The sequence below is a fragment of the Motacilla alba genome, chromosome 1 (assembly GCF_015832195.1).
Source record: "Motacilla alba alba isolate MOTALB_02 chromosome 1, Motacilla_alba_V1.0_pri, whole genome shotgun sequence".
Taxonomy (NCBI): Eukaryota; Metazoa; Chordata; class Aves; order Passeriformes; family Motacillidae; genus Motacilla; species Motacilla alba.
The window spans coordinates 28,001,010-28,213,273 of NC_052016.1; the positions used below are offsets into that span (position 1 = coordinate 28,001,010).

General features: G+C 41.1%; 2 protein-coding genes across 31 annotated transcripts; one reads left to right on the top strand and one right to left on the bottom strand.

The window, feature by feature from the left end:
- Nucleotides 1-16,386: 16,386 nt before the first annotated feature.
- On the top strand, nucleotides 16,387-153,667 carry BBX (BBX high mobility group box domain containing). 23 transcript variants are annotated; one of them, XM_038159224.1, is made up of 19 exons: nucleotides 18,065-18,786; nucleotides 19,679-19,806; nucleotides 20,272-20,344; nucleotides 50,538-50,671; nucleotides 91,395-91,565; nucleotides 93,086-93,328; nucleotides 99,694-99,892; nucleotides 105,251-105,318; nucleotides 110,979-111,059; nucleotides 113,250-113,333; nucleotides 118,650-118,730; nucleotides 122,009-122,089; nucleotides 124,261-125,176; nucleotides 126,067-126,205; nucleotides 129,320-129,468; nucleotides 136,479-136,565; nucleotides 143,735-143,932; nucleotides 144,617-144,809; nucleotides 147,457-153,667. In XM_038159224.1, the coding sequence occupies exons 5-19, from the start codon at nucleotides 91,404-91,406 to the stop codon at nucleotides 147,542-147,544; spliced, it is 2,769 nt and encodes a 922-aa protein (XP_038015152.1). In that variant the 5' UTR covers nucleotides 18,065-18,786; nucleotides 19,679-19,806; nucleotides 20,272-20,344; nucleotides 50,538-50,671; nucleotides 91,395-91,403; the 3' UTR covers nucleotides 147,545-153,667. The 23 variants fall into 23 exon arrangements, with proteins under 23 accessions (XP_038015181.1, XP_038015247.1, XP_038015289.1 ...); XM_038159253.1 differs by lacking the exons at nucleotides 18,065-18,786; nucleotides 19,679-19,806 and adding an exon at nucleotides 16,387-16,523; XM_038159188.1 differs by lacking the exons at nucleotides 18,065-18,786; nucleotides 19,679-19,806 and adding an exon at nucleotides 16,896-17,026.
- A 27,280-nt stretch (nucleotides 153,668-180,947) lies between these two features.
- On the bottom strand, nucleotides 180,948-204,699 carry CD47 (CD47 molecule). 8 transcript variants are annotated; one of them, XR_005259553.1, is made up of 13 exons: nucleotides 202,667-204,699; nucleotides 199,175-199,525; nucleotides 198,731-198,796; nucleotides 197,796-197,834; nucleotides 195,527-195,616; nucleotides 193,757-193,858; nucleotides 193,297-193,389; nucleotides 192,699-192,794; nucleotides 191,160-191,252; nucleotides 189,402-189,433; nucleotides 187,073-187,202; nucleotides 186,402-186,429; nucleotides 180,948-184,565 (listed from the first exon to the last, which is right to left on the bottom strand). XR_005259553.1 is itself a non-coding variant. In XM_038159452.1 (13 exons), exons 1-12 carry the CDS (start codon nucleotides 202,710-202,712, stop codon nucleotides 186,404-186,406), a joined length of 1,059 nt encoding a protein of 352 aa, XP_038015380.1. In that variant the 5' UTR covers nucleotides 202,713-204,698; the 3' UTR covers nucleotides 180,948-184,565; nucleotides 186,402-186,403. The 8 variants fall into 8 exon arrangements, 6 of the variants coding, with proteins under 6 accessions (XP_038015380.1, XP_038015375.1, XP_038015407.1 ...); XM_038159452.1 differs by having other exon boundaries at nucleotides 187,073-187,097; nucleotides 202,667-204,698; XR_005259554.1 differs by lacking the exon at nucleotides 186,402-186,429.
- Between the last annotated feature and the right edge of the window lie 7,565 nt (nucleotides 204,700-212,264).

Here is a 212,264-nt window from a genome sequence, read left to right on the forward strand (position 1 = left end):
TTAGAATGATGGCAAGGGAAATAGCCCTTAAATAAGGAAGAAACCTCAAAAGTTATATCTAGGGGAGAAGTATCTTTTTTTAGGTCAGTGCTTCTGAGGTGTCTCATTTGTAGCATCACTCTCTTGAAAGGTTTTTGTATCTGTGAACTGAAATTCTTTACCATGGACTCTAAATGGCAACCAAAAATTATACAGTGAAGGGCTCAGTCAGTATTGGGATATGTTTCTCTGCTCCTCTTATTATTGATTAGAATCTGTATCAATGTGGTGGGTCTGGTTTCATCCAGCTACTGCAGCAGCATTAGACTGTCTGTGCACCAATAATTACAGGACATTTTTTTTCTCCATCTGCAGACATTTCATGGAAAATGTCTGCTAAAATTTTCAGGTCTTCATGCTTTGCAGAGGTTTACGGTGCTTCATTTTGAAAATCCATAGCTCAGTGTCAGTGTCAGCACAGTTGAAGCACCTGTTTCAAGGTCTCTACACTACTTTAAATCAAATTTAACGATGTCAAGATATTTTAGTGACATACAATACCTGTGCGGGCCCTGCTTTTGTTTTTTAAGAGCAGGCATGAAAACATGCCTACATTTTTGAGGTCACTCCCAAACTGGTCTATTCTATTCTGGTTTTTGGTTTTTCTAGGTACAGTTTTCCAAATTGGTCTCACTTGGATTGGCACATTTGAATTGCACTCACCTCCAGTCTGCCCAGGTTTCAAACTGAGTACTACAACATGTGAACATGCAGCAGGTCACCAAATTGTAAGCTTAGCTTAATGGCTAGAAGATTTTAAAATAGCAATATATCTATTCTAGAGAAATTGTGGCTTTATGCAACAATGACCTTTGTAACACCTAATTGTAAATTTGACCATAAGTTTCTAAAATACTGACTGGTGTAGGACTAACAAATGAATTAAAGCTTCTATGTTTAGCTCCTATCAAGCTTCATGGGAAAATATAACATCACACATGAGTGAGACAGTGGTCCTGACAACACAGTTAGAGAAAAGCTGGGGAAAGTCTTCTTCTTTGTGAAAAAGGTTTTGGGTTTTTGGCTGTTTTTTTGGTTTTTTTTTTTAATCTGTGTGAGAACAGGTGAAAATTTCATTGCAAGTTATGTCTGTATTTAGAAATACAAAAACAACCAAAGAACATCATCTTCATGCACTCTTACTTTGGGTGTAGCATGCGTTCTTCCATATTAAACATGAGTGAGAGGAACCTCTTGTGTGTGTATGTCTGTATACATCTAATCACACAAATACTTTAAAACATTACAAAAATTAAACATTTGAGGAAGAAATGTGTCCCCACTGAAGCCAATGGCCTAACACCAACAACCTCTCAACATTGCCATCCTTACCTGTAATTATGTCTTGAGGCTGAAACCTCTAACTTCAGGGAACTAACTAGAAAAGCTTAATTTACTAGCAGCGGAACGAGTCTCTCCCCTCCTAGTTTATTATCAATGGTTCCTCCCATGAAGAGCAAGAGAAATTGTAAAAGGCAGGAATAGAAACAAAATTTTACATTGGTATATGGGAAATCTGGCTGGCAAAACCATCCAGGGCTTCTGAGATGAAAATCTGAAGATAAAATTTGGACTGAGATTATTGGAAATATAAAATTTGAATGATTCAGCAGTGAGAAATGTTGACAATTATAACTATTTCACATATTAACTTTCATTATTTCTTTAGGTATAAGTAAACAGTAAAGTTACAATACAGAAATATATGCTTTTACAAGTTTATTCTTCAAAATATATTATTTCCTATGAATTTCCTTTTCCATAGTATGTTAAACATTGTATTTCCATAGGAGCCACAAAAATTAAAAAAGAGAAAATAAACATATATACAGATGTACATACTTCTAAAATAAACATACATTTAATTAAATTGTTATTTTGCAATGAAATCAGTTTTCTGCTTCAGAAGCTTTCCTGAAAAATGTATTTGTGTGGATGAATCATTTTAAGATTCAACAGTCAGTGGAAGTTGACAGAGTCTTTTCATATGAAATATGACACAACCTTATGAGCATCAAAATTATATGGCAGGAACTGTTCTGTTGAGTACTACATTCACTTTCCCAGGATCAGATCAATACATTTTCTGTCAAAGAAAAAGAATCTGCTAAAACAACAGGATTTTTTGCAAGAAAATGTTATTTTTTTATACAGCTAGCAGTATAATTCTACAGCAATACAGATAGACTTTTTAACATGGTTTCTGATTGAAGTAAACTGAGGAGGTACTAAACAGATTTCCTGCACATATTCACAGCATCAGATCCTTCTTGCAAAAGCTTTTGGACATGCTTAACTTGAGGTTACACCTCACAGAGATGTATTTATTTCAATATTAGGTCTCTGCCTGCAAAGTGTGCACATACATTAAATCTTTTCAAAATCAACCACACAGGGACTTTGGTTCTGATCATACAGGCAACTGCATAAGCTCATCCCTGTAACAGGCTAAATCCCATTTACAACACATGAAAGGGTTGTCTTCACAAACAGTTCTCAAGGTTCAGCCAAACTCTGGAAACATTCTGCCTATCCATAGCTTTTCAGGGGTGCTATAATTAAACACTGCCTTATTCAATCCCAGTGGATCTAGCCACAGTTGCAGAATTGTTTTTAAAGACTTATTATGTGTCAGCTGCAGCTCTTTTTGCATAACTCATGTGGAGGCTTCTGAGCAGCTTTCAAAGAATGTCAAGACCTCTTTCTGTTTGATATGATACAAAAAAGATAAAAGAAAGGATTGATATTTCTTTGTTTTTTGAAATTAGAATTATAATTTGAAAGACCAGTCATTATTTGTTCTCTTTTGTTTGATAGACCTTCACTCCCATTCTCTGGCAGTCAATATCCCACTGTATCAGTAAAAGTAACTGGTGTCCTGTGTTGGATTAAGCATAATTGCATTGTATTGATGGTTGCAATGATTGTAACAGGGTGTTGAAATAAAATAGTTGTTGAATTGGGTCTTGGGTTGAAGAATGTGTTTGTACTGTATAAACTAGATTATTTGAGGCAGTCATCCCTGTATGCTGAATTTAAATCCAGTAGATAGGAAATTTAAATATGGTAGGCAGGAAATTAGCATTTTCTAGGTTCTCTGTTCTTCTAAATCTTCATACAGGAAAGCTAAATGGAACTGTGACACCACTCACTTCAGGCATATACATGACTCTGACAAAAGACACTCTCATCAGATTCTGTATGTAGACAGTAAGGGGAGCTGAGCAACCACCAAAAGAAATCGAGAGTGGGTGCAGGTCCAAGGGGAGCCTGTAGATCTCTTCACCACTTACAGTAAGAGCTGAAGGATATCTAACGTAAAGTGAATCACCACCTAATTTTATTTGTTGTAGGCCTTATAATCTATTGCTTACATATTCAAAGGACCCTATCACTTAACAAAGAGAGCTACAATGCAACTTAATCCCCCCTTTCACAAACCCTTTAGTTATGAATCTGTACACAGGCCCAGTTAGTCATTCATAGACTCTCCTTAAAAAACTGTGCTCAAAGTTCTACATTTTTAATGTGAATTACAGCACATAACTTGATAACAATGCCTTTGTTTGTCCTTCACCTCTTTTAACAGATACTCAGGGAAAGCCATGGAGTGAGGACTGAGGGAACCTTGTGAAGCAACACCAGAAGATGGCAACCAGCTGCAGCACCAGGCATCTCAAGAGGGAGTTGCACATGAAGCCAAGGTCTGGTCTTCCAAAGCTCATGTCCACTCCAGTGGTGCTTACTTGGACATTGAGGCTCTGGGAGGGTGCCGTGCCTGCTTTCTGATGAGCTGTCATCAACTTACCACTTTCTATGTAATAAACGCAGTATGAGTATCTGCTGCTGTCCATGTCTGCAGACCAGCTTGCTCCTTGCCTCAGAGTAACTTTCTCTGACAGGAAGGACCAGTTGTGGGGACTGAAGGCTGATTTTTTGAACTTCTGCCAATGCCTGAATTTTCTTCAGTTTCTTAGCTACCATGCAGACTTCCTGGAAGTTGGGGAAAGGTACATTCCCTTTTCTTCTCAGAGGTCATAGGGGCCCATACCTTCAGTAATGCCACAGTCATCTACAAAACCATTCTGGTGTCTGGGGGATGCAGGCCATAGTGTGAGAGTCTCCATCGTCCACTGTCTCACACTCTTTCTCCTTGCAAGAAAGAGAGAAGCAAAGAAACCAATCCCTGGGCTTTGCCTCCTCTGGGGACATCAGGAAAGCCATGGTTCACCTCGAACATCTTTGGACAAGTTGACCCATCGTCTGCAGTACTGTTTCATATCATCCCACACACAAATGAGGGCTGGGTCTGGTCAAGACAACTATTCACACCTTGAGGATTTAAGTGGTTCTGTGCTTGTTCCTGGAGTGCCAGCAACAGTGAATGCTTGTGTTCTATCAATTCAAGTTCTCTTCAACGATTTCTTTTTGCAGCACTGTGAGGCTTCAAATTTTCATTGTCTCCAGGCAAGACAGAATGTAAAACGGCCTCAACACGTGCAACAAAGAAGCACTTCAGAGTCCTCTCATAACTCAACAGACACAAAGTAAATATATTCAATAAATATTTTATTTTGACACATAGTACATATTTGCACTTTAAGAAAATACTATGGTTAAAGGGATGCTTACAAAGATATTGAGATATTGACCAAAAGGAAAAAAAAAAAGGGAAAAGCATAAAATTATAATCTTGCTGAACAGAAATATTTTTGTATTTAGAAGAATTTTTATGCTATTCATTGAGTACCATTTATGTGTCTTGTATTGCTGAGAATGTACACCCAGCCCTGGGATAAATATTTTCAGAGTCATCCAAGTGATTTGGAGATGAAGACCTACTGACTGTCAGTAGTTATTAGGTGCTTTTGATGGTGTTACCTGTTTTGTGCAGTCCACAGGGCTCCCTATAAAAACCCTTTAGGTCACTGGGAGACCTTCTGTTTACTTCAAGGGCTCTGTGTTGGGTCTGCAAAGTGCTGTAAGCTCTCTATAAGGAGATGGGAACCTTTCCGGAACAACAGATTGCTTTGGACTACAAGAGGTCATTTACTGAGGACAATATTAAGTATTTTTAAGTAGGTGACACTGCTAGAATGCAAATAGGTGAAGGAGTGGTAGTAGGGTAGTGCTGCTTTCCAGTGAATTAAGAAGAAAAACCTACAAAACCAACACACCACTTTGCTTCACACCACTTCAAACTGCTGCAGTCTTCACTCACACCTTATCCATGGAAACCTCAAGTAATCTTTGGCACACCTTCAGCATCCCAACAAGATTAGCAAGGAAAAAATATAACTCACCTTGCTCTCTTCTGTCCACTCAGATTTAAAAGAATGAGGGATGCCTTTTGTTATGAAATCCAGCTTTGTGGGGATTCCAAGCTGGAGAGCACGAGTGCCTGAAAATATCAGAAAACTGTGGCTTAGCAGGAGAAATAGGGAGTGAGTGAAGGAGCCATTCTGTTGATTATGGAAGGAGTTGCTAAAGTTCCCCTGACTTCAGCAGGGCATCAGCCAGGCCCAGTGGGCATAAAAATCCACTCGGCATCTCTTCTGTCTTCCATGCACAATACTGACAGGGGTCCTACAGACAAAATTTAATTGACTGTGGCACTCAGACACCACCAAAAATTGTTTCTTTGTGGTAGAGTTTACCTGTGTGTAAAAAGTCAGCACAAACAGGACTATGAGGAACTAGGATGGTACATAAACCTTGTTTAGTTCTTCTACATAATTGAATTCTACCATTGGAGAATAAGCTAGAAAGTCTGCTTCTTGATGGTTAGTTTTCTGTTACAACACATGATGGATGACTGTTTTTAAAATATTTGCAAAGGCATGTATGTATTATACTAAAGAAAGGTATGGCATTGGGGAATGAAACCTTTGATAGCATTGGGGAATGAAACCTTAGATTTAGCCAGAGATAAGAAATAATCCTTTAATACTTCCATAAAATCTCTGATTGAAACAAAGACACAGCAGCACCCTATGCCTTCATCAGTCCCCAGCACTAAAACTGTTTCCTAACAGCTTTTTACAGAGCCTAATACAGAGGACAAAGATCAACAGGGTGCTATTATCAAGAACCATGTGCTGTGAAAGGCTAAATGGTGAAACAGTCTGTGCTAGCATCCTTGTTTGTATTATCTCCGAATCCATGGATTGTAAGAAAATGAGGGCTTCTAAAAGAACACCTAAAGAAATTGACCTTTGTCTTATTATAATGCTAAAATACTATATCATACATAAAGGAGTCCAAAAGTGGTCTAGGACAGTTACTATACTGAAACTTTTGAATACTGTAGGATATTATTCCCCTCTTTTTTTTCCACACATACACATATGCCTGATCAGCATAAAATTGATTAGCAAGCAATACACAAAATTTCTCAAAGCACACAGAAGTTTTGAAAAAGAAAGAAATCAGTTCCATTGTCAACATATGTATTTGGTTACTGCCACAAGGAAAGCAGGCTACCCCTATAGATGTCTTTGCAGAGATAACAATCTGACAAAATCACACTCTGGACTTTCTTCAGTGTCATTGTAAAAGCTCTGAAAAAAAGCTGGAGAACAAGAGGTCAAAGCAATATTTTAAATGAGAGGTTGTATTCCAACAAAAACAACAAGATTTTACCAGCTAGGCCTTTTCTTGGGAAGGTGATGAACAGTAACAGGGAAGGTAGCAACCATGCAATTTTCTAGCCAAAATCTAATATTACCCTTACAGAAAGCACATCACTATTCATGGTAACAGGAAAATGCCTAAAAAGTTTTTGGGCCATTTCATTAAACCATCTCAGTTGATTATATAAAAACTATTTTTGAAGAAGGATTCTCTATCTGTTACTGGCCTTAAATCATAAAGGAGTATAAATATGAACAAACTCATTTTTTCCTTAACTGAAAGCATGGCAGAGGCTGTGTTCAGCATAAAGAGAGATTCTGAAATAAGAAAAGAAATAAAATAACTAAGTGGGATCAACAATGGACAATTTCCACCCAAGCGTGAGCATGGTAAGAAAACAATGCAGAGAAAAGATAGGGAAGTGAAGGTGGTGAAAATAATGAAACAGAGTGTGCCCCATATTCCTACTTGAATGTGTCTTGGAGTTCAAGGGGCATTCCAGCCTTTCCTACCATGATGGAACAACTCAGTAGAAAACACAACATATCAACAGTTGGCAAGACTTTTTCCCTTGGGGGGCAATGCTTATGATCAGAAATCAAACCAAGTTAATACAGAGGCAACACTTGCAAAAGAAGAACTACAAAAAAAAAAAAAAAAAAAAAAAAAAACAACAACAACAACAAAAAAACCTAGCATAGAACTATTTACTTCAATAACAGAGTTTTGACATGTGGTGGCCCTTGCACTCTCATTTTCCTAAAAGTTACTTTCTTATAGGACTACAGACAGACTTGGCCTAACCTGAATGTTCAAGAAGAGGTCTTATTCTCCAGCCATTCTGCCAGCAAGGGCCATGCAAGGCCACAGCCTCCCAGGTATGTGCTGTATCCAGGTGCTGAACCATTTAGAGGCACTGACATTCAAAGCAGCTCAGGGAGACACCCATGGGATGAGGCTCTCCCACCTGGCACTGATTTGAGGCCATTGCTGCCAGTTCACTTGGATTGGCGATACTCCATTTGAGAATTCATTATTGTAAAACATCTCAAATTATTAAACTAGCAGATAGCTGAAGTTATTCTTGTCCTAGCTCCCAGTAAGCTTTTTCCAATCATAACTGATGTCCAATAGTTTCAGTCCACATTTCTGTTTGTGTACACCATATCTTAATGGTGTCTTTGTTTTCCCTGCCGCATTTCAGAAACATAGTAAAACATTCTGGAAAATAGGTTTGCCAATAAAATGTTTGAATCCTTAGGGACATATTTGGTTTTAATCCATGCACTTTCCTATTTTGAAAGGCACAAAATTACAAAAAACTGTTTTATTTTGGTTATGTTCAGCCCTGTGTGCACGGGATGAACCCCACAAACATGCTGGAAGAATGTATGTTTTGTGTAACTGAATTTACCCCTGGCAATAATCTGTATTCAGGCCTGCATGCTAACCCCATTTCCATGTATTTAGCTCTTTCTGCTTGTTAACTTGTGTGTACAATGGAGTTCAGTCCAGTATTCACTCTGTAAGTATATCAACAGGCAGGTGGAACTGTGAGGACCTCTTCTGTGCTGGTGGGCATTTACTTTTATCATTGTACCTGCTGAGAAAGTGCTTGCCAACACATATTACAGCTCCACAATCCAGCTTCACGTAATCAGGTTCTGCGTGCATGAGGTTAGAGGCCTCCACAATGAAGCATTTCCATTCCCTGAAAAACAGCTGCATATGGAATCAAGCAAGCAGATATTTTTACCCATACAATTTTCCTCTTGCCAGACAGCTGCTCGGGTTTTATTTGCGTTTGGTTTGTTTGCACATTTGTTTGTTTGTTTGTTTGTTTTTATGAGAATGTCCATAGGGAAATGCCATTTACACTTAATGTTTTTATTTACTTATTTTGATAGCAAATTCAAACAATTCAATGAAGATAAATGTTCTGCTTGCCACATGTTGCATAAGAAATATGAAAAATGTCTAATGAAATGTATTCATTTGAAATTGTAAGGTGCAGGAGTTCCTGTCAAGTATGATGTAAAATACAAGGAGGATTTTTCCTAAAGGAACTAACACTTCCCATAGCAGTTAACACTCTGTGTGGTAAGGTAAGGAAAGGAAACAGAAGAGGGTGCATGGTCACAGCTTCTGCTCCACTCATCTACACATGCCTGTTACACCCGCATGTGTGGATACAAAGATGCTGAGATCTAAATTATAACAATGCCAGCAGAGGGGCAGAGTTCAAGGACTGCCCTGCATTGATTGACATGAATGTGATCCTTTCCAAGAACTTTGTCAGGATATAGTACAGCAGCCTTCTTAGAATAGGTTCACACAGCATTGCTACTTTTGAGTTTCTGGGGGCAGCCAGGGAGAGGCTTCACCTTTTTGGACAATTCAGCATCTTATTTCAGGCTTATTTATGAAATAGTGAAAGCAAAGAGAGCACTGTATACATGCACTCAGAAGAACAATGAGAAAAATATAAACAAAAATTATCATAAACTTAAAGCTATATAAGCAAATGTTACACAAACAAAATCCCTCAATTCTTTCCATTAACAAAAATTTGGTATGTAACACTGGCTGAATGAGAAATCTCAAACCAGGTCTTCTTTCTAGTGGTTGTCATCTGTACTGCAAAATAAGAGATCCTTATTTACAAAGGTAAATGATCAAGTATTTACAAACTCATGAGAGCAGGAGAAGATTCTGTGGCAGTGAATGAGCTCTATCACTGCTTTTCACACTGTCGGGATTTTGCTCACCAACTGTAAAGTTTTGAAGCAAGAAATGTGTCGCAACACAAAGCTCCAGCTTCACAACAAGAAGCTGTGAAGCTTCACTTCATGAAGAAGTGACAGACCTTTGAGGCCAAAGTCACTTGTTTCTGGGCAGGTCTTTTTGGAAGAACCAAGATCATGCACAGGCTTAAGCTCATATGCATGAACAGTTCCCTCAAAGTCAACAGAAGATATATAAACCTTCCTTTACCTGGGACCTAGGTTTTAATGTAAGCAGCTCTAGTACTTTTAAAAATAAGGTTTTAACATTTGCAGAAAAAGTGGAATGGAAGCAACAGTCATCTGGAAACTTAAGAATGAAGGGGAAAAAATTATTAATCTGAGCCCTGCTGAGCATGCATGACTTGAGTTCTTCTCAGCAGGACTTCAATAGAGTCACAGATTTAAGGTTTCTTTTTGAACACCCCCTGTTCATCAGAGACCATAAATATTACCATAGATCTCTGCATGGCTTGCACCAGGCAAATTTTTCAAATTTTCAGTTTGAAAAAATGTAGACATGGCTACAAAAACCACTAACTTTTCAAACTGCTGGAAGTTAAAAAAAAAAAAAGACAACAGATCACTTGTGTTAACCTGGACTGATTATTTTTAAATTTTTTTTTTGTTGAAAATTGACATTGAAGGCCAGGAAAATGCTATGTTTCAGGTTGGAGCACTTTTAAGGATTTTTTAAAATTTGAAACATGAAAATGCCTGATTTCAAAAGCATTTCAAAATTTAAAATTTTGCATGCAGATATAGGTACTTCTACCTCCCCTCCCCTTCACAGACATAAATATAACCCCCAAAACCAGCAATTTACAGAACTCATCATTTGAAAAGAAATGGCCTGGTACTATCAAACTGGTTTTTTGCTGATGGAGTTAAAATATGGATCAGCTCCACCACTTACCTTTACAAAATTATAAGGAGAGACAACATTACAACCAGTGAAGGATTTAACTTCTTAGTGATACAGAGATTTCAGCACAAACAAGCACTTAAGCTAGAGCTGCAGACAATCAGAACAGGGGAAATGCACACCCACCACAGGTGTTTGAGGGCTAAACCAAGTAGGTGGCAGACAGACAGTGTGGAATTTGCCTGCTTTCTAAAGTATCTTCCTTGCTGCAGCACTTGGCACTGGGGAAAGCCACAAGAACCTGCTGACTTCAGGGAAAAGCCCCATTAAGAAGGCACACAGGAAGGCACACCATATATTTCCAAAAGAGCTAGTTCTTACAGGCTGATCTGCCAATGATTCTCATGTTGGAACAGGGAGGAGCAGGAGAAAGTGCCCTTCTAAAGTTTCACCTCCTTCTCCATTTGAACCTAGTGAGAGAGAAACAATGCAATGTTCTGATTTAATTTCCTCTCACGAGGCCTCTCACCTGGATGCACTGAAGCAGTGCACTGCCTTGATCCTGTAAGAATATTTATAGTAGGTTACTCCAAGATATGAATTTTTATTCCTTCCTTTTTTTTCTCTAGAAGGCCTCAAGATCCATCCAGTTTTGCTCCCCACCCTACATCTTTCTTTAAAGCTGAAAATTTTAATTCCAGAAGCAATGCTTCTAAAAGGAAACACTAGCTGTGGTTCCTTGTCTTTATGTTGCACTGAATTGGGTGCTTTTTTCTCTTTGACAGGAGCTGAGCCAGGACTTCTTTATGGTGTCCACTGTCTTCACTGTGTCACATAGCCACCACCTGAAGGAATAAAATTCTGATCTCTGCCTCTTTCCTCTCTCTTGCAGAGATGAACAAGATCCCTAATGCTACATCTGCAGTGCTCTGTATTTCCCTATATATAACAAGAGTTAAATACCTAGTCTTTGAGTAGTACAATGACTAATGCATGCTCTTGTTATTCAGGGTCAAATGGTCACTTGCTTTGTTTACTTTACAAATGGTAGCAACACTGTGTGGCCAAAAAAGCATGCTGTGGTCTCAGAATGAACATAACTCCAGGCGTAGCAGTGGGGCAGTGAGACATGCATCTGGGAAGCTCACCAAGCTGCAAGGATTCATGCTCGGACCTCAAGTGCTGCTCTTTCACTTGAGTCACTGCAGGCACTTGCCACTTGTCAAGCACAGACTCACCAACATCCTCTTCAGCTAAGCAGTGCTGCTACCAGGCTGAGAACTTTTTGCTCCTTGACTGTCCTCATTCTTCTAGACAGAAGTAAATACATATTTGTGAGGTAGCATTGAAGTCTCTGGTGATACTCTGGAAGTTGAAGAAAGACACTAGAACAGAGCTGTAGTTTCTTTAAAGCACCATGAACATTTACAGAAAAGGAATAATAAGAAAAAATATGTTTGAATAATACCAGAAGCAGAAATAGGAAAAAGAGACCCCTGGGTGGAAGAGGAAGAAACCTACTTGATGGCACTAAAATGTAATAAGAGGCAAACAATCTAAAATTGAAATATGAGTTCCAATTACATTTTATGCTCAAAGCAGTTAAATATTATTGGAGTTTACATGAGAATTAAAGCAGAATTGTAAAAATTGGAAGTGTGGTGTTGTGGGAAAGCTGCTATGCTTTGGCCCTGCTTTTAACAGGGACTTTGTCAGTAAGTGAAGGAATCCCAAGTTACTGGGTATGAATGACAGACCCACTGCTTTCATGTGTCATTGGCTATGGAAACTGATTTGCTTGCACTAGACTAACTCAAAAGGCTACACAACATCAGGCAAGAGGTCTGACCAATTTACATATTTTGTGTACTGCAGTATACTTGTATAAAGACAAGGAAAATCTACAGAGTTTAGAGACAAGCAGACAATTGTTTCACTATTCTCGACATTGTAAACTTCATGTACACTAATATGGTTAGTTAATATATATTAGTTTAACATATACCTAAATGTCTTCCAGGGTCAGATGGAGTTTTTTACAGAGATGATAGACACAAATGGATGTGGATATTATGACTAACCTATTATTCATTCCTTCTGAAAGAGGAAAAAATGGTAAATAGCTCCTCAAGGTGTAGTTATATTTTTCTGAAAAAGGGAGGCACTATGAAAGAAATCTCAGAGCAGCAGAGAAAGAAATGGATGGAACAATGCACTGGAATTTAGAAGCTCAGATTTGATTTTTGACTGTGCTGCTTCCAAACTGTGAGACTCCTGGCAGGTCATTTCACCTGTCTGTTCCCCTTCCTACTCTTGTGTATAAAGTGTCAAATGAAAGTGGTAGCAGCTTAGGCCAGAGGTTGCATGTAGGATCTAATGCTCTTAATGTCTGGTTCTGTTAAAGGGTTGCAGTTACTAATGCTCCTCTAGGAAAAAGAGGCATTAAAAAAACCTCCAAACAAACCACTTGATAGGAGACAGTAGGAATTAAATAACTAGATGGGCTAGTATAGAAAAACAACACTCAGAAGCAGAATCTCAAAATTATGAAGAAAATACCCTGATTATTTTAGTGTTGTGAAAGAACAGGAGGAAGGAATAGGAACAAAGAAATATAGTCAGAATATAACTGTCCTCCTACAGAGAAACCAACAGAACAAATTGGCCTTTTCTTTGACTTCTACAAACTTCTGTTGAGTTCTCAAGAAACTGAAAGTGGAGCTGAGGTGGGAACAGTAACTTCCTAGAAGTGTGCTTCTTGAAGAATGGCTGTCCTGCACCAATCCTGTGGCTCTGTTCCTACTCTGCAGTGAATATTCTGCAGCTTTAGTTTAGCTAAAATGCCTCCTCTCTTCACTGCTTGCACATAAATTGCTATTAATGTTACCGTGTTATACAAGTGCATTGGGGAGGAAAATAGGCCCTCTAATGCATTGTCCTGCTCCAGTGTTTTTTAACCTGGAGGATGCCACGCTATTCCATGGAGTGTGGGTGGGCATAGGCCACAGGAAAAAAGCAACAGAGGTGGGACATGCTCCATAAGGCTGCATCTGCCTCACCCTTTCTTCCCCATGCTTCTCCCTAGGCTGTGTGCAAAGCTTGACGAAGATAAAGCATATGCTCCCAGAGTTGCCTTATGGCCTTCCTTCCCTGCTCACATGACAACCGTCACTTGTAGTCAGCCATGGTAGCAGCTCCAAGGGATCCAGGCCCTGCAGGCTCAGGCTGCAGCTGGCTAGTCCGAGCTTCCTTTTTATTATCTGAATAAATTTACAATGGCCATGGAACACACGTCTACCTCATCCCAGAAGAGCTACAAGTGGACAGGTCAGTTCCACAGGCAGCAGGAGAAGTTCCTGGGCAGGAGAAGAAAAGAAGAGTATTAATTAAGGATCCAACTCAATCCCCTCCCCAGCACTACTGAACTCCATGGCAGGCCGCAAAGGAGGCGAGTTTAAAAAAAAATATATAGTATGAGTTACTATTATTTATATCAATGCTACTATTTTTTCCTGTTATTCTTAAATAAGAACAAAGTGAATGGAAATATTTTTTCTCTCTTGACAGACCACAGACACATGTCTTTTATGTTGTGCCATGGATTAATTAGGAGGGGACATGCAGTTGGGAGGGAGATACTCTGCCGCCAGTTGAGCACAAAGCAGGCAAACCCAGATGAACTCACACAAATTCCATGGATGTTCAACTTGGAAGCCACAAATCCTGCTGTGCATGCAACAGAGCAAATGCTTTATCTGAGCTGAACTGCACCGATTTCAGTGCAGGCTGGCTGTGCACAGCAGCCCGTGTGAGCCTGACACAAGGTAGGGTCAGGGCATCACTCTCAAAAACTAATACCAGTTATACACAAGTGACAGAAAGGTCCCATCTGATGACACAAGGTTTTGCAGAAAAATCTAGAAATGCAACTTGTGTTGAGTTCTAAAATACTAATGAGCAAGCAACTTAAAAATATTCAGCACTTGCTGTCTTGCTGTCCCTTGAAAAATTCTTCAAAGACACTTTCTAACAACTCAAAACTCTTGATAACAGGGGCTGATGAAAGCCAGAAATATCTCCAAGTGGTCATAAAGAGATTAATTTGCTTGAAATCATATACAGAAACATGGAAACACAGAAATATTTACTATCCTCTTGTTCTTCTACAGACCTAATAGGTGGCCTGCCTTGCAACTAACTCACAAGCCATTTGTAACTGTATGAAGCAGACACAAAACACAATTGTTCTTCTTAGGAGCACTGTATATCCATTTTGTACAGCTGTAAAAAACTACATTACATACAATGTGTCCTTATCTTGGCCTCTTTTCTGAAAGGGCCAGCAAAGGTATCAAGTGTAATAGAGAGATCTGTTAACAACAAAATAAAACAACCTTTAAAATGAGGTTCATATATACTGTCAAGTGCCTGCATCACTTATATTGCTCAGTAATTACCTGCTTGGACAGGATTTTTGCAATGAAGAGGTATGAGAGGCTCCATGGTGTGGTGTTATTAATATGGGTAAAAGAATCCAGCACACAAGGCACTAACATCACTAATATTGACATGTAAGAAAATATACCATGGAAGTTTTAATTGTCTGGATTAGGCCTCTTACTCTTACGAGCAACTGTTTTTGCATACTGAAAAGATGCTGCTTACCCACTACTGCAAAGCACCTCACAATCTGGAAATGACAGGAGGAAGCTCTGCCTAAAAATTAGGCCAACCTTTTTATATGTGACTAATAAAATGTGTGTGCCTTCACTTGCCAGTGTCCCAGCCTCTGACACCTGATGTGCACCTGACTTCCAGTGGATAGATGGTCAGGTCTGCCTTCTTAGCAATGAAAATTAAATATTGAAGTAGAATGCATTAATTACAAGAATATGTTTATGCTGTTATTTTTATATTATCCAGGCACTGACAAACCCACCCCTGCTTACAATAAACAAGAGGGTGGGGCATTTACAATACTTTTGTCACATCTTAAGAAAAAATGTGCAGGCTAATTTTAAAATGCTTTATCAGAAACATAGATACAATCTAGTTTTCTAATATGAGCTTGTACTTTACTGCACTGCATTATTCAGATGTAAGAAATACTATTTCACAGTTATTTAACATAATTCTGCCATACTGAGAAAAGGGGTTGAGGAATGACAGAAGAGTAGACAAGCCATGGAAAGATGCTGAAATTAACCATATTACATTGAAAAAAAGCTCAGGACTGAGAACGTACGGAATAAACTCTCCAACATCCTTGGATGTGTAAAGTCATAATGAAACACAAACATTGCTCTCCTATTGGAAAAAAATTACAACATTTCCATTGCTATTATAACTATTTCTTAATTTATTATTAAATAAACTTAACTATTATTTTCTTATTAGAAATTGTTTTTTAATATGACAATTGGTGTCTGGAAGTCAGCATCCTGCCTAGAGACAGACCTGCACAAAAAATCTGTTCTTCCTAACTCTAAGAATAAATGCCATGAATCTTCTGCGTAAAAACCATGAGGGTCTCACGTTCCATATATTCAAGCCCTCGCGAACATTAATACACAGTGTACTGTGTACACTGGGTCAGTGTGCGCAGTATGCTTCCGCACTGTGTTTGATTTCTGTAGCGGTAGGGAGCTTCCCCCAAAAAGTTAGACTACACTTCCAACACCCATCAGCACAATCGCCATGCAGCCACACAAAAGCTGCTGGCCTCACACTGTCGCTTTGTGCATATCAGCCCGTCAGCCACAAAAATTCTCAAATGAATTTTACATCTATGTGTTTGGTACGGTCCGCAAGGTGCAGGACAGAGGACTGGGCAGGACACGGAGCGTGGCGCGGATCCCAGCGCTATACTCGGCTAGTTCTACCAACAGAGCGGTCTCTTTGGGAAGCCGATGTGAAGCCGGCCGTGCTATCGATGCTGGCCCGGTGAGGGCCTCTCCGCCACGCCTGGGCGATTCCTACGGCAGGGGGCACGGCCCGGAGCTCCGCCGTATCCCCGCGCGGCGCTGCTGCCTTGGATCCCCCTCGCCGGGTCAGGGGACAGCGCCGGCCCGGCCCGCCTGCCCGCGGGGGTGGCTGCCTGTGTTTACTGCCCCAGCAGGGGCTGCGCAGATGCGCTGCTGCCTCCCGCAACTTCTGGCTCGCCGTGCCGTGGCCTCTGAATGAAACTCGCCCAACTCGGCTGAGTAAGTTATGGGGAGGCTGCTCGGGGTGCGCCGGGCCGGGCCGAGCCCGCATCCCGCTACCCCGCGGCGCTGCCCAGGGCAGACGTAGTTTACTCTCGCAGCGCTGCCCGAGCGGCCAATGGACAGTGGCTGCCGGCGCTGTGGCCGGCACGGCTCCGCGCTGCCCCGGGCACCCCCCGCTCCCTGCCCCGCTCCGGCACCGCCGCCGGGGGCTCCGCGAACCCTGCGAGGGATAGCGCGGCGATCTTTGTGTGAGTGTGTGCGGGGAGTGTGTGCGCCGGCGGCTCCCTCGCGGGCCGCGGGTGTAACAGCAGCGCTGAGTGGCCGGCGAGCCCGTCGCTCAGCGCGCCGGCCAATGGCGGGGCGCCTTATATCGCGGGGAGTGTTGTGGCGCTGCCCGGGTTGCATGGCTCTGTGTGGAGCCGCGTTCCGCGGGCGCCGAGGCGGAGGGGGTGCGCTGCAAGCCGCGTCCGGCCCAGCGGCGCGGTGCGCACCCCGCCGAGGTGAGTGCCCCTGCCCTCAGACCCGCACCGGTCGGGCGGACATGGGCAGCGGCGGGGGGGAGAGATAGGGAGAGGGGTGCCCTCGCCCCACGCTTTACGCTCCGCGCCCCAGCGGCGGAGCAGACCCCCGCGCCCCTCCTGCGGCGCTGGCGGACGGGAGGGTGGCGCGGAGCTTCCGCTGCTCAGCGCGGTGGCTGCCGTGGCTCCCAGTCACTTTTCCTCCCTCTTACTAGCCCTGCCTTCGTTTTTAAAGTTTGGGCAGTGGAGGACGAGTGGGTTGGTGCCGCCAGCCCTCCGCCCAGCCGGCAGGGTAGGGTTGACCGGGGGTATGTGACGGGGAGGGGGCCAAGTGGATCGCGGTACAGCGCAGGGCATTTAAAACACCAACGAGCCGAGCCGGAGAGGCGGCGGGGGTAGGCCAGCCAGTGCCAGGCTGCGTTTGAAACCAGGCACCTCTCGCCGCCACAGAGAGAGGCAAGAGCAGCGGCGGAGAGAGGAAGGGGAAGGAGGGCGAGGAGGAGGAGGGATGGCCACCGGCCGCCGCTCGGTGCGTTTCTCCGGGGGGACTTGACAGGGAAATCGCGGCAGACAGAAACGAAACTTCATCCGGAGGGGCGGCGAGGCGCGGGGGAGAGTGCGCGAATCGGTATCGGCTGCCGCCGGCCTGGGGGACTCCGCGCCGCCGGGAGAAGGGGCGGGGGGGGGGGGGGGGGGGGGGGGGGATATAAAACCGGAGAGGGGGAAGCAGCCGATCTAGCGGCCGCACGGGGAGCGGGAGGAAAAACCCCGGCGCCGACCCCGACAACAACAGCGGCGGCCGGGCTCGGCCGGAGAGTTGGGCTGTGCGTTTTCCGGTAGTCATCGCCGATGCACTCGGGGCGGCGGCGGCCCCGGTGGGCAGCGGGGGGGTCGGGCGGCCCTGCCGGAGTTTCGCGTGGATGTGGGATTATGTTGTGTCAATAAGTTTAAGGTGGATAGGGAGGAAGGGAGGGAGGGAGGGAGGAAGGCGGGCGGGGGCCGGGGGGAGGTGGCGGCAGGCCTCGGCCGCGCGAAGTCCTATTTCTGAAGGTAAGTTGTGACATTGGGTGGTCGCGATGACAGAAAACTTGGCGAGGGGCGCCTTGGAGAGGGGGCGGCTGCCTCGAGGGGGTCTCTCCCGGCCGCCAGGAGCCGGATGGGTGCTCGGCTGTTATTTGCTGCTGCGAGATCGGGTCGCTGGTAAATTACAGAAAGCAGTCCTCCTCCTCCTCCCCCCGCTCCCCGCCAGGCGCTTCGCTCTTCCTCCTCTCGGGTTTATTTGCAATGTATGAAACTTGCATGGATGTGAGGATAGCCGATCCAGTGTGGATTTGCAAGGAGGAGGAGGAGGAGGAGGAGGACGGGGAAGGAAGGGTTGGAGGCAGGGGAGAAGGAGGCAGTCGCGTTAATCCCGGGCGCCGCACGGCAGCAGGTTTGCGTTAGGAATATCGGTAGCAGCCCGCTGCCGCCGCTGAATGAGGAAGGTAAAACGAAGCGATGCGAGAGCCGCCGAGACGACATGCACGGCGGCGGGGCGAGAAGCACCGGCAGGCGGCTGCCCGCCCCCTCCCTCCCTGCCTGCTGCCTCCTCCCTCCCTCCCCGCCGGGGCGGGGAAGGACCGTGCCCGGGTCTCCCCCGCTCGCCGCCAGCCGAGCCGGGGGGCCGCGGGGCTTTAACCGTGTGCGGGGCGGATTCGCCACTTTTTCTGGGGGAGGCCCGCGGTTAAAAGTTTTCTGCGGAGGTGAGTGTGTGCGGGGAGGCCAGGGCGCCGCCAGGCCGGCGGTGGTCACTCGGGCCTGGGGCGCCGAAACCATTGCCCGTCCTGCTGGTGACACGTCCAAGTCCCGCAGCCCGGCGGGGCGGCGGAGGGGCCCGGCTCGGCCGCCGGAGCAGGGACGGGGTACCGGTCTCCATGTGGGCTCTCCCGGCGGCGGCACCTCCTCCCCGGTGGCAGCGGCAGCGGCAGCAGCGGGATCATCGCCCGGGCCCGCGGGGAGGAGGAGGGGAGCAGCAGGGAGGTGTTTGCTGCCAGCCTGCCTCGCCGGAGCCCGCCGGGGAAGGCAGCTGGGAGGGCCGGGGAGCCCCCCGCGCCGCCGCCCCTTCCCTGCGCGCCCGCCCGCCCCCAAAGGTGTTGTGCAGACTTTTCCCCCGGGAGGGTGAGATTTATGCGCTGCATTATTGCTCCTCTCCTCCCCCCTCAAAGCAAGATGGACTCTCTCGTGTCTCTCTCTCACTCACTCTCTCCCTCTCTCTCGTTCTCTCCCCCTCTCCTTGTGTCTTGTCAGCCTTCAAAATCGACATTTTGTAACTAGGATGCAAACTTGATGGTGACCGGGGGCGGGGGGCGAGGAGGGGAGACGGGAAAACCCGGGGTCACGGCGGTCTTTCTCCATATTTAATACCTTTTCTTTCCACCCCACCCCGGAGCCCGGATTCCGGTGGCCCTACACTTTGCACGGGCGAGGGTGGGCGGAGGGCGGGCGGCGGCTGCGAGCGCCGCTCCCCCCGCGGCGGCCGGGGGTCGCTCTCCGCGGGCTGCGGTGGCGGAGGGGCGGCTGGGCGGCCGCAGCACTCCGGGCGGCTCGGCTGGGCTCTGCCGGGGGCAGCGGGCATTACCTGAAACTGTGCTCCAGCCTTGCAGCCTTCGTCCGTCGCTGTCTCTTACCCCGTGTGGATCTCGTACCTGCGGTCTGGCGGCTTATTCTTGTTAATTTTTGCGTTGTTTGGTTTATCCACGAGCAGGGATTGATCGCTCACTTGTGTAAGTTCCCGGGGGTTATTGTTATGTATGCCTCCTTGCAGATGGTGGTCAACTTTCTGTCTTTTATTTGATAATACATGCGAGTATTACTGTGTGTGCGCGTAGATAATTACGTGATGCATCTCTGTGTGTATGTATGTGTGTCTGTGCGTGCTCATAAACATGCATCCGTGTGAGAGAGACAGAGAGACAGAGGAAGAACAACCCACCCTGCTGATGCACACTCAGATGATTTGCTCCATTTGCCCACTCCTAATGCCCTCTAAAGACACAGTGCATCTTTTGTTTGCTCCTTACGGTTTCCTGCAACTGTCATCTTGTTTTAATGACAGCTTAGCTGGGATGGGGATGAGGAGGAAGCAAGTTTCAAGTTTTGGGATCTCTCCTCTTGCTGGCAATGTGGTGAGTTGCAATATTGTGAAATCATGGTGTGCTGATGATGTGCCTTTATTTGATAATTTATAGGTCACTATCACATGACAAAGGCTTTGAGACAGCTTCATCTTCGTCTGACTGTAATTTCCATTTGCCTTCCTGGGTAAGTATGTGAACGGTACACATGAAAAAAGAACTTGGTGGTTGTTGTTGATAAGATAGAGGTCCTAGTGCTGCCACTTTTTATGAGGAAAATGCTTGTTCTGGTTTTAGCGCCTCAGAAAACATGCCTTCTCCAGGCGCTAATAGCTACTTACTGCTAGAATACAAAGTTGGTATGTAGGGGTTCCTCCAAGTAATCTGGAAATTAAAAGGCTGTGCATATTCAGAGCTCTCTTTGCTTATTTTTTTAGTGGTGTTTTTTTCCCTTAAACTTTGTAAAGACAACCAACTGATTGACTCCGGGCGAAAGTTTTAGACCAAAGTAACATTAGAATATGCAAAGTGCAACACACAGGTCGAAAATGTAATGAGCATGTGTAGTCCTTTTAAAATTCAGTGGTAGAAAAGTATGAGAATGTAAACTGAATAGGTAATTAGAAAACTCTGAAGGTCAAGAATCAGTGACAAGTTTAGCAGAACTGTAATGCTGATGCAACCAGAGTTCGTTCAGTTTTAACACTTAAACTGAGATCTAATTAGAGTTCCATCCATGCTCATTCTGTGTTACTGTTTTTCCTTTTGGCATTGATGAATGCAGATACCAATCAAATTGAAATATGTATCTTAGTGACTAATTTACTAGTATTCCTAAGTTTTCAGGTACTCAGCAATGTTTTTGTTAATCTGCATGCTGGGAAAAGTTATGATAACTTTTGAAGGGTTTGACACCTTTTAAGCTGAAGTGGAAGTGGTAGTTTAAAGAAGAGGTTCTAAATTTTTGGGGTCACATTTAAAAATGACATAAAATGAGTGGCATTTGGAGCACTTCTCATACAATTGCCCATGGTGTCTCTGACCTGAGTTTGGCCCAAAATGGGAAGTGGGAGGTAGCATATCTTCTTGGTGCTCTTCTGCACATAATTAAAAACAAGACAAGACATGTATTTAGGGTAAGCTTAGTACTCATAAATGCAAATGATGAATAACATACTCCTGACCTTTTGCAGGCAGTGTATAGCAGACATAGGATAAGTGATGGTCCCAAACATGCTGACTTGAAGGGGGCTGTTGGGAACAAACAGCTGTTCTGGTATGATGTTATAACCACAAAGCTAGTGTTGAGGCTGGGGTAACCGCTGTGGGCAGTTGGTTTGAAGGGAGAATTCTGCTGTTCTCCAGTTCCTGCAGATTTACACTCAAATTTCAGGTTTTCAGATTCTTTATGTAGTGTGGTTAGTATGTGCAGGTCTCAGAGTATAAACACCAAATTCAATCACTGAATTTTTTTGTGATGGACTAGTTGTATAGGAGAATATTACTTTTGGTTTTATAGCATTACTGACAAGGATTGTGTTCTGTGAAGAGCAGTTGTTGCAACAATTTTTTCCAAGTAAAAATGCATGTGGAAATTCAAAACTGGCAGATAGGCTTCAAAATGTTGATCAGGGCTGAATACAAATGTTCTGATTTCTGAACTTAATTTTCTGTGTTTTCAGTTAAGAATCACATGAGAGTTCTGTAAGTGCTAAGGATATTTTCTTTATTTCGAGTAATAGTAAAGGGTATTGAACAAGAATAGCTCTGAGACCTTGACTCAGGTCTTGAGTCATTATCTGGTTTTAGTTTTGTTATAAAGTCTTTTGGATGCATGGAATGTTGATCTGGCAGTGAAGTGGTGATCATAATCTTCCCACACTTGGAGAGAAGTGGACCTTGGTTTTGTGCATCGTGTGTCTCACCTGATGTTGGACTGGCTTGAACAAAGAAAAGGGTAGGGTATCATTTTTACAAAAAAAGCAGAATAGGAGCTTTAGAGGAAGAGAAGAAATAGATTTCCTTGTAGCTTAAAAAAAAGGCAATGAAAGTAATATGCCTAGTTAAGGTGAGAACAGTGTTGTTAGGTTTGTCCATGACTAGAAATCTCCATTACTTTAGGCAGCTTTTATTTTGGTAAAAGGGAAGATTTCTTTTGTTATGCAGTTCTCACTAAAGTAACTGTTCATGGCTGGATTTTAGTCATTCAGTCTTGGCATACAGGAATTCTGATTAGCTTGGCGAGTGCCAATGCAGGGCTGGTGTGTCTCAAGATAGAAGGTGATGAGCTGCTTTGCAAGGGGCCTTGTGGTTGTTTAAAAATTGGGCCAAGCTCCCAAAAGTTTGTTGCACACTACTGTCCCTCTTGGCACAGCAAGCTGATAAGCCATGTCAAGCAGGCATGTAATTTAGCAGAAACATAGCTGGTTTCTGTGTGGAGGTAAACTCAGAGTATTTAAGAAGCTTGCCCTTGACCCTTTGGAATTTTTTGGGGTCTGCTTGCTGTAAGCTCATTGCCTGCAAAACTTCTGTTTGCTTCTGCAGGAGGTTTATTTAGGAAAGGAGTGTAGGAGTGATGGTGAGAGGAATTTGTCCATGTTTATTTTTCCCTTCAATGAAGAAAACCTTTCTCTTTCATAGCTGTTGTGTGAATAATTAAAGATATTAAATGTCATTTTTTCACATAAAATATCAGAGGTAATCATGCCATTATTTTATAACTAATGCTTTTCGTGTTCATCCGGAATGCTCTTAATACACTTTGTTCATAAATTAGTGGTTCTGTAATTGGCAGTCCTGTAAGCATGTGAGTATCTTGAAGCAGATGACAAGTCTTGTTAAATTCACTTGTATGATTGCTCTCATTCAGAGCTTAAAGTTCTTTCAGGTTGCTGCCACTCATGGTCTGGGGGCTGAGGATGCGCAGTGTCTCTGGAGCTCATGAACATGGCATTAGGCAGGGCAGTCTTCTGGCACCGAGCTGGGGAAAGAGTGGTGTGAAGAGAGGAGAACTTGACTGAGTGAGCTGGAACGAGGTGCTCTTCCACCAAATGTGGTGGGGGAAAAGGTGCAGGTAAGGTTGATGAGACCTGTGGTGTGCAAGGCTCTGCTGTGATGTGAAGTTTGTAAATACACCTGCAGTGAAATTTGGATGCCTGGGAGGCGAGACCCTGCTTCTCTTCCAACAGTACATGGCTTGTGTAGTGTTCAGATCCTCCTCTTTTTCTGAAGATGGTTCCTTGGTGGAGGAAGGTACTATGAATTGAAATTGGAGCTGAAGTGAAACTCTCATTTTAAATTTTGAGTGTGCTACAGGCTGTCTCTGTGAGCTCTGGCAAGTGATGTAGTCAAAACCAGAAGCTGCTTTCCAAATTTTGGAACCAAGTTGGACTTCCTGTGCCCTGTCGTGATGATGGCCTGCTGTGGCCACCAGTGTAATCAGCAGCACAGCTTAGGCCTGCTGATGTCTTCCAGGGTCTTTACTTTTAGAAGCATAGCCATATGTCCCTTGGTCACTTCTAAGTGGAGAGTGACAGTACTTCCCTGTATCATTAAATCATATGGCACCTGTATATCGGGACCGTTTTCATGAGTGATTTAAGTTTTTCAAAGCAGTGTAGATACTGTTGTAGCTTCCTGTAAACTTAATAATTTATGTTTTCATTATTATTTAGGTAAAGCCGGATTGAATTTATTATCATATGTATTTCAAAATATTCTTTAGAATAAATAGGTTAAAATCATCCTTCTAACTTCTATAGTGTTATTTCTTTTCCTTCTGCTATGTTTCTCCCTTTCCTGGGGTATTATTGCCAGAAGCCTTTTCATTCAGTTTCATACCAAAAGATTATTAGGAGTTACTTCCTTTTTATTATTTTGGTTTTGGTTTTTTGGTTTTTTTTAAGATCAATAATGATACAGTGTTTGTCTGAGAGTAATGGGGTGAGCGTGGTCCTGGTGGACATGGGAATTTCACAAAAGACTCCTACAGCTGTCACCCTTCTTGATAGTTTTGGAAAGGGTAATATCTGAACCAGCCTAAGGATTATTTTGAATTTAAAAATGGCTTGATGCGCTGCTGTTTTGCATTGCTTGAAAAAGAAAAAAACACATACTATTTTCTCAATAATAGTGATATTATTAATAATTGGCGGTTGTAGGCCTTGCCTTATTTATGTACTTCTGTCTTGTTTGGTGAAGTACACAAGCCATACTGTAATCACACACCTCAAGATGGGGAACAATAATTTTTTCCCCAGTTTTAGACATCTGAGATGAAAAGCTGCAAAGGAGCGTAGGCTTTTCTGCAGTCAGATAGCAGGTTAGCAGTAGCAGGGAATGGAATAAAATCTGCATCTGACTCCTTTGTTTTGTGTCCTTTCCCTTGCTCTGAAACTTTCCTGGTAAGTGCTTGTCTTGAGATGTGAGTAGACTCACTGAATTCTGTGCCACTTGGACATCTTCTGCCAATACTCCACTTTCATTCATAATGCTGTTTAAAAAAAAAATCCCACCTTCAGAATGTTGTGAAGTTACTGACTTACAATTTGGTTATATTTATTGACAAGGCAGTGTAAAGTAGGAGGAGAGCTTACTTAAGAGTTTTTGCCAGTAAGCATGGTATTTAAACTGCTGTTTATTGCAGTATTTATTACCCCTATTTATTTAATACTAACTTTACCAAAGTTAATGCAAGGAAGAAAATGATTCTTCATAGTGATGTTTTTAAAATGTGATTCATGTGAAATAGTTCTTCACAATTAAATTATTTTTTCATATTCATAATCTAATGCAAAATGACAACTCATTTTCTTATAAAACATGGAATTGACAAAAGCAACTACTTTGGTACTCTGGCAGTATTGTGATAGGGTAACTTGCTTACTGTACTTTTATTTCTAGAGGCGGTAAACATATGTAGGATTTTCAGATATGCTGTTTACCGGTGTTTTGTTACTCAAAATAAAAATTTTATGTAAAAATATGAGGTATATTTGAGCAGTAAAGCACACTTTACTTAATGCCTGGGTGTAGACCTATTTGTAATATTCTCACAATGGCAGCACTGTTTTATTATTTCTAATATTTATAAATTTAATTACCTAAAAAATGAATCAACAAAGAGGAAAAACATGGTTTTGACACTTTCCAGTGTTCATGATTTTTCCTTCATAGCACATAAATGCATAATGTAATAGCAAGTCCTTTTAAGCGTGGACAATTCAGCATGTGAAAATAAACTAGCTTCAGGCATATTTGAGTACAAAGAAACTTAGTACAACAACATTTCAGTTCTTAGCGAGGGGAAGGCAAGTTAACAGGATTTTGAGGCTACACTAAGAAAATCAGTTGCTTAGGAAGCATGGAATTTTTATTGTCAGAAATCTTTCACGTGGGTGTCTCTAAATAAGACATTTTATAAAATGTAGCAAATGCTGAAAGTAAGAGGCAGCATTTTATTGACCCTTAATGTCATGGAGCCTCATTCAGCAAAGATAAAAATAATTCAGTGGACTTGCACAACGTGGGATCTATGGAACTTAATGCAGGTGGAAGCTCTCTTGACAAGGAGCTTATCAAGTCCTGTCTACACCTTCCCTTTCTGAGGAAAAGTGGGAAGGTGCCTTCCCTCTGGCTGTTTGTTGTTTTGTTTGAGGGTTTACCATGTTTTCTTTCTGAAAGGCATTATATGTGTAGCAAATTGTCTGCTTTGAGACATTGTGGAATGTCCCTAGCTGCTTCCTGGCAGTGGGATCGCTCTCCTCTTACACAGGTGTAGCAACAGGAAGATTTCTGTCACCCTCACTCCTGGGAGGGGCTTTGTCCTGTGCTTCTGAAACCCCAAGGTCCCCGGGGCAGGGTTAGGCACACGCATTAAAGGCCTGCTTCTCGGTTCTGTTCATGAGAACTGAGCTGGCCTGTTGCAGGATTCAAGTGAGGAAGTCTTAAGCCTGGTCCTGTGCACTGGTGAGCTGGGTAAAGGATTGGTGACTGTACCGTGCTGCTGAGTGTTAGGCAGTATTTCAGTGTTTGATGGCTTTCAACCAATACCTTTCACTTTGTTCCCCTATATGTTTGTTTTTTTTTCCTGCTGGCTACATAAGGACTTTTAAACTTAAACCTTGTTAGAAGTTGTCTGTATTTTTGTTTTGAATATTTTGGTTTTCATTTGTACTCCTGCCTTGCACAGTCAAGAGGTACCCAGCAATGGGAGTGCATATCACACAGTAGCATATCACACAGTAATAGCTAGGATTATGTCTCTTGCATAAGAGCAGTGCATCTTCCCTCTGCAGCCTGTGTGTTCTTCTATGAAACAAATAATTCTAAGTTTTTGTTTGTGTATGTGAGAGAATGTGTTGTTGTGAGGTTGGCAAAGCAATGTTTAAGAGAGACTTCTAAAGAAATTTGAAGATGAAGCTGGATAAAGAAAACATTAGATGAGAAGGGAAGGACTGAGGGAGGACTTGATTTCTTACCTCATTTCATTTTTGTGGGTGGCCGTGTTTGGGTTTGCTTTCCCTAAGTGGTGGTCTTTGAGCCACATCCTGCCTACAGTGAACTACAGTCAGCAACATCATACTGACTTATGGGGGAAGTACAGGAACATCAGTTTCTCTTAACCTCATGGCTGAAGAGCCTGATCCTGCAGTTATAGTTGTTCAGGTGAATTCCTGAACAAAAAGCCAGAACCAGACCTGCATCAGCAATGTGCACCCCTCTACAGGTTTGCTGGCTGAAGTTCTGGTGGCCTGTAATTCCTCAGGAAAGCTGCAGATTTCACATTATTCTTAGTTATTGATGTGCAGATAGTCCTGCCAGGGACTGACACCTGTTGTACTCACAAACTTATAGGCCATCCCTGACCTGATGGTGAGCTGGGAGTAGAGAGAGACATTGCTGAAACATGCCAAGTTCCTGTAAATGAGAAGAGAATGAAAGAGCATGAAGTGTGAGGATGCCATTTGGTAGATGATAAGTCTTCTGGCATGTAAGCCATTTTGTTCAAGTATGTTTGTTTCACAAGTTGGCTGTCTGTCTAGGGAAAGAAAGCATTCTCATGTACTTCAAATCAATGGGCAGAGATGATAGATTTGGAAAGAAGTACCATTTTCACCTCCATTTCCTTGGTAAAGCTGTCTTCAGCTGTTCTTTCTCTTTCCAAAAGGTTTCTTTATATCCAAATGTCATGTGGAGTAGTGTTAACTTCTTGCCTAGCTCAGTTCTAATCAGTCAGTGTTCCATGCTGCAAACTTTTGAGTTCCAGGGTTTAGCTCTTGTTTGAATATTTGTAATTCTTTTTCTTATTTAAGTTTCTTTATTTGTATTCCCTCTAATTTGTTTAAGATGCTCTTTCATACATTGTGTTAAACATCAATCATCAAGTGCTCATAATGTATTTTGAAACAAGTATGCAAAATTGCAGCATGATCCTGCACTGATTACAGAACTATAGCATATGAATTAATAAGAAAATAAAAACCAGCATAATTAATTTCCAGCTGCTTTTGCAGAAACAGAGGTGTTTATAAGGGGAAATTTGGTGTGTGCAAATCAAAGAATGACAAAGCTGGTAGCAAATATATTAATGCAGACAATTATTCACAATTTACTTCCTCTTTTGTATTGATTAAAAATGTGTTTTAGTGCTGACAGAGTAAGCAGAAACTCCAGTGCCATTCTTCTAAAATGGTTGGACTAAATAAAAAGCACAAGTGTCAGAAGTAGAGCAAGGGAAGGAAGTTTTCAACTTTATTTCTTAGTGTGGAAGACCTTAAATAAGGGGATTAAATGACAGATAAGTAAGTGTAATGGTGGAATTTGTGCATTTCTCATTACTATGAGATTTCCATTAATATGAGAAAATTGCCCGTTCGTGTGTGTGTGTGTATGTTAAACAATTTTTGAGTGTTAAGTATTTCCCTTGCATCTCTTGTATGTGCTTGTGCTCGTCTGTCTCGCCTCAGCACTGTCTACCAAAGCAGCAGAGGGTAAATGAAGTCTGTCGTTGAAAGTGACCCAGGTCAAATACCACACTGTGAGCGCCTTTGCCATAGTTTGGTCCTTCAGAGTCCTTTGGAGGAAGCTGTTGAAGGGATCTGGATACTCAGTTGCTGGTTTTGAAACCACTTTGTTTGCTGCTACTCAGGGCTGTTGCTCAGGTGGGAACTCCTAACAAAGCTTTTGGGTCTGTGTGCCTGCGCCGTCTTCCTGGTTTTTAATCAGCAGAGGAAGATGCTGCCCTCCTGAGAGAGATGTCTAGAGGAAATGGATTATTTATTTACATAGTGAAGTGGACTCTGAGGATGTCCCTGTCGAGCTTTCTGTTTCGCTGTACCATGTGCTTATGGGGCCAAAGTGAGTGAGAGGATGCTGGAGTGCACAGAGGGAAGAACCTGAGAAAGCTGACCAGATACTGTGTCTTGTCTAAGTAGTGTTCTGCTGGTTTCTCTGCCACACCTGATCTGGTTTCTCTATGCAGCCTTGTTTTTTGGATGGACCCACAGGGCTGCATTTGATGTTTGCTGTTACTCTTTGCAGAAAGAAGGAAATCAAAATGGGAGGTGATGTTGTCATCACAGACATCCCCATGCAATGGGTTACACAAGAGAAGGGCACAGTTCAGATCTGCAGTGGGGACAGTATGTGTTCTCTTATTCAAGGATCCTAAAGGGGAAAAAAAATCTTTGAGTGGGGAATGGTGTTTTGTGGAGCTCTAACAGGCTTTGCAGAGATTGAGTAGAGCTGAAGGAGAGAGCGGGGGCAGGCACACTGAAAGCAGAGGGAGGGTTTTATGTTTCCTATTCCTGACCATTCTGAGCGCCTCTGTACGTACACTCCCGTGTCTGCTGCCTTGACATTCCAGTTATACCTAATGAACTGATTTAAATCAGGATTTTGCTCAATAAACACTTGGGTTAAATTGGTGCTTGTAATCTCATTTTGCTTTGGTATTTTTGTTTTTTTCAGGAGCAGTCTCCATTGATAGACAGCCATTAAAATATATTGCCAAATTTAGCCTTTACACTAAATTAGGCACTACTTTTTTTTTTTTCTTTTTTTGTTATTTCACAGCATGCACTGTATGCCTCTACACAGTTTCTAAGTGATTTCATGGCCTATGTGCGTTTATCTAGATTGCAGCTGTTAAGAAAGTTTTTATTTAGGACATGACAAATTCTGCTTTTTTTTTGATTGTGGCCTTTAAAAATGTCCTACTTAATAAAATTACACTAATGCACAAACACACAAATAAATGCAAATAGATTTTGCACTTAAAATAAAACTAAAGTATTATCCCTAGTAAGGTAGCTAATTCTGCTTAAGCGAATGCAAACTTTTAGAACTAACAGAACTCAAACTTCTTTGTTTTCTCAGAAGAGAAGGAAAACAAATAATCTTACTCTTTCAATTCACAGTTAGTTTCCTGGCTTTACAGGAAATGCCATTAAGTGACTTATGGAGGAAAGACTCTGCAGATGCAATGGGAAGGTATTAGTTTCAGGTAACTTAGTTCTAAACCTAATACTTGTTCTTGGTACTTCAAGGAAGACTTACCTGTTGAGTGTTTGAGCTTTGTTTACGTTTTGACATCAAGCATTTGCAATTTATTTTAATATAAATTGAGTTACATAATATTATGGTGGAATTTAACATTGGTTTGTAATTTAAAGGTAAATTGCAATTAGATTTTTTTTTTGCTGAAATACTTCTAGCAACAATAACATCTGAAATGCTGATAGGATTTCTTTGTTCAGAAAGAGTTAATTTGTTACAGTATCTGTTTCTGTTAAGCAGAATATATTTTTTTTAGATGACTTTACCATCTATTATCTGGGTCCTGTTTGTAATAGCAGATGCCTTGGGCAGTATCTTCTGCCATTAAGGAATGCAGAGTAGCTCACTAGGTAATGCTGTGGCCATATTTTTTTTGTTGTTGTTGTGGATGGTTGACCCCTCTGTAGCTTCTAAAAGATGGAGATCAACAGATCTCTGTTTACACAGATATTTACTTAACATTAAAAAAATTAATTATTTTAAAATTGCTGCTACAAGCTTTCCATTTGACTATGTAGTATGCGGTTATGACTTTAATGGTTGAGGGGGTGAGTGCTTTACAACATCCAGGAAGGAATCTAGCACTGCTGGTCAGAGAAAGCAAAACATAAAACCGAGTTGTTACTGGATGCTGCGTGTATTGCTAATGTATTAGAGGGAAAAGAAATAAGGAAAAAGAAATTGGTATATATGCCATAGCAGCTCTGTGGCTGTCATGAATTCTACCCCCACCCTACCAAAATATTAATAGCATCCATGCAGTCAAAAAGCTTGATAATGTGTATTGACTCTGCAGCTCCATGCATTTTTTCTGCAGCAGGGGAACTGTGTAGCAACTTTTGTGACCATTAAGGAATGCAGAATTAGACCTCAGGTAAGAGAAGAGTTGTGCTCAGAAATGCAGAGTGTGCCTGAGGCCTGGTAGTACAGTTACACAAACTGTGTACAAATGCAGTTTTGCCCCTGCCTCCCAAAATGGAGGAATTACACACTTCAAGAAGTGGTTTTATGGCCTTCACTTCCTGGTGCAAACATAGGTTTCACGATCCTGTCTTTGTCCTGGTTTTCTATTTTCTTTTGTATCAATGTATAGGGTATTCAAAGTCTCAGCAGTTATTGTGGTCTAGTAGAACTAAATATGATAAGATTAGAAAGCTGAATAGAAATCAGAGGAAAATTGAAGCAAAGGTCAAAATGCTATTGCAGGTTGCAAATGTTTAAAATGGTCAATTTTTATAAAGAAATAAAAAGAAAACCTTCCTTAAAAAATTGAAACAGGAAAATTACTGACTATTTCTTACTCTTAAGAGAGCAAGCCAAAGTAAGATGAATCACTCATCCTGAAAGGGTCATCATTTTAGTTTTCACATACATTTGATTCAAGATCAGTAAGAAAATAGCATAGTCATATATTTAGGTAACTTTTTTGATAGGAGCTGTTTATTGCTGAAGCATCCATGTTTTAAACTACTCTAAAACAATTAGCTTTTTTTTTAACATAAGTATTCCAGCAGAATGCTTTTTTTACTTCTTAACCACGGTGCTGTTCTTGTGGCACTCCACCTGGAGAACTGTATCCAGCTCTGAGATCCCCAGTATAATAAAGTCATGGACCTGTTGGACCAAGTCCAAAGGAGAGGTATGCATTTGATCAGAGGACTGCAGCACCTTTCCTATGAGAACAGGCAGGAAGAGTTGGGATTTTTCAACTTAAGGAAGACATGGCTCCAGGAAGACCTTGTAGCTGCTTTCCAGTACCTCATGTGGCCTAAGAGAGATGGAGAGGGACTTCTCAAGGGAGCAGGTAGTGACAGGACAAGGGGGAATGGCTTCAAACTGAAAGAGTAGATTTAGATTACGTATTAGGAAGAAATTCTTTATTGTGGTGGGATGACTGCACTGGCTGCCACATCCCTGGAAGTGTTTAGGCCAGGCTGGATGGGGCTTGAGCAACCTGGTCTAGTTGAAGGTGTCCCTGCCCATGGCTGGGGAGTTTGAATTAGATGACCTTTAAGGTCCCTTCCAACCCAGACTCTTCTGTGATTCTACAATGTGGCTGATTTTATAATTACTGTTTTTTTATAGGGTTGAATTATTCTTGTCCTAACTTGCTTCCTCCCCTCCCCTTACAGACGTGTGAAATGTTGAGGCTTTCCTTCCTTTCAGAAAATAAATTTTGGAGCCAAGATTTTATCAGGAGAATTTGCATCTTTGACAGTGTTCTGTCTGAAATGTCTCAGAGAAACCTGTTAATCTGCATGTGTTTAGCAGTACATTGAAGGTTACATTGAAATGGGCTAATGGTCAGGCTACAAAATCTGGGTGTAAAATTCACTTTGGTCTGAAATTGGAGTTGATATGATATTGTGCAGTTCCACTGAGGCTGCTGAACAGAACTTGGTTGTGTTAGTCTTGGGGATTGTCGCAAAATCAATTAAGAGAAGTGTGTGTTTAAAACATTGCTGAAACTACATCAGTAGCACTTGATCAGTAGAATGAGACACCCTCACTCCTTTTTATTTTTTATTGGGAGGCAGGGGAAGAGGTGGCAGTGGGTAAATAGTAATGGTGGCAGTATCCCATCACTGCAATTAAAACTCACTTTTTTCTTTTTCTTTGGAGAGTTACTCAGATGGATGAACTTAGTGAAATAATCAACCGGCAGTCCATATTTAGATGATGGGCCAGTCTTTTTTTTTGGAACAATTTTAAACTGAGGAACCAGAAGCATTTCTGCTAGTGCTGAACCAAAGTAGAGTCTCTGCCAAGCAGTCTGCTTTTGTGGTGGCTGTAGCCGAGCACATAGGGAGTGGAAAAGCAGGTGCACTGTCTTATCTTGAGCACTTCAAGTTTGTGTAAGGTAAACTGCAGAGGAATGCGCTTTGCAAAGTATCATACATGTTGTGCATTGTCCGCAAAACAGATTCTGTTGCTTCCCCAAGTACTTCCCCCACACACCAAAAGTGATGGGGGCAGCTTACCATATGTTTGATTTCACCCATCTTCCATCCAAAAAAGAGGTGTGCTGCTGCCCAGGAGCTGCACCCCATTAGGTGCAATCACTGTCATGCTGAGTTCAGTGAGAAGTTTGTTACAGACTTCAGTGGAAATAAAGATTTTCTTAATGAGATCAGTAAATTTTGATTTTTGAGGTTTCTTAAAGGATCATCTGTACTCTACCAGTATCCGGTAAATCTGGTGATTGGCATGAATTTTCCAGTTTTACAAATGTGGTTGAAAGTATACAGTAGCCTTAGAAAAAAGGTAGAGTATGCCACTATAGCCTTTTCAGCTATGGAGACCAAATAAAGCAGTTTCACCATTTGCAAATGTGGGGTGGTGATAGCTTCTTCTTGTGTAAAGTGTTGTGCAGTTTCTGAACGAAAAACTAGTTAGCAAGTAGCAGGGCAGAAAGTTCAGAAGAGTCCACATGTTTTGGTGGGTGGTTTTTTGGGGTTGTTTGTTTGTTTGTTTTTTGTGGTGTTTTTTTTTTTTTTTTTTTTTTTTTTTTTTTTTTTTTGTTAGCCCTGTCAGGGTAAAATGGCAGTTGCATTCATTGTAGTTGTGTGATAATACTTGGGGAAAATTTTACACTCAGGCTTCGTTTTGTTGATTATGAAGATCTAGAAAAACATCTTTCTCTGCTTCTTTCTCTGGAGAGATGGACTTCAGGTCCACCCTACCAGAGAATCAAAGCAATTCACTTTCTAAACAGGTATACAACAAATCTTTTAGGAGTGTGTACTATAGAACACCAGTACTGTTGTCATTTATATATTACGTATTTTGTTAAACATGTTTCTAGGGTGTGATAACATTTTATTCTTCTATTGTGTGCTTTTGTAGGCATCAACTAACTACATTTTGCGAACATTTCAGAACCAGTGCTATCACCCCCATTTTGCAGTCTGCAGGGTAGACTCAGGGATAGGTAAGACCAAGATAACTGGTGGTAGAATGAAGTACGGAATTCCTAAACTTCCTGCAAGTTCTTACATGACTATTAAACTTACTACACCAACTGCCTCTTTATTACTATTATATCTGCCCTGTGCACATTGCTTTCTTCTATCGGTTGGTAAAAAATGGTGATGAAGTGTTACCTGTTGATTTCTAGCTTCCTGGTTGAGTACTTGAGAAAGACTGTTCACATCCAAATTCAATTCAGGATTCTTCTTCCACATCTAAGAGCTTGTGCTGCCTGATAGGAAAATACCCTTGCAGGTCAGAGCTTTTGGGTCTGGACTTCTGTTCTTCCAAGCCAAGGTCTCTTCTTAATGTAGTACTGTGTGAATATTGCCCTCTGTTCTTCCTAATGCTCTGAAAATGACTTTTGCAAGGATGCATAGGCATGTTTTGTTTGCTGTACAAGATGTGTAAAGGTGATAGAAACGTATTTGTGCTGGTTCTGAGAATGAGTGAAAATATCCTATTGCTCAGAATGACTTTGTAAATTCAGGCTTTGTCTCTACCTACATATTTCAGTGTGTTCAGTTCCGCTGTTCAGCCAGAGCTTCTTGCTATAAGGATTGGCACAAGTGGCCTGGAAGGAAATCAGCATTGTGACAGGGTGGGGTTTTGCAGGGTACTTTGTAATTCAGGTGCCAAGTTTGAACTTACAGTTTAGTATTGGGTAAGTAACAAGCACATGTAATGATTGTCTTTCAAAACAGATAAGACTGAGAATCCATGGATCTTGTGCTTTCATTTCTTAGGCAATACAGTTCAGGTCTGTGGACTTGTGTGCAGCTAGGGTTTAAAATAACTTCTGTTTTCTCAGTTGGTACACAGTCTTGAGCATACCAGAGTCTGATTTACAGAAAACTCTTAATATCTTGTTCACCTTCTGATTTCAAATTTAACTCTTTATATGCTATACTGTGAATCTGTAGATCCCAAGGAAGTTATCCCCCATCCTTGCTCTACAGTTCCAGCTAGCGCTATCAGGTTTTTTAACTGCTCACCTTTATTTTTTTTAAACATGAACAAATTTGCATCTTTTGGACTGAGTCTTTTCATCTGTTGGGCTTATCCTTAGGACAGGGGCCTTGCAGCATTATTCTAGTAATTCTGTCTGCAAGGAAAAAAACCCAAAACAACTGAAAATTTATAAAAAAAAAACCAACAAAACAAAATATGGGAAAACAGCCTATAGATTTTAAGGAGCTTGTCCTGAAGAATGCTGGTGCTGATTGTTGTCCAAATAATTGATTTTTATTTCACAAATACAAAAGTTTTTTGTCCATTCATTTTTAAGAATTGTGCTTCAGTTGTGGAGAGCACAAAGATCTTTATATATTTGATTATTTTAGGGCCCAGTTCTGCAATGCCTCTGTCATAGCAGTCTCCTTGAGCTATTGCTGTTGCAGGATTGAAGCTCTACATGCAGCTAATCTTACAGGGGCCTGATCCTGCTCTGAGACCTTTTGGCACAGATCCTTGGGCACGTGCACAGTTCTGGGTAAGCTCTTGTGGCTTGGCGTCAGTTAAACAATGGTGTAGATGAATCCAATTGTGTATTCTGTTTTATGTAGCAGTGAGGTTCCTCTTGGAAATTTGATAAAGCAGACTGTGTATAGAAGTTTGTAAAGTCTGTAGCCTGGGTGATTTTTAGAGGTGTTTCTCAAGAAATAAGATAATTAGATTCAGAACTTTCCTCTCTTTTCCTTGAAATGTAAAGCTAAACAGTTGACAGCGAAAGTAAATCAATAAGAATATAGATAAAATAAAAAACAGGAGCAAGTGGCCCAGTAGTGTTTGGTTTGTTTTGTGGGTTTTTGTTTGTTTTTAAATACTTCTTTCCCCAGTAAGTACATGAATAAAGTAATTACTTTATGTAACTTCTTGGAAAGTTCGCTCAACAAAAGTTTGCAAAAGCCAAATAATGTTTTTGTAGAAAAATAAATATTCTGAGAAAATGTAAAACAAATCTTATCCTGACAGCTAGGCAATAGTGCTTCAGATGGAAACCAGTCTCAAGCCATGTCATGACTCTTCCTTGACCTGTACCAGATGTTTCTGTCTCCTTGGAGAACTCACAACTTTGAGCAAAGTTAATGCAGGTCAGTTTTTGCTGCTGGTGTTCAGAATACTGTGCAATACTTTCAGGAAGATCTGAAAAATCATCAGGTACTTTTCAGTCTGCTGCTACTTGGGAGTCCTGTATTGTCAGGTCCAACTGATTTACGCTTGTCTACTCAGGGTATGAGAAGTGTGTTTATGCTTCCACTGCTTTCAAAGCATCCTGAAGAAAAAGGTACTAGCTCAGCTCTCTGTTACTGCAGTTAGACTGCCATGGGCATGCAGACATGTAGAAAGTTAGCTCAGGGATCTGGATTAGTAACACTGCAGAATATAGGACTCGTAGAGAAATAAAATGAAAATAAAAGGATATGTCAGGATATGATTCACTTGCATCAAAATGAAATTTCTTACAAGGTACTAGTATTTACTTCTTATGCGCTACGGTGTTATTGAGACCTGCAGTGGGTGTTGGATCCTATCCATTCTGTTGCTAGAGCATGCTATTTCTTTTTCTCTGTAGCCAGGGATTGAAGGTGGCTCTTGGATACAGGTCTGCAGTTACTGTGAGATTGACATAACATCAGGGTGCTCCAGAGCAGGGAAAAATCTGAAGCGAATAAGCTCTGGGTAAGGAGTTGTCTGTATTCCTAACATTTACAGTGAGGTTGAGAATCGTGATGCCTGTCCTGTCCTTGCAAGGTGCTGGCTGTGTTGGGGTCAGGTAGAATATGCTCTGTGGTTCTGATTCCCTCGTCATCAGGGACTGATGACTCTTCTAGAGCTCCTTACCAGTTTGTCTGTCTGAATTTCCTGTAGTGGAGATTGGGATGCGTAAGGGCAGATGTGAGAGGAGCGTTTCGGTGCTTTCCAGACAGTCAGAATACTGACATACCTCAGTCTGGGAGAGATTCTCAGTGTTGGAGCAGAGGTGTGGTCAGAGATTGTTGTGAAGACCTATGAGCTTTGCCTTGTAAGTTAATTGTGTTGCTACTAGGACCTTAAAAATATATAAGAAGAGATAAGGGATTGTGTGTGAGGGAATATGATGTCTGTCAGAGACAACCTCACTTCTGAAGTTACCAGGGAAGCTAGTGAGATTCTGAAACTTTTTATTTAAGAACATACAATTTATGTTCTTCAGGTATGCTGTGCCAATTGATTCATAGCCTGACATTTTGTTATTGTTTCAGTCTTGAGCAAAAATTCATTCTGTTTATGGATTAAAAAGATATTCTTGCTGCATTTCCTTTGGCTGTGGATCTGTAATTACTGTTCTTGAGTCCATTTATGAGCTACTAAAGGCCTTTAGTAGAGATGATTTGCTTTTGACATCAGGAAGAACTGTTCCTGTTTCACGTCTATTGACAGTTTTTTCCTCTAGCAGAAGGAAGTTCGAAGGAGTTAAGTTTGCTACAGTTAGCAAGTACACAGCATGATAGATCTCCCAAGTTCACTTAAGTAGTTGTGAGATAGTGCGGGAGAAGAAGTGCTCCCTAACTGGTCTTACATTTTTGTACGTCTGTAACAAATCACTCAACTCCAAGAACAGACAGGAGCTGGTTTGTTGAGGTTGTTGATTAGGTTCATGGAGTCAGATCACCTGCAATCCTCTGTGCTCTTTCAGTTTCGATATTTGGAACAGCAGAGGTTTGGCTTAAATAAAAGGAGAACCTCATCCCTTCCCAGTGATTGCAGCTGCTGTTGTTATTTGCATCTCCACAAAGTAGGTGTGAGAAATTGCCTGTGAGAAGGGCAGCAGACAACATGTAAGACGTGTTGTCTTTCTATTCCAACTGTCTTATTCTTCTTTGGAGAACTTGACTCATTAAGTTGGCCATGTATGATAGAGGTGGCTGGATGAGGAGAGGAATAATATAACAGGAAGTCAAAGTGCAATTAAGAAGTAAATACATGGAATAGGGTCTTTCGGGAGAACTAGACATGTTATCATCATATAAAAAGTTAAGCATATACATAATTCTTTATAAGACTGAGGTTATTTTTTGGTTTCAAAATTGCACCTGAAAGCAAGGATTTTCAGTCTAAATTTGTATTATTTCTGTGTGGAATCTATTTTGAATATGTGAAATTTGCTAGTGGTGACAAGTATTTGATCATAATGTATGTTAAACTTGGACACATCAGCTTCCAAAACTTAGGACTCTTGACAGATATTTAAATATTTAAAACACCCTCTATGAGATTACTAAATCCAGCAGTTGAACTACATAAACAATGCTAGGGTTAATGAATCAGAAATATTCGAAAAGGCATATCCTCTCCATAAATATTTCTCTCTTATTTCAACATTCACCACAGTGAATCACAACAAAAATAACTCCCAAATCTTTATTTGTTTTAACTCACTAGTTTACTGATGATCGAAGCTTTCAGGGAAACCCATGAAGTCCCACAAGGTGGCAGGAGCTAACTGTTCTATACTAGACCATTATGTGATCTAAAGGAAAAGAAAGGTAATAAACTCATTTTGCTAGTAGCATGCATTCAAATCATAAGCCAGTTAGGTCAACATTTCAAAACCCCACCTTTGTGTTTCTTAGACTTGTGAATAATTTTGGCAAATGGGCAAGATTCTGTCCTCAAGAATCTTACTTCCAGACAGAAAATTCAAGCATTCTTACTTTGTCAACAAAACAGGACCTTTATTTTCAGTAATTGATGATAATTTGCTTATAAGGTGCATTGTCACTGTAAATGGAGGACAGGGGTGAATCCATTTAGGAACTTGGTGATAATTGACATTCACAGTTTTAATGCATTGGCAGTGCGCATCTCCAACTTGCACATTCACATTGACACTGTGGGAATGCTGACCATGAGGTGGGACACAGGGCTGAGGAACTGCAGAAGCAAAGTAATTCTCTGCTGCTTCAGTGAGGCTGCAGAGGTATTTTACTTTGGAAGTTGAAGAGTCAAAACATTGCTAAAAGTGTTAGAGTTGGGGGATTGTTGGCAATAATAGCTTATCATAACTAGTGAGACAGTATTGGCTAGTATATAGAACATAAGGCTGAAATTTTGGTTTTTTTTTCCCCAGTGCCCCAATCTTTATTTAGGCTGCTGGAATTCTTACTCCACTTTTCTTGCTTTTATTTTCATGTACGTGTTGATGGGCTAGCACTTTCCTGAAACGTTCTGTGATCAGGATGTAAAGCACAGCAAAAGAGCAAGGGCATTAATCAAGTATGTCTCCTCAAAAGCATGATTTGAGACCTGTGGTTATATCCCCATGCTTGCTTAATCTTGCACTTTTGAGTTCCAAGTCTTGTTTTTAAAAAACCTCTTTGACCTGCCTTAGAAATCCGTGGACTGGAGGGTTTTAGTTGGCAGAAGTAGCACTGAAAGAAATAGTAATAAGATGAAGTGGTTATCTCTGATTCAGTGGACCACAAAGTGTTGGTTTGAGACTTGTGAATCTCTTGATTTGTGTTTAGAGATTTTACTTTAAATCAGCTGATATCCATTTTTGTTTTTTTGAATGAGAGGACAAATATGTATATTAGCCAGGTATCTTTGGGAATATGAACAGTGCTGCTTATGTGGACAGACAGTGCAATTCAGTAGGACTAAGGTATAACAGATTCAACACAAACAATGCAAATCAACAGATTCAACAGAAACAGTGCAATTCAGTAGGACTAGGTAGGTGAAACAGCTACCTAAAATTAGGTAGCTTCCTTAATCAGTAGACAGATACTAGGAGTAAAAAGAATTTAACTCTTGTAAGAAATGTAAAATTCCATGCCACTCGATGTCAATTGCTCGTCATTATGATGTAGAGAAAGTTTCTAAGCCTGTGTTAGGGGGATATCTGTAGTAGCCATGTAAGGTGAAGTGAAAATCCTTCCATGCCTGATAGGAAATAGTATTGATAAAAGGAACTTGCTGCACAATTGATTTTAAATGTTCTTGACTTACAGACCTATTGCACTAGTGTGTTGTCCTGTAAAATACCTATACCTCACTAGTGACAGGGATGATGGGACAAGATAGAGATGAGCATTCTCACCAGCTGCCACAAAGAAGTATCATAAGCCATTGTCCTGCCAAAATATGTGAGCTTCAGGAACATTTATTTTTATACCCCTATTTGCAGGAATGCTTGAAATTTAGAAAAACCTTTGTGTTTAGAGCTAACCTGAGTAATTTTAGTGGCTGCAGTCAGATGATACTTACAGTTTCAAGTGAAAAATCTGTGATTTTTCAATGATTACACCTTTCATTTGCCTCTAATTTCAAAGAAAGCCTAGTTTTTACATAAAAATCTTGAAATAATAATTAGAAAGTAAACAATTACCAAGGATTCAGCGTTTGATGAATGTACTAGTGAAAGTTGTTCAGTGCAGTTAAAAAGGTGCATGATTTACAGAGTAATGTACCAGGATCATGACTCTCAGCTGTGGATTATTAAGTAATTGTTGCTTATTGAAACAAGCCTGGCTATATCTGTCATTTCTTCTGTTTGAAATTTTCAGTTAAACAAGTGAGGGAAATGCCTCACTTCCATTGCAGCTCAGTAACAGTGGGTCACTTATACTGATGTGAAACACTTGGAAAAACCTTACATACCTGTATGTAAATATGATGAAAAAAATCAGTTTCAGACTTTAAGACGGAAGATCATGTGTTACTGTGATGTCTGTGTTCAACAGTGTTAAGTGTAGTCCCCATATGCGCAAATGTGGATGTTAATGTGGCTTGCAGAGAGTCTGCTACTGCTGCCTCTTCAGACTACTGTGTCAGGGTAAAGTTTGATTCTTACATTTCTTTATGCACAAAAAGTCAGCGATCATGATAATACCAGGGTTAGAAAGAGTAGTGCAAGCAGCTCATTTTAGTTTGACCACACAGTCAGTACAGAAAAAGGTTCTGGAGTGTATGGTGGCATACGTCTTTTTGGGCAGAGGAGTAGCTTTCCAGAGAACAGTGGATGCTGGGGGATGGTGTTTCTCAGCAGTGGCAAATAAATGGTCATAAGAGATACCTGCTTTGTGGTATACTTAAAATTGTTATACTGAACTGGGAGGCTTAGTAAAGATTATTGAATAATTTGGTAATTGATGGCAATTGCTGTATAACTCCAAATTAATCGCAGTATTACTAGAGGAAACAGGTGGGAAGTGAAGAGGACTGCACAGGGCATGTGCCCTTCCAACATATCTATCTTCTTCCAGGGAACCCAGGGTCTTCCCTCCCTATCTGCCAAACCCTGTCTTAAATGCCCCAACTGTGTGTTTGCTGACTTTGGTTAATTCAGGGACAATTGGAGTTGCCCCATCCACTAGATTCCCTGCTGAAGTGCTGAGTGCCCTCTCTTCTCTGTGACCAGCTTGGGAATGCAGGGTATCACTGGCCTCTGGTAAATGCCCAACTCAAGGAAGAGTCCAACCAGCCAAATGGGCAAATATATACTGCCTGCTTAGTAACTAAGCCCAGAGTTCTGTGCATCCCTCCCAAGTCTGATTTGAGGGATTTTGAGGTCTAGAGAGTTGGCTGTGCAGCATGCGGGGTCTTATAAAGAAAAAGTGGAGAGATTTTTCATTATGAACTTTTTGGAAACACCTTGCTAAAATGTAGCATTTAAAAGTACATGTTGATAAAACCCGGCATCATCTCAAATCTTAAGAGTATGTCTCTACGTGGTTTTGTGGTCACCCAAGGGTTGTTTCAATAAGGCAGAATAGGTATCAGTAGGGGTTTGGCAATGGTTTGGCAGTGGTAGCATGGAGCTCTGTGTGCGCTAGTTTAACTTGCGTTGAGTAAGGAGAGGTTAGATCATGCAGATTGGGGCTGGGCTGCTGCACTTAGAGTTCCTGGTGCTTGATTTGTTGGTTTAAATCAGGTTGCTGTGTCTAGGAGCTACCAAAACTACTGAGTCTCTGGGGCCAGTCACTGACAATTGGTGCTGATGAGACAAGAATGTGTCCTGGACATTCCTTCAGGAGGCAAGATCTGGTTAGGCTGCAGTAACAGCTACCCCTGTGCTAGGAGGTTGCAAATGCTGTTTATGCTTTTCTTTTAGAGCACTGGATGTTGAAAACACTACTTTCTCTTGGAAAATGATTATTCAATTAATTGGGTATTTATTTTGGTAATAAGTTTTGTTGTTGCTGAAAGTGAATACTATTTGGGAATAAGATCTGCTTATTAGAGGGCTTGTTCTTGGGTTTTATAGGAGTGGGGGAGGCAGGGGAGGATGAGCTTACTGCTTTTGGTGCTTGGGGTGGAATTTTTGCCCTGTTTTTCTGCCCTTCCTTAAAGAAGCTGTCATTGAAAACTGGAGTCCTTGGGAATGTATGGGAAATACAGAAGTAAGCACTAAGGTCTCAGCACTGAGACCAAGGTACCTGTGTTTTCTCTAAAGTACCTAGTGTTTATCAGCCCATTTAGTATCAAGGCTGTGTTTAACATTCTCCCCAACCCTCCCTCCACTCCCTGGTAGAAAAAGTAACATTAAAAAAAATAGAACAACTAGTGTGCTGAAGATTTGCATAGGTATCTGTTGACAGGGAGTTAATCTTTGTGGTTTATATACCGCATTGGTTTACAAGTGATGCTGTTAAATTCACAGGCCACATGTTCACCAAGGAGAAGATCAAATTGTAATACTGGAATCATTTTATTGTAAATGTTGGAGAAGATGTTGAACTACACTAAATCACGTGTTACTACAGTCTCTTGCTTCTAGAGGAGCACACTTACCTTTGCTCAGGTATTTTCAGCACCAAAGCTAACAGTTGCTTTTGTTCTCCTGCCTTTTCCTGGGCTGTACCAGGCAGGGTCCCAAAGAGCAGCAGTGTTGGTCAGCTAGTTGAGAGATGCAGGGATGCTGCTGATGACTTCTCTAGAGTTTAACAACAGCATCTTGGAGTTTTTTTGGTCTCCTATGGGCCATTGTACTGCTCTGTTGCAGTTCAAAGTGCAGTGGTGGAAAAGTATCAGTGGGTCAGCTCTGCAGAAACTGCACTTCACAGCATGATGTTTTTTGTATAATAGCTCTTACTGTGAACCTGTGTTTAACTTAGAGTGCTGCACAAGTGCAGAAATAGGACAGTTTGTATGACTGGCAAGCCAGTGTTGTACTCTGACAAGTATAGCGGCTCTTCTGACATAGAACAAGGACATATGTTGGGTTGGGGTCTGTAAAGCTCCTTTGGTAAAGAATAGCCTATCTTACACCTTTTCTTCCTGTCAGTTAAACACAAGCAAAAAAAAAAGCCCAAAATGCTTGTATATGTTAATGCTGTTACTGTGTTGTATTTATATGGGCAGCTATATAACATGTAGATTGGAATCTGTGTTCCTTGCATCCATGCTGGAGTGGCAGGAAGCGACCCACCCTCTTCTATGGTGTTCCACACATGTATTTTAGACTTCAGTGCAAGCATCCTGTATGATTTTTGTTGAAGAGATATGCTGTATTTCTGTGTGCAGTATCACTTGGCATACTTCATTAACTTCTGGTGAGTGAAGCTAGAATGTAGAAAAATTAATTGATTTGGGGAAATTTTTTAGGGGGGAAGTTGTATTTTTGAAGTAAAATATGAATTTTGACTTTTGGTAATCTGTTTTGTAGTCTCTTAAAGTGAAGAGTTGAGTTGTAAATACTTCTTTTAACCCTGAGTCCCACACAAACACTGTGGAGAATACCACAGACCAGAGGATAAAATAACACCTTTTTTTTAATTGAACGAGAAGAATTTCTTATTTAGTTTTAGATGGTATGCGGAAAAAAAGTAGAGAAGCTTTTAGAAGAGACCATGTAATAGTTGCTGATTCACATCTGGCTTTGGTGTCAGATCATTAGACAAGAGCAGACATTGTCACAAAGGATGTTACAGCAGATATTTTGCTCTGGTATAAGAAACAGTAAGCAGCAGAAATTCACAGGGATAGTTGAAAATTTTTCTTTTTTTGCTGGATTTTCATCTTGGCTACTCCATTTATATGGTGCGTTCATGCTGGCATAATCCCCCCTTCCTCATGTTTCCAGGGAGGAGTCCTCTGTCCTTGCTCACAGCTGTGGTGGCCATGGTCCTGCAGCTCTGCTTCCCGGGGATGGCTGTGCCAGGCCAGCTGTTTCCAAAACCATGATGTGTGCCAATGTACCACTGCAGGCACCCTGGGATAGGGTGGGCCCTCTCTGCCAGAGGGCAGGGGTGGCAGGGGAGGCTGTGGAGATGGGAGAGCAGCCATAGGTTAAAGCAGCATAAGGACAGCTAAAGGTCAGGCAGGGTTTGCTCTTAAGTAAAACTGAATGAAAATTATTTCCCTGCTGCTTTTGCTGCCCTGCTCACTTTTCCAGCAAGCATGTTTATGGAGGAAAATAAAACCTGAATATGCCAGAAATGGGATGGCAACCCACCTGCAGGGACCTGACCTCTCCTCCATGCTTGCTCCCTCTCACTCAGTGCTGCCACAGAGACTGATTTCATCTCCCGTCGTGGCTGGCGCAGCTGCCAGCTGTCCACAGATGCAGACAAAATATATTTATTTAAGTCACTTCCCTGTTTTCTGAATCTTGCCCACTTTGTTCTCCAACTTTCTCCAGTGCCTACAGAGGTCTGTTGGGTTTTTGGGCCTTAAATGTAAAAGGAAAGCTAAAGGTCACAGATTACATCCCCAAACAAAGCTAAACTTCAGAATTCTGGCAGAAGTGACACCAGTGGGATCAAGCTCCAACAATCTGAGCTGTAGTTCAGGTGCTCAAGTTTCACATGGCACTTGATCACTGTCTTAATATACAAATGGGTGCCCAACTTGGGCTTTCTAGTGTGCAAGCTAATACTGAAACCTGAAGAAAATTGCAAATGTATCCTGAAAGCAGAACTCAAGCTTTTGTAATGGTTTTTCAGCGTTTCATTAAAATAAGTTAAATTTGATTAAGTTAAAGATTTATTTTTATATATATTAGGATTTGAATTCAGTGAAGTACTTAGTGAATGATATGTGAAACTGGAGAGAGTGTGAGGTTTTTTTCCCCCTGCAGAAAAGATGACAAGATTTGGCCCAAATGCTGCAGGATTCTGTAAAAACTATACATACTCTATAGGAGTATGAGTACATACTCATTCTCTGTAAAAATTATACATACTTTAAAGGAAATTTCAAATAAATAGTTGAATGTAGTGGCTGTTTCTAATTGGGCTTGATGTTTTACCACAATTAGTTTTCCATTTAGGAGGGAGAATAGGAACTATAAAACTTGCTGTAAATTAGCAGAGTGAAATAGTTTTCTTTTCAACTGTTCTTTGAGTCTTTGCACCTCTTTTAAGCATATTTTTGAAAATATTGCAGCAGTACATCTAGGAAGAAAACTGGGTTGTTTTGGAAATCAGAAGTGTATGTCCTAATAAATTGTTTCTGATAGAACTAGAAAATAGAGAAGATTATACTAATGGAAGTTTATTTTTGAAACTTGGGATTGCATTTTAACCTCATGGAGAACAGCTGTCATTATTCTTAAAGTAAAAACTAGACAAAATCCTCCTAATTTTAAGAAATTTTGATACTGGTAATGTGTTGATGTTTTTTTGCTGCAAGTAATATGTGAATTTACATTGTGAGAAGTAAACTTCTGCATCTGTAAATTTGCCGGTAACTTGTTCTTGTAATTCTAAAAAGGGGCAACAGTAATAGCATTTTATTCTGCCACATTGTATGTAGTATCTGAGTACCTTCCACCTATAGCAGAGAAGACCTGGGATTTAACTTCTCAGGATAACAGTGTGGGGGAGGGATAAGTAAGAGACAGCATGCTGCTTGTTGGCAGGATTTTTGGCTTGGATATTTTGTGCGTTATTTAGATATGATGTTTGTACCTGAAGTTTTTCTGATGTTTGAGATATGTGGGTGTGTGCAGTAGGTAACAGGGCAGTGGCTTTCTAGGATGGAAATGTGCTGTTAATGTACTGCATAGCTCAGAAAGCACTGCCATGTACATGTGCAAATATGAAAATACTGGATACAACTTCTTAGAAGTTCTGAGATCCAGGAGTCCTAAAAATGGTGATTCTTCTATTTCTGAATACACAGATTGTCAGTTTTTTTCTGGAATGTTTTATCAGTTAATGTGTCTGTTTAGTGTTGTATTAATTGTGTGGTATTGCAGTGTTATATAAACATTGGATTGGGTGATTGCATCTGTTTTGAGGTGAGTAGTGACTTTGTTTAGACTTAGTAATTAAAATTGTACTTCTTCATGGAATTGGAATAAAATGTGGAGCTTCAGTGGAGATGCTACTTAGTATTGCTGCCATACTCTGTGTATATGTGAGCACAGTTCAGGTCTGAATTTTACTGGAGGCGGGCTTACAATAGTAGACTGAGATTGCAGATTTGATTGGAGAATTGTTGGGATGTCTTCACTGATAGTCACTTCCAGGTTAAGTTTTGGGGTGCAGTAAGCATAAGCTCAAGATACATGTTTGTTTCGTTAATTTCGTTGTTCGCTGCTATATAGCAGGGGAAAGCCTTCACCCAGGCAAGATTAATCAGTGCTACTTTTTCTATCTTCTTTGACCAGATCGTCTCCATCCTGGTCACTTACTCAGTGATTTTAATGCTCATAAAGTACCCAAGCAACAAGCCAAGAGAACTGGTCATGTCAGTTCAGGACAAGATAGATAAACTTGATGGAGTGAGTAAATGTGTGATCAAACTACCTCTGGCTTGGCTTGTTTTAAATAAATATGGAGACAGTTTAGTGCCTAATCCCCACCTGCCATTAATGTAGGGAATGAGAGGTGAGAAATCATCGCATAGAAATTTATTTTGACAGCTGTAGTTTAAGCAATACAAAACATCAAGTTAGTTTTAAAGCAGTAACTGCTTGACTGAAGGTGCTTGGACTTCTAAGTGTGTTCATTCCCACACTTCTAGGGCTTGCTGCTTCTTTCCTTATGCCTTCTTGTGAGGTAGATTTTTATCTAGTAGCTAAAAGATGATCCCTGTTGACCATTTTCAAGCTTTAAAAAAATGTGGATCTCCCTGCAAGAAAAAAGCTGACACAATTTAGTGGGTTTTCACCTTTTCCAAAATTACTTTAAAGGCATTAAAACATTGTCCTGTAGATGATATGGATGCCTGAAAGAGTGAATGTAAGCCTACCAACAGACTCATCTTTTTAGTTTCTTTTGTAGACTTGTAGGAAGTAATGAGTGCAGTGTTAAAACCTCATGTACTGCTGTATCTGTACTGCAGTGGGAGACCTCTGGACAGGGTAATAACACTAGTCAGCAAAGATAATGACAGAAGTCTTAACTGTGGGTAGTGTTAAGCACAGACTGTTTTGCTTTGAAAAGAATGGTGGCATAACATGACTTTAACAGTCCTGGCTGTGAAATCATACTGAAATGGTAAACTTTGATTTTAAAATGTACTTTTCTTGACCTCAGTCAAGGAGACTTAGACAAATGAGCAGAGAGTGATTACTCGAAGTTCAAGCAGATGCTACTCTTGTTTTTCAAGGAAGTTTCTTGCATAGAAAGGCAGGGTTAAAGAAATGGAGCTTTTTGTACTGAAAACAATGCAATACTTAGCCTGTTTTACCAGCTTTTTCTTTGCATGACCTGTCATCTTAAGGATGAAATGCCTTCAATAATTAAAGACTGAAGTGGGCTGGTAGAGGAGGGTCTTTCAGAATAGTTACAGGTCATTTGCAAAATAAATAGTAGCAGGTTAATTAAAAAGATGTGAGAAAGTTTTATTTTGTTTCCAAGACAGACTGAATATGTACCTTAGTTTTTAAAGATGTGCCTTAAGTGATTTGTTAGTTAACCTCATAACAATGGTCATTTATATTTATTTGCTACTAGAAGTACTTCTTTTAGGGGAAAAAAAAAGATGCTTCTGTTGCTTTTGGGGTTGCTGAAATAAATTGTCCTTGTCTGTCATGTCAGGAGTGCCAGAGACTGCTCTTCTGTATCTAGTGAATACTCTCAGGTGTACCTGAAGTGAAAAAGTAGAGGGGAGGAAGGAGACTGTATTGTACACTGTAGCAACAAATACTCTCCAGTGTTGGTGAGGACTAAGAAGTGTCCTTTCAAAATTGAGTATCAAATTGAGAAGCAGAGGGAAAGCAGTGCTCAATGCTGTAGAATCTCTTCTATACAGCAGGTAGGAAAACAGCTTCTCTGAAATACACAGAATAACCCTGAGATTTGTGGTGGGCTTGTGAGCTCATTTATCTCAAGTGTTGTGGACTCCCAGAACTGTGAATAATGAGGTACAGTTGTTGGTTTTGATTTGAAGAGAAGCCCAGGTATTTATGTAACAATAATTGTATCAGAAAATACAGACACTTTGGGAGTATCTTTGCTGTTTCTTTTAAGTCATTTACTATTAGGAGCTCTTACCTGTATTTTCACCTTGTCTGCTGTTGGTCCACATACCACCGCAGCACATTATTCCATGCAGGTTTTGTGGTTACTTGGTTTAAATCCTCATTAAATCTGAGTTTGGCTGAGTGTGTAAATCACATTTGCAGTTTTGATACAGTTCTGGCTTTAAGATGTATGTTTCCTTAGTAAGGAAGCAGCTGTATATCTCTCCAGTGATAATAGTTTCCCCCAAAAAGAATCATTAAGTACTCATGGGAGTAAAACTAGTGTCTCAGTTTATGATTGAAAAGGGTTTAAGCTGCCAAACTACAGGGACACTAATGCAGAAATGGCATTGTTATTAGGGTGGATAGGATGTGGTATGTTGCTGCTCATACTCTGGGTAGCCTAGCCTGCATGCTGAGATTGAGGCTGCCTTTAGTCTCCTTGTGGCTATTGTGATGTTGTTGCAGCACCTGAAGATCCCGCTGCAATGAGGCTTTGCATCCGCTTGGTTGGAGCTGACTGCTCCATTGGAGGAACTGTAGATGGGGATGTATGTCTGCATCAGTGACCTTCAGCTTACAGCCTGAAGATTCAGTGTAACTGCAGTCACCACAGCCAGGCTGTGAACTGGGAAACCTTGGGACAAAGGCATGGGTCTTGTCTGTCCACTCCTGGAAACGAAGGCCACAGGCTTTGGAGACAGGCCAGGAGAGAGGTGTGATTGTGTTTCTAGCTCAGTCTGGATTTGTCTACAAACTGAGTATAGGACATACTTTGAAACAGTGTCAAAAAAGTGAATAAGCCTCAGTGAATTTAAAAGGAGTCATTAAATACTTTCTTGGAAGTTGTTGAGTTTCATAATCTGGAACGGAATCTTCCAAATGGGAGTCAGACATGCTACAGGTTCCTATACTGAGCAGACAAGAGAAAAATTATCAAAGAAGTGTTAAAAATAAAATTGGTTGGCCACCTTGCCTCTGTTTTCTGTTCTCCTGTCAGTATAATGTAGTATATAATATAATATATAGTATAATGTAGTATAGTATAATCCCATCAGATGTGATTTTTGAAAGTGTAAGAACTTCACTTAAACTGATTTACTGTTTCATTTTGGCCCAAAACACCCTGCATCTTGCCATATAGAGCTAATGGGGAAAAACACTGAGACCTGAAAGAGGGCAAAACAAATGTACAAACCATGCAGTGTCCCTACTTACCTCCACAGCCTCATTTAGAAAAGCCATAAATGCATGGGGATTGTCTCCTTTTGGCTGAGAGGTATAGATCAGATCCTAGCTCTGTGAGCGTTACAAACATCCACTGCCATGCTGTTTCCTGTTATGAATTTTAATTATTACTTTGAAACATTTGGCTGATGGCTCTCACGGTAGTCAGTCCACCCTCCCTTGCCGTTTTTTGGCTTTTGTTTTCCAAGCTCACGTTTAGTCAGAGTGCTGTATATCACTGTTTTCTGTGGAGGCTTTGTAACGCTGTCTTAATGACCCACACCAGCCTTACTGCTGAGGAATGTGGGGGACAGGCAAGCAGCAGAAGCAGCCCGGCCCTGGCGCAGGCCAGGACGACAGCACCAGCCTTCCCAGGGTTGCCAGCTCCTGCAGGGAGCGAGTTTCCGTGGCCTGCCTTCTCGTGGAAACGGGAGCCCCGTGGAGGTAGAGAAAGCTCTTAAAGGGTGGGAGATGCTGTTGTCGAGGTTAAGCCCTGCTTGGAGTCAGTTTGAGTTTTAGAATGAAAAGCCTCTCAGTTCTTGAAGCTGTTTTCCTAAAGAATCCCTCCCTTTTTCTTTTAAACTTCATCAGAAGAAGTTATTTACGCGTTAGACGCGGCAGTTCAGTCTTTTAGAAGATGCCATAATCTGTTGCTTTTAGCACGCCGGAGGAGTTCCCGCAGTTGCAGAACAGGAGCGTTGAGTCCGTCCCGCAGGACGTGCCCTTTCAAACCGGCTCACGCGTGATAGCGGGCTCGGCGCCCACGGCAGCCCTCACCCCGGGCCCGGGCGAACAGGGAAGCATCCGGGGCGAGCAGGGAGGAATCTGGGGCTGCTGCTGGGCCGGGGGCTGTGGGGGCAGCAGGGCGGGCGGCGTGTGGGGGCCGCTTGTGCAGGGCCGGTACCTGTGCGGCGAGTGCGCTGCGCGGGGCTGCCGCGGGCCTGTGCCCCTGGGCGAGGGGGTGCTGGCATCCGTGTCAGCCCCGGCGCTGGTATTTCAGTAATGCGGTGCTGGTTGGTCATACTGCCAAAGCCGAGCTATAAGTAGCGAGTCTTTGCTCCACTTTTCCTCGCTCCGTGCCTCCGCTCCGCCCCGTCCGTGCTCCCCGCGCTGCTGAGATCAGCTTCCTGCTTTTCGTTTCCCTCGGAGCGCTGTTACTCCTCCCCCGAAAGAGTTATTTTCATCGGTCTGGAGTTAATGTTTGTGCGGGCTCTGTTTGTGACAGGCGAACGCCGGGCTGGAGAAGCGGTCTCACGGTGGTCGTGGTATGTTGCAGAGCGCCAGGGCTGTAGGCAGGATGGCAGAGCGCGGCGCCGAAAACACTTGTGTGCCAGCTCTGTGACCGGGAAGGCAGAGGAGGTGAGTGGTGCTCGTACCTCGCGTGGGTCCAGGCAGCTGTTGGAGGAGGAACTAAGAGTCGCAACCTAGCCCGACTCAATAACAAGAGACGACCAATTATGTTGTGGTCGTCTCGGATTAGATGGTTTTGCCCCTACTAATGCTGTAATGGAGTATACTCAGGAAATTATGTATTTTACCATAGCAAAGATCTGTAGTCAATAAAATTTTAGAGTTTGTAAGTGTCTGGTTTTTCTCATTGAAAAGTATAAATAGGTATGACACAGCCATAAAAGACAGATGATAAAGGTGAAGTTTACTCTAAACAACTTTAAAAACCCACTTACGTTATTTCAGAACTTCTGGATGGATTGAGTAATGCAAGAGAAGAGACTTTACAGTGGTTTAGTAATTGTGGATCTAGAATAGTGATGTATTTGAGGGAGTGATGTTATAACGTGGAAATAAAATTATAGACACAAAAAGCAAAAAAGAAAAAATACTTTTTACAGTTGCCAAGCATGCTTCAGAAAAGAAACCAGGTTGGTTTAGAGAAAAGTGTAATAATCTCAGTTGCAGCAGATGGACAATTTCTATGGAAAGGTATCTTCTTACATTGTTGCATTGGATTTTTTAAATTATTTTTCTTTACAGAATGAAGAATGTAAATATCACAGGTTCATTAATCAGTTTTCAGTTTTTCAAACAGATGAGCATCATTCTCTGTATTCCCCCGAACATAAGTTCTGAAGTTGCTAATCTGTAACTGGTGGTAGGGTAGGGGTTACACAAATACTTTGTGTTGTCGTATTCTGCTTCTGCTGTGTTTTTATTACTGCCTATTAACAGTCAGGTTAATGGGACGACTTTGTTTGCTCTGGCCATGATGCTCTGAGTGATTTTGCAGAGGACTCTTCATGGGAAGCCACTCGAACACGCAGCTGTGGTGGGCCAGCCTGGTACTGGATGCTGCCAACCACAGCTACAGGGCACTGTCCGAAGGTCTGAGCTGCTCCCCAGGTGACAGGGGACAGTAGTAACAAATCAAAGATCTTGATCAGGATCATCTGAGGCCTAACCAGAATTGCTTGTGCTCAGGATCCAGGCAAGGGTGTGTGATTTGAGTAGCTGTTTTCTGTTCTGACAAGTTTAATTTATTGATCTATAAGATGAAAGACGTGTAACCCTTTATTAGATCTTACAGTGAAGTTCTCCAGTAGCTTTGCTGAAAGCCATTCTGGAGAAGCATGTGTTTTAAAGTTTGATGCATTGTGGTGAAAATGAGAGAGGTACAGTAAATTAGAAATTGGGGGTTGATTTCTGGTATTATTTTTGATGATGACTGGCTTGCCATTTTTCCTTGGTGGAAGTTAGCTTCTTACCAGCAGCCTTATACTTTAAGGGGTCTTTCAAGAAGGCTGGAGAGAGACTTCTTACAAGGGAATGTAGTGGTAGAACAAGGGAGCATGGCCTTAAGCTAAAGAAGGGTAGGTTTAGATTAGATATTAGGAAGAAATTTTTCACTGTGAGGGTGGTGAGGCACTGGCACAGGTTGCTCTGAGACGTTGACCCATCCCTGGAGGTGTTCAAGAGCAGGTGAAATGGAGCTCTTAGGAACATGGTCTAGTTGAAGGTGTCCCTGCCTGTGGCAGAGTGGTTGGAGCCAGATGATCTTCAAGGTCCCTTCCAGCCCCAGTGGTTCTGTGATTGTATACTTCTGTGATTCTTCAAGTTTCAGGGAAAGTAGAAGTCATAAGTGTGTTGTATTGCTGGCTCACACTTACTGCTTGTAGTTGAACAGCTTTGTATGTAAAGGTGTAAGGCCAAAATCAAAGCAACAAAGCACTTTTATAGTCCAGTCTGTGGCCTCCACTTGAGTATTGGTGGAGGAGCATTGTATAGGAGGTAATAATAAAATTTCCAGTCCTATGTGGCCTTGCATCTTTTATATTTGTTTTCGTATGCTGGGTGTACTGCACTGCATGGTTTTACCTCTATGCAATCTCTAAATTCATTGCTGCTAAATCTACTACTTGGTTTAGACTTGTGCTCAAGAAATTAACTCTGTGTTATGTCATTACTCTGAGGGATAAAATAATCGCTAAAGACATTTTATGTGGTGTGCACATTTTATCAGCGCATTAAAAAGACAACACAAGCCCGTTTGTTTCAGTGTGTTGAATCTAAAGATAATTCTACATGCGAATGTCTTAACAAGAAATGTGTGGCAAATGTGCTTATGCTGTAGATTTCCATTTCCATTGTGGGCCCAAGTATCAACCCTTATTTGCCAAAGTTACTGCCTTTTTGCTTGCATTCTGCGAGTAAAGAAACTCTGTAGCACTGAGTACCTCTGCATAATGTGAAGCATCAAGTGCAACAGCTATTGGACCTTTTTGCTGTTTTATTCAGTTTGTAGCTATTTTCAGCATCTCAGTTATAATTGATAGGGGGCTGCTGTAAAAAATCCTACCTGTATCAATAAAAAGGGCTCCTACCAGTGGCTCTACATTTGGTTCTTATAACTGATTTTCCTATTTCAGATAGCTAGAGTCAAAGCATTTTCTGCTTCTCTTGTCATACTTTGGCAACCTAATTTTCTCTTGGCTTGTAGAAATTGGTTAATGTATTTTGGAATCCATCAAAGGGGGATAAGAAGTTGTATCTTAAAGCTGGATACTTCCTCATTGGAGAGATCACAAGGGTACTAATAAGTGCTCTGTATTTGTAGGCATGAAGAATTAAGGGAATGGCTCCCAGAGTATTTTTTTTCACCTTCAAAATCTGCAGTGTTGACCACCATCTTCATCGTAGATAGAAGACACAGACATTATTTGAATTACAGCTCCCTGACAAAGAAGTAGAATAAGACATTATTTACAGAAGTAATAGTGAATCAACATATTTAAATGGCAGCACTATTACTGGAAGAAACAGTCCTTGCATCTTGGGGCCACGCTAGTGTTTTTGTTGTATAATGAACTGGACTGGAAGAATGATCATAGCTAAAATTAATGGTTTTTATTAACTTAACTCTTTCTACCTAAAGATAGAACTGACTATTACTTGGTGGATCAGCTAATGTATTGTGAATCAGACTTAAGAACTGAAGTTCTGTTGCCCCTAAAAAGGGGTCCAGGAGTGTGTAGTAGCAAAACAGGAGGACAGGGGACATAACTCATTTTGGTTTTAGAGCTGGCCTATGCTTGCTGCTTGTCAAGCTAGAGCCTTTAGGGCAGGCTAAGTAAAAGTGTAAGAGGAGGAGGATATATCTCCAAAAATAGAACACTGCTGTCTATTTCTTCTACTAGGGACTTCCATGTGTCTTTTAAATATGATTTTGCTGTCTGGATAGTTTCCAGAGCAGATAGCATCAGTTATTTAGTGATGCTGAAGATAACATGTCTTAATTGTGATGTTGTTTTTATCTTTCTCCTGTGATCGTTTCTCAAGTTGATGCTGTAAAGTGTTAATTTCATCAGTTACTCTTGAGATTTTCAGTAATGGTGAACTACCCGAAAAAGAGCAGATTCTCAAGTGGTCTGTAAAAAGAGTACATTTCTCTGGCCGATATGCTAATATTTTTTTGATTGTTTTTTAAGTGGTGGTGTGGTATCAGTTGCTCAGGCATTATTTTTGTGGCATACAGGAAGTTTTTGTTAGTAGTTTTCAAGCTTTTGTCATGTGTTGGGTGCTGGCAAAACCCACAACAGGTATTCAGCATGCATTCACTGGGGCTGTGTTTTGGCTAGGGAAGTTGAATGTTTTGTATCCCAATACAGAGTTCCTGTTCTGAGATTTGCTAATGCATTTTGCCATGCATTTTGTTTGGGTCCTTGGTACTTTCTGTGAGACTTCATGCAAGTACAGAAATCCATGATAGTGGATTTTGACAAGGGATAAAAGGATCAATGTTTACTTTGCTTGGAAATTGCTCAAATGGTAGAGTTTAGAGTTGAAAATGTTGTCTGTGCTCCTTCCCTTTCCCTCTGAAAACCATAGAAAAATGTGGCATATTAGGTCTTCAGATTTTTAAGTAATATTTTAGGGTACCTTAAGCTGCAAAATTATACTATTAATTGAAAACTTTATTCAAACCAAAAGTAGTAATTGTGGGAAAGTAACGAGTGGAATGATAGTTTTAGGATGAGAAAGAAAACTTACTTTAATATCCCTCTCAAGCTTGCACAGCTTTTGTAAAGCCAAAAGGATTGAAACAATGACCTAGAAATGCAAACACAACAAAAAAATAGTAAAATTGGCTACTTGGTTTGACTGTATTTTTCTTTCAGAGGGAGAAGTTTTCTTGTTCCCTGCTAGCTGCAGGAATATGTGAGGGTGTTTTAAATTTAAAATTGTGCTAATGTAGCTGTAACTGTTCCATACTTAACTAAATAACTTTCTTTTTGTAACTAATGCTGCCCCTCAAAGCTTGTTGATGTATGGAGTAACTTGGAAGTAGCAGTCAGGTGTGTAGACACCTGGAAGTTTTTTGGGTAAAGATGCAGGCAAATTCCACATGGGCCTATTTATGTATTGACAGAATCTCAGTAAACAGAATTTTGGTGCAATTCACTCAAGAAGCAGGTTCTTGCTAGTCAGGAGCAGTAAAGTGTAACTAGATTTCAGGTATTTCCTTCTCCCTTCAAGGCTCCAGTAAGGCAGGCAGCTAGCCAGGCCCCATTTGCAAAAAACCAATAGTATCTTCTAACAACATGACTGAGGCCTTCTCATCTGTAGTGGGGTTCATGGTTTATTCAAAATGATCACAGGAATAAGACTCAGGTAGAGGTTTTCTGAATTAGATGCTGGGCTTTCAACTTAATGTCTGACTTGAGTCCTTGCTCTGTGAATTTGGAATCTGCACCTGGAGATGTTTGCTGCAGGTACTGACATCTGCTTTCTGTTGGACCTCTAGTGAGACAAGGAATCCAAACTGATGTGTTGAAGTGGTGGTTAGGCAGAGGAAAAATAGGTACTTTCCAGGTGAGCTTTCATAAGAAGTGAATATACTCTAAATATCATCGTCAGTTTACACTGTTGCTTGTGATTACGTTTCTGACAGTATGAGTTGAGAAATGCACATAAAAGCAAATAAGTCCTTTGCTCTTGGCAGTTCTAAGAGATATTTCAGTTTTTCCTGCAGGTCCTTAGAGAAGGACATCTTCAGTTGACTGATAACTCTTTAGCACATTTCTGCTGAGTAATTAAGGTGCAAATAGAGGCTGTAGAGATGCTTCGGCTTCAGTCAGTAATGTGTTTGTTTTGAGATGGTCAGCCTCCTTGATTTATACCTAGAAAAAATTAATTCTTTAATATTGTGCTATCTCTTGAAGATGATTAAGGAGCATAATATGCTCCCTTTGTCAAACCTGTTGGGGAGCAAGGGGGCAGGCAGCTACCCAGCTATGCAAAGTTCCCAGGTAGTCTGTGTGTGGTAAGACCTCTAGAAAAGGCATATTATGGCTGTCTTTTGGTGTGGTAGAAGCCTGGTCAATATCATAAACCATTTATCAAAAGCAAGTATGCCAAAGTATGTATTTGCAGCACTAACAAAGTGCATGTTTTGTACAAAGTACCATGCTTTGGCTGATCTGCATATTAAGAAGTAGTAAAAGGCTCAGAAGGAGCTTCTCATTTTACTGTTAAGACACAGCGCGAGTGGCTTAGAGAGTGGCTGTGGTATTTTGCAATTTCTTGCGTTTCCAAGTCTGCCACTATTTTTGTTTTCTGCAAGTCACCTTTGCAAAACAGGCCTACTGTGTGGTGTTCACTTTTATCTTGCATGTACCTGCAAAAAAGTACGTACACATACCCACACTTGTAAACACTTAGGTATGGGTATGTATGATATGTATGCAATAGAAAAAGTATGTGCATCTTTGCTGTAGTAACAGGACAAAATGAGCTTTGGTGGCTATTCCTGATCCCCATTCACTCTTGCAATTTACTGGAAACATGAGACAAGGCAATGAGACTTGCCCTAACACAGTAGACATGAGTAGACCTCTGGTACTGTCTGCTACTGATTTCATCAGTGACATTTTTTGGCATGCTGTGTTAGACCAGTAGCGAACCCATGCTTTCACTGTTGTTACCGAAGAGTATCTTATTTTTAAAGTACATAGATAAAGAAATAAACTTTAAGTGAATTAAATTTATGTCTAAGTAAAAATGCAAATAAAGTCAATGTTATATAATGTCTTAAAAATGGCCTTATCTGTCATATGATTCTGACTAGTTAAGGCTAAAAAATATTGATGTTATTTTTGTTGATAGTACAAATTAGGCCTGTTTAACTAGAGAAATAAATCTGGGTAGTGCCTGTACAAACCTCTGAGTGCTGCAGAACTGTTTTCCCACTTTCAGATACCTCTGTGACTGGACTGCTGAGCAGTGAGTAGCAAGAAATAGCTCTTGGTGATTTACTGACCTAAAAGGATAAGATGTCCCCCATCTTGGAAAAGTAAATATGATTTAGAGTCTGTCTTTCTGCAGGTCCTCCACATAGGGCCAATCTGACCAACACTTAATTTGTTAGATGTGTAAAGCAAGGTAGAGGTATTGCTTGCTGGGATCAGAGCTTTAAACATCACTTAGCTGCTGCTCATGCCCTCACCATTTTGAAGAAATCTTCTCTCTTTAATTCTGACATTAGGGCTTGCAAGGATATTTTTTTTTTCTTTCACGTCTTTGTATAGTGTGGTACCACTGTTTTCCACCTTCAACTGCAGATTGAAATAGGTTGGGGCTCCTTAACCATATCAGAATGATAATTTGCACATTATAGCATTTTTCACTTGTTGTACCTGAATGATGCATAGGATTGATGGAAAAAGCTAGGTGATGCCTTTGTGACTGAGGTAGGTTATTGAGGCAGGTGGAAGCTCTGAATCACAAGAAGGTTAAGTATTAATTTAAGGAAGCCTTTTGGCTTCCTTGAAACGTTTGGAGAACACATGGTTCCTTATTTTGGGGGTAGGGAGGGGAAGCTGCTGCTGCTGGGATTAACTTATAGGATGTTGAACCTCATGGCAGGGTGTAAGGGGGAGTATTATAAAATAGTGTGAAAGTTGTGTGTGATGATTAGCACTTGATGCTCACTGTATTAGATTCACCTCTGATAAACAGTGTGAACATGTGCACTGTAAAGGAACAGTAGCAATGTGTTCTTCCAGAGTCTGGCATTAGTGTGGCAGCAAAAAAGATTTCCAGGAACGAAAAAAAGCGTAAGACAATCCTGCCTAAGGTGTGTTTAGGTGTCTGCAATTCAGTCATTCAACAGGTAACACAGAGTAAAAAAATGGATCTGAATTTGTTTTGAAACCAGTATGTTGTTATGTTTTTCACTTTCTTACGTAGTTGAAATGGCCATTCATTTGAAGAATGAATATTTGATGTTTTCATAAAAAATTCTACTCTTAAATTTCTGTAGCATACCTGGCTGGAGGGGTTGTACAGAGAACTGATAGAATTTTGAACATTACAAATATTTATGAAACTTAGTAAGATTTTTATAGATGTTAATACTGTTTATCAAAGTGTTATTTTAACTCATACTTGAGATACCTGTTTAATCTATTATGGTTCTTTCTTTTGCATGTTACTAGGTAGCTGGTTGTCCTATGGCTGAGAGACCTTACCTGGGTACCCATGTGCTTTGTCCAAGCCTACACAATGGGTTCATGGCAGAGGAGGGATGTGGGCCAAGGAAGATCCTTTGCTTGCCATGCTGCTGCTGCTGCTGCTTAGCAGTTTAATCCATGTCACCTGAACTGGTGCTTCCCAGGGGTAGCAATTTTACTCAGAAAAGGTTTGCCCACACCTGAAGAGGAACAAGCAGATGCTCAAGGATTAGAAATAATACAGCCATGTCTCCTCCCATGTGTAAGGAGAGACTTGGTTTTGGCCTTGACATGGGCTGGAGGTGAGAAACTAGTATCTAGTGCACACTAAGGAACATGAACAGGGAACATCATGAGCAAGGCTGCAAGGACCGTGCCATGGGTCAGCTACTGGACCTGTAGCAGACTCTTGTCCGTGCTTGTGTGCTTTAAGCAGTTAAAAACCTTGTCTTGCCCTGGCAGCTGGACTACATAAACTAGTGAGGCTGCAGGAATTGTTTGTGGCCACTAGATGACTCCTTCAGCCTGCTGATGGATGAACTCAGAGCTGAAAAGAAGTCTGAAGAGTTGGTGCAGGAAGGAGGGGCTGTTCTGGATCCCATCTGAGAGAAGTGCATCAACGGGTGCATTAACGGGTTATGTATCTCCCAACTGATGGAAGTGTTAATGTGGTTTTTAGTTTGAGGTGAAGTAGTTCAGGGTAATAAAACTCCACAATCACCAATTTGGGATGTTTATTAATAAGTTTGCATTTTCGAAACAAGGGTCCTAACCTCCAGAAGGTCAGCCTGGTTTCACTGAGGTAGTAAACACGTGAAGAAGCTAATTTTTAAGTTGTATTACTGTTGACTAGATTGCAAGTGACACCCGGATTTGTGAGGAGCTCTGGCTCTTACTTTGCAAGCTTTCATTAAGAGAAAACTCACTGAACACCCTACCCAAACCAGCAGCAACGTAATTTATCTTTGCCACTTCTTTGCATTTTGTAGATGGGCCAGACAAATCCTGTTAGGCTGGGAAAACTGTAAACAGACTCTACTGAGGTTAAGGCCTGGACAGAATTCCCACAAACTCACTACAAATTTTGTTGCGTATGTAGAGGGTCCACTCACCCTATGATGCTCAGGATTAAATAATCTTCCTGTCATTTAGAAAGAGTGCAGACAGTGCTTTAGTTGCATAAACATCTATCTGCCAGTGTCTGTAGTAAGTGTGTAGTCCCTTTCTCAAGGTAATTAGGTGGTGAGGTGGTTCTGATGTTGCTCCATGTGTTTCCTCTCATCTGTTTTTATTTCTGAGGTGTAATAGTGAATCACTAGTTGCCATTAAATGTGACCAGTTCCTGGTGCAAAGTATGTGCTGAATAAAATAGTAGTGCCCATGGCTGATTTTTTTAAAATTCAAAACTGTTTTTTTAAGCCAAGAATCTCATAGCAATAAGACTTGATCCTCATCTAGGGCTTGATCTGTGAAGGTATTACATTATTCTCTGAAGCTGTGAAGTCTGAGTGCTTCAGTGTTTGTGGTAAGCTAATTTTGTTTTTAAACTTAATGCACAGTAAGAGTGTCATGTTTGGAAGTTTTCTTCAGCTAAAGTTTTTTCTCTCTTAAATACAGAAGACCTCTTGGTAAGTCGAAAACTTCTTCTGAATTATCTTCCAAAAATGCAGATCTGGATTGAGTCTTTGCAAACCAGGTCTAGAATTTTCTTTACCCAAACCATGTTTCTTCTGAGGGTTATTTTACCTGGTGGTATATTGGGGTTTAGTTCTTTGGATGTGTCACAAAGACATGATATAAAAGCAAGCTGTTTTATATAAGAGATTTTCAGTTACTTTCTATTTATGCATGTAGGATATGTATGTAATACAGTTCTTTCTATGAATACATGCAAACATCCCTTGTCTCTTGCTTTCCAAATATACATACCTTGACACATACGCACAGGCATTCTTTCCTTCCTCCCTACCCTGTTTTCTGCCCCAAGACCCTGTTTTTGAGATTGTGTTTAAAAGCTTTTGTAAATTTTGTTCTGGTCTAAAGGAAAACTGCATGACCTGTAATTTACACTAATCATTTGTAAATAAACTAATAAACTATGACAGAATTGAAGAGGAGAAATATTGAAAAAAAGAAACTGAGTTTTGGCATTTACTTAAATAATTTATATCTGTCTTGTTGCTGTGTCATTATTTTGTTATGCTAAGTGTTATGTTTAACTTGCTTTCTGAGATTTCCAAGTTTTTATCTGTTTACTTAAAAGCTGTAGCTCTAAGGAGATGCCTTGCATGGTTTAATTGAAAGGCCAAGAAGGAAGATTTAGGGGCAAGGCCAGTAGCAAAGCTAATCTACTCAAGCTTACTTGGTTTGGGTGTGTTTAGTGCATTGATCTCTTACATGCTGCAAGAGAAATAAAACTGTGCTGCACCATGTTAAGATCAGGCTAATAAAATGTAAAGAAAACATTAAAGGAAAAAATACCTAATCCTGTAGTTCCCACTAGATTCTTACTCTGAAAAGTGTTTTATTGTTGGATTTATGCTTTTTCTGCTGCTGTCAGTGATGGTTGTATATATGAATAGAAGGCAGCATGTGTAGCATGGATCAAAGTGAGGTGAATGAGCTGAATTGGAAATTTACCATGTTTGAGCTAAGCTGGCAGTGGAAATGACATGAGCCACTTAATTTTATTTAGAGCTGTGTAAAGGGAAAGGCATTCATGTGTGTGCATCTTATCTCCCCCAGCCTCTGCCTTGTCCCTCTTCTCATTCTCCAGGCCGCAAGTGATGTGCTGGGATGTACAGGTTATCAGTTCTGAGCACATCTGGCATTTTAGGAATTTGCTGGGCTGCTGCAGCAGTTGGGAGCACAAGGGATGGTGGCATATTTTATGTTCAGCTTCCTCTCTGAAGTGGCTGAGCTGAGTCAAGCAGCAGGGAAAAGGATGACCAAGGCACTGATGTTTCCCTGAAGACTGCTGGTGTGCTTGCCTGCCTGCCCTGTTCACTGACTTGTGATCTCATGATGGAATAGCCAGTCCCTTGATATTTCTTTGTCCCAGCCCTTAGCATAGTCATGTTCAGAATGGTTAATAGGCAAGCTTTGTAGTGTTATGTCTTGTTGTAGAAAGACCCCAGGAAGGGAGTACTGACAATGGTCAGGCTGAGACAGATAATGAGCATTGAACTCTGTTTACTTAGGGAAGGGGGAAAAAAAAGAAAACCTAAACTCAAAAACTCTCTGTGTCTGAGAAACTTCTGAAAGAAGAGAATTTTGTTTGAAGCAAAGTTGTATGGCAGTTCTAATTAAGCAACTTATTGCATTTAGGGTTAAGAAGGAAAGTTTCAGATATTTCTTACCCCTTCCTATTTTCACCTCCAATACAAGCATTTGATTATGAAGCAAGATTTAACTGGGAACTTGAAATGCTGTAGAGGACTGTTTGCAGAAAGTTTGTCTTTTTCATTCATGCATTGAATTAACGTAAACCGAATGTATCTTAAAACAGGAGCTCCTAAACTTATAATTTGTCCTGCAAAACCTCGGGATATCTTCATACCCTAGCATTGTATTTTGCAAAGGTTTATACCTGTATTACCATCATGTGAAGCACAGGGAACATTGCACTAGTGCTCTCATGAAGTTTCTGTCACCTGGAGTCTCTCCCAGCATCAGTTTTAGAAATCAGATTTTGTTTCCTAGTGCCAGTATTGACACAGTTGTGATTTGGGTTAATTTAGTGTTCACTCTGAAGAGGGTATATTCTTTGATTTGCATCCAGAAAATTGTTTTGTTGTGGGTGGGATTTCTATTGTACATGGGCATCAGGGTTCCCTCTAGGATTAGATTTCCTCATCCTCCCAAAGCTGCTTGGAGGAGAATGCTTTTTGTACTGCTGAGAATTGGATTTGGTGTCAAAGCCTGTTGAAGTGCAATGTGTACCAACTGCATAGGGCACCCAACGGTGCACAAGTATTCTCCCCAGCCATGGCGACCAAACTCCTGCCATCTTCTTTACCCTTCCTAGCTCTCACAATGGGAAACCTATGGAAAAAGACTGCTGAAATGCCTAAATTGCAGCTGTTAGTACTAATACCTCATTTTAGGATCATACTAGTGCTAATTTCACTGGTTTATTTGGACTTCTGAGAGGTCAGTCATAATCTCAGTCTGTCTCCTTTCCAGCCTTGTATTTCCAGGTAATGTGCAACTAAACAATCTGTTTATGGCTTGTGCCAATGTATCACGCTGGATAAGATGACACGTAATTTTTTGCATGTGAATTAAGGAGGGGATAAATAATCTGTGTTTATTTAATTAAGGCTTGGTTCCCTAACTGAGTTGTGGGAGAAACTCTACATGGGGTGATACTAGAGACATATAAGTAACACCTCACACTAGCCAAGCCCTTTAGCACAGCTGGAGGTTGTAGATCAAGTCTCCAAAGAGATGGACTATCTGTGGCAGAGCTTTTACAGCCTGACATGGGCAGATCCCGTGTGAAAGTGGGATGCGGATGGTAACTAGTTGAAACTTACTCTGGGTTTCGGAAGTGTTACTGTTTCACCCTCTCAGTTGTAAAGAAGCAGCAAACTAGACTTCTAATACTGTGCTAGATATTTATTTATCTTCCATACAGGTGATTGATGGTCTGTTTCTGTTTATCTTGTGGTATGTTTCTGCATCAAGCACTTAATTTAATTTGGTAGAGATCTACAGCACTTCACTTTGGGATAGACTACAGAGCAACATCTATAGATGTGATTGCAGAAACCTGCTAGGTGCTATTAATTATAACTTTTTTTAATAAACCCTAATCTAAACCTAAAAAAAGCCTAGCACCACAAAACCAACGCCTCCCCCACAAAAAAAATCCCCCCAAACAGCCCACAATTGAATATGCATAATTTTGTGTATACAACAGTTTTCCAGTCATCCTTGATGTTCTGCTGTTGACTAGCTGCACTGCTAGAATGGGTAAAAAATAGTGAATAGTGTTCTTTACATTGTATTGTTGTTGTATTTTCTTTTTTCACAATGGAATATTACTGCAAAGGCTTTAAAATATGGTAACAATTCATTTTCATTATGTAAGAATGAACTTTATTACATTTACGCTAAGTTGGAATCTCAAAGTATGCTCTTATTTTGTCTAATTGACATGTACATACAGAGATCAGGCATAGTAAGGAAATCCAGGTGGAAACTTGGAAGAGTTGTCTTGATGACACTTTTTCCTATGCAGATGTAGGCACAAAAACTGAAACTGGGGTTTGGAGTAAATAAGTAGTCCCACATTCAATTATTTAATTTCCTGATAAAATTTTATTTAAAACTGTCATTTTTATTTTAAAAAGTTTAAATAATAACAAGGTATTAGTGGCTTTTCTTCCCACCTCCACAAAAGCTGTTTTAGTTGAGCATTCTGATAAGGTCTGTAACTCCATGATTACATAGCATTGAGGAATGAAGGAAAATATCATGCTGTTCAGCAAATACAGTCTACAAATGCAAGTTAATGGCTAACTACATTGGAGTCTGGAAATGATTGTATATTAATTACAGTTAATTATGAGATGATACAAGCTCATTGATGTGCAATGTGCTTGAAACACGTGTTGCAGGAAAAGGATTTGGGTATTACCACCTCATGTTAGTACAGAAATACCATTCTTCACTACAAAAATCACTAAAGAACCTTCACGGCCCTGCCTGGTCTTAACGTGCAGGCTTGTATTCTTCCATGAGCACCTCTAAAGAAAAGTTAATCAATTTCCATTTGGGCTGCAGTGATAACAGCTTGCCTGGCTGTGTGGTTTGCTATCTGTGATTGGCCCCATAGAGCAAAGGTAGTTTCTCTTGATGGAGTTTTGGAACCATTTTGAAACTTGTCCCTGTTAGAGCTGCCTTTAGGCAACTCCTAGCATGCTATGTTTTGGCTTCTGCATATCTTCTGTCTGTACACCAAGATGTGATATTTAAGAGTGTGCTGTGCTCCCCTCTGGCTCTACTCCTCTGGAGCAGCGTCTATGAAATCAGGATTTTTACAGCCAGTTTTCCCTTACTTTCTGCCTTTAATCAGAGGCTGTGTCAGGGGAAAAGAAGTTTGCTTTCCAGATTTTTTTTTCAAGACAGAATTAATCTGTCCTTCATCCCATGGTCTTTATCATTTTTATAATATTGCTACTAATAATACTTACTATTTTTGGCTTGCGCCTTTTGCTGAAAGTCAGATTCTAAAAAAAAAAGTCAGCTTCTATGACAAGGGACTTCTATGTGCAATCCACATCATAAAAATTTCACAAAGTTTGCAGGAGTGCTGCAGCAAGTGGGAGGTCAAAGGCCACAGCTCTTAAGTCTTGATCTTAAGAATATTTACATGTAGGCATAGCTTCTCCACCAGAGCTCCCTTCTGTTGACCTCGGGGCTGACTTGTGTGTATTTGAAATGGAGCCCAAATATTAATGCTCACAAGTTGGTGACAACAGGAAGTGGGGAGGCAGGGTGAATGCACTGCTAGGAAGGGTGGCATTCACTTTCCTTTCCCCAGCTATCAACTGCCCATCCCAGTGATCTGACTACTGTCCAGATTACTGCTCCAGAAGAATGGGCATCTTCTGGGCTCCCCTGGCGTATTTGCCAGCCCATGAAGACATCACAGGTACTCCAGTCCTTCTTACATGCTCACAGGTACTGAAGGACAGATTTTAGGAAACAGCATCCATTCCTAAGTAGTTTGGCTCTATTTTAGAGTAAAAGTAACTTCTCTGAAACTTAATAAAAAAGCAGTAATTACTGAAATCATTGTCAGAGTCATGACCAGCTGCTGCATCAATCTCCCAAGGCAGTCATGATTATCCTGTTTTCTTTAATATGCTTGGGATGCTCATGGTGTTGGAACTCACACTGAGGAATAGATGCAGGGCTGACGGATGATAATGGTTGAGTTGGTCTGTGTGTGGTATTGATAGAGGGGGAAACAATGCTGTGCTTTAGCTGTTTCAGGTGGCTTTGGTTTTCTGTCAGCATTCCCGTTAATAACGTTGTTTAAAAAACAGCTCTGTGGTATCTGTAAATGCCTTTTATGAGGTGGGGAGAAAGTACTTACATATGCTTACAGACGCTTTCAGTTACCACATATTAATATAAATACTTGCACCTCTGAGTGATGGCACAAAGCAAGTAGGCACCTAAGACATCAGCACTTCCTAAAAAAATGGGGCTGTTTTTCACCCTTTGTAAGTTTGATTTGTTTTCAAGTGGTTTGTAATTGGCCGCTCGCTGTTACAGTGCAACTAGTTTTGAGTACCTAAGCAATGAATTTTTTACATCATAAACAGCTACTTCTGCAGTGAATTTAAAGCTGATTTGTGCTGTATTGTACAGAAACAAATATATGACTTGGCCCTGGGGAATAATAACCCCTACCTGACACTTAATTCTCTGTATATAATGCATTACTGTGACTCTTCACAGGGTAGTTAATAGCTTTTGGGAAAGCCATGAGGTCCTATGTAGGCATATGTGCTACCTGTCTTCTTGCCAGCAAACTGCTACCTGTTCCATAGAAAGGTGAAGTTCCCATCAGAGCATGCTTCCTTGTTGTTGCACCCAAATTTATATGAGGGCTGCCTTGCTTTTATCTCTTCTGCATAATTTCCGTGAATCTGAAGAGGAAGGATAGGAATGTAAATGCACTGAAGCCACACTCCAATCAAAATTATCAAATATCCAAAAGCGTCACAAATCTACATATTTATAGCAAGTTTATGTAATCTATTTGTAAAACTTGGTACCATAGTATAGTTTTAATGATGTATTCCTGAGATAAAACAACAAAACCAACTAGGATTATTTTTATCTGATACCAGCTCTTGTAAGTTTAGTTTCAAATACATCTTTGTAGACTTGCAATCATACCTAGTATATCTTTAATTTCTTGAATTTAAATGCAGTGCTTCCCATTTTGAAACAAAATTGGACTGGTGAAGGGGTTGTGAAGAATGCAGCCTTACTTTGAGAGTCCCTATGTTCCTTCCAATTAGTTTGAAACGGAAATCTTGCTCAGGTGGTGTTTTTCAGTAAGAGCATTGACTCTGCCAGAGCTGATACACTGAAAATGTATATGGATACAAATGCACCATATTCATTTGGAGAAGGATTGTTTTGTTTTCTTGTAATTTACGTGGGTTGTAACCTTTCTGTACTGGTTAATCCTGCAGCTCTCTGTCTGGATGGCTTTAATGGAAAGCCTGATATGCATAAAATTTTCTAAAATGCACACAACAATGTGGGTAAATGTAGACCTTCTGAAAAACAAGTCTTATCTGCACTAGTAAAATATTTTTTCTGCCTTTTATTTGTACACATTTCTGTGCTTTTCAAGATTCTCAAACAGCCTAGGGTGTAGGTTTTTCACTTTTTTTTCTTTTTCTACTTTAGGACTTCTGTTGGGAGTCAATCCAATAAAAGTTGAAGATAACTTCTTAGAAAAACAGTTCTGAGATTTTATTTTTGTACACCAGTAAAGAAGAGACTGCAAAGCTGTTGACTGATACTGGAACAGCATGTTTGGGGGTAAAATAATTTCTTAATGCTAAATGCAAGGTGTCTAGATATAGATATTTTATAGACATAGATTTTTTTTTAATATCTGCTGCCCATTATTTAGATTACCTTTTATAATTTGGTTAATCACAAGGTGTGAAAATAGATGTAGCCATTCTAGTTGATTTTAGAAGATGACAGGGCACTTTAGAAAAAAACTATTTTAATGTTGAGTATTTTGCTGTGCTATGATTTATGGAGTGGAGGTTTTCTGATTTGGTGTTCTGGATGTTGTTTGCTTTTTGCTTCAATATTTTGTTGAGAGATTTTAACATTTTTTTATGTTTCTTTTCTTCTTTCCCTCATGCATCATCATTCAGTTTCTAATAGTGTTCTGTAGGATTAAGAAGAATTAATAGTCATCATTTTTCTCTTCACTGTGCTGTTTCCCAGTCTCTTGTAAAAGAGCTTTAATTTTTTAATGCTGAAATCTGTCAGATAATTTTAAACCAAAACAATGGAGAAGATTTATAATTTTATTTCTTTCTCTCTGTTATGAGAGTGTATTCATTTTCAGTTTATTTTTGGCATTAAAAGAAAATCGGAGCAAGATAAGGATCCCATTGAGCTGAACATGGCAGACCTTGAAAGATATATTGTACTGCCAAGCAATAACCACCTGGAATCACAGCTACTTTAGGCTATTAAATGCTGTGGTTAAAGTTCCAGACATAGGAATGCTGCAGTGGTTTTGGACACCTGTTTGTCCATTCCACCAAAATGCTTCTGCAAAACTAGAAATGTGGCTTGAAGGTGGCTAGTGTGTGGAGTAACTACAGAAGCATATTGGTGGGAGGTGGAAGAGAATGTTCAGGAATTCCTGACAAAGACAAAGTTTAAAAGAAAAAAAAGGCAGGTTTGGCTGCAGGCTGATTATAGGGTTTCTGTGACAAATCTGCTGAATGCAAAAGCTGGAAGAATTATAGGAATGTGCATTGTTTGTCCTGCACAATTCAGCTTGGGGGAGCAGAGTTAATGGGGTTCTTCCTACGGTTTTACTGTGATTGATAAAGTTAATTTTAGGCCTGATTCTGACTTAGTCTGGCAGCTCTGCTATCCTGTTGGGCTCCATGTGGGAGAAAGGGAAATGGGTCACATGCACAGAAACTGGTCTTGCAGACAAAACCTGGTGGGCAGCTTTGGTGACGCAGAGCTGGGGCTGCGATCTGTTTATCTGCTTGTTATTTTGCTGGCTCGGGCCCGGGAATAGCACTGGGAGCTAACAAGACTCTTTCTGTCGTTAAGCACAGCGCTGACAGGGAGCCTGTCTGAGTCAGGAAATGTCAGGTTTGCATCACTACTTCTAGGAGTGCCTGTTGAGGGAAAGGATATTTTCTCCTAATGCGATTTTGTGTACATACACTTTATTTATTAGTAAATAGCAGGTTTTCAGTGCAGAATTTTTATTTTGGAACATTCCACTGAATGTATGTAGTTAAATAAATCCAGGTAAGATTTTGAAACAGTTCAGAATAACAAAAGGGTATATGTGTGTCCATGCTGGAGTTAAAATGCTTCTCATTACTACTGTTTGCATAATTTGAGACATCAGTGTATTTAGATAGATAGATATATTTAACATGTAGGTTGCTGTTGCAAATAAGAAGAAAAATCTAACAAGAAAATGCATCTTGTGAAGTATAAAGTAGGAATATGAAAGATTTCACAGAAAGCTTACATTTCCTTCTTTTGTAGTTTGTTCAGGTTATATGTTTGTGTATATATATATAGAAGATAACATCTATATGAAGGTTTTTACTAAATATATTTTTCATCTTGCATATTAAATAGGAGGTGTGAGACTTTCCCCCCCAGGTGCTAAGCTTATGAAAGTAAAATCTGAGCCCTTTCCAATGTTTTTCTCTTTGTATCTTCGTGGCTCTGTCAAACTTTGCCCTGAGTGTTCTGGGCTGGGAGGGAACCACAAGGATCCTTAAGTTCAACACCTAAGCGAATGGCTCGATTCTGTGGCTCTGTTATGCCCAGTGTACAGGCAGACTTGTGCAGTGTCAACCGCAAGAGTCCTGCATCTCTGGGAGCAGCTCCGTAGACTGGCCTGGGGAAATTGGCAGTGCAAAGAGGCTGGGCCCAGGAGTTCAGAATAGTCTGAAAGAGCCCAGCAATACACGTATGGAAATATGAGTGGATTTTCAACTTTCATTTCACAGCTTTGTTTGTAAACATGTCTGATCTTTATCAGCCTGCAAGGGAAAGTAACTTCTAGTTATATGGATAATACTACGAATTATTATGCCTTATGCCAAGCTTTGTCTTAAAGAGAAATTCTGTTTCATAAGAGAGTTAACCTATGAAACTCAAGGTTTTTCTTTTGAAGTTCATTATCAATTAGGTATCTGAGCAGCTTTTTTACTACTGATCATGTTCTCCACAAATGTAGAAGCTGTGGAGAAAAAATTTATTTTGAAATTCAGGATAAGCCCACTTTCTTCTCAGTCCTTTCTCACTCTCTTTCTTGGTATAGTGTAAAGCAGGTAGCAACAATCTGTCCTAATTCTGGTAGATCCATGAGAAAGTCAGTGGGTATTCAGATCTGTTGCTATGCGTCTGTTACTTCTCCTTTTTTGCCTTTTTTTTCTTTTTTATCCCTCACCCTCTTAGATTTAAAGTATCTTAAGAGTTACCAGGCAAGGTTTGGGATCCATTGAGGGGAAGGGAGGTGACGGTGAAGAGCATTTCACTTTCCTTGGTTATATACTCTCTGTTTGCTTTTCAGACAGTCCGTGTGGATAAGCCCCTAAAAGTTTGGGGGAAACTGCGTTTTCTGGTTTGTGTAATTCTGAGCTATACCCAGTATCATAAAATATACTGTGCTGAGTCAGAATAGTTCTCAGATCTCTGGCTTCTTTGAGAACATTTTCCAGTTGGAGGTTGGCTTCTGTGACAGACACTCTTTTTAAGCTGTGAGATGCTTAGTTCAAGGATTTTGTTGCTTGAATATTTGAAGACCATATGTGAAACGTAGAAAGTTTTCTTATTGTGCAAGTCTCTGCTGACAAAAGCTTTTTCCTGGGTATTATGCTTGATGCACCAGTGGCTCTTAGTGAGCCAGTACATGAACCTGAGCCTCTTCTGTGACTATTGTGAGCTACAGGGATACACCTGCAGGTCTGCTTGCAGTTCCCACATGTTTGATGGCATTTCTCAAACTTGTTCTACTTTGAAGCACTAGCAGGCTTGGTCATTGCTTTCAGGCTAAGCAAACATGTGAGGAGCATCCTGATGAGCCTTGGGAGTGGCCATGCAATTCACAGTTACTTGTGTCTCCGTGGCACTTCTGTTTTCCATGGGGATGGTGCCTGCTTGGGTCCTGGGAGGCTTCTGAGCCCTTTGCTCCAGCCTTGAGCAGGCATCTAAGGCTTGCAGCATTTCCAGACTATAATGTCTTCCAAAGGAATAATCTCTTTGCCTAAAGATTGATGGATACTCTAATTAACATTGGATTTAGCAGCAGTTGCCATCATCCAGATTTCCTGATGGGGGAAGAAGGGGAGTAAATTCCATTCCTGTCAAGCCACAGGTAATGGTTTTAGAGCTCGGGGGGCACAAGGAGTTAATTGATAACTTAGATCTAGTTCCTAGATCCTCTAGGTAGTGTGAATCAATGTAGTCAGCTGAAGAAGGTGGCCTTGCTGGCATTGTGGCCTGTGACTTAAAATAGGTAACAAGATTCAAGATTGTGCTGGTTAGTTATGGCATCTAATACTGTCTCTCTGTTCAGGAATATGCCTGCTTCCCCATTTTCCTCCAGCTCAAGCTTGTAACTTGTATCTTAATACTGTCTTAAATTAAACCTCAGCTAGTCCAGAATTGTGCCATTCTCATTTAAGCATAAATTGATGTGTGCAGGGCACACACAGAACTCCAGATAATCCTTGTTTGCTTTCAATTACTGGCAACAACTTTGTTGAGTTAGAATGAGATGCCACCATCTGATGATGTGTCTGAGCCTTTCAACAGTGTGTTCAGTCATGAACAAATGGGCTGTGGAATGTGTCACTGATCTGCAACCCTGTATCTCAGACTTCAGCTGTAGTAGGAGCACTGTCTGTTCCTATGGCAGTGGGCAGCCTACTGCAGTCACTTAGCAGGTGCTGCTGTGTCCCCCTTTGTGTAATCATGAGAGATGCTTTAAGAGCTAGGTGTTAGGTTAGGTACATGCCAGGCATGTGGTGGGACACAGCATGCTGAGTTATCACATGTGGAGAATTCTTGATGGTCAGTGCTCTCTGGAATGTGGACACCTGGTGGGTATTATGGTGTGAACACCAGTCTGGTGCTCCCATGGGATGGATCTTGCAGCAGATTATGGGATAAGAATGTTTTGTTGATTGGGTGTCTGCAGCTTCTGCTGAGAGCGCTGTTGTCCCAGTGGTGAGGTGAAGTGAGTAGAGTCCATAAATCCCCCTTCTTGGAACTTTATCCATTCAAATCTCCTATAATTTGACGTTTGTAAGGGAGAAATGTGCTTGACCTGGCTTTTGCTGTAGGCCAAAGTGCGCATGTGTAGTCAGTTACACAGCTCAGCTGCTCAAATTACAGTAACTTAGTCCTGTTTCTAAGCTCATAAATCCATTTAACCTAAATCAAAGTAGTGAACCCTCTAAATTATTTGTCTTAGAAGGCTTCAACTTGGTGGATTCTTTGATCGGAAGTCAGCCTGGTTTTTGTGACGCACTGACACTCACATGCCATGGATGTAAATTCCAGGATTTGGTACAGCTGTATTTCCCTGGCATCCTCTGAGCTTTGTGGTGTTGAGGAACAAGCCTAAGCTATCTGAGAGTAAACAAGTCTGCCTGAAATAAGAACTGAAAACATCTGAGTTAATTTTAGTTAACTGTTCCTGTGTAAATAAGGGCTTGTTGTTGTATATGTAAGGTAACTTCTGTAACCTAAAAAGTAGAAAATTCTCTTTGCTGATGTGAATTTTTGTAATGGCCTTTGAAAAGTTATGTGGCACAGGTAGTCCAAAGAAAGCAAAATGTCAAATACCAAACACTCACTGAGTGAGGTAATTGCTTTCTAATCTGCTACAGAGCTTGCATATAGTGCATCTTGACACTGAGCTCTAGCGGGCTCCAGCATAAATGGTCTTCTGAGGTGCATTTTGTTAAGATCTAATGTCATAAAGCAATTCATAATTCAGAAGAGTCTCTCTCTCCAAGGGTAAAATTCCCCTCTAGCTCTTGTAAATATGTGTATGCAGTAAAATGAACAAATTTGATAGAGGTACAAAATGCAAAAGTTGTACGTGTTAAACTGCATCCCAGCTGTTCCAATTTAGTAATTTCACTGTATGTATAATACAACCAAGTAGAAAGTCTGATTTCTGGCAAATTACTTATTTTATACTTCCTCCAGTGAGACCATTTTAAAACACTGTATTTCAGTATGCTTTTATTGTGCAAAGCAATAAGAAGTGCATTAGAACTTTTTCAGGTAGCACTTAAAAAAACAGCGAAGTCAGTCTTTCTTCACTGGACTATTCAAAGTGATAATAATGCATACAGGATGCTCAATTAGACTCTACAAAATGTGAAATTACAAACCTGAATGTATTAATTTTATTTATCCTGACTTACCTATTTTATTTATCTTTGGCTTTGCTGGGGACTCTTTGTGGTAAAGAGCTGTTCCAGAATGAAGTCATTGAGTGCTTCAGTAGAGGTTTTCAAGCATTATGTAAGCTGTCAGTTTACTTTTCCTTTTTATGGATCTTTCTCCTTTTAGAAGGATTTATTTCCATAAGCTGGTATAGGTATTGTAGGTCATTATCTGCATTGTGAAGGGTGCTTTTCCATGAAGCACGGAAGGCACAATCTCAAATTGTCTGAGGTTGAATAAGAAAACCCTTTGAATACAAAAGTGTCAGTAGTTCAGTAATGGTCTGTATTCCTACCTCTCGTGCATGCTGATTTAAATTAGCTTTGAGTCTAAGCTTGGTGTATCATCTGGTATCATAATAGAGATTTTTGGGCTTCCTTAGGAAAACAAGACAGGGAGGCAGAAAAGAAAGTAAACCTGGGTTTTTGTTTGGTTTGATTGCTTCCCTTTTCCAGAGAGGTGGTTTTATGGGTCTGGGTTGTTGTGTGTGATGATTAACACATACAGCTTGTTTATAATCTTGTCTATGCTGTCCAGTATATCTGCTGCCACATCTTCCCTCTCCACAGACACACTTGTATCAATCTCAGAGCAAACATCTAAATAATAACTGGAAGGAGTTAGTCTTCAGGGCCTTTTTTTTGTTTTGGGGTGGTTTTTTGTTTTGTTCTTTTTTTTGCTTATGTATTATGCATCTTCTTCTCTCCTGATATTTTTAGGCTGCTTTGGAGTCAGTTCACCACTGTTGCAGGTGTGAGCCTTGCAGATGGGAAGGTGTGCAGAGGCCCTAGCTTTAGCCCTTGAAGAGGAAGCTGGCAATGCACTAGAGTGGGCATTGTGGGGCAAACGGAGCCACGTATGGCCCCAAGCTTGACATTGCTCTGCAGGCAGCTGAGGCTGTTTCAAGTGAAATCTCTGCTGACTTTCGTGACGTAGGAAGAGCACTCAGTTATGTAGTGAGGAAAGGAATCTGCAGCATAAAAAACCCCAGTGCCTCAAGGTTGATGCTGTAGCTGGAAGCACTTGTCAGCCCTGCTGCACAGATGTCCCTCTTGGACATTGGAGGTTTGCCCACACTTGGCTTCCTGCAGTCCCTTATGCAGGGAAGGGAAGGGCCTAAGATGCTGTTCAGCTCTCCTGGTGTCTCTAACACTGTGTTTTGCCCCGTGGTAGCCGCAGGCAGGGGTGTGGGTGACAAAGCCACTCACCTGCCATGGGGTAGTTTGATCGAAAGTATGCTGAGGTGGCAGCTGCTGTATTGACCTGGGTGTTTTAAAAGAAAGCTGCGTTCATAAGGACACAGCAGGAGTAGGGAGACTTGGCAGTTAGTGTTTGGGTGCATTGTGGGCTGCTCATTGTTCTTTATTCATCAGCACGGGCTGGTCAGTGTTGTGTCCATCTGGCTTCTGCTCCTCTCTGTTCCAGGTGATGGGTGGATGTTCTGAGCAAGGCAAAGTTTGAGGGAGGGTTGATGGGCAAATAGTTTTCCTTCTGCAACAAGTGAGTTCACTGCAGGAAAGTGAAAAGGTGTAAGGTGGCCATTACTGTTCTGCTCTGTAGTTTAAATCTCTCTGCTGTTGTTCCTAATGCAAACAGAAAAGGAAGTTTGATCAGCTTTCAAGAAAAACTAAAAGCAGATTTGCCCCATTTGAGTAAACCAAATTTACAGCAAGTAGGAACTATCCTGTGATCTTTGACTTCATTGTATCGTTTACAATTACTTGGACATGATCAATTCTTAATTGAAAACTGACTGTACCGCAAATTGTTATTAAAAAGATAAACCTCAATGACGTTGCTGTACCCCTCAACAGAAAAAAATGTAAAATTCTCCTCTATTCAAAGAGATTCATTCATTAAATGTAGAGGAAGGGATTTCATCAGCAATTATTCTCTTTACATGAATAGTTTGGTATTGATAGTTTAATTTCAGTAAACTATATTTTGACTTGTCTGTGGGCCCAGCTGCCACTTCTCCTGTAAAAGAGCAGCTCCATGTAAAACCTTGGGTTTATGACCTGACAGGTATACATAGTTAGATGTAGATATATCTTGTCTAAACCTATATCTGCATTTCCATCTAGGAATATCTGCATAAGCATAATAGTACAGTTTGTAAAGCTCATTAAAAGTTTGGAGGCATTTACAAGTACTACATTCTATATGTGTTAAACAATCAGCAAAGATTCCCAGTAGTGATCAAAAGAACTGAGAAAAACAATGTTTCCATCTTTGTTTCTCTGTGGCCATAAAGATAGGAAGATAAAACCCATAAAGCCTACCTGTAGTCTTAACTATCCAATCTTGTTTGAGGTGTGGCTTACTTGTGAAGTGGCTTTTTTATGTTGGCTGGAGGTTTATTGTTTTGGTTTCTCTCTGCTGGAGAACTACAGGAGCAGTTTTCACCACCCAGCTGGAGCCAGACTGTTGGAGTTTTTTTCATGAAGCCACTTCTTCTTTGACTCTTGGTTAAGAAATGTGAGTTTTAAATCAGCAATAATAAAAATAAAATAAGAATCCAAAGTTTAAATAATCCATTTACTAAGAGAACTTCTCCTTTCAGTTTCTATGGGCCTCTGGTACTTTCTTGGTGGTTCTCCAGAAAGTCTTGCCAAAATGAGATCTAATGAAACAGTACAGTCCAATATCCTCTACTTGTGGCAACATTGTTTTTGACTACAGCTCTTCAGTTTACAGTTTTTCTCGGTATTTTTGAGGTGTACAAGGTATTATTAAAAAAGAGTAACTGACAACAACAAACACCCAAATTAAAAAGCAGATGTTTTCCACACTCTTCATATTCACTCACACATCTTCATATTCACTCACATATCTTCATATGCACTCAAAGAGCTGAATCACAGGCTATGTGACTTGGCAGCAGAGGGAACCTGTGTTTTATGTTAGTGCTCTCTATCCAGACCTCAGTGTTTCTTAGGAATGCCTACGTCAAATGTTTTCCTACAGTTCTTTTTCTTTTGCTTTTTTTTTTTCCTTAAGTCATCCCTCTGGCTGGTTGTGTGTTGTAATGGAAGTTGCTGTTGCTGCCATGGGTGGTCCTGAGGCATACTTCTTTTCAAGAAAATATTCAGCCTGTAAATGTTTTATATTGAATACTTCGCCTTTTTGTTTTGGGAATCTGCCTTTGCTGTCTTATGTCTCTGGATTTCTCCTTCAGGGATAGGCGTGTGCACTGGAAGTGTGAATTAAAGATAATTGACTGTGGAAATGGTGTACTTTTCCCTGTGAGCTGACTTTGCCCTTGTACTGAGAATGTTTACAATGATGAGAACTCATTTGCACTTCCTAAGCTTTAGCCAAATGTTTGACTTGTTATAATTTAACTGTGATATAAAGCAAATTGAGGTATTTAATGCCAACATCAGGAAGAGCTACCAAGAGCCAGTTTTCACAAATCCAATTTTAGGGATGAGTCATTTAATCTGATGCAATGAAAACAGAAAAGATGTTGAAGCACAGATGTGTGAGTTCATCTTCCACTTTTCATGTTCCAGAGGAAAAATTTTCCCATCTGGAGGAAATTTTTAAGCTGCCTGCAGTGTTAACTTGTAACTTCGTGAACGTCCCAAACAGCCAGAATTCAGGACAGTGTTAATATTGATAATGGAAAAATAGGTCCTTAGAACCCACTGAACTTAAGGAGTCTCTCTTCTGAGTTTATATGGTAGTGTGAAGAAGGTAGGGTTGATCAAATAACCTGGCACATCCACAGTTAGGTCTGCTTCTTTCCTTCGCCACATCATTGCAGTTTACGTCAGCAGAGGAACTCGGGTCATAGATAATGACCATAGGTGGTAGGATGTACTCATTCTAAGAGCACAAGGAATAGTAAACTGCATAACAAGTATTTACTTGTGTACAGAAGTCTGCTATCATTGATACCCAGAGTATTCTGGAGAAACCAGTCTGTTTCCCCAGACTTTTGAAAATGTTGGATACGCATGGAGATAATTTTTTGAGTGATGAGAGCCTAAATGGGTTGTGGTTTGTTGGCTCATATTTTAAAAACTTTTTATTAATGGAATTTGTTTTTTTTTAAATTTGTTTATTAAATGACAGAAAGGGTCCAGCAATGTGAGTAGTATAACATTGTGAATGGGCATCAGGAGATGAAGACAAAGGACCACTCAGTGTTTCTCTGTTGCTGCTTAATGATGGATATGTGTTCGAGTTCACATATGCATGAAATCCACCCATTCTGAAGGGGCTTCATTAAGGACCCAGCCTTTAATAAGCAAGGATCCACAGCCATGTTTGAGAGCTTTTTGTGTTCCAAAGTGCCCCTCCAGTTAAAATCTCTTTAAAAAGAAAATAAATATCTCTCCCTGCTTCCTGCGGAGGTTTCAGTACACACCTAGACTACTCATAGAAGGAACTGTCTCAGATAATTTCAACTGTTCGATTCTTGAGTGGGCTGATGAGTCTCTTGTAGTGAGATTCTTTGTGTCACCTTTCAAGGCTTGTGAAAGACCTATGCGCCTGAGAGATAGCTGCCAAATTAATGTATCCTATGGCAATTCTGGAATATTGCAAAGGCCTTCCACCTGTTTTCTCCCAAACTGCAAACTGTGGCAAACAGAGCAAGTTATTTTAAAAATTAGATTGGAAAGTCCTGTCCAAGCATATTGACATCATTTGGAATCTTCACTGATTCTGGTAAGTTTTTGTGAGCAAGTTATGTGTGTCAGGGACCTAGACTTTCAGGGAAAACTTGTTTGTGTTTAAACCCTTGAGCCTAGAACAATAGACTTGTGAATAACCTGTCCACTGCAAACCTCCCAGGATGGCAAACATCTGGATTTTAGATTTTGTTCATTAGATGCCACACATTATTTGATGAAGAAGCTCACTTGCTTCTTCTTGTTCTCTTGCTTGCTGAGGTTTTTTTACAGCTTGCCTTAGAATCACAGTAACTTCTTGTTCTTCCCCCTGTTGAAAACCAAGCTTTTTAAAAATTTAGAATATAAAGGAAAGCTTGGACTAAATTGGACACATATTTTCAAACACAATTAAAATACCTTGCTGTGTTTAGATTTAATGGATTTTTTTAAGTGAGGCAGAGGTGTTTGCAAGCTTCAGTTTCTAGTATTGAGTAGCTTCTTGAAAGAAACAGGAAGGGTTGAGGCAAACTAGCTGTGCTGCTTGTTCTCCAGATACCAGTATTTCCAGCTCTTCTGCATACAAGTTTCATGGTTGTAATCTCAGGTCACCACAGGTCAAATGAAACAGAGTTATCATTCTTGTGGAACATGCAGGCAGAAAAAAATCAGACTCTGAGGTGTTTCATTGTGCTCTAGGGCACTAAGAAACATTTGGGAAACAGGAGGCTGACTGACCTCAGCTTGGTCACTGTGAGGACTGGTCCTCCTGGAAGTAATTTCTAGGCACATGAAGAGTAAGAATAGGACAGGAAACAGCTAAACATTAATTTACCATGGCAAATTCTTCGTGAGTGTGAAGAAGTGGTGGAGAGATAAAGATGTTGGCAAAGGGGGAGCCAAGGACCTTGTTTACTTTGATTGTACCAAGTTTTTTGACTTGGTACAATGACTTTTTACCAAGTCACTGGCATCCCTGAAGGCAAACTGAATTCCCCCTAGATGGATTGTTGGATAGACTGCAGTGTGTGAAAAACTGGCTACACCAGCATTGAACTGGCAGAGAGTTATTGGCGATGTTTCTTGGGGGCTGATACTGGTGCCAGTGTTTAATATTTTCATTGTTAGTACAAATGACAAGTTGGGAGTGCCCTGTCAGCAAATCAAAGGTGACACCGAATTGGTGGAAGTAGTGGATTACAGGAGCTGCCATTCAGAGGAACTTTCTCAAGCTGACGTGGGCTAGCAGGAACCCAAGAAGTTTAACAAAATGAAAGGCAGAAAACAGCTTTGCAGAGAAGACCTGGTGATCCTAAGAGGCTAGGTGACTAGAATTCAGCAGCAAGACCTTGTAGCCACATAAGCAAACTGTAGGCTGGGCTGTGTGAACAGGAGTGTAGACAGCAGGCTGAGAGAAGGGTTTTCCTGCTCTGAGCTCCTGAGACTGAATACCCATACAGAGTGACTGTAGGGAGCACTGTTGAGGACCACTCAGGGGATTGGGTCAGAGCATGTGACATACCTGGAAAGGCTATGAGAGCTCCTTGTGTTTCACCTGAGAAGGCTAAGGGGATGCTCCAGTTGACTCCAACCCTCTGTAGGATCATTGTGAAGAAGGGGACTTAGACTCCTTTTAGAGGAGTGAAAGGACAGGCATGAGGTAATTGTCAGAAGTTTCAGGTGGAGAAATTTGGGTTGATCATAAAGAAAAATACCCTCCATTTTGAGAGTGGTGAAAGAGGTGGTGGATTCTCTATCCCTGAGTGGGGTCCCAAGCAGTGTGGTTCGGCTTTGAAGCTAGGTCTGCCTTGAGCAAGACTAGAGACCCCCAGCTGCTGAATTTAGTATTTAATATTGCCCTTTTCTTGAAATAATGGTTTGTTAGTGCATGAAAATTAATAACTGTATTATGGTATTTTAAGAGGAACAGTGCAAAAGTATGTTTTTCCCCAAATCTTTCACATGCAGCTCATGTCACATTTCTAGCTTTAGATCTTTAGAAGTGGACGTTGCTGAATCCTGCGATTGTCTTTCTATGAATTAAAAATAAGCCAAGTCTCTTTCTCCTTAAAAGAGACTGTTATGTTCAGCAGAACTCGAGGTGGTGATGCATTTTTGCATATGAGCATGCATATGGCTTGAGAATGGGAGCATTGTCTGCAGCCCTGCTTACTTTTGATGGTTTAGTTCAAAGCTTATTTGAGGGAAAAACTCTGAAATGTCTTCTAGCATCAAGCTACCTCCCTGGCAAAGAACACATTTTCTTGGTAGCTTGTTTTCTTCAGAAATTTGAAATCATTCATACTCAATATCCACAGAGCTTCAGGAGAATGTGGCCATAATGCTACAGTGAATTCCCATCAGTGAATTACAGGTCTACTCAGTTACACACTTACACACTGTTTGCCATTATATAGGGCTTTCTAGCTCATGCTGGTATATATGTAGCTCTCAATTAAAGCAATTTTAAAAATTATGGTATGAAAGTAAAATTACTTTTTAAAAAATGTATAAGCTGTATGGGTTTGATCTTTATACCTTTTCCATCAAGTGAAGTACTGAAAATCTCCATGCAGAATTTTAGCTCACATTTCACCAGGAAAAGGAGCAATAGACTTACTGGTGGTGCGTAGCATCCTGGAGGAACTGCTTTGCTAACTTGGCTAGTATCATTTTAACACATAGGCTCTTAGACAGGACACACCTGAGGGAATACACAAAGTACTCCCATCCTAAAAAGAACCTGGAGCAGTTAAGGCCAAAATTTCCATGCCTTTTTAATGGATTAACTGAATTAGCCAAGTACAACGATTTAGGCAATGGGATAATGGAACTATAGAACTTTAAATTATTTTGATTATTTTGATAGGTGTTTAAAGGGGAGTTTAATGTGCTAAATAACTGGGACTGCTTTGTTGAAGTTATACATAGTATAGATTGCATTCTACCTTCTGAGGGCTTTTAAAGTAACTTAGTTTATTCCTTTCATCTGTGTGTTATGTAATTATTTTTTTTACTCTTTTAGCCATTGCATATGTATGCCCTGTTCTTGTATTCAGGGGCAGCTTTGTGATTTCCTGCATCTCCAGATCTTTGTGTTGCCTCTTAACCTGTTGCCCAGGGGTAGTTGCCCTATCCTGTAAATTTTCCAGGGCCTGTACATGGGTTATTACACTGAGGCTGTCAGATGAGCCCTGGATCAGGGAGATTCAGCGGTGTGTGTAAGGGGTTGTGTGCACAAGGAGTGGGAGCTAGGACTGGGATCTCGAGTGAGGTGCTCCCAGGGCTGTCCATTGGAGCATTGGCTCGCACGAGCAGTTGGGGTTGCCCAGCGAGCTCCTTACTGTCAGTGCCGTGCTGGGATGACACTGCTGGCTCAACGAGGCTGCTGAGCAGGGGCTGTGGGGTGCAGGGGCAGCAGTGTGGCCCTGCCCGGTGGATGAGCTGCCTGTCACTCCTCTGCATCCTCTGAGCTCCATGGCTCTGGGGACACCTGCCTGGAGCTGCATCCAAAGTGTGCCTTGCTGGGCAGGTCTAATGTCTCTGTGATTACCCATGGAACAAAAGGGTTGCTGATTGTGAAAGTTTTCTTTTCAGTTTCTTCGTTTTCTGGAAGGGAGAGACAGCAGAAGGGAGCAGGGACTGGGATCAGAGTTAAAAGCTCTCTTCCCCAGTTTGACCATGGATTTGTTTCTGACCTTTTGTTTAAGATTTTTGATCTCTGTTAGACTCTTTTCAAACTGCAGAAGTCAGGAAGATCGCAACGTTCATACCTTTTATTAAAGTGCTTTGAATTCAAGACAGAATTAATAAGATTGAACCATTTTTACTTTTTTTTCCCCATAGAATTTGTTTCTGCCACAGCTAACAAGTCTTTCAGTAGAATAATAACAAAGATGATGTTTGGTTGTGGTATGTTTTTAACTTTGGCTCTGTCTCAGACTCCGAGTTCTAATACATTTTCTATAGGCATAGATAGACACAGAATTATTTGTGTGTTACTGTGGCTCTGCGAACTATATTACAGAAATAGAACCATCTTACTTTTAGGCTCTCAGAGGTTCATTGTGAAGAAGCCCAGATACTTTCCTTGATTGGATGGCTACCTGGCAGAGTCTTCCACAATTTTCCAGGAATTTTCCAGGCGGAATGGAAGCACATATAGGTGTCTTTCCGTACATATTAAGTTCAGGATTTTATATGCTCTGCGTGTTTCACACAGGTTGTCTGCATGGTACGCACAGCAGGTTTGATGCAGTCTTGGGCACACTACTGCATGTGCACGTTTAGCCATTTTTTGAGATACCTGGTGAGCCCAGTTCCTTATACTTGGAGATGAAGAGGTTATTTGAGATGGGGCACAGAAGACATGAAGTAATTGTTCCCATTGTGAGACTACTATGTTAAGTGGTCAGATTTTGCTGAGTATTTTAAGTTTTGGGCCTGTGTAATATCACAGGTTGGGTTGAGTGTAAAGCAGAAACTTTTTGATATGGCACTGTGGATTTTATCCAGTGTGAGGAATGCTTAGAACATGCATTTCCTCTAGGATTTTCTTGTGTTTACTTGACACCCTAGTTATTTACAGACTTTTAACAAGTCAGAATTTTCTCATGGTAAGAAGTCATTGAGTTGTACTGAAAAAACTCTATATAATCAGCTGACATTTGTGCCTTGTTTCCGTGGATAAGATGGATAAGCTTGGGGTTTTTTTCCCCTTTCTCTTTCTGAAATCAGCTGTTTTCTTGCCCAAATTCAGTTCATCAGATGCTCAAACTAAGGCTTAATTCAAGCATCTATTTACCATTGCACGGTCAAGAGGCACTTAATAAAATAACAGGAAGCGATAAAAATAACAAACTTAAAAAATTTCAAAGATAAGGAAAAGGGAAGGTTTTTTTTTTTTAAATTCCAATGTGAAATAGAAAATAACCACTAGATGGCACTTGAAAATTGCATATTAATATAATACATCTGCTTTCAAAATCATTACAAGTGTTCATAGGCCCAAACATTTTCATGTGGATCAGCGTAGTTGTCAGAGATAGTGATACTTCCGAAACTAGAATTAAAGTTCCTTTAGCATCTCTTTCTGTGATCAGACTAAACCACTGCATTAAGGAATCTAGTCTAAATTAAAAGCTCATTCTTGAGTCTTAAAATTCTGCCTTTAGCAAGATGATAAATACAAATATAACTGACAAATGTGTTTAAATTAGTTTGGTTTCCACTTACTTTTAGTGGAAGCACAGAATTGCTTAGGTAGGAAAAAGCCTTGAAGATCATTGAAGTCCACCATTAAGCCATGTCCCTAAATGTCACATCTACATGTCTTTTAAAAGACCTCCTGGGGTGGTGACTCAACCAGCCTGTTGAGCAGCCTGTTCCAATGCTTGACAACCCTTTGGGTGGGGAAGTTTTTCCTTATATCCAATCTAAACTTGAGGCCATTTCCTCTTGTTATTTTTGAGAAGAGATTTGTAGCCATTTGTTTTAGCAAAATTCTGCTCTTCTTGGCATTCTGTTTACCTACTTGGGTTATGCCTAATGTGAGATAAAATGTATTTTGTGAAAGTGTTGCTGGTTTAAGTATGGTCAATAGCTTGGAAATTAACTCAGAGTTTGGTATGGAGGGGTTCACAGAGGAAGCAGATTCGCAAGGGTTGACTTCTCATTTTTGGCTTTGCACACTTGCCCCTCTTGGTAAGGGAAGAGGATGAAATGTGATTGTGACAATTTGATTCTGAAGAAAATATTTTAGTACCCCAGTATCATCAAGTCAGTCTTGTGGTATTTCTATAAGTGAACATGGCACAAACCCCTTTTATTTGAAATTTTTGTGTAGCCTCTTCATGGTTGTTTCTGAGATGCATAAGAGTTACATTACCATGATTTACGGGCTTTATATTGGGGATACACAAAGCTGAGTATATACTTTCTGTAACCATTAATTTGATTCTTTTTCCATAGGAGTAGTGGATAGTAGCTGTACAAGGAAGTGTTTAGACAACTGCCTTAGCCTATTGCACTTGAATTGAAGAGAGCAGAATTAGACAAAGTATAATAAAAAGTATGGGGTTGTGCAGGGATATTTTATGGCCTATTAAATATGTATTAAGGCAGTAATTCTTTCATTTGCTCATACAGCTGTATATGGTTCGCCTGACACTGGTGGTAATTGAGTGAATTTTATTATGAAGCCTCTGTTACGCACATGGTAAAATTTAGAATGGGTTACAGTAGTGACAGACACAGCTGCACTGTCTTGGTTTTGCTGAAGATACTGGGACACAATCAACAAGAGGTGAAAAGGAGAGTTGAACAATTTTACCATTCAGCTCTGCTCCCCCTGCAATGTCTGCTGCAGGAACGTCTCCTCTTTGTGCTGCTCTGCGCTGCACAAAAGCACTTGGCTGTGTTTCTGCCATGACTGCACCCTACAGCAATTTGTATGTCTGCTAATCACAGATTAAAACAGAGCTTTGGGAGTGGCAAGTCTAGAACGTGTACTTTTTTACTTTTTTTTTTTCTTTCATTCATAGGGTCTCATTCTTTGAAGGCTGTGAGCAGATCTCCAGGCTGTCGTTCTTGTTCACATAAAATTCCAATTTGACTCTAGATTTCTTACCTGATAGGCCCTTTGGTGAGGAAGCTGTTGCTGAACTGCAGATGCCCTCCTGGGCATGATCTGATGAGAATGTCCATGCACTGAAATTTATTAAGCTTTTTGTGTGGCCATCTTACCTGTAAGCTTACTGGCTCTAAAAACTATATGCTGAGATTAAGCATTTAGTGACTTGCAAAAGCTAGACAGCTAGAACTCCTGGTGATCCAGTTGATAAATCGCAAAGACTTTAATTTTGCAACATTGGAATAATGGGGAATGCAGGATTGCAGCTGTCTTTCTAGAAAAGTTGCTCCCCATGCAGGCCCAGGTACTTGCTTAGACAGGAGCACAAAGCAAATTTTTCATGGTGTGCTCTCTTGCTGAAAGTCGGTGGTTTTTTGGATTGTGCTGTTGCTATGGTCTGTGATGCTTTGCAGACAAGCACTCATCTCCTGTCTGAGAGGTGGTTGCTCTTTCCAGTCTATTCTGTGAAAAGTGCTCTGCTGATGAATTGCTCTGGTATCAGTAGACGGCTCTGAAACGGTTGATGTTATTACCTCCCCTCTGTGGGAGGAAGTATTGCAAAGTAGGTTGGGCTCTGCTGCCTGTGTGTTTTGAATTTCAGGCATTTATTCTGCTCACCTTCCCAGGTTCCTTGGTGCTCTCTCCTGCTGCGGCAGCAAATATAGATCAAAAATAAATATTCTTTGGAGCAAAAGGATTGCCAGAATTTCCAGGCTCTGTGGATTACATCTCCTTCATCTAGGAGCAGAGCCATGTTTAGTAGGGCAGGTGTCCCAGTGTGTCCCTCCCCTTGCTGAGTGACTTCACCTACATGTGCAGGAGGCCTTGTCTTGCTCCCCGGTTTGTGGTTCCTTTGCCTTAGCACTGCACAGAGCGTGCAAGGAGAGAACCCCCTGCCTGCTCTCTGGGACCTCCAGGGAAAGGAATTACTAGGCTAATAATAATCCAGGTGCCTTGTTCCAGCAGATGCAGTGGGTTGTAGGCAGACCTGCTGGTGATCCTTTGGCACGCAGGGTGGTTAGCACCTGGTGTCCAAAAAGGTGGATGTTACCCTAACAAATGCTTGTCTTCTGCACTTTATGATCCAGACATTTTGGCTAGCAGAGTGTGTCACTGAAGCCTTGCTTGGTGAAGTAAGCACAGCTGTCGTCTGTGATTTACTGGGTTTCTGGTTTTTGTGTTCCTGCCCCTGCAGTTGCTGAAGTCTAAAATGAGTCCTACAATAGCAAATGTCCTACTGTAACTTAAATTGAAGACAACAAAAAGTCCTGTTATGGTTAAGACCCGAGTCTTCAGACAGCTACCTTTACCTAAGTGACTCTACTCTCCTGTTAATATGCTTCTGTTTGAGTAAAGATGTTAGTGATTTGCAGCCCCAGACCTTTTTCTGCAAGGCATACTCTTCCATCAGTTTTCCCTTCATCCCTTCATCCACACCAGTGAGCCACTTCATAGAGGCAAAAGGTGCTACAGTGAGTGCAGTCATTTAACATGGAGTGTTTTTCATACTAGACAAAGCTTGCTTGATTTCTTTGCATTAAAAAATGCCAAAGAAAATATTTCTTATTTGGCATGTCTGAAGGAAAAGAGAAAGAGAAGAGTTGAAGTTTAAACTCTGTTGAGTTGTGTTATATGCTGCCTTTCTTCCTCTTTGGCAGGTATGAAATGGATACTTAAAACCCCCCCCCCCAGAATTTAAAAAAAAATGCTGTTGACATTTTTCTATGATCTTGGCATTTAATTTTATGTTTTAGAGAACAAAGAAAGCAAGCAACTGATATCTGAGTTTGAGAATAAGGAACAGTTTAAAATAATTTCTGAAGATGGAAGAGTATGTCATTAAAAATTAACTAACACTTGTAGCTGTGTAGCTAAGTGTTTCATGTGGTGACAGTCTCTCCCAAACCTCCGCTGGCAAACAGGACCCCACTGAGTCTCAGCATGTCCCCCATTAAACCATAACATCTCTGAAAATTAGAAAGCTCATTAATGGCTTTCTGCTGTGAAGCAATAAAGAGTATATTCACTGAATGGTCAGCAATTAGTGCCAACTAGTTTTTGTTTTACGTTATAGAAATATTCTGGCTCATTTATTCCAGAGCTAAAAGAAACTTATTAAAAAAAAAACAAAAAAAAAAAAAACCAAACAACTTTGTATTTCTGTAGGTGTATTTTCCTGCCACAATCTCTTTTTGCTTTCATGTGAAAATTCTAATACCTCTTCAGCCCACTAGACTGCTGAGAACATGAACTCATTTCCCAGTCTCCTGCTTCTTTATTGAAACAGTTCAAGTCACTGACTCAGTACTCCCCAAAGCAACAAACTATTAGTGTCATAGTTCACTCCTCTCTTTTCTTATTAGCATTTGTTTTTATCATGCAGTAGAGAACTTAGATAGTGTAAAACAGAGCTGAAAATGTAGAAAATCCACTTGAAACTCTGCCTTTGCTCCTTTGTACCAGTAATCTTCATTGAGTCAACCAAGAGCCCAGCTGGCCTCCAGGAAACATGAGGGTTTTTTTAAGGTAACTGGAAATCTGAAATTCGTTTCCAATGTCCTCATGGAAATGAAAGTTGCTGAAGCTCAGATGTTGTTCTATAGAGAATCTTCCAACAGGGAACATACCATAGTCACAATACACAGGGTTCTGCTTTTGCAGGTCTTGCATTTCTTTCTAACCTGTATTACAATGTGTGCCTTAGAGTACTTGGCTGCTTTTGAAGACCTGTATAACGATTTTGATGTTTGTGGGTGTAGTTTATCAAGTGTAGCTTATTTAGGACATGTAGCATTCGCAGTGGCAGATCAACACTGGGATGAGATAGTCCCAAAATTAGTATTGCTGAATTAGTACTTGGTCACCTGTCTATATAAGGTTTTATATATAACAGAGGAAGATAGCAGAAAAGCAAAACTTAGTATTACCAAATGTAATCAAATGTTTGTTGTTAATGAACACTTTAAAAAAATGAAGACTTGTAAACAGTTATGTATTTGAAATAGAAACATAGGCAGTAAAAGCTAAATGTTTTCTCCCCTGCTTTCCCTCCATCCACCTCTTTTCTTAAAAAATATTTTTTCCTCTGAAGCTCTATTAGCTATACATATTTTTAAGACATCCAAGAAGAGTGTGATTCTTTGATTAGTGTTTCTAGGACCAGAAGGACAGCCAGCACACACACACACACACAATAAAATTCTTGGATTTTTCTTGTACTGATGTAATATTTCTGTAATGTTTGATCTGTATATGCACTAAAAGTAAATGTAGAATGTCACCCTGAAGGTATCTTGCTGTCAGTGGATCATGAATGTCAGCCTTGACAGGTATCCTCTGGTGACATTACAAAGCATATGTGGCTTATTTTAGGGAAAGCTGTCCATACCTTTGTCTTGTTGAAATATTCCTACTTTCTCCCTAGTGGCTGTAATTTCATTTTTGTCATCCTTAAGCTGAGAAGTAACTTGTAAAATCTTGTTGCCTGGTTTTAATAATTTTTACTCTTGCAAATTTCTAAAAGCCATTACATCTGCCTTTAAAGATACATTGTATTTTTACTGATATCTGTAGAAGAAATCACTCCTCTTTGGTGTGTTCTTGTTCATAAATTCCAGTTATTGCAAACTTTGCGCTTCAGGTGTTGTGTATCTTCTCTACTTTTAAGCCCAAATCTTTCAAAGATTTGGCTTATTCTGTGACTGCACATGGCTTGTTCTGTAACTATCTGTGGATCTTCTCAATTGCCAAGCTTAAATGTATGCTTCAGTTCTTGTAGGGTCCAAGTCTAGCTCTTTCTTTTAAAAGCATGCTGGTAGGGATGCTTGCCAGCACTGAGGATCCCTGAAAAAGAAACAGGTGGTGTTTTTGCTTACTTCTGTTTGCCAGCTTCCAGTCTGTCATGTAAAACGACCGTGCTATTGATGATGTGTCAAGAGGAAAAAAAAAATCAGATAAATAAATAGAATTTTAAGAGTCAGGTAACTGGATTCCATTGATGTTTTGCTATTCAAGAAGTAAATAATGCCGGTAAAACTTTCCCTGTTGTTTAATCATAATCATACATGCATTCTGCTGCATCTTGCCAAAAGGAAAATGTCCATGTTAGCTGTAATTTGCATTTGCCTGGATTTTTTTATGGGTTTCTCTCATAATTATGTGAGTATGTTGATATATCAACAATTAGGAGGCAAATGCCCATGAAGTGCAGGCATAGTAAAGTAAAAGATGAAGCAATCCAGAGGAAAACCAGTTTAGCACACTATATTGGCATCCATTTTTAACAGGAAAAGTTACATGTGGTCTAATAAAAAATTAGAACATTTTTCATTATGCCAATCCTATATCTGACAGAGGGGCATCAGCAAAAAGTGCACCAAAAAAAAGTCTCTGAGAAGTCTCTGAAATCTCTCCCTCCTGGAAATGTAGGTCAGCACTTACTGGGATAAATAAATATGGAGAAAGAGAATCTGGAAATACAAAAATATGTAAAAATAGGATATGACCCCACCCTTAAGGTGAAGGAAATAATTTTATGTGTTCATTATGAATTCCTTCCTATTTTAGAGGAAAGAAGAGCAGGCATAGAGGGTAGAGTATATAGCTTGACTCACTTAAGAAGTGAGGAACTTCCAGGCCATGATGTAAACATAAAGTCTGAAGTCTGTCTGTTGTCTCAGTCCTTCCATCAGTGGGGTCAAAATCAGGAGGGGTTTTATTGTTGACCATTTGCAGAGATTCTTTCTGAAGCAGAAAGAGTGACTGTGGTTTTTTGTGGTAAATAGTGCTTGTATGACAGCCAGGATTTGACTTGCCTCTGTGTTGTAAAATGATTCACAATTTATTAAAACAACATAATGGACATCCCTTGGATTCCTGAAGCTGAGTATACATTTTTATTTCAGCACTAATGAGCTTCGATTAATTAATTTTAGTGGTAAGTGTTTAATACCTAGCCTTCATGCAAGGAAAACAAAAATTATTTGTGAGCTCAGCTGTGCTGAGGATGTGTAAGGTACTGAGAGCCCCTTAGGGATTTGCAGGGTGACTGGGGCCTGGCTCTGTGCTGCCTTGCTAAACTCAGCACAGAGCATAGGCAGGGTCTCAGGGGTGATGGAGAACACATGTAAAATACACCTAAGTCCTGTGAAGTCCTCCCTTGCTCATCCTTTTAAGGGCTGCAGGCAGAGAGGTGCTAGCTCTAAAGGCAGTACTGTTGTTGAAATAGCCTTGCTACTTCAGCTGAGCTTTGTAAAGAAGGATCATGGAGCACTTCTCAAATGTTCATTTAGTTTCACACTAACAAGGTAGAAGGCTCCTAGTAGTACTCATCATACTTGGGACTGATTGTAGACAGAAGCCATGTGATTAGCTCATGTACACGAGTACATGAGTGGTGAGGGCTGGAGTAGCTCTCCCTGTTGTACTGTAGTGTATTTATCCTGTTCAGAAATAGGCCACATGCTTTATTGACTGCAGTAATAGGCAGATCTATATCGCTTAGCAATCTCTGAACAAATCTCTGCTGCCCATGGGAGCTGAAGTTCCTGCTTGAACATTAACTCAGCTTTGTTGATTTGTGTGTGAAAATACCCCAAACAAAAGCTAATGGTGGTTCAGCACTTTAGGAAGAGAGACAGATGGAGAGCACAGAGCAGTGTGGTACATGGCAGAGGTCACAGTGGGATAAAAACAATTTCAAACATACATTTCATGATACTGGATTGTGGCTTAATTTTCCACACTTCATTGGGGGTTTTTTTTAAGACAAAGTGATTCATGTATTTGGATCTATTTTGCAAGTCATGGATGAAAATTTAGGTGAAATGGTGCACAGTTATGAGCTGTATAAAATTCCCTGTAACTTACAGGAGTTGGTTACAGAAAATGAACAGATATGAATCGAAGTTTAAACATTTTTCCAGGCAGATGTGGATAGCAAGGTATGTCACTTAATGGGAGAAAGTTACTACAAAGTTACAGGTTTTCCGTAATTAGTAGGGGGGCAGGTACTGCTAACAAACTTCAATATACATCCAGGAAAATGCTATTTTAAAATGTAGATTAAAATTTGTGAACCTCCTTCCTTCAGGCTTCAGTCGTTCCTCCAGTAAGTAGTGTCTGAAGGTCCTTCAGCTTTCTGCACTCTTGAAGTCTGCAGGGGAAGCAGCTGCTTATGTACATTTCTGGTGCTAGCAGGGGCACACTGCCAAAATGCCAATGAGTTAACCAACAAAAAACACCTGTAAGAGATCATCCAAAACCAGAAGTAGTGCTCACTAAATGTAGGAGTGTGGCTGGAGCTGTGCAAAATTGTTCTTGTGGGGCATTTGCCCCAGAAGTGGCACGGTTGCTCAGGCAGCTGGTCTAAGTGGAAGTGTGGTAGCTTTCTCGTGTGCCCCTGCAGGCTGAAATATTAGTGTTGCACCAGGCATCTTACAGAGACCAGCATCCTAAAATGCACTGTGGCCTTGCAGTTACAAGGTTTGATTCTTTCTGTGCTCTTTTCCTGAGAGCCAGCCGCACAGCTTCTTCTGGCTTTGCCTATGGGACCAGGGCTTAGTGCAGCTGCTTTGTCCTGCTGGTGAGAAACTCCTGTGAGACTACATCAAATTTATTGGTTTTATAAAGATGTAGCTGGCTAACCATTCTTAAGTTCAGTTTGTTTTGATGTTTGTGTTGTTTTCTTGGAAAGCTAGCCATGGTCCTGTCAGGATTGCCACTGATATTACACTATGCTAACAGAAGGCTACGAGGGACCAGACTCTGTGCTAGCAGCACTTGCTGTCTGCTTCAGTAATTTGATGTGATGTGCTGGTTTTATTTGTTTATATATATTAATTTGTCCCTTAGTTGTGTAGCACATCTCTTAAGTCAACCCTTAAACTGATACTTTGGATGTGTTAAGCATGTATTTTTGCTAAGAGGTAGTTCTGAGGTATTTTTTAGATATGGACACACACACAACTAAATGTGATTTGTCTTCTGCATGCACTTGGCTCAGCACATGGTTTTTGTTTCCTGTGCAGTACTTTGGAAATGTCAGCATAACCATCTCTGGTTGCTTGCTTCAAATCTGTGTATTAAAATTCACTTCTCTTAGGGACTCAGATTTCCCTATCGCACCTTTTAATGGCACTGGACAAATCCTAGCTCATAGTATCATGGGGCTCCGTATCAACACTGGTGTGTGTAAGTGCATGATTAATGCGTGAGTGGTTGCTGATATGTTCCACTGTGAGAAAGAGGGATGTCCTGATGTTGACATTTGCAGTGGCAAAACATGAAAAGCTGCAATGGATATATGTGTGAGAGAGCTGTGGAGTCTCTCACTTACTTGGCTAGTGAAGGACTTCTCTGCCATCCTTCAGACAGGGGCACATTTGAGAGCTGGATTAGCTGGCATCCTTACTTCATGCTCTTAAATTGTGTATCGGTAGTTACTCTAGGCATTACGTGGAAATGTTAAGATTGCATAAAGTACATCCATGCTTATGTTGATAATTGGAATAAATCCCTAATATCTTGCCAGAAAATTCTGAGAGTCTTGCATTGGTGCCTCATATGTTTGCCACTGGTTTGATAGTCATTTATGCCTAAGGGTTTGTTGTGAATTTATCAATATTTTTGCATGACAGGTCACAGTAATGAAAGGCAGTAGTAGGAATAAGGATCACTCAACAGAAGGTGAAGGAACTGGGAAGCGACCAAAAAGGAAGTGTCTTCAGTGGCATCCTCTGCTTGCCAAGAAACTCCTTGACTTCTCTGAAGAAGAAGAAGAGGAAGAAGAAGAGGAAGATATTGATAAGGTAGATTTAATTGGATGCTTGGATGCAAGATGGCTAATTGTGGATCAGATTCTCCCTAGCTGTGTTTTTTATTTTGTGTTGTCTTGTTCTCGTCTGTGAAGAAACACAGCCAGTAAAAAGTTACGTGATGCGGTGCCCCATAAGGCTGTAAAGGCAGGTAGTAACACAAGAAAATTAGTTGTTAATCATTAAAATAGTGGACAAATTCTTGTAGACTGGAATAGTTTTATCTGTTTCGTTTTACTAATGTGTTGCACATCTTAATCTTGATTGCTCAAAGTGGGTTTTTTATGTTATTTTTTTTAATTGCTTATTTTAGACATGGTGTTGGCTCGTGCTTGGTATCTGCTTGTAGTGGCTCTGAAAGCTAAACTAAACTAAAAGTTTTCATTCTTCTTTGTTAAAGATTAAAACTACAAAGATTTAGAGGGAAAAAGAAGGAAAAATCTGTCTACAATTTTTACTGTCTTTGCATGTGAAATTCAACTTATCCTCCAGACTACTGAGTGCACAGCAGAAGTTATCTGTCTCTGGTTTGACACTTGGTATTTTGGTATTGTTCAATGATGCTGACCTTACCCTTTTTTAATGCCATGTGCCACCTCACACTTTTCCAGTTAGACTCATTCTCTGTAACAAGAAGTGGGAACTGTTTATGAAGATGTGATGATTCCATCATGTGGATGGCATTCATATCTGTATCTCCTTGGTGCCTTACTAAGGCAGGAATGGAAAGGTCGCTGTTGAGGAGACTGTCTTGAGCCATACACTGAGAGAGTGACCTTGACAAGGAGATAAGCAAGAGCCTGATTGTCTGATGGTGCTTACTGTTGATCTTACAGGTCCTTTCACATTGTATAAAATAGCAGCATTGCAGTTAGGTAGGAGGTGGTTTCCTGTCGCATGCAGTAAGTTCTGTGGCTCGTCCCTTGTAGGAATGCTAAGCCGGCCTTTAAATGGATAAAGCACATTTTGGCAGTGTACTCCGTTGAGATTTGCCTTCTGCCTCTGCTGGGCAGCTTTGTGGTGGCTGCACTGCTGTGCTGCTCACAGGCTGAGCAGTGACCAGCAGGAGATGGGGAAACAACAGACAAACTAACAAACTGTTACCTGTTCCTCCTTGTGTGCTCTGTAGTTGCGAACACAAATAATCAAGGTCCAAGGTAGCTCTGCTTCCCTCATCCCCTTAGATGATTTATAGGTTGTCAGAAGCAGAGTAGGAAGGATCTTGTCCCACCAGCCACTTTAGGACTGTTAGTAGAGAATGGTCCTCAGCTTAGAAATTTTTCCACTTGAAGTTGGCATTAAGTCTCGCAGAGAGCATGAATAAACCTGAGAGACCATCAGGTGAGAAGGTTTGATGTAGAACTCTGCACTGTCTGGATGGAACGAATGGCCTTTGGAGACAGCTGTGTGCATCCATGTGCCTCTCCCTCACTCCCATGCAGCACACACAGTCTCAGTCTTTGTGCGAAACGCAGATAACTGAGCTTACACCCCTTCCCTTTCGGTTCTGCCAGGTGCCGCTCCTTGGCCCTGATGGTTTAGAGCAGGATGCTGATGAGACTGAAGATGATGAGTCCTCAGAGCAACGAGCTCGCCGACCGATGAATGCGTTTCTCTTGTTCTGCAAACGCCACCGCTCTCTTGTGCGGAAAGAACACCCTCGCCTCGATAATCGTGGCGCAACCAAGATCTTGGCAGATTGGTGGTCTGTTCTAGATCCAAAAGAAAAACAGAAATACACTGACATGGCCAAGGAGGTATGTTCTGTCTGAATGGTGGATGTGAAGGGAGTTCATTACGTATTGTCTTCTTTTTCTATGTGTATTAAAAGTTTTTTGTGGGATCTTTCTCTTCCTTCTGTTCCTCAGCTTCACTATGGGATTATGGTGCCCAGAGCAGCTGCTCTTCTTGCTTTAATTCACTTGATCCTTTGGACCAGAATGGAAAGCAATTGGTCTGTGTACACAAACTAACCTGGTTCCAGTAGTCATTACTATAATTATATGCACTTTGTGATTGTATGGCCTGATAATTTCTGCATTAACACAAGGATAGTGGCCATTGTAAACACTAACATACAGTTCTGTGTCAGCTGACTAGTGATACTTAGCTGTACATTCTCTATCAGTGATGCCAGCTACTGGTGGACCAAACCAATGGCACAGTCAAGTAATGTAGTCCCTTTTTACCTTTGATGCTACTGAATTAAAAAATTATTAGTGTTTCTTGAAGTACATTCCCCATTAACCACTTTCTGATGAAGCACGATTTGGTGAGCCCAGTACCAAGTCAGAGAGCAGTGCCTAATCAGAGTCCTTTAACCAGGAGCAAGGAAAGGAGATTTATCCCTGTATTTCACAAAGTATCTTTATGCCAACTTAAAATTCAAATGAGCCTTTTTAAGAGATAGCTTTCTTGATAAGCTGTTGCCAAGAAGGCTGTGGTTAGTGATAGCAGAGTGAGAAAAACACAGCCAGTTACTTAGGCTGATAATCTGGCCCCAAAACAGATACAGATTGTAGGTAACCTTTGAATTCAATCTTAATAAAAATAAAGGAACAGCAGTGAGAAGGAAAAACATCTCTCTCCTTTGTTGAGTATGCTACTGTGGGAACTGTAGATAGCTGTGAAATCATTGATATTACCCATGCCTGCCCTGGGATCTGAAGTTGTGTGCTACTGTTAACAGGCTGTAAGATCTGATTGTTCAGTAACTGATGTGAACATGGAAAAGTCCACAAGAAAAACAAAGGGTTTATCATGGCAGGTCCTTTTTAAGCAGGGTCTGTAGGACCTCTGTAGTTTCTCATCTGTGGCACAGTATAGAAACATTTGAGTCTCAGCTTTGTCCAACCATTCCAGTTTCATTCTGCACTGCCGCTTACAAATTAGCAATATTTCTCTAAACGTCTGGAGAAAGGGCAATTAGAAGATTCAGTACAGATGCAGAGAAAGGAAAGATGAGAATAAAGAAATAATTTTTGGAAGAAACTAACCCAATGCAACTGTTTTTCATAGCCTTTTGTCTTGCTGAAGGAAACTTGTTCATTAAGAAGGAGAATAATTGCAGAACTTCTGTATGAAGTGACAGATCTAAAACCATTAATCATATTGTTACAGAAATCATTGTTCTTGTAGTGATTTTTTTTTTGGCATGAAGAACAAATTGAATATTCAATGTCAAAGCAGAACAATAAATCTAAGTAGTTTGTATCATTATAAGTACTACTAAGACTGAGAACTAGAAGAGAGATAGCATATAGTTTTTATTCTTTAAACAGTGTATGTTACAGCAGTAATGAGCAGCTATAATGTGCTGTTGAATCCATTTGGGCCTTCTTCACCAACAAGCCTATTTTGTTTGCATAGATTGGTACTTTTATTGTAACACATGCTTTTCACAGAACCACAGAATGGTTGGGGTTGGAAGGGGCACCTCTGGAGATCGTCTTGTCCAACCCACTGCTCAAGCAGGTTGAACATAGAGCAGTTTGAACAGGTTCACCTGTAGGTAGGCTTACTGCTGAGACTGTAGAAAGAGGTAGTGAGAACCACCTGTTGGTACTTTGCTTTTTCCTAAAGAGAATTTATTTAAAAATCAAGGTGAGTGTCTTTGAAAGAAAATAAAAATACCATTGAACCAATGGTCTTCTGTTTGAGTACCTATATAAGCTCACTGAGATTTAAGATAGTGAGTAATCTTCTGTTGCTTAAATACAGCTTTTTAGTGTCCTTTGACTTGCACTGAGCAGCCTGTAGCCACTGTCCTGTCAGGACACACATCTCCCAGGGAACCCTCTATCATATCTGCTATCCCTACAAGGTCTTGTATACCCTGAGCATCCAAACCACTCCTGCAGAGATACATGTGGGCCTTACAGAAGTGGTCCCTCCTGCAGTGGCTACAGTCCCTGCTCTTCTACAGTCTCTGGAATGTTTTTTTTTTCTACTTGTTGCTATAGCTCCCAAAATCATTTATGTTGGCTTCTTGCATGGCACATCATCTTTGTGTTTCTTGCCTGCTTACTACTAGCAGTGATATTACCTCAGCAGTATGCACATAAAGGCACTTGTATATACGTATGTGTAGCTGTATGCAAGATATTTTGAGAGATAGTGAGGCACCCAAACTTTTGCTGGCTGGAATTATGAGAAGTTTGCTAGTAGATGGACCCTGACTCCCTGAGAGGCTCATCAGGTCTCTAGTTCGTTCAGGCGCTGTGGAAAATCCTATTATATACCTGTCTGCACCTTGGGGTACCTTAATTATCTGGAAAAACTGGACCCACACTCCGTCTATTTTTCATCTTGTGGTTTCTGGTCTCTTGTAGCAACAACTGCCCTGGAGACCTGGTGCTGCACCTGCAGAGTTTGATGCCTGCTTTTGCTGGTGTTACTTTAAGAGTAGGCTTTCTATTTCTATCCTGCAGACTTCCTAGATCAGCTTAAATTTGAGAGTTTCACTGTCTAGGATATAAGCCCAGTAGTTGACACATACTCAAAAAGGAACCAGAAGTGCTGCTGTATATTTTAGCATTTTCCTTCACTGAGAGAAATTGATCTGGCCACTCATAAATATGCACCAGCATTTTTATTCACTTAAGTAATATGGGTAGTGTTCTTCTGTTAACTCTTACAGGACTTCCTGGGAGTGTTCAGCTGCCTTAGAAAGTATCTGGTGAGATTGTTCAAGCTCTATTCTCTTGCTAGAAGACACTTCATTTTTAAATATGTCTTTGCACCAGCAAGATCCAGGCAGTCGAGATTGTTTCCTGTAGGGAGCAGCCTAATAAAAGTGATTAGACATTGGAGTGGACTGCCCCATGAGGTGATGGAGTCACCAACGCTGAAGGTGTTTAAAGAAAGACTGGACATGGCTCTGAGTGCCATGGTGTAGCTGGCAGGGTGTGTTGGTCTGTAGGCTGAACTCAGTGATCTCAGAGGTCTTTTCCAGCCTCACTGATTGTGTGACCCTTCTGCCATTCATTGGCTGAGCTGAACACTTCTCCCTGCTGGTCCTTGGCCAGTGGTGTCTCAGGTCTGGTCAGCCAGACTGGGAGCTTGCTGGCCTTGTGGTGCCACTGCTTTGGCAGCTCCTCAGGGTAGGAGGGGACAAAGGTCCTGGCTTGCTGGCTGGAGTATGGCAAGTCTACTGGCTGACGTATGGATTATAACATGTGTAATGCAAACCCTGCATCCTTCAGGAGTGAAAAATGGAGTTCTGTATTTTCTGGGTTTTTTTTTTAATGTTAGGTCTCTGGGATTCATGTGACATTTAACAGCATACATTTAACATTAAACATGTACTAACAGCTAGCCTGAGGAGTAGCTGAAATCCACTTGTGAGCTCCTGTTCCTACTACAAATAGAGGAAGCAAATCTTTTTTTATTTGGTGATGAAAGCAACTTGGGGAGTTTTAACCTCAGTTCTGGAGGGGCACCGGTCCTGCTGCATAACACAGCACACAACACACCCATAACCCTACTCATAACCATACCCATAACCATAACATTCTCCAGACTTTCCCAAAACAGAAATAAGGCATCAGAACAATCCCACAAACACATATTGTTCTATTTCTTGCTTGAAACTTCAGAACATGACCCTGCTGGGCAGTCCCTGCCATTTGTTGTGGAAAGCAAGGGCGGTGTCTTTCATTCCAGGTTAGGTACTTATGTTTGGGTTGGATTTTTTGTAGTTTTCTTTGGTTTGGTTTGCTTGTGTTTTGGGGTATTTTTAATCAATTTTAGACATCTGCTTAGACTGGCTGTGTTAAGTTGCATGGTTGGTGAAAGGAAGGAAAGCAGTAGATTACACTATTGTCTTTGACCTTTTCTTGTTACTTTGTAGCTCATTTAATTTATCTTCTCATGACCTGGTAAGCAAAATCTGTTTGTTTTAGGCTTTGGTCTAGTAGTCACAAAAGTCAATACCGAAAGGGTTTTCTACGGTTTGGATCAGGCCTCTGATTGCATTTATATAAAGTACGTCTTGGCCATTGTTTGACTTCTAAAATTTTCTCTTTTTTTATCTTATGTGTTGAAACCGAACAGTTCCAATGAGTTGTCTTCCCTCAGGATGCTCCTTTGCCTTCAGAAACTGCAGTTAATGTTCACTTCTTGGCTTTGCAGAGAAAAAAAAAGACATTAATAGACCAGCTCACTTGAATTACTCTTGTTGAAAACTGATTAAAAGCTTATTGCAGCCTCGTCTCACAAATGGCATGCGTCCTAGTTCTCATTTGATGGGCAGCCTGTCAGCTTGTCAAATTACTCAATAGAATAATTCAATTACTCAAAGCAGCATTGCTGATATGAAGAGCTTATGTAGCTCATTGCTAGAGACTCTATGCTTTTCACTCTGCAGGCTGGAAACATGATTTGTGAGTGGGCTGTGGCTTTAACAATGGAAGGCAAAGCTGCTTTGTCGTGTATTTCCTTTCCTCCTCTTCCCTTACCCTCCCCTTCCTATCCCTTCCCTCCACCAGGCTATTTTTGTGGTGTACTGAGCTCTCAAGCAAACTGAGGGAAAGGGAAAAGGAGTGAGGCAAGCAGTGTTGCAGTCCTTACTTTGCAGATTTAGTACATACACCCTATTTGGAAAATACAGCATGTATGTGGGTCAGTGATCCCTGCAGATTTTTATTATTTATAGCCATTCCTATAAATACAGGACTTCCAACAGCAGGGTTCACGCAGTGCTGTGTTTCTTGTAAACCGAAACCTTTTTATCTCTGCTACAGTCTGGAGGTAGCAAGTTCCAGCTCAAAGATGAAGATGGAAATGAAAGAAAGCAGTATATGTGCAATGGTGACCCTGCCACAAGGCAGACTGTTCAGCTGGGAAAACACTGTAGTGGCTCTAGTCGAGGACAAGGCTTTCAGTGCTATTTCTGTATTTGATGCCCAAGGGATTTTTTTTCCTCTCTCTGTTTCTGTGTGTGAAACACAGGTGCTTTTCTGTGCCATGACTGGGACTGATGGCAGCTGTGTGGGTGGGAATGTGTAATCACAGAACAAACTTCCTGCATCTGCCCTGCCATGTGCTTCCAAGCACAAAACCACTCTTCTGGTCTTGTGCTGCCCCTGGGAGCTACCTAGTCGTGAAGGGGTGTTGGGTTCTTCTCCCTGTGGTGAGCACTGGTAGTGGCTGGGTAGGCTCCCACAGCAGCAAGTGCTGTACACCCCTATCAGTTGTTAGGCAAACATCTGCAGCTGGAATGTGTGGCATGTTCCTCTGATTTACCAGTTCTCAACCTTGAATAGCAACACATGTAAAATACTGATATGCGTTCTTTCTGTTACTGCTAACATTCAAAAATCTTGGTTTAATGTGGGCAGTAAAATTCTTGGAAAATGTTGGTGCTTTGTTTTGTGGATAAAATAGATCCTGGTCCTTTCCCCGACCCTGAAACTGTGGGATCCAAACCCTTTCCCCCACTGCCCATGTGTGGTTTGACTTCCTTTGTTTTGCTGCCTCATACCAAAAACACAGCAAACAACTGAGATGTGTGCTGGGTGCTCAAGGCCAAAGAATGTTTTAGATGGTCAGTTTGTTTTCTGCAGCCATACAGCATGGTACATTTTGGAAGGAACACTGGGATGGTGTTATCACAAGATACTGAATATGACATTATACTGGTTGCAATTTGGTTTTGGTGCCTGATGTGGGAAAGCATATACTCATATTCTAAAATACAGAACTATTCGAGAAGAATTACTACAAGTTAAGGAATCATACTGCATTTATTGCTAAATGTGTGTTTTTATTTATTTCAAACTAGAAAGTAAACCTGCAAAGAATTCAAGTATCTGTTTCTCAGAGCATGAGCATACAAGCACCTGGGAGCAGTTTGCAGGATGAGAACTTCAGCCTGCTCTGGGTAATAGACCCTCAGGAGAGGAAAGAGAAAACCTACTTTTTAGATACAACTCTCCTTATCTTAATACTTCTTCTTAGCAAATTGTGTTGGTCGTTGGATTCTAAGCATGTGATTAAACTGTTAAAAAATCAAGATATTTAAGGATTAGTTACTGTATTAAATCCTCTTACATGCAGTGTGCTCTGGTTGCCCTGTGTAGAGTATAATGCCATTACTGGTAATTTCTGTTTTCTTTTCTAGTACAAGGATGCATTTATGAAAGCAAACCCAGGGTACAAGTGGTGCCCCACAACCAACAAACCAGTGAAAACCCAGGCATCCAGTGTTACGAACAGGAAAAAACTATGGGCCATTGCATCAGATTCTGCAAAAGACTTACCGAGCCCAAGGAAAGTAACCAAAAGTGAAGAAATGCCACAACTTAACTTTGGGATGGCAGGTGAGTTATCCATCCATGGTACTCAGCTGTAGCTCTGGGGATGTGGTATTGAAACTGAATTGGGATACCTGATTTCTTTACTACACCATGGTACTGTAGTGTCCCAGATTAAGTTGCCAAAACTGTAGTTAAACCTCTGTGTAACAGTTCTCTAAAATTTTCCATAGTGCATGATTTAATTTCAAGATATGAGGCATCCTAACCCTTACCCCCTGTAGGGCCCAGATTTGATTGATTTTTCGATTCCAGCTTATCTACTGTCAGAGACTTCCATTCTCTGGTTAAAAAGGAAAGTGCTGATTGTGTGTGTTCTGTTTCTCTGTCATAGAATGCTGTACTCTTTAAAGTAATTTACTCTATGTAAAAATAATTTATGTGTGTCTCAAGTTGGATATGATAATCATGTAGAATAATGTACCAGTGGGGCTAACACTTTTGTATTTTCATCAAGATAAGCATAATTTAATTTCACCTAAATGTGCTCTTTTGCCCATTATATCTTGGAGGACCAAATTCTAAACTTCTAAACATTTTGGGGAAAAAAAAAAGTGAAGAAATATAGGTGAAGTGCCTGAGCTGGTGAAAAGCAGATAATCTCTCACTGATAGCCATAAATAGCAGAACTGTTGTAATCATGACCTTGAAATACAGGGACATTAATGTTAAATACTGGCAGCTTAAGAACCTAGCAGTCAAGGTTAAAAAAAAAATAAAATCCCTGCCATTGTTTTTTCCTTTTGTTTCCCTTGGGGTTTTTTGTGTTTTGGGGTTTTTTTGTTTGGTTGGTTGGTTTGGTTTTTTTGCCTGTTTAAAGTTTCAGATGCATCAATAGTTATAAAATTAGAAACTTTGTCATATCCTACCTGGTTTATGACAGATGTATAGCAGATAGGACTTCTCTGCTTAGAGAGATTGTGAGCTGGAGAGTAGAAAATGGCTTTATAGAACAAGTTTAAAAGAATGAAAAGGAATAAAGAGGCATGTATATCACCGTGTAGTGTATGAAAATGCCTGTAATGAAATTTCTTCTGGCTCTTAAGGAACTGTGAAATGTGATCAAAATAAGTGTTTCATGCTGCATAGTTCTGGTATATGGGAGAGCAGTTCCAAAAATCACAAGCCCCTTCAGACCATTCTGCTTTTGCTTTTAGAGGAGTAATTTCTATGCTCCTTAAATATTTATTGACTTAACACAGAGAACAAGTAACAAGCCTTACTCTACCTCTCATCCATCCCCCTGGTCCTGCTGGGCTATCCTAATGTTGAGTTTTTGAGCACAGAGGTCTTAAATCAACACCTGTCAGAGTAGGGGACAGAGAAATTAAGAATTAGGAACTAATCCATTGTTCTGTCTAGAGAGCCATTTATATCTGAAGGAAGTCCTTTAGTGCTACCTGTGGTAGTTTGTTTGGTTTTTTTCCTGCAGGCTGAGTCAATGAGCCTAGTAATTCATAAGGATCTTGCTCCAGCCCTCATGCCAGTGAAGGCTGGCAATATCTTGGGTATAAGAATACCTTATAAAATAAAGACAGCTTCTGAGATGTTAGCAGCATCCACATCATGACAAGTGTGCCATGCCAAATGGATTACTGCTTTGTCAACTATATACCAGTTCATGCTAAATATGTTTATTGTGCTCCTCTCTGCTTGACTTCACATGATAGTTCAATTCAACTCTCACTCTTCTACCCAGTACAATCTCTTTAAAATCTAGGCTGTATATTAGCTGATGAACTGGAATGTAGCTGAATCACTTCAAAAACACTTTCGCCTTTGAAATGCCACTGATTCATTTGTATCTTCAAGGCAGGTAACTTCCTCAAGACAGGGTTTATACAAGTCTGGAATCCTGCCAGGAAATCTGGCATGTTTTGTTTGTTGGTCATTGCTAATAATATCTTGATTGCTTTTTGTGTATCACATTTTACTTTAGAAAATCTGATATGTAGACACTAAGATCTTACTTTGTTTTTGTAAGTCCCACACAAGCTGTTTCTGTCCTTTTTTTTTTGGCTTTACAAGAATAACCATACCACATTTAAGTTTGTTATGCTGACTTACCATTATATCAAGAAGCTGAGGTATGGCACTTCTGACCTTCAGATACACTAGTGGTGTCCTTGATCATCCAACCTGGAAGTTGTAATTGAGCATGTTTTTCTCATGATATGGCTTACCTGTGTAGGATGTAGGGCAAAGAACACTGCTGGTTGCAAAAGTTTGCAGAACTTGCATATTTTTGCTTCAGAAGAAAATCATGAATGCCAAAATGCTTTTTAGTGAGGTAAAGGCTGGAAGAAAGACACTTTTAGAGTAGGCTATATCCCTATAGAAACACAGTTTGTTTTTCAGAAAGAAGCTCAATTATGCACCCAGGTAAAAATTAGTTGAAGCTGGTTCCTGCTGGCCTTCTTCCTCCTTAGTACTTCCTCAGTTTGTTGTTTCCTCTGACAGAGAAATGGCTGTGATGAACAAGTCAGCCTGCTGGGTCTGTAACCAGCCCAGTACTAACAAAGTATGTCGTTCCCAGAGAGATGGTTTTAAGTTTCATCAATATTAAAAGCTGTTGAGAAAGTCACAAATCACCTGCCATTCTGCAAGTCAAATGTGTGTGCTATTTTCCCAGTACTGTTGATTTAAGAATAAATTCTGTAAAATACCCCTTAAAATTCTTCTTCATACCAGTAAGCTCCTAGTGCCAGAAGAGAAACATTATTGTGCTGAGAAGGCACTATAAGCATATGGCAGTGTTTGGATATGTACATTTTGTCTTCCCTTAGGTAAAGTTATTTTGTAATTGGAAGCCTTAGTAGAAAGATTTTTGTTTTTATCATGAGCAGACATCTAATCACCAACCCTCTGCTACAGCTCCAGCATAAGTGTTCAAGTTGTTTAAGCATCACATTAAACTTTAATTCATCTGTCATTTTTTCCTTCCTCCTAATTTTTATATTTAAATAAACAGTTTAAGTATTTTCTTACTTAGGGAGAAAAACACTAAACCACACTTCCATCTTTGTTCTCTTATGAGAAGCTACTTAATTGAAAGGCAGAAAGCCAAAACTACCAAGAAGGTATTTAGAAGACAGGCAAGAATTTTCCAGTCATAAACTGGGTGTTCTTGAGATGGCCGAAGCTGGGGAGGGGTAAAAGTACCAACAGGTAATGAAAATAAAGCACAAAAGAGCATCTGGGAGTCATCAGGGTAATGCAGGTATGAGGAAGTGCTATACTGCAGTTTGTCAGGCAGAGAGTTTTCAGGACCCCCCTCATCTGATGGGGTTGCACTGCTGGTCATCCATGTACAAGAAAGACAAACTGCACCTGGGATAACTGCAGAGGAGAGCTATAGGAATTGCTGAAATGATGGGAGATGGATGTGCTTGATGACATTGGGAGATGTTGAATTGTTTAGACCAAGAAAACAAGTGGAAGAAGAGTAGGAAAAGTCCTGTAAATGCAGAAAAGGGAGATACCATTTAGGGAAACAGTTACTAATCTTAGAGATGGGAGTACCAGAAAAACATGTACTACCTGGCCTTGAGTATATTTAAGCTAAAACCTTGAAGAAAGCCCTTAATGCTTACAAGGTTTGAATCCTGCAAACATCTTCCAAAGGGATTAAAGAAACTAGAAAACAACCAGCCATGGCCTTACTGTTTAATATGGGGCTCAGTACATTTATGGAGGGCCTGGAGATCTTTTCCAGTCTCTCCTTCCTCCAAATCAGCTGCTGCTCAGGCATTATCTTTCAAGATATGTGTTAACTTTTCACTTCCTAATTGCTCTGATGTCCTCTGGTTTGAAGGACTCAATGGTTTCTGATCAGCTGCTTAGGGGGCAAAAAGTGCTGTTGCTGACAGGATCACTTCACTTGCGAATTGTGTTTAGATACTTACTGGCCCTTCACATTTTCTGTGTCTCTTTCTGTTACTAGATCCTACACTTCTGATAGTGCCTTGTCTCTTCATAGAAGTGTGATTTTTTTTTCCTTTTTAATTTAAAAAGGCAAACTGCTTCAAAAAAACTAAAACCTCCAAAACATGTGCGTTCTGTGTGTTTGTTGTGGTGAAGGAAAAAGTTAATTCCAGTTGAATATTGGGTTTGAAGCTTGGTGCTATTTAGGATGCCTGTTCAATACTATTTAATAATATGCCACTCTTCTATCCATGAGGTAGTGAATGAGCCTGGTTTATTTACATTGTTTTCTTCTGTTTCTATTTAATACCCTTCTAAAAGATTATTGGAAAAACTTACCTTGGGAATGTCAGTGAGAGGTGTTGTGTGCATGAAAACTTTGGGCAGCGTCTGTGGTATTGAATTAAACAGCATTGATGAGTATTCCCTTGAATTGGACTGTGATCACCTGTAGACCTAAACTGTTCAGAGGTTTACAGGTACAGGTTTGGCCCATGTCAACTGAAAAGATAAAAAAATTCCACTCACATCGTGGCTGTTGTATGAGACATTTGGCCACTGTGTGTGTCCCTGTCTCTACATGACACTGTTAAATCAGGCACCTGCATTGCTCCCAAGGCATTCTCCCAAAATCAGATGATTAGTCTTCATAGTGATGAAGAGCAACCACTGTTCTGAGTGGAAAAGCTACTCCATCAGTAATGCAGTGTCAGAGTTTATTGCTTTCACTTCTTGTCATTTTCTGAGCTCCTGAGGGGCAGGAAGGCTAGAAGGAAAAAGCTGTCAGTATCAAATACTTGAAGAAAGAACATTTATATCTCCATTTTACATTCTTCAATTATGTATCGTACTGGCAGGGCAGCAAGTAGGGAGGCAGCTTGCCTGGCCAGTCCTTGTGCTGTTCTGGCTTCATGCTTCAGAGTTGTCAGGCTGGCACTTTTCATCACTAAATACAGCTCTAAATTATAGACAGATGAATATAGAAATTTTGCTTCAGAGCTTGATCATGTTGTTGTTTTGTTCCATCCTTTTATTTGTTCAGTCACCAAGGAAGGAACCGCTCCCTTGGTAAGAGCATCCACCAACTTATAAACCTGTGCATTATTAGAGCATCTTTGTGTATATTTATGTGTGAGATCATTACAATTGCTGTTTTAAAGATATTCATCTCTGTAGTACATAAAACCTTTGGCAGTAGAATTGTAAATCCATGCAATGGGGTGTTAAGCACACAAATCCAATTAAATCCTTCAAACAGCTTTGAAAGCCTTCCCAGAGGGTACAGGAATGGTTATTTGTGATTCTCTTGAACTGCCTTTTATGGCAGCTCGCTGAGAGTGTCTGTGACAAATAGTCTTCTGGGTCTTTAGTGGTGCAAGTGGTAGGTTTTTTAAACAAGCAAATTAATCAACTTAAGACTTCATTTTACTCTCTTAACAGATCCTACACAAATGGGAGGCCTGAGTATGCTGCTTTTAGCAGGAGAACATGCACTTACTGCGCAAGAGGTAAGGAACTCTCTTCTCTCCCTTACCATGAGCTCTCAGTTTAAAGAGCTTGTAAGAGGAATATTTGACCAGTGAGGAATGAAACTCAGGTAACTTCAGTTGGGAATGAAATGTGTGTCTTGTATCCCAGCTGTGAATGTAGGTTGAGCACTCTGCTGATACTTGCCCTATGAAGAGACATTGACAGAGGTAAAAGGGTTGAAGTACAGTGACCGTGTTAACAAACAGGTGGTTTGCAAGCTTTTCTGGGCAAGGATTCTATATGCTTGTGCAATGCCTGACACAACTATTGCAGTCTGCTCCTATTTACTAAATCCTTATGTCTGAAAAGAAGTTTGTAGTTCAGTTGCCATCACAAATGTGTTTTTACAAAGTAGTCTAGTAAGTGTTTCTGTGTATCTCCAATAGTGCGGAGATCTCTGGTCTTTCTTTAGACTGATTATTAATATAATCTGGTTTTTAGGCCAACTTTGAAAATTGTTCAAAAGGTGGCTTCTTTGTTGGATATAGTAAGTAGTACTGCCATAAATCTCTAGCTCTAGGAAAGAGCTCTCTTTTGTTGTTCTTGTTGGTTTTATTGGGAAGAAAAGTAATTATTAACTTAATCTATATGTGTAGTGCATTTGAGATGTATTGCTTCTGTACTGCCAGTTCTCCTCAATGCTTTGCACACCAGTTTGAGCCATGGAAGTTTGTGCTGTGTGGGTACTGGCCTTCTGTGCTGCAGCATGAAAAATAAGAAACATGCAAGCCAAGTTGACAGAGAAGTGAAAAGAAATACATCATTTTGTGCTAAAATTATACTGTCCTGCTCAAATTTGTAGTCTCTCAGCTTGGAGCGTACAAGCTGCTATTACTATGCCGTTGGGTTTAAATGTGAGGGAAGGTATATTGTAGTCACAGATACTGCATTCCTTTAAAAAAGGTCTTTGCTATGACCTTGAGAGCTGAGGTGTCTTGATTCTACAAGAATGGCAGTGTAGGAATAAAATCCACGTTTAGATTTAGAGTCAAATCAAAAAGCATGTTGTATGATCGTTTTAGTGCATAAAAGTTCTTTTAATCAGAACTTTCTTATTTTGAGCAAAAGACACGCTTCCTGTGTGCCTCAGTAAATCCTGGTTTTCCTGATAGAAGTGTGCAATACAACTTGTGATGAAATACTCACTTTTTGTATTAACTACACTCTTCTGGGCCTGTAGTCTTCTTTTGAAACCTGGCCCTCCACATCAAGGAAGCAAGCTGTGTAATCTGCTTTCCCCAAAAAGGCAGAGCAAAATAATTGTTATTAATAGAGCCCAGACAAAACTAGTTGGGGGAGTTGTTACAATCATGATGGGCCATAATTTAGCCCATACTTACTAATGAGTTACTGTATTTTAGTTGTCCTGCCCTATCTGACAAATGGTTAAAGGACAGAGCACTTTCCTAGGAACCTGCACATCTCTGATTCTTTTTGAAGGTCCCCTTTGTAAAATAGCTCCTCCATGTCAATTGGGGTGATTGGTATTCTTAAAGAGACCCAAATGAACAAAGTTCAGTCCCTCCTCATTGAGTGTTCGCAGGAGTTAAGTCTCCAGCTGTGTGTCCAGGTGCTGAGAGACTTTCTCAATTTCTTTTGTGTGGCAGCCCTGGTGTGCCTTCCATTTGTCCTTTATTTTCTTTCAGTGGTGAATAGATACAGAGCAAATATTTTTAGGCATATGTTTCTCAAATGCAGTAATGATCCTAAATCTAATATTTAGACTTTGATAACTGAACAGCTCTTCTGTCTTCCCACCCTCAAGTGTGTAGACAGAGGAGATGTAAGATGGTTGTCTTTGCATGCCTTTAGGAGAATCTGTGGTTGGATTTTCATGCTTATGATCTCACACTTAAACCAGCATCTGGGAGGTTAGCAGAACATGCTAGGAGGTGGTATGACGGACTCAGAAAGCAGCTCAAGAATTCATTGTAGAGCTGGGAAGCTGCTTTGCTCTTGAGTGGAGAGTAGGAGTCAGTTGTGTTGTATTGGAGTTGCTATTCACATGGGAGAGAATATGGTGTACTAAGGTGACTACAGAGGTATGGTTAGTGAAAGAGGTTCAGAAGTTGCTTTATTATGGAGAATGTATGTATTGTTTTTATATGCTCGTGAGTATATAAATACACATTGTACATCTAAAGCCTTGGCATTTCTATTTTTAGAAAAAGGGCAGACACTGTCATATTTTAAAGAATGCTCTAAATTATAACATGTAGTCTAAATTATCATGAAAGTGTGTGTGTACACTTAAGATACATGTACACATACATGGTTCTTAAACTGCTGTCAGTATGCATAATCATATGTATGATTATGCAGCCTTGGGTGGCCTTGTAAGCATAGGTCTTACATACTCCTACAATTTTAAAGTTGTTAACAGAGGGAAGGGCAGCACTGGCACAGTTTTGCTTAGCATTTGAGAGAGCATGAAGGACATTGTACTTAGAGGTCTGCTAATCCAATGAAAAGTATTCAACACCTGCTGATGTTCTGGCAAGTGTATGCTAAATGAATGGATAGGGGTTTTTCAAGTGAAGTGTTCAGTCTTCAAGTTGTCAGAAGCCCAGATGTCAAGTAACCAAGTGACCAGCCAGCAGGAGGATGAGAAGAGGCACAACAGTGATTTTTACAAAATTGTTTTGAGGCTTCAGTTGCAATCTTTGTATGTTGCCAGTATGTTCCCAGTTTTGCAAATTTTTTTAATAGACTAGAGAGTTTCTCTTCTGGTAACAGAATTCAGTGTTGGTGGGTGATTGATTTCTAGGTAGCAGCCGGAGTTACTAAGCAGATAGGCAAGAGAAGCTACAGACCTTACAGGCAAAGGACATGGATATGCAGTGAGTTTCCCTCTGCATTTTGCATATTTACCGAACACCTGAGCAGAGATGCCGGACGGATCATCTCCAGCTGCTGTGGTTGTGCCAGGCAAAGCCCGGTCCTCGCCGCAGGTTATTGGCAGCAAGGCTGAAGCTGGGTGAGCAGCGCTCCTTGCTTGCCTGTTCGCCTCCCTGCACCTCTCCGTATTCGTCCGTCAAGCCCTTTCCTTGCCTTACAGCAGCACCTAGTGGACTCTCTGTAGGTTACTGCCCAGATATCCCGAAATCCGGAGCGGCCTCCAGAGCCTGCCCGTCTACCGGCGCTTAACGGCTCGCAGCGGTCAGGGTGCGGCCGGCCCAGGGATTTCCTCTGCCCTTGTTCGGTGTGATCGTTTCAGAGCAGGTTGTGGTAACCTGCAGGGAAAGGAAGGCCTGTGGTTTCCTTCTTTTTGAGAGCAAAAGGCATATCTTACATGTGATGCAGGGTCTGTGCAAAGTGTGAACAGAAGTGAAAAACCTCTCAGTGCAGCTCAAGAGAAGGCTTGGAGGAAGAGATGGGATGTTGAGGACATTTTATTGGAGCAGGAAATGAGATGTACAAAATGGCACTATCTGTGCATCTGTTCCTTCTGGTAATTATTTTAATGCTTTGGTCAGGTTCAACCTAGCAAATGGTAGAAGTCCTGGAGATAGTAAGTTTCCCACAGGTCAGGAATGTCTGGGGAGTGGCAGAGTAGAAGAAACCAGCTCTAATTAGTGCTCTGCTAAGTAAAAGCAACAGCATTACCTTTTTAAAGAGTAGCAGGAATTTATAGGAAAAACATTGTGGTTCCAAGCACAAAACAGTCTCCACTGAGTTACTGAGCACCAGCAATCTGTCCTCTACACACAAACCTGTAGAAACCTGGGCTTCGCACCTCCCACAGTAAGTAGTTCTGGTACCACCAGATGTACAAGCTGTGCCCAGCCCCCAGCACATGGCCTCTGAGACAGGGAGAAGGCTCATCCTGAGTGTCTGACAGCACCTGTGTTTTGGGGGCTGAGCCCAGATAACCCCTCTTGGAAGGGCAGTGCCACTCCAGCACAGTGCTCCTGGGGTCCATGGCTCAATGGCTTCAAACTCAGAGCTAAGCGGTATAAGGCAGCTGGTTGAACTGCAGAAAATATGGGAAACAAGTCCAGTATTTGGTTATTCTTTTAAGAATCCCACCAGTGCAGTGGCCTAAAATAACCAAATGTGAATGCTCAGACGTGCAAGCAGCAACCTTACAGATTTGCACCTCAGCAGAGTCTCCGACCTTCAGAGATGGGTCTCTCAAAAGCAGCCAGATACTTTTCTCGTAGTAGTCCAGACCACTGTTGAGGCACAGACATCTTAAACAGACTGTACAGAAACATGATAAAAGTCAGTAATAAACATTATATCAGTGAAAACAGTAGCACAACCTACTAAAAGGGCAGAAGACAGGCATTAAAAATACATTCTTTGTGGTCCTTTGGGTTGCTGTACTCCCATAGTACGCCGATAAAACATCCTGCTCAGTGTTTAACTGGAGTCACTGTTGCTGATCGGGTTTATAACAGGGAAGAAACAAGTTTGTTTGTATAGGTAAGGAAATTGTCGCGTTGGTGAATTTCCCCTTGTCCTCTGGATTGCTGCACTTGGATTTTGTGTTTCCAGGGAAGCGTGCGTAGCAGATTCCTGAAGGCAAATGCTGCTGTTGCTATTGCAGTGCTTCAGAATCTCGGACAAACAGCAGCAGGGCAAGGTGCACGTGCTGTGGGGCTTTGTGCTTACTAACAGCAGGTGCAGTCAGTAGCTAAATCTCACATTCTTTCACCAATAAAAGCTGTTGATTTGCTTGTTTAGGTAATTAATAAGAAAAAGCCCCACATTTATTTTTTAATTTGTTACGTAAACTGAAATTTTGAGGGGAAAAAAGTGGTTAAGGAAAAAATATCCATCCTGTTACATTTTATAAAATCTTACAAAGCCTCCTTCCTTTATTTCTTACAAGCCATTTTACATACCTTATTTTAATCTAACAGTACTTCATTCTCCTAGGAGTTACACATGTAAATCTTTTACACTCAAATGTGACACTTAATGAATGTATGATATTTGATACCATTCCTTTACGGAGTAATGCTTAATTAACACATTTCTAGCTAATAAGAATACCATGGCTAAGACCTGTGTTAATTCGAATAAGGCTTTTGGTTTTGAACAGTCATTTGTTTGTATTTTGTTTTCAGTTATAATGACTTTCTTGCACTGCTTCTCAAAAGCACCACTAAAATGTATGTTTAGGTACATGATTTGAGAAATTTTAGGCTTGTGCTACCTTTATCTACTTATTTTCATGCTGTTATGATTGGAGATTATTTTTCTAATTTTTATTTCCGTCATTAACTGTGTCTTCAGAATAGTTTTTTTACCTTCTGTGTAATCTTACTCAGAATTATAGCACAAATTACAGATATATCAGTGTTGATAGCATCACCAATACAAGACAGTTACGTGTGTAGTCCAGTATAATTCACTGAGTATTCTATTGTATAAAACTATTCTGACAAGTTCAGAATCGTAAAAGGAGAATAAAAGCCTGGTATTTTTGTAGTCTTTTTTTCTAGACGGTTTTCAAATACATTAAAATGGGCACTAAACAATGTTTTCATCTGTAAATATGATTTAATCTTTCCAGGACTGTGAAACATTAGCTTGTCTTTCTTCTCTTAAATGGTTTATCTTGCTCACTGTTGTTTTTAGCTTGATGGAAGCACCTTTGAGGTCCTACCCTGCCCTCTCCTTTTTTCAGGTTTCCTCCAGTACTTGCCAGTCTGATACATCTGATTCTACAGAATCCTGTCAAAAGTCATCATTGTTTCAGTTTGCAGAGGTGAGTTTCTTTAAAAAGGTTTTTTTTCCTAAGATATCCTTTTAAGAAGCATCTGATGTCCAGCTGAAAGAAAAATCTAATGTCTTTAAGTAAAATTGATGCTTTTATTTGTTCCCTCATTTTTGGGTTTATGCTGTTGAATCATTTATCAGGTTGGTAAGACTTGAAGTGCAAGAGAGTGTGTTTAGAATCCTGGTGGAAACCCAGGTGCAATAATGGAGCTGAGGTTTAAGCTGTAATTTGGAGATATGTCATTCCTGCACTTAGTTTTAAACTAGAGCCTTATTAACTAAGGTTTTAACATGTATTTGGGAGTTTCTAATCTAGTGTGGCTGCTTTAGTCATTGGCTCCATCAAAAATCATTCTAGTTCTTGAATCTCCAAAATTTTCTTCTAGAACCACCAAACAGCTCTATAAAGTGTGCTTTAATTTTGCAGTGTACAATTTTTGTCAACCTTTTTTTTTTGTCAACTACTCCAGTTATTGCTAGAAGTGCAACTGTGGTATGTGTGTGTTGTCGTTCTTTTTCTTTGAAGAGTTTCATCCAAGTTTTAATGGGTTTCATAGATACAAGTAACATGACAAAAATGAGATTGCAAGGAACTCTAGCCCTCTGCAAACATCATTTGTTTCTTGAAATAGTCATAATACCTGATGCAGAAATACTTAGTTGTACAGATACTAATTTTACAAGACACTGGGTAGTTTTTAAGTAAGTGTATATGGAAAGAAATTTTGTCGTAGTGAGGGCTTTCTATTACCTGCATTCACAGCAGCTGTGAATCTGACATATGTGTCTTTATTACCCATTGCCTTGTGCACTTTCATAATCCTCCCTAAAAGATCATCACTTTGGGAGTAGATACATTGCAATCCTAGCATACAAGAAATTGGACTTCTTTTTCAGTTGGTATTTTAACATCAGTGCACAAGCCCTTGAATTCCAGCTTAAGATCTGATTCTTTCAAATGTATTAGAAGTAAATTGGAGCACTGATCCTTTATTTCTGATTAAAGATAATGGCCAGAGTGAAATAGATAACCTGAAATTAGGCTCTTAAACAGCCTGCTGGCTTTTCTTGTTAGGAAGAGGAAATGCCTGGTGTGCCAGCAATGAAAAGCAATACTTAGATGCTTCTTAGAATTGGTTAGTTCCAGTATCACTTATGACACTTCTGTGGTAATGATTCAACATCCATCTTCCTATATTTCTGAGATGCTTCTGTGTGCTTATACTGTCACTAGAGCAATGTCTTGTATTGAATTTCACTGCTGAATCTTTTAAAGAGTAAGCCAAATACCAGCTCACCTAATTGTTTCAGTTCATTTTACAGTGCTGAAGGAGAGCAGTGCTAGACTCGTGTGGTAGTAGGCAGAAATTGTGTGCTGCCAGATATGCCCTTGTTACGGGTTTCTGACCTCAGGCTTTTCCTTACCCACTGAAGAAAATTTTTAGTGGGTGCCAGGAAACAAGCTCACCTGCTCTGCTAAAACATGTGGTTTAGAACTAGCCTACTGATGATCACTAATTAGAAATGCAAATCAGCTAGTCTTATTTTTCAAGGATGTTAAACATCCTGTAGAGAGGATGCACCTAACCAGTGCATGGTAGGTATGTGTGTCAGTGGCAAAATAATTGATACTTGTAGTGAAGTCTAACATTAATCAGAGGTATAATTTGCAACAAAATTAATTGACATAAGTTAAACAGTATGAAATGCAGTTACCTTAGTGTGTGGGATAGATCTAGTATCTCAAAATACCTGTGCACATTGTGTTTCTGTCCGCACTTACCTTCTGTACTAAGTAGCAATTTGTGGTCTGTCATCACCACCATTCATCTCAGGTCTTCCACTGAACTGTGAAATACAATACAGTGTTAAATATTTGTTGCTAACCCTTCTTTGATATATCAGCAGGCAAAGAAAAGCCCTTCAAAAAAAGTTTGTTTTGTAGATCCTAGGAAGGATTTTCCTTCTGAAAAGTAATTCAAGATTACCATTTCACAGATCACCTGGTAATGTGTTTCCTGGAAAGCAGATACTGTTTGTTCTTAGGGTGTGTTGGGACTCGTTTGCATACTCGGGAGTATCAGGAATCTTTTTATGACAGCTTATAAATTTAGCATGTTGAAGTGTAATACTTAAACTGAACAGTTAGGTAATACGAGCATAATTGTTTTCCTGACAGATCTCTTCCAACACGTCGTTGCAGCCTGGAGTCCTGGGGGCAGTAAAACAAACGGAGGAATCTGCATTGTTTCAGTTTGCTGAGGTACAATGGCTGAATGTGGTGGGGGAGGATGGGAGGAAGCAAGGAACCGGCAAGGGTTGCCAGTGAATGATGGAGCACCCTGTCTTATCAGAGATTCCCATCAGGAGATGTATATCTTTCTGGTAGTATTGTGTTAAGAAAACCATGGGGTAAATAACCAGTGACTGGATGAGATGTTGGCCAGTTCTACCAGCTGAGAGATACTGGGCTTGTGAACATTACCCAGCCTTCTGTACCCAAAGGATCACTGCAGACTTCCTATCCAAATGGCCTTTTAGTTTACATCTAGGAAAACAGCAATTCAAAGACATTCTGAAATGACACTGCACTGCCTGTGGAAGAGGCTGCAGCAAGGCAGAATGGTGATTGCCCTAGAGGCAGGAATCATTTGGAGAATCCTTGCAGGTCAAAGGAAGTTTATCACAACAGCCACAAGGATATTTAACAGCATCAGTTAGGTGGTGACTTATCAAGCCTATCAGTTCCCATAAGTATGTGGCCTTTCTGTCTTCCTCCACATATTGAAGATTTGGAGTTTGTGAAATGCTGCTTTTAGGAATTTCTTCTCCCATGTGTTGAGTGTGCCTCTGTGAATTGACTTTATACACATTTACTCTTCTTGCCCATTTGGGGGAGTCTGATTCTGCTTGCAGAATCATTTAAGCCGTAGGTGCATTTTGTGTATGCCTGAAAAGGCTGGGATTGGAGCTGGTGCTATTGCAGTGGAGCATAAAGAGATTAAAAGATACCCTCATTGTTATTCTGTGTGTCACACACTTCCTTCTGTGAAATGTTGAGCTAATTGTCTGCTATGTTTTTTTAGCTTGGCTGGAAATGGGCCTTGGTGTTTTTCTTAGGAGGGCCAAGGAAGACAAATCAATTTACTGATTCAGTAAATACCTGGCTGCAAACAATCCTATAAAAGATACAATACAGTTAATATCTCTAATCATGAAGGTGTTTTCAAATATACCACAGCTTTGAAACTTAGAAGTCAATTTGCAAAGCTCTTTTGAGAAAATTAGTGGAATTGAGCAGGATGAAACTATGTGCTGTAGACTTTTAAACCAAATTTAAAGATACAAACTGGAGAACACTTCTTGTTAATTTTATTGGAAAATACTGGAATAATACTGCAAGTGAATCTGCTAACTTAGTTGCAAAAATCTCAGTCATTCTGGGTATCTGCAGAGTTGAACAGAGTATGTATTGCATTTAGTACGATATTCTTAAATTGTCACATAAAACCTGGCTTAGCCATACTCTCAGAATTTCACAGAACCTAAGACCATTTCCTCTCCTAATTGAACAAACAAAATGACAAACCTGAAAATTGTCATACGGATGTGATAGTGCATTGAGTTGCATTCCACTATGCTGAGTGAGCTCCTTTGGCACATTGGAGTACACATATGAATCATCAAATGTTAGGTAGAAGAGAGTAATTAGGATTTACTTTTAGAGTCAGGGTTAATCTCTTTTTCTTGTAAAAATGTTTAAATGTGTGTGCGGTCTGGAGGGATTGGTTTTGTTCTGTTGCTGGAAATAGGAGACAGAAATCTGTAAAGACAAAAGAAAAAAAACTTTAAAACCCCACCTTGTTAGCCATAGTTATTCTTCCTGTGAAACCTTAATGACAGTGATGAACATCATTTTTAATCTATAGCAGTGGGAAAATGGTGTTTTTTCTAAGCTTGTAGCCTGATGATTTAATTTAGGTTGCTCCTGCTGAAAGTATTGAGCATTTTACAAAACCTCTTTAAGCTTTCTCCCCTGCTATTAAAGCTGCTTGTGCTCTTTCAGCTATGAGGGCTTTCATTTGCACAGGCTGTCTTTGTGAATTTTGGCAATAGTCCTGTTCCTCACTGTGCCACTTCTTACTGCATCTTGTCTATATGAACGCATTACTGCATTTAGAGAACTAAATTATGGCAAGCAGTTTGCAGTGGGCTGCTGTCAGCAATGTACAGTGCTACAAAAGAAAAAGGAGAAGGAAAGAAAGTAGTTATTTAACCAGTAGCCAAGTAGACCTGTGAAGAAATGTGAAGTGTGCTCTGGTCTGATGTGCCTGGAGACTTCTGGCAGCCATCCCAGCTCACTTTTGGTTCTGGCTGAGTGTTCCTCATATGTTGCCTTTCTCTTCACTGCCCTTGCAGCAGGGTGAGTAAGAGTGCCTCTTTGTGAAGACAGCGATCCCATTGAGTAGGTTTGTCATTTAAAACAGATACCTTTACCCCAGGAGTACAAGTGCCCTGTCACTCAGAAACAGCTCATTATGTGTAGAGTAGTAGCAAGGGATTCTTTTTGTCTTTACAGCCTCAGTTAGTCTTTCATAGCCCAAGTGCTGTAGTTGTCAATTAAAGCTGTTCAGGATATGCCTAATGAGGCCTGCCCAGTGACTTGCCACAACAGATGATGAAAATCCTGGAAGCAAGACTTCATTTGGTTCTGTAGGTGCACAGGCAAGTGCCTTGGAGGTCTTCAAAGATGATGTGACATCCTCATAAGAGCTTTTTGAAGTTTGGATTGTTCTCAAGTTATGCTTTTGGCTTTCTCATTCTTCTGGCCTTGCAAGTAGTTGGCCCTGCTTTTGTCCTTCTCCTTTGAACCTGTATGGAAAGACTGATTTCTGAGCAGTGGGCTGTGTTCCTTAGGGCAGTGGCTGTTTGCAGGCTGTCTCTGTCCCCTTCCTTGCCATGAGTGGGAAGCAAAGCAGATGGGACCCCTTGCTCTCTTGGGCTTACTGGATCTGTGTTTGGCAAATGTGAACAGATAGTGGTGATTGCTTCCTTGAAAGATGAGTACCTCTTGGATTTACTTTCCTAAACTCTCATTCATCATTAAAGAAAAGGCTTCTGGGGTATGGAAGCAAAAGAATTGCTAGTTCAATCATCTTAAAAATAATGAATCCACAACCACCAAACTCTTTGCTTTCAGCAGCCTTTCTAAATTTTTTCTCAAAGTGATTTAATTTTAAAAAAAACAAACAAACAAAAATCGAGTCACATGCACTATGCAACAAGGTGGATTTTTTTTTTTGCTAGTCCAGCATGTTACTTTCATTTAATGAAAAAAGCATAACTCAGGATGATTTTGTCCATGCTGCATTCTCACATACTCACTTTGAGAAGGTTTCCTCTCTGTTTATTTCTGTGCAGAACAGGAAGTTTAAATCCAAAACCTTTGGTCAAAATACCCTGAAATTTGGAGAGTAAAAACTAGTGAGTGTTTTCTCTTCCAGCTTCCATATGTAAAGCTGTAATCTTCCCAGGTGAAGAAAAATGTATTTGCTGTTTGCCCACATACTAAAATTATTAAATGATTGTGTTGGAATTAAATGCATGTTCTAGGAGGAAGATGAAAAAGTAGTTCCAGCTTCTTTTGCAAACTAAAATGTAATATAATAGCTGAAGTCCCACCTGTATTATAATAAAATACAGTAACTTGATTCTAATGATCCTCCAGTTAAACCTCTACACAAGTAAAGGGCTGTTTCTGGTTGTAGTACTAGAGGTTCTGATTATCCTTAAGACAGGGAATGGGGTCTGTAATCTCACTGAGAGCTGATTGATCAGCCATTCTTTTCCTTCTGATATCTGGCCAGTAACTTCATCAGAATGAGTTACATGCTTCTGTCACTTGCTGTTTGTTTTCTTAGCTCTTTAAAGGTTGAGTTTGTTGGGGTTTTTTTTTTTTTCTGATATGAAATGTCTGCTTCCTCTCTTTCTTTTAGTACTATAAAGATCTCACATTTTGTTAGGAATACCTATTGTCTTGTCAAAATTTCTTTACTCTTTCCTCACTTTCTACATCAGGAGGCAATATATGCCTGCATATTCTCAAGTTATATTCAGTGTGTGTGGGTGTTGTTCTATACTTTTTCTGCCATTCATGTTATGAGGAAAAAAAAATCATTGAGATGAGCATTTGTTAAAATAGATAAAAAGTTGAAGTGCAGTGTACAAAATCACTTAGTCAAGTCCTGAATCCTGAGCAGGTTCACTGAACTGTCTCAAAGCAAAACTCGGATGTTGAAATATTTCAGTTTAATTTTAAAAATTACTGTTAGTGCGCATTTGAGTATTATTCGCTGTACTTTAATAGCTTTAAGTGAAATGGATGCCCAGATTTTGGTGGAGGAGGATGTGGTGGGGAGTGTAGTAATAAATTCTTTGACAGTTAATTGAAAGATAAATTCTTCAAATAGCCTAGTTCAAAAGAAATGATTAATTACAAGGAGAAAGGCAAACATGATAATTTTTGCATCTGGAGGATCATAGAACCATAGGATGGTTTAATTTGGAAGGGACCATAAAACTCACCTTGTTCTAACCCCCCTGCTGCATGCAGGGGCACCTTCCACTCAGTGAGGTTTCTCAAAGCCCCATCCAGCCTGGCCCTGAACGCCAGCCTCTCTGGGCCACCAGTTCCAGTGCCTCACTGCCCTCAGGGTTAAGAATTTTTCATAACATCTGCTGTTAACATGCCCTCTTTCGCCTTAAAACCACTGACCTGGTCCTGTCACTACCTGCATAACCATGGTCCTAAGTGTGATTTTTGTGGTGAGTGAGATACCATAAAAACACCGATGATTTTGTCCCAAGGCTTTTAAAGGCTTCTAAGTCAAATACTCCCATGCAATGCCATGCCAAAAAAGGTCACATATCAGAAAAGTCTTGCATTTCTGAATTCATAATGCTGCACTGGAAAGCAGGTCTGAAAAAAATTGGCTGTAAAAGTAATTCCCTAAAGTGGTAATGGTAGTTACTTACTTACCAGAGGTGCTGGCCCACCAACAGCTCTTTGGAAGGCTAGATTTAATCTCCAGACATAGGTTTTCGGGTTTTTTTCATAACTGAAGAAAGTGAAACAAGAACTCTCTGTGAGGACAGATGGTCCTCTTTTATGTCTAAATAATGGGAAATACTGCCCACACCTTCTAGGAGAATTTTATTTTACCTTAAAAACTAATAGGACATATTTTTAAGCAACAGGTATGATTTGTTCACTTGGTCACATAAAACGGATGTAAAACACACAGCATGACAGAATATTAGCTGTGGACACTACAAACATAGAGTATCCATGAGCACAATCTAAGGAAGGAATGTGGTATATGCTTGTATTCTCCTGTTGTCTGCATATTTGTTAAGTGTTTCTTGGGTGGAGTTGCCTGTCTGAAGTAGGGCCTTTTGCCAGAAAGAACTAAAATTAAATGATTTAACTCATCTCTTATTTTCCATTCTTTCCCTCCCCCCTTTCTGTCTCTCCTGTGTGCCACTGAAATATTTTCTCCTCTGTTCATTTGTAACCTAGATCTCATCAAATACTTCCCAGTTGCCAAGCCCTGAGCCAGTAAAGCACTGTGGGAAGTCGGCACTCTTCCAGTTGGCAGAGGTAAAGTTACACTCACTAGTGTCAGAAGGGGAGAATGTGTACAATTTTTCCGCAAAAAAATGTATGAATTGTTTAAGGTTTGCTCTACTATCAAATTTGGTGTTTCCAGAAACATAGATTAGTAAATAATGACATACCAAGAGAAGTAGGCAGTGGCTGTGGTCCCAGGGACCTAGTCTTTTTAGACACTTGTGAATGTGCTTATTTTCTTAAGAGACAGCACAGAAAGTTACACTTCTTTTTAGGAAAGTTAGCTTTATAACAATAATAAAAACAATGCTCAGGAGAGCAGCAAAGACAGGAGATAACAGTATTCTTAATGAGGAGCTGGATACCAGGATTAAAAAAAAAATAAAGCTTTAGTGATGATGATTGGAAGGTGTATTGCTTAATCGGGGACTGAGAATAGGAAAAGAAGAATAGACTTTGAGGTCATCAGGAATCTGTATGAAGAGTTGGAAATCGATGCAGTGTATTAAATTCTGAAATTGGCAGCTATCTGCAGTAATCAAGAATGCTGGGTCAGGTTCCTCAAAGTCCTAGAAATTCTCTGTAGTCTTAAGTATAACCTTGTTGAGGTCTTCTTTTTGATATGGATGATTCACTCAAAAATCTCTGAGATTTGATGTGCAGATGCTATTCTTTGTGATGATTGAAAGATGAAGATACATGCTATATTCCAGACAAATAAGGGAGTATGCTAGCACATTATTGTACACTTTTTTGTTGGTTTTTGTTGTGGTGTTTTAGTTTTTTATTTCAAATTCACCCTATTTCAGTAAGGAAAATGGTTCTCTGGATCCTGTCTAGTTGCAGCCAGCCCTATATTCTTGCTGGTGAGATCAGTCCCTCTCATGAAAAAGGCAGAGGTTGGAAGCATTGAAGTGAAAGTATTTCATGTCTTGTTCTATGGATAGTCTTGCAAGACTGTGGCTTTATTGGAACTCATATGAGTGGAAGAAAATCTGCCTTACTATACAGGCAGTCTCTGGCAGTAGTAGAGTTTGTGGCTATGTGCTCTATGCCAGCAGTGCCTGTGCAAGGGTGATTACACCCAACTGGGATCAGGGATCCATAAGGGTATTTGGCTGTTACAGCTCTGGGCTGCAATATTTACTTAGGAACACCAGAATTTTCTAACATGGCCTTTAACAGGACCACAGTAGGCTGAGTAGTGCTGTTCTGGAGTAAGGATTATTGCCATGTGCAGCTTGATTTTTTAGTAGTCAGCATTAGAAGTTGTGATGTGACTATGAAGCTTGTGAAGCCCTAATTTAGTAGAAGGACAGATGCTTGTCCATAGGAGTGCACAGTTTGTACTGCAGGTGGCAAAAAAAGTGAAGCTAAGTCTGGCAGCATGACGTTGTATGTTGGACAGGTTTCCGTGATCTCTCAGTGATTGCTCAGATGGTGTCCTGCAAGCTTAATTTAATGCACAAAATGGATGTTAAAGGCTCTGATTCAAACAGGGAAAAACACAGCAGATGTGCTAGGCACATCCTCCATGTCTCTAGCTCTTGTCGGATATCAGTGCTATTGATTTTTTTTTTCTTCTTTTTTTCTCAGTTTTGGAGGTCTCTAATGTTGGATCATAGTTGAATAAATGATAGGTGAGAGATTCAGCTTACATTTTCAGATAGCAGTTCAGTCCTTGGTTTGCAGCATCCCAAATAAACTATGTTCATTATCACCTCGAGGGTGTCTTAGGTTTGCAAGTAGATTAGGCAGCTGTGCTATGCTGCTGTAACTCCAAATTACAGATGCTGTGCGCTGGAGGGGTCTACTGTTGCCATGCTGCTGGCATGGCAAGTGTCTGGTGCGTGGGAGGCTGTCTTCTTCAGCATACCACACTGCTCTGCTCCTCCTTCATCTCTTTGCTACGGAGATAAAATTATTCAATCTTCTTTTTGTTTCCCCCTCTTCCCTATCCCTTCCTTTTTGATATTTCACAATATTTCACAGATGGTGATAACAATAAAATGCAGAAGGGGATTTAATTATTTTCTAAAACTTCTGAGGATTTCTAAGTTTCTAAAAATGATTGGAGCTACTCAGCATTCTGAAGCCGTGGGAGGCTGTTGCTGTTCAGCTCTGCTGAGTCCCTTGCTGTCTTTAACCTTCAGTGCAGAGGCACAAGAGTGAAGGGAGGCAGTGCAGGAGTGGAGCATCACCTCACCAAGGCAAGGAGGCCACTGAACAACACTAACAGAACCTGACTGTCAGCAGCATGTGGAGGCCTGAGCTCTGATGGTCAGAGCTTGGGAAGGCTGTGAAGAGCTTCACCTTCCAGGAGATGTAGAGACAGTGTTGGTTTTTGTTTATTTCCTTTATGGCAGTGACAGGCCAAATTCTGCAATCGACTTTGTAGGCCCATGTTGGTTGAGAGCAATGAAAACTCTGGCAGGGACAGGGAGAGACAAAAGGGTGTAAATGCTTTGGTTCCCCTGTCCCTTATAACCTCACTTTCTTATGCAGCCTAAAGAAGGAGGTATAAGAAACCCACAAGCCTGGTCTGAGATGATGGGATAGGTCCTTAAAAATACAACATTTTCTTCACACTAGTGGCCAGTCCTGATACTGATACTTTAAAGTTGTTTAGAAAAAGATCATTTCCTTGCACCTAGCTCAAAACTGATACAAAACACTCAAAAGTACTGAAGAGGATCATGGCCTGATACAGGAAAAAGATTTTGGAGGATAATCAGCTACATGCTTGCATGACAGCCTCCTTTTAGAGGAATACTAAAGATTGCCAAAGGCTTGAGGGCTTCTACTTAACTTTAGATTCAGAGTATCTCTTTTATATAAGTCCTATAGAACACCAAAAGGTAATATCATAACCTGAAAGAAATAGCCTCCTTTACCTGTGATAATGAAATAATTAAACATTTTGGAATCCAGTGTCCTGCTAAGCCTTTAAAAACACCACCAGCCGGGTTGCATGCTGGTGTAGATTGTTTAACTGCTGGAGTCAGTTCCTGTGTGAGAGAGCATGTGTTTCAGTTCACCCTGTTCCTCAAAGGGAGTCCTGACAAGAAAAGCCCCAAATATGCAAGTATTGTTTAGTGTACAGTGGCGTTATCCACCAGAGCAGTGTTGGAGTGGGCATTTATTCATACCAGCATACACAGATCTACACTTCTTTTTTAGTATATAATCTTATGAATGAATTTTGGGAAGGGGGGAAACAATCCATTGATAAGCTGTGTCATAAACATAAAAGAATTGGTAGTGATCAAAGAATGTTCTATTTGTGTTGATTTTTTTTCTCTCCATAGATTTCTTCAAGTACATCCCATTCAGGGCCTTCTGATGTAACGAAACCATGTGGAGCATCAGCATTATTTCAGCTGGCAGAGGTAATACTAAAGCACCGGTGACTAATTGCCCCAGGTGCAGTGGGGTGGAGAAGTTAAAGCTATTGATTGCCGAAGTCTGCAAGGCAGAACAGTGATACTGTATAATTGCACCACTACCTATAGAACCATAAATTATCATGGTTCAGATGCCACAAGTCAAGATTTCCCCAGATTAGCCATCAGCTTAGAGGTTTCTAAGAGTCTGGTGCAGCTGAGAAGTACCACCAGTTCCTGGTGGCAAAGGGACTTGGTTGCAACTGAACTTGATTCAGTTTCTTAATTTAGGCTTTGAGGTCTTAGGGCTTAGCTGAGGGACACAAAATAGTTGAGAGAGAGGACTGAATGATCGTGTTATAAAATTCAGGCATTGCCATTACAAATTCATGTTAATGGTCATGAGCTGTGTTCATTTATTTTTGTTTTTCATGCCCATTTTATTTTTCAGGTGAACTAACAGGTCAATAATTTACATAGAAGATCTGCTGTGGTACTCTCAGCAGATCTTCCTTCTGGGAGCAATTAAAACCAATGGCACTTTATTGAAATTTTGCCTTTTTTGTTTCTAAACACTTTTTTTAAGCTTTTGCAGTCTTGAAGATTGTTAAAATACAAGCTTATTTGCTGACAAATCAGATGTCAATTTTTTTGTAGCCACATCTGTAGCTCTGTACTGCTGGCTACTGCAGAAGAAGCAAATGTATAAAAGGAAAAAAATCCATTGGCTGTGGGATGTATGTTGAATTGACAAAATATTATTAGTTCAGTGAGCTCCATCTTAAAGATTGAGCTTTAGCTTTTGAAAATCACAGACTATGCTTAACATTGCAGTGTAGTAAAAAAGTCACAGAAGTACCTTTGTACCAAGAACCCACATTAGCACAGTTGTGGAGTTCTCCTTTGCCTAGTCTAACCTGCTTCCCAATAGATATTGTGTGTTGCCCAAGCTCTGGTGCTTTACAGTGCTCAGCCCAGCTTGTCCTGAACCAGGTCAGTGATTTCTATCTTGTGCAGCAAGAATTTTAGAAATCTGCTACAAAAAACATCCCAATCGTTGGTGTTATGTTCTTACATAAATTGGTATGAGAGGCTTTTTTAGTTTGCAAGGAAAGAAAGCCTTGCCAATTTGAGAAATCTAAAATGGACTTAAAGAGAACCCATGTGTCTCGGGGAGGTACATCCATACTGACCACATGGCCTGTGGGCTGAGCTGCGGAAACCTTCTGATGTCTGGTTCAAAGCAAGCCTCTTCCATCTGGTTTTGCTCCAGGTGACTGGTTGGCATTTGTTCTAAAAACAAAACTGCACCAGGAATTCAGCTTGGGGGCTTTGAGAGAGGACAGTAAGAACAAAGCATGTCTTCCCAAGGGCTGTTGGTTGGTGCTGTGAAGGACAACCTTCTGTAGATGTGTCTGCATAGCTTACAGGTGATCCAAAACAGAGAGAATCTCCTAAGTCAGTGCTGCAGAAACATGGCAGTTTGAGGACTTTCTGACAGCTCTTTTCCTGAATATCAATATTCCTCAGATAGTATAAGGATTTTTGTTTCCATTAGTGTTATCTCCAGGAGGAGATAACCATGGCAACCACTGCTGCCTTGCAATTCTTTGCAAAATAAGTCTGTGACATGAGAAGAAAGATTTGGAAGGCTTTTGTATTACCTTCCAAATTATTTCTTACATTCAAGTAAAAGAAAATAACCTTAGTTAGGGAGATTGAGTAAACATTTTTTCCCTCCCTCCTTCAAGGCTGTTTGGAAAACAGAGAAAGGAATTGTATTAGGGACATTTGAAAGTTGAATAGGGAATGGATGTGAGATTCCAAGTAGATTGTCTGTGGCAGTAGTCAGAGATAACTCTGTTCTGTTGCATTTCAGATATTCTGAAAATCTGTCTAATAGTGGGTTTCCAGACGATATAAAGAGCCTTAAAGGAAACACCACTGAGATCAGTTGGAGTCTTTTTCTGTTAGAGCAATGAACCTACCAGCCTTATTCTAGCACTTAGCCCTCATCCCATTGCATCAGTTTCAGCATGTCTTCAGCCTGTTTGCACAGTTTGCTTTCCTAAACTAAAATGCCAGAGAGATTCCCTGTTAAATGCACCTGTTAGTATAAGTAAGTCATGTTAACAGTTGATGTTTTTTTCATGGGACTATTTTTAAACTTATTTTAGATGTGCCTTGCTTCAGAAGGAGTAAAAGTTAAAGAACCTGGGAAAACAAAAGTGGAAGCACTGGAAGATGAGGAAGGGGAAGTTTCAGAGGACATGGAAGTAGAACTGGAGAAAACAACAGCAAAAGACTCCAGTAATAGAAAAGTAGAACAATCAGAGATAGAAAAAATGCAAAACCCAAATGAAACAAAAGCTGAGGAATCAGAAACTGCAAAATGCAGAGATTTTACTAGTCTTGCAATGGAAAACAGTACTTTTGAGAGAAAGGATAACACAAAGGATCACATGTGCCGTTCTCCAGAGCTTTTCATGAGTGACGTGACTATCCTTGGGCTAAAGCCAGAAAAGATAAAGAAGAAAAAGAAAAAAAGTAAGTTGGACCGGCACACAAATGAAAAATCCACCCCCAAAAAATCTTGTAAAAAGAGGCAGTCCTCCGAGTCGGACATTGAAAGTGTAATGTACACAATTGAAGCCGTGGCCAAGGGGGACTGGGGTGCTGAAAGACTTGCAGATACTCCCCGCAAAAAAAACCGCCCTGTCTCAAATGTGAAGGGAAGCATTTTGGATACAAAATCACCAAAGAAAAAAGTGAAATCGAAAGAAAAGAAAACATCAAAGGAGAAACCAATGGAGACCACCAAAGAATCCAAGCCTCCCGATTTCCTTAGTATTGAAGCCGGCAAGGAAGTACCGTGTGAGGCTTCTGATGACATTAAAGTGGAACCACTGACCCCAACAGAGGAGGTGGTACCCCAAAGCTTACCAGAACAGCTCAAAACTGAGGACAGTGACTGTGTTAAAAAGATAGAAACCTGTGGCTCCAGGAAATCGGAGAGATCTTGCAAAGGTGCTCTTTATAAAACTCTGGTGTCAGAGGGCATGCTCACATCTCTGCGCGCTAATGTGGACAGAGGTGGGTGGCTTTGAGTGTTTTGTTTACAGCATGAACTGCAAAAGACTGCCTGGAGTGGAAGGAAAAGCAAAAATCCATGTTTAAGCTGGAGTTTGAGCAGTGTGCAGTGGGAATATTGTGTCTGGCCACCTGAGATGTTAGGGACAGGTGGAGTGGCTGGGCTCCCTGTTCCAGGGCAGGTCTTTTCAAGTCTTGCAATGTGTGTTTCTGCTTACCTCACAAACTCCTAACTGCTCTATTTTCATCTTTCATGATCTGCGTTTTAACTTCTTGACTGAAGGCTTTGTTGTTTAATTTGTCGGCCTGCTGGTAGATGTGTGCAGGACTTGTGATATATGTAACCCCAAACAATTACCTTGTTTGTATATACTCAATTCTTGTGGTTGTGAGCATAGTTCTCAATCCTGCAAGAAGCAAATGTGTTCTGGTTTTTGCTTTGGTTGTTAGTTTTGCTGTAGGCAGTAAGTGAGAACCCTTTATCTTGTGGAAGGGTGAATTTGAGATAATATCTAGAAGCTTTCAGTGAAATGTCTGGAAGTGTATTTTTCCTACTGGTAGATTTATATGTTTAATTAGAACAGTCAGAAAAGAAAAAATATGTTTGTAATTTAGGGAAGCTTATTACTGTATATCTCTTCATCTCTTTCTTCTTTATACCTTAAGAGATCACAACTTTTGAGATAGTCCAGGAAAAGACAGGAGAGAGGATGCAGAATAGTTGTCAATATCATCATTGCCCAGTTTAAAATGAAAAATGTTTTGTAACTGCCTTAAAGAAGGTCAGGCTTCCTAAGTTACCGTACTGCCTGGGTACACAAGTTTCTTCTGAGTTTACTTCGTTTTAGAACATTTTTCTAAAGATGAGAAACAATTTTCTGCCTTCATCACAGGAAAAAGAAGCTCAGGAAAAGGTAACTCCTCAGATCATGAAGGATGCTGGAATGAAGAAATATGGGCCTTTTCCCCAAGTGGGACAAGTGGGAACAAAAAACTGAAAAAGACTAAGCCAAAGGAAGAGTTTGTTTTTGGGTAAGTTGTGGCTTACCACTGTTTGATGTTTTAGTTAGGTCAGCCTAATAATTTAAGAGTGAGTCCTCCTCACTGCAGCTGAGTGACCTGCATCTAACACACAAATAATCACAAATCCAAAAATTAAAAACCCTGCGGAACTGAGTCATGCTCTAAATACCTGTTATTTATATAGCAAAGTACTTCCTTTGAGATCTTTCCAGGTTTACACCACTGTATGTGAATTTGAATGCTGTTATTTGCTCAGTTCTAAACAAACCACATAGTATTTACCTGCTCAAAAAGTAGTGAAGAGGGTTACTTGTATTTTCAGAGTACTTTGCAAGAACTATATTAAGTTCTTTGTAGGTGTTCAATCATCACAAACCAGATTAGACTAGAAAGAATAGATCTCTTTGCCCACTTGGAGAGATTGCTTATAGAGGAATAGTAAACAATGTTCTTATATTGAGAAATAGTTATGATAAATATGTCATTTTTCTGTTGTAGAGAAAAGATAGTTAAACTGTTTATGTCCACCATGATGAAATGAAATATATCTTAAAAGCAATTAATGAGTATAGATGCATCAAAATTCAGCAAGGCTGCATAGAATTACTTTTCTAGTATACAAGTAATGATTTTTGTCAGAGTATTACAGATTTATTTAGTTAAATCTGGGTTGCTATTCATGCTTGCAAATTCCTTCGGATGGGAAAATGTATTTAAACGGGGGAGTTTTTCCATATTTCATGCTTAAAATTGTTATATGTTTGGTTTTGCAGGTTTGCAGTACCCTTTTCACAACCTAGTTTATGTGACATCTAATTGCAGCTCGCTTTCAGCAAAGATATTAAATCAGTGGGAATCCCCAAGTCTTGTTTATTAGAATAGTTAAGAAAAAATGGAACTCTGTATTTTTAGAGCTTTTGTATAAGTTTTGGAAATATTTTAAGTTGAAAGATTGAAAACTTTTCCCACATGGAAAAGTAATGGTGGGAAAACTTATCACATCTTGTGGCATAAAAAAAGTAGTTGTAAATTATTTATTCAAAGAGTACCTAGGAAAATTGTCTAAATCATTCATTCAATGCTGCCCTCATTAGTTAGCTGGATGAGAAAATACGTATTTTCCAATCTCTCATCTTTATTCAGTTGCATTATTAATGAATATTATTTAGTGAACTCTCTAAAGGCAGACTTAAGAATTTGTGAAGCATAAGTGCTGGAGAAGGTATCCCGTATCCCTTTTCATTGCATTACCTGATCTTCTGGCTACTTGAAGAGCTGGTTTTACCTCTGCCTGCTCCACTTAACTCCCTCTGCTCCCTTCAGCATCACATTTCAGCCTCATTTTGTACATGCATTCGTGAAAGGGGCCTCACCCCTTCAGAATTACATCATTTTCATAATTTTCCTTGTGTCCTACCTTCCCCATCAGCAGCTTACCATTTCCCTGATGGTCTGGGTCAGGTGTGCTTTCCCCACTCCTTTGCCAAGCAGGGCTCTACCTGCCTGTATCTCCTGGCAGGACTAGGCTGTGCAGCATGAGCACCTCAGCTCACCTACACCTGTCTAACCAAGCTTCTGAGAGGCTCTTTAAATGCATGACAGTTTGGATTATTTTTTATTTCTTTAAATAATTAATCACTGACATAGAGATAGCAGCACTCCCCATTGCCTGCCTGTATGTCACACAAGTTATAAATTACTAGCCAGGATGGCAGCTCATCCACTGTCAAATGAAGTTTGGCCTTCCCAATTAGAGCTGCTGCCCCTCACATGCTCTTGGGACAGGAGCTGAGGCAGGTGGGAACAGACAGTGGGAGAGGAGCTGAGAGCAGAAAATCAGATGGTTTTGTGGTTGTCAGGGAACATCTGTGTGGAAGAGAAAAAGGTAACAGTACCAAGCACTACTGATGTAAGAGACCTTTGTGATTTAAAACCAAAATAAAACATGTGTACACAAACAAACAAATCCCACCATGCACCTGGTCTGCAAAGAGCCAAGGCTGTATTTTAAGATGGAAAATTGCTTCCTGAGAGAAGTAATAATTACAGAGAAAAAATGAGGTATCTTCCTGTGTACCAAAGCTTTCAGAATGCAATTTGTTGGAAGTGCTGCTTCAGAAAGCATAGAGAAGTACCATGTTTCTTGGGATGCTTCCAAGTGTATAAAGGGCCATCCTTCCAACAGTCATGCCAGCTTCTGTCAAGCTGAGGTTTTTCATAGCAAGGAGAATTAAAAACAAGTGGAAGATGTCATTGTTCCTCTATCATTGACAGTGCTATTTATAACCTGCCTAACTGTGTGCTTGCCTTTTACTAAAACACAATTTCTACTTCTGCCTGGCTGCAAAGATTTGCAGGAACAGAGTGCTTATGCGAGCCAGTGTAGTCATTACAGCTGGTAATACTCTGCCATCCTCTCTTGGGTGCTTTATTTTCTTCTGGCTGTTAGGAACAATCATACCTTATCTGTGGATTTCTTGAGTTGTAGTTAATCTGCTGACAGTCATTCAGGTTAGGCTGCAGTATGAGATGTGTTGGCTTTCATGAAGGCATAAGCTAGTAGCATTTTTCATCTCACAGCAAATGAAATACGAGGGGAGAAAATCTAATCACCCAGAACAAATACAAAACTAATTCCCACCCCAATGCTTCATGTTCCAGAGTATCCACAGAAGATTGATTAGTTTGACATTCTTCTTCTGGTTTCACCAGAATTAAATGCTGTTTTCATTCTGGTGTAAGAACTTTTATGTGAAGTCATTTTATTGGTTTTACTGTCTTTGTTCATTCCCCTCACAGAACAGACAAATCTCTTGTATGAATCTGTGCAGCAAACAGAGCTAAATGTCACCAGTATGACATTGATTTTTTTTTCTGATTTTAACATATGCTACTAAGGTAATCAATTTGCACTGTTACAAATGCAGAAGCAGAAATGTACATTCTCATTCCAGAGTTGGATTACTATATACTGATTTGGTGTTTACAGTGTGTGAACTTACCTGATTTCCCCCTCTCTCTGTGTAGAAAGGTGTGTGTGTATACACAGACATGCTCTTAAACAATATCATTTTTCTCCAGAAAGAGTTACATTTAATTTGAATGGTTTTGTTTCCCATTTAGCTTAGCAAAATTGGAAGAAGAATTTGCAAAGAAATTCAACAGCCTTCCTCAATACAGTCCTATTACCTTTGACAGGAAAAATTCAGCTGTTTCGAGGAAAAAGCGAAAGATTGGAAGCGGCTCATGTGAAATACCAAAATCCAACAAAGGTAAGTTGTCAAGTGCAGGAACTTCTTAAACAACGGCAGTGCTGTAACAAGCTCAGGAATTTATACATTCTTACTTTACTGTTACCTGTGGAAAGTCTGAAGTCAAAGCGTTACCTAGCACTGAAGTTAGTTGCTTCTCATCTAGTTTAGTTTTCAGGCTGATTGTTTTCACTCTTGATTCCTGGTTTTCATGATAAGTAGAACTGGGTAGAGTTTCTACATGAAATGTGTTTCTCATAGCAAGAAAGGCTTTCAAAAACATAAGTATTTGTGAGGTAAGTGAATTTGACATGTTTTCCCAGGAGAAAATGGGGAAAAAAGGGCATATGATCAAAGGTTACATTTTCTAAGTTTAGTTTTAATTTCACTGTAATTTTAGTGTCTGTAACCTAAAACATAAGATACCAGAGGTGTCTGAATGAAACATCTGGAACTTTTCTTCTATCAAGATTTCTTCTATAGTTCTGTCATATGTTTTGAGCAAAAATGCCCTGATGTGATTAAAAAAAAAATTGGAGCACATGAAAACCAATTCCAATACCCAGCTCCATTGCTGAGGCTCATGGAGGGAGAAACTCATGACGCCCTTGGTTTTTTTTTTTATATAGGAAACCTGTGACACGGAGGTGGTAGAGAAGTGACGAAGTGGTAGGGAAAAACTACTTTTATACTGTGGCAGAAATACTGATGCAAATATACAGTATAGAAGCACCACAAAATGAAGGAATTATATAGCAGTAATTCCACGAGACAAAAGGATGCTCAAAAGGATCCTCATCAGGCACAGTTTGTAATGTGAAGTTGGTTTTCTTTTCTGCAACTATGGTAGTTCCACTGAGTGACAGATTTTAAGATCTAATACGGCTGTTTTAGCCAAGTGACCCTGGATTAGATCTATGCCTTTTGAATGCTTCACAAATAATCACATTACGGTGTGCAGGGTTGAACAGCTGTTCTTTTCTAGTACATGCCAGTTTTGGTATTGATTTTTATAATTAGATGTGGAACAGCCACTTTGCAAAATTAGGCTTGTGCTAACACCAAGCCAGTTCTGACTTCAGCTGCCTTTAATTTTGTTTTATGGTATGTATTTGCCAGAACTTCTTAAATGAGCATGAATGAATTGCTTTACAGCATGATAACACACTGGTAATTAAGCAACATCTGTTGGGAAGAAAACCTCCTCAACTACAGTGATCTAGCAATTGAAGTTGTAGTAGCAGCTCACTGGATTTCTCACTACAGTATGTACCTGTTCAGGTGTCTGTATATTTAAAAATTCTGCAGGCCCTGTGTTGTTTGGGAATGGTGGACTAGAATTCTGCCTCAAGCCAGGTAGCCCAGAACTGCATTCTGCTTTTGGATAGGCTCTTACAGGAGAGTTTAGTTTTTATATTTGTTAGCATCACTTAAAAAGCTTTGGAATATATTCGGCCTTGTCTCAAGGGAAGGTCAAAAATGTAACTGCAGGCTGGTTACAAGCCTGATATGAGTAGCTTTGGCACAGCCCTGCAGAGACAGTCATGGAGCATTTGCCTCTGGCTGACAATAAGGGCTCTTTAAATTAAGCCAGCTGACTTTGCACTGAGCAGATGGCAAACAGTCACATGAACTTTTCCACCATCTGAGCTGTGGGGTTGCAACAAGCAGCCCAGGGGCAGGAATATCGGATAGTAACACTGCTCCTTCTATAGTGAACATCTAGCCACAGCCCTAAACTAAACCAGACAGACCTAGTGATACCTGCTCCTAATTCCAGTGAATGTTGAATTCACACACTTAAGCTGGGTAAGCTGACAGTTTTGTGGCAGTCGTTCCAACTCCCTGAAGAGCAAGGTTTAGTCAGCTCTCAAAAGGTAGTTGAAAAACTTTCCAGCAAACCATTTTTCTTCTGGAAAAGAGGGACTGCTAAAAAGTAAATATTTGATGGCAGTAGGTCAATTTAAAATGTGTTTTATTTTCTTAGGATGTGTAAAACTAGGATGTGAGTTGTGGATTTGAAATTATCTGACCTAAAAGTGAATACAGGCGAGCTTACTAGCTTGGTAAGGTTTATTCCAGTTGAGTCAAACATTTATTAAGCTGAATCCTTAATTTAATTTGTGATGTACTGATAGTCTATTGAGCCTCATTGTGCTGTTGTCTGGTGAAGTGTGATGAATATAAAGACTCGTAGAGAACCCTGGCTTCCAAAAGTGTAGCACAAGCAGATCTGTGTGCTAGGCTACTGCAAGTACTGCAGGAAATGAAACTGGCGTATCATACAAAATAATAGAGCTTGGTTTAGTGTGGTTGTAGGTCTTTTAAATTGTCCTGCTTTTTTACGCCATTAGAATTAAACAAAAGTAGCATTTTTCTGCAATAAGCGTGAACCATGAAAGGTCAGTATAATCTTATGGGTGTGACTGTGTGGGAATGTGGGAGACCTTAACTTCTCACTGCTCTGCATTACTGTTTTGTCTTGAGCTGTTTCTGCTGTGTGGCTTTTCCTTGGGTGTGTCTCTGCCAGGTAATTAGAAGAGCTGATCAGCACAAATAGTGTCTACAAGTGTTTTCAGCCTCTGGTTGTTTACAAATAACAGATAAAAATCAGTAGGGATATGTTTAAGTAAACACTCCTTGAAATGATGTGCTGCTTTTTTTGAAGGAGTGTGTGCAGGATCATAAACTATCATTTTCACTCAGCACATAACTACTTAATTTTTGAAGTCTGCAGTGTCTACTGAACATTGAAAATTTAGAAAATATGTTGGAGTGCCGCACTCTAAACCTTCCTCAGGATGTTGGGTGAATAAAAACGGAAAAATGTTTTTGTTTTTTGGGTTTGGGGTGTTTCTCTGCACCCCACCCCCAACTGTAACTGTATGCTTTAATAAGTTTTATTTTGTGCTGGATTGATTCTCTATCAAATATCATTAGCCTATACCTATGACAAGCTTGATCCGCTACCTAACCACACAGCCAGATTTGTCAGGATGTTTTCCTGCTCTGGAAAATCAGTAGGGCAGTGCCCACTGACTACATCTGTTTTGTTTGTCATGTCCAGTCCACACTTCAGCCAGTTCTTTCACATAAAAGCACCTGAGGAACCCTGTAACATGAAAGCTGTTTCACATCCACATGTATGAAGGAAAATTTCAACCTTTTCTTAAATGAGAGGCACTTTTTTCCCCCAGAATTTCCAAATTATCTAAATTCTGCTCCCACTGAAATGATTTGGAGTCTTTCTTCAATGGGAATAGGACTGAACAGGCTATAAAGCTTTATCAAAATCCACATTAAGCGTTCTGAACTGGGAGTGTGCACATACAATAATAATGTCACAAAATGGCTGAAGAATACAGCTATACTGACATTTACTAGAGCTGTGACTGTTTCCTTTTTTTTTTTTTCTTCTTTCCAGTGGCATATGTGCCAAATCATCCCACCATGCAGGAGTCAGCTGTCTGCATTGAGTCACTCATCTGCTTGTATGCAAAAGTGAGCAACAGGCAGAGTCATTATTTTTGCTTTGTACTTTGAAGAAATGCTCACTTATACACCAAGCACTGCACTAAAGCTTTCATTTTGGGAAGGCAAAGAGGGAAATGCACAGTGTGCTTTTATTTGGGGAAGAGATTGTCTAATTTTTTTTTTTTTTTTACTTTTTTGTCTGTGGCCTCTAGGACTAGTAATAAAACATCAGCTTAAAACGGATGCTGCTTTGTGGCATTCCTCTTGGTCTTAGCTCTGGGGTTTTTTTGGCTCGGTTCAAAGCATTCAGATGCTTGGAGATTTCATGCTGTAGTGTTCCAAGGATCATGACCTAAAAATACAGTGCCTTCCTCGGAGAGATGCAGAAATGCACAAACTGTTTGTCCTGATTTTGTTAGGATCTTATTGAAATGTCCTCTATTTGATCAGATCCTTTAAAACAGGGAACTTTTTGAGAGCAAAGGGGGCCTATGCCCAGAAATTGCAGTTATGGTTCATTTTCTTGCCTGCTGCTTCCCCAGGCAGCTGCCTCTGGCCATAGCAAGTATTCCCAGGAAGAATCCCTACTGCCCTCAGTGAGCTCTATGGACAAGCCAGGGATTAAATCCTGTGGCAATTTCTGAAGTGCTAGGGAGAGGAATAACCATATAGAATATTTCCAACAGAGCAAGATTAGTAGATGGCTGTATAACAATGTCAGGTAAACTAAAATGAAAAGATTTTTTTCAGTTTTGTATAGGAAATCGCATCTAGGATCTGTTGCCTAACAGCAAGAGTTTTAGGTCAGTTTTTTCAGTCATGGATTTTCTCTGAATTGAATGTTCACAATTGGCATTTGTTCAAAGTCTTGGAATACTTGTCTCTTGTCCCCATGAAACGGGTGTAGCCCAGCCAGGCATCCTGTCAACTCCAGCATGGTGACTGTGCTTACACTGTTAAGACAAAGAGTGTGGATGAAGTTTCTTGTGGAGTCAGAAGTTACATTGTTAAGTCCAAGTATGAACTGTTGACTAATTAGCTATTAGCCCATCTTCTCTTTCAATGCATTTATGGCCAAAGGGTATTCTAAGTATCACTGGGCACTGTCTCTCAGGAGTGACAGCTAAAAGGGAAGGAAATAGAAGGTTTCCTTACTGAAGGGCAGATTTTCTTTTGGCTCTACAGAAGTCCTTGGATTTTCCGTATGGCAAAGTGGCATTTTGGCTGATGACAAAGGTGCCTTTGATGTGGGGGGAAAAAAAGAGATGAAAGACACTGTGTGCAATGCTTGTCATCTTCTGAGTTTTTCATCTCAGTTATTCTGCTTAGAGTTGCTGACACTGGCTCGCTCTCTGTCATAGTGATTGAAGTGGTTTGTAATGGTGCAAGTTGAGCTGTAGAAATTTAGAGACATGGGTGGTATGTAACATGTTCCTTCTTCCAAGCACCTGAAAAAAATCACTAATCAACTAAAGAATAATAATAACAAAAATGTCACAAGAATCATGTAGTTACGTACCTCTGTCTTCTTGTGGAACTGGTGGGAAGACTTGTTTCTGTTGATGTGGATGAAGTATCTGAGCTTGCTATCTCTAAGCTAAGAAAAGCTTAGTTCTTTCATTTAGGCTTTTGCTCAAGCTCTCCAAGCTTTTTCATTCTTTGTTTCACATTTTTGTTGCACTGACACTAGACTAGTCCTCTGTGATACTCAGGAAACTGTTGTAAAATATGCAGAACAACACTGCAGGAAGTTTGAGTGAATATGGCCTCTTCTATTGTACTTTCAGGTGTTTCCTATACAGGTTCTAGTAAAGCTATTAAGATTCAAGCTGATGTTGCCTGAGATGATCTCTTGCTTGGACTTTATTTGGTTTGTTGACTTGTAGATTTTTGGAGTTTATTAATTTTTCTCCAAAGTTTTGATTTCTTCCATATTAAAAAATAAGTAGCAGTGAGCCACAAGGCCAACAATGGAAAGATGCTAAAGTTTCTATGCCTGCCTCTGTCTGGATTTTAGCTTTCTCTCAGTTATTTTCAGTATTGATCAGACACCCTAGTGTCTGTGAATGGCTTTCACTTCATAAGACTAAAATACTTCTTCCATGTGCTACACACTTTACTCTTTCTTTCCCTGCATAGGGAGTCTGAGAAAGCAAATTGCAGATGTGTAAGTAGATTTACCCTGACTGCACATTCCTAAATGGTTGCAGTTGTGTCCCAGTAGTCAATATGTGTGTCTGGTTCCCTTTAAGGATGAGGAGGAGTGGAAAAGGCCAGTATTTGTGGTGGGTAGAATCCTGTTACAGATGAGCTAGAGATGGGAAGGACACCTGCTTGTTAGGGTATAAATCATCTTGTCACGTGCATAGCATCTCATTTCTGTTTGGGCTGGTCTGTTCTGAACTAGCCTGAAGACTTGCTTGTCTTTGGAAATAAGATTTTGAAGTTGAGTTTTTGTAAACTCCCTAAAATTTGCTTTGCATTGTGGAGATTATGCGTCTCTTATGCCTATGTTGCTGTTATATCACTGACTGCTCCCCTAACGAGGCAAAGGCTAACTTCTTGATAACATCTGATGGTGGCATATTTTGTGATTCAGTGTCACACAAGATGTCTTCTGATGGCTCCTAGTAAAGACTCCACGGGCAAAGTAGGAATGATACTGTGAGCTGGACTTAACCTCACCTTCCTCCTCTGGAGGCTTTAACTTTTGCACTTAGTATGTCTCATTTCTGGTCACCAGAAAGGCAGTGGTAGCTCTTGCATCCTGTGGTGGGTTGGTCCTGACTGGTAAGTACGTTCCCACCCTGTTGCTCCCTCCTACAGTGGGATGTGGAAGATAATAGGAAGGGCAAAAACAAGGAAAAATACTTCCTGGGTGTGGTAGTTTTGCAAAACTATTACACTGGGTCAAGAAGAAGACGTTTCATAAGTTGGAGGGAGGAAACAAGTAATGCCAAAGCCAGTGCTCACTACTAGCGAACTGATGTCCAGCCAGTACCTGAGCAATGGACAACTTTAAAAAACACTTTCCCCAGCACAGTTTTTTGCTGAGTATGGTGTAAAATGCCTCTTGGCCCATGTGGCCCAACTATATCCCCTCCCAGCCTCTTGAACACCCTCAGCCTACTTGCTGGGCTGCCAGAATGAGAGAGATCTTGATGCTGTATAAACACTGCTCAGCAGTAACTAAACCATGGGTGTGTTTCCAGCACTGTTAAGTTTACTCTCTGCCAGCCAAGCCCAGTATACGTGCAAAAGAGACTATATCTTTAAGTAAGCAAGAAAACCCCCTGTTTTATTGTATGGCTAGGCTTTCCTAAGGGTTTAATTCCCCAAAATGCATTGTATGCACTTAAACTTTGGGAGGTGGTGGATTGAACTACAGCTTGCTGAAAGCCTCCAAAGTCCCTTCAGGCAGAAGGTCAGGTTTTGTGCTTCCCTGTCAAATGGCAACTTGTATTATAGAAAGGGGAGGTTGTACAGTACATAGTGTGACTTCTGTACTCTTTTTCAAGCTTCTAATTAAAAGTATGTATTATTAATGTTGTCTGTAGGTACATTCCAGTCTCAGAAAAAGAACTTGTTCCACAAAATTGTCAGCAAATTTAAACACAGAAAGAAGCTTAATGTTCCGGACACAGGTACTGGTGCATTGCTTAATTAAGGTTTTCAGCTTCCTTCTTTCTCAATTCAGTCTTGGGGAAATGCTCCTAGACAGAGACACCTCAGCTATCTAGTCTTTGATTGCTTTGGTTCCTTATTTTCCCTGTCTGCTGTGATTCCATTGCCTTCTGGCTCCAGTTGATATTACCTTATTCCAGTATGATGCTGTTTTGTTTTTACTTGGCATCTCCCTTTAATTACAGTTTCCCTGCTCCAGATGCCATGTAGCAGAGCTGACAAAGCAAGAGCAGTTCTGCAGTTGGCCCTGAAAACTTTTATCTTCTACAGCTCACAGCTTTGTGGTCCTGAGGGTGCTCTTATCTGCATTCTTCTGTATCAATGACCATGTTATTTTGCCAGAGCATTTTTGCATGTCGCTATCTCCTATTCCTGTGCTTTCTTGCTATCTGGAACTTTGCAGACTGCAGCTGGTCAAGGTGTAAGAGCCTAGTCAGGATGTAAGCACTCGTTTCTGCACCAGATCTCAGAAGTACCAGCATCCAGCCTTGCCTCTGTAGAAATCTTAAACCAGCTTTCTGTTTGCTTCATACTGAAAATACCTTCTGCTGGTTTTTAAGTTGTGTTCTGGACCTTGTCTGCTCGCTATCCACTGTTAGCTCTCTAAAGTCTTTTTCTTGTTACAGTATCATAATCCTGCATGCTAGGAACTCACAACTCTGTGGGGCATTTTCAAGTGTACAGTATGTACAGGATTATAACTTAGCCTGCTTCCCTGGGCTCTTTTTCTTTTATCATCATGTTGCCCACACTATTCAAGTCATGCCCAGGCTGTTCCTCTGTTCCACAGTGGTGTTCTCTCCTGCATTGTTCCTGTAACGTAGGAAAACCTCTCTGGTTCTGCTTACTTAACTCCATTAATTTTGTCTTGTTTCTTCTCCAGCCATGTTCATCTCTAAGATAATGCAACTGTTGTTCCTATCTCCAGTTTCCCCAGCTACTTTTATGGTTACTATCTTTTCCTAAGACTTGGCCATGTAATTTCCTCTCCTTTCCTGGTGCTGTGTTTTCTGTCATCTTTGTTGCACATATGCTGTTTTCCCACATAGGCTCTGCCTGCTCTTCTGCATTCCGTGGTGCAAATAATTTGAAATTACTTGCTCTGTCTTGTTGTATTTGTACAACGAATAGGTTGTGGCAGTTGCTTATGAGAAGTAACTATCTTGCTTCTATGTTGGTGTAAAAAAGGCATCATACATTAGCATAATTTTTATTTGGTGTCATTTAGATTTTGTTCCTGAATTATTAATAGACAAATTACAGAGAAATAGACAAATTATTAAGAAAAATGGGTGTTTAAATTCTCCTGGGGGAAAAGAAATAGAAAGCATTTAATAGATGATTAAGAGTAAAAATTATAAATACCTCAAAATTTAGATAAAAATTCAGATAAAAATGTGGGTAAACAAAATGTCAAACCCTGCATTTGTTTAAAAGAAGCCAGCCTGTTTTGATACAAAGAGAAGTGTGCAGTATGATCAAAGATTCAACCCTGGCAAATGTTGAGTACCCTGGCCTAGTTACAGCACAGCACAGAGGCATGTCCTTGGAAGTTAAGCATGTGAATAATGTCACAGTGTCTACGTATTAAAGATGTGTCTGTGCATTTGCTGGAGCAGAGCCAGCTTGCTAAGTTCCTCCCAAGACTAAAGCAAAGACACGAACTTAGGAGCCTTACACAGCCCACAAGTAATCATCAGAGGAAAGGCAGTGGATGTCTGTATATTGATGGGAAACTGCATTTTCCCCTGAATTACAGAGGAGAGAAAATTTGGAGTCTTGCCTACTCTGAAGTGTACCAGTAATGACTGAAACCAAAATGTTGATCCGCAAAGGGCAGTATGGGCATGGCCTCAGCAAGTGCTGGACAGCCTCTCCCTCATATGCTGCCTACAGATCTTTGTCCTCAGTCCAGGAGTTCCTAGGCAACAGGCCCTAAACTGTGTAGCGGAGCTGTCTCATATTCTGCAGCATTCAAGATGGCAATCCCAGAATCTTCATTTCAATTCAGATAATAATTTGAGCATTTTGTCAATCAAACAATAAATGAAAATTTCTATTCCTTTTTGTGGTTAGTCTATACTTGTGATGAGTCACAAGTCTATCTAATGTGCAGCTTTGGTTTTTATGAAGTTAATTTTGCAGAAAGAAGGAGCTTGAATGTTTGTATAGCTGCAGAGGAGACACTTGGAAGGATTGCTGTCAGCAGAGGTCATGCTGGCTTCATATTTTTTCATCTTGAAAAGTGTGTGTGCCTGTGTGCATCTGTTAGGAGTGAAGGAAAGTAAGTGCAGTAGAGGCAGATTTAATGTGGTTATGTTGTGTTCTCCATGTGTCTCTGGTATGACAATCTGAGTGAATTTTGACTACACTATACACAGCAGCACCAGTGCACGTCACCATGTTAAGAATTTGCAGCTGTTCATAGAGCAAGGGTACAGCCCAGTTAAACCCCAGTGAAATGCTACAGAGAGCACACAGTAATGCAATTGAATATGCCAAGAGATACACCTCTTCCTTAGGAAGGCTGACAGAAGCACAGCTGGACCCATGCCTGCTTGGAAAAGTTAACACACATCTGGGAGTTTTATTTTTTTGCCACACCAGAAAGGCTTTCTGATGGGGAGCAGTAATTACATAACAAGTCGCAGTGATTGCATCTTTGCAGGTACACTTAGTGAGCTGTGCTGAGGCTCTTGCATCGTCTGTGTAGCAGCCAGCTGTAACATTGGCCTTGGCACGGGAAGGGGAGAAGAGAGAATGAACACATGCACTAGTCCCAGTACCAGCTCACACGTGAAGCAGCCCTGCTGCTGCGCCTGCTCCTACAGCAGCTCTTCCACACACATCAGAACCCTGTTTCATGGCACTTGCAGCCCAGAGGGAACCAGTAGCTCTGTGTGTTTGGCAACCATTCTGGTTGGAGGAGGGCTGGATCAGGACAGGCTCCTGCAGCAGAGCTTCCTGCCCAGGCTGCTGTCTCCTACACCTGGTTTGACCATCTGCTGCTTTGTATCTCTGCTTGTTAGTCCCCAGTCCTTGCTGCATCTCTGTATGCTGCCTGGCCCCAAAGCAGTATTGTAGTAGTGTCCTATGGTCAGAAGAGCTGGAATTTCTGCCAGGTCAATCTGTTTGGCGTCACTTACTTGGTGAAGTGGTTCTGTAGACACTGATGACTTGAAGCAATGCTCTGTCTGGCTAGATTTTCACTCTATATCTTCATAAAGACAATTAAATCGTTACATCCCACCTTTCTTCCTTGATACCAGCATGCTTAGACCCACAGAGCATTTGTTCTCCACTAAGTGTGGTTAAACTTCTGCCGCTCTCTCTCATCACAGGCATCACTAAAAAAATTCTTTAAAGTCTGTCTTTTGTTGGGGTTTGGTCTGAAAAGCTCGTCTGAAAAGCTGTGGTGTGGTGAGTCTGTTCAATTGACTTTTTCTTGTTCACAAAGATAGGGGGAAAATAAGACTACGTGTCCTCTGCATGCCTGCAGAATAGGATAAACTGTCCATGCAGACATTTAACAAACCTAGCTGAGGAAACCATCTGGCATAGACCTCTGGATATGTCTCTCTCAGAGTCATTTCTGCCACCGTGGTGTAGGCATGCCAGAAGGCCCACACCATCCTGTCATATTCTCAACTCTGCTTGCAGAGATAGCCTAGTAGTTCTGCCCATGCCACTGTCATGGAGAGCTGAGCATGCAACTACCTGTTGGCAGGACTGCACAGTAACTGCAGAAGCTCATTTCATGTCTAGACAATGATCCCCTGAAAATTACCAGAGTTCCTCCCGGGACAGCTCTTGAATGCAGGACAGTGTGGAAGCAGAATGGATATCAAATGAATTAAAGAAAACTACAGGGAATTAAACCTGCAGAACAAAACCAGGTCCTGATTTGGAGCATCTGTATGGATATACCTTTGTCACTTGAAGCAGTGGGATGCTGTTCCTCTTGAAGAAGGTGCAGGAGCACATAGTTTAGATGTAGAGTTGTTGAAACATGGACTCCTCTTCTAGAGGTCAGCGCAAAGGGTCTTGTGAGTCAAGCCTTTGTGTGATTTCCAAGTCAAGTTTTATGTCTACTTGAATAATACTCTAAAGAAGTCAGTGAAATTATTCTAAACCCAGTATCCACTAAGACTGCTAGAGAAGAGAAAAAGATGCTCCTCCCTTCAACATTCACCCTGCACCCACACAAAATATTCACTGTTCACCTTCAATCATTCCGTGTCAAGACTGTATGGCAGCAATGTTATATTGAAGTGCTAAAGAGCTTCTTTTAGAGCTAGAGGAAAATAGGAAAGTAGATGACTTTCAAGTCTTATTTCAAGGATTAAAATAAAACTTGGGAGAGGGAATATGAAATAATATAAAAACATAGAGAGGGAATATACTTACTGCATCTGAGCTTTTACAGCCACCTTCTGCTGTTTCTTAGTCAAATATGTCAACATCATATACTCCTTATGTCTTCCACTATTGCCTATTTCACCTTCCAAGGTTTTTTTTCCTCTTTATTTTTTAACACATAGAATATAAGAAAGAAAAATATAGAAGGGAACCCTCAGCTGTAGTGATCAATCAAGTTAATTTCTAGTGACGTGACATAAAACACATCTAATTAAATGCATACCAAATCAAGCCTCTTTTAATCATATGTTGTTCATTGTTTGAAATCATGTCTTAATTTTTTTATTAAATGTAAAAAAAAAAAAAAAGTGGGCTGTAGTACTAAGATTAAAAGCATATAAACTCAATTAAGCTAGAAGTAGACAGCAGTGTCAAAGTGCTAATTAGAGCAAATCAGAATTAGCAGATAGTGTTGGACTACAACCAGACCATTACATTAAAATATAATCAACGCTTATGAATTCCCAAATAAGAAATCTGGAGAGAAAGCTGCCTGTTTAATTATACATTCCAATTAAGATCCTGGTCTCGATGCACAAAGCTTATCTGAACATCTCAGTGTTGGCTTAGCTGAGTTACTTGAAAGTCACATTTGCAGTCGTTGGTGCTTCTACTTAATTGGACTGTTACAGGGTGGATGTTTTCCTATGCTTTCTCTTGAGCACTCTTTACAAAAAAAATCAGTTTTACGGCAAAGCTGTGCTCTGGAGAGGCTGGCAGCTAGAGCTAAGGACTTCAAAATGCTAATTAAAGCTGTGTGCTTTTTTTCCAAATAAAGAACATGCACAAGTTCAAAAATGTTTTACAGGAGAACATAGGTGGATTAAAATCATAAACAAATTAAAATTTGGAATGTTTCAAATGTTTGTGCCTGTATGTACTAGATCTGATTGTATTTGTAGACATAAATAAAACATAATACATAAAATAACATAATAAAAATACATAAAATACATTAAAAAACATAATAAAACATTTAAAAGTCCCTCCCATTCAAACACAAGAGTAAAGGGCAACTGCTAACATGATGAAATGTGTTACAGCTATTCATCTAGTCCACATTCTCACACAATGAACAGTTTAAAACTCCAGCAAAATATCAAGGTGTTATTAGCTATATCTTTGAATAGAAAGTTCATTAAATCTACAAAACTAACAATAAACAGAAATAGACTCTAACGTGAAAGGCAAAGGCCATGCATACTGTTAGGCTGTTGTGCACAGTTTGTGGGGCTGGATGCTCCTGCGACACCACCAGTGTCACAGTGATGGGGATCGGAATTGTTCAGTTCTTAGCCCTTCTTAAAGAGCAGTTGTTTGCACTCTGGATTCAGTTCTGTGTGTGTAATTTTTGCTGGTCAAACCACCCAAAAAGTGACAAATGTGTCTTAAAAAAAGCATTTAAAACAGGGAGAAAGATTAAAGGAAACTGGAGGGAAGAGTAAGGTAACTGCAGACACAGTAACAGCTGTGGAAAATATATCAAGGACTGTTGCAAAGAGATGGGTTATAACCTGACAGGGAGTAAAGAAAATAATTAGTTGAAAATACAGCAGAAGTGATGAGGTGCATGCAAGGAAAAAATAGGAAAAAATATGTAATCATTCAAGATAGCAGTGTACTAGGAAAAAATACCTCAAGAACTTTGTGCAGGTAACATGAGTGTTCCCAATTTCAAAACAGGTTAGACAGGCACCTGTGAAAAATGACTTGAGCATTCCATTTGCTGCCTGTAGCCTCTTTCTAACCCTAGCTGACAGTGATCACAGATGGGGCAGGCTTCATAACACTTTTATCACAGGAAGGAAAAAGATGTCACACATTGCCTTTATGTACTAGTGATACCCCATGGGATCAGCAGAATGGCTTATTGAATCAATGCAAAGTGCCAACAGTTGACTACTAGGCGCTGAGCTCAGACTTTGGAAGCTTAAAAATATTTTGTGATTGCTGTCTGACCAATTTCTTTGTGAACAAGATTAAAATAAACTCTTTAGTTGAGTGAAAATTTGGGATCATGTTCCAGTTCGGGGTAAAAAGCTACTTCAGAACATCAATACTGGAGCTGCTGAGAAAGATCTAAACTGTTCCTCTCTCATTCTCTGAATTTATATGGGTAGTATTTCTGTCATAGTATTCTATCCCCTGCTTACTTCCTTTTTTTAGCATGCTTGTTTTCAGCTGTGATCCAGTTATGCTTTTTTGTTTGCAACCTTTGGGGTGTTTTTTAAGGTTTGTTATTTTGTAAAAGGCAGTATTTCCCTTTCTTAGAGTTTATGTAGAGTGACTAAAGAGGTAAGACTAGGGTTTAGTCAGGAATTGCTGAATTCTGCTTGTCAGTCCATCTGTGTGCTGAGATAAGCTAATGTGAGGACCCTTGTTGTTCCTTAAATACATTTTGTCTCTTATCCACTTGCTGACATCTTCTGTTGCAGAATATTTTATACAGAGCAATACCCTGTTCCTGCTCAAGTGCTGCTGCCAGTCTCACAGTTCTCTTGGCAAATATTAGAAACTTGAACCTTCAGTATATCTTTAAGGTGAATTCTGTTACTTCACTGCAAACATTGGTGGCATTCAGATCATGTCTTGGCATGGGTTATGCTCTTGAGTACCTGTAAGGAGCAGTTTTATGCAGATAGATGCAAAATGAACATAGCTAGTGGCTGAATTATTCTGCATCTAAGGTTTCATTTTTATTTTCTTCCAGCCATACTATTAGAAGACAGAAATTCCAGTGAGAGTGCCTGGAAAAATAAAATTTCTATATCTGCCCTAAACACTCCAGAGTCAGCAATGATGCATGAGCCTTTAGTTGGCAGCCAGAAAAGGAAAGCAAGGAAAACTAAGATTACACATCTTGTCCGAACAGCAGATGGGCGAGTGTCACCAGCAGCAGGGACACTGGGTAAGGAAATTGGAGTTAAAATTTCATTAAAACTGAATGGTTGGAGAAGGTTTGTGGGTACAAGCAACCTATCAAGGTAGTGGTTTTTAATTAGTTTGTTTTCTTACCTGCTTAGAATGGTCATTATTTAAAATACAGGTATCAACCAACTGGAAAATCACTGAGTCCATGATGGCCAACTTGTTTTGTTTGAATGACCAAATTTGTCATTTCTCCCTGGGTATTTCACTCTTAAGAACTGTGCACTGATGCAGAGAGAAATGGAGAATGGTTACCTTTCACAATTCGTTTCTAGTCCAGCAAAGAAATTGCACTGCACCTGGTTATGGGTTGTAAAACTGAATTTCATAGTATGACAGTTAATGCCAGAGTCCTTGTTGAAGTTCTCCAGTAAGACAATCTTTCAGGACTGCTGTATCTAAAACTTACACAAAAGCTCTCTTGCCTGACTGAAAAGATCAAATTCAGTTGAATGCAAAATCAGTAAACTGCTTCATAAACCTTAGTACTGTGCTTCTGACCTGGTAGCTTGAGTCAGAAGAGGTTACAGCATGAATCAGATGACACTGGCAGAATCAAAGTCCTAAAGGTACAGGTTCTGTTAACACCAGACTAGTCAGCATAACAGTAGGCTGCAGTGAATTTATGGACTACATCTGCATGCTTAACTTTCTTTCTTTGCAGAGGAGAAGCCAAAGGAGCTGCCACAAAGTACTCTTCAAAAATCATCAAGTGCAGAAACAGATTGCAACAGTGAATGCTCCAGAAAGACTGAGACAGAAGAAAATCATAGTATTACGTCAGATATGCCAGCGGTGTCTGCATTTTTTAGCTTAGCTGCTCTGGCAGAAGTTGCAGCCATGGAAAACGTACACAGGTATGGTTTTCTTTTCTTCTTGTTGTCTTAAGTAAATAGCATGTGGCTGACAGCTTGTTCAGAAAGCATGACTGTTTAATTTGGCTTGCGTTTCCCCTTCCACAGCTTTCTATGAATGTCTGCTTTACCCCACTTGCTAAGTAGTGTTAAGTCTTCACCTAAATGACAGTGTAATCTGTTTAGCAGTTAGTAAAATGAGCCTTCCCCGAAAGCTTCTGTACCAATTTTTTTATGTAAACAGGTTCATATGCTCCTTGAGATCCTAATGATTGAGAATTGTCAGATAATAGCAGATTTAAATAGCTACTGCATGCTGATTTGCATTTTCCAGCGGCCTAAAACCTAAATGGTGGAGAGTTTTGAGATTAATTTTTTTATGCTGAACATGGCAGAGGGAAACTAACTAGTTATTCTTACTCTTGTGCTTTGCTGTGTAGAAGGCAAAGCATCTGCAGAATAGCATGGGGCGAACAACTGTGGCTGATGGAAAGCCATGGTAGCTTAGGTTGGTCCTCTTAGTTATTGGTTAGGTCATCCATACAGATAAGGTGGAGAATTACTTATGAATCAGTACAGAATGGTCAGACCTGTGATGGGAGTAAACCAATTACAGCAGGTCCTCCTTGGCTCTTGATTATCCAGTGTTGTTCTTCATGGAACTTACCAGATATGAAACTCCATCCTCTCCTGCAATGAAAACTTGTTGAGGGAGCATTGGACCAGTTTGAAACCATCACAGCCTCTGCAGATGCCATTTGACAGATTGCTGGTTGCCTAAGCAACTCTTCAAGGCAGCAGTTCATTAAACCATTCACAACCTCAGTTAACTGTTCCTTTCATGGGAACCATTGATGAACCCAGTCCTTTGTGTTCAGGCTGCACATCAAATGCTCCAATGCTTTTTAGAAGCTCAGGAACCCTAAAAGAATTCTATCTGCTTGTTCCTCTCTGCAGAAGCTGTTGTCTTGCTTAAGCAGTGTCAGGTGAGAAGTGATTTCACACTGCAGTGAGGCTATCTGTCATCATAAGCCACAAAACGGGACTTGTGGAAGTGCTGTGCTAAGCTCTGCTCTCACTCACACCATTGTGGTTTCATTGACTGCCATTAACACTGACCAGAAATGCACAAAAGCAACAGGATTTGCTCTGCTGTGGTTTTTCTTCCTTGGGCCTCTTTAAAGTTCTTGTCCTCCTCTTGTCCTTGTTGAAGCAAGCTAATGTTTTGCAGAGCTTTGTGCTTGGGTCTTTGTCTTTGAATCCCATCTTTTGTCATGTCATTAGCTCAGGCAATGCAGCACCTTTCTTAAGGCATGAAAACACCAAATGGGCAAATATCCCACAGCTGTTGGAAATGCCAGTTTGTAATCACCCTGAGGGATGTTAATTGACAACAGGGAGGGACTCTTCCAATAAAAAGTTAGCCACTAACTTTCTCACTGACTTGGCAAATGAAGTCAAAAGAGAAATCTCAATCTTACAGGCTAGATGCTTCTCTGTTTTCTACTCTACCAACTGTTGTTACTTTTTGTAACTCGCTTTATTTGCAAATACCCAGAAATGTGACGAAATTGATTGGAGGTTTGCTTGATGTGTTTCTTCGGTGTCTGAATGTAATTTTTTTAAATAGTTTCATAGAGCCTTGGGACATGGAGTCCTTCTGGCAGCATGATTTTCATTTGAAGTCTTCTGCTTATCTTTATTTACCTTGTGCATGCCCTGGTTAAGCACTGTGAGTCTGAGCTGCATTTTGTGCCAAGGTCACTTCATTGCACTCCCCTTGTGTGAAGCACATGAGTACCTCTGCTGGGGGTTTCTACTGGGGTTCTTAGCTGGGCCAGAGTGAGGTAAAGTGTCCCTGGTGTAAATAAGAAGCAAGCCCCAGATTTTCATTGCTACAAATGACAAATACTGTAACAAAAATAGAACCTCACCTGTGAGAGTAAATAACATGCTTGGTGTATGTATTTTAAAAGACAAGCTGCAAAAGGAGTTCTCCCAAGTCCATTTGGTACCATGACTGATGTTGATTTCCAGCACGTAATTCTGGCACAGTTTATTTTTATGATGCCCTGTGCCAAGAGATCATTTTTAAATTAACACTGCTGTAGTAGTGAAAGAGATGTGCTAGGCTGATGTAGTCCGGTAACATGGAGGAATCCAGTGCAACTCTGCTGATGAGTGTATTTCCATATTGCTTAAAAGCTGTCTGTTGATTCACACTAAAATTGACGCACATGATCTGTGCCTCTGTGCATTTCCCTTTTGCCACACATGCTATCTGCTCTGCTTCTGAGGGCTGCAGCAGCTCTCTTACAAAATGAGTCACATTTTCATTTGTGTGCTCTTAACTTACTCTTATGCTGTGGATTTTGGTTTGTGTAGTCAAATACCATCACATCTGTTTTACCTGCCTTTGCATTGTGATGTAGGTTGTTCTCGACATATTGTGTTACTGTTGCAGGGACTCCTCTGAAAGTAGGTGTTACCAGAGTATGTGAGCACCTGCAGCAGTGCGGAGTTACCCGGCTGCCGTGTCTGTGTCGGGTGCTAAACCCTACAGCTGCTCCTTCCTGCCCTTTCTGGTCTGATAACAGCACCTCCTGTGCTCCAAGTATTGATGGGTGGTTTTTCTTTTCTTCTTTTGCAGAAATCAGAGGGCCACACCTCTTCCACATGATGGACAGCCAAATGAAATGTCTCAGGCTCCAGTGCTTATTTCCTGCGCTGACCAGTGAAGCTCCACTTTATTGTAAAACATTGTGCTTTACCTAATATCCTAGCCTTGTCTTTATCAAGGGAAGCTAGTCAGTCCATATGATGGAACTAGAGACTGCAATAAAGTGTTGCTCTGAGTGGCCCAGAATTCACTGGAAGCCAGACGTTAGCAACTTGGGCCAGGTCCTCAAATTGGAACCCAGTATGTAGGAGGGTGATATTGTCTATTAATGAACTGAAATGGAGTGGAATGATCCCAGAGCTTGCTTTCTATTGAAGGCTTTTAAACAGTAAACAGGTGGTTGGTGTGAAAAAGGCTGTCTTTACTGTTAGCTCACACAGCATCTCTTTTACCAACCAGAGAGTACAACAACTAGTTTCGTATAATATCTAGTTATTCTAAATGAAAAAGAAAAAAAAACCCAACAAAAACACTGACGCACTGCACTAGTTACTATTAGATATTCTTAGTCATTTTTGTACATGAAGATTTAAGTTCTAAGATGGTTTATATTAATAGGTTATGCCTATGTTTATATTGTAGAATGAATTTAAAACCTGTTCCAGAGAACTCAAGGCAGCCTGGACAGATGTACCATTGTTAGCGGTGTTTGGGCAGCCACGTGGTCCAGATGTTCTGCACTTTGATATTTGCCACCGGAGTGGTAGAGTTTACTGGGAAAAGTTCTGACAGGCTACATTTGGGTTTGTTTCTTTTTAATTTAGCTTTGAATAACCAGGATGATGTGCATTAGAAAAAGGTGTGGTGTATGAAAAAGAAAATATTGCAGATAATTTACTTGTCTTTCATGCCTTGGAGGGTTCCTTTATTTTTGCATAGATATCTGAGCAACTTGGTGAAACTTTCCTGTAAACAAAAAGTACTGCAAATGTGTTTTTCAAAAGTGACCTTAGTATTATTTCACAGTTCTGAATAACGTAAAACCATGACTTTTCAATATAGTGTACACCAATACACATACCTTTTACATTTTACAGACACTGGCATTGTTGTAGTTACTATGCACAGTCCAAATCAGCTTCAGGGTTCGCATAAAGGGCCAGTTACAGTTTGTGTTGGTGAAGTGGAAAGCTGTATACAGTTAAACTACAACTGAAGAGTAGCATTTGACTGAATTCAGACTACCAAACAGATCCATCTGCCAGTTTCTGTCTCTGCTTGTGTTGAAATTTTGTGTTTTGCTGTCATAAATACATCCCAAAAGCAGGCCAAGGGTATCACTTGGCCTGTTACCTTCACTATTCTGACTTACACTATTGTATAACCAAGCATTGATTCCTACCAGTAGATGCAAAATGATCGCTAGTAATTGATCTAAAGCTACAAATTCAACAGGGTACTTCTTCTATAGCACAAGATGTTTCCCTACTTTTTGCATTGTAGCACAACAATTTACCAAATTGGACTCCAGCAATAATTTTCTATTAGTCTTCGTCATACTGGCTGAACTTTTGATAGTATTAGATTGAGTTTGAAGTTCTTTGAATTAAGTCTTTAAATGATGCAAGTTTACATCATTCTATCAGGCATTCTTATTTATACTTGACTGAATTGATAATGTGTTTTGAGGTTATTTTGTAACTAATTTGGTGTAATAGCCATATGGACAGTAACTATTAATGCTTGCTAGGTTTAGCCTTTCATTGTTGTAGTTAAGTGAAAGTCTCTGGTTCAGTGTCAGGAAAAAATATACAGTGTACCACAAGAGTTTTAAGAAAGGATTAAAGGTCTGACAAAAGGCACGTAGCTGGGGAAGTGTCGCTGAAACAGCAACATCAAGGATGCATATGGTGAAAGAAGGAAACAAGAGAAGAACAACAAAATTTACAAACCAATGAATCAGTGAAAAGGCTTTTTTTAAAAATTCAGGTGACTAAATGTCTAAGAGCCCCTAGAATGCCATTGCAGCTTATGGTGATATTTTAAATAAGATTTTATTAAAGTTTTATAAGTTATTTTAACAAGACAGGAAAAATTTAAAAGACTTAAAACTTTTGGGTCCCAGCAGGGTGGCTTTTGAAGTTTTGGACCACTTTATAATTAGCTGAAATCCAAATATGTTACAGTGCAGGCTGTTCACGTTGACAATGGTACTAACTTATTTCTCTAGAAACCTTTAGAGTAGATATATTTTTGTCAAAGCACCCCATCCTTCCTCAATTTAAATTTCAATATTGTTCCTGGAGATATTTCTGTATATTAATGGTACCTTTTTTAAAAGAAACAGAAAATTACTTTTTTCTATATTAATTAATATCTTACTTGATCTGCTTTTCCTTGACTTTCCCTTAGAGAGGGGGTAGGGTTGGGTCAGTTTACTGGATATGACTGTTTTCAGATACTTACAAACCTTTTTGTAGATATGCTTAATTTTTAAGCGATTAGGCACTGAGAGTAGCAGAAATCCTGCAAAGCTTTATAGTTCACTAGGCATTTGCCTTTGTTGGTTCTCTGAGTGATGTCTTGATTTGAGTAGTTAGAATTTTCCCTGAATCTACTAGAAGGGGTATCAGTATTTTCAGGTAACAAAATCTGTTAGCACAACAAAAACTTCAGACCAATATCTTACTGTATTTGGGTTGGGTTTTTTTCCTTGTTTGTTTTGTTTTAATTTTTATTAATTTCAGCTGCTTTCATTTTGGAAAATCTTACTGCTATTGTGTGTACTTCAGTATACCAGCAAACACTGTTACCTGTTAACACGTTGTCCACAAATGCCTCTAGAGAAGAAATTGTTGCACCTTATGTATATCTCAAGCAAACCAAAATATGATGCTTTTCTGCTTTGTTTATTCTGAATATGTTGTATCATACTTTACTGAACCCATTTTAACTTAGCTAAAGCTATCAATATTTATGCATTTCACATTATTTTCTGGATCTGAACCTGTGTATAAATCTTTCTTTGAAAAAAAAAAAAAAGACAAGCATTTACTGTAGTTGTCCTCTATGACTTATCCATGGGAGGGGGGAATCTTGTCTCAAGTGTAAAATGCAGTACTGTCCCAGTTTTCCTTGGCTTTTATTTATTTAGTCATCTTCAGTATTTCATAGTTCTGAGGCATATGAAATGCATTGTTATAGCCGAAGCTACAGATCTAAGAAGCTGGGAGAAAATTACTGTAATGTCTTCTTAATTTTTCTAGTACTGTATACAAATATGGGAAATATGTTCTGCAGAACATTTGAGATGCAGATTCTTATCCCCACAGTAGGCTATTTTTCAAGTATTAGACCAAATGAATCAAAACTTCCTATCTTACAGGTCTTTTCTGACTAAATTATTCTGAAAGCATCTATGGAGATTACTTAATGCTCTGCTTTTGGCAGTAAGTACCCCTTGAATGTGCTGTGATTTCAGAAAAGAATATATTTATTTAAGCTCTCTAAATGCTCTTTTATACTAATACAGTATCCCTAAGTCAGGAGCAAGAGATTTCTTGGTAGTTTGGGTTTCTATTTTATAGCACTGGTGCATGACTTTTGAAATTAAAGTGATAAGCGTTGTTGGAAAGGGGCACAAGAACAAGGAAATGGTAGAAGTGTGTGGATTTGTGGTGTTTAAATTCTAGCTTTGGTCTTTATTATTTGGGTGAAAGCTGCCTTTGTAGCACAAGGCTGAAGAGCATTCTGTAATTTGTATCAAGTAGACAGTTGTAAGTCACGTCAGTACAAGGGAATGCCTTATAGTTTGGATGCTGTCTTTTGCAACAGGATATTGAAAGAATTTTAATTTCCACTGCCTGTTTAGCTACTGTACAGATACTGAACGAACTGAAAGCAAGTTATAGACATGGGGCAGCTAAGAGCATGTAAGGAAAGCTGTCCTTTATTCTCAGTATGGCAACAAAGGGGAATTAGAAAAGAATTTAGATGTGTATATATAGGGGGGTGTGTGTGTGACTCTGTGCGTGTGTGCGTGCACCTGTGTGTGCCTAGGTGTGTACATTCTGCAGAAAAATGATGTAGGAAATATGATGGGTCTACAAGACGCTATAATGTATGTCGACCCTTTTGAGTGCACTCCCTTTTTTTTGAATGCTGAGTCTAATATGGCTACCTCTCCTAAAAGACTACTTTTGTTAACTTCCATTTGCTTTCAGGTTTGATCATGTAATATTTTTGGCCATTGATACCATTTGTATATCACTGTGTGCTTTATTTTCCAAGAGCAACATTTATATAGCATAGACACCATAAAGGCTGAATATACAGTGGTAGCCAAACTGTGTTGCTGAAGCATTTTTGTTTGCCACAGTCATGTGGGTTGCAGGACCCACTAGCTCAGCTTGGTTCAGTGACATAAGTTTCTGTAAGAGCAGAAGATGCAGTGCTCGAGGGGTGGTGGACTTGTGATGTTTCCAGAGGTGTTGAGTAGGCCACATGCTGCTCTTGAAACAACTTCTGGAGTTTACATTTGCAGTCCTGATTTTGCAAGGAAACACAACTGTGCAACTTCGGTGTTGTATACCCTACGTTATCCATCTATTCTGTTTGTTTGCTGTGCTTGTTTGATAGGTTGTAGAGCTCCTTTGCCGTGTTTTGCAGTACTCATGGCATTCTCCCTACTCTGTACGTATTTTTGAACTGTTAACTACAGCTGCCAGGATGCTGAGGCCCTTCAGGACACTGAGTGTCATGAACAAGTACATATTTAGGCTATGAAAGGGTTACTTGCCTCCTCCCCTGAATTCCCCAAGAAAAAGGCACAGTGAGGTTTATGGTCTCACCAAAGTACTACCATAGTCATTTATATACTCAGTATTCTGTACTGAATTGACAACTTTGAAGAAGCTTGTAAGACGGATGTCTATTTCATGTTCCCCCACTAATTCTTTGATCAAGGAAGACTTGACATGAGATCTCCACTCAGCAACACACCCAGGCTTAGGCTGGAAACCCTTCTTCCTTAAGGGGCAGCATTGTTGTTGGCACTGGGACAGTGTGGGAGCCCCAGTCACAGACCACTATGCTCTTGGATTTAAGCTTGGGCTTGCATGATGTTCCTGGGGGAAGCATGTCATCATGACCTAGGGCCTTCATTGAGGTGCAATTTAAAAACTACTGCAAATAGCTTAACATCTGTGGAGTTGTTCCAAAGAATTATATTGTAGTTTCTGGATCTTGGCTGTTTAGCATATACCAGCAGACCTGCGCTATACTCCACTGGAAAAACCACATCTGTTCAGGAAAACTCACTGGGCTCCTGAATGTAATGCTTGTCTGCTCTTTTCAGTTTCAAGCTGAAACCTTGTTTTGCCCCTCTGTACTGCTATACTCCAGTCAGTGGTTGGGTCTTTGAGGGCAACAAAAGCAGGAGAGGCATGTACATGCGTCTGTCTGCACGTGTGTGTACGTACACATACACACAGTGGAGTGCAGTGACTTCCAGCATGTACTCTGTGCTAAAGTGTTCCCATGTTTGCTCATAAAACAACTTTGAAGTTTTTCAGACCATAGTTTTCCAACTTCCTCACTAGATTTTGGTATCTTTTCTTCACATTACACAGCATAAGGTGTGAGTTTCAAAAATCACATCTGAAAAAAGCAGAGATCCTGCTGACCTGGATGCTACAAAAACCTTTTTCTCAGCAGTGCTGGCTTTTAATAACCAGTATCTGCTGACAGTTTCAACACAACTGATTTGCTATGATCTTTTTTCTTGGAGCCCAGTCCTTGAACTTCTATTCTGACATGTATTTCCACTGAATTTTGACCTAGTATATAGTTTTATTCTCTCCAAAGTTTGGTGTAAACATGCCTTACAATAGTTCATCTCCATCAATGGTATAACAGAGCTACTGCCTTCTTAGTTAAGTCAGTTAAGCACATTTGTGTGCAGTTAAGTCAGTAAGCACATTTATAGAATGTCATACTTTACTCAAAAACCTCTAATTTGATACTTCTAAGTGCACATGTTAAGTCATGTGTATAATATGCTAAAGTACATCAAACTGTGATAATGAAGCTGAAGAAAAGATTTAATAAAATATTTGAAATATTTGATAAGGACCTTTAAATAGATTTCTTTATGTTCATTATATTTTGGTTATCTAGCGTGTGCCTGTAAACAGTTTCCTGTTTAAAACTAATGATTGCAAATAAATACTATTCAAATGGAGCTTCTTTGATACTTCACCTGCTTTACCATCAAATTATTGTTTACTTTAACATATGGCTGAGTTAGCGCTATTTGCTGAATTTGTTTTTAGCTACAGTATAAACTTGTTGGGTTGTTTATATTTAAACAAGCTCATTTTCACCAGAAAATGGAAGATGCCAAAACCCAGAGATGGATCCTCAGAACTGTATGCTGTAGTTTTCTGTCAGATCATCCGCTCAGCTTCTACACAATGACTGTAAAGATGTAATTTACTTTGCAAAGAACTTCTTCCCAATTGTTCTTCCTAACATGTGTCTGTACTGGAATCTTCCATTTTTTTATTTAAAATTTCTGAGCCCAGCTCAGCACTGTTGCCATTGCTTAGAAGATCCACAGTTCCATTCAGGTGCCCTAGAATTCTGTGGACTTACATTGCATGAAGCTGGAGACTGTGGAACAGAGAGAGTCAGGACTCGGTGCAGTTAGGCTTTTGAAGAAGATTTGCCTTTTTTTCTGAGCTTTCTATGTATCTACTTCCTTTTTGTGGATTTTGTCTTCTTTGCACAATTGGGAAGTTTGTTGATAGTCAACAGAGATAAAAGAGATGTCGTCCCACAGAGGAAGTCCTTGCTATGATTTCAGTCTTTGGACCTAAGAGAACTTACTCAGAAATGCTTTCTCTTTTAGAAATAAGTAGCAAGTGACATCACTGCCTAAACGTAAAGGTTGTAGGTTCCCACTACTTTGTAAACTTGTTTAAACCAGAAATCTGCTCTGCCCATACATTTTACCCTCTTGAGGCTTGAAAACTAGACTGTTTCAGATTTTCTCTTTTTCTGTCCTCGGATGCCTGAAACCTCCTTGATGTATTTTTTGATCACAGAAGACCCCAGAACAGACTTCATGAAGCCAGTAGACTGGCTGTTCACATGGGAGCAGATCTGTCTCTGAATCAAAAGCAGCAGAAGGGAAACCTTCAGATTTTTTTTTATGTGCTATTTACTCAGGAAAGAAGAAATGTATTCAATCTTGCACTGCTTTTACTGGGGATGCATCAGTATCTCTGCAAAGAAACACCAGGAATGGAAAAGCTTCAGCCTTAAAGGCCATGTAAAGGTCATGGGAAAGGGGAAGGAAACTTCTGATTCAGTGAGCAAAAAAAGTGGAAGAAATTTTAAGAAATGCATATTCTGTCAGTATCAGATGCCCTGCCAGGGACCTTGAAGTCACTGTTCTCTTTTTTTTTATTACTAAATTAGCTTAAAACAGTTGTCTTCATTCCTTGAAGTCACATCTTTTCTCCTCTGTTCTCATTTGGTCCTTCCAACTAAAAACCAGCTGAATTCAGCTAATTCTCAGTGTGTCTAGATCTTTTTTGTTACCCAGCTCTCACTCAGGTTGCTTTTTGCAACTGCATGGCATTTCACTGACTCTTAACTGTCAGGTAAGGTAAATATCCACTAATACTTCTGGAAAAACACAGGATGGGAAGGCATCATCCAACTCAAGCACCATGCTTTGCTAGACACTGCTGTTCTCTCCTTGATACCATTGTTGGGTCCCTTTCATTGTACATTCTGGAGTTTTTTAATGTACAGCTAACCCTGCTTTTAGAAAGACTTTTTTTTTCCCTACAATGTGACAACATGGAGTGAGACACACAGTACCATGCTATATACCAGCTCATGTGGCTGTCAGTTCTCCAGTAGGACACTAGCACTTTGTAACAAAATACAAGATGCATTCCTATCTCTGCTGCAAAGTTCTGTTTTGTTTTGTTTTCTGAAATAAAACCTGTAACATACAACATCTACCTTCTATCCAGTGTCAAATTCTTTTTTTTTTTTTCTTTTGGACTGTTCTTGGCACAACAACTGTATGAAACTGAGCTCTAATACAGTTGTATTTAAAATATACTTGAAATTTTATCAAGGCTTTATTGGTTGTTTTCTGATTGGAGAATCATTTGATGTTCAGCAGAAATGCACTGGCCCACAATGTCGCTGCTGCAAGCCCAGCTGAAATTCCAGTTGAAAATCCAGCCTATATGAAGTACAAAATACAAAACATGTATTCCGTATAGAGCAGCATTTTTGCTTATTTGTCAGCCTGTGAAACAAGAGGAGCTAATTGAAATAGACTCAAAAGTCAAGCCAGTTGAGTCAGAATGACGTGCTTAGCATTGCAGCACACTAAGAGAAGGCAGGTTGCTATCAAACAACATCCAATTTAAGAAAACAAAAAGGGTGGGAAAGAGAAAAGCTGAGGTCCTGGGAGGTGTCCTTCCAATCCAAAAGAAGTTTTTGGAGTACATCTTTGGAGTACAAGTTTCATGTAGGCACACCAAAGGCTTCCCAATTACAGCAGACCAGCAGGCTTCAGTCAGACCAATCTGAGCATCAGTTCCCTTCCTTCCTAATAAGGGTGGGTTCCCTTAATACCTGGTCAGCACAACTGGGTTATTAAAACACTCCGCTGTTTTTAGGAGTTAAGGAGAATTTGGAAATCAGATAGTGCCAATCTGTCAATAGTTGAGGATATTTAGTTTTGGTTTCAGTATCCGATAATAATGGCTTTGGAGTTCGTGTGTTTTCAGTCTTGTAAAACCAATGTCATTGATTCAGGCAGCCTGCAGTACGCCATTGCCATTTGCATCAGTCAGAGTGATGTCATTTGAAGCAAATTCACTGCACATCTCTCTATTGACAGACAGACGATTCCCTGTTACATTCATGATTCATCTGGTTTGGGACTCCCAGCTGTGGTGTTTGTCATGAAGCTGGGCTTTGGCAGGGGGAGGTTCTTTTGCTACAAGCCTCTCCACTTCAGGATGTCAAAAAGTTTGTCAGTGCCTCACCAATTTTGTGTGGACTCTGTGCTTGCCTGCAGCTGCTGAGATAGACTTTTGTAATACAAAGTGAAACAAACCCAGCTGGGAACTCGATGGTGAAGTTGGACTTCATGAGATTCCAGGTTTCAGTAGGCGGTACAGAGATTGACAGGTTGTGGCAACAAGGCTGTGTTTGCTTTTGTTTTGAAGAGCAGTGTTTTCTAGCAGAACTAAGGTGGCAGGGAAATTACCATCACAGCAGATGGACAATTCATTGTCTTCAAGAGGTTCCACTTCCAAGAGCAAGGTTTGCCAAGTGGTCTAAAAAAAAAGCAGAAATTGCAGTTCAAGTCTGTGGCTTGGAATGGATGCTGTGTTTTGCTTCAGTGACTGTAGCAGTAACTTTTCAGTTAGAAGTAATGTGTGAGCTGCTTAAGGGGTGATGCAGTTCTAAACCATCCCATTACTCCCAGATGACAGATGTATTTGGCACGTGGTGTAAGTGTTGCTAATGAGTGCTTCCCTGCAAGTATATCATAAGTAATATCAGGTGCTCATCCTTACTTGAATCAGTAATTAAGAAAATTCTTCTTGTTGTTCTAAGAAAATACACTGTGCTTGGCTGCCACAAGGCATAGTTATACACTGGAAAGTAATGGAGGGAAGCATTTGCTGTGTGACTGTTTAATCTTGATACATAATTTTTTTTCCAAACATCTTTGCTAGTAATTGTCTGTAGTGCACCACATTTAGGAAATAGTTAATTGAGCTCTGGGGTCTTTCAAAGTGAAGGTAACTACTTATTTCTCATGCAGAAATCCATACCAGCAAGGAAGTCACTTAGGGATGAAGGGTTGCATTTTTGAAATAACTAATTTATTATTATCATGATATGTTTCATGGGTGAGAACCTTGAAATCACCATAATACACAGGAGTCAATATAAAAGCATTAGCTTCATATTAATGGATTCTGTTAATCTACAACTAATTTAAAGAACCTAGACAAAAAAATAGATGTTTCCTGTTCTACTTTAACACGGTGGTTCTCTAGTTAAAGGCCAAGGGTTACCAGCAGGGATTTAAAAGCATCTTTAATGATGAGATAAAAATGTATTCTTAAATAGAAATTTCTGGGCTTTTAGATCACTCAGAAAATACTCAGTGTGCTTTGCAAGATAAGCAGTTTTTTAGTACTTTTGATAAATAAAACCACAAATACAGCTATTTCAACAGTCTTAAGATAAATAGGAAGTGGCAAATGGAATTTTTTAGATGCTGTGAGTTGCCTCGGACATAGGTGGGAGTCCCTTAGCAGTGCTGGCTTGTCACACCTGACAGTGCTTGTGGGAGGATGTGATGGCATGCCTGGAATGTGCATTTGTATCCAGCGTTAAACCACCATCCCACAAATCTCAGCTCCTGGAAGTCCATTTCCATTGAGATACAAGGGACATAAACAAAATAAAAGCTGTTTAAAAAGAACTGGTTGGGTTTTTTGTCCCACTGAAAATGCATTCTGTTTGGTAGAGACAGATCTCTTCCTTGGATAGTTTTCTTTATGTTGTTGCAGGAAGTTAGGAACACCAAGCTTAACTTGCAAATCTTTCACCTTGCTTTTCAATTATCTTGCCTTTCTCTCCTCTCTTTTTTTGAGAGGCTGAACACTTGGTAGACATCAATAGCAAAACATACCACGGATTTTCAGTGGGATGGACAGTATCCCACACCTTCCCAAGCTACTGCATAACTCTGAAAAACCTGCAGTGTTTTTTGCATTAGTATTTCAACAACAGTTTTATGAGCTATGGCTGTGCGTCAAACACAGCTTCTGCAAAAAGATAGGCAGAGGGGGTGGGATCCTGCTGGGAATTGGATAGAGCAGCAAAGCTGGGCTCCCCATGCCTTTCTTGTGCCCCACTTCTCTGTAAAAAAGCCCACCAGTGCCAGAGCCAGGTGCCCAGCAGGTTTTTGAAACCTGATTAATTATTTCCTCCTCCTAGCAATTTATTGTGAGAGTAGATTCACAGTTTATGGGAATTTGGGCTGGTTCATTTTTTAGTGCATGGCTTAAATTCACTTTTTTTTTTTTTAAAGCCAAACCAAACCCCTTTCAGTACTGCATATTAGACCTAAAGCATTCACAAGAACTCATGCCAAGACTTAACTTGCAAAATAAAACTCAACACATTTCTAAATTTCTTTATTAAAGGAGGAAAAGGCAGCACCCAGACAATTACAATCTTTTTCCCCATAATTACAGAAGAAATCTTCAAATAAACATAATACTGTCTTTTCCAGTTACCTTGTTCATAAAGCCTCGCCTAAGGCAGCAGGCACAAATGGGGGCAGCCTGTGGGATCAGACATGCAGCATTATGGCTTTCCTTCCAGTGAAGGCACCCTGGCCATCAGAAAGCTGTGCAGCAGCCCCACTGCATCCAAAGGAATGGGATAAGGGATGCCAGCTGCCAGGTGCTGCAGACAGCTGCAGTTTGAGTTGCACCTGCAGGGTTCATGTAGCCAAGGGCTCTTGCTCTGCATGTCTTGTCAGTTTGTAAAATGTTGCTTTTAATTTCTGTTTCTTTCACCTGCTTGTGTTTGAAAGCTGTTCTAGGCACTTTGCATGGCAGAGATTGTGTTGGGAGTGCAGTTCCCTGCAGGTTTGAGTTGTTACAGTGAGAGATCGGCAGTGGAAGCACCAGATACTTGCTGTTGTAAACTTCATCCGTCTCCTTGAAATACTGTTGTGGTGGAGGTTGTCTCAAGGCTCTGTGCACATGGTATAATTGCTGATATAAAGACATTTTTTATCTTCCTGTTATTGTTACTGAGCACTGCTTTCATCAAGAAACATGAATTGGGGAAGGATGCCACAGACTTCCACAATTAAATCTGTCCCTAGATGGTATTTTTTCACCCATGTGAAATTTATAAATAGGGGTGGGGGGATTAATTGAGGGTGCAGACAAGCCTGTAAGGAAAGACTAGCACCCCCATAAATCAAAATCTGCATTTTCTGCTTGTGTTTCTAAGTTGCTAAAGTAATTTCTTACTGCAGAAATGAGAACAGATGGATTCCCACTGCCATCCGTAGGTGAGCGTGGCAGACCAGTGTGGCTGCTGCTGTCTGTTTCCCTTCACTCCTTGTAGGTTGCCTGCTGTTATGTTGCTGCATTAATTGTGCACCATAAGCCAGCTGAGGGGAGCTAGGGGTGGGAGGTCAGCTTTGGGCAATCACGTTACGTGAAACGCAGCGTCGCACATCATCATCATCACAGTAGTGTTGGTATTTCCTAAAGGTCTTTCATCTTGATGTTTGTGAGTGCCTGTTTTAAAATGCCCAGGCTCTTGACTTGTTTTTTTTTTTTCTTTTTTTCCAGGACAGAGTTATGTTTCATGTAAACTGCATAATTATTTGGGCTACTTGTAGCAGATTTTAGAAACCAGATGCTCCTTGAATGCCCAACCCATGCAATCCGTGGGCAAAAGCCAGTGAAGGGTATTTAAAAGAGGCAGTGGTTCTTGTCAGTGTGAGGGTTTTTTTGTTCATTATCAACTTGTCAGAAGATAGGTCAACATTTTTCAAGATAGAAAAAGGCTGAAGGAGGGCTTTCTATGACAGCTTTTGAATGTCAGGGTGGACATTTCTGTATGTTCTTCATTTGCTGCTCCCCACTTCCATCTTTTTTCAGGGTGATTACAGAAGTAGTATATTAGTAGTAGGGTTTTGGTGGTGTGTGAGGAAAGAGTATGCTGACTCTTAAAAGGATGTCTGAAGTGCTTGTGTGTGTTCCTGGACAAACAGCAAGCTAAGGCAGAAAACCAAACAGCCAGACAGGATATTAAACACATCCTGGGTTGTGGCAGGATGAGATCTTGGCAGTATTTACTTGGTGCAGAGTCACTGGGCCAAAAGGGACTTGGAGACATCAGCTAGACATTTTCCAAGACAGATTAAGCTATACTTAGCACAGACCTGATGGGTGGATGGGTGAGTGTTGAACTTGTCCTTAAAAGCCGCTAATAGTCTAGAATCAACCATTTCCCATGCTATTTTTTCCAGTGTTTGACTGCCTTTTTGAGGATGGTTTATTCCCCCAGTGCCTACGTACAAAATTTTAGGGTATAGGAGAAAAGGACAGTGCCCTCAAATGACATTAGGTAGAGGAGCATTTTAGCTGTTTTTATAAATGCAACCTGAAAAATAATGGTCTGATAAAATCTGAGACAAAATTTTCAAGGAGCACCAGCCCAAATTTGCTCATTGCAGGACTCCTCCATGCCTTTAAAACCTCTTTCTTCAAATGGTGTGTCAGGTTGATGGTTAATAGCCATATCAGAAAGGTTCAAAGAGACCTTTCTCCATATGCTGTGTTTTCTATCCAGTAGTTGCCTTCAATTTTTTTTACAGAGTTCAGACAGTGAAAAAACAGAAAGCCAAACCAAAAAATCCCCAGCCCCAAACCAACCCAGCTTGCCATCCTTTTTCCTTGCTGCCCTTTTCAGATACTACAAGGCCATCAGTAAAGCCATATTACAAGGAGGAAGCCAAAGGAGAATATCATCCATTTATTTAGGCAGTGCTTGTGCCAGCCACAGCAAAAGGCTGGAGAGCCAGCAGAGCCTGCCCTTGGCCTACAGCTGCCCTCTCCCTGCTGTCTCCTGCCTTGGAAACAGCCTTTTTCCTAACTATCCTCTGGGGAGATGCTGCTGGCAAGGCATCACCTGTGCGTGCAGCAAAGTCCCTGCCTGGGGTCTGATGCAGCCTCTCCCTGAAGACATGGGAAAAGTTGCATGCGATGGTGTTGGCAGTGCAGGGACCAGGACATGCCTGGGTCTCTGCTTTGAGACAGGGACCCATGGCTGTGCCTGCAATACTGTCTCCAGCTCCAAGTAGTAGAGTAACGGAGCAGTGGAATAATTTTGAAACAGTTAGGAGACTAACGGAGCAGGGCCAGTGTGTTACAAGAGCCGTGCACTCCCCTGTTACCTCTGCACCAGTTTAGCTGGGGCAATGACACAGTTTATTGAGGAGTCTCTGGGTGACAGTCCGTGCTGAGAACCCATTATTGGAAATAAGTGTCCAATGGGGAAGCAAAGGGTAGAGCATGTCCCTCAAGCTGGGCAGTTGCCTTCCTTTTCTGCCTGTTGTGGTTCATCTGGAGGCTCTCAGCCTGGACTCCTGGTCACTATGCCTGGTGCCCTGTGTCTAGTGCCAGGGCTGCCAGGGCTGTGCCACGCTCACCAGAAGTTGCAGGCTTGCAAGAAATGGGTTGGCAAATCTCTTACACTCTACTGGTCCAGGCACCAGGCAGAAATCACCCCAGCCATGCTGGCATGTGCTGGGACCCTGCTCCAGACCCCACAGCCCTGCTCTTCTGCGTGGCCACACGAAGCTCGAGGGAGGGAAGGCAATGACAAAGCCCCCGTGGCAGCTGGCACTGGTGCCTCCTGCAGTGCACAGCAGCCCTTCATAGCCCCACACTCCTGTGGTCAGGGCCAGTAACACTCACCAGGGCTGCTAAGGCTGTGAGCACCAGCCCTGCACAGCCATGGCTCCATGGCCTCGGCAGGAACAGCTGCAGGCAGTGCAGAGGTGGCCCTGCTGCCAGAGACATTCAGTGCCTGTTGTCTGCTGTGGTACCCCAAGGTCCTGTTGAGCTGCTCCATGTGGTGGCACAGAGCTGGGCACTGACACCCAGGGAGCCACAGCAAAGCAGCACAGGGATTGTGTGCTGTGTTGAAGAGCTGAAACAAATGGTACCACTGGCAGGACACAAACCAGAGGCTTCCTATAGATGCTTGCTCCAGGTGACATCTGGCCACAGTTATGGGCATGGGTATGGCAAGGAGCTTGGATGGATGGAGCACACAGGTCTGCTCAGTTCCAGTATGAGCCTTTGATGAAATACCTGTACTGACCAAAGACTGACTTTGAAGGGCAGTATCTCCACAGACAACCTCCTGCTGAAGTTGGTATTCTCCAAGCATTGAGAGAGAAAATATTTAATGGCTTAAAAAGGAAAAGGGGGCAATGAAGCAGTTTAGAAAATGCAATTTCCTCAACAACTTTGTGATTGGAAGAGCTGGCACTATAAAAGGGGAAACCAAACTTGTGGGAGGTATGAAATTATTTTCCCCAAGCCAAATACTCGCCCTGGCTTAGAGGTAGGAGTTTTTGCTCCTCTTGTCACACACAAACTGTGAAATATGGTGCATGCCTATCAGGCTGCACTTCAGTTGCAAATTAACCAGTATGTTCAGTAGTCCTTGCTTTCACCATCAATGTAGTCTTTAGTGATGCCTGGGGAAGGAAAAGCGTTTTCCTCCATGTTTCACAGTTTTTCTCCTGCTCTCATAGTCTCTTAATCCTTTGCGCTCCCCTTAATTTTCTCAATACTGCTCAGCCCTGAGAACCCTACCTGGAATAAGCAAAAATAACTTACAGTGGAGACAAAAGTGACAAAAAAGTTGCACTTTACAGCAGATCCACCAGAGTCAACCAGGGTATGATTTCCAAATTATACCCTGTTACTCAGTAGTCAAAAAACACAAGAGCAGCCAGTGCAGATGGATATTCACCTGATCTTACAGTGTAATTGCTTCTCATTTAAAATTTGCCAGTTTTTTACCTTTCTCCCAGTATAACAACATGCTTCCTGCATTTTCCCAGCTCTTGAGTATCAGCATGTGCTTTGAGTCCTGTAGAGCTGGAAAGAAATTACTAACAGAACTGAAAACTAACTCTGATTGTCTTACCTTTGCGTGCACAAAATTCTTAGCAAAATACAAAAAAAAAAAGAAAAGGCATTTCTCTTGTGTTGTGCTTGCATAGTGTCAATGGCAAAGCAAAGTCTAAGGGCATAAATAAGGTGAAGTGATGCTCTGTGGTGATGCAGAGACTGAAGTGACTGAGTTTTAAACAGTGTCCCTACACATTGTCCTTCCTGATATAGTCATAAAGCTCAGCTTCCAGCTTTTGTGTGCATCCCTCTTCTTCTGGTACTTTCCTGCCTGCTCCCAGTGGGTACCTGGATAAGACAAAGAAGGATACCTGCTGCTCGAATAGCTAAGATTGCTTTTGAGCTCGCTTGAAATCCCAGTCAGGAACTTTCTGTCTTTACTCTTTTGTAATCAAAGATGCAGAGGGCGCAGTTCAGCCAGGATGTGTTTGCCGGGCTGAGTGCTCATGGTATGTGTGCTCTTTGGTACAGACCACCCTTCCTTCCCTCACACTGCAAATACATCCTGTTCCATCAGGGCGTCCTTCTTTCAAATACTTATTTTTAAGCTCCCCTATCAAAATTTCAGAATTATTAGGGGAAACTGTTTGTTTATTGCCACACTTCATACAGCTCTTGTGCTGTATCAAAGATGGCTTCTGTTGAGTGTACAGTGTTGAGAAGCACCAGTGCTTTTGTCCAGATGTTGGAGCTTGCTCTGGAGGTTGTTTCTGTGTGGCTGGGGGCCCAGGGGAACAGAGTGGTCCCTTGTGCAGGTGGGTCACTTATGCTGAGTCACAGGATCCTGGGTAGGATCCTGGTTTGGCAGGAAATGCGGCAGGCTGTGGGGGATATCCTCAACACTGGTGCGGTACCTGGGGCAGAGCAACTGCATATCAGGGTGTGATCACTGATTTGGGAAGAGGCTTCTAGAAACCCTCAGGCAGGGAGTGTGTTAAGTGACATCTGTGTCATGAACAAAAGTGATATGGCCTCTCGTGTGAGCAGCGAGGGTTGGGCTGAGAGCAAAGTAATACCACTTACAAGAGGGGCCTCATCTCTCCATCCATGTTTTTAGGAGGAAATCCATTGGAAGGGACACTGCCTGTCTGCATGTGCATGCTCCCACTTTGCCTTTGTGAGTGGACCCCAAGACACAAACAGGGAGCAGAATGGAAAAGGGTGGCACAAAAGGCACCCTAGGCCTTACTGGGCCTTTATGGTGCTCCCTGCAAATGTCTCTCCCTTCCTCATATCCTGCTGGTGGTTCGGGCTTGGCTCTTGGGCAGCAGCAGCACACAGCGCTCTGCTCCCTGCCTGCTGTGGGGAGCACGAGGTTCACATGGCCCAGTTGGAGATTTGACCAAAATGTGTTAAAAGCATTTCCTGAAATAGTCAGTTTTAATTTTAATAAGTCATATTTAGTAGCCTTAAGGACACTGGCTGTGTGAAAGGGGAAGGGTTATGTCCTGAAAACAAAGTCAGATGAATGGATGCCATGTGAAGGGCTGCTGAGAGTTTGGTGTGGGGTGAGAGGCACCACATCTTCCTTTAAGAGCAGCCCTTGCCATGTGGTTGAAAAGCATGGTGGGATTGACAGGGAAGGCACTTTGACTGAGAAATGTTCTTTTAGATTAAACAACAAATTTCTGCATGCACATACAGAGTAGATCTTCGTAACCCGGCAGGCTTTGACAGTGTACTGCAGCATTATTGCTATTTATAATCGACAATTACTAACACTATAATCCAGCAAATTTAGTGGTAGCAATTACAGCAACATAAATAGCAATCCAGATGACTAAAGGCATTGCTGTCAATGCAGGTGGCAGCTATAACATTAGACAAAGAAGTTGGTAGGGAACATATCAGGACTCGATATGTGAGCTTGGGTCTGCTAGTCTTTTATATACCATTTTTAATATACTTCCTGAAATGAAGCTTCAGAAAGGTACACTGCCTCTTTAAAATTAGTCTAGGAACTACAGGTAGTTCACATTATTTTTAAAATAATAAATCTCTATATATATCTATATTAAAATATATATGTATACATAAGTTTGTTGGCCTACCTTGTGGAAAGGCTGCAGCTAAACTAAGTCTGAGCTAATATTGTATTACCATGGTCTTCTGGTTTGTAGATAGCCCTTCCTTATTAGATGAGGTTCTGTTCTTGCTCCACAGAAGGTGCCTGTGTATATAACTCCTTTGTATTGCTTTCTGCAGAGTCCCTTATATATTTCTTACTACTAATGCTGTGTAGAAAAGGAAATCTAGAGATTTTACTACTGATAATTAACCATTAATGGCCATTAGCAAAATAAAGATTTCGTTGTTTGGGAAACAGATTATTTATATTGTGTATGGTTTATTGCCTGATAACTTGTTTGGTGACTGGATATTCTTTTCCTTCTCCTGGTCCTTTTCTGCTTTTTTCAGCTATGGTGTTTACTCCTCACTTTGATTATCTAGCAGGCAATAAAGTATATTGTATGTTTTGAAGCCAAGTGGTGGGCTCCTTACTCGTGCACCGCAGGAAGCTGGGGCTGCTGTGGGGTAGGAGGTGGCTCTGCAGCCACAGCTGGCACCTCTCCTGCTGGAGAAGCCAAGGCCCAGGTGGGCACCAGGACAGCAATCTGGCAGTTCCTGCTCCACAGGAGGGAGTGCAGCCAGGAGCCGTCAGAGCCTTGCTTCCTCGGCCATCCCTAAGGAGACCATGTGGACACAGAAGAGTCACTGCATAGCTTCTAAACTCATAACCACCCCTTTTACGTCTCTGGCATGGACAGCAGGGGCAGTGGCAAGTATTGTCACTGGCAGCTTCTGGCTCTCTCGGCAGTCTCATGCTGCTGGGTTTTCACCTCTGGGAATGGGCATCGGCAGAGCTCCGTGCTCATGACATGCTCAGGTCCTGTAACAGCAGGGACACTCCGTGCTCTCCTACACACAAGGCAGTGCATCCTCCATGCCCAGCAGCTGCACAGCCAGGCAGTGTGTGCTGAAACACTGGTCCAGGCAACACACTTGCACCCCAGATGGACCTGATCTGCTTGTTTGGGGCTGCACTGCTTTGGTTTGCTTTGCTTTGAATGGGGAGCCAGGTTCTGCATGACAGTTCCTCTCTCCTGACATCTTGGCAGATTTTTTTCTGTGGTTCAAAAACTTCACTGCCAGATGGTGGGGGTGCACCCTTGGCTGTGTTTGCAGGAGGAGCGCGTTCTTCTCTGCTGCGTTCCCTTCCTCAGCTGTGGCTCCTCAGAGGCCACCTCAGTGCTCTGTGTCACCCCCCAAGGGGACACAGAGCACTGCCCTGTGCTTTGCCCTCCCCTCAACAGCCCTAGTGCAGCACGTGGGGCTGCAGTTAGGCCACTCACCTGACCAAGCCAGCTCTTCGCCAGCAGCTAGTGCTGGCCCTGCTCCCACGCAGCAGTTCAGGGGACAGGGGGAGCAGAGTAAACCTACCTCCCAGTAAAGATCCTAAGGAAAAAATTTTGGCATCTGGCGAAATGAAGCTGCTAAAAAACTCAGCCTTTATCAGTCAGCATCATTTTCTGGTGTTTGTTTTGCCCCATTCCACCCTGAAGCAAAAGTCAAAATGGTGGCACTGCCTGTGCAGAAAAGCTTCCCAAAAACCAGTAAAAACCTCTCATTTGTAAGCAAAACAGAATTTTTTTTTTTGTTTCAGTTCTGACCACATATTTTGCTGCTTTTTGTGTGTCTGTATGTGTGCATGCTACATATAAGTACACCTTAGTCCATCCTTACTAGTAATTTAAAATGATGGAATTGTTCCCTGGGTACTGGTGCTCTAGATGGTGGCAGTTGTGAACATGACAGTATTTTTGCAGTTTTGCATTTCATTTGTGCAGCTCTGCTCAAGCTCCTGCCTATGCCCCTCTGGTCCCACAAGCTGGGTTTCTTGGAGAGAGGGGACAGGCACAGGCGCATGACCCCTTCAAAAGTACAAACCTCCAGATTGGTCCCTTACCATCTGCACCTCTCCTGCTGGGAAAAAAAAAAAAAGTCCTTTTTTATAAGTATCTGTGGGGGGTTTGTTTGTTTGTTTACATCAGCAGAGAAGATGAACCAGAGACTTGCATCCAGGAAATGCCTGGTGTCATCTTGCTGTGCTTTCTGCATGATGGGGCAAAAAGATCACTCCCACTTCTAAGCAGTGAGGCTTCTCCCTTGGACCTTGCCCCTCTCAAATAATCTTCTTATGTCCTTAGATGCCTGTGCCAGGAATTGGCCTCATTTTCACATCCCACCTGGAGAAATCAGTTGGTGAAGTAGGCAGCAGCAAAGCTGGTAGTTCTGAGTGGGTACAGCAGCCCACAATATCTATATTCAGTAACTAATGAGCACTGGAGAAGTCTCAATTATGAAGCATATTTTATATGCATGTATCGCTATTGTATATTTTTTCTTTTTTTAAATTGCTAATTAGGGCACATTTATGACTGACAGTTTGGGTGTTGGTATTTTGTTTGCCATAAGGCAAATTGGATCCTCAGAGGCTTTTTTGCCAGCACAAATGAGATGAGCAAAAAGAAGGGCTGCTGCAGGTACTTGGGGAAAGTAAGTGCCTTCCTCTCCACATTAGTCCAGCTGGTAATCACAGGGATTGTTTGTACAAACAAAATAAACCTTGTGTTTGTGCTGGGCCTGGTGCCCTCAGAGGAAGCCCAGGGCAGGAGGTGCTCCCAGGTTTGTGGAAGGAAGGCTTAGGTGTGCTCCAGGCTCCTCCAGAGCTGTGGTTTGGTAAACCCCACATCTTCAGCCACAGACTGGAACGCTTCTGTCTTTTGTTGCACCATTTGGTGAACAGTTTGAGCCAGCTTGCCAAAGCCAAGATCTTGTACCCCAGAGAACGAAGAAATGCTTTTGAGCTGATGGAAGTCCGACAAATGGCAGTGAGGAGCTATTTGGTTTGGGTGAAAGCAGAGTGAGGCAGGGGATGACCCATCAGGCTGTCCCAATGCAGTGGATTCAGGAAATAGCGTTGGTTATCAGCTCAGCAGTCTCAGGACATCTGACTGGCAGGGTTATGGAGATGTCCTCCAATTAAACCAACTGGTTTAGGGCAAAAAATGGGCACTGTTTCAGCTTGCAAGTCCTGGGGCTCAACTGTGTGAGCATCCTGACAGCTCATGGGTTTCCATCTGCTGCACAGGGGCTGAGTTGAACAAGACCCTTTGAGGCAGTGGCTCATTCCTGGCCAGCTAGGCCTCTTCAAGCAGCCAGATCCTCCAGGGTGGTTGGTGTTGAAATTCTTACTGTGAAGGGAAGCTTCAAATCTGTGTCATTAAAAAAAAAAATTAAATTAATAAAGCTGGGCACCATGAGCCATTTGAGGCTGGAATCATCATCTTCCTCCTCACCCCCCCCCCCTTCTGTGTATCATCAGCTTCCTCTAAATTTAGATAGATTGGAGGACACACTTGGGCTGGCACTTAATTGCCCGTCATAAGGACAATTAAATTAATTAGAAGCCTGATACTGCAAGGCACAGAGAGGAACCCTCTCTGTCAGTGGTACTCATAGATGAAAAATCTTAACCAAAGTGCTTCACCTTTTCTGGTCCTAATTTCTCTCTAGCTAACTAGATGGGGTTTTGTCTTACTCACTGTACACCCTTGAGCTTTCTATGCATATAAATGGTTGATACATAGCCTGTTCTGATGGCACACCATGAGATTTAAAATACCATGTGAGAGGAAATTTGCCTGCAAATTTTCAGCAATTCTTTTTTATTCAGGTAGAGTTGGGGAAAGGAAAACCAAATGCAAATATTCTCAGTGCTAGCCTTCCCTTGGAAGGGAAATCTAGAAGAAGTCTGGGAAGAAGGTTTTTCTCCCAGGATCTCCAGCAGTTGTGCACAGCAGGAGGGATGGGGAGCCCTGCAGTTTCTTACTGTGCTTATTCTGCTTTTAGTTAATGAGATTTAACTGTGCCAACCTCCCATGACATGTAAGCAAGTCATGGTGGCATGACAGGGTGGCAACAGCACACTGGTGCTCATCTCTCCTGGTGTCCCTGTTGCTCAGAGGCCAGTTTTGGCCCACCCCACATCTCCACCATCCACCCAGAGATCTGTGATTTGCACAGGAAGGCAGATCTGCCTTCAACCCAGAGCCCATTAATCACTTTGCCGGGGGTCTGGAGCACCCCTCTGTGAAAGCAGAGTGACAGAAATCCAGTCATCTGTTGGGAGCCCTGGATTTATGGCCTGCACGTCTCATTGTCCAACAGTGAGCTGCTGGTCCTTTATTAGCTGTGGGGTCTTTTCAACAGGCACCATAAAGGAGATGACAGGACTGATGGAAAAGCCCCAGCCACATGGCAGAAGGCAGCACGCCAGGCAGCCCTCAGAGGGATTTAATTCTACCAGGCATTTCTTACTCCTGTTCTTCCTAGGAGGGATGCTTTCACTGCCCTACTCTAAATGCACTTGTACTCAGTGGAGTTCCACCCCATGAGAAATTGGCCTGGCCTGGCCCCTGCTTTCTTAATCTCCAGATCCTTAGTATAAATGAATGACAGTCAGAAAAGATCTTTTTACAAGCAGGTCCTTTAAAGGCCAACAGAAAATATTCCTATGTATTTGTGCATAATAGAATGATTCCCTTGCTTTGCACGCTACTGAAAAAAAAAACAAACCAGTGTATTCATAACTCATGGACTTTTAAGGCAAATTTTAGTTGTCTGAAAAGTGTGGATTAGTGATATACTTGATTCATCCTTTGGGGGCTGCAGTATGGTTGATTCATCACTACAGCTTTAGCTGGGTGTTTAATGCCCTTTTCCTTTTCTTCTTCTCCCAGCTGGCTGCATGTCTAGTTCCTGTTGATTTTAATAGGAGTTGGACCTGCTAATCCCTCTGAAATGTTTGAAAAATCTCAGTGTTTTCCTTAGGGAAGCATGCAGAGCATAGGGATGCAAAGGCTGAAGCCAGCAGCTGCCCCACTGCCCCCCAGGGCTGACAGCCTGGGCTGCCACCCATTTTCCATGTGCTTTGCTTTCTTCTTCCAGAAGCACCAGGGCTGGGTCCAGCAGCTCTGAGAAAACACCAGTGATGATGAAGATTGAACTTGTAGGGAAGGGAAGATCCCCTGAAGTACAGTGGAGGTGTCTGCCCGAGTGGAAAAAAAAAGGAAGAGGGAAAGGGAAAAGGGGAAATATCCCTGGTGGGAGTTCAGTAATCCTGATGGAAGGTTTATGGGACTGCAGAGTTGCACTGGGTGTGAATACCCACCCTTGCAGGGTGAGGGTGTTGCCACCCTCCCCTCCTGCCAGCCCCTGCTCCAAGCCTTATCCCTATTTTCCAGGTGTCTATGTGAGCACTGGCAAGGTTTGTCATCTTGTAGAGCAGGACTGATCTCCTGACTGAGCCGCTTAGGATGAAGGACAATGCTGCTTGCTTTTCTCTGCTCTCTGGCTCATGCTCTTGGCCCCACAATTTTCTCCCAGATCAGGTCAAAAAGGGGTCTGTGAGTACTTTTCCAGAAAGCCCTCCTGCTTTTCTGTGCTGTGCAGGTTCAGTTCAATTGACACTGGCTCAGGAACCACACCCGCTACCTGCAGCAGGGAGTATATTCATGGTCTAACAAATAAAACCCAACAGGTTCTATTAATTCAGTAACTGTGTTACTGAAAGAGACAGTCCCAATTAACTAATTATTGCTAATTTTTTATTATTCTACCCTTTCCATGCTTTGTGACTGCCTGCCTGGAGATGTATCTTATTGCAGAGGTTTAACCCAGTTCCTGGCTGTGTCCCTGCACAGGACCCTCACTCCCCAAAACATTTGACTTTAGGAGCGCCTCCAATGGCTTCCCTTTGTCAAGCAAAGCATTTCCCAAAATATGTCTGATTTTGAGGCAGCTTTTTCTTTTATTTTTCCTTTTTATTACTAGCCACTAAAGGTAAACCACCTCCCATTACCCAGAGCACTGGAGGGAGGAGGACAATGAGACACCCTTCTCACCTGGCTCATCAAACTTTAATCAGAGTCAGTTTAAATGGCCATAAGCCTGGGGAGATGCTAGATATTTCTCAGGTCTCACCGATGTTGCTCCAGCTCTAAAGAGCTGTTAAGCTGGCACCATTTATATTTATGTAAACCAGTTTATTTCACCCTTATCCCTATTCCCCAGACTTATTTCAGCCAGCAAGGTGATCCAGGCTGAACCCCTGCCTGAACATGAAAAAGGCTTTGGCTGGCTGGTACAGGCAGAGTTCAGCTACAGCATTTGGTGGCAATGCAAATATTCACAGCAGCCCTGTGAAGGAAGGGTGGTGCAACTGGAGCTTCTCCTGAGTGAAACACTTGAAGTGTATGTGCAGCATAGAGAACCCAAGCTCTGAGGCTCAGCTGGAGTTTCAACATTCTTTGACACTGCAGTCAAGATTTAGGGGTCATGCTTCTGAAAGCCACATCAAACACCAGGTGTGACACTCCTGGAGGCACCCTGGTGTTGGTGGGAGAGGGAAATGCTATTGAGCAACTTCCAGAAAAACTAAAATCAGTGCAGAATCATAAAAAAATAATGCAGCCCAATCCAAAGCTATCTCTTAATTTTTAATTATTTAGGAAATTCAGTGGTTCTCAAACTGTGTGCCTATAGGTTATCAGTCTTCTGCAGACCCAGGCAAGCCAGTGATTCTTTTCATGTAGCACAGTACAAACTTGTGCGAGTACACTCCCGTCGTTGAGTCAGAGCTGCCTGTATCCACAGTTTACACTGACTAGGTGCTGTTGCAAGCAAAGCCACAACAAGCTCTATCCTGATGTCCACACCAGATATTATTCAGGTTATATCACAGGCAAGTGGACCTGACCCAAAACACCCAGCAAGGGGGCACAAATCCCATTCAAACCCAAGGGACCTCTTGCAACCACCAAATTATGCCAGATTTGCTGCAAAACTGGTGCACTCAGTAATGCTTTGGCTCATGCTGGATCCTCCTGGCAGGGGGATGGTGGTGCATGTGCATTAATTTTTTTTCTGGCATGTAGTGAGCAGGCAGCTCTGGGCTGGACATGCACCAAACACAAGCCAGCTCTAGGAAGGACATACAGGATCCTCCTTTGGGCCTATTTCAGCCTTCTGTGCATGTGCATGGGGACAGACAGACAGACTGCACCCAGTGGTGCATAAAACCCCTGAAATCTCGATAGTCAGCTGTCTTGTTTTAGTCCATTGCAGGAAATTATTTGCTAATGAGTCATATGAAAAATCACCCATGTGTGACCTTGTCATGCTGCTTTGCCTTGCTGGCTGAGGGGGAGGGAGAGGGACCTTAGGGAGAGCCAGTCTGGGCTCAGGGCCTGTCCAGGAGGGCCACCGGGCCACCAGAGCAGTGTCAGTCATCCAAGGGTGCAAAGCAGCACAAGCACAAGTGAAAGTCCAACCTTGCCACCCCTCAGCAGGTTCACTACATGCGCACATCTCAGTTTTTAAGTGCAGGTTGTGCTGCAGAAAAGGGAAACCAGAACCCTGTGTGCAGAGCTGGCTTTGAGCAGCGATAAAACTAAGGGCAGACACCAGCCCATGAAAAAAAAAAAAAAAAACAACCAAAAACCAAAACAAAACAAACAAACAAAAAAGCAGCATTTTCTCTGTCCCATTCCCAGAGCCCTCCCATCTCCATGTGCAGGGGTCTGGTGGCTGGTGTGCAAGCAGGGACAGAGGCCCCTGGCTGGGTCTGTGTGCTCAGGTCACAAGGGCTGAGCAAAACCAGCAGCAGTGGTGTCTCCACTGGGACCTTCTCACTGAGTGGTCTTCAGCTGCAAGTTTGGGCTCTCTTTTCCTGCTGCATCCACACAGCATTAGCACACGTGGGGTCTCCAGCACTGCTAACTCAATAAATGCAGCAGTCTCTGGAACAGCTGCTTTTCCAGCAGCCAGTCTACTACTGCTGTTCAGAAGAAATGTTATTTCTAACTAACTGCTGTATGGCTTTCTCATGCTGTCTACATGGAAGGTTTTTATCAGATCAGATATTTATATCACATCAAGTATTTGTTGTGTGAGAATGGCAGGGCTAGTGGTAAAGACCCAGTGTCTAACACCACCATGAACCAGCACTGGCAAATGTCATTTGAGAGCCAAGAGAAGGAGATAAAGCTGAAGCCAGCCAAACCCCATTGCAATGAGGGAAGGAACTTGCTGTTTCAAGGAAACACTAGTTGTGAACCTGGAGTGATGTCTAAGTGCTGCAAGAAGCACACACAGGTCAATGTTTTGAGGAACCCCCACCCCCCACATGATGTACTTACACCCTGAGCAATCTGGAGGGGACTGAAGAGAATGGCTTGCAAATGCCCAGGAAGCAAAAATCATTTATTTTAAAACTTCAATTCATGGTTCAAACGCAGCTTGAAAATCTGCCCACAGACATTGTAATGTTTGGTGGTGTTGAAGCTGGGTGAGGCCATGGTTTAATGCCAGCTCATGGAGGGAGGGTGAGCAAGTCAGTGAGAGACCACCCTGCCTTTGTCTTCACATAAACAGAAGAATAAAAGCAGTCTAAGTAAGAAGGAGAGATCATTCACTAAAATATTTGCCTAGACCAGATGGCTCTGGTGACTCAGACAAAATACTCCCCCAGCTATAAGCCAGCTGTAAAAGAACCGTGGTTTGCCATTTAGGAAAAATGACACAGCGTGGTGCAGAGCCTATCTAGGAAACATGGAGGGGGGAAAGAAAGCACTCACATGTCCCATTTAAAAATTAAAATGGTTTATCTGGATCATTTATCCAGTCTAGCACTAGCTTGGTAGTGCCTATGTGCAAGGATGGGGTATGGGACAGACCAGGGATTGATTTGTTACTCAGCATTTTTTGCTTTGATAAGTTAAAATAAATGAGAACTTTGGAGCTTTGTTTTTAAACTGCTTATTTTAATCATCTGAATTTAAATTTTGGCTCTATTTTTCTGCTTCCATAAAGAAATGGCGGTATTTCAAAAGTTCAGGGCTTCTGTTCAAATGATTCACTCTGCTACAGATACTATCTGAATCAAAACAAAGCATGGACCCAACAATCACACTCACTAAGGGAGAATTAAACCACTAAAGACAGTTTCTAATGGGTCTTTATGACTAATTATTACATTTTCCCCCAATTGCTCTCTTCTAGCTTTATTTTAGTAGATACAGTCCTCTGCACTAAGAATTCATGCCAGTTTGAAGAGCATTCAAGCCAAACAGCCTCTGGAGGCAAGATGGGCTCTGCTCTCCCAAATGCATGGTCATTACAATGTCATGCTGATCATCCCCCTCCTCACAGGATGGTTGTCAGCCTTTTTGGCACAGGACATACACAGAATTTCAGAGCTTCCCAGGAAACAACAGGAGTTTTGTGAACTGCAGGCTGTACCCAAGAAAGGAGCCACTGTCACCATGATCTCTCATGACCCAGAACACTATCTGGCCTCATGCATGGGTCCTCAAGGCCCCAGTCTTCTTCTAGCCAAAAGCACTTGCCCATCCCAGGAATCACAAGGGGTTTGGGTTTTTTCCCTTTCCATGAAACTTTGTTTCAGACTATCACTGTATCCTTTCTCACACACTTCCCTGTTGCTGTTGGTTTGGGGGGTCCCTGAGGAGTCCCCAGGGGCTCCCTAAGCTGTATCCTCACTGGCAGCAGCAGGCAGGCAAGGAGACTCCACCCGGCTTCTGAGGGTGCTGATTAGGTGAGGGTTTATTGGGGGTCCCACCCCCGGGAGCAGCATGGTTTCTGAGGGAGAAGGGGGGAAGGCAGGGGGAGGGGGAGAGAGGGAGAGCCTAGGGAGAAAAGGGGCCAAAAGAGAGTTTGGTCTCCCAGCTTAACAGGGAGATTCAAAATGGGTGCGGAATAAGAACTGGGCCAAAGGGATTACAGATACACGATACTTCAGGGGAGGATCACAGGCTTGGAATAAACCGTACATTTTCGAGGGGTGAGACAGAGCATACCATTTAACTAAAATGTAACACCACACTTCCCCACCTGTAGTCATGTCCGTCCCATCTTGACAGGAGGTTTTTCCTGCAGTCTAGCTCCCAGAACAGCGACATCCATCCTAGCAGTCTAATTACCATTTTCACAGATGTCTCTGACCTGCTGCGAGCTGAGATAAAGTCATCAGGTTTCAGCATGGCATTGCAAAAGCAGAGATGCATCAGTGCAGCCCTGAGTCCTGCATCACCAGAGGTGTGCACGTGTGGGAGCCCCTGCTGCTGCGCTGATCTGTTGTGTGAGGAGTTCAGTCCATCCCAACCTTCTGCTTCGGTCCCTCCCCGTGTGTTCCAGCACTGCTTGTGGCAGCAGCTCCCTGTGCAGATGGATGTGAAGAAACCACCATGGTGGAAAACTTTTCCTTGGTTGCTCTTCTTGAGCTGTCAAAACATAAAGGAGTTTTAAAAGTGTCTGGTCTGTCTCTCCATCCCTGTGCAGAGTCAGCTTTTTGTCTGCTCTGCTGCAGGTCTGGGGAAATGATTCTTGCACCCTTCATTCCTCGTGTTGTTATGCCCTGCCACAGCTTTTTTTTTTTTTTTTCAATTAACTTGCTCATTCCAGTCCTTCCTCCAAGGCCATGTTTTCCTGGACTTAGGGTCATTTTTATTCTGGGCTCCCCTGGATGCCCTGAAAAAAAGGCACAGCTCCAAAAACCCATCTGTGGCCTGGAGCCTCCATTGGCACAACGCTTTTTTTTCCTTTTCCTCCATGCAACTTGTGACTTTCTGTGGCTCCACAATTCACTTCTGACTCAAAAGCACTAAGTGGTCCCAAAATCACAACATGTCAGGGACTATACCACTGGAAGGGAGTACAGGTTCTACATTTCTTACCTACATTTCTTGTCATAGCTGTCAAACATCCTGCATTAAGAGCAGTTATGGGTTTTTTTCTTTATTTTTATTTGCCTTTACACCAAAGCGCAAATAACCCTTTGCTTCTATTGGCATAGGCTTGTCTTTCTGAGCAGTTTCAGACCACTCCTGTGGAGCTAACAGAGGCCAGCCTGCTATTAAATCAAACCCAAAAGAAACCTTGCATTTGTGCTGTCTTGAGGGAGTCCGAGGTGCTTGAACTGCCATTGCAGAGGCTGCACCTTGCAGAATCCAGCCAGTTTGGCTGAGCTGCTCTGGGTGAGGGTTAGAAGTGATGGGACTAAATCTAAGCCAGGAACCTGATCCACCAGCCATCCTTCAGAGGCTCATGATTGTGTGCAGGGGCACCCAAGAGAAGTGGGGAAAGCACTCCCCCTAGTCTAGCTGTTTTAGGCTAGCATGCAGAGAAATCTACTAATGATTAACTCTGCAGAACCAGGAAGAGGGACTGCCTCTTTTTGCCAGGTGTTTTTGTGGACTGAGAAGCCTGGAAGGAGCACTGGCTTTGAACCACCCATATGACCCAGTGGCACTACCTTCAAAGCAGCTGTCTTCCCCGCCCCTTCCACTGGTCTTGTTTATTTATTTTGGGTGACCTGATCACACACCAGAGTCAAAAGAAGGCCACTTTGCTATAATCAGACAAGGGAAGCATGATCCAATTCTATAAAGGAGAGGTCCCTAGTGCTGTGGCAAAAAGCCACTTTTTACTGCATCAGGTAGGCCATTATACTTTGTTAAGACCCCTCTTGTGGCAGGTGTGTGGAGCTATGAATAAGGCGAAGGATGTGGAGCTCTGCTCCCTGCCACCCTCCACATCCCTTATGTTACTGCACAATGACAACACTCAGCCCTCCTCTCATCTTCAGTCATTTGCTGGCAAAACTGGTTTTGCTTTCTTTGGGGTCACCAGAACACCTTCAAGAATCCAGACAGTAGAGGTGGCTGCAGAGTGTCAGTCTTCTCGCCAAGACATTCAGATAGTAGACACTGCAGTCCTCAAGGACTTTCAAATGTCATCAGTTCCTCTTGGGCACTGAGGGAACTTTGGCACCTAGGGATGTTTGGAGTCCAATGAGGTATGACTATCACCTACATGTATGGCTTTAAAAGTCTTTCCCTTGACACAGCTACTCTTTCACTGGGGTTCTTTTCAGACTTGTGAGATCATCATGTTGAGGAATGTTATGCTAAAGACATGCTTACAACAGCAAATGCATGTATACTTGCTTTACTTAAAAATAAATTTTAGCACAGATTGACTGGGCTGATAAAAGTACCTATAAATCCAGAAAGTAGCTCCCTTTAGGAACTATTCCAGAAAAAGGTTCATGGGTCTTCAAACTTGTATGACCATCCTAGGGCAATGCTTTCAGACCCCCTTTTGTCCTATGGGTTTAGCATCTCTCTAGTTCTGTGGAATTCAAGCACAAGCCTTGCAATGGGCCCTGCCTCACTTGCCCTGTCACTCCCTGGGAAAAGGGGGACACTTTCCAAATGAAGGTATTTATACTAAGAAACAACTCAACAAAAAACCTGGTCTCACTTCTCTTCAGGATGGCTGAAACCAACCTGAGCTGAACTGGTGATGGCACACAACAGGAGTTAAGTATCCAAGTAAGACAGAGGTTTCCCTCACCTGCTGGAACAGTGCTGGGGAAGTTAAAGGTGTTGGAGCAGCATGAAGGCAAGGCAAGGCCTTGCCTATAGTTTGGTGAACTGTACCAACTACAGCTGCTGCTGTGACACCCCCACAACCAGCTCAGCATGGAGAAAATACTGCTGGTGCCTCTCCCTCCTTCTCCCTTTTGCCAGTCCCTGCTCTTCTCTACAAAGCCTTGTGAGCTCCCAGCACTGTGTCTTTGCTGCTCCCCAGCCCTTGGCCTGGAAGTTCCTGCTATGCACTGAGGTTGTTTTGTTCAGGTTTCAGAGCCCCAGGCTGTAACCTGGATTAAGAGCAGGCTCAGGGCATGGACCTTCACCAAGTGCACATGGTAAATGGGCTGTTTTCTACGGCAGGTAAATAAACAAGTAGTGACTCGTACCTTTCAGCATAAGGCTTTTCTCTTGTGCCAATTGTTTTGTATTAGCATCTCTTCCCTTCTTGCCTTTGACATGCACTGTGCTACTAATGCACCCACAGAGCATGTCAACAGCTCACACTGTCACCAATGAAATAGATGTAGCTCCTTTAGCTGGCCTTGGGGGACAAGAACCACCTTCTCCTCTGTCACCATCCCTCTGACTGCCAGAGTCATGACGTATTTTATCCCCCGTTAACTGTACTTCCTCATTGATGCTGTAACTTCATTCCCTGTTCAGTAAGGCATTTAAAGCTGTTTATGCTTTGGTGTTCTGGTGTACCGCCACTGCAAATGCCAATAGCTACCTCATGGTTCAGGATATGGTGATTTTATTCCCCAACTGCCCGTTATTGTTTGGTTTGTATCATTCCCAGAGAACTGGTATGGGCAACCTAACAGAGCTAGGGTAGTATCAAGGCATCACCTTTGTTAAATAAACAGAGCTGTAAGGGCAGTAGGGTACCACATCTAATACCCTGCTCCAAGGCTCTGCTGAGCATCCATCCCCACTCATCCTCTTAGTGGAAGCCTCTTTCACCCCTGCTGGAGGCAGGAGAGGAGGTGCATGTCCCCCTCTCCCTGCATCCTGAGAGGAGCGGCTGTGCTGCTGCTGTGGGAGCAGTGGAGGAGGCACCCAGGGTGGAACAGGAGGCAAAGGCAGCAGGGCCCCAGTGTCTCCTACCCAATCTTCCGCTGGGATGAGGTTGTCCAGTGGCCACAGCATCAGAGGACAGGGCAGGTAAGGGGTACTGTAAAGACAAAACAATTGCCCTCCTCCTCGTTACCACCTTTTTAACCCACATTTCTTTACATTATCACATTAAATAACATCACAGTAGTTTTTAGCTTGTTCACTTTATCAAAAAAAAAATTTCCTACCTACAGACCAGGTAAGGGAGGACATTTTAGGTTCCTACAGTGGTACCTGTTTATCTGGGCCAGCCAAAACCTCACTAACTTCCTAGAACAGTAAGTGCCTGGCTCTGTTTTCATTCTTAACTCCAGCTACAGAGTGACTGTTTCTGAAAACCTGTTTTGTAATTACAGTGCAGGATATAAAGGAATCTATTTTCATGCAGGGCTCCTTTAATTACAATTTATATAATTTTATTATGATCCTTAAATTCTTAACGTTTCTTGATGTGGGACAAATCAAAGCTTCCAAGTTCTACTTAGGCTAACTCCCATACCTGCAGAGCTCTGCACACAACACAGTGCCTTTACTTCTTTACTTCAATAGGTAAATTTTCTTTTTCACTGAGCTGAACTAGAAATGCCAGAGAACCCTGATCACCTTTTTCTTCAGTGAAACTAAGTTTGGCTACGCTCAAACTTAGATGAAATTAATTGCAATTAAAAGATCTTAAAGGCCCCTTTTCTCCTTACTGCTGTCTGAACTTCCATTTGTCCTTGGATGAACCTTCTGGTTAACAGCACAGTGGATTTCCATTGATTTGTTGGGATGGGTTTTTTTCCCTCTTTCCCATGTATCTAGTTTATTAAAGAATACTGCTTTCCTACACGGCAAAACAAAACAAACCCCCCCAACCCCCTCCCCCCCAAAAAAACCAACCCAACAAAAACCCCACAAAAACAAACAAACAAACAAAACCCCCAAAAACCCAACTGCCCAAAATACAACCAAATATTCTTGCTCTAAAAGCAATTCCTGCAGCACTTCTGGAAGACAAAAAGGATGCAACCAAACACAAGGACCCTCAAGCCAAATTCTGAAAATGTCTCCTTTGTTTTTCCCCAGGTGTGGGAACCATTCCAAGTTTAACCTGCACCCACCTATTGTGAAGCCTTAAAAGAAAGGCAGAGAAGGTGTAGGATGGGGTAGGAAAGGGGGAAGACTAATTACTAGAGGAGTTTCAAAATCTTTCACTATCTGCAGGTACATAAATTGTGAATGACAGTAAAATTCAGTACTTTAATTCAAGTTGAAGGTGTGCCAGACTTACTCTGCACAAAGCAGTTGCTGTGCCCAGGGGACATCACTGAGGTGTGGAGGTAAAGTCTGACTTCATGTGACAACTGCACATCCCCAAGGATCTCCATGTGCTCAGCTGCTTGGTCACATGCAGACAGCAGCACTATACAGAATCATGGAATTATTAAGGTCAGAAAAGACTTCCAAGATCATCAAGGCCAGCTTTTAACAGAACATCACCCTGTCAACAAAACTGTCATCACTGAGTGCCACATCCAATGACTCCACCACTGCCCTGGGGAGCCTGTTCCCATGCTCGACAACCCTTTCAGTGAAGGGAGTTAGTTCCATAACTCTGGAGGGTCCAAAAGTATCAATTTTAGCAATGTTAGGAGAAACTGTTCAAACTCTTCTGGCAAACTTGAAGTTCCTATGCTCTTTAATTCTCCCACCAAACTTGTATTCATGGCAGACTCCCTCTTCCCTTCACAGCACCCACTCTCCAGCTCAATAATTTCAAAAGCCTTCTGTCTGTAGTCTTTAAAAAAAGAAAAAAAAAAAAAAAAAAAAAGAAACCAAAACTTGTTTCAACACTGCAGTTTTCCTCCCCCAGAGCAGACGATCCTTGTCTCCGTGCTATTTACATTTGTGTATTAAATTTTCTTGCCAATTCATCATTTCATTGAAAAATAGTCTGGTTCTGCCCTTTTCTTGTACTTTTTGTGTATTCCTTGCCCTTTTCCTGCAGCCCAGCTGCAGAGTCAAGGGTTTGGGGTGCACCTCCCAGGCCATGCCCTACCCCTGCTGTGCTTCTGCCACAGGCACAGTAGGGAAGCAACACAGAAACTAGAGGAAGTTCAGCTCACTTTTTCATCCTGAAAGCTTTGCAAGAATCCTCAAGGATACAGGAAGCAGGTATAGTAAGTCCATGACAGTACTGGCTGCATATATGACAAAGGCACAGAGCACTAGAGCACAAAAGCATTATTTTCCATAGGAAAGAAATATAAATTCTTCTGCTAAGTGGAAATGAACCAGAGGCTGTCCACTTCTACTCTTAGGCAGGTAACTCTGTAGCAACTGCTGAATTACGGAGCTCTGATCAAGCGCTTTCAGAAGGCTTCTGGACTGGAAGTTCAGGTCTGAGTTGGTTTTCCTGGCTGAACTGACTGGAGCAGTCTGGATAACAGGTACTGGGCATCACTGATGGTACTGTGTTGAGATATTTTCCAGTCACATACATTTAGATTAGCACCATTTCTCTCATCCCGAAGTTCAGCATGCAGTTTTCCTGAGCTTTAAGACCAGTTTTCTTGAGCTTGCAGTTCACTCTGCAGTTGCGTCCCTGCACAGAAAATTCTAAAACTGTTAAAATTCTGTTTAAATACCTCAAATTGTGGTTCATGGCTCCTTTAGAGAGAAAAGTGTGTCTAGAGAAGTTGCAAAACATTTCTGTAGAGAAACTGAAGTTCAACAGTCACAGTTAAAAGTCACCTTGAACAAGCAAGGGAATTGTCAATAATTTCCACTGTTCCCATCAGCTCAGCTGCACTGAAGAGGATGTGTGAGTGGAAAGCCTACCAGGCATGACTTGCAGCTCCTCTCTCCGCAGTCAAATGAACATTAAAGACAACTTCAGGAAATCCAGAACTCATCCAGCAGTGCTTCAGCAGTAACAAAAGGGATACTCTTCCCACAGCAATACCATTTCAGGGCTGCAAAGACAGACTGAACAGAGGTGCTGCACTGCTGTTTCTGAAGTTACAGTGGCGGCAGCAGCTGGTTACTCATTTCCTCCCACAGCACACTCGGGCGACAACACTTGATGGCTGATGTTGGAGAGCACAACTGAAGTTATTACTTCAGTGTGTAGGCTACTGAAGGCAGCCTACACACCACCCACTTCACCATCTGGGTGACCTTTCTAAGGAGAAACACACCCAAAATCATCTGCAGCAGCCTATGTAACCCTAAGAACATTCCTGTATATCCAGTAAGTAATACATTAAGACAGGGAGAAGAGCAGCTACGACTATGAATTTATGGAAGCAGCTACAGAAGTTCAATGTGCCAGCAACAAGAAAATCTCCTGCAAAAACAACTTAAAATGACTTTATTTTTAAAGAATATTAGCACAATACTTACAAAATCATTTCATATTTCATAAATAAAAACAGTTTCTTGGGTAAAGACTATAGATCTATAGATATTTAAAATGTCTATATATTTATATATACACACATGTACACACACAAATGAAAGCATACAGTTATGAACAACTTTGGTTTAAATTACTGGTGGGAAAGGGCTGGCTAGGTGTACCAATGACTTTTTGAACTCTCACTTTTAAATTCTCACCTACAAGAAATCCAGCCCTTAATGCAAAAGGATGGTGGGTTTCTCCCATTTCTGGGGCCATGATTCTGCAGGCCATAGCCAGCCACTGAGCTCCTCAGGTTTTGACAATTCCTAGGAACAGCTTGGCCTGATCCCACGGTGACACAGCAGGGTTCTGCTGCAGTTTGCTTTACAGAAATTAACATAAAGCTATTATATATAAAAGTGTTTTTATAAGGCAGAAAACCTCAACAGAATTCCAGTTAATTTGGTTTTTTATTCCTCTGCTGCTAAGACTTTCAACTTGCCAGAGGGAATCACCAGTTATAAACAGGGAGCATTGCACAGTACTAAATTAGAAAAATTTTTATTCTGAATTATAATGGAGAACCATCTCCCATCTTTAGTTAGGTATCACTGAGATTATGGAAAAACCTGCACCAAAAGATTAATCTGTAAGAGCGCAAACCTTACGTAAATACTCCCACTGGCAAAGTAGGACAGTAAATCTGAGCCATACACGACTCTCCCATATTTTATCACATGGGTGATCCTCTTCCCTGTGTCCAGTTCCACTGATCCCAGGGAGGGCTGGCCCATAGCTTGCTTTAAATGGCTCAATCCTGCAGCCTTGGCAAGACAGACTATTACGACAGCACCTACTGTAAAATCAGACACCTCAATTTTGCTTTGTTGAATTCTTAATGTGATTCAGAGTTCAACATGCAGAGACCCAAATCCCTGCAACATGCACCCACAACATGGATATGAACCTTGGTTTGTAACATTCAATTCTGAGAACTGCCAAATTACTCAGGATCTTTAAGAACATGGATTTTATTACGTGACTGTTTGGCAACAGCTTTCCAAATCAAGATTTAAATTGTTAGAAGGAGAAAACCATGTGTGCCTTTGAAATACAGTACCTTAGTATAAACAGGAAACAGTGTCAAGATTTCTACAAAGCATACACAAAGTCCAAGAGCAGCCAAATATATTGGAACAACTCTCAAAATAGCTGTAAAACATAGCAGAATCTCATGGAATGTGCAAGTCCTAGTAAACTGATTTTTAACCATATCATTAGATATATACAGAAACTGAGCTTCCTCACTCCTCGTCAGCTCCTACTTTTTATTTTATATATTTGTGATGTAATGGCAGCAACACAAACCTGGGCCAGAAATTATATAGCTCTTTTCCATTCAAGAAAACAAGGTTTTGAACTGTCAAAAATATACTAAACAGGAAACTTCTATTTTTATGAAGCGTCCACAACTTTCACAAATTCACTGGGTTAAGAAAGCCTGAAGTTGCTTCCAATTCTACACACTGCACAACATGAACACACACAAGAACCAAATTCAGCATTAAGATTACCAGCTCCTGTGCTCTGTAATTCTAGTGCTGAATTAGGCTCCAACAGCTGAGCAGTTTCTCTTCAAAGGATACAGAGGAGGAATGGAGAGCCCTCTCAATGGACAAAAATATCAGCCACCAGATCACACATGACTACTGTTCACAGAGAGGAATACTAACATCTTGTGGAATTAGAACTTTGTTAATAATTTCAGGAGAGCTGGGAGTAAACTTTGTACTAATGCAACTTTGTGTGTAACTTTGTATTTCTTTAATAAAAATTTGCTGAATTGTCAGAAAATATGTATTTGTACAATCTCTACTTCCTGCTTGTATCATACACATAAACCATACTTTGTCCATGCACACAAATAAAGAAAACAATAGTCTAAATGGTATTGCAATCTCTGGGCTCAGCAGGCCCCATTATCAAAGCAGTGATTAATGACAGTTTTTGAAAATAATACCACTAAGGATTACTGCAGGGAGACTCTGTACTGGGCAAATAGTGCTTTTTATATTCTCACCCTCAACCATCCCATATACACCATAACAAAAGAAAATAAAGATCACATGTGGGCAAACACACATGTTCCTTGCTACAGCTGCTGTGACTATAAAATTATGTCATTTATATCAAAAGCACTTCTGCCACACATGCAAAACAACTAGAATCCTGAATTTCTTCTTGATGAGTAGTGCATCTTCAAGGCCACGGTGTATCAACAACGGTGTACTTTTTATATACGCATCACATAACTCTGCAGTTCTGGGAATTTAAAAAGAAAGAAAAAGGAATATTGTTTGGGAAGAACAGCAATGTTTTGTGCTCCCTATGCAAGTCACAGCTTACAGATTTTTTTTTTTTCATTTCAATTAATTTTCAATTTCATTCAAGCTGAAGTGGCTCACAGGCTCAGCTGCCTGACCCATCCTGTCCATATATTCTAATGCTAGTTTACTTTCACATGCTATTTTGTAAGCTGGTCAGCTTCAGCATCTGATTCATCCCTACTTCAGTCTGAGTGTGAGTTTTCCAGGGAACGTTAACACAGAAGCAGGTAAAGCTCAATAGGTTACTGCCTCCAAAGTGTGAGTCAGAGCATTTGCCTTCCATCTGTAAAACCTTCTGTCACTGGTTAGGAGCCATCTTCCAGAGCAGAAAAAACAGACAGATTTGTACCTGTACCCTAAAATTAAATAGTAGTTGACAATTTCTGTGCTTTTGGAAGCTCCACCTCAGCACCAGAGGGTAGGTTTTCATAACCTAAATGAGACCCAAGAAAAAACAGGCAACTTATTTAAAATTCATCTGCAAGCGAAAGTCTGCCTTGTTCTTCAGCAGGATGAGGTAACTGCAGAGAGCCCATCCTGATCTCCCTTCTAGTCTGCTCTGAATGCAAGGGACTGGCAAATATCTACTTGTTTCCTGGTCTCAACTCTGTCAAGAATAAGCAGTAGCCAGTCCTGGAGCAGGCCCTGCCTTCCACTCCATCCAGCTCAGATTACACTGACTGGTATACATTTACCAATGTGTTTATGAGACACCAATGCACTTGTCCTTTGTACTGTAGAAGTGCCTGTATTGCTATTGGTTTAGAAAATAATTATATGGGATATTTGGATGAACCAAATGTAGTAGTCATAAGCAACACAAGTTGAAGAGCACATGATATTTGTAAAGAAACCTGTTTTTAAAACTCATACACCTTTTTCCAATTAGAGCTAACTAGTACCTCATTTATTTGCTCATGCCATAGAAATGGCATGATATAAAAGTATTTCAAGAGAGCTATCAGATTTGGAGTGAGTTTACTCTTCCTCCCAAGTAGCAAAATGTTGTAATTGAATGCAGGAATATTAGGCTAAGGGTCTAGTGATACCTCATGACAAGCTTGCTCAGAATTCAGGGAGAAACCTAAGCAACAACAGCATCAACAAATGCTTTTTTATCCTATTCCCATGAAAAGTACAGCTGCTGAATAGAAAAGACTCAATAGTACTGTTTTCATTTTCAAACCTTATTATCTAGCCTAAAATTTAAGCTCTCCAATGAGAGCAATCTGATAAACAATAAATTGAGTGAAGTCTGATTGGAATACAATCTAACAAAACCCAGAGAATTCAAGTAACATCTAAAGAGGGGGAGAGAAAGTTAATTTTAAACCACTTTCCTGTGAATTTCCATTGAGGATCACCAATTAAAATGCAGAGAGAAAGCTTAGTTATATCAACAACAATAAAACAAAAACAAAAAACCCAAAACCACACCCAAATAGAACAACCCACCACCATTCCATGCATCTTAAATATTACACAAGCAAAAAGGAAACAAATATATTTTACTTTCCACATTTGATCAGAAACACATTATTGTACAGTTCTATCACTGACTAATCCTCTTCCCTGTTTAGGAATACACATTCTTCCCCTATGTTTGATATGGGATACGTGTATTTTTTTTTTTTAATTAAATACAATTTGAATAAGAACAGCACCTACCCTGAAACCTGTCCTCCAAATTTCACTGAAGTAGTACTGGGTTACTCTAAACATCAAAACGCTCAAATGCTTAGCCATTAAAACAAGCATCTGTTAGACTTACCATCATTCTAACATCACTCCTTTTGCATCTTTAAAAGTCAAGAAGATGGATTAGTAATGAGTGAAACAGAAATAAATGCTTTACAGGTTAATATTCAGGTTAGTTCTAAAATTCAGATTAGAACTTGCTACTAGTCAGCATTAGTGAACACAATAGCAAAAAAAAAATTCCAAGTCATCCTTTTTTCACTGTAAATTTCCCTCACCTTAAGTGCTATCAGTCTCTCAACACCATGAGAGTTTCCCCAACCCAAGGAAATACAGAAAGAATAGAGTGGTAAGGATAGATTTGGCTGTGATCATTAAGTATTTCACCCAAATAAATCTTTATGAATTAGCATGAATTTTCAATACAAGTCCCTCTTCTTCCCTTAAAAGCTGGACAACTTAAAAGCTCATACAAAGTAAAGAGGGTGGACACAGTATAGTGAGATACTAGATTTGTCCTAAAACAGTCAAACAGTGCCTAGGGCTAGCAAGCACAGTGGCATAAAACAGGGAGTCTGGAGCTGCAGGCAACATTTTATTGAAAGATCAAACTCTTACTGACTCACAGAGCCACCCAAGTTGCCACACTGATCTGCCATCTTAGTGTTGTGGTTGTGGGAACTAGAACCATCTTTATCCATAATTAATCCCTTAATGAGAAGATAAACCTTGAATATCACCTACCATTTAGTGGTTCTTCTACAGCTTTCTGCAAAACATTTAAAAATATATATATGTATAAAAAGCCTTCATGTTTACTTCTGGCTGGCCACAGTTAAATTACTCTAATTGACATATACAGTAAGTAGTGATTCTACAAAAACGAAGAAAGCTTAATGTTAATCAAATTAATGACTAAAGGTCTGAAAAAATATTTTATCAGTCAATAGCTGCATTCTCCAAGTAGTTTTCCCTTACTGTGATGTTTACCCAGATGAAATACCCCTAGGTGGCAGCGGAAGCCATGCAGATACTACTTTTAAGCTCTAAAACCTAACTGATAACTTCTGTCATTTGATCAATGGTTAGTAACAAAGCAGCAGGACTAAAAAAGAAAAGAAAATTAGTAGCCAAGCAAATCAAGTGGAATCTCCTCAGAAAGAAATACATGACAGTTATGCATTTAGTCTGGTAGACAATCATCAGAAACAACACATGCAACCTACAGAAATGCTAAAAAAAATTAAAAAATCAGGACTTGGTTAAGATGGCAGATTTCAAAAACACATTTTCGCCCTCTGACTCAGGAAAATCCCAATAATAATTTTTTAAGCGTGCCCCAGTGTCAAAAAGATGCCCTTCACCAATATTAAGTTTTCCATAGTCATTAGATGACACAGAATCAAAGTGTATTCTTAAAATTACTTCATACCTATTTACTGCCTCAAAGCACAGCAATACAGGCTGAAGAGCCCTTGATGGAGACAAGCAGCATGTTAACACACTCCAGTTTCCACCATGTCTTTCCCTAGCAGCCCTAAGTTCATGAACACAAATTATATCACTTGAATTCCCCTGTATCTAGCCCTCACCTATCTGCAGCTGCAAAGAACATATTTGTACTAGCTGAGGTTTCCAATGACCTCTAAGTTTTAAAAACTTCTTTTGATTTCATTACTGTCCCAAATTCAGAGAGTAACATGATGTTCATTCCTGTGGCTATTTATTTCTCAATTCCTTGCTGCCATGGAAGACCACCTTGTGAGGAGAGCAGCTCATAAAGAGAACAGAGTTCTCATCAAAGGACGCTATTTTGCATGCTGGTTTCTAGTTCAAAGTTTATTTATAAGCAAAGCTAAGTTAAGGAAAAACCCCACCCTCCTCTTGCCTGGTTTACTTCCACTCTACAAGTAAGCACAAGGATGTTAGATAAAGGCAAGATTTCATATTGAATGAAGACTACTTTCAATTAATTTCTCAGCTCATTTTTATAACATCTCTTAACCTCTTTTCCTTCCATCTTTTTAAACTCTGTGCACTTATATTTCTTCCATAAAGAAAGACTAATCCTCTGAAACACTATTCCTTACAATGAAAATGGATGAGCAAAAGGAAAGGAAATTTAAAAAAAACAAAATCAAACCTAAAAATCTCTTGTCCTAACTGCAATCAGCTGTCACTGTTAGAAACCATCTTCCTTCAACAGCTGGGTCTCAGGCTCTAGACTGGAGACCTGAAAATGTGTCTCAAATGATGGCTGGCATCCAGGAGGTGGGATAAGTTAGTATTTGCCAGATCCTCCTGCTGCAAGGAAGTTTTGCTGGTATTGTACAGCTGCGCCTCTTTCCTTGCTTCAGGAAAACACCAGAAATCAGGCAGTTCACATTCATGGATCACTCAAAAGCACTGTGTAAGTCTGTGAAAATTACTGTTTGGAAATTATTATTCTACAACTCAAAACTACCAACTGAAAAACCTTCTTTTAAAAAAACAATGTATTTTTCAGTTTGTTCTGTGTTACCTAAAGACAGGCACTTTCTTTTCAGAAGGTCTCATCAAATTATGGGGCATTATAAGAAAATCAGGAAAAAGTTCAAGGTTATGCCATCTGTATAGCCACGAACTGAAGAGAATACCAAAGGGTTCTGGTGTACAAGACCACAGGAAAAAACCTTTTAAGTCTTTCTTACAGGCCACCTGATGTTTCACACTCACATTAATGAAAAAGCTTTTTAATAAGGTGAGCAAAATCGCTTTTAAATATTCAGGTGAAAGAGTGCATTGTAAAAGAACACCAAACTTCCACCACCTTTCCGTGACAGCAATGGAAACTCCATGTGGGCACAACTGTCAGAGTAGCCCTACATCAGGGTGGCAATTACAGCGCTACAGACACACTCAATAGGGACAATGGAGACCACCAACTCACTCAACATTAGACATCTGTTACACAGCCAGAACTGTTGCTTGCTACCAACCTGGTCTGAATTCGAACTAGTGAAGAAAGGTTCAGTATCTCACTACAATCCCCTGAGCCATCTAGTCACCCCAAATTTATTAATTTTAAGCTTACCCCTGGACGAGGATGATCTTTCATTCTGGAACCTAAAATAATTACAAAAAAGTGACCAAGCAAATGAATAAATGTCACAATCAACCAAATAAAAACATAGAACCATAGAATTGTTAAGGTTGAAGAAGACCTCCCAGAACATCAAGCCCAAGCAACCAGCAGGCCCAACCCAAGCAGCATCACCACCACTAACCCATGTCCCCAAAGGGCTAAACATCACTTCCAGTGATTGTGATTTCACCATGTCCTGGGCAGCCTGTTTCAATCCTTGACCACCCTTTCAGAGAAAAAATTTTTCCTAATATCCAATCTAAACCTTCCCCAGCACAACTTGAGGTCATTTCCTCTCATCTTGTCACTTGTTACCTTGGATAAGATATTGTCTACTGATAAAACTTGCAACAGAGTTATAACACACAGAATTGCAGCTTCCCTGTCCAAAGGTACTTAATTCTATGATCTGGAAATCTTAGAGTCTCCAAGCACTCTCCAGTTGAGGAACCAAATAATTTTATCACATCCAGCGTGTGAATTGCCCCACTCATGCACTCAGCTCTAAAGGTGAATTCGGTTACTCACTATTCATTGTGCTTATTTTGGTATGCTAGAATCTACTCCAACAGTCACATTTGACTTCTTCAGCCAGCACAGTCAAACCAGAAATGCAACATTTATGCATACCATGAGCACACAGCATTAAATACTATACAAGTTTATAGAAGTAAACCAAAGTCAATAAAATATAAATTTATTGTTGTTATAAAACGGCTTGATTCACGTCTGCCATATTTTTGACTCATCTTCATTTATCTTGGATATCAAATATTAGGCATTCTGCCTTAATTCTTCTCTACTGGAAATTCTCCCTGTCTCAGGGTCTATTTCTGGCCATGCCCACATGTGGTGTGCACACATTAACTTGGGAGACTGCATGGTTTAGTGCAGACTTGTGACTGCACTCACTGTAAACACTTCAGCAGCATGAGCCTGGAGCAACATATCCTCAGTTGCACAGTTCTCTGTTCACAGAGGGTGGACAACAACGAGGTGTTTGAAGAGCCTGTGCACAGCTTGAAACCAAAGCCACTCTGACCCAAGCTGTAGCGTCCATGCAATGTTATGCTGTCGTGTGCCAGCATTCCAATCACACAGCATTGCTGGGTTTTGCTTATTTAGCACATCTTTAAATCTCTCATCTTTTTGAGATCTGATGAACAGATCAGTTTCTGAAAAATGCCTTGCTATTCTTTTCTCCTGGGTTTTAAAATTAAGCAGGAGGAAAACCAGGGTTCACTAAAATGACAGGTGTGCATTCAAATTGCTCTTCTTTTAACCTACCTCTAACTAGTGCAAATCAGTAGGCAGATTTTTGCTTCTTTAAATCCATGTTTTGATAAGCTTTTGTCACCACCATCCCACAAGCCACTCTACAGAATCCTTTACACCCTTCTGCTCTCTTCATTCTAAGATCCAACTGGCCAACTGTGGAAATGCAGAACTTAAACAGCAACATCCCTCCTACAACTGAAACACTATTACTTAAGAAACCTGGCTGTGTTGATCTTGAAACAGTTTATGATGATAAACTGTGGGTTTCTTAACTCAAGAATCCCCACACACTCTATGAAACAAAGCCAACACATACAGACAACTTTTCAGTAATTTTTAAAACTATGTAACTGTGAAATCACACCTTGTGCTCAGATAAATTATGTCTACTTGAAAGGAAAATAATACTGAATAATAGGTGCTACTTACCCATAATAAACACGTAAGCCAGACTAAGCAAACTTGCAATAGCCATGATAGCTAAGCCAGCAATCAGAACAGACCCATGTAATGGAGGACATGCTGGGAAAAACACAATAAAAGAACTGTGTCAACTGACACAAAAAAAAGAACAAACTCTTATTTTCAGATATAACTGCTTAGTAAAATAAATAAACCTGATAAAGGCATGTTTAATTTCAATTTCAAAGCTATCCCAGAACTACTCCTGCATATTTCTTTTTTTGTATACATTCTTTAATGATACAGAGGCATTTACTGATTTATCCTGCTTAGCTGATAGATCTTCAATCCCAACTGTTTTGGCCTGTAATTGTATTACATGACAGAATACAATACTGTTGTTGTTACAACTATCTGCCAGCTCAATCCAGGATGAGCTGTTTCTTCTGACAGTTCAGGGTCACTGAGCTGAACTCCAAGAGATACAGGTAACACTACAATGTATGTATTGGAGAAGAACACCCTGAAAAAAAACTAGGGACACTTTGCATTTACAAGCATTCTAAAATCTCAAAAAAAAAATCCCTGTGTTAATGCTTTACCAGAAATCTCTCATCAGTTTATTTTACTATTATAACTTACAGAACTTACAAATACTTCTGTAAATACTAAACAATAAGCATAAAATTCAAATCACAAGTCCACTGAAAGGGCTGTCATTTCACCCAGATTAGATAAATCTTTAGAAACCACTTCAAGGAGAAATAGGTCTTAAATCCCCGAACAAATCAATTACTAAAATGAAGAGTACCTGTACAAAACAATAAATGAGGAGCATAAAGTGCCTACAAGGAACAGGATATGCATTCTCCTACTAAATATATTGCCAAGGACAACTAGACCTAAATTGACCCTTTTCTGTGCTGTGGGGTTCTCTGGTGGCACAGGGGAAGGCAGGGAGGGGACAAAGGGAGGCTAGGGGCAGGGATAAGGGACATCACTGTGTGTGGTGGTTAGCTGGTGTTCCTTCACCACAGTGACAGTTTTTTCAGTGATGAAACAGAGTGTCAGCCACCACCACACTTACAACAGCCTGAGAACAAATCCAGGTTTACTGTTTCTACATTTACGTTCTTAATGTGTTTTAATGGTATTCATTGAAATATTAATGGACTCAGTTTAGCAAGGAATTTCTGATTTAATCACTTAACATGTGAAAATTATTATTATTTAATTTCTAAACACTCTAGGCCTCAGTAAGAATAACAATAATAGTCACCCAAAATCAACACTAACATGTAAAATTAAAACAATTAACTTTTTTTTTAAGCAGATGCTTACAGAATGCAGTCGTGAAACTGATGTATATAATACTTCTTTTAGGCTATTCTTCTTTCACCACACAGAAGTATTAGCACAGTAGTCCTAAACTACATTTACAGAAGTTACTAGCTAACATTCCATGTAGTGAAGCCATTTTCACAAAGTTTTAGTGTTAGAAATAAACAAACATCAGGTGTAGAAAAGAGTAAAAGGCACACTTTCACAGAAAACTTAACTGCTTACCTGGGACACACAGTGCAAAACCAACTACAGCAATTATAAACCCAAGAAGTTTCAAACCTATCAGAGCCAACGTTGCCTGCAGTAGACTGTCAAAAACTGGGGGAAAAAAAAAACAAACCAAAATTATAAAATTTAACTACAGAGACATAAAATACAGATAATTGCATAAAGCTAGAAATCAGATTCTCCTAAATTCTAAGCCTAGCCAACCAGTGTGGTAACAAACCTATAAGTCACTGCAAGTCAAGGCTCCTGTATGTATACACACACATACAATTATATGTTTATAAATAACATTATAAACAAACCACCATTAGAAAAAATGGAATCAACATTCTCAGAGCCAATTATTCAACCCACTACCTAAACCCAGGAAGGGTGAGCAGAAATCACTCAGATATGCTACCCTAAATTTCACTGTTCAAGCAGGTAGCTCCTACTTCTTCTGTGGCTGAACATTTTGTTTCAAGATACTATAAATGTGATGAACCCAGGGTGCTATTGTAGCACCTGTTTATAAAAATTAGAATATTTTGTAGATTATGGGAGTAGCTCAGTTTGCTTCAATCCACGTGTTAGTGAGTAAAGAAATACTCACCAATTCCAAACATGACGTACTGAAGCGGTACCAAAATCACAGCAGGGATTACAATTAGGCCAAGACCAGCCTGATTCTGTACAGTATAGCCATCTGCAAACATTTATGTGGGAATCAGTAAAACCAAAATTTTTAACTGGATCAACGCATAAAGCAACAAACATAAATCACTAGCATCACCAAATTTCCCACTGAATAAACCAGAAGTCACTCTCTGGTCCCTAATATTCACCCAAGGCAGTAGGATAGAAAATATATATAAATTTTGAGTCAGTATCTTCCTATGATCACTTGAGGGCCTGACAACTCCAATGCTGTTTCTGCTGTAGTCTGTATATTCTTTTTATTTAAAAATTAGTAGATGGCAATTAATAGGTGGTACTAACTTCCATACTACAGAATTGCAGAGATTCTTTTCTGCTCTTATTCCCTTAAATTAAGAGCAATTTTAATCACTTACCTTGGATAAAAAGAGCAGCACCTATACCAGCTACAACTGCAAAGATGACAAGTGCTACAATAATGCACACTTTCCTCTGAGATTCAATTTCATATTTTAATCCTTAAAGAGACAGAGAGGAAAACAATCAGACTCACAGATTCTCTAACTGAAAAACACAGACTTATGACTCAGACTGTTCCTAAATAAAGAAACTCAAACTCCTAAAATTTATCCACTCACAAGATTTGTTTTTATTGATTGATATGGTTAATATGGCTTACTCAGAAAAATGACACCTGGCATGAGGGTTCTAGTCAAATTATTACTTTCTCCTTTCATGCAATTCAGCTGATACATTATCAGAATAACTCTGGAACACTGTACAGGTTAATTCAGGTAGATGCACTGTTGATATTTAAATGTTACAGTAAATTTGTTACTCAGGTGAGTGTCCAAGAGAGGGATTTAGAAATTCCAGGTTTCATTCTCTTCTTTATGACACTGTGCAAGCTCAGACACATCACCTCTGTCCCCAAAGGAATCTAAATCCTAAAAGCCAATCCTGTAAATGAAAGTCCCAAAAACCCACCTCAAACAATCCAATACAACATCCCCCAATGCACAAAACCAAGAAAACAAACATTTCAGAATAGTACACAGAAAAAATCCTGCCCAATTTAACAACCTGTTTAAAGGTATGAAGTATCATTGGTGAATTCCTAGGTTATCTAAAAGAGCAAAATTTAATGAAAAAAAAATGCACCAACACGAAAAAATCCCAACAAATAAGTACACCCATATTTATTAAGTTAGAGATAGGACACTTCATTTCCCCACATAAGCCAAGACCTTTCAATGAATTGCCCAGGTGCAAAAACATCCAAGCACGCTAAAATTACTCTTATAAAATGACAGTGCTTCTCCATGAAATTATTTTTTTCCTAAAAAATTTTGGAAGTTCTGCTATGAACGCAGGGCAATGACAAGTACTGAACAGATCAGAGTTCCTATCCCATTATAAAATATGAAAATTAGGAATATAACAATACAGAGATAAAACAATTTTTTAAAGTATGTATTAGTTTTCAACCTTGGACCATGGATAAATCATTGAAGAGTAACAAACACTTACAGAGAGTCACGAGAAAGTAATAAAGGAAGTTATACAGCACTGAATATGTATGTGATTATTACAAATCACTCTGAGTGCAATTACTTTCCATTTCATACAGACTTGACTCTTAGCTGAAATGTTTCTTTTTTTGTTTATTTTTTTAGAAGTCTACAAATTGAAAAAGGCTAAAAAACTCAAAGACTGAGGTAACAAATTGCACCATCTGAAAAACCACGACATAAAGCACACTCTGCATTGCACAGATGTTGAACAACAGTGTATAAAGAACATCTAAGGATGTCTCTCACTGGTAAATTGATCTATTGCCTCTAAAAACATTTAACAAAAGCACTGATGTCAGTGTTAAATTATAGTGCTAAGCCAGTGCTAAAAGACTAATGAAAATATTTGTATCAAGAAGAGAGCACCATCCTTCTATCATATTGATTTTATGGCCATATAATGAAACATTTTTTAATTACTCAATAGTGTCATGGTGAATCAACTGTGAAGAAAAGCTTCACACACACCATGCTTCTGTGTATTATCTGGATTAATTTCCATATATCTTTTAGATGTGAGTACTACCCTTCATTTTACATGGATGCCTTTATGCATGGAAGTGATTTCAGGACAAATCAGCAACTGCAAAGAATTAAAGAGTAAATACTTACCAATAAAACTTAACTGAGCTGCACATAAAATAACAAGTAAGCACACCAATGATATGATGACAGCCCTCTCCACTAGAAGGAACCATGATCCTAGAGAATAAACAAAGAAAAATAGTAGGAAGATAACAAAAACTGAAGCTATTTGCTTTGTATTTATCATTCCTCTTAGGCTATGCCATAGATAACTCAAAACTATATGTAACTTAGCATTAAGAATTATTATAGGCTAAGAAACCTATGTCCTCTACCTTTGTATTTTTCTGTGTGACAGCCTACTTTTTGAGTACTTCCAGCCATCCCTGTATTTTCCAAACTGGAACTATTAACTTCCACTGGAGCAGAGAATATGCTGGTGCTAATTTTTGGCACTACAAGCTACTGAACTTGTGGAACTACAAAAATCTCTGTAAATCAGAAAAACAATGTTTAGGCTAAGCAGAGAAGATATGAAAGGTCCAATCTGATGCCTCCTTAGCCATTCTGCTCTACTTTCAATGGTAGTAACTCCGGAAAAAAATTCAGATGTGTGGTAAGGAATACAGGAGCTAGTCTAAGTGAGAGGGAAACAATTTTAAGTCCTCCCAACATCATCCATCTAGATTTTTTTCTCCCTGCATTTTGGATGCCATAGGCTGTTCAGTCAGTCATGCTTCAAGACCCTGAAAGCCACCTTCCAACATGAAATTCTGAAAATATCTCCATTGAACTAGAAAATGCAGTTAATTCTTGCATCTCTGCTCATATATTCATTTAGGCTCACTCAGTGGAATCCAAAGTCTCCATTTCTTACATTATACTTTCCACCATTCCTCTGCCTGCATATTTGCTTCCAAACAAATTTCTAGTCTTTATTAAGATGCATTTGTTACATTTTTCTCCATACATAAAAGTTGTATCCATTGCTCCAGAAACACGTAATTAAGCAGCAATACCTCACAATTTTAAATGCCAATTAAATAACCTGAGGGCAGCTTCTAAGTTCACCCATTTCCATCTTTCTGTCCCCTCCTCCCACAAGAGGTCATAGAAGTAGATGCAGTGCAAACAACAGAAATGCAAGGCAAACATTAAGCGGAAGGCAAGAGAATGGAGAAATTGCTTCTAACTCTCCAAAACAAGGTTGATTCATTGAATTGTTTAATGCAAGGCTTTTTGCTTCATTCGCAATATTGAAAAAGCAACTAGTATTGAACAGTAACTTGTAATGCACAGTAGGCACTCCCTAGATAAGCCAAATCCCAGTGATGCTGTTTGATGCAACTGAAAATAATTAAAGAAAGTAACTGCAAGCAGAGACTCTGAGAGCCACTTCACTTCCTCTGCAGCATTTCCAGCTGACACTATCCAGAGTAAAGAGAAAGCAACCAAGAAGCCTGGTATCTTGCAGGGGCTTCACATGCAACACAGAGCCACTTGTGGTCTGGTCCTGGAATCTGAAAGAACTTCCTGTACAGAAGAGCTTGCAATACTGCAGACACATGCAACATGCAAGGAAGAGTAAATGCTGAAAGCATTTTCCTGGAAATATACTTCCCTTACTCTGGTGCCTTATAGTAATCAACTGAACTCCTGGCATAAAGTAGTGTTTTGAGAGCCAATACAAGACAGTCAGTTCCAAGCTAAGAAGAGAGACTTCCAGACTGGGGAAAAGAAGAGTGAAGAGAAGAGCAAAGGGAAAGGAAACAGGGGGAAAAGGCAAGGAAGAAAAGAAGAAACAAGAAGGACAATGAAAGAAGAGAAACAGCAGCAAGAAAAGAGATGAAGAGAGGAAAAAGAAAAAGAAACAGGAAAACTTGACAGTCACTCTCCTGATCAGGAAAGTGTGTCTGTGCACAAAGATGAGGGCACTTGCACAGAAATCTTGCTCACACTCTTACCCACTGCCTAGGTGAATCCAGGAATTCTTTAAGAGAGATGGAGGATAGCTGGCTCTTGTATGACTGTCTTTGTTAAAGCATCAAATTGGAACATGCTAGTAGTGACAGCATGAATTCATTGCTCAGAAATGACCCAGTGAAGACTGGTACAGGATTCCCATTATCCGCTAACCCTTTTCAAAACTCACTCACTAAACTTTCTTCGATTACTTGATTGTCTCAAGAGTTTCTGTAGAACACTGAGGAGGAGCAAGCAACAAAAAGTTGTGCAGAAGAACTGAGAGAGAGAGCAAGCGACTGTGTTTTCCTTCACCCTCAAACCTAAGTTTTACATTTTCTAGCATATACTCTCAAACCTAAGGCAACCTCAAAACTATGAGTTTTTCACTAACCACATTTTTCCTCTGGTGTTTCGTCGCCGCAACTGACAACTAGAAAATGAAATTAGAAAAATTGTATCAGTTTCCTGCTCTGTTGTCTTTATACCGATTTCATAATTATAAACACAGAGAAAATAAAACTTGCAAATGGAACTTGATTCTCCTACATTCTAAAGCCTTGCTTCCTCTTCTGGAGGGTAACACTGAATTGCATAAATAGTCAAAAATTAAGCTGTAAGAGATGAAGGAAACTGAAACTGTGTATATCTCTTCCCTGTTTTTGCAGCGTTCTAAGAATATAATGATATTCTAGCATCTTCCCTTTCAGTGGCTGTGCCCCTCTCAATTTCAGGATCACATTTGCTACGCAGGGTATATGGTTAACTCAACAACTAGACCCAACTGAGAATTACACAAATGCCTGCAGCAGGACACAAACAACATCTGTTTGAGCTTCACAAATATTTTATTGTGAAACGTGAAAACTAATAGCAAAACCAAAAAAAATTCTAGAGTGAGTGGGTAAGGCTCCATGTGCTACATATATGCAACACATTCAGTGCTTCTGAATAGCTCTCCAGAGGCAGGTCTCCTGTGCAAAACAGATGAACAGGGCACACCTATGTCTACTGAAACTGCCACATCTGCATAGCACTGGACAGATAACACAGGTACAGCTGAACCCATTATCCAACAGCAGAGGCACTGCAGAACGTGGGCTGGGACCGACAAGATAAAAGTAAAATAGCTGTCTAGATGAGAAATTAATGTAGTGAATTTCATTCATTTTAACATCACTTTACACACCATCTTTTGAAGACGACCTTTAATGCTAGAAAACCACAACAAGTTGCCATCTAGCAGTAGCATATTCAACCTCACTAGAAAACTGCCTACTTTCAGACTGAGTTTTAGAGCTCTTAAAACAGAGTTTCTATTAGTTCTACCTGTAGTTTCCAGCAGAGTTAAAAGTTGCAGGAAGCAATTCTTCCAAGAAAAGATCTCTGCAGACACTGTGACAGATGTATACATTTCAGTATTATGAAGACGATCAGAAATATGTCACGCAATAACATGAGACTGCTGAATATATCAGCACCTACATAATCAAAAAGATGTGGGGAAGCAAGGATTTTCCTATATGGGACCTAAATCATACTCAGACATTCCCGAATGAAAAAATGTGTTCAGATGTTTCCCATGGAAGCACTCCCCTCTAACTCAAACCTAAATAAGCCATATTAGCTTACAAGTTAGAAGGCCTGGGCGCTACATATTCTGTATTCCACTTTAAAGGAACACATTCCCATGTTCATTATTTTCCTCTTTCCCTTAAGATTTTGTTTGCTTTCCCCTTTCAATAGGTTCTGAAACAACAGGAGGCAACTCACCTGAGCTGTTTTTAAGTTCCATTTTTATTTCACCTTCTCTGTTTGATTCTGTTACTTTACAGCTGTAATTTCCAACAGTTGCTTGTTCACTGCCAAGCACCAGTGAGGCCACACCCTTGATTAAATCCGGCTGGGATAAAAATCTTGCAGACAAAAACGAGGGATCTCTATTAAACTTCTTGTTTCCTCCATGATAAGAAAAAATTGTAACTCCTTCCTTTTTCCATGTAACAAACATGGCATTTTCACTGTTCTGCTTTAGATTAGTCACGTAACAAGGCAAAACTACAGTGTCATTACAGTCATTTTTTTCTATAACACTTGCCCCAGAAAGTGACAACTGGGCAGAACCTATAAAGAAAAATGAAAATGGACACATTCAGAATTATTTCTTAATACTCAAAAACAAAGAAGAAATAATTACAACAAGTGAATTGGGAAAACAAAACAAACTCTCCCCTGAAACCAAAAAAGAGAATCATGCTTTAAGGGATCAACAGAAGATAAAAAAAAGACATTATTACAATTCTACTTACTACACAATTCTAATTCTACACAAACTCAAGCAGCCATTCTCACATTAATTTAATATACAGATACCATAACCTATCATACATTTGAAAATCAAAATGGGTTGCCATTTATTTACTTGGACACTTCTATTTCACAAGGAGAAATACTGTCTGGTTTCTGCAAAGCATACAGATAACATTAACTAGAGACTGTCCCACTGATGTTCAGTTTTTTGCTGCTGATCACACAACTATCTATAAACCAAGGTCCAGGCATAAGCTCCACCCAAGCTCCCTTTACAGCTCATTAAGGACACAGGGAAGAAAGTCTCATTATTACACTTCTGAGAAAAGGCAGGCAGGGCAGCTTAGTGAAGAAAGCTTTGTCACTTGCTCCCTCTTATCTCTGAAGGTGGAGCCAAATGCCCATAGGTTTAGATAATTTCTTGCAAATTCTCTCTTTTCCTTTCCAGTGGAGAATGTGCACACACAGTACCATATATTAAATAAGATTACTACTTAGTATTTGACTGCATATGCAACAAAATGGAAAATGGAGAATTTGTAAAAATCAACAACCTGTACTACAAATCACCATGACTTACGTCTCTAACAATCACATTCATTGCAGGTAAGGAAAAATAAACACCCCAAAGGATTATGTTACCATTGCTGGGTTTTCCCATCTCTCTCTGCCACAGGGCACCACAGTTCTGAAACAGTAGCACTGACTGACCACTGTTTCAAAAAAGACCTCAGCCCTATGCCAAGATTTTATCAGAAATGAAGATTCATTCATTAGTTCTTAAGAATATAAAAAATTGTAACAGCAGTATATAAATTATATAAGGAGCCAGAAAAAAAGAGGTTAATTAAACTAGTTTTGCTGTAAGCTATGAAGGCATTGAATATATATTCTTTTCTCTATTTTTCCTTGTTTATATAAAATCATAGCAAAGTTTAATAGCCTTCTGCATAGTAATTGCTCCCCATGTCCCAGAGCCATTAATAATTCAAACTGCTTTACTACATCCATCTGATAAAACCAAATATGGGAAAGGATATGACAATCCCCTAATACTGTAAGCACTGAGACTTACAAACTGGAATAGCTCCAGGAACTTCAGGGGAACTACTTATACTCACATGTATAAAACCAGCTCAGAATCATGATATGTATTTAATGACTAAACTTAAAAAGGGCAAGGGGAGAAAGAAAAAAAAAAAGTAAAGAAAAAAAAAAGGTTATGTCACTATTTGCAGTAGCTCTTTGATTTTTTTTTCCCCCTCAAATCAAGAGTCTCAGATCACATTCTAAAAAAACCCTCCTGTTTTAAATATTGCTTTAATATTCTAACACTATTTCCTGGATTACTACTGAATATCAAAAGGTTAAAATAAACTGGCTCTGTATATATTATGCACAACGGCACTTCACAATGAAGGAAGAAGTATTCTCTGGTTTACTCATTGTGTTGCATTTTTAAACTAATAAAAGCAGAACAAAGGGAAACCATACACAAACCTCAACCTATGCCCTAATAAAAATAAAACGTACACAATTAAAACCTTCAATGGTTCTTTGTGAAATAAATTTCATACCTGTTTCACACTAAATCATGATAATAACTTGGAATTTTTCTTCTTTTTCAGAGCTAGCACGTTTGCATTTTTACGGGCTCTGTCCTCTCTGAACCGGCTGCTTTGCCGGAAGAGGTTGTTTGGCGGCTCTCCCACCTAAGGGTGCCCAACGGCTTCCTGCAGATGGTACTTCCACTACCGACTTCCCAACAATTATGGTGCTAAGAGGAAGCCAAGAGAACCCTCTCCCACCAGTTACCAAATCCTGCAGGCAATGGATTACTGGGTGGGCTCTTCGCCTCCAACTTTCTCGTAGATTATCATCTCAGAGGTGTCACATGAATGTGGCAATTTTAGAGCCTTACACTATGCAGCGTGGGGGCTTCTGAAGAACTCGCAGTCGCGAAGCTGCCACAGAAAGGCTCTGCACACGCAGAGCAAATTAGAACTGCTGCACACAGTTGGCAAAACTGGTTAAGCGTGGTCACTGCACCTGATGGGAGCTGGCCCTTCTCACCTCCTCATGCAAACCACGATAGGGCACTTGACATTTAAGCCAGTCTACTGCTAACCCCGGAACCCAGACTGGGATTTCGACATGAGGTTTAAATACTCAAGTTTCGATGTGCTGCTTACTGACAGAACAACACTACAGCACTTGCACCTCACTGAAATCTTTTTAGCCCCGTCCCCCCAACGAGTTTCTTTCAAGGCAAGAATTTAAGATTGTGCAATGTCAACTGCACTTCGATGGCACACAAACCTATTAAAGATCAAGAAACGCCACCTTACCCTAGACCCTGTGCAGCAGGGGACCAGCGTGACAGTTTCAGGAAAGCACAGGGAGCTGAGCTGCCCCAATGCACAGAGAGATGAGAAGCAAAGCTCTGGGCACGCGGTCTCTCCTCTCCCCCGCAACTTCTGCGGGGAGCAGCCCACCGCCAGCCCCGGGGACAATGCGGGGAGCGGCGGGGGCTGGATAACAGCGTGTGTTGGGTGCGTGTGTGTCCCCGCTCCTTCCCAAAGGATGGCGATCTACCACTGAGGACCCGCGGTCCCACACGCGCCGGCTGCCAGCAGGAACAGCCGGGAGTTCCGGGCAGAAGCGCCGCGAGTCCCCTCACCGAGCGGCGGGAGGACGGGCGGCGGCCGCTCCGCCCCGCTGCCCCCGGGACCGGCCCCCGTCCACCGCCACCGCCACCAGACCCTCCCCTTCTCGCGGCTCGGGGGGCGGCTCAGCCCTTCCCTCGCACCCCGGGGGCCCCGCCGGAGACACCGCCGCGGTACTCGCGCCGGGACCGCACGGAATGCGCCTCGGGGCGATCGCCGCAGCCGGAGCAGTCGGGACGACGAGGGAATGGGAGAGAAAGGCAGGAGGGCGGGCACAGCGGGCACTCACCTGCGCGCAGAGCGCCGAGCAGCACGGAGACGGCCAGCAGCCACATGGCGGAGCGGCGGCGGTAGCGCGGCCCGGCGCAGCGACGGCTCCGGCGGCGCCGCAGCGGGCGGGCGGGCGGGCTGCGGCGGACTGGGGGGGAGGAAAGGGGCGCTCGCGCCGCTGATTGGCTGCGTGCGGACGCTAGCGCGGGGCGTGGGCGCGCGGGGGGGGCCCGCCTTCACGGACAGCCCCGCTCCCCCCCCCACCCCGGTACTCCGCAGATACCCGCGAGAGTTGAACTGCGATAAGGCTTGTTTTTGGTGATGTTTCCTGTCTTTTTAAAGTGATTAGCAGGACGTATATCCGACGCCCGCCTGAGCTCCGGAGCCGCGGTGTTGTGGATTGCGTTTCCCCGCAAGCACAGCGTGGCGTTCGGGGCCGCGTAAAATGGCTGCCAGGGGAAGATGCCGGCTCCAACAAAAGGGGAAGCGTTGACAGGGTGACTCCTCCACCGCTTTGTTTATTACGAAACATCTTGATGTTTTGAAGGGCAAAAACCCCGTTGGGGTGGGCAGGGCCACGGCCCGGCGTGGGCGGGAGCGGACGGAGGGAGAGCTTTCGTGTCCCCCGTCCCTTCCCCTTAGTCATGTGACGCTGGGGGCTGAGGGCATCCCCCTTGTCGCTAACAGCCTGTGGAAGACCAGGTTTGCCAGAAGTACGTTTGCTCCTGGCTGCAGTCATATGCACTAAGTGCAAGTGAAACACAAAGTGTTCAAAAACACTGAAGAACTTGTAAGTGATGTAAGTTGTTGCAGTTAATTTAAAAGCGAGGATAAGTGCTCCTTTTTCCTATGTTTGCAGCAATACATACATTTGACTATTTCAGCAAATGTTTTAACGAGTTTATTTTTTTTTTTCCAGGAGTAGCTCTTCTTAGAACTTTTAATGTAGAGTTACCTTAAAATTTTGAATCTATGCATACTTTGTTCTCAAACATATGTGTTGGTGATGCATTAAAAAAAAGGACTGTTAAATACATTTGGGGAACACACCTTTATGTACATTTATAGATATGTTTATATTTACCATGTTGTTACAAGTCCCAAAGTTCAACAGAGGACGAAAGCCAGGGCAGAATCAAAATTCTGTGAGAAACTGAATTTCCATAGGTTTTATGCCTCACTGGATTTACTGCATTTATGGAGTTTTGCAGCATTTATACTGGCTTTATATTGGGTGGGTCTACCTAACAAACACCCCCCTGCTTCCTGAGTGTCTATTCTTTAAAATTCTCCCCCGGTGAATTAATCACTCCCTAAGTGATTAATGGGTACCAATGCCTTGGCTGCTGCATTTGTTTCCTCCAGATATTCATAAAGCACTTAGACATCCTCTGGCATTCAAGTTTAGTAAAAAGCCTTGAGCTGTGGGAGCCATCTGACTCGAGAAATGATGGAGGGGGCTGCACAAAGCTGCTGATCCTGCTCCTGCCAGACTGACTCAGATGATGTTCTCTGGAGGCCAGAAGAGATGAGCTGGAGCAGGGGGTAGGAGGGAAGACATGTCTGCGTCAGCCATAGCTCATATCTGTATCTGTGCCCTGCGTGCCAGCACGTTGATAGCCACAGGCACCGGGGTCCTCTTTGTGGGGAGCTGCACAGCATTTTCTGTAAGAAAACCAGGGATGCTCTCCTGCTGCAAAGAGAAGGCTACAGCTGCAGCAGGCACTTGTCCCTGTTGCTAAGGTAACACATATCACACCCACACTGGCCTAGAAGCAAAACAGTGCACATGGGAAATTTCTGAGGGCCAGGAGCCTTGCGTGGGAGAGCACTGCTCTCTCAGGTGCTGCTGCCTCCTGTACTACTGAGCTGGATCTTACAAATCCCTCAAAAATAACTCTTTGCATGCAGTTTCCCTGATTGTGTTGGAGGTTGCTGTGCCATCCAGCTAGGCATGCACCTGAAATACTTTGTCTTGTAATGCTCAGCCTTCTGCTACCGAGAAATGTCTGCAATGCCTCTGCTTGCTGATGGTTTTGGGCAGCAGGATTGTGCAGACCGAGGCAGTTCAGATGCCCACTGAAACAAAGGTTGGGCAGTTCTGCTTTGCGTTCTGGAGCAACCCATATTGTAATACAAGAGCTGCATGCTTTTAACCACTTTCTAACATCACTCTTGTTTTGCCCAGCAGTACCTGGTGTAGAAGCTCACAGAGAAACACATCTCAGCAGCTATGAAAAGCGCAGCTGCTGTCGCAACGCTGTGTCCAAGTGCTCCAAAAGTGAGAGGTTATATATTTTGAAAACTGTCTCTCATTTATGACTTTCAAGGCACACTTCTGGTCTTTAAATTAGGCAACTTATTTTATTACCACTACTAAGCACGGATCTGCCATTTTATACTCTTTTACAGCTCTTTGGAATGCCATTGATCACTCTCTGGGGTCAGCAAGCCGTGACAGGCAGAAGTCACATACAAAACACAATGTACAGGAGGCCGTGGCTGCTGTGGTTGGCAGGAAACTGCTGAAGATTGACATAAAAGCCTGAGTGCCTAAAGCAAAGGGTGTCAGTAGCTGTGATTTGTCAAACCAACTGTGAGGGCTGTCTCCCTTGGTAAGAAATGCAGTGGCCAGGCCTCCTTCTGTTTTCCCAGACTCACTCACCACAGGTACCCTACCTTAACACAGAAACCACTCACACCCAGAGCTCACAAGGCAGCAATGTGATGGGTAATACCTTGTTCTCCCTCAGGCTCCACAAAGGATTCATAGAGAAGCCTTTTATCCCTTTCACTTTTGATCTGGAAACCTAAGCGTGCCGAGGTTAAATGAACTGACTAAAGCTGCATAATTAGCCAGTGGCAGAGCTGAGAATAGACACCATCTCCATTTTTTCAGGTCTAACATCTAACTCTCAGGCCCTTCTTCAGGGCATAGGCAGGCTAGCAAAACTGTATATCACAGCTGTATAGAATATGACATTTTTAGAACAGGCTCAACCCTGAGCTTACTATGGTTCTGAAAAAAAAAAAAAAACAAACCAAAACCAAACCAAACAAAAACACAGGGAAAAAAATTCTTTTTACGAGTGCTCCTGCCTGGATAAGAAGGTAAAAATGGAATTCAAGTGACATTTATAAATATTAATGGACTTCTAAGCACTAGCACATAAAATAAGTTCCCAAGGGCCAAAGCCTGAATTAACTTTGAGTAATACTTGCTGAAGGCTTAGGCAAAAATAAAGCAATGCTGTGAAGAAATGTTAACCTTTCACAGATGTTTGGTAGGGCTAAAATGCAGTCATTTGTCCTCCATTTAAAAACAAACTGGTTTAGGGAAACAGTGCTTCTTTCATGCTCCCAACCCTCCCCTTCTTCACTTACTCTCTTTCTACTCTTGTTGTGTATTTGAATGCATTTCTTTTCAATTTCCTTTCTTCAGCTGCTGCTGTAGCTGCTGGGATTCATCAGGCAACTTAGTGGCATTAGTGACTTAGTGGGGGGATATGTGAGACAAGAAATCCTGTTCACTCTTGCTCAGAAGAAAGCACTCTGGGAAAGGTTCAGCTAACAGTGAGATCAGGAGGGTGAAACTCCAGCCTGTTAAACTCTCCTGCCATGAGGGCTTCTGAAAGCAGATTTGTGTTCCAGGTCACTGAACTCCCGCTGCAGGCTGCAGCTGAGACAGCCGGGTAGACAACCTGGGGGTTACCTGCAGCTGCCCTCCACTTACATAAGACCTGGAGAATTGGTTCAGGTTATTGACAAGCCAAGAGGAATTACATGTCATGGTAGCTAGGTGGAGAAGATGATATCTGCTTTCATCGTAGGCATTTTGCTCCTTCCATGAAAGTCCTGTAATGGTGAAGCAGTATGTCTCATTCCAGGGAAAGGTTCAGCTAAGTTACTTGGTTCTCAAGGTTTCTAGAAATCTCTCATTTCACACCAGATTCACTCAGAGAGAGGGTCAATTCTGAAATATTTAAGGAGAAATGTTCATACCTTTGAAGCTGTTTAAAGACATGACTTCCCATGCAGTGCAAGTCAGAGTCTCTTTTGATGTCAGAGAGAATTACTTTCTACCTGTCCTCAAATATCTGGCTCAGTCACCTAAATGAATTTACAAAGCTGGCCTTACCAGCTTTCATTAGTGGCTGGCAGGCCTCTCAGCACAGAGAACACACTGTCCTCCACACTACGAGTCTTTGTTAGCAGTGCACCCATTATGTTCAATTAGTCACAGCATGGAGCATAAGCTGACCGTGCCTTGCCCTTTGCCTGTCTGTCCTGCCTGGGGCCACCTACCAGCCCAGCCCAGCCCAGCCCAGCCCAGCCCAGCCCAGGTTCTGCAGCGTGCAAGTAGAGGCCCAGGGCAACACAGTGCCACTGCCTGCATCAACACGAGATCCCTGCATCACAGCCAGCAGAAAGAAAGGCTGTGCCTGCTCCTGCTCAGCACTGCAGCAGCCACAGCCTCAGCCACAGTGATGTCCCCTATGAAATCACACACATGGACAAGAACGGTACGTTTTGTGACATGTCTGCAGAGACACCCATGCCCACCAACTCTCCAGTGCTGGAGACTGGCTGGCTGGCTGCCTTCAGCCAGGATGGGCTGAAGATCAGCTGAGGCCTCCCAGACTTCCTTGACATGGCTCACTCTCAGTATGGTCTTGTGCTTTGTCTTCTCCCTCCTCCTCCTCCTCCTCAGCCCCAACCCAGTTTGCTGCTGTCTTTTACAAAATCCATAGAAATATAATTATCATGGAGATGTCTGCCTCTGGCAGTTTTTTTCTTTGGAAATAATTATAATTGGCTGTAGCAGTTAAAAACTTATCGGTGTAGACAGATGACAGACAGTACAATCACATAAGTTTCCCTCTGAGAAAATCAAACTAAAATCCATTTATCATCCTGGATGGAAACAAAAGGTCTTCCTTTGAAGATCCGGGCTGTGAAAACACAAAAGAGAAGACTGTCATGCCCATGGATTAAATCTGTGGTAGGTAACCAAGCACAAGCAGCCCATTTGCAGCATGATGATACTGTAGTAATAATAACATCACTGCTTTCATCTGAGGAATACCTAGACAGGGACATATCAGCCCCTTCAGAGGCAGTAACTGAGATCCCAAGAGGGTAATTAAGCCATAAGGACCTGAAGAGTGACTGCACCACAAACAGAAAAATGTAAGCATATTCATACAGTGTCTATAAGGACTACTTGCATGGGGATCCACTGCTGGACATGGATCACTTATTCCTGGAGTAAAGTCATTAACTGCCCTCTCCCAGAAAACAGAAAAGTTTTGATTCCCAGGTAAATCTCAAAAGCACAAGCTCCTGGAACCACCTTTCCTGTGGCAGTTCACATGCCATCCTCAGGAAGAGTCCGTGCCATCTTCACTAAGCTTCTTGGAGGAGCTGAGGCAAGGACTGTGCAGCTCTTAGAATCACAGAATAATTTGGGTTGGAAGGGACCCTAAAGATCATCTAGTTCCAATTCCCACCACACCCCTGCCACATGCAGGGACAGCTTCTACTAGACCATGTTACTCAAATTCCCACCCAACCTGGCCTTCAACACTTCCAGGGATGGCACATCCACAGCTTCTCTGGGTGGCCTGTCCCAGTGTCTCACACCCCTCACAGCTAATAATTTCTTCCTAACAGCTAATGTAAATCCTTCTTTCAATTCAAAGCCGTTCCTCCTTGTCCTATCACTACTTGTCCTGGTCAATAGTCCCTCTCCAGCTCTCTTGCAGGTCCCTTTAGGTACTGGGAGGCTGATCTAACAGCTCCCTGGAGCCTTCTTTTCTCTAGGCTGGACAACCCCAGCACTCTCAGCCTTGTCCTCCCTCTATCTTGGTTCAGCAGCTCTAAATCTCCAACTGGGTAGGAGAATCCAGCCACCCTACAGAGTCTTATTTTTTCAGTAGTCATTTTTTGCAAATTATTTTAACATCTGGTGTCTCTTTGGTCTGAATGGTTTCTAATGGCATGTGGGTTGGCATTCATTGATTTTATTCTTAGTGCATCCAAATTCAGGTTGGGAACAATTGTGGAGGCAAGTGGGAGGGCTTCTTTTGGTGCTAATTTAAAACAGTTAAACAATTAATAAGAATTCCTGAGATGTTTTTAAGAAAATGAATCTGGGTGAGGAGAATGGTTGTCTTGTGGAAATTGCTGACTACCCAGTACATATGAACAGATGATAGCCTCAAATCCCATGAGACATGCTTGGATCTAATGGTATTTGCAGAGACACAAAGAAAAATATTGTTAGCATGCAACCAGTTGTTGTATGGGAGAGGGATAAGGAATAGAGAGGAGGGAGGATGGGAGAGATAAGAAATATGAGAAACAGAACTGTACAATATGTTTTCTCTAGGTTTAGTTCTCAGGATTACAGACAGTCCACCAATAAATTCACTAATTGACATACCTCACATGCAGCCACATTAATGTCACAACTATGTCACTTGGCCAAGTGTTTGATTTCACAGACAAATTCTTCCGCCTTTGGATGAAATTGTGGATGGTTTCTACTTCTTTTTTTTTTTAAATAGTCTTCTTGGCTTCCAACAGCTTTGCCTGGTTAAATTTCCCCTTCTAGCTAAAAAAAGAAATTAGACTGATCTCTTTTGGCAGCTGTGAAATGTTTGCATATTGTGTCTGTTTTCTTGATATGAAATGGAATTGGTTTTCTTTTGATGGATACACCCCTTTCAGCACAATGTCCCCACAAGATCAGCAAGTGTTTTATTTTTTAAGAGACTTTTTATGTGCATGTAATGTCATGTATGCCACTTCTACAGAGCATTATGAGTAGCATATGAAGATGTTTGAACAGGGAGACTGACTGAGGAATGTTTCCCCAGTGACTGTGCAACATGATTTGTGATGATGTGTAGTTTGCTAGCCACAAAGCTTCAGTCGATGGCAAGAACTCTGTGAGATCTGGGCCAAATTCAGGAGCTGTAGAATATATGAACTGGCTGTGCTGGGTCTGCCTTAAAAGCAGTTTGGCCCCATGTTCTGTAATGATGGTGCCCAGATGTGGGTGCCTGGGAACAAGGGCAAACATGCAATAGTCCTTACTTTCTTGGGTCCTCAACCTCTAGTCTATTTTTGCTCAGACTCTCTGAGCTCCTGTTTTCTGCATGTATTAGAGCCCATAATGGAGAGAGAGAGAAGAGATGCAACTTGCATCAGAAGACAACAGATACTACACTGAAAAGCATCGTGGATGAATGTGATTGCTCTGACTTGTATGGTTATGTACATGAGCCTCAGCCTACCCTGTGCTTCAATGCAATGCTATTATTAAGAATAAAATCAATGAATGACAAAGGAGATGTTCCAAGACAACAGGGAAAAGGCCAAAATGAGTATAAAAGGGTAATAATATTACACATGATATTTATTATTATAATAGTATGAGATAAAGTGGCTGGCATTATTATTATAATAGTATGAGATAAAGTGGCTGGCATTCTGCCATTCTTTTCCCCAATATTTAATTTAGCCATGAAAGTCTTTCAAAATTATATTCATGAGAGTCCAGAGAGGAGTGACCAGCAAGGAATCTATTCTGTCTTGAAATAAAAGCTTTTGAGAGGTGGAGGTAGGATCATTTAATCGTTTCTCTGACAAAACTCTCAAGAATGAATTCAAATGTAAGAAAAATTAATTACTGGAATAATTAGCAGAGTATTTTAGTTTTCGTTATTATGTACTGCTTGCCTGCCTGCATGGTGAAACTTTTCAGTACTGGTAGGACCCAATAATGGCTAATGGAGAATCACAGACTGGCATTGCAGGTGGCAGCTAGACCACCAGTGCAAGCTGGTTGTGAGGCTGGTTGTGCATTGCCAACAGAAAATTCCCCAATGCCTTCCTTGCCTCTGTTTCCCATTCTTCGTCTTCTCCAGGGGCTGCTGAGCTGACTACATAGGGTAGGTGGGCAGAGAGGGCTCATACCAGATTAGTTTTCAGCCTGATCTGTGAGCTGTTTGGGCTCATCATAGTGCTGTGCATTGGCAACACGTGCAGAGAAGTGATAGAAACATGCAGATGAGGAAACAAAATGGGCAGCTGAACACACCCACAGCAGCTTCTTGTTAGCTCAGCTGATCCCAGGAAGAAAGCTGGAGTCCCAGGGCCCTGTTTGCTTTTCTCCACTGTAACTGTCTGGCAGAGTGCTCCATCTCTGGACAGGTTTCATCCCAACACGTGAGTGAGTGGCTTTAAAGAGCTAGGGCTGCCGAGGCTTTCAGAGCCAGTGTAGGCAGACCACAAGACACTGCCATCTCCAGCCTGGTGATCTCTGTGGGGCCAGGAGTCTTCCCAGGCAGACTGGCCCAGGCCCAGGGCACACAGACATATGGTTGGTCTGTGGCTCTGGGGCAGGATGCCAGGGACAGGCAGCGCTCCAGCTGAACCCTAGCTGGAACTCTGCTACTGGTTTGTACAGTATTTTGGCCTCCTCATGTGGACATTTTTCCACCTGAGTTTAGTTACCCATGAGTATTTTCAACCAACTTGTCATCACAAGTCTTCAGTTTAGAGTAGGGACAAAGAAGAAACAAGGATGAAATTAATTTTCAGATGCTTTTGTCAAAACTAAGTTTTGTTTAACTATAACTGTCTTTAAACCTGCCTGAAGTGATAATTGTGGGTTCTCCCTTTGACACTAAATTTGAATTTGCAAACAAGAATAAAAAGGGAAGTGTTTCAACAGGAACTCCACTGGAGGTACCACTGGTCAACTGAAAAAAATCTGTAAAACAGCTTTAGTTTTGTTTGAAATTTCCCTATTACTTGTGAAAATTACACGAAACATGCAACATTAAATATTTAAATCCTGTTTATCTACCAATTAACAGGAGTTCAATGCAGCTCATCTCCATGGAGAAAGAAAAAAAAAAGCAAGAGGGAAAACAGTGCTCTGGAAAGGGTTACTTAAAGAATTTTTCCCCCTTCTCCTCAAGGCTGTAACTAAACAAGGCTTGTAGCTGCTACGGGTAGGGCCTTGCTTGTACTACTGCAAGAGTTGACACGACGTTTAACTGTTTCATTGTGGCTGCAGCAAATAATGCAGTATCTCCCTGCAGAACAGTGGGAACTGCTCCAGCTATTCAGAAACCAGAATTGGAAGAGCTGCTAACAAAGGAGGTTTATGTGGAAACCAGCACTATTCCCACATACTCAGCTCACTGGTTTCTGTCTTCCTCCTCCTCCCCCCTTCCTCTTCCGTTTTGAATTTCCTTTGCTTGTGTATCTGTTTCTGAAGTGGCTTAGACTCTTGTCCTCACCTAACCTTTTAACTCCCCCATTTTTTCTCCTCTCCTTATTTCATTTCTTCTTGTGGCTTTTGGACACGAAAAGTAACTGCGGTAAACAGGTTTGTTTGTTTGTTTGTTGTTTGTGTGTGTGCACAAGCTGGTGGGAATGTCCCGTGACTTGTGTTAGCTTATGGTAAGGTTGTAGAAAACTTCCATTTCTTGTCAGTTTGTCCTCCTTACCCTCAATACCTCTTTTTTACCTCATTCAGTGAGCTGTACCTTTCTCTTATTGTGCTTTTCTCTCACTTTTCACTCTAACAGCAAATATGC

What these genes read in the sequence shown, in the direction of transcription:
- BBX (XM_038159253.1), top strand. Translation starts at nt 91,404, where the DNA reads ATGAAAGGCAGTAGTAGGAATAAGGATCACTCAACAGAAGGTGAAGGA. An exon ending in AAGAGGAAGATATTGATAAG is followed by an intron (nt 91,566 to 93,085) that starts GTAGATTTAATT and finishes CGGTTCTGCCAG; the next exon opens with GTGCCGCTCCTTGGCCCTGA. An exon ending in ACACTGACATGGCCAAGGAG is followed by an intron (nt 93,329 to 99,693) that starts GTATGTTCTGTC and finishes TTTCTTTTCTAG; the next exon opens with TACAAGGATGCATTTATGAA.
- CD47 (XM_038159447.1), bottom strand. Translation starts at nt 202,712, where the DNA reads ATGTGGCTGCTGGCCGTCTCCGTGCTGCTCGGCGCTCTGCGCGCAG. An exon ending in AACACCAGAGGAAAAATGTG is followed by an intron (nt 195,617 to 197,795) that starts GTTAGTGAAAAA and finishes TTTATTCTCTAG; the next exon opens with GATCATGGTTCCTTCTAGTG. An exon ending in TTTTGCACTGTGTGTCCCAG is followed by an intron (nt 191,253 to 192,698) that starts GTAAGCAGTTAA and finishes TGTTTTTCCCAG; the next exon opens with CATGTCCTCCATTACATGGG.